Here is a 288358-nt window from a genome sequence, read left to right on the forward strand (position 1 = left end):
GTAAAAAGAAACCTGGGAGAAGTAGTTGCAATTTAACAAAGATAAAGCACTAATATCTCTAATATGTATTTTAGACAAAATTTTAAATCCAAAGAAAAGAACACCCTCAAATCCAAAAGGAAATGGACAAAATATATAGACAGGCGATTTACAGAAAAAAGATGATCAAATGACTCAAAAACAAATGAAAAGCTGTCTAATTTCACTCATAATAACTGAAATGTAAATTTAAATGCATTGAAACAGTATTTACTGGCTCTCAGGTCCATGAGGGTGTGGGGGAAACAGACACTGTCACACCCTGCTGGTAGGAGTGCAGAATTTGGGGAAAGGGAAATCAAGAATAGTTAACAAAATAAATATTTACTCACTCTTCCTCCTTGGAATCAATAATATGCCTCCACAAATACAAGCAACCTATGTGCAAGGTTATCTATTATTCCATTATTTTAAACAGCAAAGGCTTGTAAAACAAAAAATCCAAATGTCAATGCGTAAGATAGTTGAATAAGTACAGAACAGCCTCAGAATGGAGTACGATGTGGGTCTACAAAGGAGTGAGGAGAGTCTCTATGAACTACTAAAAAGATATTTCTAACTGAAAAAAGCAAGGAACAAAAAAGACGTATATATACTGCTGCTGCTAAGTCGCTTCAGTTGTGTCCGACTCTGTGCCACCCCATAGACGGCAGCCCACCAGGCTCCACCGCCCCTGGGATTCTCAAGGCAAGGACACTGGAGTGGGTTGCCGTTTCCTTCTCCAATGCAAGAAAGTGAAAAGTGAAAGTGAAGTCGCTCAGTCGTGTCTGACTCTCAGCGACCCCGTGGACTGCAGCCTACCAGGCTCCTCCGTCCATGGGATTTTCCAGGCAAGAGTACTGAAGTGGGTTGCCATTGCCTTCTCCAGTATATATACTAACTTTTGTAATAATTTATAAGTGGCTTGTTTAACAAGAGACCCAGGAAGAATAAACCTGAAATTATTCCAAATACCATAGTACGGGAACAAGAAGAAAGAGACAGGAATGGGACTGAGACTTCAAATACAGCTTTTATTTTTTTTGGTTTTGACCTTTGGACCATGTAAAACAAATGTTCAAAAATTAAATTATATCATAAAGGGGAAAAAATGAATTGTGTGCAAACAGAAACAGATGAAACTAATGGTGTATCAAACTGGTAACATATTTACATAGTGCTGGCTTGACATCCAAAGAGATCCTGAACTTGACCCGAGAGGTTTTGGTTGGTTCAGATGTAGTGATTCTGAAACTATGTTGAGTGTATTCTAGGGTTAAGCAAATTTACTGAGAAATGGAATATTTCCTGCCATGTCAGTAAACAAAGGCTGTCACAGTCATCAGCAATTGCAGCCAGCACGGATGGTGAGCTGGTGAGCCCTGAGGGAACTCAGGAAAGAACAATCCCTGCCATCTAGCAGCCATCAGACTGCAGCCACTCCCCATGGTGAGCCCTGAGGAAACTTGGGATTTGAAAACACAGGATACTAGCTGAGGAGCATATCAAAGGAATGATTTCAGTAAGCCCAGACTCTTGCATCTTCCCATACACAGAAAAGTGCTAGGTTCCTTAACTTGAGCTATCTGGTTTTCTTTAATTTACAGTAACCTTCTGACTTCAGACTGTTTGCCCTCTGCTGCAAAACTTCTATGTAACCTGGGTCCCCCTCTCGCCTCCTTGGAGCAGTTCTCTCAGGGTTACTTGAGATGCTGCCTCCTGGGCTTAAGTCCTAAAAATTTCCATCGAATAAAATATAACTCAATTTTTATATTGATATTTTGGGGGAACCAGGTTCTTACTGTAGGAGAAAGGAGATGGAACTATTAACTTTCAGTTTTAAAAAAGGAGTACTTGGTTCAGTCCACTGAGAAGGTCTAGGGTCAATGATGCCATGGTAGGAATGAGCATTGCTATCTCATGCTCAGATACTGGTTTCTAACCCCCACCACAACCCCACTAAAAGACACCAAGGCTTCTTGAGAAATGGCTGACTCTAGGCCTGGGTCAAAGTACAAGTCAGAGCTGGATTCGCTCAAAGACTATGGGAACATATGAAAGGATGCAGAGATAGACCTGAACACCCAGCATCTCATCTCTACACATTTGGGGCAGGCACTCCTTCACCTACCGAGCACAGGGGGTCTGAGACGGGTACCTGGAAGGACGCAGGAAAAGGGGTAGAGCTTCAGACCAAACTAGTTCTCTTGTCCACCGCAGCTAACAACCCTACCACCTGCAGAAGACCCTGCCCTTCTTGAGCCCCTGGCTCTGCCAGGATGACAGACTCCACATCTGGCAGCCAGTTGGCTATCCTTGGGAACCTCTGGCAGACTCCAACAGCCTCCTCCCTGCTCCCTGTCCTGCTCCTGAGAGTCCTCTCCACTCACCTTAGGGATATCCTTTCAACACTCAAAACTCAAAACCCTCCGGGGTCTGTCCATCGCACCTGGAGGAAAGGTCAAACTCCACAGCTCACAAAACTGGCTCTGTTTCAGCTCCTCCTTCCTCCCACCTGTGCCTGCTTCAGGGGCCTTGCACCCTCGGACCTTTTTTGTGGGAGTCACATCACAGCTGTGGTCAGTGGTCACAGCTCAGACACATCCTCTCTGACCAGGGTAATCCTCTCCTCACCCCCTCCTCAGTCTCCACCTTAATTACTCTGTTTTATTATTTTTTTTCTACCACTTATCTCCTGCCATTACCTTGGCTTTTCTTTAGATGACTTATTCAGCTCCCCTCTCCCACATCTGCTTGTAAGCACTGCTCAGCGCCAGCAGCAGACAGCACACAGGAGGTTAAGGAATGCAATGCTGCAGGCAAATGAGGCAACAAACCCAGGCCTCTCCTGGTTGCTTGGCACAGTGACTGGAGTCACTTTTGGAAGCAGTCCTAACAGGGTTGAAACTCCAACTTCGCCACTTGATGGTCCTGAGACCTTGAACAAGTCCTGTGAGTGCTCTAAGCCTCAGTAACTTCAACTAAGACAGGAGACACAGCACCTGCTCTGCAAGCAAATCTTCCCAGGACACTTCTCGAAGTCCTGAGACTCAGCAGAACACCTGCCTCAGAGAACCAGGAGACACGGACAAGGGGTGAGCCCCTCCACACCCCAAGCTGGCTTATCTGTCTTTTTAACATTGCTCCCCACGCTGAGCCTGGGGCAGGAGCAGGAGCGTCCCCTGGCCTCTTCCCCTCCAGGCCTCCCAGTCCCCGCGTGGACGCAGAGAGGAGCGGACTCCAGGTTTCCTGGCCCTGCCCACCGTCACTAATGAGGAACACACCCAGAACCCGGAGCTGACCCCATTGCCCTGCAGGCTCTGTCGCATCGATCCTTTCCTCAATCCTATCCCAGTTTTAGAGGTGACAACATCCTCTTCTCCCACACACAAGGCCCTCTGCCATCTTCACAAGCAGTCGGCAGGTCAGCCTTCCTGTTCCCATTTCACAGTCCAGGAAACTGAGGTCTCGTGTTGGGTAGACTTTGGGCCCAGGCTGGCTTTTCCTGCCACTCGAGCGGCTGAGGAATCTTGCTCCTCGCGCCAAGGCGAGTGGCGGTGCTCGCGCGGCAGGGTGAGCAGAGCCCGGGCGGCCGGGGCGCGCCCTCCCCGCGCCCTCCCCGCGCCCTCCCCGCGCCCCGCAGCCGCTCCGCCGGCCCGGCCCCGCCGGAGGGCGCACGCTGCGGCGAGCGGGGCTCCGCGGCCCCGGCAGCCGGCCGGCCAGCGCACCGCCACCCCCGCCGCCCGTGCCCTGGGCCAGCCCGCGGGTGCCCGCGCGGAGGCCGGGACACCTGCCTGTCCGCGCCCCGCCCGCAGCGCCCTGACTCACCGGCTGCCGGCGCACCGCGTGTCGGAGCTCGGCCCGTGGGCAGGGCCCGCCGCTCCCGCCGAGCCGCGGCCCCTGCCGGCCGCCGCCGCCCGCCGCGCGCGGCCCGGGGCGCAGCCCGCCTCACTCCCCCGCGGCCGCCCCAGCGCGCCCCTCGCGGCCGCTCGGGGAAGGCTGGGCGCGCGGAGCTCCGGGCGGGGCTGCGGAGGACCCTGCCGCGGGGCTCCCTTCCCGCTCCCTTCTGAGGCCACCCACCCCCGAGGCGTCCCCGCTCACCCCGCCTCTGCTCTGCTGCGGGCCTCAGGATCAAGGCCGTAAGTCCGGCCCTGCATTCGGGACCCTCCGCTGTGGCTCGCCTCCCACGCCCTGGAGGTGGGACCCACTGCAAGCTTCAGATGGCACCCACCACGTCGTGGCTCCTGATGGACTCTGCAGCTGAACTGGCACCTCCCCACTACCGACTCTCTGACCTGGAATACCGCTGACAGCCTAAAATCCGGTGCACCTCTTTTTCTGGCCGCTCCTCTGGACTCTCCTCCTGTGATGGCCGCTGATCTGTGGTTTGTCTGCGCTCCCTGTCTGGTGGGCACAGGGTGGGCATCAAAGGATGGGAAGACTGCTCATCACCCTCCAAGCTTCTTCTATCGGAGAGGTGGTCCTAGGAACTGGCCCACTGGGAGGGTGGCTCACCACTCTGAAGACACTGAGCTGCTAGGAGGATAACCAGTTGCTATTTCACTTTTAGAATGGGGGGAGGGAGCCTGAACGAGATTGGGTGACCTTCCTCAACTGGCTCCAGCTGGACATTAAAAGTGTCCTGGTTTGTCCCAGCGTAAAAGTCAGGATATCTGTCCTTTTCTTCAGTCAGGACCTACCTAAGGAGATGTGGCAGTTTACCCAATCCAATCAGCTTTAGCACAAATACTTTATTGGCCTCAGTTCAGTTCAGTAGCCTCCGACTCTTTGCGACCCCATGAACTGCAGCATGCCAGACCTCCCTGTCCATCACCAACTCCCGGAATCCACCCAAACCCATGTCCATGGAGTCGGTGATGCCATCCATATGTCATATATCATATGCATATCTGAGGTTATTGATATTTCTCCCAGCAATCTTGATTCCAGCTTGTGCTTCCTCCAGCCCAGCATTTCTCATGATGTACTCTGCATATAAGTTAAATAAGTAGCGTGACAATATACAGCCTTTTCCTATTTGGAACCAGTTTGTTGTTCAGTGTCCAGTTCTAACTGTTGCTTCCTGACCTGCATACAGATTTCTCAAGAGGCAGGTCAGGTGGTCTGGTATTCCTATCTCTTGAAGAATTTTCCACAGTTTATTGTGATCCACACAGTCAAAGGCTTATGAAGCATTTACTGGCTTCAGTTCAGTTCAGTTGCTCAGTCGTGACCGACTCTTTGCAACCCCATGAATCACAGCACGCCAGGCCTCCCTGTCCATCACCAACTCCTGGAGTTCACTCAAACTCATGTCCATCAAGTCGGTGATGCCATCCAGCCATCTCGTTCTCTGTCATCCCCTTCTCCTCCTGCCCCCAATCCCTCCCAGCATCAGACTCTTTTCCAGTGAGTCAACTCGTCGCATGAGGTGGCCAAAGTATTGGAGTTTCAGCTTTAGCATCAGTCCTTCCAATGAACACCCAGGACTGATCTCCTTTAGGATGAACTGGTTGGATCTCCTTGCAGTCCGAGGGACTCTCAAGAGTCTTCTCCAACACCACAGTTCAAAAGCATCAATTCTTCGGCGATCAGCTTTCTTCACAGTCCAACTCTCACATCCATACATGACCACTGGAAAAACCATAGCCTTGACTAGACAGACCTTTGTTGGCAAAGTAATGTCTCTGCTTTTTAGTATACTATCTAGGTTGGTCATAACTTTCCTTTCAAGGAGTAAGCGTCTTTTAATTTCATGGCTACAATCAGCATCTGCCGTGATTTTGGAGCCCAAAAAAATAAAGTCTGACACTGTTTCCACTGTTTTTCTATCTATTTCCCATGAAGTGATGGGACCAGATGCCATGATCTTTGTTTTCTGAATGTTGAGCTTCAACCCAACCTTTTCACTCTCCTCTTTCACTTTCCTCAAGAGGCTTTTTAGTTCCTCTTCACTTTGTGCCATAAGGGTGGTGTCATCTGCATATCTGAGGTTATTGATATTTACTGGCTTATGAAGCATTAAAAGCCAATATAGTCTGCTTTCAGGAATAGTTAGGTCCAGACACTTAATAGGAATCCACCTTTCCCTTCTCCTAGACCTGCTATGTCTGGGTTGACGCTGTCAGAAAGAGAACACCTGCCTGATAGTCCCAGGAAACCGTAGAACTGCCACACAGACTCTGAAGAGGTTGGCTCTGGCCATTTCCAAAGTCCAGAAGAATGAGGATTACAGGCCTAGGTGTTGCCTCCCTGGAACCAAAGGTGAAGTAGCCCCTGTGCTCAGCCTGAAGATGGAGTAGGGAACTACTCTATCATGCGCCGAAGGCTATTTGTAGAAGACCAAACAAATAAAAAGAACAATGCTCGTATCTTGTACAGTTGGCAAAACTGAGGCCGGGAGACAGAAGGCATCTGTCTGGGGCACATAGATGTATCAGGGCAGGTGAGTTGGATGGACTGGGCAGGGAGGCAGCAGAGCTTTATGACAAGGCTAGGGCCAGAGGCTGGTCCCAGTGAGGGTCATGCCTGAGACCAGTGTCAACAACCTGGCCGTGGTGAAGAGGAAGGAGAAACAGGGAGGTTGGGGGAGATTCCCAGCATATAGATTCGCCTTGGGGCTTAGGTACTAAGACCAGTCCTGAGACCAGTGAACCTTCTCGGATTCTCACCGCATGCCCGGAGCCCTCAGGTCAGGCCCTGCGTGCCTGCTGGAGGCATGCTGGGGTTCTAGGGAGAGAGGGCTGCATGAGAAAACTCACCTGTGACTTGTTGGGGCCTGAGTAGCATTTCAGGGCCCCCTCACAGAGAGCAGCTCAAAGGAGGAGGGCAGGTCTCTCCGCACCCCACCCCTCTCTGTGAGCAAAGGCTTGGGGACCACTGAGGAGCTGTTGTCACACTGGGTGAAGTGGCGGGGCTGCTTGAAGTCAGGGCAGTGCTTGGTGGAGGAACTGGAACCCGGGGGTGGACTTGCCTGTGGCCACCCCGCGTGTCTCAAGTGTCTGAGTGAACAGGGCTCTTCCTGTGGCAGGGAAGAAGGCTGTCCCTCCTGATGCCTCCTGCAGCCTCTCTCACTGTCCCTGAGGTCAAGGCTGTGTTGAAGGTACAGCACGCAGTCCTTGAACTCAGCCCTGAGGCCAGCAGGGAGTTCTGCTCCGAGTTGTCCCCAGCTTGCGGACACGCTGCAGGAGCCATGCCACTCCAGGCTCCACGTTTCCCCAGCGCCTCCCTAGCCCGCCTCATCCATCAAGTCCCTTTGGCCTGCCCTACTCCAGCTCTATCTTCTTGCTCCAGTCCTTGCCCAGGGACTAGTCCCAGACAGTCCAGTGCTGGGACCCGGGGAGCTCACAGCTCAGTCTCCTCTGCCTGAACCCTGCCCTGAGACACACCTCCGGTGGATATCTCCTGAGGGCCTGTGTGCACCGTGTGCCGTGCTGGATGCTGGGATCCTGCAGGGAGCAGGACATGTGGTTCTTGTCGCCTTAGAGCCCGCTGTTTAGAGAGAGGAGACTGAAGACTAATCCTACACACAAAAGGATAATAAAAATGAGCATTTCAGAGAATGCTAAGTGCCATGAAGTCACCAATACAAGGTGAGGTGGTGGAGTGTGTCAGGGCCTACTTTAGATGGGAGGGCTCAGGAAAGGCCTCTCTGCACACAGGGGGTCTGTGCTGAGACCTGTAGGAGGAGCCAGCCCTACAGGGTCTGTGGGAAGATGGTCCTTGCTAGAGAGGGTGGCAAGAGCAGTGACCCTGTGGCCAGCATGCATTCCGCTTCTGTGACAAAGAAAGGAGGTGGGTGCGCCTGGAGGAGAGGGTGGGGAGGGCGCAGAGGCCCCGGTGGAAGCAGTCGGGGCCAGGCTGGGCCTCCTGGCAGGCAAGGAGCTGGGACTCCATTCTCCGGGTGTGGCCCAGGGCAGGCTCCACCCCACTGGTAGCCCCTCCAGCAGGAGGCATGCTGGCTGTGACATCAGTGAGGCCTTTCCCGGCACCTCTGGCGTATCCAGCAGCATCTTGACCTGAGTGGGGTCTGGTGAACATGCTCCACAGTTACGATGGGAGCCCCAGGTGAGGTTGATGCAGCAGAAGATGGATCACACTGTGAAAAATGCTGATTACAAGGGGTACAGGGTGAACCCTCCCATCTGTGATGGGCAAAATAATGGCCCCCAGAGATGCCCAAAGCCTAAACCCCAGAACCAGTGGATATGTGACCTTCCATGGTAAAAGGAACTTCACAGGTGTGACTTTGAGGTGGGGATTACCTCAACCCAGGCTTGCCCTGGATTATCAGGGTGAGCCCCATATAAACAGTGGGTGCTGAAAAGCAGACGAGGGAGACACAAGAAGAGTCAGGGAAAGAGATGTGCGTATGGAAGCAAGGTTAGAAAGATGCCAGCAATTCGGCTAGTTGTGAGTGTGGAGCAAGGAGCCACGAACCAAGGAATGTGGGAGGCCTCCCCCACAAAAAGAAACAAACTCTCCCCTAGAGCCTGTAGGAGGAACCCACCTTGCTGACACCTGTTTTAAACTCAGTGAGACCCGTGGGAGACTTCTGACCTACAGAACCATACACGAATACACTTGCATGTGGCTCAGCCGGTAAAGAATCTGCCTGCAATGCGGGAGACATGGGTTTGATCCCTGAGTTGGGAAGATCCCTGTGAGAAGGGAAAGGCGGTCCACTTCAGTATTCTGGTCTGGAGAATTCCATGGGCTGTATAGTCCACGGGGTCACAAAGAGTTGGACACGACTGGCCAACTTTCACTTGTTTTGAACCAGTTAAGTTCAAACCATTAAGTCTGAACCATTAAGTTTGTGGTAATTTGCAATAGTGGTAATGGGAAACTCAGACACTGTTCCACAAAAGAGGCTCAGAACATGCAGGCAACTTATGGAGGTGGCACCACAAACTGGGGGCCCAAACCCCGCATGCTTCCCATTAACTGCCCTAGGGGCACAGTAGGAGGCAGGGAGGTCAGGATCAAGCTGCTGCCGTCGGAAGGGCCCACACCAGGAAGAGTGGATATGTATTGGGCCTTCCTTGGGAGCTCATTTACAGCACAGAAGACCAAGACTTCGGACTCAGAGGGTCTGTGTGGGGACCCGGGAATCTGCATCACAGCATCAAAATGATTTTGGCATTATTGTTCAGTTGCTCAGTTGTGTCCAACTCTGCGACCCAATGGACTGCAACACACCAGGCTTCCCTGTCCTTCACTATCTCCTGGAATTTGCTCAAACTCATGTCCATTGAATCAGTGATGCCATCCAATCGTCTCATCCTCTGTCTGTCACCCCCTTCTCCTGCTTTCAGTCTTTCCCAGCATTAGGGTCTTTTTAAATGAGTCAGCTTTTCACATCACACGGCCAAAGTATTGGAGCTTCAGCTTAAGCATCAGTCCTTCCAATGAATATTCAGAGTTGATTTCCTTTAGGATTGACTGGTTGGATCTTCTTGCAGTGCAAGGGACTCTGAAGAGTCTTCTCCAGCACCATGGCTTGAAAGCATCAATTCTTCGGTGTTCAGCCTTCTTTACGGTCCAACTCTCACATCCATACATGACTACTGGAAAAACCATAGCTTTGACTATACGGACTGCTGTGAACGAAATGAACAAAACAGACAACACAAAAGACAGACACACAAAACTCCGGCCGGAGGAGAAAAAGATCTGCACAACACAGGTTGCGGTTTATTTTATATTTTCCTTTCAGTAAGGCAGGGAGGGAGCGACAGCAATCTCTCTATTACCATACATGGATACAATTTTGCATTTCAAGCAAGCAGATTGGTTACACGAGGAGCTAGTATGCTGCTGCATCATCATCTATCTAAGGAGCCTGCCCAGAAGCCCTCCCTCATCCAGCTATGCGGAAGGGCTCATTTCCCTGTTTTCAGGAGAAACACATAACAGAGAGCTTTATGTACAGGCTCCTTGGTAGAACATCTTGTTTTCAAGCATGCTCTACCCAGGCATAGCGTTCTGTTTTCAGAGACATCATGCATCCCTAATCTGATTTTCCAAATATCATCGCAGCAGCTCCTTCACAGACCTTTGTCTGCAAAGTGATGTCTCTGCTTTTTAATATGCTGTCTAGGTTGATCATAGCTTTTCTTCCAAGGAGCAAGCATCTTTTCATTTCATGTCTGCAGTCACTGTCCACAGTGATTTTGGAGCTCAAAAAAATAAAAATCTGTCACTGTTTCCATTTTTTCCCCATCTATCTGCCATGAGGTGATGGGACTGGATGCCGTGATCTTAGTTTTTTGAATGTTGAGTTTTAAGCCAGCTTTCTCGCTCTCCTCTTACACCTTCATCAAGAGGTTCTTTAGTTCCTCTTCGCTTTCTGGGTGGTGTCACCTGCATATCTGAGGTTATTGATATTTCTCCAGGCAACCTTGATTCCATCTTGAGCTTCATCCAGCCTGGCATTTTGCATGATGTACTCTGCATATAATTAAATAAGCAGCATGACAGTATCCCGCCTTGACGTACTCCTTTCCCAATTTGGAACCAGTCCATTGTTCCATGTCTGCTTCTAATTGTTGCTTCTTGACCTGCGTACAGATTCCTCAGGAGACAGGTAAAGTGGTCTGGTATTCCCATCTCTTTAAGAATTTTCCACAGTTTGTTGTAATCCACACAAAGGCTTTAGCAGTCAATGAAGCAGAAGTAGATTTTTTTTTCTGGAATTCTCTTGCTTTTTCTATGATCAAATGGATGTGGTCAAAACGGTTTACAGACCTTCAATTGTTTAGAATCTACCAGCAGGATAAAAACACAGAAGGTGGTTTTAGGACAGCCAAATATCCTAAATGTGATGCTGGCAACCTTGATCATGTAAAAGTGTGTGAGAGCAATGTGGCAGTGGAAGCCCAGGTTTAACACCCATCTGGTCAACTGGGACCTCTGGAGGCTGCCACAGAGGCAGTGACATGTGGCTGCAGCTGCAGTATAGCAGGCTCAGTCCAGGGAGAGGTAAAGGCTGGGCGGTGGCTGGACAAGAGTGGAAGCCAGGAGCATTACGGCCACTGCTGAGCCATCTGCTGGAGATGGAGCCAGCAGGACTGGAGACTCCTCTGCCCAGGCAACCTCTTGTCCTCAGTCGTCAGCTCAGCTGGAGTAACCATTTGTGTCTTATTAATGGGACACAGAAGCCACTCAGCAGGCATTTTTTGAAAAATGAAGGCATTGCAGGGGAAGAGGGGACAGAGGTGGTCCTGGAAGTGGGGGCTCCGGGGAAGCATCTTGGCCCAGATGAGGAGTCCTGACATGGTTCTGCAGAAGGATGCGTTTTGATTTTGTGCAGAGGTAGCATTGAGTCCCTGGGGAGTGGGACTCCCACTAGCTTTGCCTCCAGCTAGCTGCTGGGCTGTTTCTAGACCAGGGGATTGAGAAGGCCTGGCCAGGTTGCCTGCCTGTGCTCAGCCACAAGCCACACATCCTCCCATTGTCACCATCCTGACCACCCTGGGTTCTCCTGGTCTGATGGTCCTGGGCGGTCCCTCATCGCTATTATACCCAGTACTTCTCTGTTAGCTCAGCCATGCACATTTGACCATTTGATGTCTCCTGCTCTTCCCAGAATAAGCCCTGCCACTCCTCAAAGGAAGTTCTTTTCTATTCAGTTTTCTGAGAGTTTAAAAACCAAACAAAAATATGTTATTTATTGAAACAATTGTGTTGAGTCACCCTTGAATTCGGAAATAAACAACATAATCTTGGATTCAGCCAGGATCCATGAAAATAGCATAATCTTGATTTCTCTTTATCCAATTTTGGAATCAAGATTGATCCAGCCTAAAGTGAGTTGGGTGGCTTTGAAAAGCTAGATAAAATAGTGTGGTTCTTGAAAATTTAGTGAAAAGTGATCTGTAAGATTTTTCCTGGAGAGTATTTGGGGGTCGGAAGGGAACACTTTGACTATCATTTCACTTCCTCAGATGGCCTCTGGTCCAGTCAGGTTGTTGGGAGGCCGTGCAGTGCACAGTGGCTAAGAGCATGGCGCTTGCATCAGCTGCTCTGGCCTCAGACCCCGTTTCTGCATACTCTGGCTGTGGGAATTTATGATTTCTTCCTGCCTCCATTTCCCAGACTTTAAGATGGAGATGATACCAACCTCATAGAACTGTTGAGAAGATTAAATAAGTTCATACGTATGATGTGCTTTGTATCATCATTCTTGAGACAATTTTAGTGCTTAATTTCCAAAGAAATTTAATCTACTTCTTGACGATCACCACATTTGTTAGAATACTGTAGATTTTTTAAAAATGTCTATCATAACTTGCCTTTTAGACTTTGTCTGTTACTTGCATATTCTTTATTTCTTGATCGTATTGCCAGAAGCTTGTCTAGCTTATTAACCTTCCAGTTTTGCTGATTTTCTCTCATTTTTATTTTCTAGTTTCTTGTCCCTGCCTTTATCATTCCTCCTCTTCTCTGCCTTTGAGCTTGCTCTGGTGGTCTTCTGTCAATCTCTTGAACACTGAACTCATTAAAAAAAAAAAACTGTCGTTTTTTGATAAGAGTATTTAAGTCTTAGCTGGATCAAATTTGGTATGCAGTGCAATTCTGAGGTCATGCACTTTTAGGAATTTCATAATTTTCCTTATGATTTCCTCTTTCACCTAGATTGCTCTCTGTATTGTTGTTTCCAGATATGGGAGATCTTTTTAAATTTATTGCATTATCATAGAAAAAGTTGTGTATTTTTAACTTTGGAATTTATTGATCATCCTCTGCGACCTGGTATATAGTCAGTTTCCTTTAAATTCTATGTGTGATCAAAAGGAATTTGCCTATTGGGTATAATATTCTTTATTATGAGTCCAAGTTAAATAACTGGCATTTCAGTCTTTTACTGAAGAGGAAAGCATTTACTGAGAGGAAAGCATTCAGATTTCCACCACCTTTTAAATTTATTTATACCCTTGGTACTGTCAGTCATTACACACACACACATACACAGATTCTTCAGTAGGTTCTCTTAAGTCATGTGGACACATTTACCCACATGAACGATGCCTATATAAACACTACTAACATATCCACACAATATTTATTTACATGTTTATGTATACTTATAGCAGTATGCAAGTATACCATAATGTATATCTGTCTTTGTAAAGTACATGCATAAACCTCATTATTCATGAGTTTACAAACATTAAAAAATCAGGTTGAATGTAAAAACAATCAGTGGCAGGAAATTAGTGACTATGTATCAGCACAAATGTGTTTATCTAAGTGGATGTGCATGCCTGCGTGTATAATAACTAACTGTGTGTATGCAGACAAAGAAGGCTCAGGCACATGTGGGAAAATGTTAACCTTTGGGGAGCTGGGGTAGGGAAAGATATACAAGAACTTTTGGACTATTTTTGCAACTTTTCTGTCAGTTTGAAATTGTTTCAAAATAAAAAGTTAAAAGCTTAATACAGTCAGTCAAAAAGACTGGATGGAATCAGCTTTCCTGGCCCATTATAACAATTTAAGTCTCAAAAAGAATGGCTGGAAATACTCAAAGATAGAAATATGAACCCTCTTGTGATACTATCTGAGGTGGCGATTGAACCCACACCCTACTCTGAGCACAGGTTGCTGAAAGGAAGGAACGAGGTGTGGACCCTGCCTTCCAGCCAGAGCTGATGCCAGGAAGCTCTCCCTGACAAAAGAGTGGTGGTGAAAGATATCAACGGGATGAACGAATTGTGAAATTCCTGCTCACGGCGAGAATTATCACCTGAGGTTAGTAACTCCACAAGGTATATGGTGGGTGGGCCCCCTGCCAAAGTAAGCCCATGCGGATGACCTTCTAGTTATGAGACAAAACGTGACCGCATGACAGAGGACTGGACTGGCACTGTCTGAACCCAGTGGCCACTTAGGCATCGCTGACAGTGGGTCAAACAGACACTAAACATCCTCTGCTGGGGGTTCACATACAGTAGTGAGCGGCCCCAACGCTTCCGGCACCTGGGACAGGTTTCGTGGAAGACAATTTTTCCACGGACCAGGGAGGGGGATGGCTTCGGAATGATTCAAGCACATTACATTCATTGTGCACTTTATTATCATCACACTGTCCTATGCAGTAATGAGAGCGATGGGAGGCGGCTGGAAACAGATGAAGCCTCACTCACTCGCCTGCCATTCACCTCTGGTTCCCCAGTCAACGGTCTAGTTGGGGACCCCCGACCCTTTATATACATATATATATATATATGTATATATATAAAGGACACAATATCACTTAAGTTTCATTTAAATAACAAAAGATGTCAGTGAGTCTATCAAACCTTTGGATATGCTTTCTAGATCCGAGAAATATCAGCGACAAAGGGCATGGTCAATGCAACCCTGTGGAAGCTGCCACAGTTAGAAGGTGCGTATACTGCAGGCTGACCTGCCTGACAAGGTAAGTTGGTGTCATGGAGGGTTAGGAGACCCTTAAGAACATGACAACCAGAAACCAGACACCAGGAAGGCAAGGGCTTCAGCTGGATCCTGGCAGGACACACTAGTAAAGGACTCTGGGGACACTGCGGAAATGCCAAAGCCCTGGCTATTAAACCTGATGAAAGCTTCCTCATATGGAGAGCTGGAGGCCATTAACTGGAAAAGGAAGGTTATAAAAGGCAGCTACAGCATGACTGGGCTCCCAGGTGGCGCTAGCGGTAAAGAACCTGCCTGCCAGTGCTAATGCAGAAGATGTAAGAGGCTCAGGCTCCGTCCCTTGGTGGGGAAGATCCCCTGGAGAAGGAAATGGCAACCTAGTGTTCTTGCCTGAGAAATCCCACGGACAGAGAAGCCTGGCAGGCTACAATCCATGGGTTCGCAAAGAGTCACACATGCCTGAAATGACTTAGCACGCACACACAGTATGACCTCATTTGGGCAAAAAGCAAAACAAAAAATCATCTAGAGATGTATATGTCCATAGAAAACGATCTGCAAGTACAGTTAAGTATCAAGAGTGGTCATCTCCACATGGGGTGTAATATGGTATGTTTTGTTTCTCATTCTTGATTATGTTTTCATGTGTGTGTATGTATCTTTTTTATTAAAAAAGGAAGTAGATGAGAGAAGAGAGAAGAGAAGGGAGAGAAAACGAAAGTGCTTTTCAATTTCTCTTGTGAAAGGGAGCAACTCAAGGGTGATGCTGAATTAAGCAGCTTTTTCTTTTTCACGCAGGTGACATAAAGATCACAAATGATGGAGCAGAGGAGGGGGCAGTGACGACACAGGATAGAGGTGATTGTAGCAGTGAAGTTCCTGAAAGGGGCAGGCGTCAGCTCTCATGGGAGCAGGGACACTCAAGGTAAGGAGGGTGGATACGGGGAGAGGAGGCAGACCTTCACTCCTGTCAAGTATGGTGAGGGAGCTGTCTTTGATAATACCTGGGAACAAACACACACAGCTGAGTGTTCTGTTCAAATAGTTATTTTTTAATAGCATCTTTAGAATGATAATTTGCTGCTTAAAATACCCGAGACATCAACTTTACAACAGAGACAAACTGGAGACAACAGCTGGACAAACTTAACTATTAGTGCAATTTTATATTGCAGCTCTGCTGCTTAGTCGCTTCAGTCGTGTCCGACTCTGTGCGACCCCATAGACGGCAGCCCACCGGGCTTCCCCGTCCCTGGGATTCTCCAGGCAAGGACACTGGAGTGGGTTGCCATTTCCTTCTCCAATGCATGAAAGTGAAAAGTGAAAGTGAAGTCGCTCAGTCGTGTCCGACTCTTAGCGACCCCATGGACTGCAGCCTACCAGGCTCCTCCGTCCATGGGATTTTCCAGGCAAGAGTACTGGAGTGGGCTGCCATTGCCTTCTCTGATATTGCAGCCCTAGCCTAGATTAAAATCAAATAAAAACAAAGTAGCATGACTGCCATTAGATGAAAAATGGCAGGATGTGCTCAAGGTGATAAACTGCTAAAGTCATGCCCAGCTTGAGCCAGGCTGTGCTGGGTGGACACAATTCTCCAATTAACAGCCACTGGAGGGCAGCTTGGCCTCTTGTGGAATCACAGTTGTGTACTCTTCAAAACACATCACTTTATTCTCACGGAAACAAAATAAGGCCAGCACATGTTTCTGCCCTGCTCCCCTGCCCAGGCACTGACCTGTGAATACTGAGACAGCACTTGGTCACACTTCTTAGTGGCCACAAGATATCAAAGGTGTAGGAATGAAGGGGAAGCTAGTACTTACTACCTGATCCTCCCAAGAGAAAATAAAAGCATAAACTCTGAAAACCTGTGCAATTGCCAAATTAATTTCTTTTCTTGAAGCAAGCAGATCAGAGGCAGCTGCTGCATTATTTCTGCACAGTGTCCATCAAGGTGCTTCCTCCTGACCTTGTGGCAAGATAACTTTCCACAAGAGCCGAACAGCAAGCCACTGGGCTGAGAACTCTAGTGAGGAGGCTGAGAAAGTACTGGCCACGCTGCTCTGGGCACTGTGACTGCTAGGTCTGCCTCAAGGCTCGGTCCTGCCACTCAAGGCAGTCGGTCACCTTGTGGATAAATTTTCAGAAGGCCTGTTCATGCTCATAAAACTGATGGATGTCACAAGCTGGCGGACTGAATGCTTATGAGAAATGACAGCATCAGGATTAACCGCAGCATCACAAAACCCAATCACTTTGCTAGACTCCAGGCCCCTAGTGGAACATGGCTTTTTTTTTGGAACATGGCTTTTAAAGCTCAGGCCACCTGAGACTGTGTTCATGAGTGTGGCCTCACTTAGATGGTGCGTGCTCAGACTGTGCAGAAATATTACATTCACATCTGCATCCATAATTTTAGGATGCCCTGAGTTGATGAGGCTCTGGGGGCTTTTTCATATGAAAGAGGGTTGTGAGAACTTTGAGTTTAAGCTAGAGAAGGGAAGACTTGGAGCGTATCAACTAATGTATTAAAGCCTGTCTCATAAAAATGGGTTGGACTCACTCTATTTCACCTAAAGGAAGGACCTTGGACCAATGGGTGGAAGTTGTGGAAACCAAGTTTTCTGTTCAGTTAGAGAAAAAACTTTTTTTTAAAAAAATTTGTTTATTTCCTTTTGGCCCCACAGGGTCTTCCTTGCTATACCCCAGCTTATAGCAGGGGACCAGGGCTACACCCTAGCTGCGGTAGACGGGCTTCCTCTCACTGCAGGGGCTTCTCATTGTGGAAAGTGGGCTCCAGGGGCACAGGCTTCAGTAGTTGTGGCTCGTGGGCTCGGTAGCCGTGGTGCACAGGCTCAGCTGCCTCGCAGCATGCGGGATCTTCCTGGATCAGGGGTCAAAACCATGTCCCCTTTACTGGTAGAATTCTTAACCACTGGACCACCAGGGAATTCCCAGGAAAGAACTTTCTAACAGTCAAAACTGTAAAAAAAAAAAAAAAATGCAGTGGGAGAACCATTCTCCTCATTAAAACCCTCTGAGCAGAAGCTGGATAACTTCTTCAGTGCCGTGAATGGCAATGTGAACCTCTTTGTCCATTCCTATTCTTGAAACCTAAGTGCATAGACAAAATACAGCCAAGACTGTATTTCAAAGCTCAGCACAGAACTACTTCTTTAAAGTGAAGAGATGCATTTAATCATATCTATGTTTTTATGAATTCTATGTTGCAGATAAGTTCCTTGTGGAAGGAATGCTGGAAACCACCCATTTCACTGAATTGAGTCTCTATATGCTCTTTTGGGGACGACAGAGAATGAGATGGCTGGATGGCATCACCGACTCGATGGACATGAGTTTGAGTGAACTCCGGGAGTTGGTGATAGACAGGGAGGCCTGGCGTGCTGTGATTCATGGGGTCGCAAAGAGTCGGACATGACTGAGCGACTGAACTGAACTGATGCTCTTTTGGACACAGAACAAGAATGCTGACTTACGCTGGGGCTGAGAGTAAAAATGTCCCTATCTATACCCAAGATCTGTCTGCAAAAGTGTCAGAATCATTTAGAGCAGAGATCAGGAGAACCCTCCTGCAGGCTCTGCTTCCCTCTAAGATCACAAAGCATCTAGAAGCTGCTTCTAGAAAGGGGCTCTTAACATGGTAACCACCAGGGTTCAGGATTCCTCAGAAAGTTTGGCAAAATCTTGTGCTCATGGTCTTTTTCTAAGCAGGGGAGTCGTCACAGTTTTCATTAGACTCTCAAGTGTGTTCATGACTGTAAGAACAGTAAGACCCGCCTGAGTGGGACAGCATTCTGAGGGCAGCCCTCTGGTGCCCTTCCCGACGTGGCTGCAGCCTCAACTGTTGTGCAGGGGGTCAGAAAATTGATTCTGAATTTCCCCTCCAATGCTAAAGTCCCACAGCACAGAAATGGCAGAGCAAACACCCTTGTTCACAAGGACTCCCTGGGCCCTGAGGAAACAGTGAGTGTGCCCAGTGGCTGCTGTGATAGGCATATTCCTCTTAAGTCATGGTCACATCTGGCTTCACAGAGATGTTACTGGCTACTTTGTTACTGTTATTATTGATTTGGTTGCCAACTTTCCTGATGAAAGACCGAAAATATCAAATAACTGCCTTACTGCCAAAGGTAAGCTTACACTTAAAAACAAAATACAATCTTCAGGAAAGTTTATAGTAAGTTATTTTGAAATACTGATTCTGGGAAAGATTGAGGGCAGGAGGAAAAGGGGACAGCAGAGGGAGAGATGTTTGGATGGCATCACCGACTTGATAGACGTGAGTTTAAGCAAATTGCAGGAGATGGTGAAGGACAGAGAAGCCCGGAATGCTGCAGTCCACGGGGTCGCAAAGAGTTGGACGCAACTTAGTGACTGAACACCACCACACCTCCTCCCATTAAAAAAATCCCACAAAAATCTATATGTACCATTTAAGTCAATACATTTAAAGTATTTCAGTACTATCTACATTGAAAGTGGGAAGGGGGAGTAAGAGAAATGGAGCCCAGATCATTATCAAGAGAAATGTTTTCCTATTCCATGTGACTGTATATCACAAAGAGTCAGACATGACTGAAGGACTTCCACTTTCCTTTCCTAGAGATCTTTAAAAATAAGACTGATAGCCCATCTGGAATGACTCTAGTCCTAGCAAGGAGACAGTGTGCCACTGTGTGCCCTTCTATTCCTGTGGTTTTAAGTAGTAAACATCCTGCTGCTGCTGCTGCTGCTGCTAAGTTGCTTCTGTCGTGTCCGACTCTGTGCGACCCCATAGACGGCAGCCCACCAGGCTCCCCCATCCCTGGGATTCTCCAGGCAAGAACACTGGAGTGGGTTTCCACTTCCTTCTCCAAGTAAACATCCTAAAGTACCTCAAAACCAGAAGCAAAATGAAAGAAATCCATGCAGAAAACCACAAGCACACAGGCACTATTAAGGATTTTAAGTGATACAAGGAAAGACCAATTGGTGGATTCTTTTGGCCACTCTTGTGAGAAAACAATTATTCCAAATATTCAGTCTTGCACTGCATGTTTTTGAAAATTTAGATTCAGGAAGTTGCAGAATATTTTCAGTAAGGGATCCAACAGAAATATTTTGCTTTTCAATTTAAAAACATCTATTAATATTGACTGAGACAACAACACTCCAGTATCTGCTTGTGTTCATGTTAAATCTGTAATCAGAGATGGTGACGTAGAAATACACAGTCAAATGTCATTTAAAAACACACAAAAATTGGACATGTTATATATACTTCTCTTTTAAAATGTATTTGTATTATTTTCACCAATCAAAACACACATAATATATTTTATTATAAAACATTAGGCAATGTTACTTTTGAGATAGATATGCAATCTGGAAGGTCACACCTGTGTTTGTTTACTACCAGTATTAAACATTAGAAATCAACCATATGAACTCATCAAATATCATTACCATGACTTTACACAACATTATATCTGGATTAAAACAGTCTGCCAGTCAGTGTTTCAACTTTGGACTCTGGGTGTCAGTCAGGGGCCCTACCAAGCATTTCCTCCTTTCAGGACTGCAGCTCTGAGCTTCATGGTGCACAGACAAGCACAGAGCCTGGATTCTGTCTCCTGTCTCCACAGCTGATCAATACCGAGCAGGATGTTTCTAGAATGCCCTCCTACTCTGACAGACTCTGTCTACTCTCCGGAACCTGCACTTGGAATCAAGACCTGATAGGGGAGGCAGTCATTTCCTTTTTAACAAAAAACGAAGTCAATAAACAAAATGAACCTAGTCCAAATTCCAGGCTAGTAATAAATTACCTGGTTTATAAAAATATGTGTCCAAAATAGTTACTTCCAGGGTTGTGTACGATATAAATTACAAAAATAAAATAGAAAAGATGACAAATTGAGCACATTTTTCAGTTCTTATCCAACACCAGAATTTATCCATGGAGAGCAGTGTGGAACCATCTGCATTGCACCAGGTCCCTGGCACGTCCCAGCTCAGAAGGGAGGGCCCTGAACTGGGGTGAGGCACTTCTATGGAGCTCTGCAGTCTGCAGCACCGTGGCCTGCTGGGGTGCACTCATCACTCGCTGATGGAAGGTGGTCTTGCAGGAAACCCGTCCACACCGTCACGGACTTCATCCGTGAACACAGGAGGAATCAGTGAGCAGAAAGCCACTCTGTATGGCACCTAGCTCCATTTATAAACGGCACCTGGCTGCGTGAACACTCACCCCGTGGGACTTCCATGTGCCCTCGCGTTCCTGTGCTGCATATACATAAGCTGAGGACAGATAATGTATTTTTAAAACTCTCCCCTTTCCTTTTCTTTTCAAAGATAGATTTAGTAAAGTCTTTTTAAAGAATGTGTATTAGGTCATTTTAAGATGTTTATATATGTACAGCAATAACTTTCTTATACCATCAGGCCTCTGAAGCCAAAATAATCCTCAGCTATGTCACAGGTGTTTCTGCCCCAATCCAAGTTAGTATTCCATCCTACAGCTGAACATGTCTAAATAGCACAAAAGAAAACTGTTTATTACTTCCATATTAATTTTGTTCATCAAGGGTTCCAGTTTCCAGTGATAAGACCAATAAGATACAAATGGTATAGAGAGAATCATATATTTTAGATAATATTTATAATAAACTTTCTTAACAAAGTTCCTCCTCAGAACACATTCCATAGAATGTGACAATGTTGACCCAACAGCTTCCAAAGTAACTGAACAAAAGATATGAATCTGCAGTAGAATAAGCCCCAGGGGAAAGCATCACGAGCACAGGTAGCCATGTGTGACCGGCATAACTCCATTTCTGCAATGACGCTTCAGTACTCAGTCTTTTACTGAGTCTTGAATGATTTCTGCATTAGTCTGAAAGTATCAATTTCAGGTGAGCAGCTTAAAATCAGGAAATATTTACTAGTTAATAATTGCCCTTTAGGACAGCTCCTCCCTATCCCTCGGAAGGCCTTCCCTTAGGAACAGGACGCGCCTCCACAAAGCGGAGAACCACTACAAACACCCATTCTGAACCAGCTTCCCGAAACAGACCAAAGCGGGCTCAGGTGGTTTCCTTCATACAAGAAAGGAAGTCGAGGGAGAATGCTGCGTTGGAAGAGGGAAACTCTGCCTTGTGAAATCATGTATCTTACCCTCGAGGAGGTAAGAAAGGACCCAGTCCAGGCGCAAGCAAAACAAGCACTCAGCAAGTGACTGCCATCATCTTTAGTGATCACTTCGTAAAATTCTACTCTAACAGCAGGTGATGGGGTCAAGAGACTATTTGCCATCATATGATTGACATGGGTGTTAGGTGGCTAATAAAGATGAAGTTCTAGGTAGCACTTCAAATTAATAAGTCCAGAAGACCAAGAAAAAAGAGATGGGGTAGATAGGATTTTAAACATACATATGTTCTGAGCAGCATAAAACGAAACTTAAAATGCTACCATGCAGTAAAACTGAATGTACAGTCATCCAGACCAACACCACTCAGAGAAAACAAAGCACCCTGGTCTCAGCGGTGACAATTCTCAGCCTAAAACATGACAAATTAAAGAAAAGTTACATGTTTTTATTATATAGATTTAATTATATTCCTTCTGAAATATGAAAGAAAGTTAATTCATACCCTAAAAGAAGGTAAGATATTATAATATGATGGTGGCCAATTAATACACATAAATATATTTTTTTCTGGACAAACACAAAATTACTTAAGAGGATTAAGAGACAATTCTAGAAGCAGCACTACCTTGAAGATTATTTGGCTTTATAAATACTGATTTCCAAAGTGCTAGAGGGCAAATCCAAGCAAGCATTTGTGTCATGCATATATATCCCAACAGTTACTGAGGATGAGAAATGATCACTATTACTGCACAACTTAAAAAAAAAATTCATATATTCTAATTGCTCACCTGAAATGACCCTGAACACAATTTCTACATGTGTGGTTTGTATTTTTTTTTTCTTTAGACATACTCTGCTTCATTTGATAATCTAAGCAAGGCGAGCCTAGGACAGCTGAGTGGGGGCAAGGCATCATGTTTCTTACATGCAGAACATGGAGTTTTCTATTTGGTTCCATCAACTCCCAAGTATTTCACGCTCATGGAAGTGAGAGTTCCTTCACTGATGACAAGCTTGCTATTTCTAACTTATCATCGACAGCCTTCCAGGGGTCCTGTCGAGGCGTCCAGACTGCTGTCTGTGTCCGAGGCCAGCGTCTGCTCCGTGGACATGGATGAAATGTCATTGATGGACGACGACTGAGAAGGAGTGGCGTTGCTGCTTACTGCTGCATCTGTGCTAAGAAAACCAAATATAATAAAATCTGAGGCACGACACTGCTGCAGATCCAGGCAATGAGACTTCAGGCCTTTTCTCAGCTCTGTCCTTCTGCAGTTTCCAATACTATTAGTATAAACAAGAAATTAGTTTCATTTTGAACTTATTGTGGAGTCTTTCTTTAGGCTCAAAATCCCAAATATTCCTCTGTCTTTCACTGCAATATTCTCTTTCTTCCTGATGGCTAAATATCACACACATGTATAGTCATGTTAATTACTTTAAAAATACCTTCTGGTTTAAAAAAGATATTAAAATAAAATTGTTGAATTTATCCTAAAACTATCAGTATCACAAAAGGCTCAAGTCCAAGTAGGATTCAAGTCTCATCAGATATTTCAATTATAATCATAAACACTTAATCCAAGGGGAAAAAAATCAACCTTTGAAGAATTCTTCTGCAAAAGAAATACCTTCTAAAAGAAGGAATAAAACAAGAAAAAAATAGGAACAAAATTTAGTGGACTCTTGTTTATTTTATTTTTGTCTTCTAAATCCCCAAAACTGACATTTTAAGGCAAATGAAACTAACCTGTTTCCTACTATCTATATTTTAGCCTGGTTTGAACAAAGACAAAACATCCAGGGTCTCAGAGGTCAGTCTTAAATTTGTGCTTAGTTAACTGCTGCAGCTGCTGCTAAGTCGCTTCAGTCGTGACCGACTCTGTGCGACCCCATAGACGGCAGCCCACCAGGCTCCCCCGTCCCTGGGATTCTCCAGGCAAGAACAGTGGAGTGGGTTGCCATTTCCTTCTCCAATGCATGAAAGTGAAAGTGAAGTCGCCCAGTCGTGTCCGACTCTTAGCGACCCTATGGACTGCAGCCCACCAGGCTCCTCCATCCATGGGATTTTCCAGGCAAGAGTACTGGAGTGGGATGCCATTGCCTTCTCCGGCTTAGTTAACTATAAGCATCTAAATCTGTATTAAAGTTATATAATCTCCAGGCACTGGACACATGTCATGCTGAATATAAAATTCAGGAATAAGAAACAGCCTCATGTGTATTTACACGTGTGTGTGGTGTGCATGTGCTTTCCAGTGGGAGTGGAGTGAATGCAAATGTGAAATAAATGCAAGTAAAGAGTTCTGTTTAAGGTAGAACCTTATGCTGCTGCTGCTGCTAAGTCACTTCAGTCGTGTCCGACTCTGTGTGACCCCATAGACGGAAGCCCACCAGGCTCCCCTGTCCCTGGGATTCTCCAGGCAAGAACACTGGAGTGGCTTGCCATTGCCTTCTCCCAAGGTAGAACCTAATGATGGTATTATAAGTTAAAACCATATATATTATGCCTCTAATAGTCATACAGCTTCCTAATTGTTAGTCAGACGTCTACCACTAAGAAGATCAAGCAGAAAGATGGGAGAATTATACGAACAATTTTCTCAAGAGAAAAGCAAATTCCACTTTATCTAGACTCATATTAATTTTCTTTTTTAATTGGTTGGGGGCAGTATAAAGAAGGTCATGCACCTTGAAAAGCTTTAAATTCAATTCCCCTATCTATAAATGAAAATGACAGTAGCTGTTACAAGGATGAACCAAGAATGTTTACAATACAGTTAGTTTGCTGCCTGGCATCAGTAAAATGTTAGCTGCCACAACCAGAGCAGACCAAAAAGAGCAAACTATTTTAAACAAGGTGTTTTCAAATGCCAATGCTGGTCAAGCTGGCACTTAAAACACGCTGTTGCCATTTACAAAAATTGAAAAGAGAAAGAAAAGTATTATGCAATCAAAATATTAAAGCAATCACTAACCTGAAGGTTGATCTTTTACAACACCATTCTTGCTTCTTTCTTCCCAATCCATTACTTCTTTGTAAATTAGCTCTTCAAATAGAAATGCAAGTTACAACGCTTCATCAGTTTCTCTGCATCTCTAAACCCTGCTTCTAAATAAATTGGAACCACTCCAAGGACACTGTGATGTGCTATTTTTAACTGTGACAGACAAGTAATAGTTCACCTAGACCAAAATATAATCTAATTCCTTGTATGTTTTCAAACCAATTATATCTTTGCAACCAACCAATTATGAAGGCCATGAAAGTAGGGGAGCTCTGGATCCACCAGTGGGTTTCACAAAGTAGAGGGTAGGGAGAGAGTGAGAGAGGCATGGGGAGTGGGGAAGAGGAGGGGGAAAAGTGCCAGCAAAGCGACTCCCACAGAGCAGTTTAGCTACTGGGTAGTCTCACATCTTTCTGCACAGTTTTTCCTCCACCGTTGTGGTTCTCCAAATGTGACTCCTCCAGATTGGCCAGAAATTGGTCTAGTTACCTACGTTGTTTCTGGGTTTCAATCTCAGTTTTCTTCAGTTTTCATTTGTCAGAGTAACTACCTAATAAGTAAGATATTAGCAGCGTCCTAAAAGTTTGGTATTCGTGAAATGAAATTAGCACAGTGCAGGCACCGATTGAGGCCTGGGGTGTGAGCATTGCGGGTCACCGGTTCCCTGCAGCCCGTGAAGCGGCTCTCGGGCAGGACACACCGTCAGGTTTGACTTGCGCTGACCACAGTTCTCAACTATTACTGATGCTGCTTTTTAATGAAATATTTTTAGTTTAACCTCTATTACTGGTTTACTTTCTTGTGGGTTGTATGGTTAGAGTGGTAATAATAACCATTTGCATATTTTTGATCTGCAGTTTCCCCCAAACTCTTATTTTAAAACGCGTATATAACTACAAGGCTTACAAATACAGCAGAAGTTCACATGACCCCAGTGGGGTCTCTCATATCTGCTTTACAGGGGCCTGTGAATTGGGGTTACTCAATAGTTTGCAACATGTTATCAAGTTAAGTGTAATACACTTACTTAATTTAGTTTACAAATCAAGATTTGATAATGTGAGATGTGTGAAAAACCTTTGTTTTTGTCTTCTGAAGAAAATATGCAATTCATACCTGTTCCTCTCTAATTTTGTTATCTTCAAGTTCTTTATCTACTGGGAAGTGGGAAGAGAGAGGATAAGGGCTGAAGGGTCCCCACCTCTCCCTTAGAAAGGCTACTGTCAAAAAGTGTTAATTTGCCCCATTTCAAGAAATGTGTAACAATCAAAATAAATTCCACCTTTACCTTTCCATTCTTCAATTGCATGTTCTCTCTCTTCCAACTGGGCATCATAAATTTGAGGTGGTGGCTAAAAATTAAATTTTACAGGTAAAGTTAATAGTTGAAAAAATAACGAGGCATGAAGAAAATGAATCACTTGTAAGACTTCTAATGTATTTATTAAAAATAATAAAATAAAATATTTATAATATTGATGTAGTTTCATTCAATATGTGACTTAAAGATTTCTTTGTAAGTATGATATTTCCATTGGTTTCAAAATCAAAATAATTATGGAAAAATTAACCAAAAAATAGAGCTATCATAGTCCTGCTAATAATTACACTCTAAGGAAATCTGCCCAAATATAATTATAAAATTAGCACTCACAGGCTGCTTCCTAGAGATCCATTCTGGACAAGGTACTGTGCTAGGAAATACAGAAGATGCAAAATATATCTCAAGTTTTTATTTCTTCCTGTTAGAACTCCCAAATTCAGTCCCCAAATCGTAAGTGGACTGCTTCAAAAATTTACTTAAAATCACGTTTATAAATCAAATTCTTTTCATATAAAACAATGAATAAAATGGTGGTTAATTTTTTTTTTCTTTTTTTATTTTATTTTATTTTTATTTTTTTTTTTATTTCTAAAAAAGAATTTTATTAAAAAAGCACAAATGCAAAGAAATGAACAGAGGAAAATTTATGCGTCGAACCTGGACTGGTCACTTATGCACAGGACAAAACCTAACAATGAGCAGGTGAACGTGAACGTGCAAGTCGCTCAGTCGTGTCCGGCTCTTTGCGACCCCATGGACTGTATAATCCATGGAATTCTCCAGGCCAGAACACTGGAGTGGGCAGCCTTTCCCTTCTCCAGGGGACCTTCCCAACCCAGGGATCGAACCCAGGTCCCCTGTATTGCAGGCGGATTCTTTACCAGCTGAGCCACAAGGGAAGCCCAAGAATACTGGAGTGGGTAGCCTAGCCCTTCTCCAGGGGATCTTCCTGACTCAGGAATCAAACCGGGGTCTCCTGCATTGCAGGCGAATTCTTTACCAACTGAGCTATGACGGAAGCCCGGTAATGAGCATGCCACCATGTAATTATTTCACTTTCAACTAAAGACTATCCATACCGGGGATGCTAGAGAAAAATGCACATGAGCACCACACTCAGAAGTGAAACTCCTCTAACAGGTACGTCTGGGGAAGGACGTACAGACCTGTGATTTTCAGTGTTTCTTAGCCTGACTGGATACCTAAACGAGATAATAAAGGCAAAACCCAGGCACAGTACCAGGTACACAAATGGATGCCTAAAAAAGGTGATATTATGATCACACATCAGCATCAACATAAATGAAGACAATTATATCACCACAGCATAAGCATGTTCACGCCTGAGGTACTCGGAGTTCAGCCCCAGTAATGAGTCTTAAAGGGGGTTTCATCCTGGCTATACGGCCTCAAAGTAATCAGGAGTCCTTTTAACCTTAAATCTTTGTGTAGCCATTTCAGACCAACAGACAGAAGATCCAGGGAAATGTATGCCCTGCCCTTACCCACAAGTCTTTTCAAAATAGATGCTTACCGCTTCTGCTTCAGCAGGGTCATACCAAACAGTGATATAAGGGTGACGCAAAGCTTCATCTACAGAGATTCGCTTGTCGGGATCTATCACTAACATTTTTGATAATAAGTCTCTGGCTTGACTTGCTAGGGTAAAAACAAATATTAGATTAATAAAGTAACAATTTTAACCTGAGAATCACACAATAAAGAACTAAATGTGACAGAACAAAAATATACTAATTCTGAGAAACTGGTGATAGATTCAGGATTATTAGTCTCTTTCTTTAAGAGTAAATCAAGCAGCCATTTCCACTACAAACCAGGCTTTCAAAGGTGCCTTTGGCCTGAGGCATAAGGCTGACAAGCCATGGACAGGGAGGGCAGAGGAGCCAAGCTGAGGGTGGCACTGCCGAGAGTGCAGGTATGAACCACAGGCGAGCCTTTTCTCTCGATACCACATGAGAGTGAAACCGAACAGACTGAGCCACACTTCATGTCTGCATCATATAGAACATTTCACAGATGTCTCTGCTTTGCCTGGTGCTGTGCTTAGTCTCTCAGTCGTGTTCGACTCTCTGTGACCCCATGGACTGTAGCCCACCAGGCTCCTCTGTCCTTGGGATTTTTCAGACAAGAACACTGGAGTGGGTAGCCATTCCCTTCTCCAGGGGATCTTTCCAATCCAGGGATTGAGCCCAGGTATCTTGCACTACAGGCGGACTGTTTACCAATTGAGCCACCAGGGAAGCCCTCTGCTTTGCCTACCTGTATACAATGTACACTTTTTAAAAAAATCTAGAGATTAGTAGTTGGAAAAAAAATCCAACAAGTTCAATAACTTGGTTAAATACAAGGCTCACCTAGGTTTCAGCAATTACAATTCACAGGTGGGACCTCCCTGGTGCTCCAGTTGCTGAGACACTGCACTCCCGGTGCAGGGGGCCAAGTTCAACCCCTGGTCAGGGAACTCGAGCCCACATGCTGCACCTGAGAGCTTGCATGCGCAACCCAAGACCCCACACGCCACAGCGAAGACCCAGGACAGCCAAATGAATATCAAAACCAAACAAAGTTCACATATGCAGGCAAAGGAGAGATGGAACTCTTCTGAATGAGGCACAGTTTGTCTTCATGTAGAGAAAATCACATCTATTCTCTTCCTTTAAAACACATTGAAATGTGACGGGCACAGGAGAAGGGAGGAAGGCCTTTTAAAATTTCTGACTCTTCAAATGGGCGACAATCTTTATTCAAGTATTCTTTACGCCTGATAACAGTTTGAATTCCATTTGCTGTAACTAATATAAGAATCTTTCGGACTATGTAAATATTTTGACCAGAGGCTTCAGTTCTGTCCCCTTTATTGAGGACAAAACTTCTAGGTCTTTAAGCTTTCTTTCTGAAATGCCTTCATTCTAGCCTATAAATGACTTTGAGGGTTTTCAACTATTTCATCTTTCAGTTTTCACAGATTTTAGAATGCAAACACGAAAAAGCTTCACCAAATTATGAAAACAAGTATAAGAAAAAAGGATATCTTACTTTTAATTTTGTCTCGTTCAGATTCTGATGGGAATATCCAATCTGGAAAGAGTTCTTCAAATTTGATTCCAGGATACTTTGGTCTGTTTTCTACATAATTCCTCACAGTTGGCTGAAGTTTCTTCATGAAATCTGCAGATGGTGTTCCTAGCTGCTCAATAACTTTATTCCACTGATCAATATCTAAGGAGTCTCTTGAGGAAAATACAACTGAAATGCCTTATATTCATATTACATAAAGTTGCATCATTTAAAGAGAAACTTAAGTTATACTTATCAATGAATAATTAATCAGGCCAGCTCACTGGGTCAACAGAAGCATTCTGAAATAATATTCAGATAAGGTTTGGGTTCCTAGTTAAGACTATTTAAAAAAACAAACAAACAGACTCTGCACCATATAAACTCTGGTCACAGTTTATTAAATCAACACAATGAAGTCTTTATGGCTTCCTATTCTAGATCAAAATAAAGTTATCTTGAAGCTGAAGAATACCTATGACTGAAAGGCTTAAACATGAAAGTAGGTAATAATTATGTGGGCAAATTGAAATCAGTTCTCATAATAATGGGTTTCCCTGATAGCTCAGTTGGTAAAGAATCCGCCTGCAAGGCAGAAGACCCTGGTTCGATTCCTGGGTTGGGATGATCTGCTGGAGAAGGGATATGCTACCCACTCCAATATTCTTGGGCTCCCCATGTGGCTCAGCTGGTAAATAATCTGCCTGCAATGCGGGAGACCTGGGTTCGATCCCTGGGTTGGGAAGATTCTCTGGAGAGGGAAAAGGCTACCCACTCCAGTATTCTGGCCTGTACAGTCATGGGTTCTGTACAGTCCATGGGTTCGCAAAGAGTTGGGCACGATTGAGTGACTTTCACTTCACCTCCACTTCTCGTAATAAACCTATGTTAGATATAAAGCTGCCTAAAATAGAGAGACCTAACTGACTGCTCAATTTACGGCTGGGAGCCACCCTGTAGGCTTGGCAGGACGGGGTGCATGAGGGAGGGGGCGGGAGCTGGGGCTCTGGACTTTCTGAGCCCTCATCATGTCACCTCCCACTGTAGCTGGGCTTACATTGAGCAGAAACAGCTTTGGGAGGTGACTAAGTTTTACTTGGCACTGACTCTGGCTATCATTGCCATATAAATGAGAGTGTTTTATTTCCTTCCAAAGTATATGACATAGGTTTCAAACTCCATTGTGTGTTAGTCACTCACTAGGTGTCAGGTAGTCAATCTCCCTTGGGTCTCATCTTCCTATCTGTAAAATGCAGACAATGCCAGCTTTGTCACTTTTTCTGGGACCTTGAGATAACTGGCAAGATGAATGTGGAAAGTGATTCTAAAACCATAAACATTATATAAGAGAACACAAACCAGAGGAATCAAATAAATAAACAGAATCTTTAAAAAGTGATTAATTGAGGTATGTCTTAGAAAAATAAAATGACATTACTGTGAAAGAACCTAGGGAACAAACATACATTCTTCAAAGAACAAAGGAGGAGGCCCTCTCGTCTCCTGTACTGTCTTTCTTCTTATTGGTATACCATCACCATTTTGCTCTCCACTGGAGCTTTCCATCACCAATCAAACATAATTTTTTTCCCTTTCATCTTAAGACAACAGTCACTTTCCTTTGAACAATCACTTTGAACTTCCGTAGCTTAGCTACCATTCCCATTTGCAGCAATACAGAGCTGTCCGTTTCTTTAATTTCCAACCTTTCATGCTCTCTTAGCCGTTCTTTTCACCCATAATCTCAGGAAAACTGTGCCCACCACAGTTGCAGAGGCCGCCCCTCAGCCCTCAGGCCTCGCCTCTGTGACAGTGTCCGTGTGCCCCCCTCAGTAACCTGCTTCTGGGCCTCCAGGGACCCGTGCTTTCTGAGGGGCACCTGCAGAAGCTTTCTCTTTCTTATAAGCCACGAGAGCTTCTTTTCCACCTTCGGTAATGAACCTAAAACAAATCTCTGACAACTGCAGTCTGGTTTCCAGAATTTTTTTTGGAAAAAAAAAAAAAAATGTTTCCCCCCCCTGGTTTTTCTATCTAATGTTTGAAAAAAGAGCAAAATTGTCTTTGGAGAATGATGCTAATCTCTGTGTGTGTTCTAAGGATGACATTAGGTGACCTTATACATAGGATTATTATTACTGATACTGTAAGATGTTAATATATAAATTAAGAATTTTAAATTATTTAATAATGTACCAAAAAGTACCCACACTTTTCATGTCGGTACTATCTGAAGAACACAGTTAATTAGTTAAGAAAAGAAAGACGCAAAATAAATTAAAAATTGAGACAAACTGAATGTTAAGTAGATACTTCTAATTATGTATCGTTAAGGAATTCCCTGACAGTCCAGTGATTAGGACTCGGTACTTTCACTACTGAGGGCGTGGTTTCAACCCCTGATTGGGGAACCAAGATCCTACAAGCCTCGTAGTGTGGCATAATAAATAAACATATCTTTAGAATACAACAACTTTTCCTTTTTATATTGAATTTATTTTCAAATTAAATATCTCCTATTTACAGTTTGAAACAACTGAATCTAAGGAAAGGCTATGAAAAATTGCTAGAAAATGTATTAGAACAAAATAAAATGCTATGTTTAACTTCACATAAAACCTATGATGTGAAAACTATTAAGGAAGGTAAATAAAATGATAGGGATAAAATTTTTTCATTTCAAGTTTGTGTTGTGAACATTTATATTACAAGAAAATCACCCTCATAAAGTCATAAAAATGAAAATTAACAAAATATATATAAAGCATTGACTATTCAACTTAATTTCTCTTAAAGATAACCATCAATCTGCCAGCAGAGACTACTTTAAGCTTTCATAACAAAAAAATAAAATTAAAAGACTAGTGAAAATTTTAGGTGGTGAGAACACAAATGAAAAAGGGTATATGTGAAAAACTAAGTTAGAGTAAACAATGTTGAAGATGGAAGAACATGAGGAATATGAGAAAAGAAAGCTACTGAGACTATTACATCCTATTCTTCCTTATGCTGTGCATCATTAATACGATATGCTGACCACAGGATAAGTTAACCTTTTGCATTTTATATTTACTTAAGACTTCCCCACTGGGAAAGTCACAAAATAACCATCTAAGTGGATCTTCTAAAGTTTCTACAAAATGTCAGAAGAGTAACAAAAAAATTTAGCAAATATTGTTCCTCACAAACTTTTCACTTTAATCTTTTCCCTTTAGGTCTTATGTAGCATCCTTCAGTTCTTACTCTGGAGGAAAATATTCTATTGCATCCTGGTAACTGATGAAATAGTATATTAAACAAATTACACAAGAATATTGGCTCATTAAATTTAGACAACTCCCTAGATAGTTAAATTAACTAAATAGTATTTTCATTTAAACACCAGAATACATTTGTCAAAGAGTAAATGCATTTCTTATAAGCTATTTTTAACAAAATTAAGAATATAAATTGGTTTAACTTAATTCTCTGTGTCAATAAAATCGTTAGTCGAGTAAAAAAGAAAACATAAAACTGAACCATTTGATCTGTGACACTACTTTAACAAACATAATCAAGACCTCCTTAGAATACAGTCTAGAATTACGACATTGTCCTTTTGAGCTCCTGCTGCCTTTGATACTTATGGAAAACATGGCCGGGGAGGTCCCCGGGAAGGATACGATCAGTGCCTTGGAATATCACACAACCTTTCACCAGCTCTCCCATGATGCAACCCACTGACCAGATATCAACTGAAAATAAAGTGAAATGACAAAATTATGAAGTGCCATGAACAAAACAAAGGTGAGGAAAAGCTTTCTAACAGTGCACTAAACACATAAATATGGAAAATAAACAGCCAGTTAAGGGTGAACTGTTTTAGACAGTATGAAAGATTGCTGACCTCTAGTTTGGCTTTCAGTTTGCAGCAATCTTGGCTTTCAGTGCCAGAGTCCAATATTTTACAGCTTCAAAGACAAAGTCCCAGAAATAGGGAGTGCCTGTCCCCAGAAAGCTGTTTCCAGGCATGAGCCCACCCCGGCTCCCGGCCTTGTGGTCAGCACCAGGTATCTCCCTGTGAAGGATACAGTCTCTTCCTGGGAACAGGACTTTATGGAGGACCATTTCTGCCATGATGCACCCGACAGACCAGATGTCCACTACCAAATACCAGGTGATTAAAACCAGCCAGAGACCGCCCCCACGCATGTCTTTTCTCAAATCCCCTCCCAAAGACAGACCCAGCTTGTTAGTAGGACTCATGTGAAATATGAACACCATGCCTCCTGAATGATCCGTTTCTAAACTGTCAAGTTATTGGGGCCTCAAAGGGCCAGGCTTGTCTGGGTTCCAGGTGAGGGCCAGAGGCGCCTCAGCTTCTGGCTGTTCCCCTCCTCTGCGGGGCCCAGCTGAATCAAGGCCTCAGAAGCCCAGACAGAGAGCTCTTCAGTGCCCCTGCTGGTGTAGGTGGGGTGAGGGACACTAACGGGGCCGAATTTTCTCTCAAGGCCATAGAGGACTGGAAGGCCACAGACTTGTGTCTCTCTGAATAGGAGCACAAGTTCTAAAACATCTGAATAAACTTGAAGCTCAATTCATTTCAGATGGCTTAGGCAAACTTTCAGACTTTTTTTAAATAAGTAAGTGTGATTTAGTTCTTTTTGACAAATTTTTCAAAAGCTAAGTTTCAAAGAGTTCTGATATTGCTAGAATAAGTTTTGCTGTTAAAAAAACAAACACCAATTTTACACACACAAAAAGCACATGCTGCATTATTCCACTTATATCTAGTTCAAAAATAAGAAAAATCAACCTATGGTGCTGGAGATCAGGATAATGGCTTCCCTTGGGGGTTGAGACCCAGAGGGGTCCTGGGGAGGCCTCAGTTATGCTGCTGGTTACGTGGGTGTGCTCCCACTGAGCTGCACACTTGGGATTTGCATATTTTTTGGTAAGCGTATTACACTTTGATAAATGTTGAAAATATTCATTTCAAAAGTGAATAATTTTAACCAATGGAAATATAAAATTATTTCTCATCTGTGAACTATGATAATCTATGCATAACACAGTCTCCATATTATATTTCATACAGTTCACAGGAAAGAGAAAAAAACTAGTGATGACTAATAGCACTAATTTTAAACATCACGGCCTCTTCCAGTTCTGTCTGTACTCACCGTTCTCTTTGTAGCCCATGCCCAGGATGACTTCGGGTGCCCGGTAATACCGCGTCACCACGTAGGGAGTCATCATAAAGTTGGTGCACGCTGTGCGAGCCAGGCCAAAGTCAAGGATCTTAAGGGTGCAGTCTGACTTTACTACAATGTTGCTAGGCTTCAGATCCTAGGACAGAAAAGGTTTAAATTAATACAGCGAACCAAAGCATGCTAAGTAAACAATCTCACGTTGGTAAGGATTTGTGAGGTCAGTGACCACTGAAGTATGTGAGAGTGCTGGGAAAAGGAAGGAAGTTAGAATTGAACCCTGGGATTTTCGAATAATGTTGGAAAACCTAACTCTCAAATTGAAACCAAAACAGAGCAGTCTAGAGAGACCAGACTGGTGCCCTCATCCTCTGTGTGGAAGCCTTTATGACACTACTTTGCTTAAATCCTTTCGAGAGTCTCTGAAACATCCACTCTTCCCTCCTGCCATGCCTGGTCATCCCTCAGTTCCCAACATTCTGGCTCTTCCCTGCCATCCAACAGAAACATAATTCAAGCCTCATGTGTAATTTATATTTTCTAACAGCCACCTTAAAAAAAGTGACTAGAAAAGGTAAGATTTAATTTTAATAATATTTTCTTTAATCCAATACAGTGTATTTCCATAGTATTCATTTCTAAAATGTAACCAATGTATAAACATTATTGAGATATTTTACATTTTTTGGTAGTCTTTGAAATCCAGTATTTATTTATAATTATAGCCACATTCTGAGTACTTAATAGCTTCATGTGGCTAGTGGCTATGATACTGGACAGCATAGGGCTAGAATTCTCGGACCCTGGAATCTCCCAAAGGCGTCTTCTTTCTTTGGAAGAAGAATCCCATGATTACCAACACCAACTTCCCATCCCCCGGCACACACACTACTCTCAAAGTCCAGGTTCGATGCATGATACAGGATGCTTGGGGCTGGAGCACTGGGATGACCCAGAGGGATGGTATGTGGAGGGAGGTGGGAGGGGGGTTCAGGATGGGGAACACATATACACCCGGGGATTCATGTCAGTGTATGGCAAAACCAATACAATACTGTAAAGTAATTAGCCTCCAATTAAAGTTTAGAATAAAATAAAATTTAAAAGAATTCACAAATGGAAAAAAAAAATTCCTCCACTAAGAGAAACCCTGTAAGTGATCTCTTATCTGAATTAGTAACTATCACAAAATATATTTATAAAGATATACACTTTTATTATACACAAATACAGTTATAAGTTGATCAGCATAGTTTCATTCATTTAATTCATTTAAATTGAGTAAGTCATTTTAAATGGCACACTGTGATGGACATATAATTCATAACATTATCTGAATAAAAGTTTTGAGCTACCTAAAAAAAAAAAAAAAAAAAGTCCCTTCTTCACCCCTCCCAGTGAGAGCTCTGTGAGAGGAGGCCTGAAGGTCTCTCTGTGCTCCCAGCATATGGAGTCTGGCACAGCAGATTCTCAGAAAATGTTTGCAAGGTGAATGTACACATCACACTCCACTACACTCTCAACACAACTCATCACAACTTCTGCAGCTTTTTCCTTCGTTACTCTAGGGCCTTTCTTTATGGTGATCCCCTACATCCTAGACCCTTCCTCAAGCTACAGGAATTTGATTCTTGTCTGGAACTTCGGCCTGAAAACTCATCCTAGAAACTATGACTTCCAAACAATCTATTATTTTCACAAGTGCTTTCCAATGTGTAGCTACAATGTCAAATTGCCAAGTCACATTACACAGTAAGTGATGTTTTAGGACCAGCACCTGGCTGAAACATTCCAATTGATGTGTCACCAGTGGGCATAGGTGTGTCTTGAGTGACAGCTGTCAAATGTTACTGGGATAAGTAGAAAAATTTAAATTTACATCAGTCAAAACTATGTTTCATTACTGCTAAGCGCTTTCTTTCTAAACATTCGGAATTCAGTAAAATATAACATAACTATGCATTGCTTAAAAACATAATGAAAACTCCTACCAAGCCCATGCAGATGCACTGGTCCCTGGCTGGCCCCAGAGCACTTCCTCCATGCATGTCCCAACAAGAAGTGCTAAGGGGAGCACGGCCAATCCCACCCACAGCTGCGAGGCTGCACAAAACAAAGCATGGGAAGAATAGGCACCACACTCAAACCAGTGACCATTTCCTGTGAGGAGGCAGTAATGCAGCTAAGGTAAAACAAACCAATTTGTTCCTAGGTTCCGCTTTTAGAACCAAAGAATATGGGAAGAACGGGTATTTCAGAATACAAATTGTGCTTAGTTGCTCAGTCGTATTCAATTCTTTGCAATCCCATGGACTGTAGCATGCCAGGCTCCTCTTTCCAAGGAGATTCTCCTTTTTATACCCCATGGACCATATAAAAAGGCAAAGAGATATGACACTGGAAGATGAACCCCCAGATTCAAAGGTGTCCAGTTTGCTATCGGGGAAGAGCAAAGGCAATTACTAATAACTTTAGAAAGCATGAAGGGGCTAGGCCAAAGTGGAAACGACACTCAGTTGTGAATATGCCTGGTGGTAAAAGTAATGTCTGATGTTGTAAAGAACAATATCGTATAAGAAGCTGGAATGTTAGGCCCATGAATCAAGATAAATTGGAGATGGTCAAGCAGGAGATGGCAAGATTGAACACTGATATCTTAGAAATCAGTGAACTAAAACAGACAGGAATCAGTTCAGTTCAGTTGCACAGTTGTGTCCGACTCTTTGTGACCCCATGGACTGTAGCATGCCAGGCTTCCTTGTCCATCACCAACTCTCGGAGCTTACTCAAACTCATGTCCATAGAATCGGTGACACCACCCAACCATCTCGTCCTCTGTTGTCCCCTTCTCCCCCTGCCTTCAATCTTTCCCAGCATCAGGGTCTTTTCAAATGAGTCAGTTTTTCACATCAGGTGGCCAAAGTACTGGAGCTTCAGCTTCAGCATCAGTCCTTCCAATGAATATTCAGGACTGATTTCCTTTAGGATTGACTGGATGGATCTCCTTGCTGTCCAAGGGACTCTCAAGAATCTTCTCTAACACCACAGTTCAAAAGCATCAATTCTTTGGCACTCAGCTTTCTTTATAGTCCAACTCTCACATCCATACATGACTACTGGAAAAACCATAGTTTTGATTATATGGACCTTTGTTGGCCAAGTAATGTCTTTGCTTTTTAATATGCTGTCTAGCTTGGTCATAAGTTTTCTTCCAAGGAGCAAGAGTCTTTTAATTTCATGGCTGCAGTCAGCATCTGCAATGATTTTGGAAACCAAGAAAATAAAGTCTGTCACTGTTTCCACTGTTTCCCCATCTATGTGCCATGAAGTGATGGGACTGGATGCCATGATCTTAGTTTTCTGAACGTTGAGCTTTAAACCAACTTTTTCACTCTCCTCTTCTACTTCCATCAAGAGGCTTTTTAGTTCTTCTTCGCTTTCTGCCATAAGCCTGGTGTCATCTGGATATCTGGGGTTATTGATATTTCTCCCAGCCATCTTGATTCCAGCTTGTGCTTCATCCAGCCCAGCGTTCCTCATGATGTACTCCGCATATAGGTTAAATAAGCAGGGTGACAATATGCAGCCTTGACGTACTCCTTTCCCTATTTGGAACCAGTCTGTTGTTTTATGTCCAGTTCTAACTGTTGCTTCCTGACCTGCATAGGTTTCTCAGGAGGCAGGTCAGGTGGTCTGGAAGTCCCATCTCTTGAATAGTTTTCCACATTTTGTTGTGATCCACACAGTCAAAGGCTTTGGAGTAGTCAATAAAGCAGAAGGAGATGTTTTTCTGGAACTCTCTTGCTTTTTCGATGATCCAGTGGATGTCGGCAATTTCTGGTTCCTCTGCCTTTTGTAAATCCAATTTGAACATCTGGAAATTCATGATTCACATACTGTTGAAGCCTGGCTTGGAGAATTTTGAGCATTACTTTGCTAGTGTGTGAGATGAGTGCAATTGTGCAGTAGTTTTAGCATTCTTTTTTTTTTTTTTTTTTTGAGCATTCTTTCACATTGGCTTTCTTTGGGACTGAAAACAGACCTTTTCCAGTCCTTTGGTCAGTGCTGAGTTTTCAAAACAGGCTGCCATATTGAGTGCAGCACTTTCACAGCATCATCTTTTAGGATTTGAAATAGCTCAAATGGAATTCCATCACCTCCACTAGCTTTGTTCATAGTGATGCTTCCTAAGGCCCACTAGACTTTGCATTCCAGGATGTCTGACTCTAGGTGAGTGATCACACCATCGTGGTTATTTCGGTCATGAAGATGTTTTTTGTACAGTTTTTCTGTGTATTCTTGCCACTTCTTCTTAATATCTTCTGCTTTTGTTAGGTCCGTACCGTTTCTGTCCTTTTTATTGAGCCCATCTTTGCATTAAATGTTCCCTTGGTATCTCTAATTTTCTTGAAGAGATCTCTAGTCTTTCCCATTCTGTTGGTTTCCTCTATTTCTTTGCACTGATCACTGAGGAAGGTTTTCTTATCTCTCCTTGCTAATCTTGGGAACTCTGCACTCAGATGAATACATCATTTCTTTTCTCCTTTGCCTTTCACTTCTCTTCTCTCCTCAGCTATTTGTAAGGCTTCCTCAGACAACCATTTTGCTATTTTGCATCTGTCTCTTGGGGATGGTCTTGATCACTGCCTCCTATACAATATCACGAACCTCTGTCCATAGTTCATCAGGCACTCTATCAGATCTAATCCCTTGAATCTATTTGTCACTTCCACTGTATAATCCTTGGGGATTTTATTTAGGTCATACCTGAATGGTGTAGTGGTTTTCCTTACTTTCTTCAATTTAAGTCTGAATTTGGCAATAAGGAGTTCATGATCTGAGCCACAGTCAGTTCCCGGTCTTGTTTTTGCTAACTGTATACAGCTTCTCCATCTTCGGTTGCAAAGAATATAATCAATCTGATTTCGGTGTTGACCATCTGGTGATGTCCATGTGTAGAGTCTTCTCTTGTGTTGTTGTAAGAGGTTGTTTTCTATGACCAGTGTGTTCTCTTGGCAAAACTCTGTTTGAGTTACACCTGCTTCGTTTTGTACTTCAAGACCAAACTTCCCTGTTACTGCAGGTATCTCTTAACTTCCTACTTTTGCATGTAAAAGTAGGAAGTCACACATGAACGGGTGAATTTAATCCAGATGACCGTTTTATCTACTACTGTGGGTGAGAATACCTTAGAGGAAATGGAATAGCCCTCCTAGTCAACAAAAAAGTCCAAAATGTAGTACTTGGGCGCAGTCTCAAAAATGACTGAATGGGTTCCAAGGCAACCCATTCAGCATCACAGTAATCCAACTCTATGCCCCAACCAGTAATGCTGAAAAAGGTGAAGCTGAGCGGTTCTATGAAGACATACATGACCTTCTGGAACTAACACCTAAAAGAGACGTTCTCAACACAGAGGATTGGAATGCAAAAGTAGGAAGTCAAGAGATACCTGGAATAACAGGCAGGTTTGGCCTTGGAGTACAAACTGAAGCAGGACAAAGGCTAACAGAGTTCTGTCATGAGAATGTGCTGGTCATAGCAAACACCCTTTCTCAAAACCCCACAAAAGACCACTCCACATATGGATATTGCCAGATGGTCAATATCTAAATTTAATTATATTCTTAGAAGCCAAAGATGGAGAAGCTCTATACAGTCAGTAAAAACAAGACTTGGAGCTGTGTGTGGCTCAGATCATAAGCTCCTAATTGCAAACTTCAGGCTTAAATTGAAGTAGGGAAAACTACCAGGCCATTCAGGTATGACCTAAATCAAACCCCTTATGATTATACAGGGGACGTGATGAATAGATTCAAGGGATTAGATGTGGTAGACAGAGTGCCTGAAGAACTATGGATGGAGGTTCATAACATTGTACAGGAGACAGTGACCAAAACCATCCTAAAGAAAAAGAAATTCAAGAAGGCAAAGTTTTTGGCTGAGGATGCCTTACAAATAACTGAGGAAAGAAGAAAAGCAAAAAAAGGCAAGGGAGAAGGGAAAAGATAGACACCAACTGAACCCAGAGTTCCAAAGAAGAGCAAGGAGAGATAAGGCCTTCTTAAACGAGCAGTGCAAAGAAACAGAGGAAGACAACAGAATGGGAAAGGCTAGAGAGCTCTTCAAGAAAACTGGAGGGATCAAGGGAACATCTCTTGCAAGGATGGGCATGATAAAGGACAGAAGATCCTTACCATTAAGGACCTAACAGAAGCAGAAGAGATTAGGAAGAGGTGGCAAGAATACACAGAACTATACCCAGTTGAGCTATTTCAAATCTTGAAAGATGATGCTGTGAAAGTGCTGCACTCAATATGCCAGCAAATTTGGAAAACTCAGCAGTGGCCACAGGACTGGAAAAGGTCAGTCTTCATTCCAATCCCAAAGAAAGGCAATGCCAAAGAATGCTCAAACTACCGCACAATTGCACTCATCTCACATGCTAGTAAAGTCGTGCTCAAAATTCTCCAAGCCAGGCTTCAGCAATATGTGAACCGTGAACTCCCAGATGTTCAAGCAGGTTTTAGAAAAGGCAGAGGGACCAGAGATCCAATTGCCAACATGCGTTGGATCATGGAGAAAGTAAGAGATTTCCAGAAAAACATCTATTTCTGCTTCATTGACTATGCCAAAGCCTTTGACTGTGTGGATCACAATAAACTGTGGAACACTCTGAAAGAGATGGGAATACCAGACCACCTGACCTGCCTCTTGAGAAACCTGTATGCAGGTCAGGAAGCAACAGTCAGAACTGTACATGGAACAACAGACTGGTTCCAAATAGGAAAAGGAGTACGTCAAGGCTGTATATTGTCACCCTGCTTATTTCACTTATATGCAGAGTACATCATGAGGAATGCTGGGCTGGAAGAAGCACAAGCTGGAATCAAGATTGCTGGGAGAAATATCAATAACCTCAGATATGCAGATGACACCACCCTTACGGCAGAAAGTGAAGAGGAACTCAAAAGCCTCTTGATGAAAGTGAAAGAGGAGAGTGAAAAGGTTGGCTTGAAGCTCAACATTCAGAAAACAAAGATTATGGCATCTGGTCCCATCACTTCATGGGAAATAGATGGGGAAACAGTGGAAACAGTGTCAGACTTTATTTTGTGGGGCTCCAAAATCACTGCGGATGCTGACTGCAGCCATGAAATTAAAAGACGCTTACTCCTTGGAAGGAAAGTTATGACCAACCTAGATAGTATATTAAAAAGCAGAGACATTACTTTGCCAACAAAGGTCCATCTAGTCAAGGCTATGGTTTTTCCTGTGGTCATGTATGGATGTGAGAGTTGGACTGTGAAGAAAGCTGATCGCCGAAGAATTGATGCTTTTGAACTGTGGTGTTGGAGAAGACTCTTGAGAGTCCCTTGGACTGCAAGGAGATCCAACCAGTCCATTCTAAAGGAGATCATTCCTGGATGTTCATTGGAAGGACTGATGCTAAAGCTGAAACTCCAATACTTTGGCCACCTCATGCGACGAGTTGACTCACTGGAAAAGACTCTGATGCTGGGAAAGGTTGGGGGCGGGAGGAGAAGGGGACGAGAGAATGAGATGGCTGGATGGCATCACCAACTCTGTGGACATGAGTTTGAGTGACCTCCGGGAGTTGGTGATGGACAGGGAGGCCTGGCGTGCTGTGATTCATGGGGTCGCAGAGAGTCGGACACGACTGAGCGACTGAACTGAACTGAACTGATACAAAAAACATCTTGATGACCAGGATAACCATGATAGTGTTGTTACTCACCTAGAGCCAGACACCCTGGAGTGTGAAGTCAAATGGGCCTTAGGAAGCATTACTAGGACCTAGGCTAGCAGAGGTGATGGAATTTCAGCTGAGTTATTTGAAATCCTAAAAGGTGATGCTGTTACAGAGCCGCACTCAATATGGCAGCAAATCTGGAAAACTCAGCAGTGGCCACAGGACTAGAAAAGGACAGTCTTCATTCCAATCCCAAAGAAAGCCAATGCCAAAGAATGCTCAAACTACCACACAGTTGCACTCATCTCACACGGCAGTAATGTTCAAAATTCTCCAAGCTAGGCTTCAGCAGTATGTGAAATGAGAACTTCCAGATGTACAAGCTGGGTTTCAAAGAGGCAGAGGAACCAGAGATTAAACTGCCAACATTCAATGGATCATGGAGAAAGCAAAAGAGTTCAAAAAAAAAAAAAAATCTACTTCTGCTTCTTGGATTATGCTAAAACATTTGTGTGATCACAACAAACTGTGGAAAATTCTCAAAGAGATCAGAATACCAGACCACCTTACCTGTCTCCTGAGAAATCTGTATGTAGGCCAAGAAGCAACAATTAGAACCTTACATGGAACAACTGACTGGTTCCAAATTTGTTAAGGAGTACAACAAGACTGTATACTGTCACCCTGTTTATTATATGCAGAGTACGTCATGGAAGTGTCAGGCTGGAAGAATCACAAGCTGGAATCAAGATTGCCAGGAGAAATATCAAGAACTTCAGATATGCACATGATATCACTCTGACGGGGAAAGTGAAGAGGAACTAAAGAGCCTCTTGATGAGAATGAAATAAGGTGAAAAAGCTTGTTTGAAACTGAACATAAAAAAACTAAGATTATAGTGTCCGGTCCCATCATTTCACGGCACACAGAGGGGGAAAAGTGGAAGCAGTGACAGAATTTCTTTTCTTGGGCTCCAAAATCACTGTAGACAGTGACTGCAGCCATGAAATTAGAAGATGCTTACTCCTTGAAAGGAAAGCTATGACAAACCTAGACAGCATATTAAAAAGGAGAGACATCACTTTGCCAGCAAAGGTCCATATAATCAAAGCTATGGTTTTTCCACTAGTCATGTATGGATGTGAGAGTTGGACTATAAGGACGGCTAAGCACCAAAGAATTGATGTGTTCTAGTTGTAGTGCTGAAAAAGACTCTTTAGAGTCTGTCAGACTGCAAGGAGATGAGACAGTCAATCCTAATGGAAATCAACTCTGAATATTCACTGGAAGGATTGATTTTGAAGGTGAAGCTCCAAAGATCCAAGTTCAGGTGTACTTTGGACACCTGAGGCAAAGAGCTGACTCACTGGAAAAGATCCTGATGCTGGGAAAGCCTGAAAGCAAAAGAAGAAGGGGGTGGTAGAGGAAGAGATGATTAGATAGCACCACTGATTCAATGCACATGAATTTGAGCAAACTCAAGGAGATAGTGGAGGACAGAGGAACCTGGCGTGCTACAGTCTAAGGGCTTGCAAAGAGCTGGATATGACTTAGCAACATGATTTAACAACATACTTGACCACCCAGCAGTCCCTGAAATCCAGCCTGGCCTTGAACTAACACAGCCACACGAACAAGGATGATCAGAGTAGTGTCATCCGGCCTGATGACCTGCTGTGTGGTTAGAAAACATGCCCATGCCAGCCACCTCTACCTGGCAGAAGAGTGTCCTCTTGCAAGGATTTTGTTGGACCAACTGCCATCCAAGTAAAGATGGACTTTACTGCCATCTACTGGACAACTAGGATAGTCACATGCAAACCGGGGGAATCAAGCTGTGGAAAGGTGTGGATTTCGTCCTGGCCGGAATGGTAGCCGTGTTGGGAGGCAATGGAAGGTGCCTTAAAGAGGTCTCCGGGCTTCTGAGGGCTCCCCACACGCATGGCGCCATCAGTCCTCACACACAACCAGAAGCAGCTTTCCACAAAGGAAGTGGATTTGTAGTTTGAAGACGGCAGAGTAAAGACAATTCTGCCCCTTCAAATCCTGAAAACCATTCCAAACAAGGAAAACAAGAAATATACAGTAAAATACAAATGACTCCTAAATTTGGGGGCGTGATGCACAGAGTGTGGGGGTGGCACCCCTCGGGCAGCCAACGAGGGCACACGAAACACCTGTAACCAGACAAGGGCAGGAGCAGAGTCGTCGAGGCCGAGGTCGCTGTCATTCCTTGTCAGTTCTCCACCTAGAACCTGCTGACGTCTGTCTGCTGACTTGATTTCCTCACGTGCACCCATGACCACTTACTCGGGTGACTGTATCTGGGGACAGGAGCCTAAGTAGACGTTTGGAGAAGCATTAGACGTAAGTTCTAAGTGGACACTGAAAGTCAAAGACTCAAAACAACACCATGCCTCACCCAGCTGGTGGGAGGGGGTGGTCATGGAGGCCCGCTAATAAATGGAGACTGGTCCAGATCTCTTCCAACTATATTATGACACAGGCCTGGGGCAAAACTGTGAAAGACTGCTGTCCATCTCACATGACTTCTGATCCTCTTATCTAATCAGTATGGGAGAACGCATATGGAATCAATCACTATGACACGCCTGAGGCCTTATTAATCTGCTCTGGCAGCAATACCGTGTGCAGCACAGCAGCTGCCATCAGGAGCCCTGGTCAGCTAAGTCTTGGCGGTCGACATTCTCTAGCATCCACCTAGTTTCTTCAGGGGCTGGACTAGTGAATTAAACTGAGATAGGAGGGACCACCACTCTGACATTTTTAGGTTCTAATGGCAGCAGTCATCTCCTCCATTCTCCCCCATCTCCCAGAGTTCAATAACGTTTTTGATGTACTATCTTGAGGGCGGCAGTTTCATGTTTCCACTTGGCCTTGCCAATCAAGATAACTCTTAACTCCAGACCAAAGAACAAATGCAGGAGTCAATCTGCCAGGAGTATCAACTGTCAAGTGTATCAGTTCCAATCACATACTTGAGGACTGGGAAGATGACTGCTGCATGGACCCACGGACCCTGTGGTCCGTTTTGGACCACCAGACTCGTGCACTTCAGAAATGAACAATGCAGAGAATGAGGACCTGCTGTGGCTCCGAGGTCAACCACCTGGTGAAAGGGACTATGGTTTGTCTCTTCCCTTCAGGAAGGGAGGCTCATGAGGAGCCTGAGGGGGCTGCTCTTGGCCTGCGTGCAGAAGCAGAGCTGAGAAGGACAGGTGTGGACAGTGGTAGCTGTGAAAATGCCTGTCTATCTCGCTACTGTGAGAGTGCAACTGAGGTGCACTCATGACAAGGCCACAAGTCCCAGAGCGGCTCTTGGCCAGCAACTGCACGGAGAAGGAGGTCCTTTCCTATGAGATACTGGCTTCCTCTAACACACAGCTTCCACCCCTTCTTCACACCCTCTCTATGCCAAGGGGTCAGACTGTGCTGTCCCCTGCCAGCTTTCCCACCTCCTCTGACACTCTCCTTCTGCTCTTCCTCAGAGGCCTTCTCCCTGCATCTCCTGCATGTCTAAAGCCATCATGGCACACTAATGCCTTCAGGGAAAAACCTCATATGCTCTACGGGGATGGAAGTCAGCAAACAGTAATAAACAACTTGGCCAAGTGGAGTAATCCCACCCTCAGTGAGTGGCCCACAGTGAGATAATGTGGACCACAGCTCTGGAAAGGGCTGCGGAATTGAATGACAAGTGCTGCAGAAGGCAGGATGGGGTAGGGAGCAGGATGCTGAGGGATCGCAGGGGATGGGGGTGGAGGGAAAGGTTTGCAGAAGGGTAAAGTTAGACCTCTCAGATACCCACAGAAGGTCTTGGTTCTTTCTTCACTTCTTATCAGTCAGTTCAGCTGCTCAGCTGTGTCCAACTGCAGCACGCCAGGCTTCCCTGTCCATCACCAACTTCCAGAGCTTGCTCAAACTCATGTCCGTCAAGTCGGTGATGCCATCCAACCATCTCATCCTCTGTCATCCCCTTCTCCTCCTGCCTTCAATCTTTCCCAGCATCGGGGCTTTTTCCAATGATTCAGCTCTTCCCATCAGGTGGCCAAAGTATTGGAGGTTCAGCATCAACCCTTTCAATGAATATTCAGGATTGACACTTTAGGATTGATAGGTTTGATTTCTTGCAGTCCAAGGGACTCTCAAGAGTCTTCTCCAACACCGCAGCTCAAAAGCATCAATTCTTTAGCGCTCAGCTTTCTTTATGGGCCAACTCTCACATCTGCACTTCTACTGGCCTACTATCTACAAAAACTGAAACCAAGTTTCCAGACTCAGGCCTCAGGCACAATACCAACAGAACTGCTGGTATAAGGCACAGTAAGGGCATGGGTTAGGAGCCCAGCCTGATAACAGGGCACTGTAGTGAAGGTCTGCACTTTGCCACATGAGAATTTTAGCCCCACCCCACACAGCCTCTCATACCAGCAACTAGGCTGCTCTCCCTCAGTCAAGAGACTGGAGCCTTTTTCTAGAAAAATAATGTCCAGAGAAAGGATCTGAAAACGGAGACACCTGTGGCTACCTGCTGCCCTAGAGAAAACCCCTGATTCAATAATCCCAATGGATGCACTTTCACTTGGTCTTCTAATGTTTCAGTCTTAAATAGGACCAGTGACAAAAAGTCACAAGACATTTGAAGGAAGTCTCACATGTAACAGTGAGAAACCAAATATACTAAAAAAACCAAAACAAAAAAACCTCAGGGGAAAGAAAAACAATGCAGGTAGCAATTAAAAAAAAAAACCAAAAACTTCAAAGGGACTTCCCTGGCAGACCAGGGGTTAAGATCCTGTGCTACCAAAGCAGAGGGCACAGGATTGATCCCTGTTCAGGGAACTAAGATCCCATACAGTGGCTACAACAAACAAACAGACAAACAAGTTGAGAGAATTCATCACCACCAAACAAGCTTTACAACAAATGCGGAAGGAGTTTCTCGAGGCAGGAAACACAAGAGAAGGAAAAGATCTACACAAAATAATCCCAAAACAATTAATTAAATTTTCATTAATTAAATTAATTAATTCATCAATTAAATTAAATAAAAATTTCAAAACAATTAAGAAAATGGTAGTAGGATCATCAGTTCAGTTCAGTCGCTCAGTCGTGTCCGACTCTTTGCGACTCCATGGACTGCAGCATGCCAGGCTTCCCTGTCCATCACCAATTCCCAGAGCTTGTTCAAACTCATGTCCATCGAGTTGGTGATGCCATCCAACCACCTCATCTTCTGTTGTCCCCTTCTCCTCCTGCTTTCACCCTTTCCCAGCTTCAGGGTCTTTTCCAATGAGTCGGCTCTTCACAACAGGTGCCAAAGTACTGAAGCTTCAGCTTCAGTATAAGTCCTTCCAATGAATATTCAGGGTTGATTTCCTTTAGGATTGACTGGTTTGACCCCCCTGCAGTCCAAGGGACTCTCAAGAGTCTTCTCCACCACCACAGTCCAAAAGCATCAATTCTTCAGCGATTGGCCTTCTCCACAGTCTAACTCTCACATCCATACATGACCATTGGAAAAACCATAGTCTTGACTAGATGGACCTTGGCTGGCAAAGTAATGTCTCTGCTTTTTAATATGCTATCTAGGTTGGTCATAACTTTCCTTCCAAGGAGTAAGCGTCTTAATTTCATGGCTGCAATCAGCATCCGCAGTGATTTTGGAGCCCAAAAAAATAAAGTCTGACACTGTTTCCCCATCTATTTCCCATGAAGTGATAGGACCAGATGCCAAGATCGTAGTTTTCTGAATGTTGAGCTTCAAGCCAACTTTTTCACTCTCCTCTTTCACTTTCATCAAGAGGCTTTTGAGTTCCTCTTCACTTTCTGCCATAAGGGTGGTGTCATCCGCATATCTGAGGTTATTGATATTTCTCCCAGCAATCTTGATTCCAGCTTGTGCTTCTTCCAGCCCAGCGTTCCTCATGATGTACTCTGCATATAAGTTAAATAAGCAAGGTGACAATATACAGCCTTGACGTACTCCTTTTCCTATTTGGAACCAGTCTGTTGTTCCATGTACAGTTCTAACTGTTGCTTCCTGACCTGCATACAGGTTTCTCAAGAGGCAGGTCAGGTGGTCTGGTATTCCCATCTCTTTCAGAATGTCCCACAGTTTATTGTGATCCACACAGTCAAAGGCTTTGGCATAGTCAATAAAGCAGAAATAGATGTTTTTCTGGAACTCTTCTTGCTTTTTTGATGAGCCAGTGGATGTTGGCAATTTGGTCTCTGGTTCCTCTGCCTTTTCTAAAACCAGCTTGAACATCTGGAAGTTCACGGTTCATGTACTGTTGAAGCCTGGCTTGGAGAATTTTGAGCATTACTTTACTAGCATGTGAGATGAATGCAATTGTGTGGTAGTTTGAGCATTCTTTGGCATTGCCTTTCTTTGAGACTGTAATGAAAACTGACCTTTTCCAGTCCTGTGGCCACTGCTGAGTTTTCCAAATTTGCTGGCATACTGAGTGCAGCACTTTCACAGCATCATCTTTTAGGATTTGAAATAGCTCCAATGGAATTCCATCAATTCCACTAGCTTTGTTCGTAGTGATGCTTCCTAAGGCCCACTTGATTTTCACACTCCAGGATGTCTGGCTCTAGGTGACTGATCAAACCATCATAATTATCTGGGCTGTGAAGATCTTTTTTGTACAGTTCTTCTATGTATTCTTGCCACCTTCTCTTAATATCTTCTTCTGTTAGGTCCATATCATTTCTGTCCTTTATTGAGCCCATCTTTGCATGAAATGTTCCCTTGGTATCTCTAATTTTCTTGAAGAGATCTCTGGTCTTTCCCATTCTATTTGTTTCCTCTATTTCTTTGCATTGATCTCTGAGGAAGGCTTTCTTATCTCTCCTTCCTCTTCTTTGGAACTCTGCATTAAAATGGGTATATCTTTCCTTTTCTCTTTTGCTTTTCACTCCTCTTCTTTTCATAGCTATTTTTAAGGCCTCCTCAGACAGCCATTTTGCTTTTTTGCATTTCTTCTTCTTGGGGATGGTCTTGCTCCCTGTCTCCTGTTAAATGTCATGAACCTCTGTCCATAGATCATCAGGCACTCTGTCTATCAGATCTAGTCCCTTAAATCTATTTCTCACTTCCACTGTATAATCATAAGGGATTTGATTTAGGTCATACCTGAATGGTCCAGTGGTTTTCTCCACTTCAATTTCAGTCTGAATTTGGTAATAAGGAGTTCATGATCTGAGCCACAGTCAGCTTGTAGTCTTGTTTCTGCTGACTGTATAGAGCTTCTCCATCTTTGGCTGCAAAGAATATAATCAATCTGATTTCGGTGTTGATCGTCTGGTGATGTTCATGTGTAGACTCTTCTCTTGTGTTGTTGGAAGAGAGTGTTTGCTATGACCAGTGCGTTCTCTTGGCAAAACTCTGTTAGCCTTTGCCCTGCTTCATTCCATGCTCCAAGGCCAAATTTGCCTGTTACTCCAGGTGTTTCTTGACTTTCTACTTTTGCATTCCAGCCCTCTATAATGAAAAGGACATCCTTTTTGGGTGTTAGTTCTAGAAGGTCTTGTAGGTCTTCATAGAACCGTTCAATTTCAGCTACTTCAGTGTTACTGGTCGGTTACTTCATAGACCTGGATTACTATGATAATGAATGCTTTGCCTTGGAAACAGAGACCATTCTGTAGTTTTTGAGATTGCATCCAAGTATTGCATTTCAGACTCTTTTCTTGACAATGATGGCTACTCCATTTCTTCTAAGGGATTCCTGCCCACAGTAGTAGATATAATGGTCATCTGAGTTAAGTTCACCCATTCCAGTCCATTTTAATTCGCTGATTCCTAAAATGTCAATGTTCACTCTTGCCATCTCCTGTTTGACTACTTCAGTTTGCTTTGATTCATGGACCTAACATTCCAGGTTGCTATGCAATATTGCTCTTTACAGCATCAGACCTTGCTTCTATCACCAGTCACACCCACAACTGGGTGTTGTTTTTGCTTTGGCTCCATCTCTTCATTCTTTGTGAAGTTATTTCTCCACTGATTTCCGGTAGCATATTGGGCACCTATTGATCTGGGGCGGAGAAGGAAATGGCAACCCACTCCAGTACTCTTGCCTGGAAAATTCCATGGATGCAGAAGCCTGGTGGGCTGCAGTCCATGGGGTCATAAAGAGTCAGACACGACTGAGCGACTTCACTTTCTTTCTTTCTATAGTTCCTTTTGGAGAAGGAAATGGCAACCCACTCCAGTGTTCTTGCCTGGAGAATCCCATGGATGGAGAGGCCTGGTGGGCTGCAGTCTATGGGGTAGGAAAGAGTCAGATACGACTAAGCAACTAACACACACACACACACACACACAGTGACCTGGGGAGTTCATCTTTCAGTGTCCTATCTTTTTGCCTTTTCATACTGTTCATGGGGTTCTCAAGGCAAGAATACTGAAGTGGTGCCATTCCATTTTCCAGTGGACCACATTTTGTCTATATGCTGCTGCTGCTGCCAAGTCACTTCAGTTGTGCCTGACTCTGTGCAATCCCACAGATGGCAGCCCACCAGGCTCTTCTGTCCATGGGATTCTCCAGGCAAGAATACTGGAGTGAGTCGCCATTTCCCTCTCCAATGCATGCATGTATGCTGTCGCTTCAGTTGTGTCTGACTCTGTTCGACTCAATGGATAGCAGCCCACCAGGCCCCTCTGTCCACGGGATTCTCCAGGCAAGAATACTGGAGTGGGTTTCCACTTTCTTCTCCATCTATGGTATCGTATACAGATAAAAAGGACAGGAAAAGTTCACAGGAAACCATTAACCATTAAAGGATAACTGTGGGTGATCACCTCTTGGGACCTGGAGGAGTGGTGGGCGTGCAAACAGGAACCTTATCTACCTTCCCCACAACGCACACATGGTGCTTTCAAGCAAACACAAAGTCTGCAGTCCTACTAATGTGTGAACAGAAAGGGGAGGGAGAGCCAGTGGGGAGATAAACAGGATGGAGGGGTGGTTGGCAAAATCATGCTGGGCAAACCAAAAACTTCCTTGACCCTATGTGACTTTCTGGTCTGCAGGTGTGGGCCTACACTGCAGGGACCAAACATCACCTAACACAGGCATGTGTCTGCTACAACTCTTACAAGGCACCCCTGAAATGAGAGTGCCCATGCTTCCCCATGTATGTCTGGGCCCAAGAGGGGAGACACAAGCAAGACAAAACGTTTGCTTGTGCAAAATTAATAAAGCTTAACAGTAATGAAGCCTAATTATCTGAGAACTTATTCTCAGGCAAGACTTTAATACAATATGTATTTAAGAGAAATTAAAAGTGCTTTAATTTACACAACGGTCTGTGACTATTTTAGGAAAAGAAATAGAATGGTATGCTAGGAAATCTTTATTTTTAATTAAAATGACTAGTGTCACTATTTGTAAAGCAAATTCATCAACTGAATTTATACTATTTTCACTGAGCACAGGGCAGCAGGAAAGGCTATCATTTCAATGACTGAAGACTGGCCAGGAATGTATGCGGCAGGCCCCCAGCAGGCAGGGGGAGGGCCGGGGCTGGTCTCAGGTGGCAGACCGCACTCAGGCCTCAGGCCTCATGGTTGCCAGGGGCAAGGGATGGACTGTCTCTCAGCTGTGGGCTCTGCCACTGTGTTAGGCCTCCGTCCGGTGGCTGTGATGGAACCACTCAACAGACTCAAAAGAATTACTACTGCTATACCACCCAAACTCTCTCTGTTCTTTTCTGTATGATAAGGTTTCATTGTTCTTGTCTCACTTCTTCCCCCCACTGACTTTACTTCACAGAAAATACAACTTTTTGCTACTGAAACATAGTATCAAAAGACAGTCAACAAAATCAATACAGTACTTATTTAAGGAATGCTAAGAATGCTTTCAACAAAACTATTATTATCTCTGCCTTTAGTCTCAGTCAACACTCCAGTTGCTAAAAAAAAACAAAAAATAACAAAGAAACAAACACTTTATCATGGTCTGTTTACACAGCGGTACAGATCAAAAAATAACAAAAGCTCATAAAACCAGCTTAGAGAACATCTCTCTGGTTTTTAAATATGTACTCCCTGACAGGCAACACCACCATTCAAATGCCAGCCTTGGCTTAGTCAAGAGGCTTCCTGGAGCCTTTCCAAGAGTTCCTACCGGTATGGTTGGGATGCCAGAGTGGTAGAATTTTATGATGTAAGAAATGAATACTTGGGCGATAACTCATATAAAACTTCTAGAGCAACTGTACTACTTGGCCTTTAACTTTCCCCTACCCCAAATTCAAATTCTTTGCACTAAAAACAAGATTTCAAGTATGACAAAACTATTAACACCAGGGATATGTGGGTAGATAGTACTTGGAAGTTCTTTGTCCTATTCGTGTAATTTTTATCTAAGTTTTATTTCCAAATAAAAACTTAAAAAAATAAAGAAGCATTTTTCTGTATATGAGTCTGGGCTGCTGGCTCATATCTGCACCCAGGGTGGCTCAGATGGGCCCAGGCAAACCAGGTGTTCCACAAATGTCTTCTAATCTCAACAATCTTTGAGAAAGTAACATGATCCCAAAGTTTATCTGGATTTTCAACATTGACAAATTTTTAAAAAATATGTTCTTTGGTATCTGAAGATTACAATAACAAAATGATTTTTATTAAAAGGAAAAAACCAATACAGTATCACTACTTACTCTATGAATTATACCAGCTGAATGTAGATGTTTAATACCACAGAGCATCTGGTAAAGAAGGTAGGACATTCTTTCATGGTCCAGCTCCATGTGAATAACCTGACACAAGTTAGCATCCATCAATTCCATAACCAAATACCTGAGAAAACAAATGATCAGCCATGTACACACGAAAATTATCCAAATTCCTTCATGGTATTAAATCAGAATTTTTATAAAAAAGTAATTTCATACCTAGTCACTGTACTGACTAATGTAAAAAGATAACTTGCTTTTATTAGGTGTCTTGATAAGAAGCAATTTTTATATCACAGTAAATAGAATCTCAAACATGCGAAGTCTCCTATATTAAAACTTTTTGCTACTGGGTCATTCTTACCAATACAGAAACCAGGCCGTTACCGCTCGCATCTTAAGAAAACTCCTGACCTCACCTCCCCTACCAGCTACGATCCTGTACTTTTGCTCTTCCTGCAAGCAAAACTCCCCAAAGAGGTATCTATACTCATCCTCTTCAATTTTTTCTCCCATTTTTCCTTAATCTCACTTTAATCAGGCTTTTGCCCCCACCACTTTGCTGAAACTGTCATCAAGGCTCCTGGCACCTTCTGTGTTGCTAAACCCAGTGGCTAGTCCAACAATCCTGGCTGACCGTGACTTTCTCTTACCCCTGGCTTCTTACTGTTGGAGTGCCAGCACCTGTTCCTTGGCCTTCTTTTCTCTACTGTACTCATAGTCATGATGATCTTCTCTGGTTTCTGACCTCAAGGCTTTAAATACCATCTATAGACTGTCAACTCCCAAATTAATACATTCAACCCAGACATCCCACCTGAACTCCAGGCGCACTTATCTAACTGACTGTTTCACAGATCAATTTGGGTGCCCAACAGACTCCATGTCTAAAACTGAGCTCCTGATTCTACGCCACCACCAAATCTGTTCTTCCTGTAGCTTTCTTCATCTCAGTTGAGAGAACTTTTATCCTTCTAGTGAGCACCTGAGCCAAAATTCCAAATGCTGTTGTCAGCAACTCCTTCTCTCTAAACCACACAGCCTCTCGAAGAGCAAACACTGGGGTTCTATCTTCAAAGCAGTGTTGACATCCAATCTCGTGCCTTTACCATCACTATCACCCCTTTGGTCTAAGTGTAGCCACAATAATCTCTCACCTGAACTACTGCAATAGCCTCCTGGCTGGTCTTCTACCCCATACAGTGGATTCTCAGTCCAGAAACCAAGTTACTGTTTTAAAATGTAAGTTAGATAAACTCACTCTTCTACTGAAAGTCTCACTTGTAAAGGGAAGTCATTACAACGGCCGAGAGGCCCATTAGTGTCGGCCCTGCCACTTCTTTGAGCCGATCTCTTCTACTTTCCTCTGCTTCCTTTGACCCAGCCAAACAGGCTCTTGCTCAAGAGCACACACCAGGCACATTCCCACGTCTGCTCCTTTACGCTGCTTGTTCCTTCTATCTTTTTAAAATATAACTGTATTTATTTTAATTTCGGCTGTGCGGGGTCTTCATTGATGCACAGGATTTCCCCAGTTGCGGCAAGCAGCGGGTACTCTCTTGCTGTAGCGCACGGGCTTCTCGTTGCAGTGGCTTCCCCTTTTGTGGAACGCGGCTTCTATGACTTGTGGGCTTCAATAGTTGCAGCACGTGGGCTCAGTGGCTGTGGCCCCCAAGTGTTAGAGAGCTGGCTCAGTAGTTGTGGCACATGGGCTCAGCTGCTCCGTGGCATGGGGGACCTTCCTGGGCCAGGGGTTGAACCCCTGCTTCCTGCACTGGCAGGTGGATTCTTTAGCACTGAGCCACTGGGGAAGCCCATTCCCTCTGTCTCAATACTACCTTTCTTAAAATACCTGTAGGACTAACCCCTTCATTTCCTCGAGGCTTCTTCAAACGTCACCAATCCCATGAGGTCCTTCCCTAACTATCCTACTTAAAACTGCAGCCTGACTCCTAACCCCCAGCAATTCTGATCCCTCTCACTCAGCCTCATTTCTTCCACATTTGCCACATTCTAATGAGTGACATAATTTCCCCATTTGTTATGTTGATTATCTTCCCTGGTTTTCCTTCATGCTCTAGGAAGAAACATGATCATCCGCAATTCTTAAATAATGAAAGGAATTTTTGCCTGTTTTGGTCCCTAAGTATGCCAAGTTCAAGAGAGTGCTTAGCACACAGCTGGCAACCAAATTTTCCTTTTGGCTGTGCAACTGAAAGCATGGCGTCTTAACCACTGGACCACCAGGGAATTTCTAGCAATCAAATATTTGTTGAATGAATAAACCAATACATTTAAGATAAAGTTGTGCATTATATCTCAATAATAAATTAATATTTCATTTCATTGTTAGTAAAATAATTCTATTTCAGATTTTGGAAAATATACAATATTTAATCACTTACCCATTTGATAGAACAACCATAAACACCTAAACCCTACAATCCTGGATTTTAGAGGATTAGAGAAAAACATTCTATATTTCAGTAAAGAAAATCAGCAGCATTAATGGCACTGTCTTCTCCAAGGAATCCACTTTCAGTCATCCTTTATCTGTTATAGAAATGATAACCGTCTAGGGATAAGCACGTGTGTGCTAAGATGCTTCAGTCGTGTCTGACTCTTTACAACCCTATTGACTGTAGCCTGTCAGGCTCCTCTGTCCAAGGGATTCTCCAAGCAAGAATACTAGACTGGGTTGCCATGCCCTCCTCCAGGGCATCTTCCCCACTCGGAGGGATCGAGCCAGGATCTCTTACGTCTCCTACATTGGTAGGCGGGCTCTTTACCACTAGAGCCAACTGAGAAGTCCATAGGCACAAGTAGTTGAATATTATTATTCGTTTTCCTTACTGTTTCTATTTCACAGTGAAAAGTCGCTAAGATATCATTTAAAAATGTATTACTGTCTGCATTTCCAAAGTTAAAAAAAGCAGTCATGCTCTCTTAAATTTTCAATCTTTCATGCACAGTGTATTACTAAATAAAAATTATACTTACACATCTTGAAATTCTTCTAGAGTTTTTTGTGGTGTAAACACATTTAACAAACTAATTATCTGAAAAGAGAAAATTAAACCTCAGCATGTCAAACAACTCTACTTGACTATAAAAATTAAGTTTAACATTAAAGTGTATTAAAAACTAGGAAAAAAAATCACAGCAGAGCTTTGTAATTTTATTATTGTTACTGCTTTTACCAAAACATTCTATTATACAGCATTTCAAAAGTTAAATGATTAGGATTCTCACCTTGGAAATAAGATGCACTTTTAATCAAATCACTTTTATGTGTCCCTGGTAACTTATTATTACAGAATTTTGACACATAATGCTTTCTAGCTTTGAACATAAAAAAGTAGCAATTAAAAGTAGAAAAACACTAAATAAAGCAATATGTTAACTGTGAAAACTTAAAAACAATGTGCAAATTTCTAGAAAGTTTTGACATAGGAGGGCTAAGCTTAAATTTTGGTATAATAAAGATGAAATGCCTCACAGTATTATGTATTTACCTAAAGAGGGTTCAAAAAGTGACCCCATTGCGGGCTTTGGTTCTGGTACTCCAATGCTAAACAATGAATTCTGCTACTTGAGTATTAAACACACATCCTCAATCATTTCAAATGACTGAGGGGAAGTTGAATTATTCGGTATAAAAGACTGAAGATTGGAGTGGCTGGATAGCCAAGGGGGGACAAAGAAAACTGGATTCACACTTTAACCTTTACACCAAGATAAACTTAAAATGGAACAAAAACTTAAATCTAAGGCATGAAACATTAAAATATGGATAAAAATTCATACAACTCTGGTGCAGAAAAGTCTGTTCTAAGCTTGACAAGAAATCTACAAGACTTGATTACATTAAATGACGAAAAAAATCAGTATGGCAAAAACAACCTGCTGCTGCTGCTAAGTCACTTCAGTTGTGTCCAACTCTGTGCGACCCCACAGATGGCAGCCCACCAGGCTCCCCCGTCCCTGGGATTCTCCAGGCAAGAACACTGGAGTGGGTTGCCATTTCCTTCTCCAATGCATGAAAGTGAAAAGTGAAAGGGAAGTCGCTTAGTCGTGTCCGACTCTTCACGACCCCATGGACTGCAGCTTACCAGGCTCCTCCGTCCATGGGATTTTCCAGGCAAGAGTACTGGAGTGGGTTGCCATTGCCTTCTCCGAAAAACAACCTCAGTTCAGTTCAGTTCAGTTCAGTCGCTCAGTCGTGTCCGACTCTCTGCGACCCCATGAATCACAGCACGCCAGGCCTCCCTGTCCATCACCAACTCCCGGAGTTCACCCAAACTCATGTCCATAGAGTCGGTGATGCCATCCAGCCATCTCATTCTCTGTCGTCCTCCTCTCCTCCCGCCCCCAACCTTTCCCAGCATCAGAGTCTTTTCCAGTGAATCAACTCGTCACATGAGGTGGCCAAAGTATTGCAGTTTCAGCTTTAGCAAGGTCAAATGGAAAAGAAATGAGGATTGATAGCTTTAATATACAAAGATCTTCTCTAAATGCATAATAAAGAAACCAACGTGTGTCACTCAGTCATGTCCAATTCTTTGCGACCCCATGGACTGTAGCCCACCAGGCTCCTCTGTCCATGGGATTCCCCAGGCAAGAATACCGTAATGGGTTGCCATTTCCTACTTGAGGGGGTCTTCCCAGCCCAGGGATTGAACTTGTGTCTCTTGCATCTCCTGCATTGGCAAGGGATATGTTTATAAATATTTTAATGTTTCATGGTTTCACACCTTAGATTTAAATTTTTGTTCCACTTTAAGTTTATCTTGGTGTAAAGACTGAAGTGTGAATCCAGTTTTTTTCCCCCCTTGCATCTCTTGCGTCACCTGCATTGAAAGAAACCAACAGTCCTAGAGAAAAATGGACAAAGGCCATGGAAAACAAACTCTCAAGAAATAAAAATAAAAGGCTGGTAGAGATATGAAAAGAAAATCAACCTCACAAATAAAAATAAGGTATCATCTGTCATCTATCCGTTTCGTAAGGTGAAACAATAAAATCAACAATATGTAGTTCTGGAGTATTCTGAAATAAAAGCCGTACTTAGATACTCAATGAAAGTGTAAAACTGATAGTCTTCCTTAAGGTCAATTTGTCAGTATATATTAAAACCAGAAATGTGCACACTTTTTGCCCCAGAATCTTGGCCAAAGAATTCACCTGTATAAGGATGTTCACTGCAGCACTGCTGATAGTAGTAAAAAACTAAAAACAATCTAAATATTTGATAATAAGTAATTGGTTAAATGAATTATTGTGCATTTGTACTATGTAGCTATTTAAAAATGGTTTATATCTATGTTCATTAATGTACATGAGATATAGCAACATTCCACCATATTTAAGAAAATTTTTTTTACTTTTGTTTTTATGATATACCCAAATGAATACAGAGTTCCAGAGAATATTAAGGAGAGATAAGAAAGCCTTCTTAAGTGAACAATGCAAAGAAATAGAGGAAAACAACAGAGTGGGAAAGACTAGCGGTCTCTTCAAGAAAACTGGAGATATTGAGGGAACATTTCATGCAAGGATGGGCATGATAAAGGACAGAAATGGTGAGGATCTAACAGAAGCAGAAGAGATGGCAAGAATACACAGAACCGGACACTGGATATCCTGGAGTATGAAGTCAAGTGGGCCTTAGGAAGCATTACTACAACCAAAACTAGTGGAGGTGGCAGAATTCCAGCTGAGTTATTTCAAATCCTAAAAGATGATGCTATTAAGTTCTGCACTCATTATGGCAGCAAATTTGGAAAACTTTGCAATGACCACAGGACTCTAAAAGGTCAGTTTTCATTCCAATCCCAAAGAAGGACAATGCCAAAGAATGTTCAAACTATTGTACAATTATGCTCATTTCACATGCCAGCAAGGTTATGCTCAAAATCCTTCAAGCTAGGCTTCAGCAGTACATGAACTGAGAAATTCCAGATGTACAAGCTGGGTTTCAAAGAGGCAAAGGAACCAGAGATCAGATTGCCATGATTGATGGATCACGGAGAAGGAAACGGTAACCCACTCCAGTATTCTTGCCTGGAGAATCCCATGGACGGAGAAGCCTGGTAGGCTACAGTCCACGGGGTCGCAAAGAGTCGGTCACGACTGAGCGACAGAACGGAACGGAGAAAGCAAAGGAGTTCCAGAAAAACATCTACTTCTTCATTGACTACGTGAAAGCCTTTGACTGTGTGGATCACAACAAACTGGAAAATTCTTAAAGAGATGGGAATACCAGACCACCTTGCCTATCTCCTGAAAAACCTGTATGTGGGTCAAGAAGCAACAGAACTGGACATGGAAGAACAGACTGGTTCCAAATTGAGAAAGGAGTATAACAAGGCTGTATATTGTCACCCTGCTTATTTAGCTTATATGCAGAGAACATCGTGTGAAATGCTGAGCTGGATGAATCACAAGCTAGAATAAAGATTGCTGGCAGAAATATCAAGAACTTCAGATATGCACATGATATCACTCCAATGGCAGAAAGTAAAGAAGAACTAAAAAACCTCTTGATGAGGGTGAAAGAGGAGAGTGAAAAAGCTGGCTTGCAACTCAACTTAAAAAAAAACAACTAAGATCATGTTATCTGGTCCCATCACTTCATGGCAAATAAACAGGGAAAAAATGGAATCAGTGACAGATTTTCTTTTCTTGGGCTCCAAAATCACCACAGACGGTGACTGCAGCCATGAAATTAAAAGATGCTTGCTACTTGGAAGGAAAGCTGTGACAAACCTAGACACAAAAACCTGCATATTAAAAAGCAGAGACATCACTTTGCTAACAAAGGTCCATAAAGTCAAAGCTATGGTTTTTCCAGTAGTTATGTACAGATGTGAGAGTTCGGCTACAAAGAAGGGTTATCACCAAAGAACTGATGCTTTCAAATTGTTGTGCTGGAGAAGATACTTGAGAGCCCCTTGGACTGCAAGGAGATGAGACAGTCAATCCTAATGGAGATCAACTGTGAATATTTATTGGAAGGACTGATGCTGAAGCTCCAATACTCTGGCCACCAGATGCAAAGAGCTGACTTTTTGGAAAAGATCCTGATGCCGGGAAAGACTGAAGGCAAAAGAAGAAGCAGAGGAACAGACGGACAGACAGCACCACTGACTCAATGGACATGAATTTGAGCAAACTTTGGGAGATAGTGGAGGACAGGGGAGCCTGGAGTGCTACAGTCCATGAGGTTGCAAAGAGTTGGACATGACAGCAACTGAACAATAAATAAAGCATGCATTGGAGAAATTAAAAACAAATTCAAATCACACACTCAAAAGATTGAAATTGTCTTAGTTTTTTGTCCCCACACCAGAAAAATCCAGCAGAAATGTCACAACAAAAGGAGCCATGTGGAGCTGAGTGTGATCTTAGAAAGTTATCCCCTCAACTTTGCAACAAAACGAAGTCAGATGGGAGGGGGTCTCCAAAGCCCCTTCTAAGCTTACCATATTATAATCTTATAACATGGCAAAGCTATCAAAACCACGTTCCACATAATATTCAGGGATCAGCAAAAGAACATGAAACGTGACTGACTACCTCATTTTCTAGAGATATACTATTTTTCCTTACAATGTACAATGCTTTGATTTCTGTGCCAAATAGAACTACCTTGAATAAAGCATCAAATAATAACAATTATTTCCATAAATATGAATATGCAAAAGCTACTTATAGAACAGTGTTTTCCTAAAAAGTATTTAGCTATTTCTCAATTTGTCAGGTCAATACTCTTGACATTTTATCACACTGAAATAGTGAAAACCAAATGGTAACAAGAACAATCCCATTCCTAATGAGTGACCTAAATTCCTATGGACCATGATGCCTCTTGTTAACTCAATATCCCCAAAGTTGATTAACAATTTTATCAATAAAATATAAACATTTAAATAGTACTTTTATCACTAGCTTACCCTAGGTCTAAACTCATTGTTTCTTCAAAGACCCAGAAGATTATCACATATCATTGACAACATTAAAGTATACAGAGGGAACACAGACATTACTTACATTTTTATGATTGACACATTTTAAGAGGACAAGTTCACGATATGCTCTCTTTGCATGAGTCTGATTCTGAAAAGGACGGCTTAGTTTCTTGACTGCAACATTTATTCCAAGAACTGTATCAAAAGCAGCACTATAATTAAGAAATATAATAAGCAACCCATTAGGATAATTCTGGAAAATACAGCAATGCAGAATGTACATTCACTATGTTATCTTTCTAAATGAATAACAAATAAGGAAACATCTGCTTGCTTTCATTCAGGGTACTTCTGCACATGAAGAGCAAAGCGAGTTGGCTAGCGGTGCAGGATGAACTGACTCCTTTCAGTGGCACCGAATTGGCAGCAGCAGCTAGGATGGGATTCAGCAATTCTTTGCACACTGACATCTCATTATGTTAGTTGAGATTACTATCTTCAGAACCAGGTAATTTAATACAGAGCATATGAGATTGGTCAGGAAACAAAATCTTCAGTTTAAATATGTCAGTAAGTTGAAAAAACTCACTGGTAGCACAAAATAAAATATATTTTGGAATATCATAGTGGAGAAAATGGTTTGAGCTCCTGAGAAGAATGTAATATTATAAATCTAAGTTTTGATTGATTGTGTTTTTCCTAGATGAAAGAATCTAAAAAGAAAGCAGAAGCCAAAATCTCAACTCATGGGACAAGATACAAAATCCCTAACATAAGCAATTGCTATATATATAAAATTCTACTAGAAATACCTCTTCATATTATTAATACTATGGTAAGAAATAAAATCTAGGGGATCTGTTTCTAGCATCTCAAGCTCCCAGCTGAAATTTACGATTCATTTTCCTAAAAAAAATAGGAAAAATTGAATACTTTTTGTACTAGTTTCAAGCTAGCACTAGCATCAATGCTGTTATTGTCACCTTCTGGCTCCTCATTGGCGGTTAAAAGCTGCTAAAGACCATCTGAGAACCTAAGCACCATTTAAAACACTGTTTCTATTTATTTATTCTATTCAGTTTACGACACTGTTTACACTTATTCACTTCTGCTAATAATCTGTTTGCCAGAAACTCAAATTTAATTCAATTTTAACTTTTTAAAGTTACTTTGGAATTGTTTTTTCTTTAACTCAGTTCACATTATGTGTACAGGTATACACAGATGTAAAATCACAATGCCCATATGCAAATATAACAGTCATATGAATTACAAAACGTTAAAACTAAATCTGTGAAACAAATCATTAATATATACGTGTGATTTATACACTTATACGTGTGTGTGTGTATACATAAAATTGTTGTTTTAGTTGCTGAGTCGTGTCCAACTCTTTGTGACCCCATGGACTGTAGCCCACCAGGCTCCTCTGTCCATGAGGTTTCCCAGGCAAGAAAACTGGAGTGGGTTGCCATTTCCTTCTCTAGGGGATCTTCTGACCCAGGGAGTGAACCCAAGTCTCCTGTATTGCAGGCGGATTCTTTACCAGTGAGCCACCTGTGAAGCACATATATATCTCAGTCTTAAGAATTTAAAAACAGACACATCTTTTTTTGGCTAAAGAAGTTTTTGTCCAATGAGACAAATGAACCAATTCTGCATTACCTGAGCAGACACATGTCCCCCACCCCTAGTTTCAACTCCAGGAGGAGCTATCTTCAATTATTCCTGACTTTACTTCTTGTAGTCATGTCTCCACTCCAAAAATATACTTTTATCACTCTTTCCTCATTCATCAACTGCAGACATTATCTATTTACTCTCCGTTATGGAAACTGAGGATTTAGTCACTTATCTGAAACCCCCAAGGATGCCTCATAGCTTTTTGTTCTCATGTTATTTTTAATTTTTTCCTTGGTCACCACTGTAACTTTAAATAACATGCCTAAACTTGTTTCATCAGCTTTTAAAGGAATTTCTTGCTGCCCAGTATGTAAAATGAGAATATTACACTTCATCTTCTTTTACTTCCAGCTCTACTCTCTTTCCCTCCAAATTTGTCTTAAATGGTCAAGTCTGATAACACATCTTTCAGTCTCTATAATTAGGTCTTCTGTGTTTCTTCTGCAGGATATGTCTAAAAGTTGAAAATCAAGATATGAAGTGTATGTATGTATGCACATGTAAACATTACTAATTGCAGAGTAAGGATTACATTTCATTTCTAAAGATCACACGATTTGCTGTCACTCATAAAAGAACAAGACTGTTTCCAATATTAAGGTTAAATGGATTCTCTTCCTACATTCTACCAGTTCTCAAACCTCATGTTACTTTAAATTTGTTTCCTTCTTGGATCATGACTTTTTCTAGCTTTTCTACTACAAGTTTCTAATAAACTTTTTTTTTTTTCTTATTAAGAGAAAACAAATATATCTCGCCAGAGCCTGTCACTAGTACTTCCTACCTTCTCAAATTGTTTGGAATCTATTCCATTTGGAGGGGAAGACATTTTTCTTGAAGTTTCCACGCCTGATGTGCAGCTATCACCCTGGGATTTCTTTTCACTGGCCTCCACTGTTACTTGTTATACATTCTTGTATTCTCTTTCTGGTTGGAATATATCCTAAGGGAAATTCCTCAGGAAAAAAGTGCATGGAAGATAAATTATCTTACTCTTCCTTTATTCTTGATTGATAGTTTATCTTCTAAGTTTGAAATCAATTTTCTCTCGGGATTGCCAAAGTTGAGTGCTGTTGGTAACGCACAGGCGGCTTGTGCCTGTCTGGTATTTTCTTTTGCTTCCTTTTCTGTTCCTTATCGCAGTGATTTATCACAGAGAATCATGCTTTGTCAACACCCCCAAAGTCCCCTAGTCACGTCTCCTACTAATCACTATTCCCACTGCCCTCCAAAGATGGTAACTACTTCTGACTTTTATGAGAATCACTTCCTTGCTTTTACCTGCTATACACGCATCTTCAAGCCCCTGCAAACGCGCATCTTTAAGACGCTGCATCATTTATTTTTGCCTGGTTTTTGAAACTGTCTGACTTCCTTCACTCAACATGGTGTTTGTGAGATACATCCATTGTTGTATAAAGCTACAGCTCTTTCTGTGTCATTGCTATAACATTCCTTCATTATATGACATAAAGTTCATAGATATATTGGTTGTTTTCAGTCTGCAAAGCAATTACAAAAAACAAACAATGGTCATAAACATTCTTGTACATGGTTCTGGGTACCCTATGCATATATTTTAAACAAGTGGATAGCTAAGAGTGGGACTGCATGTTTTACTTTAGTAGATAATGCCAAATTGTTTCCCGAAGTGGTTTGTTCTACTGATTTCTAGGCATTTGGTTTTCTTGCAGTATATTCATCCTGTGTCCCATAAGGGGACTAAATACTATTTCAACAAAGGGAGATCACAAGGGAAGCGGGGGGCACTAATCCAATTACAAGAGCCCTTTAGAAGCAAAGTTTGTTCTGGCTGGCTGGGAAGAAGGGGAAGTCAGAGAGATCTGAATCCAGAGAAGGATGAGACATGCCATTGTTGCTGTCAAGATGGATGTGGGGGGGGGGGTCCGCCTTGAGAAGGAATGGGAGCAGAGTGGTCCCTGGCTGACAGACAATAAGGGAATAGAGACCTCTAACAGCTGCAAGGAACTGGGTTCTGCCAAGAACCCTGAGTGCACTTGAAAGCACATTCTTCCCCAGAGCCTCCAGATAAGAGCCTGGTCCAGTGACACCTTGATTTCAGCCTTGTGAAATGCCATGCAGAGAACCCAGGGAAGCCCACCCAGATTTCTGACCTATACAGAACTGTGAAATTACAAATGTTTGTTGCTTTGTTTTACATCCCTAAGTTTATGGTAATTCATGTGGCAATAGAAAACAAATACATCTTCTCTTCTGTATGCTTCTACCATTTTGTCTCCCCAGCCTTCATTTCTCCTTACCTATCTTTCAGATCACAATTCTCTCCTCAGTTATACTTATTAATAATATGCTTTAAAACCTACCTATTAACTTCATAATTCAATTACTGTATCTTAAGAGTCCTATAATTTCTATTTAGTTTTTTAAAGTTTTCATTTTCCACACCAAATTTTTCATACTTTTATCAACATAACATCACAGCTCTTTGGAAGTTTGGATCCAATAAGGCCAATAACTCCTACTGATCTATTTCTTTTCTCTGTTGTTTGTGTTGGATTTTGTGAATGTCATCTAATCTCCTTCTGTGACTAGTTATTTCTGACTATGTGCTGGACCTTGAACTTGCAAAACTGTCTGCTACCTAGAAATAATTTTATAAACAGTATGATGCTGTCTTCCTCCAGGTAGAATTTACATTTATTTCTGCTGGACCTTGAAGCACTAGCAATTTGGGCTCACCTCACCTTGAGTTCGGCAAATGAGACGATGTGAAGCTAAGCAGCAGTGCCTGCAAGAGCCTGTTAGTTTCTGGTTTGTTCTTACTTCTAGAATGCAGCCCTTTATTGGACCCAATTCAAAGCAAAGGAAGTTCACTAAGCCCCTTTAGAGGGCCCTGCACTCCAATCTCTATCTCCTATAGCCCCACAACACAGGGACTCCAACCCCACAACTCCAAAGGACTCTCAAATCTCTCAGCTGCCCATTCCAGAATTTTCAAATGCCCTCAAGGGAAATACCACCCCAAATCCTGGGCTCCTCTGACTAGGCTTCTCCTTCCCCAGATCCTAGCCCAATAATTTTTCATTTACTTACTCACTATCTAGGGGCAAATGCTGAGCATGGGGATCGGGTGGGAAGGCTGGGAGACAACTAGCAAAACTGTTCTGCAGACACATGTTAATTAACATCCCTCTCTCCAGCCACCCATTTCATTTTTGTTTTTGGTATCTGGCATCTCTAGACCCAAAACCTCTCTTGAGTTCTACTCTAGATAGGTTCTCTTCTTTGTGGCAAATGTCTCATCTACTTATTCTCATTTCCTCTGCAGAAACTTGTTAAATGTGCTTTCATATCCACTGATTACTGCTCTCCTGGTCTCTTTGTTTAGGTGTTTGATCCATCAATCTAAATAAGAAGTTCCAAGACATTTATTTTAGGGATGTAACTATTAAGGTCCATAAAGACACAATGATTTGCCTAAGGTAACTAAGAACTACTGCTATGAGGATCTGAGCTGGACTTAGAACACAATTCTCCTGAATCACAGCCTCCCTATGCCTTATGTCATGTATCTTCTTTATCACAAAAATTTTGTTGTGGCATTATGTTCATTTATATATACTAACAGAAAATAAAACAGTGTAAGCACAGGCCAACATTCATGCTTATACAGAACCAGAGGAAGCAAAAAGGAATAAGCTACACCAACCATTTCAAGTTAAGGTTGTAACTATCACTTCTAAGCACTCTCATATCTAATATTATACACTTTTTTAAAAAAGAAAGTTAAACACTTCATAAAAGATGCTCAACATCATTAATTAATAGAGAAATGCAAACCAAAATTACAATGAGGTACCACCTCACACCAGTCAGAATGGTCATCATTTAAAAGTCTATAAATAATAAATGCTGGAGAAGGTGTGGAGAAAAGAGAACCCTCCTATACTGTTGGTGGGAATGTAAATTGGTGCAGTCACTATGGGAAATAGTACGGAGGTTCCTTAAAAAACTAAAAGTTGAGCTACCATATGATCCAGCAATCCCACTCCTGGGCGTATATCCAGACAAAACTATAATTCAAAAAGACATATGCAACTCCTATATTCACAGCAGCAGTATTCACAACTTGAATGTCCATCGACAGATGAATGGATAAAGAAGATGTGGTACATATACACAATGGAACACTCTCCACCACAGAAAAGAATGAAATAATGCTGCTTGCAGCAACAAGGATGGAACTGGAGATTAACATACTATGTGAATTAAGTCAAAAGAAGAAAGACAAATGCCATATGATATCATTTACATGTGGAAACTACAATATGACACAAATGAACATTTATGAAACAGAAACAGACTCACAAACATAGAGAACAGATTTGTGGCTGCCAAGAGGGAGAGGGGCTGGGGAGGGATGGAGTGGGAATGTGGGGTTAGCAGATGCAAACGATTATATACAGAATGGGTAAACAACAAAGTCCTACTCTATAGCATAGGGAATTATATTCAATATTCCATGATAAACCATAATGGAGAAGAATATTTTTTAAAAGGAATGCATTTATACATACAACTGAACCACTTTGCTGTACAGCAAACATTAACAACACTATAAACCAACTATACTTCAATTAAAATTTTTTTTAAAAATCAAAAAAAAAAAAGAAGTGAAACACTTCATAGAATTGTTTTGTAAAACAAATACTCCCTAGAGCTTTGATTAACAGCTTGAGATTTTAGACGGAGAGAAAAAAAAACTGAATTTACATGAAAGAAATGTGCACACAGTTTTCCTATAGAGCTTGTAACTATTTAATTCTACTAATAATTTTATAAATACTGCAAATGATAAACATTTTAAAACTTACTTCCTAATTATTTTACTAACAGTTTTAATGAACGACAAAAACATAGAAGCAAATAAATCAGACAGTTGTTTTTACAATTCAAAATTAGGAGTCAAAATATTTTATTTGGATCCCAGTTCCTCCATTTAATCTTATATCAGTACTTGCACTTTAATTTACCTGTCCCTATGTCTTTATAAAGCTCTAGTTTAGACGATTAACAAGTTTTTATAAACCATGCATTATTGCTACTATGATACTTTGTTTCTCAAAAATGTAAGAACACACATATATTCATTTCATGTTGTTGCTATAACAAATCACAGATTGACTAGCTTAAAACACAAATTTATTATCTTACAGTCCTGCAGAATGCATGTGCACACATGTGTGCACATGTGCATTAGTCCAGCATTTGGTTTAAGCAGAAAGAAGGCTCTATTCCAGGCATGAACTGAGACTATCTGGAGTTTCAGAGCTAAGTCTTAAAAGACCGGGGATAGTGTCTGGATAGATCAGCAGGGTTGCAGAGAATTCTCCAACCAGGAGATGCAGTGGGGACAAAAGTGATGGACATGGGAAAGAGCCTGTCAGGTTTGCAGAGCAGGGACCACTGGAGAGAAGAGGCTATCTAAAAGTCAGGGTTTGATGGTGGGGATACCCAGGACCTTCCAACAGTGATAAGGAAGAAAGGAGTCTGACTGGAACCATTCATTCATAGTTTCTTGCTTCATCTAAACAGTAGAACAAGGTAAAATACCCTCTCCTTATGTCTTGTACAAAAAGAACACTTTTCTTTTAAAGACTTTTTAAAGCATAATGCCAACATTCAAGATGTTGTGCAAAACGGCCAAAAAAAAAAATCCTCTGAAGACAAGTGGGGGAAGTATCTCTCTTGCCAGTCTGGAACTAGGACTGCCAGCACCATCAGTGCTGCAGTTCAGGGGAACCGTGAAGCCTCAAGCCTAGAAGGAAGGTGAGGAGCAGTCACCCACCTTCCTGGCTGAGAGAAAGCCAGCACAGGCTCTGGTAGAAAGAAGCAGTAAAGCAATAATGGAAACCAGGTCTCCAATCATCTAGGCCCAGCTCTCGTGACAGCACCTCATCTAAAAGTCAAAAGAAAACATCCCAAAAGTCTAAGAATAATTTTCATAATTGCATAAACATTTCTAAAAGAAAAGTACCAATAATCTGAATCAAATTAATTAATCCCTTTTCATGAATCAGTAACGTTAACCCAACTAAAAGATTTTGATTTGGTATTGAATAACTGGCTTGGATTACAAACTTAAGTGAATAACTACATCAAAGATTATAAAATAAACTGTTAGCTATGCAGGGGCTCATTTAGAGCTACCTTAATCAGTTCAAAATAATGACTTCTTTCTTGAGGAGAAATGGGTAAAACTCATTTTTTGATCTTTCCTTAAAATAAAAATTCAGGCTATGGAAATGGAATTTGCAAGACATCAGATTCAGGATGGTGTTAAAATTTTAGCATCTACATGTATGTGAGGTGACAGTTGCTCCCACAAATGTTAATAAAATTGTCAAAAAATTACTTAAAATTTTATAATTATTTAAATTCTTTTAAAATTATTTGAAAGAAAATACTAAGAGTTAAATGTACTTTCACTTAACTCTTAGTATTTTCTTTTAAATAATTTTAAAAGAATTTAAGTTACGAAAAATGATGACATATTTTACTGTATAATATAAATGAAAATATTATAATATTTAATATAATATTAAATATTATGATATTATAATACTAGAGTATCCATTAAATGACAAATATCCTTAATTTAAGGCATCCTTCAGCTTACATTTTTTTTTTCAAAAAAGTCACATAAACATAAAATGAGCCACTTTAAACAATTCAGTAATATTTAGCACATTCAGTGTTGTGCAATCACCACCTTTAAATAAATCCCAAAATTTTCATCACCCCAAAAGGTAACACCATACCCATTATAAAGTTGCTCCTCATTCCTCTCCCTCTCGTCCTAGTTAACCACCAATCTGCAAGACTGCATTCTCTATGGATGCACTTTGGACTCATATAATAATACTCCTGTCTGGCTTCTTTCACTTAAAATATTTTTGCAGATCATCTGTGTCACAGCATACATCAGTGCTTCATTTCTTTTTATGAATAATATTCCATGTACGTATAGAACACAGCTTGTGTATCCATTCATTTACTGATCAGTAGTTGGCCTGTTTTCACCTTTCAGCGACTGTGAACAGTACTGTTATGAACATGTATATACAGTCTTTTTTGAACATCTGTTTTTAATTCTTTTGGGAATATATCTAGGAATATTTACTAGGTCGTATAATAATTCTATGTTTAACACCTGAGTGTTCATTGGAAGGACTGATGTTGAAGCTGAAACTCCAATACTTTGGCCATCTGATGCGAAGAGCTGACTCATTTGAAAAGGTCCTGATGCTGGGAAAGATTGAGGGTAGGAGGAGAAGGGGATGACAGAGGATGAGATGGTTGGATGGCATCACCGACTCAATGGACATGAGTTTGAGTGAACTCTAGGAGTTGGTGATGGACAGGGAGGCCTGGCGTGCTGTGGTCCATGGGGTCACAAAGAGTCAGATACAACTGAGCGACTGAACTGAACTGAACTTGTTGAGGAGCCGCCAAACTGGTTTTCACAAATTGCCGTACCATTTTACATTTTCACCAGCAACGTATGAGGGTTCTAATTGCTTTACATCCTTGTCAAAATTTGCTATTTTCCATTCTGTTGATTATGGCCACCTAGTGGGTGTGAAGTTGTACCTCATTGTGGTTTTGATTTGCATTTCCCAAAAGACTAACAATGAACATCTTTTCTTATTTATTGGCCATAAATCCTTAGGGAAATGTCTATTCAAGTCCTTTGTCTGTTCTTTTTTAAAAATTGTCCTGTCTGTTACTGAGCTGCAGAAGATCTTTATAAGTATTAGACTCTGGTCAGGCATATGACTTGCAAATATTTTCCCATTTTGTGGGTTGTTTTTTCACTCTCTTGTTGGTGTTCTCAGATGCACAAAAATTTTTTTTTTATAAAGTCCATTTTTTTTTCTTTTGCTGCTCATGCTTTTGGTGTCATTTCTAAGAATTCAAGGTCATGAAGCTTTCCCCTCTTGTTTTCTTCTAAGAGTTTTATGGTTTTAACTCTTATATATAGGTCATTGATCCATTTTGAGCTAACTTTCCACATGATGTGAACTAGGAGTCCAACTTCATTCTTTTGCATGTGGGTATCCAGTTGTCCCAGCACCATTTGTTGAAGAGAGTGCTCTTTCCCCTTTGAATAATCTTGGCACCCTTTTTGAAAATCAACTAGCTACAGATGATTTTCTGGACTCTTAGTTTTTAAAATGTTTTCAAAATTCAGAACTTTCCATATTATAATTCTACCAATGTTTTTATGAGAGGAGGTTTAGCTTATAATGGTAAATTTAGGAGCTTTCATTTCAAAACTAGAATTTTTTAATGAAAAATATATACCCATAATGAGTAATTTCATTATTAAACATTTAAAAAAACAAAGATGAATAGTATACGCAAACTGGAAATCAAAACTAATCTCTGAGAAACAGTATTTTATCAAGTAGTATATAAGTTCACTGTAATTTACCATGCTGTAATGAAGTCATTAATTTTAACTGCCTAACCCTTATAAAGACCTCCATTTTATAATTATGAACTTCTGATCAACCTCTAAATGTGGTTATTACATTAAATGTCCCTTTTATCTGTCTTGCTTAATTTCCTATGTCAAATTACCATTCAGTTCCAAATAAGAGATATATTATAAATCAAAAGAATATTTTACATCTAGAATTTCTTATTGACATCAAACTATCCTAATATGAGCCATCCATTCACTTGAAAAATTCTCTTGGTACATTGGGTTTTAAAGTACCAATATAGCATGTTATAAATTGAAAGTTAAGATCACCACTATTTTAGATGCAAGCCAGGCATTTCTTCCCAACAGCCCCTTCTCCCTCGTTAGTTTTTCTAGGAATCTCTGGATTACCATCTCCTCAGCTCCCAGGACCTGTAACTACCTAGGCTGAAGAAAACAACTACCTTCCCTGATTATGTCTTTACAACAGAGGATCAGTTACAAACCACAGATTCAGACTCTCTAAACTCAGTACTTCTAATAAAAACTCCCCAACCAGAACATTCAAGAGTTCTCTTTCATCTTGAATTCCCTTTACCTACCAGCTGTAATCATTAGGTATTTAGATTTGCCACAGTTCCTCTTAGATGTAAAGGCAATCTTGTTTTTATTGACCAAAAGAAGTAAAGATTTTGCCCAGATAACTAAGGGATAAAAAGTCTGGGAGGTGCTGATAACTGTAGTCTAGAAAATGTGAAAAACTTTACCTTTAGCTGGCCAGTGATGTCGCGGCAGCTGACTGTCTTACCAAGCAAGAGACTAAGGTTCAGGGTCAGACCAACGGTTCTGACGGCTGGGCTGGACACATAGTTGAAGTGAGACACCAAGGAAGAGACGGCCAGCCCAGCCCCTCATACGGCATCCCTTCCTGGTTAATCCATGGGGTGATAAGGACACTGACTGGCCTCATCCTGCCAATGGAGGGCAAGGCACTGCAATCATGGCGCCTAGAAATGAACAGGAGTGATTGGGAATAAAAGGGGGAGGGGGGAGGGTGGCCAGGATGAAGAAATGAATAAAACTCCAAATTTCGGTTACATCTCACTGTCATACCTATGATTCTAATATCATTATGACAGGGGGAATGGAAAAGGGGAAAAAAAAGAAAAAAGAAACAAAGAAAAAAGAAAAGTTTCTACCTATTTAAATTTATGCAGCATTTTTAAGAATTTGAGTTTGTATCCTATAATCTGACTACATGTAACTAAAGCAAGAGGTTGATTCAATTTAGCTTATAAACCTATAGCAAAGAGTATTTTCTATCATCAGTGTTTTCTAAATTCTGACAACTTAGAACTATTGTTATTACAACAAAAACTCAACCTACACTACTGAAAGAGACCATACTTACCAAACAATTCCTTGGGCTCCAGAGCCAATTGGTTTCAACTGCTGGTATCGTTTTAGGACAGTGAAAGTTGAGTCTGCCACTTGTACACTGTAAAACTGACTATCACATTTACTGTCACTCATGATGTAGTGTCATATAATATTCCAAAGAACTGGTACAGTTGTCAGATTCCTTGAAAAAAAAAAAAACAGAATGAACATGCATTCTTACTGAAATTATACATGCATAGCTCACTTAATAGTGTTTTAAATTTTTGGTATATAAGACATTATGGTTATAAGCTGATAAACTCAGACCAAGTTCTGAACTTAAGCCACAAACAAAAAATGCAAAGACATCTGTCATAATGTACAAGACTATTATGAAGGGAAGAAACTTTGAGACCCTGCATGACCACATCTTAAGGGACTGGATTAGGAAACAACCACCTTTGGAGAAAAGAATTTGCACATTTTTACTAGCCATGATAAGACCACGTCACTATGTAATTCTCATCAGTTTCCTGTGGGGCCAGATTATGTTGAACTGTCTCAACCAGACATGGAGGTGATCTGGAGATGTTGCAAAATGAACACGTTTGTGTCCATGCAGAAAAACAAATGAACCAGGCTTCTGCTGTCCACAAATTCAGGCTAAAGGGATGAACCAGAAAGCAAATCTGATGTCAAAGTGATTATAAAAGTGCTAAGTTAAAGGACAACAGGGTGTTGGAGGGCTCGTGACATCTGTGAGCACCATGTATACTGGTGAGTGCGTTCCTAACTTTTGAGCTGGTTCTGGAGCTAGCCTATATTCCTGGCAGCCCATGTCACTGCTGCTGCTGCTCCTGCTGCTAAGTTGCTCTAGTCGTATCCGACTCTGTGCGATCCCATAGACGGCAGCCCACCAGGCTCCCCTGTCCCTGGGATTCTCCAGGCAAGAACACTGGAGTGGGTTGCCATTTCCTTCTCCACCCACGTCACTAGTGGGCTTCAATACAGACAGAGAATTCTGCCATAACCTACAGTCAATAACACGGACACTATGATGTTAATCACAAGGTATGAGTATAAACTGGCAGCTCCAGAGCAGCCTTTATGTAGTTTAGACAGTAAGCTTTCTACGCTGCAGGAGCCTATGTGATTTTATACAGAAAACAAAACAAACAGAAATCAATTGGCAGGAAGCTACCTTTACTTAGTCTCCTGGCTCTTGTCTGATAATGTTTATTCAAAAGTTAGCAAGTTATTTATACTGGTCATTATTTAAAAATTAAACAGTCAACAATAAAATCATTTAGGTAAGTATTCCACACTGTTTAAAAACACAGAATTAAAATTTTATTCTACAGCTGCCCCAGACTCTTGCCTGTTTGTTCTACCACCTAACATTTAATGTCTACTCATGGAATTTTTGGTACTGGTGATACAAATTTCAACACAATGATGTCTAGGACTTCCATTAAAAATGGAAATAAATTTATCAATAACAAGTCTGAACAAAGAATTAAATCAAATTTATATTTGCTTCATTTTTTTTCCTTTTTACCATTCTCAGGGCAGTGGCTGAGGCACAGCTATTAGTACCAGTGGCCACTTTGACCAACAGCCATTGCTCACTGGTTGAGGATTGCCTCTGGGAGGCCAGCACTGCACTAGATAAACTAACACACAGCTCACGATGACCCACAGGGATCACTAGCCCCGTGTTACACTGGAGTGACCCAAAGCTTAGTGAGCTGGCTAAGCCATGCAGTTGTGAAGCTGGTCCTAAGCTCTAAGAGGGTAGAGGCAGGTCCATCTTGATCACCGTGGCACCTTGTGTTTCCAGGACAGGAGGATAGGGCGGGACTGGACCCTGGGACAGAGTTAACATTCAATATACTTCTGCTGATCTGACCCTGTAAAACTGTAGCTCATGATTCCCTCATGATGCTACTCCATTTTACTGACATCTGAAGGAATATCCTTTTCTTTATTTATAGTTTTTAAGAGGCTGAGGGGCTTCCCTGATGGCTCAGAGGTTAAAGCGTCTGCCTCCAATGCGGGAGACCCGGGTTCGATCCCTGGGTCAGGAAGATCCCCTGGAGAAGGAAACGGTAACCCACTCCAGTATTCTTGCCTGGAGAATCCCATGGACGGAGAAGTCTGGTAGGCTACAGTCCACTGGGTCGCATAGAGTCGGACACGACTGAGCGACGGAATGGAATGGAACGGAAGAGGCTGAGACAATTCATTTCAACGTTTATCGGGTGTCTTTGAACAAGAAAGTGATAAATAATACAGAAGACATGGCAAGATCAACCAGGAATTGGTCCTGAAGCATCATCTAATTCACACTTTGGGGAAGAAATGTGAGGAATGAATCTGTTGTCTTTACTGTAATCTAAGTTACAAAGAGGTAAGGGTCACAAGCAAAATGTAAACAAATCTGAAAGGCAAAAGAGGTTCAACCCACAAGCAGGGGTGCAGAAGACAAGAAGAGCCTCATGGAGGAGGCGGCATTTGCCCTGGACAATTTTGCCAGAGATAGAGTAGCACAGAGCTCAAACTGTCCGTGCTCAGACATGGTGAATTGCTCAACTTGACCAGTGGAGTACAAATGCAAAGGATCAGAGACAGACTCAGCAAAAAGCCAGGAGCCAATACAATCTGCTGTTTCTTTTCCAAATAGTAATGTACCAGCAATGATGGTCATTCACAAAGCATTTGAGTACCACTGTGGGCCATGTCCCTTGCCAGAACAGCCAGCCTGCCTGCCTTTGGGTTTCGAGTTTACTGAGGGTGCACACTGTGGGTGCACTCGGCAGAGCGTGAACGCAAGGAGAGCCCTAAAGCCAGAAGGACGGAGGTTTAGGGTGCAGGGAAGAGAAGGAGCACGTGAAGGGAGCTGGAGGCGCCTTCTAAGCATGACAAGCCATTTGAGATTTGGTTTTGCTGGGTCGTGGGGGAAAACCGGAGACAGAAAGCAAGGCCAGATCACCACAAGCCCCGGAAGCCACTGGGAGCCACCTGGGTCTGGATGTGGGCCTAAGGGCTGTGGGGGCCTCCAAGCACGAGAGGCACAGGCTCTCAGACCTGCTTCTCAGAGAGGCCATTCGGGAAGCTGAGAAAGGGACTGACTGGAGTGAGCAGGGCTCAAAACAGGCAGACCTGACAAAAATGGCAGGATCTTGGTAGTTGGGGAAAAGAAGGAAATGCGTGGCTTAGAGAAGGAATGTATGTAACTTGTTGCCCTGTAGGAGATGAGGAGAAGGTGAAACAGAGGAAGGTAGGCAGGAGACAACTGCAGAGCTGGAGAATCTGACTTTGGAGAAGTCTGAAGAGGCCAAGGGACAGTATGAGAGGACCAGGCTGCTGACCTACTCCAGGATCCACTCCTCCCTTGATTTTAATAACAGGAGCCATCCTGTTCCAGCTGGACAAACAGCTGTCCAGCTAGAGATGACATCTGGCCACTTTCCTGGCAGCCAGGTGTGGCCAGACGACCAACTTTTACCTAATAAGATGCGAGCAGAAATGATGGATGTTACTTCTAGATCATTTTTTAAACAGAAGGTTGCTTGCCTTCCAATCTTTCTCCCTTGCTGTTGGCTGGGTGATCAGCAGTTGTACTCCCAGAGATGGAAGCTACATGCTGAAGACACTAGAATCACCCACCAGTCAGGGTCCTGAATGGCCATTCTGGTCCACCTGTCCACACTGAGACTGGCATAATTTAATCGAGATCACGCTGAATAATTCTGGAACTCTCTCTGCTACAGCTGTTATAGCCCATACTCTGACTGGTACGGTATTAGATGAGCTTTTGTGAATTTGGGGAGTATATTACATCATTGTGTGACTCACTTAGTTGTGTTCAACTCTGTGAGCCCATGGACTGTAGCCCACAGGCTCCTCTATCTTGTCTGGATTTCTCCAGACAAGAATACTGGAGTGGATAGGCATCCCCTTCTCCAGGGAATCTTTCCAGCCCAGGGATCAAACCCTGGTCTCCTGCATTGCAGGCAGATTCTTTACCATCTGAGCCATCAGGGAAGCCCCCTATATTACATCATTAGGTCAATAATTAATACAATTTCATCTAAAGATTTTAAATAATTTTTAAGGTAAAATAAGTTGCCCTTATCAGGCAGGAAAAAAAAGTCACTTAACAAAGAATCTGTTAGAGCCACCTCCTCTGCCAAGCCTCGGCTTCATGAGGGCAAGAGAAAGAACCCCAAGCCAAAAGAAGAAAGCATGTAAATTAACTATTAATAAAATCAACTCCTGAGATGTATTTCAACAAAATGGACCTCGTGATCCTAGTGGCTCAGCAGTAAAGAATCCACCTGCCAATGCAGGAGATGCAGGTTCAGTCCCTGGGTTGGGAAGATCCCCTGGAGAAGGAAATAGCAACTCACTCTAGTATTCTTGCCTAGAAAATCCCATGGATGGAGGAGCCTGGCGGACTACAGCCCCAGGGGTCACAAAGAGTCGGACACGACTCAGCTACTAAAAAACAACAACAAACAAGAGAAACAGTCATGAACAAAATGGACACCAACCAGGTTTCAGAAGACAATTTACGAATGGAGAAGTGGAAGGATTCTTCAGGCAACCACACTACCAGCACACGGAAGGCAGAGCCCCGACCTAACTCCCGTCACTAGCAGGTGCGGGTTCCTCACCCTGGCTCCCGGAGTGCGGCCCACTGCCCGTCACTCAGCTTCTGGAGGCCTGCCTCTGCCTCCCTCTGCCAGGCGAGGAGCTCCTCAAAAGGAGGGAGGGCCTGTCTTCCCTCTCATACGCCATTATTAAATGCCAATGGTCCACTGGGAGAAGGCAATGGCACCCCACTCCAGTAATCTTGCCTGGAAAATCCCATGGACAGAGGAGCCTGGGAGGCTGCAGTCCATGGGGTCGATGAGGGTCGGACACGACTGAGCGACTTCACTTTCACTTTTCATTTTCATGCATTGGAGAAGGAAATGGCAACCCACTCCAGTGTTCTTGCCTAGAGAATCCCAGGGATGGGGGAGCCTGGTGTGCTGCCATCTATGGGGTCACACAGAGTCGGACACGACTGAAGTGACTTAGCAGCATTGATCCACTGAGAAAGCTCCTAGGAGGATACACTGTGCTTACAGACCTGAGTGTGGGGAGTGGATGCCTCAAGGTCGGGAAGTGGCATGGCCGTTGCTAAAGGCAACTGCCTCAGGTGTATACCCTCCCACTGACCATGCTGCTTCGATGAATGCTTGGCAAATGAACTGCTCTAACTGAAAACTCTATTTCTTCAAGATTGGAGACTCCTGTAGTATCCCCTCCAGGATACTGGAATAAAATCTACCCACTCTATGAATAAACACTGCGCAGGAGGAACATTCCAATCTGTTTAGAGCCTGGAGTAAGAAATGCTTTAAAATTTTTTTCTCTACCTGTAGCATTCTAAATATAAACAATCCAGGTACTGTAAATACAGTATTAAATCTCTGATTAACTTTTGTAAATAGAGAAGTTAGCTCTAACTATAGCTTTCTGGGGCTTCCCAAATGGCACTAGTGGTAAAGACCCTGCCTGCCAATGCAGGGGATGCAAGAGGCACGGATTTGATCCCTGGGTTGGGAAGATCCCCTGGAGGAGGGCATGGCAACCCACTCCAGAGTTCTTGCCTGGAGACTCCCATGGACAGAGAAGCCTGGCGGGCCACAGTCCCCGGGGTCGCAAAGAGCTGGACACGACTGAGTGACTGGGCACAGCACAGCACAGCTTTCCACCACAGCTTTACAGAGTTATAACATTTCAAAGTGGGAAACAACAGTGGGGAGCGTACACTGTGAGGCTTGGGGAGATGTCAGCTACTGTTCACTGAGTCCTCCCAACAAATATTTCCTGACAGCCTCCTGTGTACCAAACATGCGGGATGCATGTGTGTGTCCGTCGCTCAGTCATGTCTGACTCTTTGCCAGCCCATGGACTGTAGCCCGCCAGGCCCCTCTGTCCCTGTAATTCTCCATTCAAGAATACTGGAGTGGGTTATCATTCTTTTTTCCAGGGGATTTTCCCGTCCCAGGGATTGAACCCAGGTCTCCAGCATTGCAGGCAGATTCTTTACTCTCTGAGCCACCAAGGAAACCATGGAGTACTAATCAGACAATTCTTTCCCTGCAAACCACCAACACATAATTATACCACACAGGAAGTGTCCTGCGGGTATGCACTAGACGCAAGGCACAAGTCCAGCAGAGGTGGGCAGAGGACAGAGGGAGAGAAGAAGTGGAACGTGTGCGTGAGAGGCAGATGTAGAGGAAGGCTTCCTGGAGGAGGCAAGACCTGCATGCAAGTAACAACCTGGTTGTGACAAAGCAGGTACTTTCACATATACTGGTGAGTATAAATTAGTATGAATTACATAAATTCATAAAACACTATTTGTAAGTAAAATAGGTAATACCTAAGGAAAAATCTGCTTGACTCCTGACCTGGCAACTACAATTCTAATATAAATGCACCTGATAAATATACATGTACAAGGATGCAAAGACAACTGTGCAAGGGTGTTTGCAGCACTGCTTGTAACAGGCAAAAAACTAGAAACAATCTAAAAAGTACCCTTGGAATGACTGAATGAGTTATGGCATAAAAGCATAATAAAGCCATTAAAAACAATGCAGGGACTTTAGGCATTGATATGGAAAGATGTTTAAGATATATCAGGAAATAAAACAAGCCAAAGAAGAGTACATGCAGTAAATGCCAATGTAGAGAAAAATACACAGACACAGACAACACGCTAGTAAGCGCAGAGAAACAGTGGAAAACGAGACTTTCATTACTGACATTGTAACTTTTTTTTCCTTTTACCTATGCACATATTTCACATTTTAAAAACTAAACACTTTTAAATAAAAAGCTGAAGAATGGTCACTCTGACCCCCTTACAGATGAGACTGGAGACAGGAAGGCAAGTGGGCCAAGGCTCAGTACACAGTTATATACGTTCTCCAAAACAGCTTGTGAGATCCAGGGTACTATCCTCACCCTGCAAATGAGGAAACAACTTGGAGATAGGAAGTAACTTGCCCAGATTCTCAGCTGGACAGTAGCATAGCCTGGATTTGAATTCAGGTGTATTTGACTACAATATCCATGTTCTTCCCAGTAGTACTGGAATATCTCTAATTTTATTTAGAAAGTAATGTGACTGTCGAAGGACTAGTTAGGACCAGGACAAAATAACACAGACCTTCGCATCTTATCTTGTTGGCTTCAACCCACCTAGACACTTTCTTCTGATGATGAAGATAATGCAGTGATCCACAGAATCAAACCTTTAATCACACTAATGCTTCAGAATACCCAGGGCATTCAATATTTAAATGAACTGACTGCTGTGATTAAATGAAGATTTTCACAATCACCTTCTTTGTTTCAATGCTTGCTGCTAAAAGTTTTAATCAAATTGTTCTTTTTTCCTACTTTATTCTTATTAAAAATAGTATTCGTGTGTGTGTGTTAGTCACTCAGTCGTGTCTGACTGTTTGAGACCCCAAAGACTGTAGCCCACCAGGCTCCTCTGTCCATGGAATTCTCCAGGCAAGACTATTGGAGTGGGTATCTATTCCCTTCTCCAGGGATCTTAGCACAACTTTATCTTCTCTGAATAACCAAAAACCTCACAGCATCTCAGGGCCACTCTTTTGAACATCAGTTCTTAAGTTATGGCATACACTGTGACACAGAATAACAACTAGTAGTTGGTTATCATGTCACTCACAGTTGGATCCTCAGGATCTAGCAAGAATTCCTCCCACTGGCCCCTTGCAGTCATCAGTCTCCCCACCTCCAGCCCTGATACTCAATGTTGTGAGTAAAGGCCTCATTGTGCCCAAGACACACCAACAGCCAACGTGCTCTCCCAGCCTCCATTCCTGATACCTCCAATCCATGGTACACACACCACATCAGAAAGATCTGTGCATGTGAAAACCTTCACACGAATGCTCAAACAGCTGCATCTGTAATAGTTCAAAACTGGAAGAAATCCAGATGTCTTTCAGTGGGTGAACTGTTAAACAAACTGCTGTACATCCACCCATACGACGGACTACCACCCATCACTAAAAATGATTGAATTACTGATATTCAACAACAACTTGGGTTGCTCATAGGGCATTATGAAATTTTAGTGATAAAAGCCAACTTCAAAAGGTCCATAATCCATGTATACAACATCCCTGAAATGAAAAATTACAGAGATATAGAACAGATTAGTGGTTGCCAGGGGTTATGGATGGTGGGGGTGAAGGGGGGCAGTGTGCTTATGAAGGGGTAGTACAAGGAAGATCTTTGGGATGAGGAAATAGTTCTGTATCTTGATGACGATGACGGTGGTTATATGAACCTCCATATGTAATAAAATGACATCAACTATACAAACACTGTCCCATACTAACTGCCTGGTTCTGGTATTGTACTACAGCTATATAAATACACAACCATTGGGGGAAACCAGCTGAAGGGGGCACAGGACCGCTCTGTACTATTTTTGCAACCTCTTAGGATTTGTAATTATTTCAAAATAAGAATTAAAAGAGATTTGTTGAAAAGGATTTGTGATTATACTACTCTTATGTTTGAGTTCCTTCAACAGTGACTGACCGTGTTAAGAGTAAAATTCTAACCCTGAGGACAGCAAGGAGTTCTGTAGGGCCTCTGGCCTACTCTGAAGCATTATCAACCCCCCCGACCCCCCCGCTGGGAGCACCAGACTCCAGCTACTGCACACCTTCAGGTCTCCGTGCCTGAATTGTCCTATCTGCCTGAAATGACTTCCCTCTCCCTTCTGTGTTCCTGGCCAACCTTCATCCTCCCAAGTCCAGGGCAAGCACCTGCTTTTCTCCGAGTCTTCCCCAGTAGGCCTTCCTTTCCAACCGTGCCAGGCACTCCCTGCTTTTTGAGCATCACAATCTGTATTCGTTTGCCTTGCAAGTCTATCTCCACTTCTGCTCTGTGAGCTCCTCTATTTCTCAGTCCTCTATTAATTACACAGTGGGTGCCCAGTAAATACTTGTTAAAGGAAAACTAAATGGGACAGTAAATGTAAGGCAACTCTGGAGTCAGAGGGCAGTGGGTCTGCCATTTATCTAGGTGAGTGAACTTGGGCAAGTACTTATACTCATTTGTAGAACGGGGATAACTGCAGAATCAACCTGAGAGGACAGCTAGCACAGTGCTCAGCACAGGCCAAGGTATTCACCTTAGCCGACCTTAGAACAGATATCACCACACCCATTCTGCTTGTTCCAAACAAACAAATATCTGCATTCTGAAAATGTGAACTAAAACCTGGTAAATGCAAAGGCTGATGACATGGTTAATACTGGTGAGTACCTCCATGAGAGGTACGACAGGAGGCGATGCACAGAACTTACTTTTCACTCTAGGGTGTGGCAGGTAGATGATGTGCCATGAAATTTTTAGAAGTCATCCACTTTACAACATATAATAGTAGCTATGTTTCTGAGAGCTAAGAGTTAGAAAAACAGATTTGATTCCAGAATCAGAGCTAGGGGATTCATTACCTGGTTTGCATCCTTAAGCCTAGATATTCTGAAATCAAACTAGTAGCAGCATCAATTTAGATACACAATATTCAAATAGTGTAACAAATTTAATTATTTACAATTCTGTAGAAATATATGTGTATGTATAAATATATATATTTTAAGGAAAAAGAGTTGTTTTAAAGGCAATTATTATTATTCTTTCTCTCAGAATCATTGTAGGGAGTGGAGCTATGCTTTTTAAACAAACTGTTCTAAATAAAAATATGTTTTTAAACCAAATCCCCAGGTTTTTCCTATGCTGGCCTATGGAAAGACACACTAACAGGTGGTTTTCACACTGTTCATTCTCCTAATGCTAAATAATCAGGTATGGAAATACTTTAAATAACAACCTCAAAACAGGCCAGAATTTATTTAACATAAAGAGAGTTAACGTTAACACCTCGCTTTTGAAAAAGTGAAAGTGTTAGTTGCTCAGTTGTTTCCAGGTTCCTGTGTCCTTGGGATTTTCCAGGCAGGAATACTGGAGTGGGTTGCCATTCCCTTCTCCAGGGGTTCTTCCCGACCCATGGATTGAACCGGGATCTCCTGCACTGCAGGCAGATTCTTTACCGTCTGAGCTACAAGGGAGGGGAAAAAAACCCCACCTCATTTGTAATTCATATATCCTTAGAATCTATTTTTATTATTCCTGAAATGTTTTAGAGTACGCAGTCTCTGCTTAAGAAAGGTTCTTAGGTAAAATCAGCTAGGAGAAAGAGGGAGTAGAATATTTTATAAAATCCAAAAACAAAAAATGAACCAAAAAACCAAATGAAATGAAAGAAAATCAAGTTTGCTGAATTCCACTTTCAAATGTCTAGTAAATTTCCTCAGCTATAAGGAATTCCTATGCTAAAATTGAGACTACTCTCGCTTATTATTTTTATATCTATTAATTTATACCCCGACATTTTCCAAAGAGGATTTGAGGCACCAGTTAAAAATATTTTAACTGGCAACTCAAAGGCCAATATAAAATCTGAAAAGACCCACAGTACTTTACAAAAAATGAATTCTTGCTGTGCAAAAGATACACAAACTTGTCCCCCCAAATAATATGGCCTTTTAATGAATCAAAGGGTCCAGGCACTGAGTATCAACAGTAGCTAACATCACAGTGTGAGCCAAGCAAGACCACCTCTAGAGGAAGTGCACACCCCCCCTAAGAAGGCTCCCTGGATCCAACCAAACCTTGTCTAAATCCAACCACAAATTTTTAAGAAATACAGAGAAACACAAGAAATTACATTGCAGAGGTACAATCAGTAAAATCCCAATAACAGAAATACTATCGCTTCAACAAATAAACTACAAGGAAAAGAAAAACAGAAATAAAGAGGGATCTACAGATTAAAAGACATTATCAACCAATCACAATATATGGTCCTTATCTGGATCTGGATTCCAAGGAAAAAACTATTAAAGAGACTATAAAATTTATGAGACAACTGGAAATTTGAGTTCTGGCTGGCTATTTGATATTACCGAATGACTAATTACTGCTTTTCCAAGTTTGAAAGAATTCTTATTTAAAAATTTTTTCAGACGTAAACTGAAAATTTATGGGTGAAATGACATGATAGTTAGGATTTGCTTGAAAATAACAGTGCAGTGTGTGTTGCGGGTGTGTGTGAGAGCTGTAGGCATGAGGTCGGGGTGAACCAGGCTGGCCAGTAGTAGCGATTGTTGAAGCTGGATACTACTGTTTACTTTCCTACATGTTTGAAATCTCTCATAATAAAGTTACAACGAACACTGTGGTTGAAACCAGTTCATACAATCACAAAAGGGCAAACACAAATTTAATAATTCTTAAAGAAAATTATGTCAAAATGTCACCTTCTTAACCAAGTGTAACTAGATCAGAGACAGCTGTGCATGCATGTGTGTTATTTGCTTCAGTCGTGTCCGACTCTTTGCGACCCTATGGACTGAAGCCTGACAGGCTTCTCTGTCCATGGGATTCTTCAGGCAAGAATACTGGAGTGAGCTGCCGTGCCCTCCTACTGCCAAATCAACAATGTTAAGGAAATAATGTGGTTTTGTTTTACCTCATGTATCATGAAATAAATTGGTTTACTCACTATTAATTGCGTCATCTGGCACTTTTCTCTATCCAGAAAATTAAGACATTTTATTTCAAATAGACAAATTGAGGTGTACCCTCTAACATTTATTTAGGAAGGCAAAATAAACACATTCTAATCTGTCAACAAATTATTTAAAGTGGCATCCTGAAAAGTAAGTTCTCAGGAGTGGATTCTCAAGAAACTCAGGAAAATTAACGCTCTTCAGAGACAACTATGTCAAAACAGGATTGTTTTTAACCCTGTAGGATCCTTTTGAAGGGGAAAAAAGGGGTTCAATGGAGGGAAACGATATCTAGATTGGATTTTACTCTTCCAGAACAAATTAACAGCCAAAGAGAATGCTCAGAGCGAAGGGACTCAGGAAAGAATGCTGATCTGCGGGAGACCTGGGTTCAAATTTCACTTTCCAGCTGCTTGCTACAAAACAGACTGCGGAAACTCCGGGAGCCTCTGTCTCCTCCTGTGTAGAAAGTGGAGGCTAGCAGGCTTCCTAGCTGCTATCACAGGGCTCCAGTGACAAAAGAGAGTTCCTGGACAAATAGGGCCTAGAATCCCCTAGTCGTGGGCTACCTTTCTAGCTCACTGCAACTCTTCCCTCCTAAACAACCTGCCTTGAAGTTCGGAGTCCAACAATCCTGAAATAAAACTGAATGAGGTCTGCATTTTGCTTGGCTCACAGCACTGAAAACATTTTAAAATAAGCTACTGCCAACAATTAAAAATGAAGGGCGTACAGATACAAATTTCAAGTTCTGACTTCTTTCTAAAAATTGCTGGGTAGGTGGCGTCTGGTTCTCCAGGGTCTCCATTACTCCAATCTCTCACACCTGGCTCCACAGGCTGATTTTTGACCCCAATATTGGGCTGAATATTGGAGAAGGGGATGACAGAGGATGAGATGGTTGGATGGCATCACCGACTTGATGAACATGAGTTTAAGCAAGCCCCGGGAGTTGGTGATGGACAAGGAAGCCTGGCGTGCTGCAGTCCATGGGGTAGCAGAGTTGCATATGATTGAGCGACTGAACTGAACTGACTGGTCTGAAGTTCCTCCTTCACCCTGCCCTTCCCCACTTCTTGCCTTCCCCTAGACCTGACAAGTTTCTCATCACCATTCAAGTCAACTCCAGCAGCAGCCAAGCACCACCACCTCCTCCAAGTTTCCACAGCACAGCCCCTCCTCTACAGCAAGCTGTCCGAGCACTGTCTGCATGTCTCCTTTCTCTAATGGGCTCTTGGGCTCTCTGGAGGAAGGGACCCTGCTGCTACTGCCTTTGTGTCCCCAGGGCCGAGCAGAAAGCTGACCTAGATAATGCAGAATTCAGTCAATGTGCCCTGAATGTGAGGAAGGAAGTTAGAGCTAAAACATTATAAAAATGTCAGATTTTATATTACATCTTGTTCTGATAGTTACCAAATAAAGGGGTCAAGGGCATTAAAATGTTTCACAAAACTAAAGCAACCTACCACCTGCATATAAGTTTCACAAGTTAGTCAGAAGTCACTAAACAGAGAAAGCAGAGGCAACAGGCTGGCAGGGTCAAGCATTCATTCATTTACTCACTTAACTGACACTACTGAATACTTACTGTGTGCTTTCTAAGCACTGGGGATAAAGCAGTGGACAAATCAGACAACTACCTGTTTTCATAAAGCTATAATACTAATGGGAGAGACAGAAAATAAACAGGAAAATCAACAGAATAGTTTCAAACCAGATACTGGGAAGAAAATTAACGTAATGAAACAGAATGACTAAAGGAGGAAAAAGGTGGTCAAGGAAAGCATTCTGTGAATTGAAACATGTGAGGAGAAGGACCAGAAGGAGTCAGCTGTGCAAAGATACGGGAGGCAAGTCCAATCACTGGATACAAGTGCAAAGGTCCTGAGGTAAACAGGGCTGAATGTTCAAGGCCAGTAAGATGAGTAGGTAAGGAGACCAGTGCTCCGGGCTGGGGGACTTGTGGGGGGTGAGCTGGTCAGGGCCCGCTCAGGCACTGCTGGGCACTGAGTATGCAATGACAAGGCACTTGGGGAACACGAGGATGGGGGACTCTGGGCGGACTCTGCTACACTCAAACGAGCAAGGAGCAGTATCCCGCCCAATTTTCCACAAGTGTGCACCGGGCGAGCTCCTGCCCAGGGGCTTCCACACACATTCATAGAGCTTGACAACAACCCTGTCCAAAAGGGTAGACATTTCCCCCACTTTGCCAAGGGGGAAACAGAGGAACAGCAAGGATCAGTGCCTTCGCCAAGGTCGCAGGAATCAGACCCCAGGCTCTGAGCATCCGGGAGGAGGTAGGCAGCTGGGTGCCAACAATCGGGGCGGGGGAGGGGGGCGTCCACAGACCCTACAGCAGGTCTGCCGGGGCCAGAGCGGGGAGCGAGCCCGCAGCTCTGGGGCGCGGACAGCCGGGCGTAAGGGGGTGACTGCGGCAGCCTGGAGGACGAGGGGCTGCGCCCGGGGTCGCCGGCACCCCGCAGCCCCCCCAGAACGCGGTCTTCCCGCTCCGCACCCCCCTGTCCCCGCGGAGCCTGGCCTCGCGGCCTTCCCGCCGCCCCTCCCCGGCGAGGCTCGGTCCCAGAGTCCCCGCTGGGCCTAACCCGCCCGCCGGGCTCACCTCGCCTCCCCGCCGCCGCGCCAGAGGGAGAGGGCAGGCGGGCGGACTGGCGGCGCAGCGCGCTCGCTGCTCGCGGCTCCGCTGCCCCGGGCTCGGCCGGCCGCCCCGCCCCGCCCCGCCGCGCTCCGCTCCGCCCCGCCGCCGCCGCCGCCGCAAAGGGTGTGAGGGGCGCCGGGGCGCGTAGGACCCTTCCGGTCTGGATTGCTTCTCCTCCGCTGCAGCCGCCGCCGCGGCACCCGGCCTGACCGACCCGCGCGCCGGCCAATCAGCGCGCGCAGAGCTGGGCGGGCGCGGCCAATCGCGCGCGCGCGGGGCTGGGGCTACGGCCGGGCGGCTCCGGGGGGGAGGCGGGCCGAGCCCGGCGCTGGTTGACCAGGTCTTCGGGGAGCGGCGCTTGGCGGCCGCGCTGCAGATCGCTCCCGTCCCCTTGGCGCAGGCCCGGCTCGGCGCGCTGACTGAGCTCTGCCGGCGCCCGCGGTGCGGCGGCCGAACACCGCGCTGGGAGGCGATGGAGAGGGGCACTGACGGGACCGAAAGCCGGGCCGCTGGGCTTGCAGGTGCAGACTGACAGCGGCGAGTCGGCCTGGAGGAAGGCGGAGAAGGTCCATGAGGGGAGGGCCAGGGCGAGGGGAAGCCGGGCCCTTGCGTCCAGGACTGGGAGGCGGAGGCGGCGAGGACGTGGAGACGAGAGGAACGGACCTTGGATTCCTTTGCTCACTGTGAAGGAGTTTGAGGGTTGCTGCCAGAAGCCTAGGAGAGGCATGGGAGGAGTTGGCCATGTGTAGGCCCCTGGCCCAGGCAGGTCAGTGACAGAGGGGAGAAGACTGGCTGGTGAGCCTGGAGCAGAGTTCAAGCCTCTTGAACAAAAATTGCCACCATCAAGGATGATGGGAAACTCAGGAGGTCTGGCTGTCGGAGCTGTGGTTTTACAAAGGAACATTCCTGGGTCTTCTCAGAGGAGAATGGCAGTCATAAATAGAGGGAAGGGAGTGCAGTGCTGAGGGCACGTAGGACCTGTGATTTGTTGGCAGTGACCTTCTTCAGAGGCATTTCCCCCAGCTAGACTCTGGATCTGGTTCCAGCAGGTCTGAAGGTGTGAAATGACGGGAGAGTTGTTGTCAGATCCGTGTTTTTATTAGCAAAGCTAGAAGTGAGGCACGAAGGCTGGACCCATTGGGGAAAATCTCGAGGTCAGTGGATGGGGTGAGGGGACTTTGGGGATGGGGAAACTTGTGAACTGTAAAGGAGGAACAGTCCTCATCGGGTGGCCAGGGTAAGGGCCATACTGGAGGGAAGGAGCAGGACTCTGCAAATGGGGAAGCTAAGGGGCACGGAGCAGAGTGGCAGAATTTGGGGAGGCTGGCAAACCTGTGACCCAGGGCCACGCTGGGGGTACCAGGACCTCAGAAGAGGGGTAGTGTAGAGGAAGGGATCCAGGTACAGAGTTCCCCTTAGGCCACCCTCATCTTGGCTACCAGAGCGAGTTTTTTTAAAACTAAGGATGGCCCATCCCTGTTTGAAATTGTAGTTCCTGAGTGTTGCCTGCACTGATAAGGGCCCACCTGATAGGCTCCTGCCCACACCCAACCATACTGCTACCTGCTCCGGATGCACAACAGAAAATAGGGAACAAAAATTGCCACCATCAAGGATTATGGGAAACTAATGAGGTCTGGCTGTCAAAACTGTTGGTTTACAAAGGAGCGTTCCTAGGTGCCTCTCAGATTAGGAAGGAGCACCCATTCTCAGATACACTACAGTCCTGACTTTGCAGCAATCACCCCATGCAAAGTGAGTTCCAAAAATCACTGTACACATATTCACCCCATCAGAAGAGAGCATTTCATGCAGAGCTTTCTGAAAGGGTGCTTCTTTTTTCTGGCTTATGACATACAGTGAACATTTATGAACACAGCTGAAGTGACAGGACAGGGGTCAGGGAGCTGGTCTGTGCTTGGAAGAGTGTACAGAATTCCAGTGGAGGCTAACAAGTGAGAAGATCCTGCCACAAGTGTGTTGAGAACTGTAGGGATGGGGGAGAGGGGAACATATGGGCATGACTGACAGCTGACTTAGCCTGCCAGGTGGGGAAAAGCAGTTGAGGAAGGCCTCCTGGACAAGGAAGCCCCAGCTGAGGATGGAAAGCCGGCAGGAATGTGCTGGGCCAGTGCTTTAGGCAGACAGAGCATTCAGACCCAGTGGTTCTGAAGTGAAGACCTGCATGCTGTATTCAGGGAACCACACACCACCTATTCTTGGAGATGGAGATGGAGAAGGGATACTTCAAAGTTATGAGGGCTTTGAGGTGGGTGGACTGGTACAGGTGACTGGAGGCCCATAGGCTGGCTTCAGCTCACAGAATGCCTTGTTTAACCCTGAAAGTTTTTCTGTGTTTCTATGTTTTTTTAGTTGCCAACATTTAAAAATTGGGAGCTTTCACCTTGAAAACTCTCCAATTGTTGGTTTCACTGTCTGCCTAATGGTTAAAGCTCTGGCAACGTGAGGCTCATATTCCCATAGTTTCAACTGGAACTGAGTGGCATCTGCCCCATTAGGTGAGACCCCCTAGTTCACCACAGTCTTAACTCCCTATTACCCACACCTGCCTGCGACTTCACTCACCCCTTACCTACTGGGCCTTGGGGCATCACAGGGTGGAGACCTGGCTGTGGAGGTAATGGGCAGCTGTTGTGGAGCATTAAGAAAGGAAGTGAGCAATGTGATGGGATGTTTGTTTTGGAAAGATCATTAAGGCACATGAAGTTTCAGGGATGAGGGACTTAAGATCACAAGACCAATTAAAGAGCTATTGCTACAGCCCTTGTAAGAGAAGATGACAGCTGACCTGGGGCCAAGGCAGCAGGTGTCAAGAGGAAGGAACTGAGTTTAAAACTGTTTCAAAACTTTAAGAAAATACAAATTAATTTACAACCCACTATCAGTACACACCCCGCTACACACCCCAATAGGATGGCTGTATTAAAAAAGACAATAGCGAGTGTTGGCAATTATGTGGAACTGTCATACACTGCTGGTGGAAAAGCAAACTGGTTTATCCACTTTGGAAAACAATTTGATAGTTTCTGATAACATTAAACATATACCTGTCATATCGCCCAGCAATCCCATCACTGAATATATACCCAAGAGAAATAAAAGCATGTTCACATAAAGAATGTTCATAGCAGGTTTATTCAAAACAGTCAAAAACTAGGAACAACCCATGTGTCCATAATTCAGTGAATGGAAAGGAACTGTGGTATATCCGTGCAGTAGGATATTGCCTGACAGCTGGCCTGATGGCAAGTGCACAACAAGGAAAACTACTAAAAACAGTAAGTGAAAGAAACCAAACATAAGACCACATATGATTCCATATATATGACCTTCTGGGAAAAGCAAAGTGATATTAGTGGTTGCCAGAGGTTAAGGTAGAGGGCGGGGGGAGACAATTACCAGGAGCCGCAAGTGAATTTTTTGGGATGATCAGTTCAGCTCAGTTCAGTTGCTCAGCTCTGTCTAACTCTTTGCGACCCCATGGACTGCAGCACGCCAGGTTTCCCTGTCCATCACCAGCTCCCAGAGCCTGCTCAAACTCATATGTGTCGAGTCAGTGATACCATCCAACCATCTCATCCTCTGTCATCCCCTTCTCCTCCTGCCCTCAATCTTTCCCAGCATCAGGGTCTTTTCCAGTGAGTCAGTTCTTTGCATCAGGTGGCCAAAGTATTGGAGCTTCAGCATCAGTCCTTCCAATGAATATTCAGGACTGATCTCCTTTAGGATGGACTGGTTGGATCTCCTTGCAATCCACAGGACTCTCAAGAGTCTTCTTCAACACCAAGTTCAAAAGCATCAATTCTCCCACAGTCAGCTTTCTTTTGGGGATGTTGGGTATACTCTGTATCTTAATTATGGTGGCCCTTATATGACTGTGACGTGGGTTCAATCCCTGGTCGAGAAGATCCCCTGGAGAAGGGAATGGCAACCCACTCAGTATTCTTGCCTGGAGACAGACAGAGACTCGTGGGCTACAGTCCATGGGGTTGCAGAGTCAGACATGACTAAAGCGACTTAGCACACAGGCATATGACTGTATATGTATCAAAACTCAGAACTGTGCACCTAAGAAAAGATGACTTAATGTGTGTAAATTATACAAAGCAAACTTAATGTAAAGGAAAAAACTTTAAGAGGTGGAATTGTTGGGTCTTGGAGATAGGCTGTAGAGGTGAGAGAGGAGGAGTAGTCAGAGAGGAAAACCTGGCTTGGTTTTTGACTGGGGACTTCTGCCCTTGGCCTGCTCATGAGGAGGCCCTTTAGAATCTGTTTCTGGCTGCCCTTCCCTGCCCTGGATGCTGCAGACACTGCCCACTTCTCCATCCTACGTGGGCCTCTTCGCCTGGGTTCCGGTCAGGCTCTCCACTTCAGTTATGGTCCTTTGGGCAAGGGATTAGCTTATCTGAGCCTCGGTTCCATGTGGAGCGGGCTTTCAGCCTCCCCCTACATGGCCTGCTCTCCCTCCACTCCCCCAAGCCCTCCTCTGTCTTCTCCCCAGCCCTTACCAGGACCAGAGATGTGCCAGAGGGTTCAGGTCAGCATTATCTCAGTGTGTTATAGAAAGTCAACTGCACTTAAACCAGCGGGGACAATGCGGGGCGTCTCCTGCACCGTCGCACCTGAGGGCTTGCAGGGGTAAGGCTGGTCTCACTGCTGCAGCCCTGAGAGCTAGGGTGAGGCCTTGGCAGCCAGAGGAAGGCTTTCTGTCCCATCGCAGGCCTCTGTGTCAGCTTCCTTCTTCCCATGTCACCTTCTGCTCTCCACCAGCCAAGGGCGACAGCCCTCTGCCTCAAATCAAGTTTGAAAACCCCCCATAGGAGGACTCTGATAGCTTGCCCTTCAGGGCTCCCACCCCTGTGCTGGTCAGTCTCATGTGAGGACATGGAAAGGGACAGGGTAGAAAACAGTTGGGAAAGGCAGAGGTCTGGATTTCACTCTCCAGTGATAAGGAACAGGGTGTCTGAGCTGGGGGCAGAGCTGACAGTATGGGAGCTGTAGAGAATGGGGAGCGCATGGCCCCGTGACTGAATGCGGTGATCCTCAGCCCTCCTCTTCCAGGTGTTTCCCAGTTGCTGGACCCTTGCTCAAAGGCAGAGGACTGGAGAACTTTCCTGCAAGTCTGCCCAGCCCTGAAGCCTAAAGGAAAGGGCTGACCCTCCATCCGCCCACAGGGCCCCTACCACACTGACCAGCGGTGAATCCTGGCATCAAAAGAAGTGCCACTGTATGCCCAGGACTGTTCCACCCACCTTGAATCTGACCAAACAGCCCAAGGTCACACGGCAAAGAAAACTGAGACAAATCAAGAGAAAAACGGGCTATGTAGAGAAGGAAATGCTGACAGAAAAAAAAAAAAAACTTTGCAGGTTTCAGAGGATATGAAAAAATATTGCATCCTTGAAACAAGCTGCTAAGTCGCTTCAGTTGTGTCCGACTCTGTGCGACCCCATAGGTGGCAGCCCACCAGGGTCCCCCATCCCTGGGATTCTCCGGGCAAGAACACTGGAGTCGGTTGCCATTTCCTTCTCCAATGCATGAAAGTGAAAAGTGAAAGTGAAGTTGCTCAGTCGTGTCTGACTCTTCAAGACCCCATGGACTGCAGCCTACCAGGCTCCTCCGTCCATGGGATTTTTTAGGTGAGAACACTGGAGTGTGTTGCCATTGCCTTCTCCATGCCTTGAAACAAGAACCACCATTAAAATTCAGCACACAAACTATGTCTTGTGCTGTCAGCTGACATGGCTTAGAAGTGATGACACCCCAGGAGTAGCACACCCGGTGCCTAGATCTTGTTTCTAATGCCATTCTCAAATAAAGGAAACCAGGGGTCCTTAGAGCAATGGCTGATTCTAGGGCAGGGGCTGGGAATATCCAAGATGAGCCTAGAGCAGGCTGTAGGAAGGAAAGGAAGTGCTTCCAAAGTACATCCATAAACAAGGGGGCGTGCCACAGGAGCCAACTGAAGGAGCTCCCAGTAGCCATCGCTGGAAAATTTGAACAATAAGTAACCTAGTTCTAGGTTGTGACTCAAAGTATGAAAATAAATATCCATGAGTTTCATAGAAATAGATGATGTAACAACAAAAAAGTGGGGAAGAACAGACAAATCTGTACTGAATTCCAAATAATTTATATGGATACGTCCCTTCTATGGAGGTGAAGCATAACTCCCTACTCTTTAAGTGTGGGGTAGGCACTGTGGCTTCCTTCTAAAGAGTTCAGTATGGAAAGCGGATTCCCCAGAAAGCCCTGGGGAATAGAGAATCTGAAAAACACTGCCTCAGTCAGGTGACCATGTTTAACATAACAGTGATAAGACATGGTGATAGTATGTACCCTTGATATGAAATGATGAGAATAGCATTTTACTTCTGAGGTCTTCCTCTCCAAAACACAGAGCACCAGTCTAACCATGAGAACAGCATCAGACAAATCCAAGTGTAGAACATTCTACAAAATACCCACCATAGTCCTCAAAACTGTCAAAGGAATCACAAACAAGGGAGGTCTGAGAGACTGTCATAGCCAAAAGGAGACGTGTGGTGTCCCTGAATAGGAAAAGGGAATTAGAGACAAATTATGGACATATGAGTATATCATGGGCTTTAGTTAAACATTTCAGAGCTAAAAAAAAAAGAGCTCTTGGAAATTAAATCATTTGGAAGAAATGAAAAATCTTGGTAGCAGGTTGGGAGAGAAAACTGAAGAAAGCTCCCAATTAGTAGCACAAAAAGATAAGATAAATAATAGAAAGGATAAGAAATTACAGGTCATTCTAGTAGCTTGACCTCTGTAGTCAAAAGCTCTACCCCTGAGATATATGCTCCAGCAGCTTCATCTCTGAATAACAGAAAGGCTAAAGAAGCAAAATGAAGTCTACAAAAAGTCACTCAAGAAAACATGCAGACCTGACAGTTATGAGCAACCAGACTGAAATCAACACTAAGTGAAAAGAGATCCCAGGCACCTTGTTGTGATATCTGAAAACACAGGGAACAAAAGGAAGGAGAGAAGGTCACTGACACAGGCATACCAGTGACTTCGGACTCAGCTGCGATACTGAGGACAAGGTGAGGGACCACTGCCTTTATGACTCTGAAAGAAACATTTTTATCTGACATAGAATTCTACAGCTAGCTAAACCTTCAATCAAATATGAGTAATAAAGTCATTTCTAGACATGCTAGGCCTCAAAACATTTACCTCCCAGCATCTTTACTCAAGAAGGATGTGCTCCACCAGAACAAAAAAGGAAATTCAAAAGAAGACTATAAGAGACGGGAAGCAGGAGAGATGAGCGATGAGGCGGGACTTCCTGGAGGAAGGTGATAGGTGACCCCAGAGTGATGGGCAGGGCAGCTGAACCACATGGACTGTCATCACCAAGACCCCCATTTCCATCAGGTCACCTTCTTTACTTGAGGACAGAATGCTCAGGAGAACTGGCCCAGATTCTCATCAGTACTTGACTTGTCTTGACCGTGTGTAATGAGGGTCTCTCCTCTTAGGCTGTGCTGAGGACACATTCTACTCACAGAGGTTTTCAGCTTTTCCCCAAGAGCAGGAAGTAGACCACGGTGGGCTCAGAAATAGAAAAGACAGAGCAGCCCACTCTCACTGACCAGGCTTCTGCTGTGTGTCCAGCACCTGGTTGACACCTCAGTCTTGCTAGGCACCAGACTGTGGAGAGCCCCGTTTCTCAAACTCACTCATGGTTTTGCTTGCAAGTTCCCCCAGAAAGGGCTTTGTCACCTCCCGGAGAGATGGAAGTAGACCATGACCCAAGACCGCCCTCTGGGAGCCTCTGCCCAGTGCGGGCAGTGCTGCTTTCTCCCTACATGGCTGGTGTGTGCTTGTCCTCTGATTTCAAGACTAGGTAGTAATTTTGTGTGAGTATTATCGTGTGAATGTGATAAACAGAACTATAAAGGAAAGCAAGGGGTCAGTCAGTATGGAAGTGAGGGTGGTCATCACCTCAGGAGTGAAGGATGAAATACATTTTTCTGGTTGTTGTTTACATAAAGATGTTCTGGCTAGTTTGTAGTCTCCTAACCTCAAAAGTCTTACTGGTCATTGTTTGGTCAGAAGGACGGAAACCAGAGCAGGCATTTCCAGCAGAACTTACAACCTTGTTTGTTTGTAAGAAGGGCAGAAGGGAGGTCTGAGAATGCCATCAGGGGCCCTTGGGTTCCCGCCAACTCTTCAGAAGTGGGAGCCCCAGGAAGCCTCTATTGGTGGCCACCCAGTGTGGAGCACTGAGTGATGGGTGAGCTTTAGGGAGCATTGCCACAGTGGGTGTACTGGTGCTAAGGGCCACCGTAGGACCCCCCCTATCTACTTCTGCCAGAGCAGAAATAACTGATACGAATTTCTCAATGAATAATACAATTTCTAAACTTTCAAATCTCCCAGGAGTGCTTCTCACTGGTGGAATTTAGCTGGAAATGTAGTCCTCAGGTTTCCAACCCCCATTATTCAGGGGAGAGCCTAGAAAGGGAAGGAAAAGTCACTGGACAGCCCACAGGTAATCCAGAACTAAGGTCTGCTGGTACTTGAGAGCCCCACGTGTCAGTGAGTCGCCATGAAGGCACCATTCGCGCTGTCTGGGGTAGCACTTTGATAGGGAGCCAAATTCCAACTCCAGAGCTGGCTCTGTGGCTTTCTACCTTCCTGCCTGATTCTGTTAATAAAATTGGTGACTTTATAGGATCACTGGGGAAAAGAGTACAAATCTGAGTTTCACCTCTGTGTGCTGTGTGCAGGCTCTGGGCACCCATCTCCAGCAGCATCTTGTGGCCCAGCCTCCTCCAGCATCTGTCGAGGGGATTCTCACTCCAGAGTTCTAAATCTCCTGCGTTTTGTTCCACCCTGTTAACACAGAACTCATTTTCCTCCGAGAAGCACACAGGTCATGGGTATGGGGACAGTGCCAGTGGCTACCAAGAAACAGGGCTGCCCCCATGAGTTACTGCTCAGTTTGTTTTGAGGAACCCTCAAAAAATATGTACACAAAAAGAACAAGAGTAACAAAAATCACACACACACACAATTTTACTGTTATTTATTGTCTTAAAATTGCATAGTACTTTGATTGTGCATGCTTTTAAATAGAGGGCAAGGTAGCCCATTTGAAACTATTCTCTTGCATGGGATTTTTCAGGCTGTTTTTACTATGGGCAGGAGCAGGGACCAAAATGCTGCCTGGGCTTAAAAAGAACCATGATGAGATGAAAGAGAAGTTGGAGAGTCGGAGAGATTTAGATGAGAAGACAGTGTTGAAAGGAGCCGAGATTTGATAGGACCTATGGATGGCATCACCGACTCGATGGACATGAGTTTGAGTGAACTCCGGGAGTTGTTGATGAACAGGGAGGCCTGGCGTGCTGTGATTCATGGGGTCGCAAAGAGTCGGACACGACTGAGCGACTGAACTGAACTGAACTGATGGGAGGCATAGGAAGATGGTGGGAGGGGGCTTTCCCGATGTCAGAGGACAGGACTCAGCAGCAGCCAAGAGAGGATGGGAAAGGAAAAAGGAGTCCAGAGGGGCAAGCCTGGCACTCAAATCTGAGATGTACATTCCCTGCCAGGGGACTGGGCGCACTGGGTAGCCTGAGGGCACCATTGGCTACAGAAAGCCACATACTAGAAAAATAACTTAAAAGCTATACAACTGTCATTATAAATACTTTGTCTTTAACTAGTGTTGGTTAAAAAAGGTTCACAGTTACTCTGAAGAGAGCTGTATCTCTATTGCACGGTATTGGAAGAGTCTGCTCAGATCCCCATGTGTAAACAATGATTCCCTTCTCCTCTGGTGACTTCAGGACACAGAGAAAACACTACCTGCTGTAAGCAAAGCACTTGGGTACAAGGCACATCAAAGCTGTCAAGCTCTATCGGGATCTACTGAGAACACGCCGAATGCCAGCTTTTCTTCCCACTTGGTTTCACTGGGACAGGTCTTGAAGGTGGTAGTGGTCTCCTCTCGGTTCTCATTCCACGGTTACAGACTTGGCCAGATTTCTGGGGAAGTCAACCTAAAATGACAGAAGGTAGCTTCTTAGACCCACAGATCTCAGCAGCACACTGTGTTGTAAAGCCAGCTCTAAAAGTACAATAGGAAAATGACTATTCCTGGGCACGTCCAACCATGAGTTCCTTGAGACCTGCATCTTGGAAGGAATTTCTTATTCTAGAAACAATTATGTTTATGCAGTAAATGTTAATGGTGCACCTAATATGTGTCATCCAACCAGTTCATTCTAGAGGAGATCAATCCTGGGTATTCACTGGAAGGACTGATGCTAAAACTGAAACTCCAATACTTTGGCCACCTCATGCAACGAGTTGACTCACTGGAAAAGACTCTGATGCTGGGAGGGATTGGGGGCAGGAGGAGACGGGGATGACAGAGAATGAGATGGCTGGATGGCATCACCAACTCGATGGACATGAGTTTGTGTGAACTCCGGGAGTTGGTGATGGACAGGGAGGCCTGGCGTGCTGTGATTCATGGGGTCGCAAAGAGTCGGACACGACTGAGTGACTGAACTGAACTGAACTGAACTGAATATGTGTCTTGCAGTGTTAACACTATTAAAAGGATATGATTCATGCTATTAGAACAGCTGGCTCAATGTATACTGTTAAAAATTCACTTTTCTTGGAAGTAGACACACTACAATATTGGTTAAGGGTGGGCCTGGGAAGGAAATGTGACTGAGGATGGTTGATACAGTGGGCTTCAACTTTAGCTACAGGGTTTTATTTAGTTTACAATAATATTAAAGAAGAGAAGAAGCAAATATAACAAAATGTTAGCTATTGTCAATGATGGATGATGTATGTTCCACTGGATGTTTGTTATGTTGTTTTTGGTGTTGATATGTATTTTTTAAAGCTCCTCAAAATAAAATTGTAATAAAACTTCTATCTTCACACACACTTTCTGGTGAGATCATAAATTGGTTCTTTTCTGGAAGAGAAATTGAAATAGGAATCCCAAAATGTTGTATGATTTGCTAGACTGAGGATAAACCTTCTAATATGGGAGGAAGATGTATATATGCACAAAGATAATTCACTACCATGGTTATTTATGCAGATATTCCAAAAGATTAGAAACAGTTTAAACAACAGAAGACTGGTTAAGTCATTGTTAAAATCTGTTATAAGACTGTGGTGGAATATTGTACAACAATCAAATGCAGCTTACAAGTTCAAGATCTGAGAACTTGTAAGGTATTGTATACACTTGTAATGTATTAAAAAGAAAGTTGTGAAATTTCATCCTTGATATTATCTCAAAAAATCTTAAAAAATTTATAGGCACAAGGAAAAGACCAAACTAAAATATTAAATTTGCTTATCAAATTGCCTCTGGGTAAGGAGCTTACGGTTTAATATGGTCTTTACACATCTTGCAGTTCCTGTCATTGGTTTCAGGGGGTATAAGTTACTTTAAAAAATTATTTTAAATGAAAATATTTCCCTTATGAATATTTATACCCAATACGTATTTAAGAACCAAATGGAACTCTGGGATTATGTCTCTCCCCTTTGCTGGATGAAGTACAGTTTTTAGACGTACGTCATATCCTCGGAGTACAGCCAGGTGGAAGGAGAGGAGCTGCAGTGGGATCACGCTCAGGATGCCCTGCAGGCAGTCCACGGTGTGGGGCAGCTCGATCGTTTTATATGCAAACTTCGAACTTTCAGTGTCGTCCTTGGAGCACAGTATAATTGGGCGACCCTAAGACAGAGAAATGTGATCATGTGATGCAGGTAAGTTCTGAAAGGAGCAATCCATCACACAGCAGAGTTTCTAAGATCAACATATCGCAATAATAATATTGTGATCTTATGTCTTTGCTGGAGTTATGGGTCAGGTGATGTATCTGATTTGTGTAAAGGTCAGAGTTTGGAGGCTTTTGTCAAAAAGGTTCCCATGCTTCCATGGTTGTGATGGTGGGGCACCCTCCTGCTGCATTAATTCAGCACCCGTTTATTGAGTGGCCTCAGTGTGCCTTCCAAAGAGCAAGAGTTCCTACCCCTTACTCTAGGGGCTCATAGTCAAGTGGTAGGAAAACAAAAATATCAATAAGCAAACCAATAAATAGCAGTGAATTTCAGACAAATGTCACCAAGGTAGTAAAACCCTGTAACATGATTGGGAGACAGTGGGAAGGTTCGAGAAGTCCTCTGAAAAGGAGGCATTTGTATTGAGACCTGAATGATGAGAGGCCAACTGCTTGAAGAAAGGTGGGAAGACTGTTCAGGGCAGAGAAAGCAGCCTGTGTTTTCCAAGTTCTAGTGGATTACTGAAACTGGGAGTGGGGGGCGGTTTCATTAATGCAAACTCCTGAACTTGGATCCAGTTGGTCAGAAATGTGGGTGGGCTGGGAAGCCGAAAGACTGCGGTTGGTGGCTGACGTGAGGGTGGTCTTGAGGACAGAGCCCTTCACCTGTGAAATCTAACTCTGAGTGGCCAATATCAGAACTGCCCCCAGGGATCTCCAACAGACCTCCTTCAGTCTCATGTCTCGGGTCCAGGACCCCTCCGGGTCATCTGGATCACTGGGCTTCGCCTAGGAGCTTCTATGGGCATGGCTGCAGGCTGGCCAGTCCCTTTCTGAATGTGCACCATGCATGCGAGATCCCAGGAGTATGTGCTCAGACCCGCTCACCAGCAGGAACGGACACTCATCGCTGGCGCTGGCCAACAGTGGGTGAGGTGGGCATGAGTGGAAGAGAACAGGGGAGAAGTGACCCAGCCTGGCGGAGGGCCCTCACCTGGCGGGCTGTGACCTGCTGAAGGGCGTTCTGGCATTTGGCAAAGCAAGGGTCCTTCATGACGACCATGATGACAGGCATCTGCTTGTCAATCAGCGCCAGGGGGCCATGCTTCAATTCTCCAGCCAGGATGCCTTCTGAGTGCATGTAGGTTATCTCTTTAATTTTCTGGGGAAGCATGAGGCAGAATCAGTGTCATGCTGCTATGGGAGCGGATCATCCAGAGGGGAGAAAGGGGAGCCAGGGAAAGGGTGATGGGAGCGGATCATCCAGAGGGGAGAAAGGGGAGCCAGGGAAAGGGTGATGGGAGCGGATCATCCAGAGGGGAGAAAGGGGAGCCAGGGAAAGGGTGATGGAAGCGGATCATCCCGAGGGGAGAAAGGGGAGCCAGGGAAAGGGTGATGGGAGCGGATCATCCAGAGGGGAGAAAGGGGAGCCAGGGAAAGGATGATCCAGGAAGCAGGGAGCTGAGGCCCACGAGGCACATGGACACACTGGAGTGGTCAGTGGTACCGAGGGTACAGAGAGGCCAGGCCCAGGGTAGAGGGCTACCTGCTGTCTAGCGCACGCACAATGCCCAGCACACAGCCTGTGTCCTCAGTTGAGCTCTGGGGCACAGCCACCCTGCCCCCACCGTGATGGGCAAGTCAGTATCAATCTGGCTTGTCCCCTGCCCTTTTGAGTCAGCCCATGGTTTCCCTAACAGTCATAGTTTGTAATGATGGCATTGTATTCTACACCTTCATTTTAATTATCTGATTAACCGATCCCTCAATTCTAGATGATTAATAACTTCTAAAGTGTTGCTCCAACTTAACTATCAAGCAAAATGACACACACTGGGGTGTTAATGGAGTTTCCCCTCTATGTTTAGAGAGATCCATTTTTTTTTCCAGTTACCGTTAAACCCATGTCATTGAACTGGTGAGAGTGTTGAAGAAAACATTTCTCAACTTCCCTAGAACTACTTGGATCAGGGACACACTGTCAGAAGTGCGGCTCCACCCTGGATGCTACAGATGGCGGAAGTACGTACCCAAGCGACCACAGAGGGGCTGCAGACTTGTGCCAGCAGCAGTGTAAGAGCTTCTTTCTTTCCTCCAGGACTAAACTTGGAGACACAGTTGAATATGCATCTTTCACCAGCACACTCAGGAGCTACAGCTGAGCACCCCACTCTGGACAGCAGAGACATAGCTGTGGGGTACCAAAAGGGTGCCCCACCGGAGCATTGAGTCTATTGCTCCTGAGAAGCTGTGAACCTGGCCCCTCACAGGTGCCAGAATCTCTACTGGAATGATGTGGGAGCTGAAGCTTCCTGCAACCTGGCAACTTGTAGCTCGCACCTCACCCCAACTCCCTGCCTCCTATAATACTTGTTTCCCACTAGTGGCATCATTCTTCCAAATGGGGGCGGTGGTGGGGTATAGGCAGTTGCTCCCACAGGGAGAGGAGGGGGAGTCGAGCTGAGTTATAGATGCTGCCACACTTCTGACACTGTCTCCCGTTTACCTTGCTTGACCATCAGTCCGTAAACAGCAAGTGGACAGTGAGTAAGGCCAGCTCTAGGCTCGGGTCTCTGCACACCTCCTTCCGCCCTCTGAATAGCCCTGTGGTCCTGGTGTCTTGCCCCTACTCCATCAGCTTTCTCTCAAGCCACATGTTTTTTGCTCCAGTGGGCAAAAAAGGCAGTCATTGATATAAAAAACGCAGGGCTTTCTGTGCTTATCTCCTGCAGGATCTCACCTCACCTCAGAAGATTGAGGAGTAGCAGGGGAAACTGTGTGGAGACTTTACCCTGCAGTTCTGGTGTGCCCAAATCCTCCCGCACAGACTTTTTGTGGTAACAGAAAAAAGCAAAGTTTTTTTTTTACCTGAGTTTGAATTTTAGGTTGATCACTTCTACCATGTAATCTTGAGCAAGGTGAATTTTTTGGAGGTTCAATTTCCTCCTGGGGCAAACGTGAACAGTGAGGCATGAATGGGCTATCCCAGATAGCAGCCTGGTGCAGGTGAATACCCCAGGGCGCTCGGAAGGGCGCCCGGCCCCTCTCTGCAGGAGACCAGGGGCCTGCATCTCCATGTCAGCAGGGCTAGAACACTAGGTCAGAGAGCGACGGCCTCCCCTCCCCAGCCCAATGCCCTGCCCTCCTTCTTGTGGGTTTCCTGGGGTGTCTCCCGCGCCTGCCCTCACTCAGGGGCCGGTGGAGGAAGGGGTTGGGCAGAGGTTGCTCACCAGGGCTCCTTCCAGGCACGTGGCATAGTTGTAGCCTCGCCCCATGACCAAAAGCGACCTCTGTGTGTAGAGCTCCACGGCCAGGTCGTGGATCTTCTCGTCCAGGGACAGCACCTCCTTGATCAGCTCTTAAGTCAGGCACACAGCAGAGGGGGAGAGCCAGTCACACCAATTATAAAGCAAGATTCACAAAGAAAAGTCACGGTATATAAGACAAGGCTTCCGAACTCACATCGCTTACACACTTGTCTCCCTTGCATTAGTTTAAAAGAATTTTAAATGCAGATTATGGGAAACAGCTGGTGTTACCGGCTAGGATTTTATTGTGACGTGATTCATATTTGTGCTTATATTTTCCTGAGCACAGAATGTAAGCAGGGAAGTGTTCTTTCCAGCTCCATTTTACAGGCAAGGCAACAGAGGATCAGTGAGGCTAAACCTCCAGCTGGCCGGCCAGAGCTGACACTCCAGATTACTACCCCTCCTCTGGCCATGTGCTATGTCTGGAAAAAAAGCCTGTGTGAGATGGACCAGCACTTCTCAAATTCTTTGGTCTCAGGATTCCTTTATAATACTAAAATTTATTGTGAATTTCTAAGAACCTTTATTTTTGTGGGTTTTATCTATCAATATCTACCAGATTAGAAACTGAGAAAATTAGTTATTCATTCATTTAAAAATAACGATTTAAGCATGAAATTAAAAAAAAAAAACAGTGAGAAGAGTGGCACTGTTTTACATTTTTGTAAATCCTTAATGCCTGACTTTTTCATAGAAGACAGATTCTCTTATCTGTTTCCTCATTCCATCCATTGCAATATGTTTTTTGGTTGAAGAAAATCTGGCCTCACAGATTTGTAGTTGGAGAAAGAAAGAGTATTTAAGTAACTTTTTCAAATAATTGTGAATGTCTTTGATATTACACCAAACTTAAGTGACAGTTTCTTAAAAGGGTAGGTGCAAATGTGGTATCTGAGATCATATGAATCAAAATTACTTTGTCAGCTTAAAATGTATTCGTCTATTGTGTACTTACTTAAATGGATCTTTTACATGTGCATAATTTGTAACACTGCATTGGCCATTTGCAAAATATTGGTTCACTGGGTTATTCAAATCTTCCAAAAATGGACACATTCATTATAAAATATTTTTTTTTAAAAATCAGACTTGTTAAAATCACTGTGAGCTTATCAGAGATGTTTTTGAGTACTAGGAGGTCGTCACACTCGAGCTGACAGCTACAAGTTTTCCAGATCCTGTTTTGGTTGAAAGCTCAAAGGTTATCATTGGCAATGGATACCATCATCAGCTTTTCTTGAAGTTTGGGGCTAACTCGGTTCACTTTTGAGAAAATGTCTGCCAAGTACCAAGTCAGCTTGCTACTCAATCAACCACAGGGCGCTTTTCTCTGGAATAACCATCAGATTCAGGGTGCAGCAGAAGCACTTGCTGCATACCTCCCATTTGTCACATAGAATATTAAAAAGTGTTACAATTTAGTAAGATTAATGCATTTTGCCACATAATCAAAGACATCCCTAAGTGAAGCTGTTGCATTTTGGCCATGAGAACACTGTGCTGCCTCGACTGTGAAGAGTGCTGAGAGTGCCGGCAGCGGCCACCAGTGCCACTGCAAATGTCCACACAATGAGGAAGGCAAAGCAGCTTCTTTATTGTACAAACCGTATTACTACAAACAGTTTTTCCTGAAAGGGTCTTCTAGACACCAGGATCTTTGGGTCCCATCTTGGTAACTGCCCACTTATAGAAGAGAGCCCTGTTCTTGCAGGATTACTACCTGGCTTAAAGTTAAAATGCTTTTCTTGTTAATAAAAGACAATTTTAATAAAAATTTAATAAAAGAAAAATTTTTATTTGTTAATAAAAGAAAATTTTTAGCATGTTGTCTTGGTCAGATTCAGACCCTGAGACCTTGTATGGTTACACAGTGGTTTTCCCTCACTGCCTTCTCTTTGCCCTTGGTTCCAGAAGAAAATCTGGTAAGACCGGGAATGGCTCCGCCTAGAAGAGCCTTGGGACCATTCACTTCTTGTGTGTTTCCTGAGCAACTACTGATTGTCTGCCCTCGCTGGACACCTGGAAACCAGCAGTGGCTCTGACAGATAGGGTTGGTGCTCGATAAGTTGACATGGCTGGGGAAGACAGGTCAATACACAGAAGAACAGGTAATTTCAAATCATGGCATGTGATATAAAGAAAAGAAATGGGCTCCTGTTTTATAGAGAGCTAAGCAGGGGATTGGGCTTCCCTGGTGGCTCAGAGGTAAAGAATCTGCGTGCAATACAGGAGACCTGGTTCGATCACTGGGTTGAGAAAATCCCCTGGAGAAGGGCATGGCAACCCACTCCAGTACTCTTGCCTGAAGAATTCCATGCACCGAGGAGCCTGGTAAGATACAATCCATGGGGTTGCACAGAGTTGGACACGACTGACTGACTAAGCAGCAGCAAGCAGGTATTAAGGTCCCTATTAGGGTTGCCAAGGAGGGTCTCAGGAGGTGATTTTTGAGCTAAGACTTTGGGTGACGGGAGCTGTTTGTCATATGAAAAGCTGGAGGAAGAGGGTTTTGGTAGAAGAAAGAGCCAGGATAAGTGTCTTCTGGTGAAAAGTGCTCAGCACTGCTGAAGATCTGAAGGTTGGTGAGGGAGGCCCGGGAGGGGAAGGGAGCTGGAAAGGGTCAGAGGCACAGGGGCCCAGCGTGCAGGGCTCCACGGCCTGAGGACAAGTGTGGACTGGAATCTTGGCCCAGTGGGGGGCTGCTACAGGAATTTAGCAGTAAGGAGAAGTTTTGAAGAGAAGGGAATGATTAACAGTATCATTTATGGAGAGAGTCAGGCAAAGAAGCAGCTAGGAACAGTCCACAGGATTTGACAATGAGCAGGTGAGCTCTGGAACATACCGGGTAGAGATTTCAGGCCATGGATGATCTCTCGTCTTCTGTTTTGCAGTGAAATGCGGTCTTCAGACATCATCAAACCAAACATCACCAAGGAGATGAACTGACTGGTGTAAGCCTGAGGACAGAACAGTGGTGCTGGCAGAACCGGGGCGATGTGCATGTGGTGACCACTCAAGATGAGACAGATCCCGGGGCTCCTCTCCAGGACCACCCACCCAGCGGAGGCCCTCCTGTGGGTGCCCACGTGGCTCCTACCTTGGTGCTGGCTACACCGATCTCCGGCCCTGCGTTGATGTGGACGCCGCAGTCTGTCTCTCGGGAGATGGAGCTGCCCACAGTGTTGGTGACGCCCACGGTCAGAGCTCGGCGGTCCTTGCAGTAGCGCAGTGCCAGGAGGGTGTCTGCAGTCTCCCCTGCCACACAGGTCCTTCTTTTCAGTTCACAGGTATGTGGCTCTGCCAGCCTTAACCTCCACCCCTGACTCATTTACTTCTGGCTCTTAGGCAGAAATTGGCCCAGACACAGTTTGTGTGTGCTTAGAAAGGAAAATGTGTGCTCAACAATTTTTTCTAGTTGATTCTTTTTTTTTTTAATGTAAGACGTTCTTTATTTAAGGGTTGCTAACGCCAGAGACACAATTAGCACTTAGATCTTGAAAAAAGGAGAATTCTTTAGTCTTAAAAATAAATAGGAAAATAAAACATTCATGGAGATTTGGATGCAAAGTTTGAAATTAACTTATCACTTCTCATTTTACTGTTTAGTGTGAAGTGCATGTTCTAGGAATGTTAAAACCTTTCTCATGAAAATTGGTAAGCTATTCGACTGGATGGGCCTCCATACGGGGACCGCAACCGCAGAGGCATATGGGAATCACTTGATCACTTGGGTGTTTAGTAATGCAGTTAATGTGGTTCACTGTGATCATTTCTGTAATTAGAAGATGAAAGCTGATTCGTAAGTGGAACCAATTTGGAAGAAATTTATTAAAAGTTTGAGTGTGATTGAATGTTGAACAGAACATTTAAATTCTATAATTGAGGTTTTCATGAAAAATATGAGACAAGTTTTTCTAAAAATGGCTTAAGACTCTCTTGTCCCTGGTCTTCTCTAATTTTTTTTGAATCCTAAGATAGAGTGGTTTGTACTTACTCTTCTGTTATCTCACTTCCCATTTCCTATTTAACACACTCTGTCTGGCCTTGTGCCCTGGTGGATTCTCAGATTCAAGATTTTGCTACTATTTATGTGACAAGTAGTTTCTGATCCACTGCCTCACTGAATTCTCATGACAACTCCTCCCCAATGGGAGGCATCACCTCCATTTCCCCTTTAGGATGAGGTGTTCAGAGACGGAGGAAATCAATGCCTCACTTGCTCAAGGCCAGTTAGCTGTGGGTGATGGAGTAGGCCTGGCTCTCAGTATTCTTTTTTTGGACTCTAAATGACCTCATTTAGAATGGGCTGAAATTTAATATTTAAAAAGCAAGAATGCCCCTAAACGGTGCTTCTCAAACAGATCTTGTTTTAAAGGAAAACATTTCTTGTAGCCTCCGAGTGTGGACTCAAATTATTTTTATTAAAAAAAAAAATAGGTTCATGCATAAACCAGCAAGAAGTCCGTGTTGGTAAGTCCTAAAGAGCTCAAGTGAAATTAGATATGATCCAGAACATAAAATCAAACATTCAGTGTCCACACAGCCGCCACTCTTGGCTCTGCTGTCCTAACTTTGTTCCGGTGCAGGCTGCTGCAATTGCAGCCCACTTTCCACTCAGACTTGCATCTAGCACAATGGGCCACATGGCGTTTCTCAGCACCAATGGGGGTCAGGGCTGGGAGCTGGGGACAGATCTATATTCATCAGTATCCCCATTTTTGACAGTTTTAAAAATTTTAATGTAAAGAGCTAAACAAAATGAAACTTTAAACTCCTATGAAGTCTCTCATAAGGTACCACTGCATTATTTCCACATTAAATTCACCTCCATTCTTTGGTTGGTGGCTTCCACCAATTCATGAAACATTTTTAGTCTATACAGAATTATAAACCCAAAGGTAAGTGGCAACTGAAGTTAGAGGGCAGCACCTGGGAACGAGGTGGTCAGTAGATAGTGGGTATGTCAGCGTTAGTTTTTCTTAGCTTGTCACTGAAATGGAAATGCTATTAAAAATTCATACTGAAAACAGCTTAAAAAGGTATTAGGGCATTCTGTTAATGCTGCAGTTGTGATAATGACACTGGTGTTATATTTTTTCTTTTATCATTTATAGATATATTTTGAAATAATTATGGGTAAAATAACATGTTTGATGTTGACTTTTAAATAACCCAATGAAAGGGAGGGGTTAAAGTGGCTATGATGATACAAAATGGGTGAGCTATTTCATAACATAACTGCTTAGCCTAGGCGCTTCCTCATGCGAGCCTCTCTTCTATAAAGGTTTGGAATTCTGCATAGTTAAGTGTTATAAGAATTCTCCCAGAGCTCATGCACATGAGTTCCAAGCACATGGCTGTGGATCACCTCCCTGACCCTCTGTCCTGCCTTGAGCTGGAGCAAATGCTCCAGGATGTTAGAAAGGCACCCAGGCAGGGTTTCCTGAGCTGGGAGAGGATAGTCTGGACTCTCTACACGTGAATAGTATCTCTCTATGCCTCCTACTGCTGGACTGCTGGTGCCCAAACAGTTCTTCAAGGGACAATCAACCAGTAGCGTTAAACTTTCCTCTAATTTAAACCCAGCACACATTTATGAGTACCTCCGTGAGGGGGCTCTTAAGTCCTAGACTTGGAATGTTAGGAGAAGGAAAAACTTTGCTGCATTGCCCTCCTCATAAAATGGGACAGCAGTTGATGGCTGTGAGGGCTAAATGACTCTGTGCCTCGGAGCATGTGGCACACAGTCTGTGTGCAGAGAACTTCACTGGATGAAGGAGGCAAGGAGCTACGTGGTGCCTCCCCGAGAGGACAGAGCCCTGAGGTGAGCTAATGAAAACCTACAACCCTTACCTGACTGGCTTATGAAAAAGCAAACGTCATCCCTGAACACAGGTGTGTTCCTGTCCAGAAAATCACTAGCAAGTTCAACCATCACGGGGAGCTCGGTCAGTTCCTCCAAAACTTGCCGCGTCTAAAGCCAACAAAAATGGGAACTAAAGTCAGTTACGGACACTACAGGGACAAAGACAGCTGAGCTTCTAAGACAACGCTGCACGCAGGTGGGCAGGGAGATTCAGGCATTCACAGGCCAAACTGCAGGAGAAAGGGCTCCACGCCAGTTCTCATACTGGCTCGTGGCAACAAATTTGGAAAGCCAAACACAGGACAGGATCTAGGACTCATCTTGCCCTAGCTGACACTGCCTCCTGGGCACTATCGAGGGTCCAGCCTGTCGCACTTACGGCCACAGCGGCGTGGTAGCTGGTCCCACAGCCAATCACAATGAGCCGTCGGCATCGTCTGATCTCCTTCAAGTGGTCTTTCAAGCCACCCAGGAGCACTGCAGGACACACGCAGGGCATTAATGTTGACACAACACAGGGACCATGCACAGGCCTAGGGCTCAGATGAGGGATTACCTGTGTTGGTCTCAAAATTCACTCGACCTCTCATGGTATTGAAAACTGATTCTGGCTGTTCAAATATTTCCTTCTGCATAAATGCACTGAAGTTACCTGGTCAACAAAAAGAGTCAATTTTAATTTTGTTATACTACCACTGCTTAGCTTTTAATCAAGAAAAGTTGTTACGCAGTCACAGGGACGCATATAAAGGCCACTACAGATTACGAAGGGTATCTCCAGGTATTGTCCCATCTGAGACTCATGGTGATGAGTCAGGTCAGGTATGATTACTGTCTTCAATGTGCATATCATACCCTGCAACTTGAGGGAGGGAGGGATGTAAGCAACAAATGCGTGGCTGGCCTTCCTGGGCCATGCTCCTCTTAGCAAGGCCACAAGAAAGTACAGTGGTTTACTTCCTATTACCCCCCTACTTAGGAAAGGGCACATGAAGCCAGTCAAAGGAAACAGGCTGCTTTTCAAAACCAAATACACTTCTAACTTCTGTATTGAAACAAAAAACAAAAAAACCTTTTGAGCCACATATTTCCAGGGCTCTGATCTGAATGAAACCAGATACTATCCCAGACCTCCTGACAGGTGTTATGCCTGATGCCTGTCAACAGGTGTGCAGACAGGCTGGGAGTGCCCTCTGTGACACACAGATGCATGATGTCCAGCAATGTAGCATCTTTGAATGCTGCCCTCGGCAGAGGACTTGTAGAAAGAGTGACATGAAGCAGACAGCAAGTGAGGAGAGTTGGGCCGCTGCAGATTCAGATCAGGGAAGGGCTTTCTGAGGGAGTGACGTTTCAGGGGAAATGATCGAAAGAGGCTGGTCCTGTGAGAAGCTGAGTGAGTGCCCCCGCAGGTAAGCAAGCACTCAACTTGTCTGAGTAACAGTGAGGAGGGCGGGATGGGTGGACAGAGGCATAGTGAGAAAGGATTGCATGAGGTGGTGCCCGGCTGGGTGTGGGTGGTTGTGGGCTGTTGCTGGGAGTGTGGGTTTTATTCAAGGAGCAGTGGGAAGCCATCGGAGGGCTTTACACAGCAGGATAAGAGGGTATGATTCACGCTCTTATAAGTTTACCCCGGTGGCCCTGTGGAGAAGAGTGTGCAGGGAGACCACTCTGGGTGCAGGAAGACAGGCTCCTCTGGCAAGGAGAGAGTAGTCCACAGTCTCCTGTTACTGCAGGCCTGGAGGAATGTGTCCTAGAGAGTTCTAAAGGGAGGTAGTTGATGGACTGGGCTCAGATCAAGCAGGAAGACCTGGTGCCTGAACACAGTCAGAAGTTCCCTTTGGAGTAGCCAGGCCAGGCACCCTACAGTCCCTGAGCTGCATGAACCACAGACCACCTACAGCCCCACCCCAGTGCTTAGATCAGGCAGGAAGGCTGTGGTGCCCACCCTGGACAGGGAAGAGAGTCTCACAGAGTACCTCCCCTGAGGTTGCTGCACAGGGACTCTCAAAAGACACTTGCCTTTCATGATTTGCTGCAATTCCATCTGTAAGGTCTGGATGGCTCGAGACGGGTCATCACTAGCTAAACGCTTGACCCGGTGAATAGAGAGTTTCCCATCGGCCACTGCAGCGATGTCATCATCCTCAAGGAAGATGACCCGGTTGGTGTGCTCTATGATAGCACTGGAGCAGGGAGAAAACGGGTGTCAGAGGCAGGGCCCACCCCTGACAGGCACGAGATGGCAGTTACTCACTGCGTCTCAACTGTGTGTCCATATCAGTAGCGCTGAGTAGCACTTTACGATATGCCATACTTACACTAATTCACACCTCCCGCCCCTTCCACCCCCAGACATCAAATCATCGGTAAATCTTTTGGCTTATAACTCTAAAAGACAAAATTATTTTGTAACCCTACTCTAATACCATTATCATGTCTAAGAGTAATAGTTATTCCTTCATATCATCAAATATCCAGTATGTTCAAATTTCCGCAATAATTTCATAGATGTCCTTTTATAATTGTTTTCTTCAAATCAGGATCCAAACAATGTCAACTTTGGAGAATGTTCAAGAAGGAACACATTATTCTGAATCATAAAGGGAAAGTATGAACATTTATCTTGCCTTTCCAAATGATCTATGTTTTAGAATAACCACATTTTAAGAAGGCAAGTTTTCTCTTTATAGGAGGGAAATACAGTTAATAAAGAAGGAATGACAGAATTACAATAATCAACCTATGAACTTATAATTGTTAATAGCCCTAATCAAGGTCTATCAGTGGCTACTGACACGAAGAGATGAAAATCTGACAGCTGCTTTATAATGGATGAATGAGGCCGGTGATAACAATTTTAACAGTACTACAAAAAGACAATGAAACTTAGTTCCTCCTGATGGAAGTACACACTACCTATTCAATAGTCTTGCCAAAAAAAAAAATCAAACCTGATGATCAACCTTCTAGATACCTGTAAACTCCTGTTAGCAGGAAATACAGAAGAACATGGAGGAGGCACATGACAAAACCCCTTTAGTGGGAACTCGTCTGGACAAATGAGTCCTCTTATATACACATACACATGCATGCAAGCAAAGGAAGGGAACTTAAAGGTGACTGTAAGATCTATCCATTAATGAAATGTGCAGTCACTGTGTTTATTTTTAAATTAACTTTCTCTGTGTGGAAAGTAATAACGATCTTTCCCTTGAGATGGTAAGTGAAAAAGAAAGGTAATCAATAGTACAGGTGGTACACAGATATGGCAAAAGCCATGAAGGTGGGCTTTCCTGGTGGTTCAGACAATTCGCCTGCAAATGCAGGAGATCTCTGGGTCAGGAAGATGCCCTGGAATGGCTACCCACTCCAGTATTCCTGCCTGGAGAATTCCATGGACAGTCTAGCCTGGCAGGCTATAGTCCATGGGGTTGCAAAGAGTTAGACATGACTGAGCGACTAACACTTGAAGGTGGTACTTGAAGGACCATGAGAGAAAAAAACGCTCATTCCACCAAGTGCTACACCAATATGTACCCTGTGCAGAAAAATGAGCATCTAAACTGCTGATGCAAAGTTAAAAAGAGAAAACAATCAAGTTTATGGCTCTAAGAGAGGCATCTCCAGATCCTAGTGAAGAAAGATAAAGTAGGATCGAAAGCCCTTGCACTAGAAAAAATATTTTAAACAATATATGTTCTTTGAATAAAAAGCAGAAAACACAGTCAACAAGAGGCAGAAGTAAAAATGGCCTGATTCAATCTCCAATAAAGAAATACTGCTTACACTGTACTTCCCTTCAGACAGGGCTTAATATGTGTGTTTGATTGACGTGTGCATGTAATCTGCATGTTTAAATATAATCATTGTTTTAATTTACAGAATGGATGGGGAGTCATCAAGATTACAAGTCCAGGAGTTAGACCTGAGGTGGACTCCTCATCCCTGTCTCTTACCAGCCTGTGGCCTTGGACAGCACAGACATGACCCCTCTAAGCCCGTCTTGGGCTTCTCAACTTCAAACTGGAAGGTGACCACTGTGCCTTCTCCAGAGGTCCATGGTGACGGCTGCATGGGGGAGTCTTGGTGAAGCCCTCGCCCAGTGTCCAGCCATACGTGCGCAGTGCATGCTGGTCACTGCTGTCACGAGAGCGCCACAGCATGCCTTCATATACGAGAAGGCCACCTCCGTCACTCTTATTTTCCAATATGTGCTTTTTCATCTATACACAGTACACTGTAGAATCACTTTTTTAAGTTCCAAAAACTTACACAAACAAAAGCATGTCAAAGATTTAATGACAGCATTGAATTTACAGATTAATTTAAGAAGAGTCAATTTCTTTAAAAATAATTTTAAATTATTAAATTAACTGTAAACCAATTAATGTCTTCATAATAATATTAAGCCTTCCTACCAAGGAATGTGGTAATCTCTCCCTTTATTCGGATCTCTTCTTGTTTCTCATGGTAGGCTTTTGCAGTCTTTTCCAAACAGGTTCTGAATTATTTTTACTGAAACTTATTTTAGGGCTGCCCTGGTAGCTCAGCTGGTAAAGAATCCGCCTGCAATGCAGGAGACCCCAGTTCAATTCCTGGGTCAGGAAGAACCGCTGGAGAAGGGATAGGCTACCCACTCCAGTATTCTTGGGCTTTCCTGGTGGTTCAGACGGTAAAGAATCCACCTGTAATGTGGGAGACCTGGGTTGAATCCCCGGGTTGGGAAGATCTCCTGCAGAAGGGAACAGCTACCCACTCCAGTATTCTGGCCTGGAGAATTCCATGGACTGTATCGTCCATGGAGTTGCAAAGAGTCGGACATGACTTTCCTACCAAGGAATGTGGAATCTCTCCTCGTATTCAAATCTCTTCTTGTTTCTTATGGTAAACTTTTGCAGTCTTCTCCAAACAGGTTCTGTATTATTTTTATTTAAATTTATTTTAAGGGATTACAACTTTTTTATTTCAGCCGTGGTAAATAGATTACTTTTTTTCGTTCAACACAGCTTTGCTGAGAGCCAGCCATACTAGTCACTTATGGAGACTTGAGTGGGGGACAGGGTGGATGTGGTCCCCTACTCCCCATCTCGTTGAGCTGACAGCAAAGTGGCTACTGCTGGGATGTCAAATGTCCACATCTTTATACTCTGAAGAGCCATGAGTGTTACTTCTGACCGCCTTTCAGGTGGGTTTTATATAATCATATAAAAGTATATAATAAAATTGCCTATAAATAATTGCTTAATCTTTCATGTACTTATGGCCTTTTTTTTTGAGAAACATCTACCATACTTCACTTAATATAAGATATAGTGATCTTAAGATTGTGATTATTTTATGTACTTCTAAAAAATTAAAACTATAGCAAATTATAATTGTAAGATGCTACTCAGAGATACTAAAATCTATAAAATAACTATATATCTTAGAACCATTGAAATATTAGTTTCTCATTGAAATGGTGCACTAAGAAACACAGTTTGGGAACTGCTGCCCTTTCCTAATCAGCATTAAGTACAGCGCTGGCTGTGGGCTGAAATAGGCCTTGCAGCCTGTGCTGCAGACTCCTGTTACTTCACGTTTCCCAGGAGACCTCACCTGATGTCCTCCTTGCTTCATATCGAGGCCCTACCAGAGGGTGGTGGGAAAAAAAAAGGCATAATAAAGATATGGATAAAGGAGGTAGTAGTGGTGGTGTTTATGATGGTTTTCTAGGACTTCCCTGGTAGCTCAGCTGGTAAAGAATCTGCCTGCAATGCAGGAGACCCAGTTCGATTCCTGGGTTGGGAAGATCCCCTGGAGGAGGGCATGGCAACCCATTCCAGTGTTCTTGCCTGGAGCATCCTCATGGACAGAGGAGCCTGGCGGGCTACAGTCCATGGACTTGCAAAGAGTCGGACATGACTGGGCGACTAAGCGCACATGATGGTTTTCTATTTCAACCAGCAGGAAAGTGCTGCTGTCTTTTCTGAGTGTGTTTGTGCGTATCCATTTTTTGGATACACTAAAATGGGCATGAAGCTTCAGTTTCTCAAGTTTCAGAGTTACTGTTTGGTGTACTGATGACAACGTGGACTTTGGGATCCTTTGGGCCAGAACCCTCAACCTTGGCTCTGTCTTTTATGAATGGTCAGTTCAGTTCAGTTCAGTCGCTCAATCGTGTCTGACTCTCCGCGACCCCAAGAATCACAGCACACCAGCCTCCCTGTCCATCACCAACTCCCAGAGTTCACTCAAACTCACGTCCATTGAGTCAGTGATGCCATCCAGCCATCTCATTCTCTGTCGTCCCCATCTCCTCCCGCCCCCAATCCCTCCCAGCATCAGAGTCTTTTCCAGTGAGTCATCTCGTCGCATGAGGTGGCCAAAGTATTGGAGTTTCAGCTTTAGCATCAGTCCTTCCAATGAATGGTCAGACTCTGGTAAAGGCAGGTAAGGTTCAGGAAGGACTGAAGGTCTGGAGACACTTTCCGCATCTAAAGGGAGCAGCCTTTGAATGGCCCCAGGAAGGACTGGAGGGAGCTGTCTGGTGTGCTCAAATCTGCTGGTTTTCCAAGAAAGTTAGACATTTAGACTTTTATGGAAAATTTTCCAGTTTTATAATGTTGGCAACTAATTCAATGATTCCGTACAGCCCCACACGTTGTTAGATCAGTGGGCTTCGCCTTTGGCCACCAGGGCTGCTAATGCCAGCCAGGCCAAAAGTGCTCACTGGGCGAGGATTCCCTTGGGAGGGCCGTCACCTCATCCCCTTGCTGAGCCTTGAGAAAACAGCTCAAATGGGGGGTAAGTAGGAAAGGAGGGTGTTCAGCCAGTCTTTCTTGATTACATCATCCTTGGAAAGAAAGGAAACAAGGTCTAGCTACCTTGCATCAGAAGCAAAAAAGAATTCCACTGCTTTATCGCCCACAGCGTGAAGGCAGGTCGAGCTGTCCAGCCTCTTCATCCTTGTTTTACAGATATTCTTCACATTCTCAATATTGCCTAGAAAATGAAGGGAAGGATCACAAATCCTGTGCTAGCTATTTCCTCTGAACAATAGCAAGAAGCCAGTTTCCCCTTTGAATACATGTGGCAGAAATGTGCAAGTTTTAGCTTTGTCTTTGTATCAGCCAAATTGTGTAAAAGATCTCCAAATAGGAAGAGCTCTGAATTGACTGCTAACAAAACAAACCAAATCAACACTCAAATCAGGACATGGGTGCCTTTATGTAACAGAACCACATGCGGCTCCTGTGGCTTGTGTGCATATTTGAAAATATGCATGATAAAAAGCTTTTGAAAACATGGAGCCAAGTCTCAGTTGCATGACAACTGTTTGGATCTGGTCCCAGCAGAGTGAAGGGACGCATCCTGCCTCTGAGGGGAGCTGCTGCCCCTGGAACAGTGTTGCGCTGCTCAAGTCCTTCTCAAGAAACTCACGTGTCCTATATAAGACGGGGATCTGTTCTGTGGAGAGTTTGTATTTGCTTCTTACTCCGATGAGTAGGGGACTGCCTCTCCTGTAAGGATAAGAGGGAACTGAGTTACCTATGGCCTTGACACCCTGGGCTGGGCTGGGTGTCCTCTGAACACTGAGATGGTACCCACATCGAGCCCCCTTCCCAGGGCAAAGTAACCCCAAGACATCCCAAAGATTGTCCCAGAAGTTACAGAACCACTGATTATAGATAATTTAGAAAAATAAAGCTTTATTGCTTCTTCACACTACATTCTTCTGCATTCAAAATAGTAACATCATGATAATAGATTTTAAAAGGAGCTTCAAAATGTGACAGGGACCAACTAGCATTTTATAATTCTATAATTTGAAAGACTTAAATTCCAAATGGCAATTTCGTTTCTGATCCAGAAAAAATAAAATTATAGTACATTCACATAATTTCCTGCCTTGATATTGTGATAGTGTGGGCCACAGGTACATTCTCAATGGCTCCCCAGTGCCTTCAGCAGGAAGCCTGCAATCACAGGGCACCCTAGATCCGACAGAGCGGAGCCTCTGCCCACCTCCCAACTCCCCACCAGCTCTTGGGTTTCACGGGGTAGTGTCCGAACAACCTTGCTTGCTGCTGTCACCCATGCCTGGCACACAGAAGGTGTCAATAACTACCCACCGAGACGGGAGGAGCCTCAAGTCCCACCAATGCCCCTCCCTGTCGCCACCCTGGCCTAACTGCAGGTCCCTCCCTAGAGGCTCCATGCTTTTGCTCACGCTGGTTTCTCGGCCTGCCTTACCCAGGCCGACACCTGCTTCCCCTTGGGCCCCCTGTGCACTGCCTCCCAGCCCCCATCACAGAGATTGACATTCTCAGCCCAGCTCTGTCCTCCTGCACAACTGTCCAGTCCGTAAGGGTCCGGTGTCCCTGGGTCCCCAGCTCAGCACACAGTAAGTGTCAACAAATATTGGTTGGCGTGATGGATAGATGAATGGGTAGATGGTTAGATTGACTGTGGATGGATAGACAGATGGATGGATAGAAGGGATGGACAGATGAACAGGTAGATAGACAAATGGTGGATGGAGAGATGGATGGACAGATGGGTGGTTACATGATGGCACTCACACACCCACTTGTGTGAGCCCACACAGTACTGGGGGCCACACAGGACAAGGCTCTGACAGAAGGACATGAGGGCTGACCCAGGCCCTCTCAGCTGATTCTTGGGTCACACCCAGCATGAAGGTGATGAAGTTTGAGCTCTTGGCTTTCAAGGCCTCTTCTTTACTGGACTCAAATCAACATTCATTTTTGTTCCTGATTTCATGTTCATAATTTTACACACTTTTTCTAAAGGGAATTTCTGAAACTGACCTGAAACCTGGATCTGCCCTTGCTATACAATTTTATTTTTAGTTTGAATTTGTTGTCAATTCCTAAAAAAAAATCTAGAGATTTCAAATAAATATCCAATTTTCTAGTTTCTCTTTAAAATAAATCAGAAACTCCAGCCACAGTTGTCCCTTAGTACCTTCCACTTTGCCAGAAGCCCTGCTCCTACCTTGTGCCTCAAGCTAAGTGATTTTATTTTATTTATTTGTAACTGGAAATGTCAGTCATTCTGTCTTACCTTGTGGCCACAGCTTCTCCAGGGTAGTGGATGCTCTTGAAAACCAAGGCAAATGCGCCTTCCTGAAAAGATAAGGAGAGTGAAGAACAAGGTACTCCGGCTAAGCTAGGCTGCTGCAGCCCAGTCAGTCCACGACTCCAGACAGCTCTCCCTGGGGGCCTCTTCACTGCAGGCAGCCCCGGGGTCACTCACTCAGGGTACTGAATACAGGACAGCACGTGCACAGGGATGTCAGCAGGGGAAAGAGAAACCGACCATGCCACAATCAAGTACCACAGACCGGAACGTGTGGCTTTCATCATGAGCAACACAGACCGCCCTGTCCAGGCCCAGAAGGAACAGTGTCTGGCTCTGTGACGACCCAGGTGGACTGCTGCAGCTAGAACCTCAGGAAATGAGGACTGTCTGTCCAACCAAATATTCCAGGCTGCTGCCCTGGGCCTCAGGGACTGTACCTACTCAGGGAGCAATCGTGGGGATGAAAGGGGCTAAACTCGGACCTACGTTTAGCTCAACATGTTAATGCCTGGGTTCAAATTCTGGCTTCTCCCCTAAACTGGGCAATCATTTCAGCCTTCTTTGTGCCTCACGGTGAATGGTTTCTGTGAGCCAAAGCATTTTAAGTGCCTAGAACAGTGCCTGACATATGGAAGCATAAATTGTTATAAGTTATGAGTTATTATTTCCATGGCAATAACGATTCTGTGTCTTACCTTGTTGGTTTGTGCAAACCAGAATTAGAATATGGCGCTCCTAACTCAAGACTCCAAATACTCTCCCTATTTAAAACCTTGATGCAAAACTCTCTCCTACATTCTGACCATCCATACTAACCAGGACCCTACTTGACTTTATGTACAGCCAGCTATCAGTCTGGATTTCTAAGACTTGGAAACCTGGGCAGACCCAAGGTCTCATGCTATGGCCAGTGTGCCAGAGATATCCCAGGGCCAGCAACTCTAGGCCTCTAAGGGTCTTTCAAACTGCCCCAAATGAAGGGGGTTTAGACAGAATCTGAGGAGCCTGATGGTTTTGTCAACAATGAAGTAGGACTGAACAGAAAAGTTCTTCCCAGTCTCAGACCAAAAGAGCTCTGTGTTGCTACGGGTACACTGCTGACATTTAAAAGGGGCACCACTGGGATGCATTCCCAAAATTTAAAATTACAAATGGAAAAGAGGAAATACTATGCTGCAAAACTAAACTGGTTCACTGTGCATTAGTTATGGGACAGGCTTTTATTTATAAATATGTTCTCTAAATTAAGGTCCCCCAAGACAGTGCAAAGGGTTTAACAGTAGACTTTAAATTAAGGTCCCCCAAGATAGGGCAAAGGGTTTAACAGTAGACTTACTTAAAAAAAAAAAAAGACTGAAAAGACCAAAGGGTCATATATTTTAAACTGCAGTGTTTGTACCCAAAGAAGCCTCTGACCCCCGATGTTCCAGACTCTTGGCCCTGAACACTGTCTCCAAACTGCCCCCATCTTGGGTGAGCTGTGGACGGCACCGATGCTCAGAGGGTGGACTCTCGCAAGTCTGGAGCCCTCTCCTCCCCCCTCCACCATCCTACGAGGGCCAACCCTACCTCCTCCTCCAAGGAGGGGTCTCTCCTGGGCAGTCCCCCTACCAAAAGCTCAGAACTCCTCCCATATCTACAAGAACGCAACCTTTTAAGGGCAGACACTGTAGATAAGCCATCTTTAACCCTCAGGTGCTCGGTGTGGGTTTGCCTAATAAACACAGATAAAAACTGGAAAGGAATGAAGGGAGGATTTAGACGCGTGAGAACTGTAACTTACCAGCTGCTGAATGACTCTCTCCACCAGTGTTGAAAATGTAATGTCCTCAGTTTCTCTGTTGTCGAACACATATTTAATCAGCTTGGCAATGGTTTCCGTATCTGTTTCTGACTCAAACTCATAGCCTTTGCTTTCCTGGAATATTTGGTTGGACAGACTGTCAGATAACGGTCATTGTGCAATGCTGGCCTGGCCAGCTCCCTCTCCTCCCTTATGACTTGTCCTTGGAGTGACTTAAGGCGAGAACAAGGAAAACAGGGAAGGGATGAGAAATGTCTGCCTGAATCCCACAGCCTAACACAGCTGAGTCACTGTAGTCTTCCCTGAGATCATCCTGCCTCAGAAGCTTGTCCTTGCAATTAATCTGGACATTGCAAAAAATGTAGCAATCAAAATGATCAAACACACTGAGTCAAATCCAGCACCTCCCAAGCAATACCACAACCTCTTCATACTTGAAACACTTGCGTCTGTCTTCCCACCCTGCATTCCATTTCGTGTATGAGTCGGTATGTTATTTAGTGAATACACTTTGTTCTTTAGATTCTGCTGTGAATCTGGAACAACCTTTGAGGTAAATGAGAATGCCCTTCTCTCTTCTCCAGTGAGATCTGGGAAGGAGGCTGAGCTAGGGATAAGGTCTGCGTCCAGTGTGGGGACGTGGCCACGAGTGGATGGCAATTCGCTCCTGCCTTTTTTTTTCTGGCAGGAAATAAGCTGGTTGGAAAGTTTCTGGGAAAGGCCAATATCACTTGACTTAGATGTTACCCAGGGGAAGTATCTTACCAGAAATTTCCTCAGGTCTTTGTAATTTGTGATGATCCCATTATGGATGACAACAAATTCTGGAAGAAAATTTTAGTCAAGAGAGAAATTCTATGGAGACATGAAGTTCAAGTCAGATGTGAACACAGACAGTTTGACAGCTTGAAACTCTATGAACTTTGTTTATACAGACACTTGTGTTAAGCAAACTTCATTTATAGAGAAGAGAACTGATGTCTGCCATGATTTTAATTTAAACCTGAGGAAATAACACATTTCTCCTTTGATAAAAAGCATCCATTAGGCTGGCCATGCACTGAGTTCTGATTTGTGGGCTACAATATCATGAAATAGACTTTGGTATTTCTGTCAAGTGAGGTGATTAACCCTTCATTATCAATTAACTGTTTTCATATCCATTCCCTTCTCCATTTTTTTTCATATCTATTGTGACACTGTTTCCTCACATTGTTTTCTTAATGCTGTCACACTTTCTGTCTTCAGAGCCTATTGTCTTAACGTCTCATCAATAATTTGTTTTCAAGAATCTTGTGTTTTCTTTGTAAAATACTTCTCTTTGTAATTTTTGTATGCAATGCAGCTGTTGGGTATAAGTATTCCTTGAAAGTATGCTCTTCAGCTATCACTGATGAGTTAGAGAAATCTTACAAATCTTATTTCCCGGTTGTTTTATTTTCAATTACTCATCCTGAGTCAGGGCAGGCACTTCCAAGTTTGGGTGTGGGGGGATTTCCTTGGAGCCTCCCTGCTTTGGGGACACAGACTCACTGTCTGCAGTGAGGTGGGGTCCACCCTGTCATGTGAGTGGGCAGGAGGCTGGGGCTGATGTGGCTGCTCTGCTGAGAGGCATGCACCAGGCTTTCCTGTTCTCTGGAAGAGGCTTCACCCTTCCAAACTGGGCAGGGGGAGCTGCCTCCAGGCACCACAGTGTGAACAGGGGCAAAAGCACCAGGGAGGTGCTATCTCCTGTGGCCTGACTTCCACAACAACTAACAGCTAGTGAGGCTTGTCAAGTGTTTAGTTAATAGTATTGAGTGGGCCAAAAAGTTCATTTGGGGTTTACCCCTAAGATGTTACAGAACAAATTTTTCGGCCAACATAATAAATACCCCTGGTGGCTCAGATGGTAAAGAATCTGCCTACAGTGCAGGAGACCAGGGCTTGATCCCTGGGTCAGGAAGATTCCCTGGACAAGGAAATGGCAAGTCATTTCAGTATTATTGCCTAGAGAATCCCCATGGACAGAGGAGCATGGCGGGCTACAGTCCATGGGGTCACACAGTCAGACACGACTGAAGTGACTAACATGTTCAACATGTTCAATAAATACCCCACAACTACTCTTATGTATCTGATCCCTGCGCTAATACGATGCTTGGCAAGAACTTCCATTATGCTGCGTTCAGGAATCAGCCTGGGATTGGGGGACCCTGGATGACTCCAGAAATCATTCTCTCTCCTGCATACTCTTCCCATCATGACCGGGTGTGGGTTGTGGGGACTTCTGACCTGACCAGGCCCAAACTAGAGTTCAGACCCACTAGATGATGTCTTAGAAGCCCTGGAAGGAGTCAGGGATTATCCCCTTTCTCCTTCTCATATGCCCGTGTGTCCTGCTCCCAGAGGCCCTGACACCCCTGGGGGCTGACCACAGAGTCTCTGAGAGTTTCCAGCAGTAGCTCCAAACCTACAAGTCCTGCCCGCATGAGAGGGACCTGGGGGCATCGTTTAAGAGAACTACCACACAAAGAACTATCCTGGGGACTCAGGCAAGTTATGTGGACACAGGTCAACTGGGGGCTGACATGGTGCGGGGGGAGTTGGAAGGTCAGGATTGGAGCAGACACCTCAGATGTTAGACAAGATCAGCACTTCTACCTACCCTGGTGCAGACCACTCTCTTCAGAGGTAGGGCTGGGTACAGCTGGATGAGAAATGAACTCAAATCTTTCCTCAAGCACTCTGCCCTCTGGAACACCCTGGTCTCTAATTGAGAAACAATGCCCAGGTCTTCAACCCTTTGCACCACCAAGTCCCCCTGAGGCTGGGTCCCCAGAACCAACAGAATTTCTGGGAAGGGCCACGGTGTTCCTGTGGATGCCCGTGGGGTCAGCACTACCCCACAGGCATCTGCAGATAGGAGGCCAGGTTGAACCTGCCTCCTGTCCGGGGCCCAGGGTCACCAGTTTGGATACTCAGGGAAGACAGGGCTGCTGAGAAGCCAGTTGGTGTTGAGTGTGGATCAGTTCTGACACACACGTCACAGGGCCAGTCACAACCACTGGGACAGGGAAGCAAGGCTGCACTACATACCGTTGCCTTTGTCTGAGCGCTGCGGGTGGCTGTTGACAGCATTGGGGACCCCGTGAGTGGCCCAACGTGTGTGGGCAATGCCAAAGTGGGTCTCAAACTCCACTTGTAAGTCCATGCTGTCTTGTTCTAGATGAGGGAAGAATGTTTGCCACACTTTAAAAATAAGCATTCACATGATGATGCTACCTCAGGTGGCTTCACTGAACGGAGACACATCAGCCACACCAAAAGTACATTCCATCATAAACCACAAAGGCCCCATTCTGGGGGTTTCTGCCAGACCCTTGCATTACTTAGTACTTATCAATAACTTAAGTCACTTACTTGAAATAAACTTACTTTAAAAATACAATTATAGGTCCCTATCATAAATGGGAAAGCAGTATCATTTGCCAGAAAAATTAAAATATGTAAGTACTAAATATTGAAAAACAATTCCCAGAGCACCGTCACCTGACGTAAGCCATCCCATGCTCTGGGCAACAGTTTTGCAACACGGATTTAAACCTCCTCCCAGGTTCCCATGCTTGAGTAGGTTAATATTTTCAGTCTCCAAAGCTGTTGGAATGAAAGATGTTTAAAGTAACCTAGGCTATAGTTATTACTCTCACTTGGCAAGTCTTCCACTTACTGTAAAGTTCTTCATCAAGAGCCTTGACATTTCCTCTTTTCTTGACTAGCTGGATATGCCTTTCTTTGACTTCATTATTATTTCCATCAATTGCCACACCTGTAAAGTAAACATGATTTTTGTATTGGAATTTGTTTTGTCTCTCACACTTCATTATAGGGAGCAACCCAGGGTGAGGGCTATAGTACTGTGAATTTATTAGTTCTCATTCTTTAGGCTTGCAGCCCAGAAGAGACCAGACAGTGTTAGAATATCGACTTGGAGAGAAGAGGCTATGACCGTGGCAGTGTTTACCACAGGGAACACATGCTAGGGCCCTGCTGTGGCTGCTAACCCAGGATAACTCCTGGAAGCCTGCCTGCAGGAGGTGTGCCACCATGTCTGCCACCAAAGGCAGTGGGCTCATTTAAGAATGGTTCTGTGCTTTGCATTCTGCTACTTTAGCCACAGTGTTTCCACTGCACTACTGTTCCTGCAATCTTTCATCTTGCTTTCTATTAAGAATTTATGGTGGTAGTGGTGGTTTAGTCGCTAAGTTGTGTATGACTCTTGCGACCCCATGGACTGTAGCCTGCCAGGCTCCTCTGTCCATGGGATTCTCCAGGCAAGAATGCTGAAGTGGGTTGTCTTTTCCTTCTCCAATTAAGAATTTATAGGGATATATAATTATCTGGCTCTTCTTTTTCTCCTAAGGCTGCTTAATTAAAAATGGGAACAGACTAAATAAACACCTCTTAAGTGGATGGAGAAGTGAACTGTGAGATAGCCATCCAGAAGAGTACTGTGCAGTCACTTAGATTATGTTAGGAAGCATTGAGAATAATGGAAAATGACAAGGCAAGTGAAAGAAGAATAAAACATTACAGAACTGCATAATCGTAATTAGGTAAAAACAATAAATAACTGCATGACACCTCTACCGTCCCCAGACCCCAGATGACCAGAAGAGGTATTGATATTGATGGGGGGCGCTTTTGATGGACTTTTTTCTTACCCTTGTTTTTCCTATAGAAATTTTCAAATTTCTTTAATGAACAAGCATTATGTGTGCATGGTGGTCTCCTGCAGACCTTACCTGCTGAGTCATAGCCTCTGTACTCAAGCCGCTGCAGGCCCTTGATGAGGGTTTCAAAAATCTCCTTCCTTGTCCGGGGGACTCTGTAATTCATGTAGGCAAAGATTCCTGTTAAAAGAGGGGGAAATCATGCATTTACAAAACACTTGGTTCATGTTTAGAAGAAAACACTTTTGGGGACACAGACACCAATGGAAGTGCATCACCCAAGAGCTTCCTCTGCCTGCAGGGAAAGGCGTGGCCTTCCCCAGACACAATGGAAGAAGAGCCAAACTCCCTTCCTGCTTCTAGAAGGGTATGGTATGCAGTCCTGCTGCAGTGACTAAAGGACTAACGAAGCCTGTGAAGAACACACACACACAGCATGGCCTTGCGATTCCATGATTTCTCTGATGGACATACTTGCAGAAGACATTGTTCACTGTGGCAGCATTTATAACAGAAAAGATCAGCAAAACGAAGCAACTACCTAGGGACACCTGGCAGTCCCCACTATGTGAACTCCTTGGTTTGCACTGAACACGCCTAGGAAGAGTGATAAGGAGATCACCCCAGCCTCCTGCCACAGGTAGGAGCAGGGGCTGGGGCCTTAGTTCCACTTCCGCTCGGCCTTGCAGCTTGGAGCATTACATTCAACAAGCACTACTGTTATACAATAGCAAGCATAAAATCATCTCTTGGCCCCACAGAGAATCCTTATCATGAAGGAAGGCCTACCAGTCAAGAAGATTTTGTTTGGCTTTATTTTCAGCATTCATATGTCAAAACAAGATTTTCCCAAATAGGAAAGAACAGTCAGCATGTTGGTTCTTTTCAAACTCCTCCACTCCAGTGCTTGAGACTATGAACCTTAGGTCTGTGTCTATCTTGCTCTGGGAGTGTTCCAAAACATCATCTCTCTGTCCTTTTGCCCTACATGGGAAAACTTGCCTCTCTCACAGTTCAGCTCCAACCCCACCTTCTGGGGCAGGCTTATCCGGGCCCTGGCCAGAAGTGTTTGCTGGCTCTGGTGGCTGCCCAGTGCTCTTGCCTCTTGAGACATCTAAATCTCCTGACAAAGCCGTAGGCAGGTGCTTCTGTGTTTACATTTCCTATTGTATCTTGGCACATGCTCCTTGTTCAATAAATGCGTGTGGAATGGTGTTAAGTAAGGAAATAAGCATTAGTTGCTCAGTCTTGTCCGACTCTTTGAGATCCCATGGACTGTAGTCCGCCAGATGCCTCTGTCCATGGAATTCTCCAGAAAAGAATACTAGAGTGAATTGCCATTCCCTTCTCCAGGGGATCTTCCCAATCCAGGGACTGAACCCGAGTCTCCTGCGTTGCAGGTGAATTCTTTTACTGACTGAGCTACCAGGGGTGCTGAATAAAATGACCACAAATCTGTATTAAGAGTCCATTGATGGATGAATGAACAAAGGAACTGTGGAATATATATATATGTAATATTAATGGAATATCATCCAGTCATAAAAAAGAAAAATCCTGCCATTTGTGACAATATGCATGAATCTTAAGGGCAGTATGCTAAGTGAAATATATCAGACAGAGAAAGGCAAATATTGTATGATTCTCATGAATAAAGAAATCAGATTAGTGGTTGCCAGACGTAGGGGTGAGGGGTGAGGGGATTTGGTGAAGGTGGTCCACAGGCACAAACTTCCAGTTATGGTTAAGTCTGTGGATGTAATGTACAGCATGGCGACTACAGTTAATAATATTCTATTGTATTTTTCAAAGTTGCTAAGACAGTAGATCTTAAATGCTCTTATCACAGCGAAAAAATTTTAATTATGTGAGGTGATGTTAACTAATCTTACTGGGGGTAATCATTCTGCAATATGTATATACATGCATGAATGCGTGCTAAGTTGCTTCAGTCATGTCTGACTCTTTGCAACCCCATGGACTGTAGCCTACCAGGCTCCTTTGTCCATGGGGATTCTCCAGGTAAGAATGCTGGAGTGGGTTTTGCCTTGCCCTCCTCCAGAGGGTCTTCCTGACCCTCATCGAACCCACATCTCTCATGTCTCCTGCATTGGCAGGCAGGTTCTTTACCGCTAGCACCACCTTGGAAGCCCATGTATATACAAAAACAGATACATATATAACACATACCAATACATATATACATATACAAATCACTATGTTGTGTACCAGTCAGTCCTAAATGTTCATTGGAAGGACTGATGCTGAAGCTGAAGCTCCAATACTTTGGCCAACTGATGCGAAGAGCTGACTCATTGGAAAAGACCCTGATGCTGTCAAAGACTGAAGGCAGGAGGAGAAGGGGACGACAGAGGATGAGGTGGTTGGATGGCATCACTGACTTGATGGACATGAGTTTGAGCAAGGTCTGGGAGTTGGTGATGGATAGGGAAGCCTAGTGTGCTGCAGTCCATGGGGTCACAAAGAGTCAGACACAACTGAGCAACTGAACTGAACTGATGTTGTGTACCTTAAACTTACACAATGTTATGTGTCAACTATATCTCAATAAAACTGGAGAAAAAATTTGCCAAAGATAAACCTTGGAAAGGGCAATCTGGCAGCGTATAACTGAGGACTGATAATGATTATATAGCAAACCACTCATGTGATATTTTTGTAATGTTTCTAGATTATATTCAAGTTAATATTGTATAGTTGAATGAGTGATTAAACTTCAATTAAGTAAATATTATATTCCACCAACTTGATGGACATGAGTTTGGGCAAGCTCTGGGAGTTGGCGATGGACAGGGAAGATGGCTGGACAGCATTACCGATTCAATGAACATGAACTTGGGCAAACTATGGAAGATGGTGAGGGATAGGGAGGCCTGGTATGCTGCAGTCCATGAGGTTGCAAAGAGTCGGATATGACTGAGCAACTGAACTGAACTGAAGCAGTAACAAGAGTCGCATCACATGAAATTTAACTTGCTAAAATTAATCTAGACACAGTCAAAAAAAGATGATAAAATTATACAGTGTTAAAATTATATTTTGCATTTCTAGGTACTGTATGCTACTGTATACAGGATATATTTGCACACAAGTATTAAGATGCAGAATTTATATTTTAAAACACGTGCAGTGTGCTTTCTGAGCAGTTACAGACGTTTTCTTTTAAAAATGGCCAAGGATAATTTTGGTAGTGTTATTTTTGTCTTCTAGGTCAGGTGAGAAGCACTTCCCCAGCTAAGCATCCATGCTTCAAGAGCTCACAATTTATCCCACACTTCAAACTGAAACATGTCTAGCCAGAAGATGTATTTTTGTCAACTTACTTAAATAGAAAAAAAGACCGCTACTTTTTAATGTAAATTTTTAACAGCTCTATTACGATACAGGGGCTTCCCTGATGGCTCAGTTGGTAAAGAATCTGCCTACAATGCAAGAGACCCAGGTTCAATCCCTGGTTTGGGAAGAGCCCCTGGAGAAGAAAATGACAATCAACTCCAGTATTCTTGCCTGGGAAACCCCATGGACAGAGGACCCTGGCGGGCTACAGTCCACAGGGTTGCACAGAGCTGGACATGGCTGGGCAACTAAACCACCACCACTGGGATACAAGTCACATGTTGCTGTTGTTCAGCTGCCCAGTCATGTCTGACTCTTTGCGACCCCATGGACTGCAGCATACCAGGCCTCCCTGTCCCTCACCATCTCCCGGAGTTTGACCAAGTTCATGTTCATTGCACCAGTGATGCCATCCAGCCATCTATCTTCCTTCTGCTCTCAATCTTTCCCAGCATCAGGGACTTTTCCAATGAGTTGTCTGTTCGCATCAGATGACTAAAATACTAGAGCTTCCGTATCAGTCCTTCCAGTGAATACTCAGGGTTGATCTTCCTTAAGATTGACTGATTTGCTCTCCTTGCTGTCCAAGGGACTTTCAGCAGTCTCCTCCAGCACCACAGTTAAAGGCATCAATTCTTTGGCGTTCTGCCTTCTTTATGATCCAGCTCTCACAACTGTACCTGACCACTGGAAAGACCATAGCCTTGACTATATGGACTTTTATCAGTAGAGTAATGTCTCTGCTTTTCAACACATTGCCTAGGTTTGTCATCGCTTTCCCGCCAAGAAGCAATCGTCTTCTGATTTCATGGCTGCAGTCACAATCCACCATGATTTTGGAGTCCAAGAAGAGGAAATCTGTCATTACTTCCACTTTTCCCCTTCTATTTACCATGCGGTAAGAGAAGATCAATCCTGGGTGTTCATTGGAAGGACTGATGCTAAAACTGAAACTCCAATACTTTGGCCACCTGATGCTAAGAGTTGACTCACTGGAAAAGACTTTGATGCTGGGAGGGATTGGGGGTGGGAGGAGATGGGGACGACAGAGAATGAGATGGCTGGATGGCATCACCAGCTCGATGGACATGAGTTTGAGTGAACTCCGGGAGTTGGTGATGGACAGGGAGGCCTGGCGTGTTGTGATTCATGGGGTCGTGGAGAGTCGGACACGACTGAGCAACTGAACTGAACTGAATGGGAGTGGATGCCATGATCTTAGTTTTTTTAAATATTTAGTCTTGAGCCAGCTCTTTCACTCTCCTCCTACACCTTCATCAAGAGGCTCTTTAGTTCCTCTTCACTTTCTGCCATTAGAGTGGCATCATCCGCCTACTGGAGGTTGTTATGTTTCTCTCACCTATCTTGATTCCAGCTTGTACCTCATCCAGCCTAGCATTTCTCATAAGTCACATGCCGTAATATTATACACTTGAAATAGTGTATAATACAATGATTTTTAAGTATATTCACAGAGTTGTGTAGCCATCACCAAAATCTATGATTAGGTAAAACTTTTCATAATATTAACTTTTCTGGAAAAAAAAAAAAATGGCAAGAAGTTCCCTGGAGGGATATGGTGAAATTCCAGTCAAAGGAAACAGCACATAGCTATGAGAGATGGTTATATGAAGGACGGAGCAACTCACTAAACTATCTTTGTATTTTTTAAACTGCGAAACTTTTCCTGGCACCTTGGGAATTGTTCTAGAATTATACCTGCACCTCACAAAACAGAGCTAACAGCCATTGCAAATGACACAAAGGCCCACCCACAGGCCAGTTCTTTTAAATCCAAAATACTCTGCTCTCCAATTCTTCCCGGTAATTCCCCTTCCTCTGGGTCACACTTCACTTCTGAACTCATGTCAGGCACATATACATCTCTGGCTCTGAGATCTGCAACAGCCTCCTTGGTTGCGGCTGCCTTGACTGCTGCTCCACAGTCCCTGGTGGGCTGGAACAAACTGGAACGGCTAAAGGGTCCTGGCCCTCAGGAGCACCAGCTGTGTCCACACCCAGTTAGGAGGCTTGGCAGCCACTCAGACACCGTTTGGTTGATTACTGTGGTGAGAGGGGTTGCCAAGAAGTGGTTTTCAAGGTCTTTGCGCAAGAAGGCATAAATCTAACTTTTAACATGAAATCTCTAGCATACCAACATGTGTTCAGTAAGTTCTTTTAAGCACTGTTTCTCTCCTCTGCTCTTGGCTGCACTCTCCCTGCATGCTACCAAATGAGAGTGAATAAACCAGCACCTCCATGAGGCTCTTACTGTTTTAAAAACAATGAAATGAATACAAAGCTGCTTTCTTAGGAATCTTGCTTGCTATTCATGTCAGATTTCCATTCTGGAATCCCTTCCATCAGCAATAAGAGCTGCAGAGGGAATCCATTTTTTACCTATGAAATCAGTTAAGATCAGTTTTTGACAATAAGAGTTTAAATTTGTCCACTCTCTTGGAAGGCAATTTGAAATCTCTCAAAAAGTACACATCTGGTGATCAAGCTTCTGCACTTCTAGGAATGTATCCAGCAGATATCTGTGCTGAGATTCAAGCGCGCACGTATGAAGATCGTTGCTCAGTGCTGTTTGTGGCAGTTGAAGACTGGGGACAGCCCGATGCCTGGCAGGGCCCAAGTGAGTAATGGCGCAGCCACACACGGCCACTGCAGGGCCACAGGCAGGCAACCCTACATAGAGCATAAGGTAAAGCTGTGTGTTCTCTTGGAAAACAAGCTACATCTCCAAGATGTGTCAGGTGAAAAAGTGGCCTACAGAGTATGTGTAAATTATCTAAGGTCGGGCAGGAAGACGCGTAGAATATTTCTGGGAGACCCAGGGAGCAGTGGTGGCCTCTGATGAGGACGCTGGACAAAAGGCAGAAATTTCTGTTCCACTGCATATGTCCTTTTTGTACAATCAGGATATTTTGCATGTGCCTGCACACAGTATTTTACTGTGTGCCGCTATATATATTGAGAGTGGTAGGTACAGGATTGTCATCTAGCCGAGTTCAGCTCTGCTCACCTGGAGGAACAGTAGCCTCAGCAGGGAGAAAGTACTGTCGTACAGTCAGTCTCATGTGGAAAAAGACAGCCTTAGGGTCATACCACCTGAGTGACTCCTTTTTCGCCTGCTCACTAGTGTGTGACAGTGAGAAGCACAGAAGGTAGCAGCTACCACCTGCTGCCTTTGCCAAATATTGATTTCAAATCCCAGCCCACCCCTTGTTCTGTCTGTGCGGCCTGGAGCAAGTCACTGAGCTCCCAGGGGAGCATGGTGGGGGCAGCACCTACTTCCCAGGGTTGTTGAGAGAATTCACAGGAGTCTTTGGAAAGCAACAAGAATAGTGCCTGCTGCACAGTAGTGTTTGTGTCTGTGAAACGGAGCAGGCAAGGAGCTTCTTCCTCCTGGGGAGCATGTGGCACAAATGCAGGTATGCATAGGGCATACAAGAAGCTCTTGAAAAATGATTAAATAAAACCACAAGGAAAACAGTACCATTTTACTGTTATTTGTTTTTGACTTTCTCCTTGGGGAAATGATGGTTAAACCAAATGTGTGATCTGGTGACAACTTGATTAAGATGTAAATCATCCCATACACATTTCTCTGACCCACAGGGGCCACATCACTGAGCTAGGTGCTGCTGAGACAGACCAGTCAGGGGGCCTTGAAGGGTGAGTCATGAGAGGATGTGGTACACAGGGACCACCCCCCCGCCCCCCTGCTCAGGAGATTTGCAGGCAGAGGGGCTAGGTGCTGAGAGGTGGGAAAGGGGCAGAGGACTCTTGGATTGGCTCTCTGAAGAGGTGCCAGCTGACAGGTCACCCACCTGGTCTATTGCAGGCTGTCCCCTCTCCCAACTTTTAAAAAGTCACATAGCCCCTTATTTCCTGTATAGCACTTCCCTTATCTTCTGTCTGACTCCCTTCCGGGTTATAATCTTCATGAGGATGGAGACCACACCTGTCTTGTTTATTTGTCTTATCCATTGCTTACTCATTACCCAGAACCCAGAGCAGAACCTGGTACATTTTAGATGCTCAGTAACTATTTTTTTAATGAATAAATGCATCAATAAATGAACAGGTTTAGGGAGTGGATCTTACAGAAGGTGACCTTTGAGCTGGGCTGGAGATAGCCACTCTCAATGCACAAGCAGTGAGAAACCCAACGTGTGAACACTGGGGACAGAAAGGCCAGAGAGGTAGGTAGTGCTGAGCCTGATGTCCCTGCATGTTAGCTCCTTTCACCAGGGCAGGAAGGCACTGCTCCAGTGGTAATCCCAAGACACTCGAGCACAAAGACATATGCCCCAGCATTACCACCCCCAACCACTATGAGCATCCTAGGGCTGGAGTGGAAAGCCTTCTAGATAAATGGACCATGTCCTGGGGAAGGATCCCAGAAGAGGCTGCAAATTAAATCACAACCATTACCACGATCAGTTATGAAGCCTTCCCATGTGTCAATCTCATTTTACCTAAACCTCACAATGCTTATGCTCAGGCTGTGGCTTCCACGGACTGACAGGGCTTTTCTGGCTCCAAGGCCAGAGTTGAGTAATTCACAACTAGGTGTACCTGACTGCAGGTGGCTCAACACTGCTGCCTCCCAAATTAGCATAAGACCTGTCTCAGAATCCTACCCCAAGGGATTGGTCTGTGGGGAGACGACTACCTGGCTGCTGATGGACACACTCAGAACTCCCTGGTGGGGTCCAGGCCATCCTGATACACCCTCCCCTGACCCCTAGAAGGTCAACCCCTCCATGGGACACTCCTTTTTCTGACACCAGCTTTCTCTTCCCATCCAGCCCCCTCCCCACAGGGCAGAGGCACAGCAAGGCTGGCTCTCACTACATACCTCCCTCTCTTGCTCAAGAGGGATGGCAAAATCCCTCCAAGCTGGTTGGAGAAATGCCCAGTCCTGGGACAGAGGCTGTCTTGGCCTAACCACTGCAGCTCAGAGTATATCCTGTGCCCACTCTGCCATCCTGGCATTCAGAGCCTCCAAATAGCTTTCAGGGTCCCACTCTTTTAAAAAAAAATTATTTAATTGGAGGATAATTACTTTACAACATTGTGATGGTTTTTGCCACACATTGACATGAATCAGCCGCATGTGCAGATGTGTCCCCCCATCCTGAATCCCCTCCCACCTCCCTTGCTACCCTATCCCTCTGGGTTGTCCCAGAGCACCGGTTTTGAGTGCCCTGCTTCATGCATCAAACATGCAAATGCACTGGTCATCTATTTTACATATGGTAATATACTTGTCTCAATGCTATTCTCTCAAATCATCCCACCTCACCTTCTCCCACAGAGTCCAAAAATCTGTTCTTTACATCTGTGTCTCTTTTGCTGTCTTGCATATAGGGTTGTTTTTATTGTCTTTCTAAATTCCATATATATATGTGTTAATATACTGTATTGGTGTTTCTCTTTCTGACTTACTTCACTCTTGCATAATAGGCTCCAGTTTCATCCACCTCATTGCAACTGACTCAAATGTATTCATTTTTATAGCTGAGTAATATTCCATTGTGTACATGTACCACAGCTTTCTTATCCAATCATCTGCCGATGGACATCTAGGTTGCTTCCATGTCCTGGCTATTATAAACAGTGATGCAGTGAACATTGGGGTACACGTGTCTCTTTCAATTCTGGTTTCCTCGGTGTGTATGCCCAGCAGTGGGATTGCTGGGTCATATGGCAGTTCTATTTCCAGTTTTTTAAGGAATCTCCACAGTGTTCTCCATACTGGCTGTACTAGTTTGCATTCCAACCAACAGTGTAAGAGGGTTCCCTTTTCTCCACACCCTCTCAGGCGTTTATTGTTTGTAGACTTTTGGATAGCAGCCATTCTGACCAGCGTGAGATGGTGCCTCATTGTGGTTTTGATTTGCATTTCTCTGATTATGAGGGATGTTGAGCATCTTTCCATGTGTTTGTTAGCCATCTGTATGTCTTCTTCAGAGAAATGTCTGTTTAGTTCTTTGGCCCACTTTTTGATTGGGTCGTTCATTTTTCTGGTATTGAGCTACATGAACTGCTTGTATATTTTTGAGATTAATTCTCTATCAGTTGCTTCATTTGCTATTATTTTCTCCCATTCTGGAGGCTGCCATTTCACCTGCCTTATAGTTTCCTTCACTGTGCAAAAGCTTTTAAGTTTAATTAGGCCCAAACTGTTTATTTTTGCTTTTATTTCCATTACTCTGGGAGATGGGTCATAGAGGAACTTGCTGTGATTTATCTCAGAGAGTGTTCTGCCTATGTTTTCCTCCAAGAGTTTTATAGTTTCTGGTCTTACATGTAGATCTTTAATCCATTTTGAGTTTATTTTTGTATATGGTGTTAGAAAGTATTCTAGTTTCATTATTTTATAGGTGGTTGACCAGTTTTCTCAGCATCACTTGTTAAAGAGATTGTCTTTTCTCTGTTGTATATTTTATACTCCTTTGTCAAAGAAAAGGTGTCCATAGGTGCATGGATTTGTCTCTGGGCTTTCTATTTTGTTCCATTGATCTATATTTCTGTCTTTGTGCCAGTACCATACTGTCTTGATGACTGTAGCTTTGTAGTATAGTGTGAAGTCAGGAAGGTTGATTCTTCTATTTCCATTCTTCTTTCTCAAAATTGCTTTGGCTATTTGAGGTTTTTTTGTTTTCAGGGTGCCACTCTTAAAACTGATGAGAAGAGTGAAAAAGGTTCTAAAGGGAGGAAAACACAGATAAACACAGAGGGACTCCAGAAGAGACTGCACATGTGATGCAGGACAGAGACAAGCCCTCTGAGAGGGGACTGTGGCCCCTTGGCCCACCCCACCTTGGGGGTCTGCGAATTCTAATGCTCCCTTCAAATATGGCTTGAGAGATCATCTAGGGACTCAGGACCAAAGGCCCCACAGAGGTCCATCCATGAAGGCAGGGGTGCTGCAAACCTTCAAGTGAATGTTATTATAACAATGACCAGATGGAGGGGCAATGTCTCTGGATTTCTAGCCAGAACTAGTATCACTGAACTCCTGGAACCCACCACCCCTGGGGTGTAGGGGTCAGATGGGGAGAGGGGTCATTTGGGGCATGGACAATGAGGAAAGAAGGTCTAAGTTCACAAGAGGGTGGATTTGGGTCCATATTCTGATTCTGGGGCTATAGTTTTGGAAAATGTCTCCATCTTTCCAAGGATCAGCTTCCCAATGAAAAGCACTGCCGTCACTATGATTGAGGGTGGACAGTCCCAGACCTGTATCTCACACAGAGTCGAGGCTTACTCCATTAGGGCTATGTCACCACCCAGCCAGGCTGGCACCCTCTAGTCAGAGGTTGCTCTTTCCACTACTACCAATAATGCTTTTCAGAACTGAAGCATCTGATGTCCTTAGTCCATGAGCCTCATAGAGATTAGATAATATTCTGAGTCCTAAACTGGAAGACACGGCCAGTGAGATCTCTGCCTCATAGAATTCCTGTGTGTGTGTGGTGTGGTGTGTGTGTGTGCGTGTAAGAGTATGTGTATGTGTGTGTTTGAGTGTCAGGTATGTGTGTTGGGTGTGTATTGTGTGAGTGAATACCTGTGTGTGAGTCTGTGCTTGAGTGTCAGATGTGTATGTGTGTGGCATGCCAGGGGAAGTAGGAGTATACTCTTCCAGGTGAGGCCCCCCCCACGATGGAGGCCACCAGGCCAAGAGCAAGGGCTGCGAGAGGGGGCTTTGGCCTCTCTGGATGTCCAGGCCTCCCTCATGCAGACCAGGGGAGGCTACTTTATTCATGAAGCAGGGAGGACACTTCCTGCTGCTTCCCTGAAGAGTCAGAGTCAAGTGAGTCAAGACGGAGGTGTGAAGGAAGCCCGAGATCCCACAGCTGGGTCCTCGAGCAGAGGCAGAGGAGCCCCTAGGCCCGGCTCAGGGTCAGGAGGGGGTTGGCTCCTCTGGGGACAGCCTTACCCTACTTCATGCCACCTTGGGGCTCCAATGGTTAAAGTTACTACAGCGCTTGAACCCCTGGAATAATAAGAGACTCTGCTTCCCGTGGTAAATGTGAGCAAGGCATTTTTCTTTTTAACAAGAAACTCGTGGTGTCCCTGTGCCATTAGCATTTCACCATTTCTCCAAAACAAAGGGGAAGCAACACATAAATACTCTAAAGTGTACTGAAAAAACTTTCAAGAAAAAGTTCAAACTGCCATATTTGGCTAAACTGGTTTTTTTTTTTTCCTTTCCTTTACAGTGAAATATTTCCTTTGAAAATTAAAGAGGCAGATGACTAAATGAAATTACTTGGCTTTGCACCTAATGTATCTTCAGAACTTTCTCCCAAAAGTGTTTATAACCTCAAGTTCCTATTCCTTTTTAAGCAAATTTTGCTAAATATAAAAATAAACTCAATTTAAAAAGCCCCATTTGCTAAACTTATATCACAAAATCTCCGGAAGGTTTCTCGGACCTCGGGAAACCCCTGATGAATAAGACTGATGAGGAAATGGCATGATGATGGAGAGGAGGAGGAGCAGGAGGAGGATGAGGAGGAGGGGCAGGAGGAGGATGAGGAGGAGGAGCAGGAGGAGGATGAGGAGGAGCAGGAGGAGGATGAGGAGGAGGAGCAGGAGGAGGATGAGGAGGAGGATGAGGAGGAGGGGCAGGAGGAGGATGAGGAGGAGGGGCAGGAGGAGGATGAGGAGGAGGGGCAGGAGGAGGATGAGGAGGAGGGGCAGGAGGAGGATGAGGAGGAGGGGCAGGAGGAGGATGAGGAGGAGCAGGAGGAGGATGAGGAGGAGGAGCAGGAGGAGGATGAGGAGGAGGGTAGCAGCCTGTGCAGAGCCCCTGCTCTGCTGGCCTCGCCGCAGCCCTCCACATGAGAGTGCCAAAAAAGTCCCACAAGTAGGGGCGTTGGTGTTCGGAAGCTGCTAAGACTGGCTCCTAAGGACCAACTGTGTGCATCTCTTCCCAGTGCTAAGCTCAGGGACCTCATATTTGATGACCTACCTGAAATCAGACATGGTAAGAGTATTCTTACCACAGAAACTGATGAACTAAAGAGCTAAAGAGTTGTTTAACATTTACCTGCACATCACTGTATAGGGGGTTCTGTTTCTCAAGATTCCTGTGACTTGGAGAGGCAACAAGCTAGGTGACTTGACCCCCGAGTCTGTGCTCTATCAACTCAAGCCCAGTCTCTTCTGAAGTATCCATTCATGAACTAAACTGTTACAAGGAGGAAGGGAGTGTCAAATATGGCAGGGTTCTGAGAGCCGAAAGAACTTTGGGACAAAAGATGAGCTCTCCTGAGTCAAGTAATCTCCCTGACTTGCTGTTTCCTCAGCTAAGACAAGAGGCAGGCAAACCCCCATAAGCACCTGACAAAATTTCCTGAAAGACCACTGTGCAGTAAACAGTGTGTGTCCTGGCCTGTCTTGATTCCGGGGAATAAAACCACGCCTGTGTCTTGCAGAAAGAGGTAAGTGGACAGGGTATTACCCACATGCATGGAAAGCAAGATGCACATTATTTATATGACATGGGAACTGACTTTTAGAGAAAGTATGAAAACTACTTGGTCCAACTGGGTATGTCGCATGATGCCAGTGCCAGTGAAGGAAGGGATATTTAACTGATGCCCGTGTTCGCCTTCTGACTGCAGTGGCTCTAGTTTGAGAGTGGAGTGCTGGGACCAGAGGAGTTGGGTGTTGACCAGGAGCCCTCTGGTCTACATGCTTCTGGCTATCTGGACAATCTGTGGCTATGTGGGATTGGCAATACTGGACTATTCTTAGGGAAAGCATCTGAAAGCAAGAATCCAACTGTAGTAGGATGAATAATGGCCTACAAAAAGGTTACTAAACATATATGGTTATAGTAGGAAATGGCAACCCACTCTTGTACTCTTGTCTGGGAAATTCTATGGACAGAGGAGCCTGGAGGGCTACTGTCCATGGAGTTGCAAAGAGTCAGACATGACTGAGCACAAACAGACATATATATGAAGGACAGGGAAGATTTAAGAATTCAGACAGGACATGCAATTCTTTCTGTCAAATCCCCACGCATGCATGCCACCATGCCCTTGCATATGTTGTGCCTTCAGTGTGGTATGCCTAGCACCCTCTTCTCTCTGCAGAGCTCATTCTTGAAGTCAGGCCTATAGCACTGTCCCAGGTTCCTCCCTTTCTTCTGGGGAAAGTCAGTGTTCCTGTCTCCTCTATGCTGGGGTCCCAAGCTCAGACTGCACGGGGGCCATCGGGTAACATCTGTGAGTGAGGCAGCTGAGTCAGCATGGGAGAACAAGGGAGTCTGCACCTGTCATTCCAGGGGCCACTGTAAACTCTTCAGAAACATGGACTCAGAGTGGCTCATCTTTGGATTTTTTTCAAGGGAAGTCAAAATCCTACCTAATTATGTGAAATCTCCCAATTGTGTAGCTTGGTAAGTACAGTAATTAAAAAAATAAAGTTTCTGTACCAAACAGAAAGATGTCTGTCTGCTGGTCTGGCATGGGGCTGCCAGGCTAAACTTCTCAGTTCATTGAAACTTTGAGGGTCGTCTGCAGAGTGCGCGAAGGGTCAACTACAACTGGGTCTAGCTTCCTGTGGGAGAAGCAGCAAAGAGAAGGGGGATCAGGAGCCACTGTGAGCCTGGTCATCAGCAACTGATAAGGAAAGACCTCCAGTTCAACTCCTGCTGACCCCTGCAGAACCAGCTTCAGAGATCTGAGCTCTAAGGTGGCAGATCCCAGTGGAGCCACAGCCAGTCCAGAGAAAACAACTGCTCAAAGATGTGCACAGATTTCCCTGGGCCTCAGTTTCACCAAATGTAAAGTGAAGAGGGTAACTGGTTTATTCCAGGAGCACCTTCACGATTTTTGCACTATTCTGGTATCAAATACACAATCATTTCTTGAATATTTTTCTATAAACTTGAAAAAAATTCCAAAACTTAAATAAATCCATTACAAAAGGAAAACAAACATAAAGGAAAACCAGTATCATTTGCCATATATATACAGACCATACAATAATCCAAAAAAAATCGACTAACAAACCAAATCAATGGGTTCAATTCTAGCCCACTACTGCTGTAAGCTCAGAGCCCAGGACAGCTTCCTCTGTGCAAGAATCAGAAATATGTAAAAGACACATTAGCGCCCAGTTAAGACTCTCTTGGTTACAAGAAAAGGAAACAACTTTCCCATGCAGGAATTCCACAAGACTTGAGTTCACTGAGGACTGGAGGGTGGGGTGTACCAGTGTGGAGCCCTGATGGGTTAGTTACAAACCAAAGTTGGGATGGAAAGCTAAAGTGGCTGGAAGCGCAGAAGGGCATCTGAGAGGAAAAAGGAGGGAAGCTGCTCATGCTAGAGGGGCAGACCTAGTGGGAGGATCTCAGTGTACCAGTCTGGCTCTAAGACCACCAGGGGGCCAAGGGCCTTGAACGCCACACTAAGGACTTTGGAATCCAAAGCCTTTTGGCAAAATTGCCACCTTTGCCTTCTCTCTCTCCCCAGGAATGGCTTACAGGCAGCCCACTATATGCAATACTAATGATGCCCAGGGATCTTGACAGTTTTGCTGAGAGTTCAGGAATTTAAATTGTTGTCTGTTTGGCCTGGGGCAGGCTGCATCCCAAAAGTCGGCTGCCTACTCCTCCATCAGTCGGTCCTTTTTCACTTTTACAGGAACGCCTGGCCTCAGAAACAAGGCCTGTACAGACTTTGGCCCACAGCTCACCGCTGGCACACTCCACCCCAGTAGCCCTCAGCAAAGTCAGACAGAGGCCTTTCATGGCTTCAAACGTTCCAACAGGTCCTCCACCCACAGGAGGCTGAAATGGGTAACTGAATCCCACTCAATTAAAAAAAAAAAAAAAAAAGGCACAGTGACCTTTTGTCCCAGCAGAAGTTCTCAGCCCTGTCCCCAGCAGGGAGGCGACCCATCAAAGAGAGTAAGGGATCGTTGATGCGCGCGCGGGGCCGGGCGCCCTCCCCACCGTTAAGGGGTCACCGCGGTACTCAAGAGGTCTAGGTTTCTTCTCCCTGATTCCGCCCGACGCCTGGCGGTTGGTGTTGCTCCTTCCCCGCGCCACGTCGAGCGCTTTTTGCAATAAAGGGGCGGCAATACGGAATCCGGGCTTCCCTGGTGGCTCAGAGGTTAAAGCTTCTGCCTCCAATGCGGGAGACCTGGGTTCGATCCCTGGGTCGGAAAGATCCCCTGGAGAAGGAAATGGTAACCCACTCCAGTATTCTTGCCTGGAGAATCCCATGGACGGAGAAGCCTGGCAGGCTACAGTCCACGGGGTTGCAGAGAGTCGGACACGGCTGAGCGACTTTACTACTACTACTAATACGGAATCCACCTTTCTAGGGACAAGAAGTTCACTTTGGGACGCGAGGAGGACACACAGGCCGTTCCCGAGAGCCCCAGGGGCCGCTGCCCACACCACCGGGACGGCGCAGGTGTGGTCGCCTCTCCTCAGCTGCTGGAGATGGAGAGCCGGGATGAGCACCCCGAGCCCGGGGAGCACGCTAGCTTGCGTTTGGCCGCCTTTGTGGGGGACTTGGGGGCGCTTTCCTCGCTGGACATGAGGTGCAGAGGAAACACACCTCTGTGTTTCGAGGGCCCAGGACAGGACCAATTTCCTCCCCGCTGTGGTTTGCAGACTGGGGTGAGGCGATCCCCTCCCTCACCCCGCACTGGGACGACCAACTCGGCGGCAGGCCCGGCCCGCGAGAGCCCCTCCTCAGTCGGCGCCCCCATTTCGCGCCGCCTCCAGTCCCAGGCACCCGGCTCTCGGGCCCAGGCTCCGAGAGGCTGGGACTCCGGAGCCCGCGGCCGCCGCGGCGGTGGACGCCACACTCACCGCACATCTCGGCTGCTCCTCGCGGCCCGCCTGGACGCCCGCCTCCGCTCGCCGCTGCCCGCCGACACTCCCGAGCGCGCCGCGGCCTCCGGCCCTTATAGCCGGAGCCCGCCGCCAGGGGCGGGGGCGGGGCGGGGCCTCGTCCCGCCTGTCCGCTCCCCATTGGCCGCCGGTTGTCGTGACAACGGCGGGCTCCGGGCCCCCGGGAGTCCGCACGCCGCAGGCGAGGGGCGGCTCCCCGGCTGCAACACGTGGGTGCAGGAAACAGGCTGGTGGTCGCAGCGAGCTTCCTGATTTCAGTCAGCCACAGAGTAGGTGTGGGTGGGACCTCGAGCAGGGGCCTGAGACTCTCTGTGCTTCAGTTTCCCTGTCTGTAGAATGGGGATAGCGATGAAACCTACCTCCCGAGATGTAATGCGGTGTCACTTAATCAAGTGTAAGTCACAGCCCTATGTCCCTCATAATAAACCGCGTTTCGAGTGTGCGTCCCTCTGCGTGCTAGACTCCTCTCAGCGCACAGGTAGGCTCTGAGATGGAATGGGACTTTGCCAAAATCCGGCGGCGGGGGCGCTGTCAGAACTTGAACCTGGGATTTACTGCAGAGCCGGAAATCGGAGGCCGGGATTCCCCAAGAATTGAACAAAGCTGGGGGAGCCGAGGAAGCCGCCCAGTCCCGGAGTTGTGCTGGCCCACTTCTCGGCGCAGCTGGCCTGCGTTCGGCCGGTCTAATCTCAGGAACCCTAATCTGGCCCCGCAGTGAGTCACCGAAGCCTGAGTTCCTGGCGGTCCCTTCCTCTCCTCTCTGCGCTTTCAGCCTGGTCTCCCGAGGAAGGTCACGAGAACTGGCCCAACATTTGCGTACTTTGAGACCATCTGGTGTTTTTATTTTACTTAAAAAAAAAAAAAAATCCTGAAATTTTAAACGGATACTCTTCAGTCCTATTAGAGGGGGAGTAAAACGAAGCTTTATACGTCTTGTCTAGAACAGTTTTCCTGATGTAATCTGTCTCTAGCGTCACAAGACTCTGCAGGTTCTGGCAGGAGGAAGTGTTTATTGTACCCATTGGACCTTTGAGAAAACTGAGGCTGAGCAACAGTAAGGAGGGGGTTGGTTGAGTAAAGCTGCTGGGAAACAGGTGGTTTTCAGGAGCTGCCACCTTTGCTTTTCCCTCTCCATAGTGCCCTATCACTTTCACTCACTCCTTCTCTCTTTCCTGAGCAGCTGGCTTCGTGCCTGTCCTAGTAGTAGGGACCTAAAGATGAGCTTGGGCCCTCCTGGTGCTTATAAAGTGGTGGGGAGGCAGTTAGTCCAGTGTCACAGAGACTTAGTCCAGTGTCACAGAGAGCTGGGCAGTTCCATGTGGGATATAGGGAAAGGGGACAGACCTGGCTGATGTGGAGGGTGCCAGGCTGCCTGGAACTTGGCAGGGGCTGGAGCTGCTGCACATCAGTATAGAGCCAGGGCAGTTGCCAGAGGAAGTCAACAGACTCAAGAAGGGAGGTACTGATATGTGCAAAGATCCTGTGGCTGAGGGCTAGAACTTGAGTTAGGAGATGAGGCTGTTCTGCCCCAGACTGACCTCCACCCTCTGTAACTGAGGTGGGAATAGGGTGATATTATTAGTCCCTCTGCTAGAACCAAGACACCAGGAGCCCTGAGGTCCTAGCAGGGTCCACATCTGTCCCTATCCTCCCCAGGAATTCACAGCTCCCTCTGGTGAACGGCATGGATGCTAGGACCCTTGTAAAGGTATCTGCAGTGCTGCCCTGCTTTGGGGACCAGTCCCTAGGAGACTTTTGGGAGGTTGGGGCTGGCCACATAACTGATAGGAAACTTGGGTGTTGGTTCAGGGATCAATGTGTGGCCCATGCTGGGCCCTTGACCATTTGCTTATGGACACGAGGGAGGTCAACAGAAAAGATGAGCTTGTCCCCTTGTCCAGCTGACTAGAGGGGAGACTGGTGATGCCAGGAACCCTCTTGTCACCTTCAGGGTTGAGTGGGGAGAGGCTCTCTGACAGCAAAGAACCCAGAGCAAAACAGATCCCTAGGATGGAGAAAGATACATATTTTTGGAGCCCCCAGTTTCAGCTCAGCCTGAAGCTACAATCTATCCCTAGGCTTCTTAATATCAGGGCTCAGTAAATTCCTGTGCCTCACTTGAGGCACTCTGAAGTGACTTCTGTCATTTGCAACCAAGTCTAATCCTAATTCCTTCAACCTGTTGGAACTGGGATCCAGGGGAGGTTCAGGGGAACAATGAGGTAGCTGGTGGCCCTAGCACATAAGGTCTTACTGACTGGAGGCCCTTCCTGGTCTCACCTTGTCCAGGACCTGTCTGGGTGGGGGCAGCTCAGGAGGCCCTGAGGTTTGGTGAAATTAAGCAATCTGACCAAAGTCACAAAGCCAGGAGCCAGGGGGCTAGTCTGGATCAAGAGACTCAACTTGGTCCCTCTCAGGAGGGAGGATATGAGACCCTTCATAGATACCCTCCCCAGCCTGGCCTTGTCCTTATGCTTCTAGAAGGGTGAGCCTGGGTAGCTGGAGCCAGAAGCCCACAGGGCCTGGTGGAGCAGTGCCCTGAGCCTACTCCCAGTGAGTGCTGGTTGTCTAATGCCCAGGCTGATCACCATGGCGAGCTCTTTCAAGGAGTGACCCCTGTGGCCAGCAGGGAGCTTGCACTGGCATTGCAAACAGCAACCACAGACAGGGCTTCGTTTCCTGCACTTTTTTTTCACCCTCAAGTCAACTTTTAAAGTCTGATTTGCTCATTGATCTGATTTCTCCCAAACAGCCCAAAGATCTGCTCTCCTGCACCCCGTACACAGTTCATTTGAGTCCTGTGGCTGTTCTGGGGGACATGGAAGGTACCTGCTATCTCCTGGCCATCAGCCCTGTTCAGCTGTTTTCCCAGCTATGACATTTCTGCCAGAGCCTAGAGGGATTGCAGGGTCCATGGTATGATGAAAGCCACTCTCAGACTCCAGCAGAAGTCCTGACTGGGCTGTCACCCGCTCCCAGGGACTTCCATCAAGGACCTTTCCACCAGTCTCCAATTGCCCCAGCTGGGCTGTGGCCCCTGGACAGCTTGGAGTGATGACCTCTTCCTCCTTATTTCTTTGTACCCTTCTGGGAGCAGAAATGCCAAGCAAACCTTGATATTGGCTCCTTTTGCCCAGAGACCCTACCCTGCCCAGAGCTGTGGAATATACTGCTTGCCAGGCCTCAGGGGCATGTCCAGGAAGCTAGGGATGTGCTTGCACCTGGGAGCCCTGCATGGCATCACTCCATCTGGCGGAAGGCATGAGATTCTAGGGGAACCTTGAGTGGTCTCCACAGCAGATGGAGTTCAGGGAGCACGGTCCAGACAACCCAGATGTCTTGACTTAGATGGAGTACCCTGCCTCAGGGATGGCTGAGCCTCAGCTCAGATTTGAAGTGAGGAGAACAAGGAGCAGCAAGAGATGAGATCAGACCTGGTGGTGGGGCAGGTAGTCACCTACCGACCTTTCATCACCTCCCTCCTGATAGGCTGGGATATGCGGATGGGGTGTGAGTGGGGTGGGGAAATATCAATAACCTCAGATATTCAGATTGACACCACCCTTATGGTAGAAAGCCAAGAGGAAATTTTTTGCTAAACAGGCTCTTGATGAAGGTGAAGGAGAGAGTTAAAAAGCTGGCTTAAAACTCAACATTCAAAAAACTAAGATCATGGCATCCAGTCCCATCACTTCATGGCAAACAGATGTGGAAACAGTGACAGAATTTATTTTCTTGGGCTCCAAAATCACCGCAGATGGTTACTGCAGCCATGAAATTAAAAGATACTTGCTCCTTGGAAGAAAAGCTATGACCAATCTAGACAGCATATTAAAAAACAGAGACATTACTTTGGCGACAAAGGTCCATCTAGTCAAAGCTATGGTTTCTGCAGTAGTCATATATGGATGTGAGAGTTTGACCATAAAGAAAGCTGAGTGCCAAAGAATTGATGCTTTTGAACTGTGGTGCTGGAGAAGACTCTTGAGAGTCCCTTGGACTGCAAGAGATCAAACCAGTCAATCCTAAAGGGAAATCAGTCTTAAATATTCACTAGAAGGGCTGTTCCTGAAGCTGAAGTTCCGATACTTTGGCCACCTGATGAGAAGTACTGACTCACTGGAAAAGTCCCTGATGCTGGGAAAGATTGAAATCAGAAGAAGGGGACGACAGAGGATGAGATGGTTGGATGGCATCACCGACTCACTGGCGTGAGTTTGAGTAAGCTCCGGGAGTTGGTGGTGGACAGGGAAGCTTGGTGTGCTGCAGTCCGTGTGGTTGCAAAGAGTCGGATGTGACTGAGCAACTGAAATGAACTGAACTGAACTGATGAGTGGGGTACAAAAGGCCCATGGCTAGGGAGAGTCTAAGAGACTGACCTGGGACCAGGGTTCAGGGACAGCCGAAACCTTGAGCCAGGAGGGAAAGTGAGGAGGAATCTTTCCACAGAATAAGGGCCTGGGGTAGGAAGGCCTCAGAAGTTTGGCTAGGGCATGGGTAAGGGGGAGCTCAAAACTTGCAGCTCAAGTTTTGGCCACCAGGTGTCTCTACTCCAACTGCCCCCAACCCCGCCCCCCCACTACACCCCAGCTCTGAGGAAAGAGAAGACCACCCTTTCAGCACAGGCTAGGCCAACACAGAGGTGACTTTGCTGAGGACTCCCTTGGAGAACTTGTTTCACCTTCTCTCCCCTGCCAGAAGAGGTCTGCCACAAGGGTGAACTCATGTATTCTTTTATAATTGTAAGTTAATTTTTTTAAAAATAGGGCTAATTATAAATCTTTATAGTTTTGTTCTTCCAGAGGAAATACATATTCATTTAGGAAATACAGAATAAAAACAATTTTAAGGGTTAACCATTGTTGATGAAAGAGCAGGTGTCAGAGAGGGCAGCTGTAGGAGAGGCTGCCAGACAGAACTGAAGGCCTTGTGGGGGAGAGGATAGCTATCCTGACTGCACCCCCCAACTCCAGGCCTCCTGCTGGGTTTCTAGAGCCAACCTGAAGTCAGAGGGCCTGCGACCCCAGAAGAAGGCCAGCTTTCCAGGGCATAGCGCAGCAGGAGAGTGAAGGTGACTCTGGTACCCTTTTGTTCTGAGGAGATGCTTGTCTGAAATGTGGAGCTTGAAATTCTGCGTTGCTTGGCACAAGTTGAACTTGGGTAGTGCCATGCAGGTGTTATTATCCCCAGTCTGGACCATGAAGCCTCCATGGGGTGGGCCTGCTGCCCCCACTCACTACCATCCCACAGCCAGCGCTTGATGCAGTCTCAGGTTTCTGCTCATCCCGCGTGAGCACACACCCTCTCCTGGCCAAGCAGGACAGAGGCCCAGCTTTCTCTGGGCACAATGGCACCGGCGGGACATCAGGGACAAAGCTGGCATTCCTGGGCCAAAGCCAGGCTTCACAAGATAGTTTGAAATTCTTTCTAATCACAATTCAAACATCGGCTACAAAACAGTTTTTGCAGTAGGACCATAATGTTGTTTAAATAATCATTACATACGCAAAAAAATAGAGTTTGTAGTGAGGGCATGGGGAGGTAACATAAAAGGTTTCTGAGTGGTTATGCTTGGGCTGAGCACCCCCTGATGCTGATCTAGCCCTATTGGTCTCCTAAACCCTACACGTTTCCTTTAGGAAATGCTCTAAATCCCTCTGTCCAGGGGCATAACCCAGGGGGACATGAGCTGTCTAAATTTGCCTGGGACTGTTCTGGTCTTAGCACTGAAGTTCCAATGTTCCAGGAACCCCTCAATCCTGAGCAAACTATGACAGTTGGTCACTCTGGCTGCCATTAATCCCTGCAGAGACTCTGACCTGCATTCTTGTCTCCTTGTTTTCCCCTCTACCAAGGTGAGATTAAAAAGGGCCCAGGCTGTGCCTCGGACTTCCAGTTTCTTGTGACCAATTAGAAGAACTAGCGATCCTGGCCCCACCCTGAAGGGCAATGGCTGCCCAGCACCAAGTGTAGCGTTGTCCCAAGAAGAACCTGACTCCCATTTTCTCCCCATCTCCCCTTCGAGGCTGGTGCTGGCTGCCCGCCCTGCCTGGCCCCAGAGGCAACTGGGCCAGCTACTCCTTCACACTGCTGGTATCATACAGACTCTCGGCGAGGGAGTGGAGAAGGGGCTCTCCGAGAATAGTGCAAGTGTCCCCTCCAAGTTGTTCAGTCTAGAAGTGGAATTTGGTTGTGATCCTTAGAGCCCAGGGAAGAGACAGAAGGTGGAAGTTTGGTTTCCTTCTCCATCGAGTGGAGAGGGTATGCTTCTGGGTGGGCTACCCTGAAGGACCATGGAGGGCATCCTCCATAAAAGTGAGTTCTACCAGGCGGGGCGCTGTGCACCCCGAGCGTTCCTGGAGCTCCTCTTGGCCCATATGTGGCTTCGTGTCATGTTCGTTGAGGCAGTGGAATGTGAGATCTTCCCAGCCCCTGTTGATGCAGGAAGAAGGCTTCAGAAAGTGGACACCATCTGTGTGTTCACTAGGCAGGCAGGCAATATGCCTTCTGGAGTCACTGATGGGCAGAGGACACATCTGGGCCTGTTTCCCTCCCCTTTGGGGACCACAGCCTGGGTTCCTCTGTGGAGTTCCCCCTGCCTTCCTCTCAGCCTGTTGAAGCACAGGGGCTGATTTGCCCCCTGACCCCTGGGGTGAGCGCATGACCCAGGCCTGGACAATGAGAGCACCATACTCTGAACATAGGGGTTGGGTCTGGGCCAGTCAAGGGGCCTAAATCAGGTCCATGAGAACCAGTGAGTGTCATCCTGGAGGGGTTTCTCTGGACCTATCAGAAAAGAGGGCCTTTCTTTCTGATGAAGTTACTAAGGTATCGGAATGTAAGACTGGATGTCATTTGTAATCAGCTTGACTCTGGTGGGGAAAATCAGGAGTGGAAGTAAAACAGAGGAAAGCAGATTTGTACACATGGACCCAGTTTTGAAATCGTGCATGCCTGGATTTCTGAGGCACTCTGTGCTTGCTTGGGAGGGGCCCTGCGTTCCCTGGTAAGGGTGACCCTGCCCGCAGGGACTACTGCTGTGTGCCCTCTTCTTGGGCCCTGCTCAGGGGGTTCCAGGCAGACTGCCTATTCATGGAGGAGGCATCCACTCCCTTTCCGTGCATTGTACTTTGCAGGTAGGGCTTTCTGTCCTCCATGAGCTGGACATGGTCCTCCAAGTACTGATCTTTGTGAAATGCACTGAGGGCTCTCACAGGATGCAGGTAGCATCGCCCCCTGTTTATATGACTTGTGAGGCAACTGTTACTGAAACTTCAGCCTTCTGTGAAATGTGGGGACCTAGGGAGGCCTCACGCCTTACAGTACTCCAGGAAATAAGCTGCCAGAGAATTCAGGAGCCCTGGCTGAGCATCTGTCCTCCTGTGCATCAGTGAAGTGGCTCTGTTGTTAGGGACAGAAATTCACTTGGAAAATCTTTTTGATCTTAGCAGTTATGAACACATGTACACATATTTTCATTATGACGAATTTCACAAATAATCTAACGAGTTTTCTGTTTTGCTGGAACAAATCTTGACATGATTCGATTTGTTAATAATTTATTATGTGTATTTACAAATAAAAGCTCTTGTGACTTCAATTCCATGATCCAATCAAACAAAACTAATAGTAATATCTTAATATTATCAGATACTCATTTTCAACATTGATATATTTTGGAATATATTCAGTATTCCTCAATTGTCTCAAAGTTTTTTTTTTAATAACTTGTTGACTCAAATCAGGACACTAATAATATTGATACTAATAATGTTGTGTGATAAGACTTTTATTATCCATAAAACATACACAACTGCCCCCACACCGCTGCCTGCACCATTTGGGATGGTGTTTTTATTCCCCATGAGGCCTTTCATACTGTTTCTTTGGATACCTGTCTCAGAGCAGACAGAGCAGCCTGTGTTGGGACCGTGTGCTACTGGAAAGCCAGCATCTCCAGGGCCTGAAGCAGGCAGGAGATGTAGAGACCAGGAGGGGATGAGATGCTGGTGCGAGCCAGAGGCAGCCGTGACTGCAGAGAGGACACTGGCCCCAGGGTCGGGCTGGTCAGGTGTGAACCCTGGCTTTCTGCAAACTTATGTGTGGTCTTGAACAAGGCAACGTCTCCTTCCATAAGATAAAGACCGCAGACCCTCTCACACAATGCCTGAGAAAGTGTCAATGGATACAACTTTCTAGAGAGAAATTTGGCAATATGTATCGACAGGAGACTGGTTTCCTGAAGAGTGGAAAGTACCACCAAGAAACAGCGCAGATATGTTGTTCAGTAGAAAAGAGGGCTGCAAAAATGTTATGTGGCATGTAATCCTCGTTGTGTTTGGCTTCATAGGTAACAGTTTTATTGAGATAGAATTCACACACCATGCAACTCGCTTACATAAAGAACATGCAGTTCAATGGTTTTAGGCATATTCACAGAGTTGTGCAACCATTACCAAAATCAATTCGAGAATGTTTTCATCATTCTCCTGAAAAAAAATCAAGAGCCTCCAAGGCTGGTGGGAAAAGGCTCCTTGTCCTTAAGGCTCATGTGCTCCTGGGGAGCAGAGAGGCTGGTTCCTTGCCAGGGAGTAGCAGTGTGGGTCTTCTGTCCTTCCCGGAAAGTGGCTGCCGGCAAGCCTGTGACTCAGGGCTAGTTGGTGCTGGGAGGCTGAGGGCTGTGGAGCACGTGCAGGCCTGAGTTCTGGGCCCCACAAGCCCACTGGGGAGGGACAGTGTCCATGGAGGAGTGCTGGGCTCAGGATCCCCTACACCACCAGCTCTTCGCTGTGGCCCCTGGCCCCTCCCACACCTGTGTGCCAGCTGAGCTGAGATCTTAGCCTTCTTGGCCCTGCCTGGCTGTCCAGCTCCTCAGCAGAGAAGCTGGGACAAGGAGAACAAGGAGCTCTTTGTCCTACAGGGGTACAAACCATCCCATGTCCTCAGACTGAATTCAGTCTATGAAGTGAAATACTTTGGAAATTTTCTTAGGTCTGCAGACCCACATTTGTGAACCAAAATAACTGAAAGCAAGTTGACAGGACCCATTGCTTCCAGCCTGACATGTCCATGGGTATATGTGGAATGGCAGAGATAGTGGTAACAAGAGAACACAGAAGCCTTTCCTGGAAGGGACCTGCTAACCCTGTCTTAGCTCCCTAAGCACATAGACAGGTTGTGGTGATTGCCCATGCCAGGGGTCCTGGCTACATGTGACTTTGTGCTAGGTACCATCCATACCTGGCTGGCTGAAGATGACGGATGTGACACTGGGTTCTCTCAGGTCTTAAGCATGTTCCCCTTCCGGGTGGAGTCTATACAATAAGCCACCCTGGTGAGGGGTGAGAAGTGAATTTACTTCCCCAGTTACGGAACTGAACTGGGAGGTGGAGACTGGGGTTCACCCCAAGAACCATCTGGAATGAGAGATGAAAGAAAAGGTCACCAGATGGGAAAGGGGGAAGATGCTGAGTGGTCCACATCCTCCCATCGAACTTGCTGAGTGTCTCAGGGGGTAAAGGCGGCCGTTGTTACTTGATCACTAAGTCATGCCTGACTCTTTTGTGACCCCATGGACTGTAGACTCCACCAGGCTCCTCTGTCCATGGGATTCTCCAGGCTAGAATACTGGAGTGGGTTGCCATTTCCTTCTTCAGGGGATCTTGCCAACTCAGGGATGGAACCCACATCTCCTGTGTTTCCTGCCTTGGCAGGTGGATTCTTTACTACTGAGCCACCAGGGAAGGTGGGAGTGGACAGCCTCAAGTAAAATCTGAGGTGCTGTTACCAGAGTAGTTCAGTTAAGTTCAGTCACTCAGTCGTGTCTGACTCTTTGCGACCCCATGAATCACAGCACGCCAGGCCTCCCTGTTCATCACCAACTCCCGGAGTTCACTCAAACTCATGTCCATCGAGTCGGTGATGCCATCCAGCCATCTCATTCTCTGTCGTCCCCGTCTAATCCCACCCCTAATTCTTCCTAGCATCAGACTCTTTTCCAGTGAGTCAACTCGACGCATGAGGTGGCCAAAGTATTGGAGTTTCAGCTTTAGCATCAGTCCTTCCAATGAACACCCAGGATTGATCTCCTTCAGAATGGACTGGTTGGCTCTCTTTGCAGTCCAAGGGACTCTCAAGAGTCTTCTCCAGCACCACAGTTCAAAAGCATCAATTCTTCGGCGATCAGCTTTCTTCACAGTCCAACCCTCACATCCATACATGACCACGGGAAAAACCATAGCCTTGACTAGACGGACCTTTGTTGGCAAAGTAATGTCTCTGCTTTTTAATATGCTGTCTATGTTGGTCATAACTTTCCTTCCAAGGAGTAAGCGTCTTTTAATTTCATGGTTGCAATCTGCATCTGCAGTGATTTTGGAGCCCCCAAAAATAAAGTCTGACCCTGTTCCCACTGTTTCCCCATCTATTTCCCATGAAGTGATGGGACCAGATGCCATGATCTTTGTTTTCTGAATGTTGAGCTTCAAGCCAACCTTTTCACTCTCCTCTTTCACTTTCATCAAGAGGCTTTTGAGTTCCTCTTCAATTTCTGCCATAAGGGTGGTGTCATCTGCATATCTGAGGTTATTGATATTTCTCCCAGCAATCTTGATTCCAGCTTGTGCTTCTTCCAGCCCAGCGTTCCTCATGATGTACTCTGCATGTAAGTTAAATAAGCAGGGTGACAATATACAACCTTGACGTACTACTTTTCCTATTTGGAACCAGTCTGTTGTTCTATGTCCAGTTCTGACTGTTGCTTCCTGACCTGCATACAGGTTTCTCAGGAGGCAGGTCAGGTGGTCTGGTATTCCCGTCTCTTTCAGAATGTTCCACAGTTTATTGTGATCCACACAGTCAAAGGCTCTGATATAGTCAATGGGTAAGGACATCGCTAATGGGGAAATCTTTTGTCTCTCACAAATCTGTGGGACAGATAAGGTCAGGCAGAAGAGAGATAAGTTGGAAGTACACCCACGGGGAACCAGACCTCTGGTTGAGCTAGTGAGGCTGGGGTTCCTTCTTTTTTTGTATTTTTGACAAGAAGAAAAGTTTATTTTACTGTCTGAATATTTTCTTTAAAAATTCAATTTTGATAAATCAGTACCACAGAAACCTTTCAACATGTACGTTATTCCTATGTACAACTTCAAAAGCAAATGCTTCCAGCTCCAAGTAAAGTGATGTTGAACACCCTGACTATACTTAAGCTGTACGATTGGCCATTTCTTAGATAGCCAATGCTTTCCTCAGCTTGGAAAAAAATATCCAAGTGAAAAATATAAATAAGATCTTCAATCAGTTGAGAATCATAAAAATGCTTTCTGAAGTTTAATTAGAACTTCAGAACTTCACAGAGTCTTAATATAAGTCCTTATGAAGAAGTCACCTGATGGGTTTTGCACTTTAGAAAGATTTCTGGAACAAGAGGAGACTACTGCAGGCCTGGGGTGAGAGAAGAGGTGAACAGGAGACCTGCGAGGTTGCCCAGGCAGAGATACCAGAAGCAGGCAGTGGAAAGAAAGAGAGCCATATCATGGCCCCGCAGTGTCCAGCTCTAGAGGCAGCAGAATAGCCATTTGCTGATCTTTGGAATACAAGATGATAGCAGGCTGAGCGGGGTGAGGACTATTGCTTGGGCCCTGTTGAAACAGAGGTGACTGCAGACACCTATCCCACCAGAATGGTCCACAGTCTGTTGGACATGAGTCTGGATCTCAGAGAGGGAACTATGCTGGAGACAGTGTTTGGAGTTGGGGACCTGGGTTTGAAGAGACAGATGGTATAGAGGGAATGGGAGAAAATGCTAAGGAATTCAAGTCCAGAGGTTTGATCAGACGTCTGGTGCTCCTGTGGCCCTGTAAACCCCTTCATCTTCCTGAGCCTTGGTTTTCTCATCTGTAAAATGGGGCTGAGAAATCCTAGCTTCTGTGCAATGATGAGGATAGATGAGGATGTCCTCTGCAAACCATGAAGCACAGAGTAGGGGCTCAGAAGATGGTGGAGAAGGCCAGAAAGAGTCTGAGAGCTGTAGCCCAGGCAGAGGCTGGGCCATCCACAGAAAGGGGACTACTGCTGCTGTACCCTATGATTGGATCTAAAGTGGCCCCAGCGGGGACCATTGGGTGGAGATCCAACCAGGGCAAGGGACTGTAATCCCTGTGGACTCTCTGCTGGGCCTCTGCCAAGGACAACCACAGAGTCACCCTGCTGGCAGGTTTTGGAGTCTTATTTATTTTCTCCTAAAAACACAGCTGGGAATGAAAGATCACTGGCAATGGGGATGGGTGTTGGCCAGATGGCCTTTCTGTCACCCTTCCCAGAACAACAGGATTTTTGGATTTTCATCTTGTCTTTAACAGAAGAAGAAAATAAACTGTGTGTTGCTTTTCTGCAGAGTTTGGGTGTGTCAGGTTACAGCTGGCTACAAGAACTCCAAGGCCTTCTGGGCCAATCCACCCATTGGACAGATGGAAAGAGGAACCAAAGAAACTCAGTGCATTGTGCAAGTCATCCGGCCGTCGGGGGGCCCTCGAGTGATCACACGCTGGTGCTGACACTGGCTCTTCAGGTGGGGTGGCACTTTCGGGTTTGGCATATGCTCTATCATGCATCAAAACTCTCCGTGGCCTGCATTAGTTTAGACTGTTATCAGAGCGACTCACCACGTGCCGGGGAGTTTGTGTGTATAGGTGTGTGCATGTGCATGTGCTTGTGGGAACTTGTGTGTGTGTGTGTGTGTTTGAAAGTGTTTGAATATGTGTAACTATAAATATATGGACGTGTGTCTGTATATGTGTGAACAGAGAGCAGAGCAGCGGCAAGGAGATGGCATGAAAGACCTCAAGGGCTATGCTCATATGTGGTAAGGAGTGGACAGCGCAAGAAGTCCCTTGTTCCATCTTCAAGGCCTTGGCCTTTGCCATTCCCTCCGCCTGAATGTTCATTTGCCCGAATTGCTGCACAGGACTGGCTCATGTCCCTCCTCTCAGCGAGGCCTCCCCTGACTGCCCCCCTGTTAAAAAGTGGCTGCCCAATGGTCCTGGCTACTTGCCTGACACCCACTACTTGCCTCCTGCTCACCGTGATGCCTCTGGGAGTACAGGACTGAGTGAGCAAGGCTGTAAGTAGCCTCCCTGCCAGTGCCTTGGTTCCTCTGCTGTGCTGGAGGGAGAGCTAAGTGGGGCCTCTGCTGCTGAGATCTGAGGGATGACTTCTCAGGCCTGAGAGGGTAATGACGCATCTCTGACTAGGCCACCTTGCTTCTCTGCTGTCACCATTGAGTGGAGGCAAAGTGCAAGTCAGTGCCAAGAAGCAACTGCCAAGCAGGCTCTTCCTTGCTGAGAGCCCCAGCGGACTCCTCTCATGGCAAGGAAGCAACTTCAGCCTGCTGGGTTAGGGTTGAGTCTCTGCTCTACCCCTAAGACCCTCAACTACCGGCTGTTCATGAACCTCCATTTTCTCCTTTGAAATGGGAATGATACTCTAGCTTGATGACTTGTGAGGGTTGAATAAGAGAAGGTGACAGGAATATTTTTATGAGTACAATAAAAGGATAGTTAAAAAAACACCTACTTGAAAATAAAAAGCACAGTCCATCTAAATATCCCTAGAAGAAGAGGAATTAGAGCAGAAATTGTGTAAGAATGTATGTATTAAAACCTGGGGGATGCATCCAAAGTGGTATTCAGAGGAAAGTTCATAGCCTTACAAACACCTTTCCAAAAACCAGAAAAAAGAAAAACCCCTGTTTTGTTTACTGACACATCCCAAGTGGCAATAACAATGGGCAGAAGAAACTGGAAGAAAAGAAGGACGGGGAAGGCTCTGTTGTCAGGAAAGATGAAGATGCCACTGGAAACCACAAGGATTGAAAGTTCAGTGCCAGACTAGGTAAAGGGGTTTATGCCAGCTGGATAGTCTGAACAAAGAATGAGACTGTCCCCTAGATTAGTCCAGCACTTTCTAAAGAGGTCACCACATTGTCTACTGTCTAGACCCAGCACCATCTATGTAGGGTCACTACATTACTGACTATCTAAACTGGGGACTCTAGAAGTGAAAGTGAAAATCACTCAGTTGTGTCCAACTCTTTGCAACCCCATGGACTATACAGACCATGGAATTCTCCAGGCCAGAATACTGCAGTGGGTAGCCATGCCCTCCTCCAGGGGATCTTCCCAACCCAGGGATTGAACCCAGGTCTCCCACATTGCAGGCAGATTCTTTACCAGCTGAGCCACCAGGAAAGCTCAAGACTACTGGAGTGAGTAATCTATCCCTTCTCCAGTGGATCTTCCTGACCCAGGAATAGAACAGGGGTCTCCTGCATTGCAGGGGGATGTGAAGGAGGGCATGATTAATAGCAATGCTGACACAACAGATGTCAACTTGAACTATAGCCTGAAAATCAGTTGTAGTGTCACTCTACTTACACACAACCCCAAAGAAGGCAGGGGCAGTGGTGTGTGATGTCTGCATAAGTGAAACCCTGCATCAGAGGAATCTACTAAAATTGAACACAATCCTGAAGGATTAAGATTGTTTCACTGTAGAAAAAATAAGCAGTTATATTTTTTACCAGTCAAGGTTTCTTCAGGATAAGATGCCACCCTTAAGTTGGGTGGTTGGAGAATATTTTCATATCAGAACCCACTGTGAAGGTGTGGACAGGGTGTAGGGGAATCACAGGCAGCACTCTCGTGCTATTACCAGCAGGGAATGTTACTGTTCCTTGACCTGATGGAACGAGGAAAGGGAGGAAACCTCTGGAACTTTGGGACTGAGTAGTTGGTGTGGAGAAGACTGTCTGACAGAAGCTGTGTTCTTGGGTTGTAGGAGGCAGGTGGCCTGGCAGGAGCAGTCTCACTCTCCTTGCCCGCTCCAGTCTCCTGATAAATGTCTCCCCCTGCTGAACGCAAATGGAAGCCAAAGAGAAGGAGCCCTTTGAAGTGGTCCATACAGACCAGCCTCCTGGGATATAAAATAGGCTGACGGATGGTAGAGAGTGAATCTGGAGGGGCAAATGAAAGATTGCCCTCAACATCTATTCTTCCAGGGAAAATTTCGTTTGTCTACAAGGGGTCCAACATTTCATAATAATGATAATAAGTATTGGCCAATTTTTCTTTTTTATTGAGAGATAATTGACATAAAATATCATTTTAGTTTCAGGGGCACAACACAATGATTCATATATGCTGGAATGCAAAATGATCGCAATAACTCTGCTTAACACCCATCACCTCACATCAGTTACAGCTTTTCTTATGATGAGAATTTTAAAGATTTACTCTCTTGCATGCATGCTAAGTTGCTTCTGTCATGTCCGACTCTTTGCGAGCCTATGGGCTTCAGCTGCCAGACTCTTTTGTCAATGGGATTCTCCAGGCAAGAACACTGGAGTGGGTTGCCATTTCCTTCTCCTTAGCAACTTTCAAATATACAAAACAGTATTATTAACTATAGTCACCATGATACATATTATATCCCAGGCGTTACATATTTTGTAACTGGATGTTTGTATTAATACCTTTCAAACACCTTTATCCATTTTGCATACTCCTTACCTCCTGCCTCCAATGTGCTGGCAACCACCAGTCTATTCTATAAGTTGGTTTTTTGTTGGTTTGTATAGAGTCACACATAAATGAGATCATACAGTTTGTCTTTCTCTGTCTGACTTCACTTACCATAATGCCCTCAAGGTTCATCTGCGTTGTCACAGATGGCAAGACAGCCTTTTTTTTAAATAGCTGAATAATATTCTATTGTATTACTTCCATGTCTTGACTGTTGTAAATAATGCTACAATGAACATAGGGGTGCAGATATCTTTTCAAATAGTGTTTCTATTTCCTTTGAATCCATACCCAGAAGTGAAATTTCTGGATCATATGGTAGTTCTATTTTTATTTTTTTTTAAGAACTTCTGTAGTTTTCCATAGTGGCTTCATTTTCTCACCAAAGTGTACAAAGCTTCCTTTCTTTGCATATCCTCCCCAACACAACTTCTATCAAGGACCAAATAGTAAATATTTAAGCCTTGTGAGCCATACTCTCTTTGTTGGAACTCAACTCTGCTATAGCAGCCACTGATGATACATAAACAATGAGTGTGGGTGTGCCCCTATTTAAATTTTATTTACAAAAGCAGGTAACAGATTAGATGGGTCCACAGGCTATAGTTTATCAACTTCTCAGCTATAGTATTGTTATGGAGTGAATTTAGTTCTTTAATTTGGTCCCATAAAAAATCTAAAATGCTCAGCATCACCGCTGTTTTGTGTGTGTGTGTGTGAGAGAGAGAGAGAGATAGCAGGGGAAAAGTGGGTGGTGGGGCAGAGGAGGTAGAACTGATTAAAACCTTGATGCCTGAGTTCTGACTTTGTAGCTGCCAGGAGATCTAAACTGATAGTACTATTGGGCCAGGGGTCCTAGGATGCACTGCAGGGAATCACCCGGGCTCACACAATGTCCTTCTTGTTCCCACTGAACAGCAAAAACCCAACATCTTTCTGGGAATTGGAGCCAGTTTTACAGTGTCCTCTTCCATTTATTTGTTGATGCAGTAAATAGAGAGCTCAGATGGCCGGGGACACTCTTAACTTCCAGCAGTAGGAATAATAAGTATGCTATTTCCTCCTCTAGGTGCCAGGACAGGGAAGCTCTCACAGAGCCTAAGGTGACTTAAATGAGAAGCAAAATTTCTTTAAGTGGTTGTTGGTGAAATAGTTGGGGGGCACTCCCACTTCTGTTAGGGGAAGCACACTGACTGAAACCGCCCACCCTGGCCAGGCCCTTTAGTAGCCATTTGCATGAGTTGTGTTATGACAGGAGATCCTGGTAAGGAATACGGAACTAATAAGCCACCACCAACCGGAAGAGTTCGGGAAAGGTCAAAAGGAGACCCCGCGTGTCTGTCCACTTCCCAGAATCCCTCTCGCTAGCATCCATCTTGGCTGGGTGATGCATAGGCCACCAGGAAGGACTCTGAATTAGAATGATTGGCTAAAGACAACTGGGAAACTAATCCCATCACCATAAAACCCGAGACTGCGAGCCACGCGGCAGAGCAGTTCTCCCGGGTTCCCTTACCCTACTGCTCTCCACCCGGGTGCCCTTCCCAATAAAGTCTCTTGCTTTCTCAGCACATGTGTCTCCTCGGACAATTCATTTCCGAGTGTTAGACAAGAGCCCAGTTTCAGGCCCTGAAAGAGGTCCCCCTTCCTGCAACACTTCCACAGCTGATTCCCAGGCTTGTAAATTCTGCCTAAGGAGGAGATGGCAGCATAATTAGTCAGCAGTGTGAGCCGTATACAACACTTTGCAGGCCAGTACTCCGACCTCAAAAGCCATTTCCTCACAGATGATGCCCAAAATGGAACCTTCAGCAGGCTCTTCCACCACTGTTATGAGCTGGCTGCTTTTCAGTGAAGGGACATGGCCCTGGCACAGTCCTTTGTCATAAAATGTGTCCCTTGGTTGGAGGCAATGTTGCATGGGGGTACTATATTGTGGATAAGATGATGGTACTCCAGAAACTCTACAGGCTGGGGAAGCAAACATGAATTTGGAATATGCAACATCCCAGTAGGACAAAACAATTTTCCTTCCATAATGGCAGGACTCCAATATAATGAATCTGCCAATAAATGGCCAGCTAGTCGCTCAGGAGTGGTGCCTTGCCAGGGGGTTTGTACGGGCTCCTGCTGTTGGCAGGTAGGTACTTAGTAGTGACAGTGGCCAGATTAACCTTGGTGCACCAAAGTGCATGCTGTTGAGCCCATGCAGGCCTCTGTCCCTGTCACCAAAGCCACCCTATTCAGGGCCTCCAAAGAGAGGGTTTCCCTTCACCATGTTCTTTCTGGGTCATTTGAGGGAGGGGGCTCTATGGGAGCTGCCATTCACTTTGTTCTTATGCTGGCTTGCTTGCTATAGAACCTATGTATGAGACAGGACCTTTAATTCCCTGTTACCTGATCTTGGAGCAGCTCCCTGAGACACCCGAAGTGAGTTGGGAAAGAAGCAGGAAAGCACTGGGCTGAGTCCAGTGGGGATACCAGCCTCCTATAGCAACTGTGTCTATAGCACACTGTATTTTCTAGACCTTCTTGCACTTAGTATTTCTGTTTTAAGATGGAAGACTATTTTGCACATACAATTTTGTGATTTGTTGGGTCAGATAGCAGTCAGTTTCTGATGGGTGTTTCAGGTCACGCAGAACATTTGCTATCCCAAGGTCAAATGGACATGCTCTACGAGGGCTCAGCAGTAGGTCAGAAAGTTATTTTCAAGTAGAGAATCATGTTGGCAGAAGAGGGCATGGCTTTCTCCAGGAACCTGGCGTCTGTACTAGGGAGGGCTTTTTCCTGTTCCAGGCCTTACTCACAATCACAGGTTACCCAGGAAATGGTTGAAACGGGTATTCAAAGGGGGCATATGTTGCCTCCAAAATCTGAAGATTTTTACCTCTCTTTTTCTGATGGGTGGAGCAGAATAGAACATCTTATCTTTCTCTTCGTAGGCGTTTCCAAGATCATCAGATCCTTAGAAACTTTGCCTTTGTGGAAGTCCCTGAAGTTTCTCATGGTTTACCTCTGGCAGGAATGTTCACTCACTAAGGCTTCTAGGATGCTTGCTGCTCCCTGCATAGTACAATGTGGTCAGTGCAATGGACTGCTATTTTGTTTGGTGAGATTTCAAGAAGCAAGTGACATGGCCCCAAGGTATGTGAGGACAAAGTGCCTCGGATTTTCTTTACTGACAGGAATAGGAAAAATAAATTCATTAGCTGGGTAATAGGTGCCAGGAACTGAGTTTATTTGCTCTGGAAAAGTTACCACGTGTAGAACCGCATTCACCACCACCCCCAGGATTTGCACTGAATACACAGGCGAGTTAAGTGAAGATGTGGGAATCTCCACTCTGCATTTTTCAAGTCTTTGAGGGTGGGCCAATCCCTGCACACCCCAGGTATACAGCGCTGCTTTCACTTTACTTTCCTGGTGGGATAAAGGGTGTATGCCAAGGCTCCATACTTTTTTTTCATAATGGCCTAGAGTCACGGAATCAATGTGAGGATTCATCTAGGTATGAAGCAGGTTACTGTCACTCCATGCATGCCGGGACTTATGAAATAATGATTGGGTTCACTATGAGATGGATCTAGTCAAGTCTCCACCTACCTATTGATGTACCTATTCGCAGGGTAGGAACAGAGACACTGACGTACAGAATGGACTTGCGGACATGGGGTTTGGGAAAAAGAGAGGGTGGGATGAACTGAGAGAATAGCATTGATATATATACACTACAATGTGTAAAATAGCTAGCTAGTGGGAAGGTGCTCTGTGATGACCTAGAGGGGTGGGATGGGGCTGGGAGGGAGGCTCCCAAGGGAGGGGACATTTGTGTCCATATAGCAGACTCACATTGTTGTGCACCAGAAACTAGCATAGCATTGTAAAGCAATTATACGCCAGTTAAAAAAAAATCCATTAACTGAATGTAATAACATAGTAATTGTCTTCAAACCAACAATAAATGTTTTTATAAAAAAAAAAATAAAAGGACTCCACCTATCACTTCACCTCCATAAGCCCCACTCTGATCAGTGGGCCATTTCAGGTTTCCAAGGATTAGCATCATTTCACAGGCAGATTTCAGTTCCTGGAAAGACCTAGGTACTTTCCCAGGGTGCACAGTAACTCTGGAAAATGACAGTGGGTCCCACTGGGGAAAGCATAAGGGAAGATTTAAAATATAATGCTGTTTTTAGTTTCTTCTTTCAAGAGCATGGCCTCTCCTCTTGTCTAAGCACTCTTGGTCTAGGAACTTGGTAAGAGGCCCCAAATCACTTGTTAATTTATTTAATACATTCAATTGACACAGTACTACACTCAGGGAATAATATATTTTTTAAAGCTTTTTCTACTCTTTGCTTTCAGTTCAGTTCAGTTCAGTTGCTCAGTCATGTCCGACTCTTCGTGACCCCATGAACCACAGCACTCCAGGCCTCCCTGTCCATCACCAGCTCCCGGAGTTCACTCAAACTCGTGTCCATCAAGTCGGTGATGCCATCCAGTCATCTCATTCTCTGTCGTCCCCTTCTACTCCCGCCCCCAATCTTTCCCAGCATCAGACTCTTTTCCAGTGAGTCAGCTCGTCGCATGAGGTGGCCAAAGTATTGGAGTTTCAGCTTTAGCAGCAGTCCTTCCAATGAACAACCAGGATTAATCTCCTTCAGAATGGACTGGTTGGCTCTCCTTGCAGTCCAAGGGACTCTCAAGAGTCTTCTCCAACACCACAGTTCAAAAGCATCAATTCTTCGGCGATCAGCTTTCTTCACAGTCCAACTCTCACATCCATACATGACCATGGGAAAAACCATAGCCTTGACTAGACGGACCTTGGTTGGCAAAGTAATGTCTCTGCTTTTTAATGTGCTATCTACGTTAGTCATAACTTTCCTGCCAAGGAGTAAGCGTCTTTTAATTTCCTGGCTGCAATCAGCATCTGCAGTGATTTTGGAGCCCAAAAAAATAAAGTCTGACACTGTTTCCACTGTTTCCCCATCTATTTCCCATGAAGTGATGGGACCAGATGCCATGATCTTCGTTTTGTGAATGTTGAGCTTCAAGCCAACCTTTTCACTCTCCTCTTTCACTTTCATCAAGAGGCTTTTGAGTTTCTCTTCACTTTCTGCCATAAGGGTGGTGTCATCTGCATATTGGAGGTTATTAATATTTCTTCCAACAATCTTGATTCCATCTTGTGCTTCTTCCAGCCCAGGGTTCCTCATGATGTACTCTGCATATAAGTTAAATAAGCAGGGTGACAATATACAACCTTGACGTACTCCTTTTCCTATTTGGAACCAGTCTGTTGTTCCATGTCCAGTTCTGACTGTTGCTTCCTGACCTGCATACAGGTTTCTCAAGAGGTAGGTCAGGTGGTCTGGCATTCCCGTCTCTTTCAGAATTTTCCACAGTTTATTGTGATCCACACAGTCAAAGGCTTTGGCATAGTCAATGAAGCAGAAATAGATGTTTTTCTGGAACTCTCTTGCTTTCTCCATGATCCAGCAGATGTTGGCAATTGGATCTCTGGTGCCTCTGCCTTTTCTAAAACCTGCTTGAACATCTGGGAGTTCACGGTTCACATATTGCTGAAGCCTGGCTTGGAGAATTTTGAGCATGACTTTGCTAGCGTGTGAGATGAGTGCAATTGTGTGGTAGTGTGAGCATTCTTTGGCATTGCCTTTCTTTGAGACTGGAATGAAGACTGACCTTTTCCAGTCCTGTGGCCACTGCTGAGTTTTCCAAATTTGCTGGCATATTGAGTGCATCACTTTCACAGTATCATCTTTCAAGATTTGAAATAGCTCAACTGGAATTCCATCACCTCCACTAGCTTTGTTTGTAGTGATGCTTTTCAAGGCCCACTTGACTTCACATTCAGAGATGTCTGGTCAGTGATCACATTATCGAGATTATCTTGGTCGTGAAGATCTTTTTTGTACAGTTCTTCTGTGTATTCTTGCCACCTCTTCTTAATATCTTCTGCTTCTGTTAGGTCCATACCATTTCTGTCCTTTATCGAGCCCATCTTTGCATGAAAAGTTCCCTTGGAATCTCTAATTTTCTTGAAGAGATATCTTGTTTTTCCTATTCTGTTGTTTTCCCCTATTTCTTTGCATTGATTGCTGAGGAAGGCTTTATCTCTCCTTGCTATTCTTTGGAACTCTGCATTCAGTTGCTTATATCTTTGTTTTTCTCCTTTGCTTTTCACTCCTCTTCTTTTCACAGCTATTTGTAAGGCCTTCTCAGACAGCCATTTTGCTTTAGTAATTTTATTTATTAAAAACATTTTGGAGAGCCATGTCTAAGAATACACAGTGTACAGGATCTTATTTCCCCTGACCAGGGACTGAACCCATTCTTTCTGCAGTGGAAGTGCAGAGTCTTAACTGGACCACCAGGGAAGTCCATCATAATTTCAATAGTAGAGAAACCAAAGCCATCTTACACAGAGGTATGTTGACAGAAATGAACGCAGAGATTTTAAAGTGAGCAAGCTCAAGATATCCATTTTAAACTTCTCTCTAAAATGGAGCAAGTCTTGTCATATTTTAAAAAATATTCTCCATTAATAACAATCACAATCAATTCTGTTCAGTTCAGTTCAGTTGCTCAGTCGTGTTCAACTCTTCACGACCCCATGATCCACAGAATGCCAGGCCTCCCTGTCCATCACCAACTCCAGGAGTTTACTCAAACTCATCTCCATTGAGTTGGTGATGCCATCCAAACATCTCATCCTCTGTCGTCCCCTTCTCCTCCTGCCCTCAATCTTCCCCAGCATCAGGGTCTTTTCAAATGAGTCAGCTCTTTGCATCAGGTGGCCAAAGTATTGGAGTTTCAGCTTCAGCATCAGTCCTTCCAATGAACACTCAGGACTGATCTCCTTTAGGATGGACTGGTTGGATCTTCTTGCAGTCCAAGGGACTCTCAAGAGTCTTCTCCAACACCACAGTTCAAAAACATCAATTCTTTGGCACTCCACTTTCTTTATAGTCCAACCCTCACATCCATACATGACTACTGGAAAAACCATAGCCTTGATGAGATGGACATTTGTTGGCAAAGTAATGTCTCTGATTTTTAATATGCTGTCTAGGTTGGTCATAACTTTCCTTCCAAGGAGTAAGCATCTTTTAATTTCATGGGTGCGGAACCATCTACAGGGATTTTAGAGCCCCCAAAATAAAGTCAGCCACTGTTTCCCCATCTATTTGCCATGAAGTGATGTGACCAGATGCCATGATCTTAGTTTTCTGAATGTTGAGTTTTAAGCCAACTTTTTCACTCTCTTCTTTCATCAAGAGGATCTTTATTTCTTCTTTACTTTCTGCCATAAGGGTGGTGTCATCTGCATATCTAAGGTTATTGATATTTCTCCCAGCAATCTTGATTCCAGCTTGTGCTTCTTCCAGCCCAGCATTTCTCATGATGTACTCCGCATATAAGTTAAATAATCAGGGTGACAATAAACAGCCTTGACATACTCCTTTTCTTATTTGGAACCAGTCTGTTGTTCCATGTCCAGTTCTAACTATTGCTTCCTGACCTGTGTACAGATTTCTCAAGAGGCAGATCAGGTGGTCTGGTATTCCCGTCTCTTTCAGAATTTTCCACAGTTTATTGTGATCCACACAGTCAAAGGCTTTGGCATAGTCAATGAAGCAGAAATAGATGTTTTTCTGGAACTCTCTTGCTTTCTCCATGATCCAGCAGATGTTGGCAATTGGATCTCTGGTGCCTCTGCCTTTTCTAAAACCTGCTTGAACATCTGGAAGTTCACGGTTCACATATTGCTGAAGCCTGGCTTGGAGAATTTTGAGCATGACTTTACTAGCGTGTGAGATGAGTGCAAAATTCCTTTTTTTAAAATATATATATATATATTTATTTTAATTGGAAGCTATTTACAATATCGTATTGGTTTTGCCATACATTGATTTGAATCTGCCACGGGTGTACATGTGTCCCCATCCTGAACCCCCTTCCCACCTCCTTCCCCATCCCATCCCTCTGGGTCATCCCAATGCACCAGCCCTGAGCATCTTGTCTCATGCATCGAACCTGGACTGGTGATTCGTTTCACATATGATAATATACATGTTTCAGTGCCATTCTCCCAAATCATCCCACCCTCGCCCTCTCCCACAGAGTCCAAAAGACTGTTCTATACATCCGTGTCTCTTTTGCTGTCTCGCATACAGGGTTATCGTTACCATCTTTCTAAATTCCATGTATATGCGTTAGTATACTGTATTGGTGTTTTTCTTTCTGTCTTACTTCACTCTGTATAATAGGTTCCAGTTTCATCCACTTCATTCGAACTGATTCAAATGTATTCTTTTTAATGGCTGAGTAATACTCCATTGTGTATATGTACCACAGCTTTCTTACCCATTCATCTGCTGATGGACATCTAGGTTACTTCCATGACCTGGCTATTGTAAACAGTGCTGCGATGAACACTGGGGTAGACGTGTCTCTTTCAATTCTGGTGTCCTTGGTTTGTATGCCCAGAAGTGGGATTGCTGGGTCATATGGCAGTTCTATTTCCAGTTTTTTAAGGAATCTCCAGACTGTTCTCCATAGTGGCTGTACTAGTTTGCATTCCCACCAACAGTGTGAGAGGGCTCCCTTTTCTCCATACCCTCTCCAGCATTTATTGCTTGTAGACTTTTGAATAGCAGCCATTCTGACTGGCGTGAAATGGTACCTCATTGTGGTTTTGACTCGTCTTTCTCTTCCAATAGGGTAAGTTAAGAAGAATTTAACAAAAGACTCCATTGAGGTATGGGGAGGATGTAGGAGAACCTTGAGGGACAGTGCAGAGCCCCAGGGCTTTGTAATGGTGAAGTTCTGCCACCACTGACTGCCTACAGGGACAGAAGCAGTACACAGTATCAGAAACTCACAAGGGGGAGGTTGGCTATGTGGAAGGGCTGCCATCCAGGAACTATAACCTCTAACAAAGGAACACAGACAGCTCTGGGGAAGAAACACCTTGACCCTCACTCCCTGCTGCGGAAGGCATGTGGGTTTATGACTTACTTAGAGCTCAGGCTCTTGGAGCATGAAGCAGGGTGCAGAGTGTCTCTGCTTTTAGTTGCTAAGTCGTGTCTGACTCTTTGCAACTCCATGGAGCCCTCCAGGCTCCTCTGTCTGTGGAATTTTCTATGCAAGAATACTGGAGTGGATTGCCATTTCCTTCTCCAGGGGATCTTCTCGACCCAGGGATTGAACTCATGTCTCTTGTGTCTCGTGCATTGGCAGGCAGGTTCTCTGTCACTGTGTCACCTCGGAAGCCCCCAAAAAACCCATGTGGAGCAAAATAAATCTGTAACTAAATATTGATGCACTTCATATGATACCTCAACATTTAAAAATACTGATAAAACTGTGCTCATCCCCAGACTGTTCACTGTCCAAGGGAGAAGCTCACATCAGTTTAACCGTTCATTTCCAGGGAATGAACCTTGTTGCAACCTCTTTAAGGTGCAAGTCCCTGCCCCCATCATGGAAACCCTTCTGCCCACACACTGGGTTTGACACAGAGACCGTTACCACCCAAGCTGCTGCTGGTGGTGGCTTAGGGACTTGAGAGATATTGGCCGCGGTGGCCCACGTGTGGGTGTGCCATGCGGACCACAAGGAGGGCACTGCTGGAGCAGCTCTCTCTGAGGCTAAAGGCCTTTCCTGCTTCTCTGACACTAGACCTATTTTTATGTTTTCAGAAACAAAGAGGTGCCTACAGACTCAGAGTGCTCTGTAGGTAGTGGGATATTTCATTAGAATGTGGTAACAATTTGGCTTTCCTTGAATTTATTTTCATGGCTACCTTCTATTTATGGGAAATGAATCTAGTTTTATATTTAACTTACTAATCTAATATTGCATTTTGAGATGTTTATTTAAATTTAAACACTTTTTTTTTTTTAATAAAAAGTCACGAGGCAGTGGGTAAACATGGCAAACCCTGGATATGGGCAGACCTGATGGACTTGGGAGTCACTTGGGTGATTTTGTCTAGGAGTGACCCCCACATTGGTCTCCCCACCTTCATCCTAGCCCATTTCTGTGGCTTCCATAACAAAATCAGTGACTACCAAACAACCCACAGTCACACAGCACACAATTCTGGAGGCTAGTAGTCCAAAATCAGCTTCAATGGGCTGAAATGAAGAAGTCAGCAGGGCCACTGTTTCTCTGAAGGCTCTAGGGGAGGATCCTCCCTTTCCTCTCCCAGCTTCTGGTGGCTCCAAACACTCCTTGGCTTGAGGCTGTGTTATTCTCACCTTGGCCTCCATCTTCACATTGGCTTTTCCTCTGTGTCTGCATCTCTCCTATTTCTCTTGTGGATGCTTATCACTGGATTTAGGGTCCACCTGGGTATTCCAGGATGATCTCATCATGAGGTCCTTAATTAGTTATGTCTGCAAAGACTCATTTTCCAAAGAAGGTCACATACACAGATTCTGGAACATATCTTTTTTGGGGGAACTCCCTACCAGCGGGTCCCTCCTCGTCACTGTTTCAGGACCACCACCCCCCCCTCGCCACTCTCTCGCCCATCACTTCATCCAGTCACACAGAATGGCGGCCCCCTTTGCTTCTGGAACTCGTGAGCTTGCTTCCTCATACACTGTCCCCTTTGCTTGTACTCTTCTCACCCAGAATCCTGTGGGAGCCTCTCTCGCTTCCTCAAGTCTTTGCTCTCCTGTCACTTTCCCAGAGGAGCTTTCCCCTGAACATGGTGCTTAATAATGAAGTGCCATTACCCACCGCCAGCCCCGCACACACCCCATGTCCCAGAGTCTCCCTTCCTCTCTCCTGGCTCTGTTTGTCTTCAGAATAGGACTTCTGTCCGCAGGCCACCCCTTGGGTGTGTGTCACTTGTCCTTCTCTCTCATGAGAATGGCCTTCACAAGGGGAGGGATTTTTGTCTGTTTTGTCCACTGATGTAGCCTTAGATCCTAGAACAGTGCCTGATGTGTAGCAACTGTTTGTGTTGGTTGAAAAGTGCCCTGGGGATCGGATGGAGGGTGAAGTGACACTGAGGCGCCCTTGCTGCTGCTGCTGCTGCTGCTGCTGCTGCTGCTAAGTCACTTCAGTCGTGTCCGACTCTGTGTGACCCCATAGACGGAAGCCCACCAGGCTCCCCCGTCCCTGGGATTCTCCAGGCAAGAACACTGGAGTGGGTTGCCATTTCCTTCTCCAATGTGTGAAAGTGGCAAGTGAAAAGTGAAAGTGAAGTCGCTCAGTCGTGTCCGACCCTTAGCGACCCCACGGACTGCAGCCTACCAGGCTCCTCCATCCATGGGATTTTCTAGGCAAGAGTACTGGAGTGGCTTGCCATTGCCTTCTCCGGAGGCGCCCTTAGGCCCTTCCAAACTGCATGAATGGGGGCAGAGACCCAGGACCTGCAGGGTCTGCTCACCTGCCCCGTCTAACCGCTTCTGCCTCTGTGCTGATCTGCAACAGGCTCTCTGTCTACCTTTTTCTTACAAATCATGTCTTTTATTTTTCTTAAAGTAGAAAGAAGGAAGAGATTTTTATCTCTTTCTTACACATTAAGATACTGCTTAATGGTTGCCCTGTGCTTCATTTTAGGCAAAACTCTAAATAAGTGTTATTCATGACAATAAGTTAAAGCAAGACAAATAACAATAAAGAATAAACTCATCAAGTAGTCTAAAAAGTCTTTTCAGAGAGAACCTCAGTGCGCGTTTCTGCTTCCTATGTCTGTGTCCTTGGGGTGGTAGCTGTGAGCCAGGGAAGCAGCTCAGAGAACCCTGGAGCCACCTTGGTAACACATGTGAGGCCTCTTGTCCTGGAGACTCCAAGTCAGTCCTTGCCAAAATTCAGAGATGAGCACAGAGACTGCTTTGAAACTTGGAACTCTGAGTCCTTGAAACAGAAAAGGTCCCCTGTCTGAGAATGCTGTGCTCTTTTTTTCCAGTTGAGCTGATGGCTGGGCCAAACCCTTCCTCTCACTGGTAGGAGTCCGAGGTCTGGCCTTCACTCTTCCTGTGAGAAAGAAAATAAACTGTTCAGTTAAATTTGCACACCTGGTCCTTTCAACTGTGTGTCTGAATAAGAAGGCACTGGGAAAGGTCTGTGTCTCAAGGGGGACAGGAATAAGATGCTGCCAAGTATGTACTGGAGAAATAGGCCAGCATCCTGGGGAACAGGGGAGTAGGCAGGCACGGGGCTTTCTATGCTGGGGTAAAACATCTACTCTGCAGCCTGGCGGTCTGGCCACTCCCTATCCTCCCGGGTTCTTGAAGACGGCTCTGAAGGAACACACTTGTACCACAGCTTCCTCCCCATCTTTCCTAGGACTGGAAAGCCTGAGGCCAAGAGACTCTGCAGCAGGAGCCCCTGGCTTGTGACCTTGAACAGGTGACCTCATTTCTGTGTTACAGCCCCCCATGTGTACAGTGGGTTAATAGTGCCCCAGATGGTGGTGACAATTCAGTAAGCCTTGCATAAAAGGCACTTGTTTCTGGCTAACCCTCCAGCCAGGCTAGAGTCTTCCTCCTGCTCCATCCCTGTGTATTTCTTTAAACATGAACTCAGTTTAGCAACCAGAACATTTGGATTTCTTGCTCAGCAAGACAGTCTAAGCAGTGCTGTTTCTCAGGGCAGTAAGAGGGTCTGAGATGTGCACCTACCTCGAGCCACTGCGGGCCAGACCTCAGGGCTCCTCCCCAGGTCCTTTCTCAGCTTGGTCACTTGGGTTCCACCCCTGCAGCCACCTTTCTACTCCATCTTCATGGTGGGTCACCTACTCCAATGCCTCAGTATCCAAGTGCCAGAGGAGAGTCTTAGGAAAGCCAACAGAACCTGCTCCATTTCTACCCACGTCTACCTGGGGATGTTCCTTAATCTCCCTGAGCCTTGCACCCTCCTCTGTGATGGGAGGTTGACTGTGCCCACTTCAGAGAGCTGTAGCCATGGTAACCTGTGTAACCCTCATCATTGCTATCCCTACCACCAGCTCCTGTGGGGACTGGCTCAGGCCCCTTTCCTCTCTGCAAAAACATCCACATCCCTCAAGTCTGCCTGTCCTTCTGTATACCTCTCCTTTTCCTTCTGGGCCTGGGACTTGGGACCTTGCCATGCCTCAGCCTCCAGCTCTGTGTGGCGAAAGGATATGAGTTCAGAACTGTCACAGCTGGTTTGTTAACATGAGAGAAGAACCTAGAGGCACTGAGGTCATCAGGAAGACACCATTGCCATGGAAGGAAAAGCAGATAGAACAGAGTTGCATTCTTGGTGATAATGTCTGAACAGCTGGAGCAAGTCTCATCTGAAATCCATCCTTGGACTTTACAGATACATGATCCAATATATTCCTTTGCTATTTAAGTCAATTTGATACCATTTGCATCCCTAACGTAGAGAATCTTGCCCTCTCAAACCAGGAGAAAAATATGGGCCAAGGTGGGAAATAGCATGTGCAAGAAGCTAGATGAAGCAGAAGTTCTTCCTGAGGAGTGGAAAGCAGGGCCATTGTTGCTGGGAGCACTGGGCAAGGGACCTGCTTGGTACCCACAGAAAGGCAGCAGTGTTTGTGAATGTGCAGACTTGGACAAACTCGCAGTCAACAGTATTATGGGATATATGGGGCTGAGAAAGGCCATAGAAGCCCCCAGACCCACAGGCTCTGGGGGGAAAGGGTCTGCCCAGTGGTTCTGAAAACTGAACACAAGATACGGGGAACTTGAAGAGCTCTCATGAGGCAGTCCCTGTTCTAACAAGTGCCTAGCAGCTCTGGCTGCAAATGGTGATGCATGATGTCCTGGGGCCTCAGGAAGGGGCCTCCAACCAGGAGCCCTCTATGAAATGAGGCTAGGTTTTGGGGTAGAAAGTTTCCCGCTTCAGAGTGTGAGGTACTGGCTTTGGCTGAGCTGCTAGCCAGCAGAGAGGAGAGCACAGGAAAACTGAGTCTTGGTGGATTTGAAGGTATCTGTAGTATTTATGTCCCAAGAAGCTTAGGTTTCTGGTATTTAGTCAACCCACTAAAGACAGCCAGGTGTCTTGGACAGCCTAGGGGCTCCTAGAACAACATGGCTGATGCCTCATATGTTCCCATGTAGAATGGATGGCTGGAAACCATAGGCTTGTGACTCCCCTGGGGCCCCCTCTCCTGCTTTCTTCAGGATTGGCCTGCAGCAGGCAGGAGAGGCTGCTGCTGCTGCTGCTAAGTCGCTTCAGTCGTGTCTGTGCGACCCCTTAGATGGCAGCCCACCAGACTCCCCCATCCCTGGGATTCTCCAGGCAAGAACACTGGAGTGGATTGCCATTTCCTTCTCCAATGCATGCATGCATACTAAGTTGCTTCAGTCGTGTCTGACTCTGTGTGACAGGAGAAGCTTATTGTATGCAAGGCTCTTGCAGTGGGGTGAGCTGGCTCCTTTGTCACTTCTTTCAGCTGGAAATTATATTCAGGAAATGACAGTGACTGAAACAAGACAAGTGCATTTCTGTCCCTGTAAATGCAGCCTGGGCCTAGGCAGGCTACAGTTAGTGTGATGGCTCCATGATATCACCAGGGCTCAGATTTCTCCCACTTTCCTGTTCCACAATTCTAAGCCTGTGGCAATCATCCTCATGCTCAAAAGATGGCTGCTAAAGCTCCAGCTTTCATAACAAGAGTCTAAATTGAAAAAATTGGAGAGGAAAGGTAAGGAACAGAATTATAAAAAGTCAACCTTTCTCAAAAGGCCCAATTACAACTCCTTACTTACTTCCATCTGTAAGTGAAGCTGGAAAATGCAACTTTTCATCTGGGTGCAGGAAGTGGTGGCTTCCTGCACCACAAGACTGGCTCCTGAGTCTGTGCTCTAACCACTACACTGTATAACCTTCCAAAGGCAATGGTATATAACTAGAATTTAATACTTTCATTTTGCTTTTACTTTGTTTTCGTGATTTAGTTCAGTTCAGTTGTTCAGTGGTGTCCAACTCTTTGCGACCACATGGACTGCAGCACATCCAGTTTCCTGGTCCATCACGAACCCCTGGAGCTTTCTAAAACTCATGTCCATTGAGTCGGTGATGCCATCCAACCATTTTATCCTCTGTCATCTCCTTCTCCTCCTGCCTTCAACCTTTCCCAGCATCAGGGTCTTTTCCAGTGAGTCAGTTCTTCTCATCAGCTGGCCAAAGTACTAGAGTTTCAGCTTCAGCATCAGTCCTTCCAATGAATATTCAGGATTGATTTGCTTTAGGATTGACTGGTTTGATCTTGCAGTCCAAGGGACTCGCAAGCGTCTTATCCAACACACAGTTCAAAAGCATCAATTCTTTAGTGCTCAGCTTTCTTTATGGTCTAACTCTCACATCCATACATGACTACTGGAAAAACCATAACTTTGATTATATGGACCTTTGTTGGCAAAGAAATATCTCTGCTTTTTAATATACTGTCTAGATTTGTCATATTTTCTTCCAAGGAGCAAGCCTCTTTTAATTTCATGGCTGCAGTCACCATCTACAGTAATTTTGGAGCCCAAGAAAATAAAGTCTGTCCCTGTTTCCACTGTTTCCCCATCTATTTTCCATAAAGTGATGGGACCAGATACCATGATCTTAGTTTTCTGAATGTTGAGTTTTAAGCTAGCTTTTTCACTCTCTTCTTTAACATTTATCAAGAGGCTCTTTAGTTCCTCTTTACTTTCTGCCATAAGGGTGGTGTCATCTGCATATCTGAGGTTATTGATATTTCTCCCTGCAATCTTGATTCCAACTTGTACTTCACCCAGCCCAACATTTTGCATGATGTACTCTGCATTAAGTCAAATATATACAGCCTTGATGTACTCCTTTCCCAATTTGGAACCAGTCTGTCATTCCATGTCTGGTTCTAACTGCTGCTTCTTGACCTGCATTCAGATTTCTCAGGAGGCAGGTTAGGTGGTCTGGTATTCCCATCTCTTTAAGAATTTTCCACAGTTTTTTGTGATCCACACAGTCAAAGGCTTTGGCATAGTCAATAAAACAGATGTTTTTCTGGAATTCTTTTGCTTTTTCTATGATCCAACAGATGTTGGCAATTTTATCTCTGGTTCCTCTGCTTTTTCTAAATCTAGCTTGGACATCTGCAAGTTCTCCATTCACATATTGTTGAAGACTAGCTTGGAGAGTTTTGAGCATTACTTTGCTAGCATGTGAGATGAGTGCAATTGTGTGGTATTTTGAACATTATTTGGCATTGCTTTTTTTGGGATTAGAATGAAAATTGATCTTTTCCAGTCCTGTGGCCACTGCTGATTTTCCAAGTTTGCTGGCATATTGAGTGCAGCACTTTCACAGCATCATCTTTTAGGATTTGAAATAGCTCAGCTGGAATTCCATCACCTCCACTGGCATTGTTCGTAGTGTTTCTTCCTAAGGGCTACTTGACTTCACACTCCAGGATATCTGGCTCTAGGTGAGTTGATCACACCATCGTGGTTATCTGGGTCGTGAAGATCTTTTTTGTATAGTTCTTCTGTGTATTCGTGCCACCTTTTCTTAATACCTTCTGCTTCTGTAGGTCCATACCATTTCTGTCCTTTATTGAGCCCATCTTTGCATGAAATATTCCCTTGGTATCTCTAATTTTCTTGAAGAGATCTCTAGTCTTTCCGTTTGCATTGATCACTGAGGAAGTCTTTCTTTTTTTTTTAATATGTATATGATTTTATTACAAAATTAAAAAAAACACAAAATGCAACATTCTTGTTCTAGAAAACCCAAAATTTGCTATTGATGCTAATTTCTATGAGTTTGCTGTGCTACCATACACAAGTCAAGAAACTAAAGAAACCATTAAATATTTAGAAACATTTAACATCAGAAGCTTGAAAATCTAACTGTATGTAGTAGCCTCTCAAAAAGCCACAACTTGCATTTTTTAAAAAGTATGTTCTCTACAAAGAATCTTATCAGCTATACAAAAATCTGTACAGTTTTTATACTGAAGCTAATATTGACGGCACTTGAATTCACATTCTTAGCAAAACAGTTGCCTGAGTACACAGGCACACTCCACACACATCATTACAAGATAGCCATTTATTCCTCATCTTCCTCCTCCTCATCATCATCTTCATCTTCTTCCTCCTCATTTTCTGGTTCATTCTTCTTCTTGGAGCCTGTTGGCCTGCCAGGGCCCTTTTTTCCCCGCTTCACTCTTGCCCTTGGCACGGTATGCAGCAATATCCTTTTTGTATTTCTCCTTTAGCTTAGCTGCTTCCTGTTCATATGGCTGTTTATCTTTGGCTTACTGCTCAGACCACATTTCACCCTATTTTTTTGCAGGATCCCCAATGGATAAGCCAGGGTGTTCGCTTTTGATCTTTGGGCGATGTTTGGAGCAAAACAGGAAGAAGGCAGATTGAGGCCTTTTCGGAGCGTTGGGATCTTTTTTTCTTTCCCTTCTTGTCAGCTTTAGGAGGGATATAATTTTTCATCTCCCTGTCCTAGCGAGCTTTGTCACTTTTTGCCATGTCTTCGAACTTGGGCTTATCCTTGGCCGACGTGGTCTTCCATCTCTCGGAACATTTCTTGGAGTCTGAGGAGTCGGGGTGCTTCTTCTTGTGCTCCTCGCGGCACGAAGAAGGCGCGCGAAGACATCTTGCCCCACGGCTTGCTGGGGTCGCCCTTCCCCATGATGCTGCTGCTGCGGCGGAGGCGGTGTGTCCACCTGCCGAAGGATTTTCCTCAGAGTCCCGCGCAGCGGCTGCGTCTGGCCGCGACGCTGCTGCCCCGGCTCCGGCGTGAACCGGTTCCTTGATGAGGAAGTCTTTCTTACCTCTGCTTGCTATTCTTTGGAGGTCTGCATTCAGATGGGTATATCTTTCCTTTCTCCTTTGCCTTTAGCTTCTCTTCTTTCTCAGCTATTTGTAAGGCCTCCTCAGATAACACTTTTGCCTTGTTGCATTTCTTCCTCTTGGAGATGGTTTTGATCACTGCCTCTTGTACAATGTCACGAACCTCCGTCCATTGTTTTTCAGGTACTCTATCAGATCTAATCCCTTGAATCTATTACTCACTTCCAGTGTATAATCATAAGGGATTTGATTTAAGTCATACCTGAATGGTCTAGTGCTTTTCCTTACTTTCTTCAATTTCAGTCTGAATTTGGCAATAAGGAGTTCATGATCTGAGCCACAATCAGCTCCCGGTCTTGTTTTTGCTGACTGTATAGAGCTTCTCCATTTTCAGCTGCAAAGAATATAATCTGATTTCAGTATTGACTATCTGGCAATGCCCATGTGTAGAGTCATCTCTTCTGTTGTTGGAAGAGGGTTTGTTATGACCAGTGCGTACTCTTGCCAAAACTCTGTTAGCCTTTGCCCCACTTCAGTTTGTACTCCAAGGCCAAACTTGCCTGTTATTCCAGGTATCTCTTGACTTCCTACTTTTGCATTCCAGTCCCCTATGATGAAAAGGATATCTTTTTTTGGTGTTGGTTCTAGAAGTTCTTGAATGTCATAGTAGAACCGTTCAACTTCAGCTTCTTTGGCACTTCTTTGTCATAGACTTGGATTACTGTGATATTGAGTGGTTTGTTGTCCTTGAAATGGACAGAGATCATTTTGTTGTTTATGAGAGTGTACCCAAGAACTGCATTTCGGACTCTACTGTTGACTATGTGGGCTACTCCAGTTCTTCTGAGGATTTCTTGCCCACAGTAGTAGATATAATGGTCATCTGAATTAAATTCACCCATTAAGGTCCATTTTAGTTCACTGATTCCTAAAATGTCTATGTTTACTCTTGCCATCTCCTATTTGACCACTTTCAATTTACCCTGATTTATGGTCTTAAAATTCCATGTTCCTGTGCAATATGTTCTTTACAGCATTGGACTTTACTTCCATCACCAGTCGTATCCACAACTGAATGTTGTTTTCATTTTGGCTCTGTTTTCATTCTTTCTGGAGTTATTTCTCTACTCTTCTCCAGTAGCATATTGGGCACCTACTTATCCAGAGAGTTATCTTTCAGTGTCATTTCTTTTTGCCTTTTCATACTGTTCATGGGTTTCTCAAGGCAGGAATATTGAAGTGGTTTGCATTTCCCTTCTCCAGTGGACCATGTTTTGTTCGAAATCTCCACCATGACCCATCTGTCTTGGGTGGCCCTACACGGCATGGCTCATAGTTTCATTGAGTTAGACAAGGCTGTGATCCATGTGATCAGTTTGGTTAATTTTCTGTGATTGTGGTTTTCATTCTGTCTGCCCTCTGATGGAGAAGTATGAGGCTTGTGGAAGCTTCCTGATGGGAGGAACTGGCTGTGAGGGATTATGGGTCTTGTTCTGATGGGCGGGGCCACGCTCAGTACACATTTAATCCGATTTTCTGTTGATGGACCTGACTATGTTCCCTCCCTGTTCTTTGGACTGCGGCCAAACTATGGTAGGTGTAATGGTGTTAATGGTGCCCTTCTTCAAAAGGACTTATGCCCGCACTCTTGTGTTTAGTGCTCCTGACCCCACAGCAGGCTGCTGTGCGCCCACAACTCCACTGGAGACTCCTGGACACTCACAGGCAAGTCTGGTTCCGTCTCTTGTGGGCTCACTGCTCCTCTCTCCTGGGTCCTGGTGCACTCTGATTTACGACTACATTTGTTTTATGACAAAATATTATATACTGCATTATATTTTATATGTAATATCTTATTATATAAAATGATATATATTATATAAATTTAATATATAGATAATACATGTGTGCATGTATGCTAAGTCACTTCAGTTGTTTATACTATATACTATATATACATGACATGTGTATACACACATGCACATATACACACTCATATATTTTTACTCCTTTGTGTAAATGTTCTCTTATTTTTAACAACTTCATTTTTTATAAACCCTATTTCTAATAACATATGCAGTATATGGGGCTTCCCGGGTGGCACTAGTGGTAAAGAACCTGCCTGCCAATACAGGAGACATGAGATGTGGGTTTGATCCCTGGGTTGGGAAGATCCCCTGGAGGAGGGCATGGCAACTCACTATAGTATTCTTGCCTGGAGAATCCCATGGACAGAGGGGCCTGGCAAGCTACAGTCCATGGGATTGCAAAGAGTCAGACACAACTGAAGTGACTTAGCATACATGCACAAATGTATTATATATATATGAAATTTATATTATATATAATTTTATATAATAAGATATTACATATAAAATATAATGCAATATATAATATTTTAAACTATAGTGTATATATATATATATATATATATATTTAAAACACAGTGACCAAACATGGCTTATTCCAAAAATGAAAATTTATTCAAGACTAGGAAATATTTACATAAAGGAGAAAAAGTATGTTGACTGTATCAAGACATGTAACAAGGCATTTAATACAGCAACCCACTCCAGTGTTCTTGCCTGGAGAATCCCAGGGACGGGGGAGCCTGGTGGACTGCCGTCTATGGGGTCACACAGAGTCGGACACAACTGAAGTGACTTAGCAGTAGCAGCAATAAGTCCTAAAAAGAATTCAAATTAAATGAAGATGAAATGAAAAAATGTTAACAAAGACAAACATATTAATCAAAACCAACAGCAAATATCATACTATTTATTGGTATGTTGAAATCACTTTCATTAAAATTGCCAGCAAAAAGTATATTTCTGCCATCATCATTAAATTCAAGCCTATTTTTGAGGTGCTTAATAAATAGTGAAAGAAAAGAAAATAATTGGTTACGTTAGAGAAAAAGGACAAAATTACCTTTATTTACAAACAAAATGCTTGGAATCCAGAAAATGTGTTTCCAAGACATTTTAGAAACAGACTACTAAGATTGATAAGATAATTCAAGGTGGCTAAAAATATGATATATAAAATATCTTTTCTTCTTAAACAGCTAGAAATGAAAGTCCAAGTGTTTTCACAACAGCTGTGAAATCTTAGAAATAATTTTAAAAAGAAAGATACAAAACCTATATGAGAAAACCCATGAAACTGAGTGGAAAGACCCAAAATTTAACAAATAGAGAAAATTTATGTTCTTGGATGGAAAAAATGCAATACCATAGAAATGCTATTTTTCTCAAATGGGAATAGAAGTTTAACATGTTTCAGCTTCTGAGGACTAGGGAAAGAGATGGGACGAGAGATAGAGAGCTAGGCAAACGCTTTAAAAGTATAATCACCAAGAGTAGGGACTTCTCTGGTGGTATAATGGATTCACCTGCAAGGGACATGGGTTCAATCCCTGGTCCAGGAAGATTCCACGTCTTGGAGCAACTAAACCCATGCACCATAACTACTGAGCCTGCTCGCTAGAGTGCATGAGCCACAACTACTGAACCCTCATGCTGCAACCACTGAAGCTGGTGTGGCTACAAGCCTGTGCTCTGCAACAAGAGATGCCACCATGATGAGAAGCCTGTGCACCCCAGGAAAGAACAGCCTCATGATCGTGGCAGCTAGAGAAAGCCCAGGTGCAGCAACAAAGACCCAGCACAACCAAAAATAAAATAAAATGTTTAAAAAGCTTATAGCAAGGAGTAAGTATACAAGGATATTATTAAAATAAAACAGTTAGGAGAAACTGACCTACCAGATGCTAAGTCTCACTTTAAAGTCACTTAAGTAAAGAAGCATGTTGGGAAAGGCTTGTATTTGTAGTCTGGCACAGCACGATGAGTGAGCTTCCTGAGGTCACCGGATATCTAAAAGGTGGATGGCCTTGAGTTGCCAAGCCCTAAGTGGGTGTCTGCCAGATGAATTTCCAGATCAGGGGCAGAGAGAGGGTCTTTCATAGCCAAACAAGGAAGCATTGCCAGTGTAAGGAAACTGTAACCAGAGGTTGCTGAGAGAATCCCAGAAGCACTCAACCAAGGAACGAATTCGCATTTGGATATCTGCCACATATAGAAGGTGTCAACATAAAGTAAAAAACAATACTTCTCCTCCCACCTCTCCCACCTCTCCAACCTGGGAGGAGTCAGAAGAACATGGTACAGAACAGTGAAGGACCTGGCCAGGCCCCTCATTTTCCACTACAGGAATCCCATTGTGGGGTTGGCCTCACTGAACTCAGGGTCAGTCTCCAGATCATGGAGGGAAAGCTGTGGTGTGAAAGAGGAAGGTGCTTCTGCCTGCATCTCTTTCATTCAATCAGGTACACTAGAGGAAATCATCCATCAGTTCGGGTGTCTATTATGTATTGGTTATTAGTCTGTGTATGTTTTATAGTTTCTTGGGGCTGTCACAACAATTTACCACAATCTGGATAACTAAGAATAACGTAAATTTATTCTCTCACAGTTCTGGAGGACAGAAGTTTGAAATAAAGGCATCAGCAGGGCTGGCTCCTTCTGGAGACCGTGAGGGAGAATCCATCCCGTTGCCTCTTCTAGCTTCTGGTGCCTATGGGCAATCTTGTGTTCTTTGCCTTGTAGAAGCATCATTCCGGTTCCTCTGTCTTCATATGACTTTCTCCCCTCTGTGTACTCTCTGTGTATCTTCTCCTTTTTGTCTTTTACAAGGATACCTGTCACTGGATTTAAGGCCCTTATTCCAAGGTGTACTCTGCTCAAGAGCTTTACCTTAATTACATAATCAAAGGTTTTTATTTAAATTAAAGTCAAAGAAATAGAGGAAAACAATAGAATGGGAAAAACTAGAGATCCCTTCAAGAAAACTGAAAATATCAAAGGAATATTTCATGCAAGGATGGGTACGATAAAGGACAGAAATGGTAAAGACTTAACAGGCAGAAGAGATTAAGAAGAATACTCAGAAGAATTATGCATAAAAGGTCTTGATGACCTGGATAACCATGATGGTGTAATCACTCATCTAGAGTCAGACATCCTGGAATGGGCCTTAGGAAGCATTACCACAAAAAAAGCTAGTGGAAATGATGGAATCTCAGCTGAGCTATTTAAAATACTAAAAGATGATGGTGTTAAAATGATGCACTCAATATGTCAGCAAATTTGGAAAACCTAGTAGTGGCCACAGGACTGAAAAATATCAGTTTTCATCCCAGTTCCTAAGAAGGGCAATGATAAAGAATGTTCAAACTACCAGACACTTGTGCTTACTTCCCATGCTAGTAAGGATATGCTCAGAATCGTTCAAGATGGGCTTCAGCAGTACTTCAATCGAGAACTTCCAGATGTTCAAGCTGGGTTTAGAAAAGGCTGAGGAATCAGAGTCAAATTGCTGATATTCGTTGGATCATAGAAAAAGCAAGGAAATTCCAGAAAAACATCTATTTCCATTTCACTGAAAGCCTTTGACTGTGTGAATCACAACAAACTGTGGAAAATTCTTAAAGAGATGGGAGTACCAGACCACCTTATCTGTCTCCTGAGAAATCTGTATGCAGGCCAAGAAGCAACAGTCAGATTCAAACATGGAAAAACTGACTGGTTTATTGTCACCCTGCTCATTTAACTTATATGCAGAGTACATAATGCGAAATGCCAGGCTGGATGAAGCATAAGTTGGAATCAAGATTATCAGAAGAAATGTCAACAACCACAGATATGCAGATGATACCACTCTAACGGCAGAAAGTGAAGAGGAGCTAAAGAGCCTCTTGATGAGGGTGAAGAAAGAGAGTGAAATGCCTGGCTTAAAACTCAACATTGAAAAAACTAAGATTGTGGCATCTGGTCCCATCACTTTATGGCAAATAGAAGGGGAAAAAGTGGAAACAGTGATAAATTTTCTCTTCTTGGGCTCCAGAATCATGGTAGATGGTGACTCGAGTCATGAAATTAGAAGATTCTTGCTTCTTGGAAGGAAGGCTATAATAAACCTAGACAGCATATTAAAAAGCAAAGACGTCACTCTGCTGACAAAAGTCCATATAGTCAAAGCTATGGTTTTTCCAGTAGTTATGTAAGGCTGTGAGAGATGGACTGTAAATAAGACTGAATGTTGAATTGATGCTTTTGATTTGCAGTGCTGGAAAAGACTCTTGAGAGTCCTTTGGACAGCAAGGAGATCAAACCAGTCAATCCTAAGGAAATCAACCCTGAATACTCATTGGAAGGACTAATGCTGAAGTGTCAATACTTTGGTCACCTGATGTTAGGAGCTGACTCATTGAAAAAGACCTCGATGAAGGCAAAAGGAGAAGAGAGCAGCAGAGGGTGAGATGGTTGGATGGCATCACTGATTCAGTGGACATGAATTTGGGTGAACTCCAAGAAATGGTGAGGGACAGGGAAGCTTGGCGTGCTCCAGTCTACGGGGTCTCAAAGAGTCGGACACAGCTTAGCAATTGAAAAAGAACAGCAAGAGCACGTTCTGAGGTTCTAAGTGGATATACCTTTGGGTGAGGGTACACCATTCAACGCATATAGAATTGTTGCAGGCGTGTCAGTCACAGTGACTGTCACACACAGTTTCTCTTTTCTGTGAAAAAAAAAAAATTGTACTTGAAGTCTCCAGCTCAGGTTAGCTATCGGACTCAAGGGCAGTCCTCTCCTTAGTGAGACTATAGTGATGAATAATTCAATCAGATGGCTCCTTTCAAAATTTAGATTGAAAGTATGTACACGATGGTTGAGAGAAAGAGAAGAATAGAGTTGCCATTAGAAAGAGACCAAAATGGTACACAAAATACTCAATACAATAATATTAAAATTTTTAATGATAAATGTGCAAGATTTATACTCTTAAACATACAAAACATTACTGAAGGAAATTGGGCTTTCCAGGCAGCTCTAGTGGTAAAGAACCCGCTTGCCAAAGTAGGAGATGTTAGAGATGAGGGATCAGTCCCTGGGTCAGGAAGATCTCTAGGAGGCAACCCACACCAGTACACTTGCCTGGAGAATCCCCATGGACAGAGGAGCCTGGTGGGCTACAGTCCATAGGGTCACAAAGAGTCAGACACAGCTGAAGTGACTTAGCACACAGGCACTGAAGAAAATTAATGAAGTTTTAAATAATAGAGAGGTATACCATGTTCATGGATTGTAAGGGTCATTCTTGTTAAGAGATCAATTCTCTTTAAGTTGATTTATAAGTTCAATGTGAAAATTTCAGCAAACTTAATAAGCTGATTCTAAAATTTTTATGGGTACAATGAACATGCATTACTTTTTATATCAGGAAAAGATTAAAGAAAACATTACTTCATAAAAAATAAAATATAAACTTTATTTTAATGGAATATAAATATAACTTTTATTTTAATGGAAATACAAAGAGCTAAGACAAACTTGAACAGGGACAAAGCTGGAGGATTTACACTGTGTGATATCAAGATTACTACAAGGCTATGGTAATCAAGGTATTGTTGTGTTGGTATAAGAACAGACAGACCAATGGAAAGAATACAGAGCCCTGAAATAGACTCACACATATGTTTCCAACACAGACTTCATTGTAATGTGGAAGGGAAGACCTTTTAAATAAATGTTGCTGACTCAAATGGAAATTTATATACAACAGTGAACCTTGATCCCTTACCTTACATCATACAAAAAAAAATTACTTTGAAAAAAATCATAGACCTAAATGTGAAAGATAAAACAATAAAGCAGCTAGAAGAAAACAGGAAAATATTTTCATGATCTTAGAGTAGACAAATATTTCTTAAACTATACGTAGACAGCCTTAATCATAAAAAAAAGAAAGATAAATTTGACTTCAATGAAATAGAAAACTTCTGTTCACCACAAATAACATTAAGGAAGTGAAAAGGCAAGACATGAACTGGGAGAAAATATTCATAGTACATATATCTTACAAAGGATAAGAATATATAGAATACCTAGAATTTATAAAGAGCCCCTACTAATTAAAAAAGAAAATGATGAAACTCAATAAAAAACAAAAAGAAAACTTTACATAGGGACTTTACAAAAGACATCCAAATATCCAATATGATCAGTAAGCATATGAAAGTGTGCTTAGTTTCATTACTCATCAGGAAAATACAAATTCAACAAAATACCACTACCCACCCCTTTGCCTGTCCAAATTTACAGAACTGACAGTACCAAATGCTGATGAAGAGATGAAACAAGTCTCATTGCTGGTGAGAGTGTAAATGGTCCAATGCTTTGGGAAACTGCTTATCAGTTTCTGATGAACTTAAACATACTGATAATCTATGACAAGGCAATCTTATTCTAGGCATTTACCCAAGAAAAACAAAACCACAACTTCACACAAACTTCTACAAGAATGTTTATGCAGTATGATTCAATTTATACAAAGTTCAAAATCAGTTTAAACTACTGTATGATTATAGAATACAAACAGTGGTTGCCTCTGGGGGTGGGACAGATATGGATTGATTAGGGGTGGGCATGAGGGAGCTTTCTGGGGTGATGGAAATGGTTTTATATTGATCTAGGTGGAGGTTACATGGGTATGCATGCATGCATCTAAGTCGCTTCAGTCATGTCTGACTCTGTGTGACCCCATAGACAGCAGCCCACCAGGCTCCTCTGTCTGTAGACATAGATAAAAACTCACCACCTTTTGTACTTAAGATTTGTGTGTTTTACTGTATGTAAATTGTATTTTCATAAAGATGAACTATTTAAAACCCTAAAAGATGATGGTGTTAAAATGTTGCACTCAATATGCCAGCAAATTTGGAAAGCTCAGCACTGGCCACAGGAATGGAAAAGCTCACTTTTCATTCCAATCCCAAACAAGGGAAATGCCAAAGAATGTTCAAACTATGGCACAACTGTATTCCCTTCATGTGCTAGCAAGATTATGCTCAAAATCCTTCAAGCTAAGCTTTACCAGTGTGTGAACCAAGAACTCCCAGATGTACAAGCTGTGTTTAGAAAAGGCAGAGGAACCAGCAATCAAATTGCCAACATTTGTTGGATCATAGAATAAGCAAGAGAACTCCAGAAAAACATCTATGTCTGTTTCACTGACTATGCTAAAGCCTTTGACTGTGTGGATCATAATAAACTGTGGAAAATTTTTGAAGAGATGGGAATAACAGGCCACCTTCTCTGGGGAAACCTGTATGCAGGTCAAGAAGTTAGAATAGGACATGGAACTGGTTCAAAATTGGGAAAGGAGTACAAGGCTTTATTTGTCACCCTGCTTATTTAACTTGTATTCAGAGTACATCAAGCGAAATGCTAGACTTGATGAATCACAAGCTGGAATCAACATTATCAAGAGAAAGATCGATAACCTCAGATATGCAGATGATACTACTCTAATGGCAAAAAGTGAAGAGGAGAGCTTCTTAATGAGGGTGAAAGAAGAGAGTGGAAAAGCTGGATTAAAACTCAACACTTAAAAAACTAAGATCTTGGATCTGGTCCCATCACTTCATGGCAAATAGAAGGTGAAAAAGTGGAAACAGTAACAGAATTTATTTTCTTGGGCTCCAAAATCACTGTGGTAGGTAACTGGAGCCAAATTAGAAGATGCTTGCTCCTTGGAAGGAAAACTTTGGCTAACCTAGACAGCATATTAAAAGGCAAAGACATCATTTGGCCAAGAAGGGTCTGGATAGTCAAAGCTATGGTTTTCCAGTAATTATGTACAGATGTGACAGTTGGACCATAAAGAAGACTGAGGGCCAAAGAATTGATGCTTTCATCAATTGTAGTCCCTTGGACTACAAGGATATCAAACCAGTCAACCCTGAATATTCATTGGCAGGACTGATGCCTAAGCTGAAGCTCCAATACTTTGGTCACCTCATGGGAAGAGCCTTCTCGGTGGAAAAGACCCTAATGCTGGGAAGGACTGAAGGCAGGAGGAGAAGGGGATGACAGAGGATGAGATGGTTAGATGGCATCACTGACTTAATGGACATGATTTTGAGCCAACTCCAGGAAATGGTGAAGGTCAGGGAAGCCTGGTGTGCTGGTCCACGGGGTCACAAGGAGTCGGACATGACTTAGCAACTGAACGACAACAAACTGTATTTCATGAAGATAATATAAATAGCTATCTTTACAGTAAATCCCTCATTTTTCAGCATGACCAGATCTAGTCTGTGACCCTTCCTTGAAGACAAAATAACTTGCCCTCAATCTGTGAGACTTCTTCCCAGGGACCTCGAAGTGGTCGTGGGCCAAATGGGGCAGAGTGCATGCATGTGCGCATGTTAGTGTGTGTGTGTGTGTGTACTTGTATATTTATGCACATTTCTGTTTTGAATAGCAAAGCATGTTTTAAGCTTTTTGAAAGTCAATGCCTTTAGGTAGGACAGGCACACTCTAGACTGTGAAGTCTGTCTCTCCATTGTCCAGCCCCTTAGGGCATTTTGCCTCTGGGTTAGCACTTAGGGAATGAAACTCCAGACCAGCCTGCTTCATCTGCTCTCCAGTGATCCTTCCAGCCCCTTGCTCCCACCTGATGCATGTGGTCTCTTAGCCCCCCCTGCCCCTCTCTCTTTGAGGCCCTTCTGGCTACCCCCTGGCATTCCTCATTTTTGACTCTTGACGCTGCAGGCCCTTCACTGGGAGACTCATGGTCAAGAAGGCATCCCCCTTTCTCTGGCCCTGTGATCATTCCCTTCTGGGACCTCCTGGCTGGGCTCCCAGCTCTGCCTGCCTTATACTCCCCACAGACACGTTGAGCTGCAGCTGGGGCACCTCGCAGAATTTGCCAAGCCAGATCCAAGAAGTCAGCTGCTGGGAGGGTCTCTCATCATGAAGCCAAAGTGCAGACAAACATCCCATCATCACTGCTGAAGTGGGCTGCAAGTGTGACAATGTGTGATGCCAGAGAATAAGTCAGAGGCTGGCTGAGCTGGAAAAGCACTGTGTGGCTCAGTGGGGAGGAAATGACGAGTGCTGTGTCAGAGCCTTGTAAACAAGCATGACTTCATTCTTGTCCCGCACACACCCCTCTGAGGTCATGCAGACCCCGCCTGTCCCCTGGGCCTGCCGCACATAGGCCTTGAAACCATGAGGCTGCACACTTCTTGGAGAGGGCCTGCAGCTTGCGCAAGGACCATAGGCATGTGGGCTGCTCTGAGAGGACACAGTGACCCTGCCCCACGAACCATAGAAGCAGCAGACACTCCGTGCCAGCTCTTGGCCTGAGTACCGGGGACACAGGAGGTGGCCCTTGTCAGTAGCTTTCAGGGCCTAGTGGGGAACTCAGCTATGAGAGTATCCCATCACAATATAGAATGGGCAGCTGGTGGGACAACCTGGTGATGTCCAAGACCCTGAGACAGCAAAAAGAGGGAGTTTTTCCCAAGGGTCAAAGGAAGCTTTAGGAAGGAAGAAACTTTTCAACGGTGTCTTGAAAGAGCTTTAAAAAAAAAAAAAAAACGAAGGAAAAGGACTCAAGAGTAGCAGTTAGAGAAGCCTGCTAGAAGGAGGAAGAACCTGTTGGCCTCTGGTTGCCTACTTTCTGCCTTCCAGAGGGACGTCAGGAGCCACACAGACTCAATGAGTTGAGCATGCCTGGTTTCCTGCCCCCTCAGCACCCAGAGCAAGATGTAGGGTTGACAAGTGCTGCCCACCCTCATCCTTCCTGTGATGGGGATTCCTCCTCCTCCCAGGCAGGCCCTTGAGGCCCGGTGGTCCTGGCTGGTAGAAAGTCCTGCCTCCCACAGTGTCCCCACTCTGTGAGACCTCTGACCTGCCCCACCCAGAGCATTTAAACTTGCAGATTTCCCACAGCCTGTGGAACTCATCTCCCCATGCCTGTGATTTCCAATTGCTCCCCATCCCCAACCCCGGCTGCTCTTTCCCAGCCAGGTGGCAGGAAGCCAATATCTCCTGCATTGCCTGGAGTCAGGCCCTGCTGGGGCTTCAGGCTCCCTGCCTGGGTGTGAAGGAAGAAGGAGAGTACCTGGCCGTGTTGCCCCCACTCTGGTCCTCCACTGCCATCCCTTACCTCACCCCTAGTCATCCTGCTCATGTCCACAGCTGACTGGCAGGGAAAGTAACTTCCTTCATGCCAGACTGGGGACAGCACCTGCTTGGGGACACACAGATGATGGAGCTGGGGTTGCAGATCAGAATCCAGCCTGAAAAAGTCTCCATCTGGCCCAACCTGCCTGGAACTATTGGAGCATCACCTGGCAGCCTATGCTGTGATGTTGGCAGTTCCAGACATAGCTGGCTGTCAGAGGAGCAAGAAGCTGGGCCTGTGACTGAGCAGGGAAGGGAGTGAGGCCCTTGACTGAAGGAACAGCTGCCCAGCATTAGCTACCTGTGGCTTTGTGGGACTGCAGTTCACGTGTGACAGATCATAGCCCTCTTCTACCTTTAAAGAGAAGCTGGAAATTCAGATTTTAGACAAGTGTCTTCTGATGTTAAAATGTTGGCAATCAGTTTAAAATGTTAAGATGTTCTGTGAGTACCAGGCCTAAATCTCTGGGCTGGTATGGCCTCCAGTGACCCTTACATCCTCTGATTCAGGCAGCTTTTCACTAAAATTTTGCACCCAGTTTATAAACGAGGCTACTGAGACCCAGAGACCTGAGGGACTGTCCCCATGGGGAGCTAGGTCTGTTCATTCTAAACCATTGCTTGGCCCCCTTCCCAGTCTGGCTGCCTCACTGAAGGTTTGAAGGTGGCCACAAACCAGATAGCTGCTTGCTGCTGTCCCTGCTTGGTGTATGATACAGAGGACGTTGTCAGAGTCCTGCCACCCACAGACACCTGGGAAAGGGCTTCCTAAGACCAGGCCTGGCCTTGAAATAATCTGCAGGCTGTGGGGACTGACTCCTCCCCTGTGCGGAGGAGAACATACTGTCTACTGGCCAGGCTTCCCTGGGCCAAGCACCAGGCACTTGTGCAGGCTAAGCCCCAGCCCCAGGCCTGCCCCCAGGATCCCATCAGAGGCTGTCATGCTGGCAATGAGACCCACAGCTTGGATCTGTCTCAAGGCAGATGCCAGGATTGCCTTCTGGGGCCTCTCCTGTCTTCTGCTCCTGATGGAGCAGGTAAGAGTCTAGGGGATGTGAAGGCCACAGTGTTTCTAGGCTGAGCTGCAGCATCCTCTTTGGACTGAAAGCGCAACTCTTGCCACTTTGCTCAGAGCAGTTCTTGTACTTCTGGCTGGAGTCAGGTGATGCATTGTGCCTGCTCGTCACTGCAATCTGAAACACTCAAGTTCACACATCACTCATGCTGTGATGTGTGAACTGTGCTAAGCACATCTCCTGCCCTATTTCAGGCATTCCTAGCAACGGTTCTCTGAGAGAGCTATCATTTTTGCTTTTGTTATACAGTTGAAATTGCCTGTGACAATATTGGGGTTTAGTGGCAGAATCATTCTGGGGACCCAGACCTATCTAGTCTCAGAGTCCTTGCTTACTAATAATATATATCCTCCCCCTACACCCTGATAGCTCAGTTGGTAAAGAATCTGCCTGCAACGCAGTTCGATTCCTGGGTTGGGGAGATCTGATGGAGAAAGGATAGGCTACCCACTCCAGTATTCTTGGACTTCCCTTGTGGCTCAGTTGGTAAAGAATCTGCCTGCAATGCGGGAGACCTGGGTTCAATCCCTGGGTTGGGAAGATCCCCTGGAGAAGGGAAAGACTACCCCCACCAGTATTCTGGCCTGGAGAATTCCATGGACTGTACAGTCCATGGAGTCGCAAAGAGTCAGACACGACTGAACGACTTTTCCCTCCCACACAGTCCTGGGTTCAAGTCCCTGCCCCAGTTTGCCACTTTGTATCCCTGAGCCTCAGTTTTCTCCTCTGTAAAGGCTAGCAATCCTCTTGTGCAAGCTCATGAAGCTGTGAGCAAAGAATTAACACAGCAGGTCTAGTTGCTCAATCCTTGTATATCCTCAGGGGAGCCTAGATTCAAGATTGATACTTGGTCAATTCCTGGGAATGCGGCCCTCAGAATCATTTTTTTTTTTGCTGCTGATTAATGATGCTGTGTATGTCTGGATCAATGGGGCATTGCTGAAATGTACCATCCAGAATTTTTTGGTGCAAGCATCAAGGCTGATGATATATCTGATTTCCTCTCTAGAATCCTGAGTTTGGGTTGTCAGAGCAGGATGTGCCTAGGTGACCAGCTCTCTGTACGAATCTGGATCTGAAAATTTGAGTGAGATGTCCTGGGCAGAGATATTTCACACTGGTCTTGGTTCTCTGCTACAGAGAAAACTGTGTCCTATGTGGTCCCAATGAGGGAAGGACTTGGAAGACTGAACCTAACCTTTCTGGACCTTATCTGATGCATGTCTTTTTCATTTTGCTTTTACTCTTTGTCCTTTGCTGTAATAAACCTTAGCTTATGAATATAATCTGGTATTGAGTCTTGTGTGTTCTAGGATGGTCTTGAGACTCCTGGAAACAGACGCTTAGAGGGAAGTTATGTAAAGTGTTGACCATGGCTGGAATATGGAGTGGTTCTCAGCAATGGTGGTCAGAATGACCTTTTCTGGACTTCAACCTATTTCCCGCCATCCCTGTTGACTTCATCCTCTTCTCTGAGCACTGGTAGGATTTGACATTGATCCTAAGCTCTACTGTTTGCTTTCCTAACTGAATTTAGCAGTCACTCTCCCATAACTTCTTGAGAGATTCCATCAGAGCATCCAAGATCAGGGCTGGGCCCTCTCCCTGACTGGGGATACAAAGAGAAGAGGCTGCCCCATGACCTAATAGGTGGGGTCAGTAAGTTCCACAGCCCAGTCTACCTCTGAGAGGTGATAAGACATGCTGCAAAGGCAGGAAAGCAGACCTACAAGAGAAGGGAAGGGTCCAGAAGGCTGTGAGATTTGATGAAGCTCTTCCCTTTTCACATGCGTACACATGAGGACATGTCTTTTCATGGTCTTCTGGGGCCAGTGCTAAGACAGCACTTCTGCATCCCAGAAAGAATCAATTTAACTGATTTAGTTATATGGGGCCAGAGTGCTGGAAATGGAATCAGGCCCTGGGAGGTTGGGGCATGTCTGAAACCTGTGGAAGAAAGGAATAAGTATATGGAACTTCACAGAGAAAAGTTAATATTATTTACTGTGTTAACATAGTAAATAGTGTTAAAATGAATGAACGAATAAGTGGTGTCAAAGCCTACCAGTCAAAGACCACCAGGAATATACAGTCAGAGACCGTCTATGGCAAAGGGAGAGCACACAATCTAGAAGGACTGTGGGAACTGGGAAGGACCCGTAGAATGTGGGCTTGTGCAGGATGGTCTTAAGGAGCATCTTGGGGAATATAGATCAGTTGTAGACTGGGTGCAGGGACAATTTGGTGATTCTTAATAACATTGACTTAGGAGATAGGAGGAACAGAGAAGTTTAGATCCATCATTAGTAAAGAATCAGTATAGTCACTCAGAGATCCTAAGATTGTGCTGTTGGTATTTGCATGACTGTGTGATTTTCTCTGTGAAGTTCCATCATATTCATGGGGTTGCCTTGCCTGATTATATTGTATTCTACAGAAGTTGTTTGTATTCAGTTAGGAACATTGTAGCCTCTGTGGCAGCTTCCAGGTGCTGGGCCATTTTTCATGTTCTTGGTGTGTTATCCAAGTGACTTCATGTTTCCCTCCTGTCTAGGGTCCCCTTCCTCCACTTCCTTTAATTTCTAAGTGAAATAACCTAGGATGGCTCCTGCTGGCATGTTTCTGAGAATTCTTACGAGGCATAGACTCATTTTAAAAATTGGCGGCCTCCAATGAATCATACATCTCAGCATGCATATCCTTGTGCAGTCCCTTTTCTCAGAATGTGGGCTGAGCCTGTGACTTGTTTTAACTAATTCTAATAGAGTAAGTCAGAGGTGACTCTGGGCCAGTGACAGTTCTGAGTCTGAAGAAGGCCTTTCTACTTTTGCACTCTTGAGAGCTGGCTGTAAAAAGTCCAGCTTTTTTGTTGGAAAGCCTACTGGGAAAGCCCACGTGGAGGGAGAGGCCCTGAGAGAGAGGAGGGCCAAGACACTGAACAACAGTGAGCATGGAGGCTTTAGAAGTATGACCGCAGTGAAGCCAGGTCAGCCGGTTTCCGGCAACTAGAGCCATACTAACGGAAGCCCCATCAGATGAATGAAGAAAACATCCTGAAAACTTGTCCTCAACAGGCATCACGTGGAACTGTGCTCTGTCTGACTCTCTTGGCCTTTACTTTCCTTTGATGAAGGTATGGGGACAATATTTTGCTGTATTGTAATGTTCTCTTAAGTTTCTCTTACTCTGCCATAAGAAATGGTGGAAATATAGCAATAGGTTACAGTTGGCACTAGCCTCAGATTTGGAAACAGTTAGGAGTAGTGCATTCTACAACAAACAGGTGAATACATGTCCCAACTAAGCACAACCCTGCTTAGCCTTGGGTGTCAGTTTACAGATGGAAATGAGGACCATGATTTCCCAGCTTCCAATTTGTCAAGAGAGGTTAATGATTTTAGTGGGCATGTGAAATCTCCCAAGTTTAAAATGTTAACTCAAAATGTTTATTAAATTCTGTGTAGATACCCATCCTTCAAAGGAAAAAAGGGCAATCCATCTGCAGGTTGATTTTGGCTTGTGGTTTTTTTGTAAACTCTCATCTAGAGGAATACTTCTCAACACTTTGACTATTAAAAAATGAAGCATTTCATACTCCCTGACCAGTAGGAGCTTAGTTTTATATTGCCGTGTAACAAATGAGTCCAAAGTTTAGTGGTTTAAACAATATGTATTTATTATATTGGAATTATTGTGAGTCAATCTGCTGTCACTGACTCAGATCCACTTTCAAAGTAGAACCTTCCCAGTCAAGCCTTTAGACCCTTGACTGGGGAAGGATCTGCTTCCAAGATCACACACATGGTTTTTGGCAGAAGTTGTGGGCTGTCAGACTGAGGGCCTCAGTTTCTCACTGGCTGTCGGTCTGAGGCTATCCTCAACTCCATACCACATTGGCCTTTTCATAGGGCAGCTTATAACACGGCAGCCAACTTCACCAAATTGAGCAAAAGAGAAAAAAGTACCAGCAAAAAAGAGTATGTGAGCAAGACAGAGTCATCATTTCTTATAGCCTGGTCTCAGAAATGACATCCATCACTTTTGCTGTGTTCTGTTTTTTTAGGAGCAAATTAGTATGTCCAGCCCTCCCATGAAGTGAGCTGCAGGACTATGCTTACATCCAAATTCATCAAGCAGAAACAAGAACCAAGAGTACAGTGACCAGAAGCCACTGCATGTCCAGAGAAGGAGCAGAGCCTGTTCCCACAGCCATTGTCAGGGGGGTCTCAGAGCACCCTGCCTCTTGGGAGCTGCCAGCCACTATCACTGGGATTCAATCCAAGGTCTCTACTGGCAAAGTGAAGACAAGTGATTATCACAGCACAATCACTATGTAGTTGACTCCTGAACAATGTGGAGTTTAAGGTGCCAGTTGAGAATTTGCTTGTAACTTTACACTTGGCCCTTTGTATCCAAGGTTCCACATCTGTGGATTCCACCAACTGCAGATTGGTGCATATTTATTGAAAAAATCCAAGTACATATGGACCTGTGCTGTTCAAACCTGTATCGTTCAAGGGATGGAGGGACATACTCAAGCACTTTTGGAGTAAGTACACGTTAAGGCAACCTTTTAGGATGTCAAAATGTATTAAGAGTTTACATCTACCCTTTGTCCTGTTATCTCCCTGTATCTTGAGACTCAAGCATGAAGATAAAATAATCACAGAACATTCATTTTAAATGATCTCACTTTTGTTTATAAATAAGTGTGCATATTTAAGTATATTCATATGATTATATCTAGGAGGTAAAGTTATAGGCAAATTTTATTTTATCTACATATTCTATGATGAAAATGAGTCAGTTTTTTATTGAGATTATTTTACAAACACATATGTAGATTGCAGCAGCTTATTACTTAAATATCACACATTAGAAGCATTTAAAATATTCAAGACTTAAGTGATTATGACAGAACCATACAATATAACTTTACATGGTCATTAAAATTGTACTTGCAAAAAAATTTTCAAGGTTCTTAGAGCACGAAAAACTTTTAAAAGTTTTTAACAACACAGAGAAACCCTTATAAAATAAAAATTAAGATATCATTTAGAAAAAACATACACTTAGGATTTGACTCCAATTCCAATGTGTGGAGGATGGGAGTTTTCCCCACACCACTAAGCAATTCTTGAACTGGATATTCTACAATTCAATGCATTTTTGAAACTATCTATAAAGAAATAGCATCTGATTCCACAGGTTAAGGGCCCAGTCACATCAAGATACCCTCTGCTTCAGATGCCAGTTTTGTCTAGGTTGTTACCTGTACTTTTGACTGGTTAGCTGCCAGGCCATTGGTTGCCATGACTCCCACTTGGATTGGATTAATTTGCTTGAAGGGCTCACAAAACTCAGGAAACTTGTTTACTCACTAGATTGCCAGTTTATTACCAAGGATTTTAAAAGATACAAATCAAAAGCCAAAGAAGAGATACATAGAGGAGGTCTTAAATGAAGGAACTTCTGTCTCCACAGAGAAGTGTGGTCACAGAGGGAAGTGTTCTGGTTCACTAATCTAGAGTTATCCAAACCCTCTTACTTTTGGGGATTATTATGAAGTCTTCATTGCACAGTCATAGTTGATTAAATCATTGGCTACTGGTGACTGATTCAACCTTCAGTCCCTCTTCACTCCCTGGAAATCAGGAGTGGTACTGAAAGTTCCAGACCTCTGTCCCAGTTGGTTCCCTTGGCAAGCAGCCCCCATTCTTAGCTGCCTTCCAAAAGTCACCTCATTAGCATAAATGCAGTTGAGATGGAAGGGGGCTTGTTATGAATGACAAGACACTCATTTCACCTTTATGACTCTGTTTTCAGGAAGTGAGGACCAGAAGTCAAATATTTTAAAAATGCTCCTGTTGCTCTTATTATTCAGAGTTCCAAGGGTTTTGGGACCTGTGATTCAGGAACCATGATATATTTTGTTCATCTGAATGACCAAATATATATATATTTCTTATAAATCACAATACCACATCTATGCAGTCAGTTGGACTCATTTCACATAATCAAATCAACACAATTAAGTCAACAAATACCAACATCTGACAGACAGTACACACTCCATCAGTACTATATCAGTTAGACTGTTTCTTCTGCAAAATTGACTATGCCAAAGCCTCTGACTCTGTAGATAGTAACAAACTGTGGAAAATTCTTAAAGAGATGGGAATACCAGGCCACCTTTGCTGCCTCTTGAGAAACCTGTATGCAGATCAAGAAGAAACACAACTGGACATGAAGCAACAGATTGGTTCCAAATTGGGAAAGGAGTACATCAAGGCTGTATATTGTCACCCTGCTTAGTTAACGTATGTACAGAGTACATCATGTGAAATGCCAGACTGGATGATGGGCAAGCTGGAATCAAGAATACAGGGGAAAATATCAGTAACCTCAGGTATGCAGATGATACCATCCTCATGGCAGAAAGCGAAGAGGAATTAAATAAAGAGCCTCTTGATGAAGGTGAAAGAGGAGAGTGAAAAACTTGGCTTTAAACTCAACATTCAAAAAACTAAGATCATGGCATCTGGTCCCATCACTTCATGGCAAATAGATGGGAAAACAGTGGAAAGAGTGACAGACTTTATTTTCTTGGGCTCCAAAATCACTGCAGATGGTGAGTGCAGCCATGAAATTAAAAGATGCTTACTCCTTGAAAGGAAAGCTATGACCAACCTAGACAGCATATTAAAAAGCAGAGACATTACTTTGCCAACAAAGGTCTGTCTAGTCAAGGCTATGGTTTTTCCAGTAGTCGTGTATGGATGTGAGAGTTGGACTATAAAGAAAGCTGAGCACCAAAGAATTGATGCTTTTGTTGTGGTGTTAGAGAGGACTCCAGAGTCTCTTGGATTGCAATGAGACCAAACCAGTCAATCCTAAAGGAAATCAACCCTGAATAGTCTTTGGCAGGACTGATGCTGAAGCTCCAATACTTTTGTCACCTAATGAAAGAGCTGAGTCACTGGAAAAAAACCTTGATGCTAGGAAAGATTGAGAGCAGGAGGAGAAGGGGGTGACAGAGGATGAGATGGTTGGATGGCATCATCGACTCAATGGGCGTGAGTTTGAGCAGACTCTGGGAAATAGTGAAGGACAGGGAAGTCTGGCATGTTGCATCCATGGGGTAGTAAAGAGTCAGAAATGACTGAGCTACTGAACAACAACAACCAGTCAAATTAGTTAACTGGTCTGGGCAACTGGTTTGTTGGGGTGGCAGGGTGTAGATTTGATTGGGGGAGGCTGATCACATCATCTGGCTGTGGTTTGAAATGCCAATTGGTTAGATTACCTGCTTTGGATTGCCTTTGAGTATTTTGAGTGATTCATGCAAATTGTGATTAGACAGGAATGTTAGTTTACATGTGCCTAGGAACATACACTGAAAAAAGTCCACCAAGAAGGTAATAGTGTTTATCTCTGGATGATGAAATTGTGATAAGTAATATTTTTTATACTTGTCATAGATACTATTTTGTTCCTACCCTTTCTGCTTTTGCCTGTGAGATGTCTCTGCAGTGCCTCCCTCTGGAACAAGCACACTACCCAGCTCCCCTGACACTGAACTTGGCCATTGACTTGCTTAACCAATGGAGTGTGAACACAAGTGGCCTGTACAGTGTCAGAGGAGACACTTTAAAGCCATTGTGTGGCTTGGCTAGTTCTGTCTTCCTTGCTATGTGAAATGCATGTCCCAATGAGACTAATCCTTCAGCCTGCATTTGGAGTGAAGATACGTAGGACAGAGCCTGTTGGCCCACTGCCAATGAGTGAGAAATAAATTTTTGCTGCTATAAGCCACTGAGATTTGGGGGATCTTTTGTTACTGTAGCATATCTCAATGAAAGCTGATTAATTCTTTCTACAAGTAATATGCATGAGATTTGTAATCACAATACATATTACTCTCTAGGTATTTAATATTTTATTCGAAACCTTTTTATCTGTGCAGAGTCTGTGTGGTGAAAACAAGCCTTGAATAGTCTCACTAAATTAGATTTTGATGGACCACAGGGTGAGTGATCAAGGTGAGTGATCACTATGAAGTAATCTATAAAGAAACTGAGTGCCAAAGAATTGATGTTTTTGAACTGTGGTGTTGGAGAAGACTTCTGAGAGTCCCTTGGACTGTAAGGAGATCAAACAAGTTGATCCTAAAGGAAATTAACCCTGAACATTCATTGGAAGTACTGATGCTAAAACAAGCTCCAATACTTTGGCCACCCGATGCGAAGATCTGACTCTTTGGAAAACACTGATCCTGGTGAAGATTGAAGGCAGGAGGAGAAGGGGACGACAGAGGATGAGATGGTTGGGTGGCATCACTGACTCGATGGACATGAGTTTCAGCAAGCTCCGAGCGATGGTGATGGACATGGAAGCCTGGCGTGCTGCAGTCCACGGGGTTGCAAAGAGTCAGACATGACTGAGCGACTGAACTGGACCGCAGGGGTCTAACATTTATTTGAGAATAATTCAAATAAAATCCAAGTGTTCTGAGACCTTTTGCCAGCTTGACCCTGTGAGGATGCTCAGAAGGAGTCTGCTGGCCCTGAGTGAAGCTGAAGAGGGTTAAGAAGCAACACCTAGGTATTAGAGGTTGGCATTGTTTGTGCTTGCCCAGTGTCCTCCCCACTTGTGGTAACTGTGCTCTCATTTTCCTGCAGGGAAGCAGGCATCCTCCACAGTCAGCCCAGGGGGTTTGATGGGCTGACCTGCTTCCCTGACCTCAGGGCTACATGTGTAACCTGCTGCTGCTGCTGCTAAGTCACTTCAGTCGTGTCCGACTCTGTGTGACCCCATAGACGGAAGCCCACCAGGCTCCCCTGTCCCTGGGATTCTCCAGGCAAGAACACTGGAGTGGGTTGCCATTTCCTTCTCCAATGTGTGAAAGTGGAAAGTGAAAAGTGAAAGTGAAGTTGCTCACTTGTGTCTGACCCTTAGCGACCCCACGGACTGCAGCCTACCAGGCTCCTCCATCCATGGGATTTTCTAGGCAAGAGTACTGGAGTGGCTTGCCATTGCCTTCTCCTAGACCCGGCCAATAAGAACAGTGAGCTTCCTGGCATCAGCGACCAATTCAAGGAGTCATATAGCCCTCAGCAATCTGTAACACTACTTTATCTTCCTCCTGTGCCAGCTCTGGCCAACGGCAACTGGGAAGCAGTGATGGATGCCACTTGTAGGCCTGTACCCTAACACATCTCTCACATGGGATATTCTTTCTTCCGCTTTTCTCTGTTAACCATAAAACCTCACATTGACATGGGCACAAAATGGAAGGAGCCTGGACCCTTTGGTAACTACTTAGACCAAAGCCCCCATCCCTCAAAGACATTGGAGTATAATATGGATAAGCAGTAAGTGACTTCAGGATTGACCTGATACCACGGCAAAGTCTAGCCTACTCTGACAAATATATGACGCAAATCCAGGCCAGACTGATTAGAGTCAGCCCTGAGGACTGTTTTGGAAAGAGTCACGTACTGCCTTTTCCCTGGAACTTCTAAGCTAACATAAGATATAAAGCTGGAGTGCTAAGCCCATCACTCATTCATTCATTCATTCCACAGCTATTTCTCAACCCCCTGAAATACTCTTGGCATCAGTCTAGGGTCACAGGCCAGGACAACACAGTGGGGAACAGCAAGTCTAAGAAGGAGGCTAACGGAAAAAACCCAGGCTGAGAAAGAGAGGATTGGTTTACACTACTGGATCCACCATCTGTAACCATCTGGTTACCATCTGTAACCACTTGCACTCCTTTTTAAAACCATTTTGAGTGGGGTTTCTGACACTTACATGTAATAATTCAAGGGTAATCCTGAAATGAAAGCAAGGTTGCAGGTCTGTGTTGTCATCCAGGTGGACTGTTTGAGGCAGAGTGCATATTTTGGCCCAGACAGAGCCTGCCAGAGCAGCCATGTGGGTACACAAATGATGCACTGTGCATAAGTGGGCATGCCCTGGGTTCCTGGAACATGCTTCAAGGATGGGGGAGGGAAGAGCAGTCTGGCACTGAGCTTGTACCAAGGTTTGCTCTGGTGCGCAGCCACTGTGCACAAGTCAGGTCCACCAGCACTGACCTTGCTGCTGACCTCAGGCTTTCAAGCTGTGCTTTTCTGGGCTATCTGGCTGTGGGCTTGAATTTGACAAAAATCTACAAGTCAAAACTGGAAGGGACAAAAATAAAAGTCAATTCAATTGCAGATAGCTTATAGTGCTCCTATTGTATTCCATTTTCATGCTGGTTTGGGGAAACTCTTAAAACACTTTCTATATGTCAAGGACTTTATCCTTTCCTTCTTTCTTTTTTTCCTTCCTTCGTCCCGTCTTTCTTTTATTTGGCAGTAACTATACATAATCTCAGCCAGGCCCTGTGCTCTGTAGTGATCCCTGAAAGGAAAATGTAACATACTGCCTCTGGATTCACAGAAAGTGTGCTAGTTGTTGATGCTGTTTACTCAATGTTTTTAGCTCTTCACCTTCTGTACAGATGATAGAGTCACACTTCCTCCCCTCCTCGTTTGAGTAGGTTTGAATGACTAGTGAGGCAAACAAATGAGTCTGGAAATTTAATTGCTTATGTTCTCCTTTCCTCTGTTATGATGGCTATTAATATCTCAAATGGTGCCTGCTTCTTCAGCCTGAATCATGCAGACAGAAAATATGGAGCAGAACCCATATATAACCCAATATGAACGTGTAATAAGAGAAAAAATAAACCTTTGTTGTTATAATTCACAAAGAGTGTAGGGTTCTTTGTAATTTCAGCCTGGCCTTCCCTATTCTGACTGATATTCACATTTGCCAAAGGATGTAATATTCAGTTGAATAACATTCACGACGGAGATACTTCCCATAGGGTAGCTCCACAGGTCTACCAAGAATACCTCCTCAGAAGACACTGGGTTTCTCCCTTTTTATAAGTCTTCTCTCCTGCTATGGCCTCTGTCTGCCTTCTTCCGCTCTTCCCACAACAGATTGCAACTGACTTCTCCTCGGTCTGCCTGGGATCTGACTTCTAGACGGAGAAGGCCTGGGCAGGGTTACCTGCCGACAGCTGGGCCTCTCTAAAGATGCACTTTTTCCCTGGGACTGCTGTAACAAATTGCCACAAACAAGCGATATTTATTCTATTACAGTTCTGGAGGCCAGAAACCCCAAAGCAAGGCTCAACAGAGACACACTCCCCTCTGAGGTTCTAGAAAAGAACCCATTCTTTGCTTCTTCTAACTATGGTGGTTGCCATCTTCCTTGGCTTTTGGCCATGTCATTCCAATATCTGTCTCTATGTTCACGTCACTTTCTCCTTTGTGTTGGTTTCTTCTTCTTTTACAAAGTCATCTGTTATTGGATTTAGGGCCCACCCAGGCAACATAGAATGAGCTCCTCGTCTCATGACCCTTAATTACACCTGTAAAGACTCATTTTGGTAAATGAGGTCATATCCACAGGTTCTAGGGATTTGGGCACAGATGTATCTTTTGGGAGGCCACCAATTAAATACTACATGTGTCCACAGTCCCAAGGAGTAGGGTAAGGGAATGTCAGAGCCTATGGTAATGACTCTTTTGTTTGGTTTTAATATTTTTATTATAATGGAATATTTAGGCAATATAAAATAGACAGTGAAAAGTAAAATAAACAGAGCCTTAGGGATCTGTTCCTTGAAAGAGGAAGGGCCAGCGTCTGCACTTGCTCTCTTCCTTCCATCTGAGCAGATGTGGTATTCAAGGCTGGAATGAGAATGTTCACATTATCTGGATGCTGCCTTTCCCCCACAACATACTTCATATAACCTCTCCATCTGTCCAAATAGTCCAAAACTTATGCCTTAGAAATGATTCTGACCATTAAATGGGAATTCATTACTACTTGGGTTATTTTAAGAATGCTTAATGATTTTTTTCTAATTTTACAAGCAATAACACTCATTAGAGAAATGTTGGAAGTGACCAAAAAGTGAATAAGGGGCTTCCCAGGTAGCGCTAGTGGCAAAGAACCTGCCGGCCAATGCAGGAGACACAAGAGACGCAGGTGCAATCCCTGAATTGGGAAGATCCCCTGGAGAAGGAAATCGCATAGGTCACACAGACCCTATGGACTGTGAATAAGAAAGGTGATAAGAATAAGAAAGCGAATAAGAAATCCCCCTAAATCCTACTACCAGAAATAATTGGTAAGATTTTGTTAAATATTTTTCTCAGTGTTTTCTCCAACCATACATTTATTGTATTGTATTTCAAAAACGAAGTTCTAATGAAGATGGAATAAGCACACTATTTTGCTTCTTCCACTAAATGCAATTAAAAGTGAACAAAAGGAGTGGAGCAGCTGAGGACTCTAAAAAACAAATGAGATGCCCAGTTTCCATCCAGCTTGGCATGTAAGGAGCTTGGAAGCCATCATCTATCTGAATGACAAATAAAAAGTTAAACAAACTGAAAACTCAAAACCTCTTCTTAGATCTGTCAGAGAAATGAGGTCATAGGGCAAAGTACTGTCTCCCCAATTGGACAGACAGACTGATACAAACAGTCATAAATTAGAGTAGAAACCGCAGATCAGAAACCTTTACACAGAAACCAGTACCTAAATTGCAGTTGATGTATTGGAAGCTCAGTGTGGACAAGCCTGAGAGTTAAAAGCTCCAGGGAACCTGGTACTGGAGGGAGCACCCACACTTTTGTGAGTTTTACCTCCAGGAACCCTACTAGGTTCTCACAGTGAGTGTCAGAGAAAAGCCCCATTGTGCTTCTTGGAAAGGAGGGAAAAGTAACCATTTAAAAATATGTCAGAGTGTAACTATTTTTCCAGAGCCTTGCCAGTTGGAGTTATTTGAGTCACCTGGAGGAACAAATATAACTATTATCATTTCCTTCAGGGTAGCCTTCTACCTGGGGGAAGGGAAATACTTAACTCTATCATTCTCTAGTCATCCTATCTTACCTGAGGAAGTGAAAAAGTGAGAAGCACTTGTGAAGTTCACAGTCCAGGGGTATAGTCTCATTTAAAGACTGAAACCTAATCATAAAGCTATGAAACTCTTCCCTTTCCCCTCACACCTTACCATTCCATTACTAAAATCTATTTACCAGTGTTTCTTTTATCCATCAAGTCTGACTTTCAACAAAAAATACAAGGCATACAAGAAAGTCAAAACACAGTTTGAAGAGATAAAGAAAGCATCAGATATGGCAGAGAAGTTGAAATTATCATATTGAGAATTTTAAGCAGTTATGATTAATATGTCAAGAGCTTGAATGGAAAAAGAGGACAACACACAAGAACAGATAGGCAATGTAAGCAGAGAGATGGAAATTCTAAGAATAAAAAAGAAATGCTGATGATGGAAATTGATGTAACAAAAATGAAGAATGACGTTGATGGTCTCATTAGTGGACTGGACGTGATGAAGAAAGATTCTCCTTCTTAAGAATGTGTCAATAGAAATTTCAAAAACTGAAAGTGAAAGTAAAAGTACTAGCCACTCAGTCATGTCCAACTCTTTGTGACCGCATGCACTATAGCCCACCAGGCTCCTCTGTCAATGGAATACTCCAGGCAAGGATACTGGAGTGGGTTGCCATTCCCTTCTCCAGGGGATCTTCCTGACCCAGGGATCGAACCCAGGTCTCCTGCATTGCAGGCATATTCTTTACCATCTGAGACATGAGGGAAGCCCAAAACTGAAAAGTGAAGATGAAAAAGATGAAATTCAAGAGCTGTGGTACAACTACAAGAGATGTAACGTATGTGTGATGAGACTACCAGAGTGGCCTACCTGGTGGACCAGGAGGACCTGGGGTTCACTTCTCCCCAGGATACACTGTTAGAAGAAAGTGCAATGGCCAGTCTGTGGCAGCCAGGGTAGAGCGAGACTTGCACAGATTGCCTGTACAGCAACCCAGCATGCTCCAGCCTGAGACAGGTGTCCACCAATGTGGGTAGGGACTGGGTGCTGCAGCATGGGTTAGGAGAGCAGACCTAGGAAGAGGACTGCTGTTGGCTGTGAAGAGACAGCTGAACGGATGGAAGTAAGGAGCTCAGCTGCATGGAGACATTCTGAGCGGACAGGAGTGAGGAACTCTGCAGCCAGAAATGCTCCTGGAGGTAGTGTAGACCGCCTTGGAAGTCAGGTGCCACTGTTGTGTGGCACACAAGGGGCAGGGTCACTATCACAGACTCTTTCCTTACACACCGGCCCCTGCCTCTGCAGGCACGGGGAGGGATTTCCAACAGAGGGAATCCCCTCCTGCTTGAGCAAGAATGTGCACTCCAATTAGTTGCCAAGTCTTGCCCTTCCCACTTAAGTGAGCAAGCATGCCCCAGTCAGTTGCTCCCTTTGCTTCCTCTTACCTGGGCATGGGCTTCTCCGGTGGCTCAGACGGGTAAAGAATCCACCTGCAATGTGGGAGACCTGGGTTTGATCCCAGGGTTGGAAAGATCCCCTGGAAGAGGGCGTGGCAGCCCACTCCAGTATTCTTGCCTGGAAAATTCCCATGGACAGAGGAGCCTGGCAGGCTACAGTCCATGGGGTCGCAGAGTTGGACATGACTGAGAGACAGCACAGCACAGCACCTGTACGTGAAACAGAAACCTAAGGCTGGCCTACACACAGAGGTGAGGCTGAAACCAAAGCTGAGCCCCAGGGGCTGTGCAACTAAGACAGAGGAACTGGAATCTCTCCACATAGCTGCACAAACCAGTAGATTAAAACCCCGTGATTAGCCTGGTATGAAAAGTGAAAATGAAAGTCACCCAGTCATGTTCAACTCATGCCAGAATACTGGAGTGGGTACCCTTTCCTTTCTCCCGGGGATCTTCCCAACCCAGGGATCAAAGGCCGGTCTCCTGCATTGCAGACAGATTCTTTACAAGCTGAGCCACAAGGGAAGCTCAAGACTACAGGAGTGGGTAGCCTATCCCTTCTTTAGTGGATCTTCCTGACCCGGGAATTGAACTGGTGTCTCCTGCATTGCAGGTGGATTCTTTACCAACTGAGCTATGAAGGAAGCCTGCCTGGTATACCCAATACCTGTGGAACATCTGAATGGATAATAAGTGCTCACTCAACAACGACCAGTCTAGCTTTAGCAGCTGTGGTTTTGGGGGCACGTGCATGAAGGAACTGTGTCAAGTCAGAGTCTGAGCTGTCCCAGGGTGGATCCAGAGACTTACCTAGAGGTCCTGAAGGACTTCCTGGGGAGGTGGGGGTTGGCTGTGGCTTACTATGAGGACAAGGACAATGATAGTGGAGTCCCCAGGGACTTTTTGTTTGTTTCGTTATCATTGTTTTAATTTTTAAAACATATTTTTATTTGTTTTTATTTTATTTTATTGTTTGCTTTTCTGTTTTTCTTGTTTTTGTTTTTTAGCTCCCTCCGACCCCCACCCGGCCGATTTTTGGTTGTTTTTTGGTTTTGTTGTCCTTTTGTGTGTTTATTTTTTGTTTTCTTTGCTTTCTGCTTTTCTGTTTCTTTTTTCTTGCTTTTGTTTTTACTGTGTGTTTTGGTTTTTGTGGGATTTTGTTTGTTTGCTTGTTTTATTCTTTCTTGTTTTCTTTGTGTTTTTGTTTGGCTTGGTTAGTTGTTTTTTATTATTATTTGTATTGGTTTTGTTTTCTTTTCCTTTTTGTTTTGCTGTCCTCTGTTTTTAACTTTTGTTTGCTTTACTTTCTTTTGCTGTTTTTGCTGGTTTTATTTTCACTATTTGTTTTGGTTTGGGTTTTTTGTTTGTTTTCTTCTTTTTGTCTTCTTTGTGAGATTTTTGTTTGGTTTTAATTGTTTTCCTTTTTTTTCTTTGGCTGCAGTTTATGGCTTGCAGGGTCTTTGTTCCCCAGACAGGAGTTGAACCTGAGCCCCTGTGATTGGAGTGCTAAGTCCAGGCCCCTGGAACAACAGAGAATTCTTGGTCCCAGGGAATAATCAGCATGAGCTTTACCAGAGGTCCCATCTTGGCACCAAGACCTGGCTCCACCCAACAGCCTGCAAGTTCCAGTGCTGAATGCCTCAGGTAAAACAACCAGCAAGACATGGACACAGCCCCACCCACAGGCTGCCTAAAGCCATACTAAGCTCATAGACTCCCTGAAAACATCCCTTGAAACACAGGCCTCCCCACCAGAGGGACAAAACTCAGCTCTACCCACCAGGGTGCAGGTCCCAGTCTCTCCCAGCAGGAGTTCACATCCCTGAACCAACCTCACCCACCAGGGGCAGACGCCTGAAGAGGAACTACAACCCTGCAGCCTGTGGAAAGAAGACCACAAACACAGTAAGTTAGACAAAACAAGACAACAGGGGAGCATGTTGCAGATGAAGGAGCAAGGTACAAACCTACAAGACTAACTAAACGAAGAGGAGATAGACAATCCACCTGAAAAAGAATTCAGAGAAACGACAGTAAAAATGGCCTAAGATCCTGGAAATGGAACGGAGGCGCAGACTAAGACGACACAAGAAATGTTTAACAAAGATCTAGAAGAACTAAAGAACACAGCGATGAACACTACGATAACTGAAATGAGAAACGTGACAGAAGGAATCAATAGAATAACCGAGGCAGAGGAATGAATGAACAAGTGAGCTGGAAGATAAAATGGTGGAAATCACTGTCACGGGACAGAACAAAGAAAAAAGAACGCAAGGAAATAAGAACAGTCTCAGAGACCTCTGGGACAACACTAAACACATCAATATTTGAATTATAGGAGTCCTGAAAGAAGAAAAGAAAGAGAAAGTGTCTGAGAAATTATTTGAAGAGACTATAGTTGAAAACTTCCCTAACATGGGAAAGGAAATAATCACTCAAGTCCAGGAAGCAAAGAGAGTCCCATACAAGATAAACCCAAGGAGAAACATGCTAAAACACATATTACTCAAACCAAAGAAAACTAAACACAAAGAAAAAAATATTAAAAGTGGCAGGGGAAAAGCAACAAATAACATACAAGGGAATTCCCATAAGGTTATCAGCTGATTTTTCAGCAGGAATTCTACAGGCCAGAAAGGAGTGGCAGGATATATTTAAGGTGATGAAAGGGAAAAGCCTACAACTCAGATTACTTTACCCTGCAAGGCTGTCAATCAGATTCAAAGGAGAAATCAAAAGCTTTACAAACAAGCAAAAGTTAAGATAACTCAGCACCAAACCAGCTTTACAACAAATGTTAAAAGAACTTCTCTCTAGATAGGAAACACAAGAGAAGAAAAAGAGCTGCCAAAGCAATACCAAAACAATTAAGAAAATGGCAATAGGAACATAGATATCAATAATTACCTTAAATGCAAATGGATTAAATGCTCCAACCCAAAGACATAGACTAGCTGAATGGATTATAGAAACAAGATACTATAAATGCTGTCTACAAGAGGCCCACTTGAAACCTAGGGACACAAACAGACTGAAAGTGAGGAGATGGAAAAAGTTTTTCCACACAAATAGAAATCAAAAGAAAGCTGGAGTAGCAATACTCATATCAGACAAAATATAGACTTTAAAGTGAAGACTATTATAAGAGAATACCAGAAGAAAGAGAGAAACTGAAGAAATATTTGAATCAACACTGACTGAAAATTTCCCAAATTAATGTCAGAGTCAACCACAGATCCACGAAGTTCAGAGAAGAGCAAGCTGGATACCTGGCAAACAAAAAAAAAAAAATACACTTAGGCATATGTTATTCAAGTTGTAGATAATCAAAGTTCAAGGGAAAAAATTCTTCAAAAAATAACTGCAGGTGGGGGGAAATCTTACCTGTAAGGATCAAACATAATAATTAAATTTGATTTCTCTTCAGAAACTGTAAAGGAAAGAAGAGTGGAGTGAAATATTTAAAGTATTGAAAAAAATTCACTAACCTGGGATTCTATGTTCTGCAAGATAATCCTTCCAAAGTGAAGGTGAAATAAAGACCTTCTCAGACATACAGAAATTAAAAAAGAATACATTTGAATCAGTTCTAATGAGGTGGATGAAACTGGAGCCTATTATACAGAGTGAAGTAAGCCAGAAAGAAAAACACCAATACAGTATATTAACACATATATATGGAATTTAGAAAGATGGTAACCCTGTATGCGAGACAGCAAAAGAGACACGGATGTATAGAACAGTCCTTTGGACTCTGTGGGAGAGGGCGAGGGTGGGATGATTTGGGAGAATTGCATTGCAACATGTATATTATCATATGTGAAATGAATTGCCAGTCCAGGTTTGATGCATGAGACAGGGTGCTCAGGGCTGGTGCACTGGGATGACCCAGAGGGATGGTATGGGGAGGGAGGTGGGAGGGGAGTTCAGGATGGGCAGCACATGTACATCTGTGGTAGATTCATGTCAATGTATGGCAAAACCAATACAATATTGTAAAGTAATTAGACTCCAATTAAAATAAATAAATTTATATTAAAAAATAAGATAAATTGCTCCTATTCATGATTTTAAAACCCTCAGAAATTTAGGACTAGAGGGGGAACTCTTTCATCTTCTTAAATAATGTATACAAAAAAACCCTACAGCTCATATTAACCTTAATGGTTAGAAACTTGAAGTTTGCCCATTAAGATTAGGAATAATCTTTAATCTTTCTCTGCTCTCTCTTACCACTGCTTTCAACATCATATTGAAAGTCTTAGTCAATGCAGTAAGACTAGAGAAGGAAATAAAAGGTGCACAGATTGGGAAGGAAGAAATAAAAATATCTGTGTTCACAAATGATATGATTTTGTATTTAGAAAATCCAGTAGAATTGACAAGAACAGTCCTGGAACTGATAAATTAGCAAGCTTGCAGGATACAAGGTTAGCATTAAAAAAGTCAAACATTTTCCATCAAATTATTTCTTCCTAAATTTCTTATGGTTTTTTATCCTATCATGAATAGGAGCAAATTATCTTAATTTTTGTATGCCTGACAAGGTTTTTATTTCACCTTTACTTTGGAAGGATTATCTTACAAAACATAGAATTCCAGGTTAGTGGATTTTTCTCTCAATACTTTAAATATTTCACTCCACTCTCCTTTCTTTCACAGTTTCTGAGGATAAATCAACTCAGCAATGAACAAATGGAATTTAAAATTGTTTTAATTCAAGAAACCACACAAAAAGATGGTTTTACTATCATTAGATAGCTTACAGTTAGAATCAGACATGGAACAATAGATTGGTTCAAAATTCTGAAAGGAGTACATCAAGGTTGTATATTATCACCCAGCTTATTCAGCTTAGATACAGAGTACATCATGCGAAATGCCAGTCTGGATGATGCACAAGCTGGAATCACGATTGCCGTGAGAAATATCAATAACCTCAGATATGCAGATGACATAACTCTTATGGCAGAAAGCGAAGAGGAACAGAAGAGCCTCTTGATGAAAGTGAAAGAGGAGAGTGAAAAAGTTGGCTTAAAACTCAACATTCATGGCATCTGGTCCCATCACTTCATGACAAATAGATGGGGAAACAATGGAAACAGTGAGAGACTTTATTTTCTTGGGCTCCAAATCACTGCAGATGGTGATTGCAGCCATGAAATTAAAAGAGGCTTTCTCCTTGGAAGAAAAGTTATGACCATCCTCAGTTCAGTGGCTCAATCGTGACCAACTCTTTGCGACCCCATGAATCACAGCACGCCAGGCCTCCCTGTCCATCACCAACTCCCGGAGTTCACTCAAACTCATGTCCATGGAGTCGGTGATGCCATCCAGCTATCTCATTCTCTGTCGTCCCCTTCTGCTCCCGCCCCCAATCCTTCCCAGCATCAGAATCTTTTCCAGTGAGTCAACTCATCGCATGAGGTGGCCAAAGTATTGCACTTTCAGCTTTAGCAGCAGTCCTTCCAAGGAACACCCAGGATTGATCTCCTTTAGAATGGACTGGTTGGATCTCCTTGCAGTCCAAAGGACTCTCAAGAGTCTTCTCCAGCACCACAGTGCAAAAGCATCAATTCTTTGGCGATCAGCTTTCTTCAAGTCCAACTCTCACATCCATACATGACCACGGGAAAAACCATAGCCTTGACTAGACGGACCTTGGCTTGCAAAGTAATGTCTCTGCTTTTTAATATACTATCTAGCTTGGTCATAACTCTCCTTCCAAGGAGTAAGTGTCTTTTAATTTCATGGCTGCAATCAGCATCTGCAGTGATTTTGGAGCCCAAAATAATAAAGTCTGACACTGTTTCCACTGTTTTCCCATCTATTTCCCTTGAAGTTATGGGACCAGATGCCATGATCTTTGTTTTCTGAATGTTGAGCTTCAAGCCAACCTTTTTCACTCTCCTCTTTCACTTTCATCAAGAGGCTTTTGAGTTCCTCTTCACTTTCTGCCATAAGGGTGGTGTCATCTGCATATCTGAGGTTATTGATATTTCTCCCAGCAATCTTGATTCCAGCTTGTGCTTCTTCCAGCCCAGCGTTCCTCATGATGTACTCTGCATATAAGTTAAATAAGCAGGGTGACAATATAAAACCCTGACGATGGAGGTTCGTGACATTGTACAGGAGACAGGGACCAAGACCATCCCCATGGAAAAGAAATGCAAAAAAGCAAAATGGCTGTCTGAGGAGGCCTTAAAAATAGCTGTGAAAAGAAGAGACACGAAAAGCAAAGGAGTAAAGGAAAGATATAAGCATCTGAATGCAGAGTTCCAAAGAATAGCAAGGAGAGATAAGAAAGCCTTCCTCAGTGATCAATGCAAAGAAATAGAGGAAAATAACAGACTATGGAAAACAAGAGATCTCTTCAAGAAAATTAGAGATTCCAAGGGAATATTTCATGCAAAGATGGGCTTGATAAAGGGCAGAAATAGTATGGACCTAACAGAAGCAGAAGATATTAAGAAGAGGTAGCAAGAATATATAGAAAAACTGTACGAAGAAGATCTTCAGGACCAAGATAATCACGAAAGCGTGATCACTGACCTACAGCCAGACATCTTGGAATGTGAAGTCAAGTGGGCCTTAGAAAGCATCACTACGAACAAAGATAGTGGAGGTGATGGAATTCCAGTTGAGCTATTTCAATTCTTGAAAGATGATGCTGTGAAAGTGCTGCACTCGATATGCCAGCAAATTTGGAAAACTCAGCAGTGGCCACAGGACTGGAAAATGTGTCTTCATTCCAATCCCAAAGGAAGGCAATGCCAAAGAATGCTCAAACTACCACATAATTGCACTCTACTCACACGCTAGTCGGAGAAGGCAACGGCAAGCCACTCCAGTACTCTTGCCTAGAAAATCCCATGGATGGAGGAGCCTGGTAGGCTGCAGTCCGTGGGGTTGCTAAGGGTCGGACACGACTGAGCGACTTCACTTTCACTTTTCACTTTCACACATTGGAGAAGGAAATGGCAACCCACTCCAGTGTTCTTGCCTGGAGAATCCCAGGGACGGGGGAGCCTGGTGGGCTTCTGTCTATGGGGTCACACAGAGTCGGACACTACTGAAGTGACGCAGCAGCAACAGCAGCACACTCTAGTAAAGTCATGCTCAAAATTCTCCAAGCCAGGCTTCAGCAATATATGAACTATGAACTCCCAGATGTTCAAGCAGGTTTTTGAAAAGGCAGAGGTACCAGAGATCCAGTTTTCAACATCTGCTGGATCATGGAGAAAGCAAAAGTTCCAGAAAAACCTCTATTTCTTCTTCATTGACTATGCCAAAGCCTTTGACTATGTGGATCACAATAAACTGGAAAATTCTGAAAGAGATGGGAATACCAGACCACCTGATCTGCCTCTTGAGGACCCTGTATGCAGGTCAGGATGCAACAGTCAGAGCTGTACATGGAACAACAGACTAGTTCCAAATAATCTACATACCTGAGTTTATTGATGTTTCTCCTAACAATCTTGAGTCTAGCTTATGGGTCATCCAGCTGGGCATTTCACATGATGTACTTTGCGTTAAGTTAAATAAACCGGGTGACAATATACAGCCTTGACATACTCCTTTCCTAATTTTGAACCAGTCTGTTGTTCCATGTCCTGTTCTAACTGTTGCTTCTTGACCTGTGTACAGGCTTCTCAGGATGCACATAAGGTAGTCTGGTATTCCTATCACTTTCAGAATTTTCCAAAGTTTGCTGTGATTCACACAGTCAAAGGCTTTAGTATAGTCAATGAACCAGAAGTAGATGGATTTCTGACATTCTCTTGCTTTTTCTATAGTCCCAATGGATGTTGGAGTAGAAAGTGGCAACCCACTCCAACATTCTTGCCTGGAAAATCCCATGGAGAGAGGAGCCTGGTGGGTTACAGCCCCTGGGATCGCAAAAAGTCGGATACAGCTGAATGACTGAACAATGGAAGTTGGCAGTTTTATCTCTGGTTTCTCTGCCTCTTCTAAATCCAATTTGTACATCTGGAAGCTCTTGGTTCACATACTGCTGAAGACTAGCTTGAAGGATTTTGAACATTATCTCGCTAGCATGTGAAATGAGTGCAATTGTGTGGTAGTTTGAACATTCTTTGGCATTGCCTTTCTTTGGGATTGGAATGAAAACTGACCTTTTCCAGTCCTGTGGCCACTGCTGAGTTTTCCAAATTTGCTGGCATATTGAATGTAGCACTCTCACAGCATCATCTTTTAGGATTTGAAATAGCTCAGCTGGAATTCTGTTGCTTCCACTAGCTTTGTTTGTAGTGATGCTTCCTAAGGCCCACTTGATTTCACATCCCAGGATGTCTGGCTCTGATTTACCACACTATCATGGTTATCTGGGTCATTAAGACCTTTTTTTGTATAGTTCTTCTGTGTATTCTTGCCACCTTTTCTTAATCTCCTCTGCTTCTGTTAGGTTCTTGCCATTTTTGACCTTCATTATGCCCATCTTTGCATGAAATGTTCCCTTAGTAACTCTAATTTTCTTGAAGACATCCTTTGCTGCACTTGATAAAGGCATGAAAGTTAAAAGTGAAAGTCACTCAGTCGTGTCTGACTCTTTGTGACCTCGTGGACTATACAGTCCATGGAATTCTCCAGGCCAGAATACTGGACTGGGTAACTATTTGGTTCCCTAGTGGATCTTCCCAGCCCAGGGGTTGAACTGGTGTTTCCTGCATTGTGGGCCAAATCTTTACAAGCTGAGTCATAAGGGAAGCCCAAGAATACTGTAGTGGGTAGCCTATGCCTTCTCCAGCAGATTTTCCCAACCCAAGAATTGAACAGGGGTCTCTTGCTTTGCAGGCGGATTCTTTCCCAACTGAGCTATCAGGGAAGCCCTGATAAAGACTTGAGAAGGGATATTAAAAAAAAAAAAAAAGAATAGATGCAGAAATTGGAAAACCTAAACTGAATGAAATGGGAGCACTGAATATGAAATAGGAAAAGTGAATCAAACAAGTTAAAAGTAAAAGATCATCATATAGTCTGGTTGCTTTTAAACATGTTTGTCATTAGAAACTTATCTGGAGCTTTGGAGACAAAAAGCAATATCTGGTCACTTGTATTTTTCAAAAAATTCCAAGATAATTCTGATATGTATCTGGATTTTAAAAAGTGATTGCAGGTTTTTCTTTAAATGGTAGTTTTGGTGCTATAGAATTCTTTTATTTTTCTGTTGACCAATCATGATACAATGGTATTAAGTGAGTAATAGTTACATAATCACAAGAGTAAAAGATGTTTATAAGTTTTCACAATCAATAGCCGGACAAAAAATAGAAGATAATTACAATTGCAAGCCATAATGGGAACATGAGGAACCTTATAGTATAAAATAACTGTATAGAGTTGGGGGGCGGGGTGGGTCAAGCAGAGTGATATATGTATCATCATACATACATGTATGAAGTGCATGTATGCCCAGTTAGTGTATGTCTTTTGGTTGGTGCATTTAATCCATTTACATTTAAGGTAGTTATACGTATGTTTGTTCCTATTACCATTTTCTTAAGTGTTTTGGGTTTATTTTCTGTAGATCTTTTCCTTCTCTTGTATTTGTTGCCTAAAGAAGTTCCTTTAGCATTTGTTGTAAAGCCTAGTTGGGTGGCACTGAATTCTCTTAAATTTTGCTTGTCTGGAAAGCTTCTGATTTCTCTATCAAATCTGGATGAGAGTCTTGCTGGGTAGAGTATTCTTTGTTGTAGATTCTTCCCTATCATCACTTTAAAAATATCATGCCATTCCTTTCTGGCTTGTAAAGTTTCTGTTGAGAAATCAGTGGGAACCTGATGGGAATTCCCTTGTATGTTATTTGTAATTTTTCCCTTGTTGCTTTTAATATTTTTCTTTGTCTTTAATTTTTGTCAATTTGATTACTATGTGTCTCAGTGTGTTCCTTCTTGGGTTTATTCTGCCTGGGACTTTCTGTGCTTCTTGGACTTGGTTGACTATTTTTTTTCCCATGTTAGGGAACTTTTCAGCTATTATCTCTTCAAATATTTTCTCAGGTCCTTTCTCTCTTCTCCTTCTGGGACCCCTAAAATATGAATGTTGGCTCATTAAATGTTGTCCCAGAGGTCTCTTAGACTGTTTTCATTTTTTAAATTCTTTTTTTAATATTCTGTTCTGTGGCAGTGAATTCCACCATTCTGTCCTCCAAGTCACTTATCAATTCTTCCACCTCATTTATTCTGCTATGGACACCTTCTAGTGTATTATTCATCTCTGTTCTTTAGTTCTTGTAGGTCTTTGGTAAATATTTCTTGCATCTTTTTCATTGTTTTCCCAAGATCCTGGATCATCTTCACTATCATTATTCGGAATTATTTTTCTGGAAGGTTGCTTATCTCCACTTTCTTTCATTGTTTTTCTGGGGGTTTTACCTTGTCCCTTTACCTGGGACATAGCTTTTTCATCCTGATTAACTTTCTGTAAAGTGGTTTTGGTTATAACTGTGAGATTGTGATACTGTGAGACTGTGGTACTTCTTGCTTCTTCTGTGGGCCCTTTGATAGAGGAGGCTAAGAGGCTTGTGTCAGCTTCCTGATGGGAGGGACTGGCAGTGGGAAAACCTGGGTCTTGTTCTGATGGGCAGGGCCTTGATTAGTAAAGCTTTACTCCAATTGTCTGCTGATAGGTGGGGTTGTGCTTCCACACTTTAGTTGGTGACCCAGCCGTGGGGTCTGCCCACTCTATGGTAGGGTTAATGGTGACTTCCAAGAGGGCTTACACCAAGCGGGTAAGGACTTCTAGGACTTCTGTTGCCAGTGTTCCCATCTCTGTGGAGAGCCCCTGTCAACCCATGTCTCCACAGGAGACTCTTCAACACTAGCAGGTAGTTTTGGTTGTCTCCTGTGGGGCCAATGCTCCTCTCCTCTAGGTCTTAGCATATGCAAGATTTTGTTTGTGACCTCTAAGACTGGAATTTCTGTTTCCCCCAGTCCTTTGGAAGTCCAATAGTCAAATCACCGTGGCCTTCAAGGTCAGATTCCTTGGGTATTCACAGTTCTTTTGTTGAATCCTCAGGCTGGGAAGCTTGACACCAGGTTCAGGAACTTCACAACGGTGGGAGAACTTCTTTGGTATTTTTGTTCTCCAGTTTGTGGGTCACCCACCTGGCGGGTATGGGATTTGAATTTATCGTGATTGTGCCCTCCTACCATCTTGCTGCAACTTCTTCTTTGTCTTTGGACATGGGGCATCTTTTTTTGGTGGGCTCCAGTGTCCTCCTGTCAATGGTTGTTCAATAGCTAGTTGTGATTTTGGTGCTATCTCAGGAGGAGATGAGCATATGTCCTTCTACTCTACCATCTTGAACTGGAAGCCCCATAAGGGATTTGATTTAGGTCATACCTGAATGGCCTAGTAGATTTCCCTACTTTCGTCAATTTAAGTCAGAATTTTGTGATAATGAGCTCATGATCTAAGCGACAGTCAGTACCTTAGCTTCTCCATCTTTGCTGCAAAGAATACAATCTATCTGATTTTGGTATTGATCATCTGATGATGTCCATGTGTAGAGTCACCTCTTGTGTTGTTGGAAGAGGGTGTTTGCTATGACCAGTGTGTTCTCTTGGCAGAACTCTGTTAGTCTTTGCCCTACTTCATTTTGTACTCCGAGGCCAAATTTGTGTCACTCTTGATATCTCTTAACTTCCTATTTTTGCATTCCCAGCCTCTATGAAGAAAAGGATATCTGTTTTGGGTGTTAGTTCTAGAAGGTCTTGTATTTCTTCATAGAACCATTCAACTTCAGCTTCTTCAGCATTAGTGGTTGTGGCATAGATTTGGATTTCTGTGATGCAGAATGGCTTGCCTTGGAAACGAGTTGAGATTATTTTGTTTTTGAGATTGCATCCAAGTACTGCACTTCAGACTCTTCTGTTGATTGTGAGGAATACTCCATTTCTTCTATGGAATTTTTGCTCACACTAGTAGATACAAGGGTCATCTGAATTAATACCTAGAAGGACACACTATTCCATTTTGTTCTTTCTATCAAGAATGGTGAGGGAGGGGATATATGTATGCTGTGTTGTACTCTGCTTAGTCACTTAATCGTGTCCGATTTTTTGTGACCCCATGGACTGTAACCCACCAGGCTCCTCTGTCCATGGATACTGTCCTCCATCCAGTATCCAGGCAAGAATACTAGAGTGAGCTGCCATGCTCTCCTCCAGGGGATCTTCCCAACCCAGGGATCTAACCCAGGTCACCCACATTGCAGGTGGATTCTTTACCGTCTGAGCCACCAGAGAAGCCCTGGTCATTTGAATTAAATTCTCCCATTCCCATCCATTTAAATTCACTGATTCCTAAAATGTCGATGCTCACTCTTGCTTTCTCCTGTCTGGCCACATCCAGTTTAACTTGATACATGGAGCTAACATTCCATCTCCTATGCAATATTGTTCTTTATAGCATCGGGTTTTCACCATAAGGCACATCTATGACTGGCATCATTGCCACTTTGGCTCAGCCTCTTCATTCTTTCTGGAGATGTTTCTCCACTTTCCCCCAGTAGCATATTGGACACCTACTGACCTGGGAGGCTCATGTTCCAGTATCATATCTTTTTACCTTTCCATACTTTTCATGGAGTTCTTGAGGCAGGAATCCTGAAGTGGTTTCCCATTCATTTCTATAATGGACCATGTTCCAACAAAACGTGGTCCATTGGAGGGTAAAAGTGGAGAGTGAAAAAGTTGATTTAAAACTCAGTATGAAAAAAACTAAGATCGAGGCATCTGCTCCCATCACTTTATGTCAAACAGAAGGGGAGAGTTGAAGCAGTGACAAATTTTAATTTCTTGGGGCTCAAAAATCAATGTGGATGGTGACTGCAGCCATGAAATTAAAAGATGCTTGCTACTTGGAAGAAAACTATGACAAACATAGATATTGTATTTTAAAAAAGCAGAGACATTACTTTACCAACAAAGGTCCATCTAGTCAAAGCTATGGTTTTCCTGAAGTCATATATGGATGTGAGAGTTGGACCATAAAGGCTAAGCTCCAAAGAAATGAATTGTGGTGCTGGAGAAGACTCTTGAAGAGTCTTGAGAGTCTTGGACTTTAAGGAGATCAAACCAGTCAATCCTAAAGGAAATCAACCCTGAATATTCATTGGAAGGTCTGGTGGTGGAGTTGAAGCTTCAATACTTTGGCTGCCTGATATGAAAAACTGACTCATTGGAAAAGATCCTAATGCTGGGAAAGACTGACAGCAGGAGAAGGAGGGGAACAACAGAGGATGAGATGGTTGGATGGCATCACCAACTCGATGGACATGAGTTTGGGCAAACTCTGGGAGATGGTGAAGAACAGAGAAGCCTGGTGTCCTGTGGTCTGGGGGCCCACAAAGAGTTTTACATGACTTTGCAACTGAACAGCAACAATAACAAAGAGAACTAAGTGGAAATTTTAGATTTGGAAAATTCGAGAGCCAAAATAAGGAAATTCCCTGACTAGAAAAGGAGTCACTGAACCTGAATACAGAGTGGTAGAATTTATCCAAAATGAACAACAGAGAGAAAAATGTAGGAAAAAAGGAACAGAGTCTCCAGAACTTATGGAGCAATACCAAACGTCTAACATTTATGTCATCATAGTTCCAAAAGGAGAAGAGAAACAACGTAGAAAATGTATTTGAAAAATAACGACTGAAAATTCCCCAAAATAGGCAAAAAAATTTAAGAGCTAAGTGATTTTCATTGTATATTCACATGTAATTCTCATAACTATGACATAAAGTAAGTGAAGCAAAAGCAAACATTTTAAAAACAAAGAAATTAAAGTAAAGGAAAATAAACTGACTTGTGGCAGTGTTTAGAAATGCCATCTTGGCTAAGCCAGAACTGTTTACTAGAATTTCCTATCTTGTATGATATTTTATTTTTGGCCCAAACAAGAATTTTTTTTTCAAGTTTGGAAGATGAAAGTAAAGCAGCACTTCTGAAATCTGTTGAGGCCATCAGCAACAAATAAAGAGATACAGGTGATTGTAACTAGTTTGTGCTCTCTTTGGCTCCAGATTCATCTCATCTTCCCAAATGAAACCCTCGCTGATCAAGAGCAACTCAAGCCATCAAATGTGTAGAGATAGAAGTCTTCCATAATCTTTTTAAAATATATTTTCAATTGGAGGATAATTGCTTTACAATGTTGTGTTCGCATCTGCTGGACAACAACATGAATCAGCAGTAAGTATACAGATGCCCCCTTCCTCTTAAACCTCTCTCCCCCCATCCTACCCCTCTATGTTGTCACAGAGCATAGCAATTTCCCACTAGCTATCTATTTTACAAATCATAATGTATACATTTCAATGATACTCTCTAATTTCATTCTACCCTCTCCTTTCCCACTGTGTCTACAAGTCCATTGTCTGTGTCTCTATTCTTGCCCTGCAAAAAGATTCATCAGTACCATTTTTTCCCCTAGATTCTCAATGTATGTATTAATGGATGATATTTGTTTTTCTCTTTCTGATTTCACTCTGTATAACAGGCTCTAGGTTCATCCACTTCAGTTCAACTGACTCAAATTCATTCCTTTTCATGGGGGAGTAATATTCCACCAAGTGATATTCCTCTGTTGTACCACAACTTCTTTATCCATTCATTTGTTGATGGACATCTAGGTTGCTCCCGTGTCCTGGCTATTGTAAATAGTGCTTCAGTGAACATCGGGGTACATGTGCCTTTTCTAAAAATTTATTTTTAAATTTTTATTTATTTTTAATTGGAGGATAATTTCTTTACAATATTGTGTTGGTTTCTGCCGTACATCAACATGAATCAGCCATGGGTATGCATATGTCCCCTCATGCTTGAACCTTCCTCCCACATCCTACCACATCTTACCCATCTAGGTTGTCACAGAGTTCCAGTTTGAGTTCCCTGAGTCACACAGCCAATTCCCACTGGCTATCGATTTTACATATGGTAATGTATATGTTTCCATGTTGCTCTCTCCATTCATGCCACCCTCTCCTCCACACTGTGTCCACAAGTCTGTTCTATGTGTCTGTATCTTTATCGCTGCCCTACAAATCTTTTTAGATTCCATATATATGTGTTAATATATGATATTAGCTTTTCTCTTTCTCAGTTACTTCACTCTGTATATCAGGCTGTCAGTACAGTTCGTTCAGTTCAGTCACTCAGTTGTGTCCGACTCTTTGCAATCCCATGAATTGCAGCAAGCCAGGCCTCCCTGTCCATCACCAACTCCCGGAGTACACTCAAACTCACGTCCATAGAGTTGGTGATGCCATCCAGCCATCTCATTCTCTGTCATCCCCTTCTCCTCCCGCCCCCAATCCTTCCCAGCATCAGAGTCTTTTCCAGTGAGTCAACTCGTCGCATGAGGTGGCCAAAGTATTGGAGTTTCAGCTTTAGCATCAGTCCTTCCAATGAACACCCAGGATTGATCTCCTTTAGAATGGACTGGTTGGATCTCCTTGCAGTCCAAGGGACTCTCAAGAGTCTTCTCCGGCACCACAGTTCAAGAGCATCAATTCTTCGGCGCTCAGCTTTCTTCACAGTCCAACTCTCACATCCATACATGACCACGGGGAAAACCATAGCCATGACTAGATGGACCTTTGTTGGCAAAGTAATGTCTCTGCTTTTTGATATACTATCTAGGTTGGTCATAATTTTCCTTCCAAGGAGTAAGCGTCTTTTAATTTCATGGCATCAATTAGCATCTGCAGTGATTTTGGAGCCCCCAAAAATAAAGCTTGACACTGTTTCCACTGTTTCCCCATCTATTTCCCATGAAGTGATGGAACCAGATGCCATGATCTTTGTTTTCTGAATGTTGAGCTTCAAGCCAACCTTTTCACTCTCCTCTTTCACTTTTATCAAGAGGCTTTTGTGTTCCTCTTCACTTTCTGTCATAAGGGTGGTGTCATCTGCATATCTGAGGTTATTGATATTTCTCCCAGCAATCTTGATTCCAGCTTGTGCTTCTTCCAGCCCAGCGTTCCTCATGATGTACTCTGCATATGAGTTAAATAAGCAGGGTGACAATATACAGCCTTGACGTACTCCTTTTCCTATTTGGAACCAGTCTGCTGTTCCATGTCCAGTTCTTACTGTTGTTTCCTGACCTGCATACAGGTTTCTCAAGAGGCAGGTCAGGTGGTCTGGTATTGCCATCTCTTTCAGAATTTTCCACAGTTTATTGTGATCCACACAGTCAAAGGCTTTGGCATAGTCAATGAAGCAGAAATAGATGTTTTTCTGAAACTCTCTTGCTTTCTCCATGATCCAGCAGATGTTGGCAATTTGATCTCTGGTGCCTCTGCCTTTTCTAAAACCTGCTTGAACATCTGGGAGTTCACAGTTCACGTATTGCTGAAACCTGGCTTGGAGAATTTTGAGCATTACTTTGCTAGCGTGTGAGATGAGTGCAATTCTGCAGTAGTGGTTCTGGAGAAGACTCTTGAGAGTCTCTTGGACTGCAAGGAGATTCAACCAGTCCATTCTAGAGGAGATCAATCCTGTGTGTTCATTGGGAGGACTGATGCTAAAACTGAAACTCCAATACTTTGGCCACCTCATACGACGAGTTCATTCACTGGAAAAGACTCTGATGCTGGAAGGGATTGGGGTGGGAGGAGACGGGGTCGACAGAGAATGAGATGACTGGATGGCATCACCAGCTTGATGGACATGAGTTTGAGTGAACTCCGGGAGTTGGTGATGGACAGGGAGGCCTTGTGTGCTGTGATTCATGGGGTCGCAGAGAGTCAGACACGACTGAGCGACTGAACTGAACTGAACTGAACTTGAGCATTCTTTGGCATTGCCTTTCTTTGGGATTGGAATGAAGACTGACCTTTTCCAGTCCTGTGGCCACTGCTGAGTTTTCCAAATTTGCTGGCATATTGAGTGCAGCACTTTCACAGCATCATCTTTCAGGATTTGAAATAGCTCAACTGGAATTCCATCACCTCCACTAGCTTTGTTGATAGTGATGCTTTCTAAGGCCCATTTGACTTCACATTCAGAGATGTCTGGCTCTAGGTGAGTGATCATGCCGTCGTGATTATCTTGGTCGTGAAGATCTTTTGTACAGTTCTTCTGTGTATTCTTGCCACCTCTTCTTAATATCTTCTGCTTCTGTTAAGTCCATACCATTTCTGTCCTTCATCGAGCCCATCTTTGCAAGAAATGTTCCCTTTGTATCTCTGATTTTCTTGAAGAGATCACTTGTTTTTCCTATTCTGTTGTTTTCCTCTATTTCTTTGCATTGATCACTGAGGAAGGCTTTCTTATCTCTCCTTGCTATTCTTTGGAACTCTGCATTCAGATGCTTATATCTTTCCTTTTCTCCTTTGCTTTTCGGTTCTCTTCTTTTCACAGCTATTTGTGAGGCCTCCTCAGACAGCCATTTTGCTTTTTTGCATTTCTTTTCCATGGGGATGGTCTTGGTCCCTGTCTCCTGTACAATGTCACGAACCTCCGTCCAGAGTTCAACAGGCACTCTATCTATCAGGTCTAGTCCTTAAATCTATTTCTCACTTCCACTGTATAATCATAAGGGATTTGATTCAGGTCATATCTGAATGGTCTAGTGGTTTTCCCTACTTTCTTCAATTTCAGTCTGAATTTGGCAATAAGGAGTTCATGATCTGAGCCACAGTCAGCTCCTGGTCTTGTTTTTGCTAACTGTATGCAGCTTCTCCATTTTTGGCTGCAAAGAATATAATCAATCTGATTTTGGTGTTGACCATCTGGTGATGTCCATGTGTAGAGTCTTCTCTCGTGTTGTTGGAAGAGGGTGTTTGCTATGACCAGTGTGTTCTCTTGACACAACTCTATTAGCCTTTGCCCTGCTTCATTCCGTGCTCCAAGGCCAAATCTGCCTGTTACTTCAGGTGTTTCTTGACTTCCTACTTTTACATTCCAGTCCCCTATGATGAAAAGGACATCTTTTTAGGGTGTTAGTTCTAAAATGTCTTGTAGGTCTTCATAGAACCTTTCAACTTCGGCTTCTTCAGCATTACTGGTTGGGGCATAGGCCTGGATTACTGTAATATTGAATGGTTTGCCTTGGAAACGAAGAGAAATCATTCTGTCATTTTTAAGATTGCATCCAAGTACTGCATTTTGGACTCTTTTGTTGACCATGATGGCTACTCCATTCCTTCTAAGAGATTCCTGCCCACAGTAGTAGATATAATGGTCATCTGAGTTAAATTCACCCATTCCAGTCCATTTTAGTTCACTGATTCCTAGAATGTCTATGTTCACTCTTGCCATCTCCTGTTTGACCACTTCCAATTTGCCTTGATTCATGGACCTAACATTCCAGGTTCCTATGCAATATTGCTCTTTACAGCATCGGATCTTGCTTCTATCACCAGTCACATCCAGAACTGGGTATTGGTTTTGCTTTGTGTCCATCCCTTCATTCTTTCTGGAGTTATTTTTCCTCTGATCTCCAGTAGCAGACTGGGCCCCTACAGACCTGGGGAATTCCTCAATCAGTATCCTATCATTTTGCCTTTTGATAATAGGCTCTAGGTTCATCCATATCATTGGAACTTACTTGAATGCATTCCTTTTTATGGCAAAGTAATTTGTTAATGTTGTTCAATCACTAAGTTGTGTCCAATTCTTTGTGAACCCATGGATCGCAGCATGGCAGGCTTCCCTGTCCTTCACTATCTCTAGGAGTTTGCCGAAATTCATGTTCATTGAGTCAGTGATGATATCTGATCATCTTGTCCTCTGCCACCCTATTCTCCTTTTGCCTTCAATCTTTCCCAGCATCAGGGTCTTTTCCAATGAGTAGGTTCTTTGCATCAGGTGGCCAAAGTAGTCGAGCTTCAACTTCAGCATTAGTCCTTCCAATGAATATTCAGGGTGAACTATATGGCTGAGTCATATTCCAAGTATATATGTACCACAGCTTCTTTATGCATCTATCTGTCTACGGACATCTAGGTTGCTTTCATGTCCTAGCTATTGTGACAGTGCTGCAATGAACACCAGGTACATGTATCTTTTTCAGTTATGGTCTTCTCAGGATACATGCCCAGGAGTGGGATTGCTGGGTCATATAGTAGTTTTATCCCTAGTTGTTTTTATTTTTTTAAAGGAATCTCCATGCTGTTCTCCATAGTGACTGTATCAATTTACATTCTCACTAAAAGTACAAGAGAATTCCCTTTTCTCCACATCCTCTTCAGCATTTACTGTCTGTAGATTTTTTATGATGGCCATTCTGATTGGTGTGAGGTGATATCTTATTGTAGTTTTGATTTGAATTTCTTTAGTTACAATAAGCCATGTTGAACATCTTTTCATGTATTTGTTGTCAATCCATATGTCTTCTTTGAAGAAATGTCTGTTTAGGTCTTTTGACTATTTTTTCACTGTGTTGTTTGTTTTTCTGATATTGAGCTGCTGATCTGTTTGTATTAATATATTTTGGAGATTAATCCTTTGCTAGTTACTTCATTTGCAATTATTTTCTCCCATTCTGAGGACTGTCTTTTTATCTTGCTTATAGTTTCCTTTGCTGTGCAAAAACTTTTAAGTTTAATAGGTCCCATTTGTTTATTTTTGTTTTTATTTCCATTAATCTAGGAACTGGTTTATAGCAGATCTTGCTACTATTTATGTCAAAGAGTGTTTCATTTATGTTTCCTTCTAAGAGTTTTATATTGTCTGGTCTTACATTTAGGTCTCTAATCCAGTTTTAGTTTATCTTTCTGTATAGCGTTAGGAAGTGTTCTAAATTCATTCTTTTACATGTAGGTATATAGTTTACCCTAAAGACAAAATCCAGAAAGGCAAAATGGTTATCTGAGGAAGCTGAGAAAAGAAGAGAAGCAAAAGGCAAAGGAGAAAAGGAAAGATACACACTTTTGAATGCACAGTTCCAAAGAATAGTAATGATAGATAAGAAATCACTCCTCAGTGATCAATGCAAAGAAATAGAGGAAAACAATAGAATGGGAAAGATTAGAGATCTCTTCAAGAAAATTAGAGATACCAAGGGAACACTTCATGTGAAGATGGGCATAATAAAGGACAGAAATGGTATGGACATAACAGAAGCAGAAGACATTAAGAAGAGGTGGCAAGAAAGTACAGAACAACTATATGAAAAAGATCTTCATGACCGAGATAACCATGATGGTGTGATCACTCACCTAGAGCCAGTCGTCCTGGAATGCAAAGTCAAGCGAGCCTTAGGAAGCATCACTATGAACAAAGCTAGTGGAAGTGATGGGATTCCAGTTGAGCTATTTCAAATCTTGAAAGATGATGCTGTGAAAGTGCTGCACTCAATATGCCAGCAAATCTGGAAAACTCAGCAGTGGCCACAGGACTGGAAAAGGAGAGTTTTCATTCCAATCCCAAAGAAAGTCAATGCCAAAGAACGTAGCAAAATAGTAAAATAGTGCTCAAAATTCTCCAAACCAGGCTTCAAGAGTATATGAACCCGTGAACTTCCAGATGTTCAAGCTGGATTGAGAAAAGGCAGAGGAACCAGAGATCAAATTGCCAACATCTGTCGGATCATAGAAAAAGCAAGAGAATTTCAGAAAAACATCTACTTGTGCTTCATTGATTATGCTAAAGACTTTGAATGTGTGGATCACAAGAAATTGGAAAATTCTTCAAGAGATAGGAGCACCAGACCACCTTACCTGCCTCCTGAGACATCTGTATGCAGGTCAAGAAGCAATAGTTAGAACTGAACATGGGACAAGTGACTAGTTCAGTTTAGTTCATTTCAGTCACTCAGTTGTGTCCGACTCTCTGCGACCCCATGAATCACAGCACGCCAGGCCTCCCTGTCCATCACCAACTCCCGGAGTACACTCAAACTCACATCCATAGAGTCGGTGATGCCATCCAGCCATCTCATTCTCTGTCGTCCCCTTCTCCTCCCGCCCCCAACCTTTCCCAGCATCAGAGTCTTTTCCAGTGAGTGAACTCGTCGCATGAGGTGGCCAAAGTATTGCAGTTTCAGCTTTAGCAGCAGTCCCTCCAATGAACACCCAGGATTGATCTCTAGAATGGACTGGTTGGATCTCCTTGCAGTCCAAGGGACTCTCAAGAGTCTTCTCCAGCACCACAATTCAAAAGCATCAATTCTTTGGCGATCAGCTTTCTTCAAGTCCAACTCTCACATCCATACATGACCACGGGAAAAACCATAGCCTTGACTAGACGGACCTTGGTTGGCAAAGTAATGTCTCTGCTTTTTAATATACTATCAATGTTGGTCATAACTTTCCTTCCAAGGAGTAAGCGTCTTTTAATTTCCTGGCTGCAATCAGCATCTGCAGTGATTTGGAGCCAAAAAAAATAACGCCTGACACTGCCTCCACTGTTTTTCCATCTATTTCCCATGAAGTGATGGGACCAGATGCCATGATCTTTGTTTTCTGAATGTTGAGCTTCAAGCCAACCTTTTCACTCTCCTCTTTCACTTTCCTCAAGAGGCTTTTGAGTTCCTCTTCACTTTCTGCCATAAGGGTAGTGTCATCTGCATATCTGAGGTTATTGATATTTCTCCCAGCAATCTTGATTCCATCTTGTGCTTCTTCCAGCCCAGCGTTCCTCATGATGTACTCTGCATATAAGTTAAATAAGCAGGGTGACAATATACAGCCTTGATGTACTCCTTTTCCTATTTGGAACCAGTCTGCTGTTCCATGTCCAGTTCTTACTGTTGTTTCCTGACCTGCATACAGGTTTCTCAAGAGGCAGGTCAGGTGGTCTGGTATTGCCATCTCTTTCAGAATTTTCCACAGTTTATTGTGATCCACACAGTCAAAGGCTTTGGCATAGTCAATGAAGCAGAAATAGATGTTTTTCTGGAACTCTTTTGCTTTCTCCATGATCCAGCAGATGTTGGCAATTTGATCTCTGGTGCCTCTGCCTTTTCTAAAACCTGCTTGAAAAACCCGGTGGCGCAGATGCGAGAGACGCCGGCCCTAGCGCAACTGACCACGCAAAGAGGCGCGGCTGAGAGGAGCTACCCCACGCCTGAGGCCAGGGCCGAGGGATGAGAGGAGCTACCCCACATCCAATAGGCGGTGGCTGCGTGGGCGCAGGAGGGCCAAGAGGGGGATGGCCTTGAGGAGATACCCCTCATCCAAGGTAAGGTGCAGCGGCTGCGCTTTCTTGGAGCAGCTGTGAAGAGATATGCCATGCCAAAGGTAAGAGAAACCCAAATAAGAGGGTAGGTATTGCGAGGGGGCATCAGAGGGCAGACAAACTGAAATCATAATCACAGGAAACTAGTCAATCTGATCAAATGGACCACAGCCGAATGTGGTCCACTGGAGAAGGGAATGGCAAGCCAGTTCAGTATACTTGCCTTGAGAACCCCATGAACAGTATCAGAGGGCAAAATGATAGGATACTGATTGAGGAATTCCCCAGGTCTGTAGGGGCCCAGTATGCTACTGGAGATCAGTGGAGAAATAACTCTAGAAGGAATGAAGGGATGGAGCAAAAGCAAAACCAATACCCAGTTCTGGATGTGACCAGTGATAGAAGCAAGGTCCAGTGCTGTAAAGAGCAATATTGCATAGGAACCTGGAATGTTAGGTCCATGAATCAAGGCAAATTGGAAGTGGTCAAATAGGAGATGGCAAGAGTGAACATAGACATTCTAGGAATCAGTGAATTAAAATGGACTGGAATGGGTGAATTTAACTCAGATGACCATTATATTTACTACTGTGGGCAGAAATTCCTTAGAAGAAATGGAGTAGCCATCATGGTCAACAAAAGAGTCTAAAATGCAGTACTTGGATGCAATCTTAAAAATGACAGAATGGTTTCTCTTCGTTTCCAAGGCAAACCATTCAATATTACAGTGATCCATGCCTATGCTCCAACCAGTAACGCTGAAGAAGCTGAAGTTGAATGGTTCTATGAAGACCTACAAGATCTTTTAGAACTAACACCCAAAAAAGATGTCCTTTTCATTATAGGGGACTGGAATGTAAAAGTAGGAAGTCAAGAAACACCTGAAGTAACAGGCAGATTTGGCCTTGGAGCATGGAATGAAGCAGGGCAAAGGCTAATAGAGTTTTGTCAAGAGAACGCACTGGTCATAGCAAACACCCTCTTCCTACAACACGAGAGAAGACTCTACACATGGACATCACCAGATGGTCAACACCAAAATCAGATTGATTATATTCTTTGCAGCCAAAAATGGAGAAGCTGTATACAGTTAGCAAAAACAAGACCAGGAGCTGACTGTGGCTCAGATCATGAACTCCTTATTGCCAAATTCAGACTGAAATTGAAGAAAGTAGGGAAAACCACTAGACCATTCAGATATGACCTGAATCAAATCCCTTATGATTATACAGTGGAAGTGAGAAATAGATTTAAGGACTAGACCTGATAGATAGAGTGCCTGTTGAACTCTGGACGGAGGTTCGTGACATTGTACAGGAGACAGGGACCAAGACAATCTCCATGGAAAAGAAATGCAAAAAAGCAAAATGGCTGTCTGAGGAGGCCTTACAAATAGCTGTGAAAAGAAGAGAAGCGAAAAGCAAAGGAGAAAAGGAGAGATATAAGCATCTGAATGCAGAGTTCCAAAGAACGGCAAGGAGAGATAAGAAAGCCTTCCTCAGCGATCAATGCAAAGAAATAGAGGAAAACAACAGAATAGGAAAAACAAGAGATCTCTTCAAGAAAATTAGAGATTCAAGGGAACATTTCATGTAAAGATGGGCTTGATAAAGGACAGAAATGGTATGGACCTAACAGAAGCAGAAGATATTAAGAAGAGGTGGCAAGAATACACAGAAGAACTGTACAAAAAAGATTTTCACGACCAAGATAGTCATGATAACGTGATCACTGACCTAAAGTCAAACATCTTGGAATGTGCAGTCAAGTGGGCCTTAGAAAGCATCACTACGAACAAAGCTAGTGGAGGTGATGTATTTCCAGTTGAGCTATTTCAAATCTTGAAAGATGATGCTGTGAAAGTGCTGCACTCAATATGCCAGCAAAGTTGGAAAACTCAGCAGTGGCCACAGGACTGGAAAAGGTCAGTCTTCATTCCAATCCCAAAGAAAGGCAATGCTAAAGAATGCTCAAACCACTGCACAGTTGCACTCATCTCACACGCTAGTAAAGTCATGCTCAAAATTCTCCAAGCCAGGCTTCAGCAATATGTGAACCGTGAACTCCCAGATGTTCAAGCAAGTGACTAGTTACAAACTGGAGAAAGAGTACGTCAAGGCTGTATATTGTCACTCTGCTTATTTAACTTATATGAAGAGTACATCATGAGAAATGCTGGACTGGATGAAACACAAGCTGGAATCAAGATTGCTGGGAGAAACATCAATAACCTCAGATATGCAGATGACACCACTCTTATGGCAGAAAACGAAGAACTAAAGAGCCTCTTGATGAAGGTGAAAGAGGAGAGTGAAAAAGCTGGCTTAAAATTCAACATTCAAAAAACTAAGATCATGGCTTCTAGTCCCACCACTTCATGGCAAATAGATGGGGAAACAATGGAAACAATGACAGGCTTTATTTTCTTGGGCTCCAAAATTGCTGCAGATGGTGAGTGCAGCCATGAAATTAAAAGATACATGGTCCTTGGAAGAAAAGCTATGACCAACCTAGACAGCATATTAAAAAGCAAGGACGTGACTTTGCTGAAAAAGGTCCATCTTATCAAAGCTATGGTTTTTCTAGTAGTCATGTACAGATGTGAGAGTTGGACCATAAAGTTTGAATGCTGAAGAACTGATGCTTTTGAACTGTGGTATTGGAGAAGACTCTTGAGAGTCCCTTGGACTGCAAGGAAATCAAACCAGTCAATCCTAAAGAAAATCAGCCCAGAAAAATCATTTGAGGAACTGATGCTGAAGCTCCAATATTTTGACTACCTGTTGTGAAGAACTGACTCATTGGAAAAGACCCTGATGCTGGGAAAGATTGAAGGTGGGAGGAGAAGGGGAAAACAGAGGATGAGGTGGTTGGATGGCATCATGGACTCAATGGACACGAGTTTAAGCAATCTCTATGAGTTGTTGATGGACAGGGAAGCCTGGTGTGCTGCAGTCCATGGGGTCTCAAAGAGTTGAACATGACTGAGTGATTGAACTGAACTGAATTGAGTTTTCCCAGCACCACTTAATGAATAGGCTCTGTTTTCTCCATTGAATATTCTTTCTTACACCGTCAGTGATGAGGTGCCCATAGTTGTATGAGTTTATACACAACTCAGCCCAGAGGCTTTCTATCTTGTTCCATTGGTCTATATTTTGGTTTTTGTGCCAGTACCACACTGCTTTGTTTAATGTAGCTTTGTAGTCTGTAGTCTGAAGTCAGGAAGTTTGATTCCTCCAGCTACGTTTTTCTTTCTCAAGATTACTTTGGCTATTTGGGGGCGCTTTTGTGTTTCCATACAAATTGTGAAATTTTTTGTTCCAGTTCTGTGAAAAATGCTATTGGTAATTTCATAGGGATTGAGTTGGATCTGTAGATTGCTTTGGATAGTATAGTCATTTTTATAGAATTATTTCTTTCAATCCAAAAACATGATAAATATCTCCATCTCTTTCGGTTATCTTGATTTCTTTCATCAGTGTCTTGTCGTATTCAGAGCATAGGTCTTTTGTCTCTTTAGGTAGGTCTACTCTTCAGTTAAGTTCAGTTCATTTCAGTTCAGTCACTCAGTCGTGTCCCACTTTTTCTGACCCCATGGACTATAGCACACCAGGTTTCCCTGTCTATCAACAACAGCCAGAACTTGCTCAAACTCATGTCCATCAAGTCAGTGATTCCATCCAACCATCTCATGCTCTCTTGTCCCCTTCTCTTCCTGCCTTCAATTTCTCCCAGCATCAGGATATTTTCCAATGAGTCAGTTCTTCCCACCAGGTGGCCAAAATATTGGAGCTTCGGCATCAGTCCTTCCAGTGAATATTCAGGACTGATTTCCTTTAGGCTTGACTGGTTTGATCTTGCTGTCCAAGGGACTCTTAAGAGTTTGCTCCAACACCACAGTTCAAAAGCATCAATTCTTTGGCACTCAGCTTTCTTTATAGTACAACTCTCACATCCATACATGACTACTGGAAAAACCACAGCTTTGACTAGATGGACCTTTGTTGGCAAAGTAATATCTCTGCTTTTTAATATGCTGTCTAGGTTGGTCATAACTTTTCTTCCAAGGAGCAAGCCTCTTTTCATTTCATTGCTGCAGTCACCATCTGCAGTAATTTTGGAGCCCCCCCAAAATAGAGTCTCTCACTGTTTCCATTGTTTTCCCATCTATTTGCCATGAAGTGATGGGACCAGATGTCACGATCTTAGTTTTTTGAATGTTGAGTTTTAAGCCAGCTTTTTCACTCTCCTCTTTCACCTTCATCAAGAGGCTCTTTGATTGTTTGTTTTCTGCCATAAGAGTGGTGTCATCTGCATATCTGAGGTTATTGGTATTTCTCCCTGCAATCTTGATTCCAACTTGTGCTTCATCCAGTCCAGCATTTCACATGATGTACTCAGAATATAAGTTAAATAAACAATGTGACAATATACAGCCTTGACATACTGCATTCCCAACTTGGAACCAGTCTCTTGTTCCGAATCAGAACAGTCCCGTGTCCAGTTCTAAGTGTTGTTTCTTGACCAGCATACAGGTTTCTCAGGAGGCAGGTCAGGTGGTCTGGTATTCCCATCTCTTGAAGAATTTTCCAGTTTGTTGTGATCCACACAGTCAAAGGCTTTATCATAGTCAATAAAGCAGAAGTAGATGTTTTTCTGGAACTCTCTTACTTTTTCTATGATCCAATGGATGTTGACATTTGGTCTCTGGTTCCTCTGCATTTTCTAAATCCCACTTGAACATTTGGAAGTTCTCGGTTCACGTAATGTTGAAACCTGGCTTGGAGAATTTTGAGCATTACTTTGCTACATTGTGAGATGAGTGCAATTGTGTGGTAATTTGAACAATCTTTGGTATTTCCCTTCCTTGGGATTGGAATGAAAACTCATTTTTTCCAGTCCTGTGGCCATTGCTGATTTTCCAAATATGCTGGCATATTGAGTGCAGCACTCTCACAGCACCATCTTTAAGGATTTGAAACAGTTCAACTGGAATTCCATTACCTCCATTAGCTATCGGGGACCAGCCTCGATATGGCCCAGGGTATCCTCAGGATGAACGGCGTCGGCATCAGAGAGAGAGAGAGAGAAAGAGAGAGAGAGAGAAAGAGAGAGACAGGGGCTGATGATTCCTTGGTTTACGCAGGAAACCAATAAAACCCCAGCACGGGGTTTGCTCTGTTTACGTAGGCCGCAGGCGCCCTCTTGAATCACTGGAAGTACCCCACCAGGGGACCCCCTCGAGTGGGTCTTAGAAGCCCAGGCAGATAAGTAAACGCAGAGGGCCCAGCGCTCCAAGGATCTCAACCAGAAAAAGGAGAATAGAGAAAAGGATGGAAAAAGAGAAAGAACGACATGGGGAGACCAAGCTTCAGTGAGCAAGGCCCAAAACTTTATTTTCCAGTGCTGCTTTTATACCCTAAGTTGTGTACATAAAAAATAGAGAAAGAGAGGTATAGAGTCATGCCAAAATCACTCGGGGTCAGCAGTCTTGACCCTTATCAGGATCAGGGCTCATTTTTGTATGTCTCGTGATATACAAAAGTTTTAGGTGGTTTACATCATCTTCTGGCCAGGTGGCCTGCTAACAGTTTATGGCCCTCTCTGCTAACAAAGGTTAGTTAGCTAGAAAAAGTCTTATATTCTTTTAAGATGATTTTCCTAAAGTCAGGTGCTAGACACATGACAAAGTTACATTCCTATAAGGCACAGGTATAGTGAGCTACAAGAAAGGAATTTATTAACTTAAGATCTGATGTGGTTAAATCAAAGGCTACTACTTATATTCTCTATATGTGATTAATATATTTCCAAGGATACAATAGATAGAGGAAACTTTGCAGCAAGCATTGATTCAACAATGAAATCTTTTTTAGTACTATTCTAATGATTTTAACTTCTTCAACAGATTTCTGTATTTTAGAATATTAGGCTTTCTGTCCTTGCATGGCTGGGAAGCTATAAACAGTCACACTGATAGTTGTAAGAGCCCGGACAAACTTGTCATGCAAGTTAGAAAGCTATCAGAGGGGCTTGGATTGGAACACTCCTGTTAAGCCGAGGAGAACTTTTAAACTACAGCTCTGAATTAATGTTTTCAGAGAAAGGTGGTAGGGGGAAGCCCCCGTAAGTATTAGAGGACTTGATAAGAGGCGTAAGATAGTAAGGCAGTCAGACTCTGGTTTTCTTTGGGGTAGATGCTCAGGTAAGTCCAGGGGGTTCCTCGAGTCCTGATTAGCCTTTGCCCGTCAGGCCTCTTCCCCAATTGACCTTTGCCACGGGTAGGATTTCCCTCGCTGGCTCCAGGCAATTAGCTTTGTTTGTAGTGATGCTTCCTAAAGCCCATTTGACTTTGCTCTCCAGGATGTCTGGCTCTAGTTGAGTGATCACACCATCTTGGTTATCTGGGTCATTCAGATCTTTTTGTTCAGTTCTGTGTATCTTTGCTACTTCTTCTTAATCCATTAATCAATCCATACCATTTCTGTCCTTTATCAGGACCATCTTTGCACGAAATGTTCCCTTGGTATCTCTAATTTTCTTGACGAGACCTCTAGTCTTTCCCATTCTATTGTTTTCCTCTAATTCTTTGCACTGATCACTTAGGAAGCTTTTCTTGTCTCTCCTTGTTATTCTTTGGAACTGTGCATTCAGATGGGTATAGCTTTCCTTTTCTCCTTTGCTTTTCCTTTCTTTTTTCTCAGCTATTTGTAAGGCCACCTCAGACAATCATTTTGCCTTTTTGCCTTTCTTCTTCTTGGGGATGGTTTTGATCATGGCCTCTGGTACAATGTTGTGAAACTTTGTCCATAGTTCTTCAGGCACTCTGTCTATTGGATCTAATCCCTTGAATCTGTTTGTCAGTTCAGTTCAGTTCAGTCACTCAGTTGTGTCCGACTCTTTCTGAACCCATGGGCTGCTGTATGCCAGGCTTCCCTGTCCACCACCAACTCCCAGAGCTTATTGAAACTTATGTCCATTAAGTCGGTGATATCATCCAACAATCTCATCCTCTGTCATCCCCTTCTTCTCCTGCTTTCAATCTTTCCCAGCATCAGGGTCTTTCCCAGTGAGTCAGTTCTTGGCATCAGGTAGCCAAAATATTGGAGTTTTAGCTTCAACATCAGTCCTTCCAATGAATATTCAAGACTGACTTCCTTCAGGATGAACTTGTTGGATCTCCTTGCTGTCCAAGCGACTCTCAAGCGTCTTCTCCATCATAGTTCAAAAGCATCAATTCTTTGGCACTCAGCTTTCTTTATAGTCCAACTCTCACATCCACACATGACTACTGGAAAAACCAAAGCTTTGATAGGACAGACCTTTGTTGGCAAAGTAATGTCTCTGCTTTTTAATACGCTGTCTAGGTTGGTCATAGCCTTTCTTCCAAGGAGCAAGCCTCTTTTCATTTCACGGCTGCAGTCACCATCTGCAATGATTTTGGAACCCCAAAATTAGATTCTCTAAGTGTTTCCATTGCTTCCCCATCTATATGCCATGAAGTGATGGGACCGGATGCCAAGATCTTAGTTTTCTGAATGATGAGCTTTAAGCCAACTTTTTCACTCTCCTCTTTCACTTTCACTATGAGGCTCTTTAGTGCTTCTTCGCTCTCTGCCATAAGAGTGGTGTCATCTGCATATCTGAGGTGATTGTTATTTCTCCTGGGAATCTTGATTCTGGCTTGTGCTTCATCCAGCTCAGCGTTTCTCATGATGTACTCTGCATTTAAGTTAAATGAGCAGGGTGACAATATACAGCCTTGACTTACTCTTTTTTGATTTGGAACCAGTCTGTTGTTCCATGTCCAGTTCTAACTGTTGCTTCCTGACCTGCATACAGATTTCTCAGGAGGCAGGTCAGGTGGTCTGGTATTCCCATCTCTGGAAGAATTTTCCATAGTTTGTTGTGATCCACACTGTCAAAGGCTTTGGCATAGTCGATAAAGCAGAAATAGATGTTTTTCTGGAACTCTCTTGCTTTTTCGATGATCCAGCGGATGTTGGCAATTTGATTTCTGGTTCCTCTGCCCTTTCTAAAACCAGCTTGAACATCTGGAAGTTCATAGTTCACGAACTGTTAAAGCCTGGATTTTGAACATTACTTTGCTAGCATGTGAGGTAAGTGCAATTGTGTGGTAATTTGAGCATTCTTTGGCATTGCCTTTCTTTGGGATTGGAATGAAAACTGACATTTTCCAGTCCTGTGGCCACTGCTGAGTTTTCAAAACAGGCTGCCATATTGAGTGCAGCACTTTCACAGCATCATCTTTCAGGATTTGAAATAGCTCAACTGGAATTCCATCATCTCCACTAACTTTGTTTGTAGTGATGCTTCCTAAGCCCCACTTGACTTCGCATTCCGGGATGTCTGGCTCTAGGTGAGTGATCACACCATTGTGATTATCTTAGTTGTGAAGATCTTTTTTGTACAGTTCTTCCGTGTATTCTTGCCACCTCTTCTTAATATCTTCTGCTTCTGTTAGGTCCATGCCATTTCTGTCCTTTATTGAGCATAAGTTGTGGTAAATCATCTGAGGGAGTAGAGAAGGGACATGGTAAGGGAGTAGCGCCCCAAAAGAACATGCTAATGAGCAGACTACTGCTGGGGCTGTCTCCTGGGGACCTTCCAGAGACCTGGAGGCACACTGTTTGAGAGGTCCCACTGGCAAAGAGGCTGGGACACTGACACCCCCCACCATCATCCTGGGGAATCAGTTCCTCAATACCTCAGGACTGCCCTGCTGAGAGACAGTGATATGTCTGGAATAATCAAATGACCTCAGGGACAGAGATGCAGGGGTGCCATGTGACCTTAGAGTAGGCTTCAGCTATGGACAGGGCACCCACCAGCAGTATCTGTACAGTTCCAGACCAAAAGGTCAGGCCAAGGGAGGCAAGCAATAGCAATCAGCCTGACTTCTTCATCACACCCTCCTTCCTCTTCATATCAAAGCATTTTAGACAAAGCATGTGGTTGCTGGTGGGGGCTAGTTGTCACCTCCTCTCTGCAGGGCAGTTTAGCAATAGGCTGCTTTAGATGTGAGGAACAGATGTCCTCCCACCAGACTCAAACCACAGCAGTGAATGGAAACCGAATTTCAGTGTCAGGGCTGTCAGAGGGCCTGTGATGCTGCTGAGCACCTGGGCTCACTCTTCTCTTTTACCTTGCAGCTTCATTTGGTCAGTTAATCTCATCACCGCCTTCCAGAACCCCCGGAGCAACTGCTCCAAGCTGAGCCAGGGTCCAGAGCGTGACTCAGGGGACAAGATGGCTACTTCTGAGGGAGGCTATCTCTTCCCAGGCTCTGCCTCCAGCAAGTGTCCCTGAGACCAGATCTGGATCTGTTCTGACCAAGGCGGTGGTGTTGGGTTGGAGTTGATAGCAATTCCTCACCTGCTGGCCACAAGCTTGAAGGGCTCTGAATCTGGCCATAATGCAGATGGACTGCAGAGCCATTCCTAGCATACACTCAGCCAGAATGGGTGACCCCTCAGTCCCCAGGGTCCTTGCCCTTGGAAGGGAGAGAAGGCCCAGGGCAAGGGTCCCAGTCACTGCACAGGAGGGCCTGCTGCAAGCCAGGATAGTTGCTGGGGGCCTGGCATGTGTCCTTGCTTGCATTCCCTGGTGCTTAGGGGTAGTAGCCAGGGTCTGGGATTCAAGGACCTGTCCATCTTTCTTTCTTCAATGCCTAGAGCATCCCCAGCCTTGGAAGTCTATGCTGATGTAACAGTGGCCACCATGAAGTCTCTGAGCAGCTTGTCATTTATATTTAATTAATTTTAAATACTCAAGTAAGACATGAATGGATTTTTCTGATACAAGTAAAATTACTTCAGTAAAGCCAAGACTCCTTAACCACTCACTCTTTGCTGAATATCAGGCCCCCAGGTAAAACTGTTTGGATTTGCTGATGGTACTTTCAGATCTTTCCAATGCACTTACAGACACTTGCACTCACCTGTACCTAGGCAAGCATCTCTCTGTATGTGTTACAAATGGCATAATCTGTCCCTATTTTTCTGCAGCTTGATGTTTTTCACCATCAACCCTGTTGTTGAGTGGAATTAGTACATGCCTCTCTACCATTCATTTAACGGCTGCTGTACTCCCCTGTATGACTGGACTGGCTGAAGGAGTGTTTCTCCTACTGATGGATATTTGGGGTCTGGGTAAATTTCTGCAGTTCCCTTCCTTGGGCTAAATGGTTTATTCTCTGTTACTTTGGGGCATCTCTAAGCCCCAGTGGCTCCTTCATCTCTACTTGCTCTGGGGCTGGTTCCTCCACTCCTCTGCCTCAGCTTTGAACTCTGCCAGCAAGCCCACCTCTCAGGAACCTTACCTGGCCACCTCTACTGGACAGCCTCTGGGTGTAGCTACCGACAGACTAGCCTCTACGTTTCATAAGGGACAGAGGCCAATAAGCATTTGTTGAGACCAACACTCTTGGTCATGCTGTGTCCTTCTAGAGGAAAATTTTAAGGGCAGCCTTAAGGGGGCGTGTTTACATACTGATAGTTTCCTCGACTGCCACTCCTGGAGGAAAGGCAGTGCTAGGGCTGGCTGATCCGTGACCCAGTTTGCATTGCAAGGAGGAGCCTTGCAGAAGGCAAGAAACCTGGGTCACATCCTACCCCGCTTCTTCCCAGTTCTGGGCCCTCTGGCCAGTCAGAACCATATCTGAGCCTTGAAGGGGAGATTTAGGATCCAGATAAATGACATCCCTAAACAGCCCAGACAAATTGGGAAGAAGGGAACACTCTAGAGGATGACTGACTTAGCTTATGCAATACGTAAAAGGCAAGACAAGCAAAAGGGTGCGGGGCATTTTAGATTAAAAGAGAATTAAGAAATATAACATCCAAATATCCTGTCTGGCCTTTGAGGGGCATCTTTTCTTCCCAAAAGACTATATCTGAGGCAGTAGGAAAATGTGATCAAGGATTCGTTATCAAATGACACCAGAGACTTCTTGACTATTTAGTGTTATAATGGTATATTACAGTTGTGTAGGAAAATGTCCTTCCAAGGTATACAGGGGATTTTAGGATTTTAGTTATTTTATATAAGATGTCTAATTACCGGTGACCTCTTTGTCTATAGTATATGAATATTACAACAAGCAACTTTTATTTCTAAAAGTGGAAGAATAAAGCTATTTGCAAACATTTAAAACATAAAATAAGAATCAAGTCAGTAATATTGTAGTGAAGCCAATATATTCATTTATTGATAGTGAGAATATACAAGCATATGGGAAGATAATTTGTCAATAAGTAGATAGGGCCATAAAAATATTTGTTCATGTTCTCTAGACCAAGAATCTCTCTGCTGGGAATTTACTCTGATGAAATAATCCAAAGAGGGGGAACCTCTCACAGCAAGGCGTGGCTTTTTGAGCTCACATACTTTGGCTTGATGGTGTTGGAAAGCAAAGTGCTAAGAGCTATGTCGCAATTTGAAGGCCTGAGCAACTCATTGTGGTAAGAGCACTGTGATTACAGCCACATGAAGGCATGTGTGCCTGGGACCCACCCCAGCAGAGAGCCCAGAGAGTGAGAGGGCTGCTACTTCTGGGGAAGGGGCAGTCCTACTGGGAAGCAGGGTCTGGAGGTTTTTTTGAGCTGGTACCATGCTGTCTTAGCCACAAACATAACTTCCTTGGAAATGGATTGTGAGCCCAGAGTGGTCTGTGATTATTTACCAGTTGAGAATTCATCTTTCCATAGGGCAAAGCTGGACTTTCAGGGGTCCTGGGAAGCCATGTCCTTGCCTCATTTCTCCCAAGTGCCCCTCTCTGTCAGTCTTGGAACTCTGTGCTTACACATAGGCCTTTCTCACTAGGGTGAGATTGTCAGACTCTTTCCTGAAATCTTGGGTGGAGAAGGAGTGAGGTCACAAAGGCAGAGTGTCCAGGGAGAAGGGAGGGTCCATGGAGGGGAGTGGAAACAGAATAAAGGAAACTTACTGGTACTAGGTCCTTGACACACATTATCTTTCTGCCTCAGAACTTTAGAATGAGGCACAGCATAACATCTGTCGCCACCATTTCTTCACCATAGTCCACAGTAGCTATTATTATCCCCCATGTCACAGATGAAACAGAGACTCCAAGGGATCGGTAATTCACTAGGTTTACTGGTTCTGTGTGTAGAGCTGAGATACTAACCCAGGCCCATATCTTTTGGGGTCAGGCTTTGGGAGCAGTGTTCCAGTTTTTTTACATCCTCACTGACATTTGCTATTTTCTGTTATAGCTATTATTATTGCCATCCTAGTGGGTATGAAATGTCATCTTGTGGTTTTGATTTGCATTTTCCTAATGATTAGTGATTTTGAGCATGTGTCTCTTGGTCATTTATGTATCTTCTTTGGACGAATGTCTATACAACTCCTTTGTCCATTTTTAAGTTGGATTGTCCTTTTTGTTGAATTGTAAGAGTGCCTGATATATTCTGGATACTAGACTCTTGTCAGATATATGAACTGTAATATTTCCTTCTAGCCTGTGGGTTGTCTTTACACTCTCTTAAAAAAAATTAATTTCTAAATTGAGGTATAATTGAGGATTAAGACTTTTATATAGTTAAGATTATTAATTTAGGTACAATTTGAAATACACTAGGAAGCTGTCTCTTCATATAGTTACCACTGTGAGTGCATCTGTCTGCCAGTGGTGAGAACACTGAAGATCTACCCTTTTAACAAGTTTCAAGTATAAAGTCAAGAATTGTTAATATGGTCACAACGTTATACCACAGAATGGTAGTACTTTTTTATCTTGCATAACTAAAACTTTGTACTCCTTGATCAACCATCTCCTCTTTTCTCCCTCTCTCCATCCCCTGATAACTACCATTTTATTCTCTGCTTCTGAGTTCAACTGTTTTAGATTCTACATGTAAGTGAGATCATGCTGTATTTGTCTTTATGTCTGGATTAATGCACTTAACATAGTATCCTCCAGGTTCATTCACATTTCCATGTTGTCACAAATCATAAGATTTCCTTCCTTTTTAAGGCTTGAAATACATACGCATATAACTAGCTGTATGTATATATATGTTTGTATATACATATGTATGTACATACATATGTATTTATATATGTGTATATATATATCACTTTATCCATTCATTCATTGATGGACATTAGTGTGTTTGCATAACTTGGTTTTCGTGAATAATACTGAAGTGAACATGGCAATGCAGATATTGCTTTGACATTCTGATTTTATTTCTTTTGGATATATAACCAAAAGTGAAGAATTACTAGATCATAAGATAGTTCTATTTTTAATTTTTTAGTAACTTCATACTGCTTTCTATTAAGGTCATTACCAATTTACATTTTGAAGAATTGATGCTTTCGAATTATGACACTGGAGAAGACTCTTGAGAGTCCCTTGGACAGCAAGGAGATGAAACCATTCAATCCTAAAGGAAATTGACCCTGAATATTCATTGGAAGGACTGATGCTGAAGCTGAAGCTCCAATGCTTTGGTCACCTGATTTGAAGAACTGACTTCATTGGCAAAGACCCAAGCTGGGAAAGATTGATGGCAGAAAAAGGGGACAATAGAGGATGAGATGTTTGGATGGTATCACTGTCTTGATGGACATGAATTTGAGCAAACTCTGGGAGATAGTGAAGGACAGGGAAGCCTGGCATGCTGCAGTTCATGGGGTTGCAGAGAGTTGGAACATGACTTAGTGACTGAACAAGAACAACAAATTTGCATTCCCGCTAACAGTGTACAAGAGTTCCCTATTCTCCACATCCTCAACAACACTTATTATCTTTCATCTCTGATAATAGCCATTCAACAGATAGAAGGTGATATCTCACTGAAGTTTTGAGTTGCATTTCTCTAGGCTTCCCAGGTGGCTCTGTGGTAAAGAACCAGCTTACCAATACAGGAGACATATGTTCGATTCCTGGGTCAGGAAGATACTCTGGAGAAGGAAATGTCAACCCACTCCAGTGTTCTTCCCTGGGAAAATCCCAATGGATAGAGGAGCCTGGAGGGCTACAGTCCTTGGGGTTGCAAAGAGTTGGACACAACTGACCGGCTGACCATGACTAGTGGTCAGTGGATGCACAATGACTAGCGAAGCTGAACATTGTTCATATACCTGCTGGCCATTTATATGCTTTCTTTTGAGAAGTGTCTATTCATATCTTTCATCCATCTTTTAATCGAGTTATTTGGTTTTTTGCTACTGAGTTGTTCATGTTTCTTATTTATTTGGGGGTATTAACTCTCTTTAGAAATATGGTTTGCAAATATTTTATCCCATTCCATGGATTGCCTTACATTCTGTTGATTGTTTTCTTTACTGGGCAGAAACTTTCTGGCTTGATAAAGTCACACTTGTTTCTTTTTGGTTTTATTGCCTTTGTTTTTGGTGTGATTTTCAAAATGACAGTGTTGAAGCTTTCCTTCTCCATTTTCTTTTAGTAGTTTTATGACCAGGTCTTACATTTAAGTCTTTAATCCATTTGGGGTTGATATTTTTGCATGTGGTGTGACATAAGTATCCAACGTCATCCTCCTGCATGTGGATATCCAGTTTTCCCAACACTACTTATTGAAGAAATTATCATTTTCTCATTTTGGATTCTTAGTACCCTAGTCAATTGATGTAGATGGATGGACTTATTTTTGGGCTCTCTATTCTGTTATTGGTCTATATGTTTGTTTTTATGCCATCATCATACTGTTTTGATTATTGTAGCTTTATCATGTATTTTGAAATGGTGAATTGTGATGCCTTCATCTTTGTTTTTCTTGCTCAAAATTGCTTTGTCTATTCAGGGTCTTTTGTGGTTCCATATGAATTTTCCATTTCTGTAAAGAAAGCCATTGGAATTTTGATAGTATTGCATTGAATCTGTGTACTGCTTTTGGTAGTATTACCATCTTAACACTATTGTCTTCTAATCCATGAATACATGTTGTTCCGTTTATTTATATCTTCTTTAATTTCTTTCAGCAATGTTTAATAGTTTTCAGTGTGCAAGTCTCCACTCTCCTTGGTTAAACTTATTCATAAGTATTTTATTCCTCTGAATAAATAATAATAAAATTATTTTTCTTAATTTCCTTCTTAGATTGTTCAGGCTCCTGTATAGAAATATAACTAATCTTTGAATGTTTTCATTTTGAGGTGGTTTTTGGTATGTTGATTTTGTATCTTGCAACTTTACTGTATCCTCCCCCTTAATGGATCACTGCCTTGTCATGACAAAGGGGCTTGTGTAACTCAACGAAGCTATGACCTATGCTGTGCAGGGCCACCCAAGATGGACAGGTCATAGTGGAGAGTTCTGACAAAACGTAATCCACTGGGAGAGGGAATGGCAAACCATCCCAGTATAATTGCTGTGAGAACCCCATGAACTGCATAAAAAGTCAAAAAGATATGACACCAAAAGATGAGCCCTCCAGGGAGGACTGTCTTCAATATGTTACTGGGGAAGAATGGAGGACAACTGCTAATAGCTCCAGAAAGGACGAAGTGGCTGGGCCAAAGTGGAAATGCCACTCAGTTGTGGATCTTTCAGGTGATGAAAGTAAAATCTGATATTTTAAAGAACAATATTGCATGGGAACCTGGAATGTTAAGTCCATGAATCAAGGTAAATTAGATTTGGTCAAGCAGGAGATGGCAAGAGTGAAAAATCAACATCTAGGAATGAGTGAACTTTATTTTTTAAATTAAATTATTTAATTTAATTGGAGGCTAATTACTTTATAATATTGTAGTGGTTTTTGCCGTACATTGACACAAATCAGCCATGGGTGTACATGTGTTCCCCATCCTGAAACCCATCCCACCTCCCTCCCCATCCCATCCCTCAGGGTCATCCCAGTGCACCAGCCCTGAGCACCCTGTCTCATGCATCGAACCTGGACTGGCGATCTATTTTGCATATGATAATATACAGGTTTCAATGCTATTCTCTCAAATCATCCCACCCTCGCCTTCTCCCACAGAGTCCAAAATTCTGTTCTTTACATCTGTGTCTCTTTTGCTGTCTTGCCTATAGGGTCATCGTTACCATCTTTCTAAATTCCATATATATGCATTAATATAGTATATTGGCGTTTTTCTTTCTGACTTAACTTCACGCTGTATAATAGGCTCCAGTTTCATCCACCCCATTAGAACTGATTCAAATATATTCTTTTTAATAGCTGAGTAATATTCCATTGTATATGTATTGTACCACAGCTTTCTTATCCATTCATCTGCTGATGGACATCTAGGTTGCTTCCATGTCCTAGCTATTGTAAACAGTGCTGCAATGAACATTGGGGTATGTATGTCTCTTTCAATTCTGGTTTCCTTGGTGTGTATGCCCAGCAGTGGGATTGCTGGGTCATATGGCAGTTCTATTTCCAGTTTTTTTAAGGAATCTCCACACTGTTCTCCATAGTGGCTGTACTAGTTTGCATTCCTACCAACAGTGTAAGAGGATTCCCTTTTCTCCACACCCTCTCCAGCATTTATTGTTTGTAGACTTTTTGATAGCAGCCATTCTGACCGGTGTGAGATGGTACCTCACTGTGGTTTTGATCTGATTATGAGTGATGTTGAGCATCTTTTCATGTGTCTGTTAGCCATCTGTATGTCTTCTTTGGAGAAATGTCTGTTTAGTTCTTTGACCCATTTTTTGATTGGGTCATTTATTTTTCTGGAATTGAGCTACATGAGCTGCTTGTATATTTTTGAGATTAATTCTTTGTCAGTTGCTTTGTTTGCTATTATTTTCTCCCATTCTGAAGGCTGTCTTTTCACCTTGCTTGTAGTTTCCTTCATTGTGAAAAAGCTTTTAATTTTAATTAGGTCCCATTTGTTTATGTTTGCTTTTATTTCCATTACTCTGGGAGGTGGGTCATAGAGGATCCTGCTGTGATTTATGTCAGAGAGTGTTTTGGCTATGTTTTCCTCTAGGAGTTTAATAGTTTCTGGTCTTACATTTAGATCTTTAATCCATTTTGAGTTTATTTTTGTGTATGGTGTTAAAAAGTGTTCTAGTTTCATTCTTTTACAAGTGGTTGAACAGTTTTCCCAGCACCACTTGTTAAAGAAATTGTCTTTTCTCCATGGTATATTCTTGCATCTTTTGTCAAAGATAAGGTGTCCATAGGTGCGTGGATTTATCTCTGGGCTTTCTATTTTGTTCCACTGATCTATATTTCTGTCTTTGTGCCAGTAGCATACTGTCTTGATGACTGTAGCTTTGTAGTAGAACCTGAAGTCAGGAAGGTTGATTTCTCCAGTTCCAGTCTTCTTTCTCAAGATTGCTTTAGGTATTCGAGTTTTTTTATTTTTCCATACAAATTGTGAGATTATTTTTTCTAGTTCTCTGAAAAGTACCATTGGTAGCTTGATAGGGATTGTGTTGAATCTATAGATTGCTTTGGGTAGTATACTCATTTTCATATATTGAAACATATATTGACTCTTCTGATCCATGAACATGGTATATTTCTCCATTTGTGTCATCTTTGATTTCTTTCATTAGTGTTTTATAGTTTTCTATATATATAGGTCTTTTATTTCTTTAGGTGGATTTATTCCTAAGTATTTTATTCTTTTCGTTGCAATGGTGAATGGAATTGTTTCCTTCATTTCTCTTTCTGTTTTCTCATTGTTAGTGTATAGGAATGCAAGGGATTTCTGTGTGTTAATTTTATATCCTTCAACTTTACTATATTCATTGATTAGCTCTAGTAATTTTCTGGTGGAGTCTTTAGGGTTTTCTATGTAGAGGATCATGTCAACTGCTGTTTCTTCTCTAATTACTGTGGCTAAAACTTCCAAAACTATGTTGAATAGTAGTAGTGAGAGTAGGCACTGTTATCTTATTCCTGATTTTAGGGGAAATGCTTTCAATTTTTCAGCATTGAGGATATTGTTTGCCGTGGGTTTATCACATATGGCTTTTCTTATGTTGAGGTATGTTCCTTCTATGCCTGCTTTCTGGAGGGTTTTTATCATAAATGGATGCTGAGTTTTGTCAAAGGCTTTCTCTGCATCTATTGAGATAATCGTATGGTGTTTTTTTTCTAATTTTTTTTTTCCTTGCAATGCTAATGATAGAACCAAAGGCTGATATCTACATCAAACAGGAGAAACGTTATGGAAAGTAAACAATTTTATGTAAAAACTTTGTTGTACTCCTACACAGTCAAATGGACATTCAAAAGGACATGATTTTTCTGAATGTTTGTTTCAGAAAGTTAGAATTGGATGCCTGCAAACAATAAAACTTATCATATATTAATACATCATGTTAATAATATACAATTGGTCATTCTTTTTCCTATTCTACCACAGCTAACTGACTGGAAGTCAGTTTTAGTAACTACTACTAACCTAAGACCTTCATCAATAAGTGAAGATATATAGGAAAATCCATAATATATCTAAAAAGCATCAAAAGATAAAGTGATGATAAAAAAAACAGTGACATCTTAGTTGGTAGAAGAAACAGGATGATTATGAAAGCAAAGCCCATGATTACGTACAGGCCATGGAAGCCTGTGACTGTCACGATTGTTGACTTCTCCTTCATCTGAGGTTATCAAATGTGCTTTGCAAAATCCTGAGGTTTGCAGCAGTTGTAACGTCCTGAAGATACTGCAATCAAAAGGGTTTCTAGAATATCCTGATGATTTCCATCTACCAGGCTGTGGTGAGCTCAAGCAATACATACTCCAGAGGACAGAAGACAGACATGTTTGGAAGTGGGAATGACTTCTACTTCACTTAGGGAGACAGGGCATGTTGCTACTCAGCCTAGCACAAGTGTAGAAGAAACACCTCAGTGATGAAAACTTTAAAGACTCTCTAAGAATGACAATGACCGGTAGGAGGAAACCTTCAGAAGTGCCTTCTCAGACCTCCCATCATAAACACAAGCAGAATAAAAACACTGAGTTTTCATGGTCTCACACAAAATTAGACTCACTTATGACAATGGCTGGAGAGGCTCCTATAAGACATTGGGGCTGGGATGTAGGATGCACATTGATTTAGTGCATCACTATGTGTCATGGAAATATGTGTTATTGATGGGGTGAAGGCATATTCTTGAACACAGCAAATAACACTACAAATTCAAGGAACATGGCTACAATGACAATAGCTAATTTCATGATGGCTACTACTTGGTAGAGCTAGGATTGCCTGTCCCATTAAGTACTTAAATGGCCAGCTGTGTTATCAGTCATTAGTTTCTCACTGTAATTCTCACTTAGAAACCTAATCTAATACTTTCCATGTTTACTAGCGCAAGAACAGTGAAAGATCCTTGTAGAAGAAAGTCAGACAGACATGCTTCTGTTTTATCACAGAAGCTGCTTATGACCCGTCTTGCTCACAGACAGATTGCTAATTCCAAATGTGTAGACAGTTATGCAGATATTCTTGACCAACTGAGCCACCAGGGAAGCCTTAATAGCTCAGTTGGTAAAGAATGTGCCCGTAATGCAGGAGACCCCAGGTAGATTCCTGGGTTGGGAAGATCCCCTGGAGAAGGGATAGGCTGCCCACTCCAGTATTCTGGCCTAGAGAATTACAGTCCACGGGGTCACAAAGAGTCAGGCACGACAGAGCCACTTTCACTTTCACATGTGGATATGATGGAAAAAAATGTGGTAACAGATCTAGTACCTTGTCAAGCTAACGAATGAGTAATGTAAATATGAATAATCAACTTCATCCTTCATAGTTATTATCATCTGGTATTTGCTTTGAGAAGAGTTGAACTGCTCATTGTTAAAGAGAAATGATCCTTTCCTCTGAAACATTTGTGAATCATTCAGTTGGGTGTGGTGAATGAAATACTTAAAGATCTCATACATAAAAATGCAGTAGGTGGAGCACATAGATTTTTTGCTCCCTTTGTCAAAGGAAGGAATATTCTGTATTTGCCCTGATTTTATGTCTTGACTTCATGTATGATGGTTTGCATATTGACATATTTAGTTGAAATACAGTAGGATTGAACATATTGATATAATACTGATAAATCATGTTGGTATGTGTGGTTGTCACATAGGATTCACAGGAGATTAAATTCACAGTTGTCAACGTAAAGGATTAATGCTATTTAGTTTCTTCATGAATCTATACCATGAATGAAGAGCTTTTCTCAACATATTTCACTGAGGGAACTACAAGGGTGATAGGCAAAATACTATGCTTCAACTCATGGATTTCTAAGCGTTGCTAACAATACAGATCTCATGTTCAGCATTAGGGTTCTTTCAGTGTCCTTGAACAGCATTTGTTTTTCTGTTCAGTACAGTTCAGTCGCTCAGTCGTGTCCGACTCTCTGTGACCCCATTGAACCGCAGCACTCCAGGCCTCCCTGTCCATCACCAACTCCCAGAGTTTACCCAAACTCGTGTCCATTGAGTTGGTGATGCCATCCAACCATCTCATCCTCTGTTGTCCCCTTCTCCTCCTGCCTTCAATCTTTCCCAACATCAGGGTCTTTTCAAATGAGTCAGCTCTTCGCATCAGGTGGCCAAAAGACTGGAGTTTCAGCTTCAACATCAGTCCTTTCAATGAACACCCAGAACTGATTTCCTTTAGGATGGACTGGTTGGATTTCCTTGCAGTCCAAGGGACTCTCAAGAGTCTTCTCCAATACCACAGTTCAAAAGCATCCATTCTTCTGCGCTCAGCTTTCTTGAGAGTCCACCTATATATTCCAGACAAAGTTCAAGGGAAGCTGTCATGCTCACTGCCCTTGAAGGAGTCCACATGGAATGAAGAAATACTGTGGGAAGTCTATTAGGAACCACCATGTCTTGGGTCCTCTGGATGACCTGTGGTCCGCACCCCTCCATTCGGTTCACTGGATGCCAATCGAAGGGGACCTAGGAGCACACGAATTGGGCGATCCCAGCCACAAGGGCGACCCCCGAGAGCACAACTGGGACCTCCAGGCCCCAACACGCTGCCCGGGAGTGCCTTGAGATCTACGTGCTGGCCAGGAGGGCATCTGAGATAATCGTATGGTTTTTATCTTTCAATTTGTTAATGTGGTGTATCACACTGATTGATTTGTAAATATTGAAGAATCCTTGCATCCCTGAGATAAAGCCCACTTGCTCATGAAGTATGATCTTTTTAATATGTTGTTGGATTCTGTTTCCTAGAATTTTGTTAAAGATTTCTGCATCTATGTTCACCAGTGATATTGGCCTGTAGTTTTCTCTTTTTTGTGGCATTATTGTCTGATTTTGGTATTAGGGTGATGGTGGCCTCATAGAATGAGTTGGGTAGTTTACCTTCCTATGCAATTTTCTGGAAGAGTTTGAGTAGGATAGGTATTAGCACTTCTCTAAATTTTTGGTAGAATTCAGCTGTGAAGCCGTCTTGTCCTGGGCTTTGGTTTGTTGGAAGATTTCTGATTACAGTTTCAATTTCTGTGCTTGTGAAGGGTCTTAACAGATTTTCTATTTCTTCCTGGTTCAGTTTTGGAAAGTTATACTTTTCTAAGAATTTGTCCATTACTTCCAAGTTGTCCATTTTATTGGCATATATGTGCTGATAGTAGTCTCTTCAGTTCAGTCAGTTCAGTCGCTCAGTCGTGTCCGACTCTTTGCGACCCCATGAATCACAGCACACAAGGCCTCCCTGTCCATCACCAACTCCCGGAGTACACTCAAACTCATGTCCATTGAGTCGGTGATGCCATCCAGCCATCTCATTCTCTGTCATCCCCTTCTCCTCCTGCCCCCAACCTTTCCCAGCATCAGAGTCTTTTCCAGTGAGTCAACTCGTCGCATGAGGTGGCCAAAGTATTGCAGTTTCAGCTTTAGCATCGGTCCTTCCAATGAACACCCGGGATTGATCTCCTTTAGAATGGACTGGTTGGATCTCTTTGCAGTCCAAGGGACTGTCAAGAGTCTTCTCTAGCACCACAGTTCAAAAGCATCAATTCTTCGGCGATCAGCCTTCTTCACAGTCCAACTCTCACATCCATACATGACCATGGGAAAAACCATAGCCTTGACTGATGGACCTATGTTGGCAAAGTAATGTCTCTGCTTTTTAATATACTATCAAGGTTGGTCATAACTTTCCTTCCAAGGTGTAAGCGTCTTTTAATTTCATGGCATCAATCAGCATCTGCAGTGATTTTAGAGCCCCAAAATATAAAGTCTGACACTGTTTCCACTGTTTCCCCACCTATTTCCCATGAAGTGATGGGACCAGATGCCATGATCTTTGTTTTCTGAATGTTGAGCTTCAAGCCAACCTTTTCACTCTCCTCTTTCACTTTCATCAAGAGGCTTTTGCGTTCCGCTTCATTTCTGCCATAGGGGTGGTGTCATCTGCATATCTGAGATTATTGATACTTCTGGCAGTCTTGATTCCATCTTGTGCTTCTTCCAGCCCAGCGTTCCTCATGATGTACTCTGCATATAAGTTAAATAAGCAGGGTGACAATATACAACCTTGACGTACTCCTTTTCCTATTTAGAACCAGTCTGTTTTTCCATGTGCAGTTCTAACTGTTGCTTCCTGACCTGCATACAGGTTTCTCAAGAGGCAGGTCAGGTGGTCTGGTATGCCCATCTCTTTCAGAATGTTCCACAATTTATTGTGATCCACACAGTCAAAGGCTTTAGCATAGTCAATGAAGCAGAAATAGATGTTTTTCTGGAACTCTCTTGTTTTCTCCATGATCCAGCGGATGTTGGTAATTTGATCTCTGGTGCCTCTGTCTTTTCTAAAACCAGCTTGAACATCTGGAAGTTCACGGTTCACGTATTGCTGAAGCCTGGCTTGGAGAATTTTGAGCATGACTTTACTAGTGTGTGAGATGAGTGCAATTGTGCGGTAGTTTGAGCATTCTTTGGCATTGCCTTTCTTTGGGATTGGAATGAAGACTGACCTTTTCCAGTCCTCTGGCCACTGTTGAGTTTTCCAGATTTGCTAGCATATTGAGTGCATCACTTTGACAGCATCATCTTTCAGGATTGTATTTCTGTGTTGTCTGTTGTGATTTCTCCATTTTCATGTCTAATTTTGTTGATCTGATTCTTCTGCTTTTTTTTTCTTGATGAATTTGGCTAATGGTTTGTCTATTTTATTTATCTTCTCAAAGAACCAGCTTTTAGCTTTGTTGATTTTTGCTATGGTCTCCTTTGTTTCTTTTTCATTTATTTCTACACTAATTTTTATGATTTCTTTCTTTCTACTAACCCTGGGGTTCTTAATTTCTTCTTTTTCTAGTTGTTTTAGGTGTAGAGTTAGGTTATTTACTGGATTTTTCTCTTGTTTCTTGAAGTAAGCTTGTAGTGCTATGAACCTTCCCCTTAGCACTGCTTTTACTGAATCCCATAGGTTTTGGATTGTTGTGTTTTCATTTCCATCTGTTTTTATGGATATGTTTATTTCTTTTTTTATTTCTTCTGTGACTTGTTGGTTATTCAGAACCGTGTTGTTTATCCTCCATATATTTGTATTTTTAATAGTTTTTTTTTTCCTGTTCAGTTCAGTTCAGTTAAGTCTCTCAGTCATGTCCGACTCTTTGCGACCCCATGAATCACAGCACGCCAGGCCTCCCTATCCATCACGAACTCCCGGAGTTCACTCAAACTCATGTCCATCGAGTGCACTTGAGATAAAGGTGAAATTCTTTGTTTTGGGGTGAAATGTCCTGTAGATTTGAATTAGATCTAACTGGTCCATTGTATCATTTACAGTTTGTGTTTCCTTGCTAATTTTCTATTTAGTTGATCTATCCATAGGTGTGAGTAAGGTATTAAAGTCCCCTACTATTATTGTGTTACTGTTAATTTCCCCTTTCATACTTTTAGCATTTGCCTTACATATTGCGGTGCATCTGTGTTGAGTGCATATATATTTATAATTGTTATATCTTCTTCTTGGATTGATCCTTTGATCATTATATAGTGTCCTTCTTTGTCTCTTTTCACTGCCTTTATTTCAAAGTCTGTTTTATCTGATCTGAGTATTGCTACTCCTGCTTTCTTTTGGCCTCCATTTGTGTGAAATAACTTTTTCCAGGCCTTCACTTTCAGTCTGTGTGTGTCCCTTGTTTTGAGGTGGGTCTTTTGTAGACAGCATACATAGCAGTCTTGTTTTTGTATCCATTCAGCCAGTCTTTGTCTTTCGGTTGGGGTATTCAAAGATCATGACATCTGGTCCCATCACTTCATGGGAAATAGATGGAAAAACAGTGGAAATAGTGTCAGACTTTATTTTTTTGGGCTCAAAAATCACTGCAGATGGTGATTGCAACCATGAAATTAAAAGATGCTTACTCCTTGGAAGGAAAGTTATGACCAACCTTGATAGTATATTAAAAAGCAGAGACATTACTTTGCCAACAAAGGTCCATCTAGTCAAGGCTATGGTTTTTCCCGTGGTCATGTATGGATGTGAGAGTTGGACTGTGAAGAAAGCTGATCGCCGAAGAATTGATGCTTTTGAACTGTGGTGTTGGAGAAGACTCTTGAGAGTCCCTAGACTGCAAGGAGATCCAACCAGTCCATTCTAAAGGAGATCAATCCTGGGTGTTCGCTGAAACTGCAATACTTTGGCCACCTCATGCGACGAGTTGACTCACTGGAAAAGAGTCTGATGCTAGGAAAGGTTGGGGGCGGGAGGGGAAGGGGATGACAGAGAATGAGATGGCTGGATGGCATCACCGACTCTGTGGACATGAGTTTGAGTGTACTCCGGGAGTTGGTGATGGACAGGGAGGCCTGGCATGCTGTGATTCATGGGGTCGCAGAGAGTCGGACACGACTGAGAGACTTAACTGAACTGAACTGAACTGAATTGAACTGGGGTATTCAACCCATTTCAGTTCAGTTCAGTTCAGTTGCTCAGTCGTGTCTGACTATACATTTAAGGTAATTATTGATAAGTATGATCCCGCTGCCGTTTACTTTGTTGTTTTGGGTTCGAGTTTATAAACCTTTTCTGTGTTTCCTGTCTAGAGAAGATCCTTTAGCATTTGTTGAAGAGCTGGTTTGGTGCTGCTGAATTCTCTCAGCTTTTGCTTGTCTGTAAAGCTTTTGGTTTCTTCTTCATATTTGAATGAGATCCTTGCTGGGATAGTAATCTGGATTATAGGTTTTTCTCTTTCATCACTTTAAGTATGTCGTGCCATTCCCATCTGGCTTGAAGAGTTTCTATTGAGAGATCAGCTTGAAAGATTGTTGTTGAACCACGGAAAAGACGCCGGGATTCTTGGCCTCCAGAGGAGAAGAATTCAATCTGGGGCCAGAGACGAGGCTTGATCTCTCAGAGCTTTGTGTAATAAAGTTTTATTAAAGTATAAAGGAGGTAGAGAAAGCTTCTGACATAGGCATCAGAAGGGGGTAGAAACAGTACCACCTTGCTCGTGTTAGCCATGGAGTTATATACTCTCTTATTAGTTATTCAGTTCAGTTCAGTTCAATTCAGTCGCTTAGTCGTGTCCGACTCTTTGCAACCCCATGAACCACAGCACGCCAGGCCTCCCTGTTCATCACCAACTCCCGGAGTTCACTCAAACTCATGTCCACAGAGTCGGTGATGCCATCCAGCCATCTCATTCTCTGTCATCCTCTTCTCCTCCTGCCCCCAACCTTTCCTAGCATCAGACTCTTTTCCAGTGAGTCAACTCGTCGCATGAGGTGGCCAAAGTATTGCGGTTTCAGCTTTAGCATCAGTCCTTCCAATGAACACCCAGGACTGATCTCCTTTAGAATGGACTGGTTGGATCTCCTTGCAATCCAAGGGACTCTCAAGAGTCTTCTCCAGCACCACAGTTCAAAAGCATCAGTTCTTCGGCGCTGAGCTTTCTTCACAGTCCAACTCTCACATCCATACATGACCACAGGAAAAACCATAGCCTTGACTAGACGGACCTTGGTTGGCAAAGTAATGTCTCTGCTTTTTATTGCAGTGAATCAAAAGAATGTCTGGAGGTTATAAAAACCTCACTAGACTCACTCCCATAATTTACACCTTAAGATAACAGGATTAGCCAGGTTTTTTACCAGAGACTGTCCTCAAGCAAGATACATTATTGTTATATAATCCTAAGGAATGTAGATGGACAAGAAAGTTCGTCCTTTCTTCCACCTTGAGAACTCCAGACCCCTCTTTTCTTGGGGACCCCTGTACTTCTTATCAATCTGCCTAGGAATTTACTTTCTCAAGCTGTTATCATTTTGGTAATCCCCTTGTGTGTTATTTGTTGCTTTTCCCTTGCTGCTTTTAATATTTGTTCTTTGTGTTTGATCTTCATTAATTTGATTAATATGTGTCTTGGGGTGTTTCACCTTGGGTTTATCCTGTTTGGGACTCTCTGGGTTTCTTGGACTTGGGTGACTATTTCCTTCCCCATTTTAGGGAAGTTTTCAACTATTATCTCCTCAAGTATTTTCTCATGGCCTTTCTTTTTGTCTTCTTCTTCTTGGACTCCTATGATTTGAATGTTGGGGTGTTTAATATTGTCCCAGAGGTCTCTGAAGTTGTCCTCATTTCTTTTAATTCTTTCTTCTCTTTTCCTCTCTGCTTCATTTATTTCCACCATTCTGTCTCCCACTTCACTTATCCTATCTTCTGTCTCAGTTATTCTACTGTTGGCTCCCTCCAGAGTGTTTTTGATCTCAGTTACTGCATTATTTATTATTGATCAACTCTTTTTTATTTCTTCTAGGTTCTTGTTAAACCTTTCTTGCATCTTCTCAATCCTTGTTTCCAGACTATTTATCTGTAACTCCATTTCATTTTCAAGATTTTGGATCATCTTCACTATCATTATTCTGAATTATTTTTCAGGCAGACTCCCTATCTCCTCCTCTTTTGTTTGGTCTGGTGGGCATTTATCATGTTCCTTTACCTGCTGAATATTTCTCTGCTTTTCATCTTGTTTATATTGCTGTGTTTGGTGTGGCCTTTCTGTATGCTGGAAGTTTGTGGTTCCTCTTTATTGTGGAGGTTCCTCCCTGTGGGTAGGGTTGGAAGAGTGGCTTGCCAAGGTTTCCTGGTCATGGAAGCTTACATTGGTGTTCTGGTGGTTGGAGCTGGATATCTTCTCTCTAGAGTGTAATGAAGTGTCCAGTAGTGAGTTTTGAGATGTCCAGTAGTGAGTTTTGAGTTTTGAGTGTCCAGAGGTGACTTTTGGCCGCCTGTATTTTAATGCTCAGGGTTATGTTCCTGCATTGTTGGAGAATTAGCTTGGTATGTCTTGCTCTGAAACTTGTTGGCTCTTGGGTGGAACTTGGTTTCAGTGCAGGTATGGAGGCTTTTGGATGAGCTCTTCTCGATTAGTGTTCCCTGGAGTCAGGAGTTTTCTTGTGTTCTCAAGTTTGGATTTAAGCCTCCTGTCTCTGGCTTTCAGTCTTATTCTTACAGTAACCTCAAGACTTTTCCATCCATAGAGCACTGATGATAAAACATCTAGGTTAATGGTGAAAAGATTCTCCACGGTGAAGGACACCCAGAGAATTTCACGGAGTTACACAGAGAAGGGAAGAGAGAGGAAGGACATAGAGGTTACCAGGAGGAGAAGAAGGAGAGTCAAAAGGAGAGAGACAGATATAGCTAGTAATCAGTTCCCTAAGTGCTCTCCACAGCCTGGAGCACCCAAAGAGATTCACAGAGTTGGGTAGTGAAGATAAGGGTGATGGACGAGATAGAGGTGACCTGGGGGAGAAAAAGGAGAGTCAAAAGGGAGAGAGCAATCAAGCCAGTAATCACACCCCTAAGTAAAAGATGGGATTCTGAAAGGTACAAAATTGATAACAAATACCAAAAAGCAAAGATTAAAAATCTAGAGGTTAGATTCTCAAAAATACAATATTAAAAAAACAAAGCAAAATCACAAAAATTATTAAAAAACATATATGAAATTTGATTTTAAAATGGGATCTTTTTTGCAAGGTAATAGTAGGTTATAAAAATTAAAATTAAAGGAGTAATAAAGAACTTAAAAATTAAAAAATGCTAATAGTAAAATATATCTAGGAATTTCTCTGGAGCTGTTGAGGGCAGAGTGGGGTCAGTTCAGTTTCAGATTGTTCCTTGTTCCATCTTATACTTCTTCTCAAGGTCTATAGGCCCCTTCCAATGTAGTCAATGCTAACTATAGTGTTTTAATCTGTTTCACCTCACTTCCAAAGCGGTTCCCTCTTCTTTGTTTATTTTGGCTTCCTCTGTTTGCAAATCTCTTCAGTGTCTGATTTCTGCCCTGACACAAGGGGACGAAGGTGGTCATTTATTTAGGCTCACTTGTTCAGTTGTCCTGCGGGGAGGGATGAACACTGCTAACAAATATCACTGGCGTGAGAGGGGAGTGCTTGCAGTGTCTGGGCCACACTGGGTTTGCCCCCGCTCATGGCATGTGTGCTTTCAAGGTCTGCACTGCTCAGGCTCCAGGTTGCTCTGCATGGGAACTGTCTGAAGTGGGCCCTGGATTGTGTGTACTTCCCAGGTCTAAGCCACTCAGGTTCAGATTCTCGGGTACTCCACAAAGGCACAGACTCAGTTGGGCCTGCGTTTTGTGCCCTTCCCAGGTCTGAGCAGCTCAGGCGACTAGGTGCTTGGCGAGCACACTCTCCCAGGTGGACAGTGCATTTTAGCAACTCCCCGCTCCCAGCTCCTTGGTTTCCTGGGTGCGCAGCAAAGGCACCGTCTCAAGAGTGCTGTGTGTCTCCTCTGGGGGGCTGATCTCTGACTGAGACCCTCCTGGCAGATGTCAACCTTCCAGGATCCCAGGAAGACTTGGTTAGCAACTGGGAGTCTGCTCACAATTTGGTTGAGGATGCCATCTCTGCGGCTGAGATTGCCCCTCGCCTTCTGGCTCTGGCTGTTGCCTGCCTGCCTCTCTGCCTCCAGCGGGAGGAGGGGCCGGTCTGCAGTGAGCTCCTCTCCTCTGGTATTCCCTCAGTCCTTTGTTCTGTGAGCCGGCCAGGCTGTGCCTTAGAGTTTTTTGTGGAAAAGTTCTCTCTCTCTCTTTTTTCCCCTCTGTCTGGCTATCCCACACTTTGGGTTGCTATCTCATGTTAGCTCCCTCAGATTGTCCTCAGGGCATTCAGGTCTGGTCCTTACCCTAAGCATGAAGCCAGAACTTCCCTGTTCAGCCCCCGCTTGCTGTAGGTGGATGCGAGCTTCTGGGCTACTTCTTCACTGGGAGTTGAGGTTAAGCACGTAATCTGTGGGTTTTTGTTTTGTTTTTTCCTCCTGGTTATGTTGTCCTCTGAGATTACAAAACTCTCCACAGACCCGCCAGTGAAAGGGTTTCCTGGTGTTTGGAAACCTCTTCTTCACAACTCCCTCCCTGGGATGGGTCTCCGTCCCTAACTCTTTTGTCTCTCTTTTTATCTTTTATATTTTGTCCTACCTCCTTTTGAAGAGAGTGGGCTGCCTTTCTGGGGGCCTGGTGTCCTCCACCAGCATTCAGGAGTTGTTTTGTGGAATTTACTCAGAGTTTAAATGATCTTTCGATGAATTTGTGGTGAAGCAAGTGGTCTCCCCATCCTATTCCTCCGCCATCTTTGACCTGGCTCTGAGTGAACTTTAAAATGGATGGTAACTGGTGAATTTAATTCAGATGACCATTATATCTACTACTGTGGGCAAGCATCCATAGAAGAAGTGGAGTAGCCCTCATAATCAAAATGAGAGTCTGAAATGCAGTAACTGGTTGTGTATTGATGATCCTGTTTGTGATGCAATTTACCTTGCTATTCACACTGTCTGCACTGTTCGTTGAACCCAAGGTAGACAAGATGCAAGCAGGGAAGCTGGAGAAAAAATCGAAGAGCCATTGCAAGCACAGAAATGTTTATTCCCTCCTGGCTGATGCAGCAGCCATAGCATAACCTAACACAACCTCTCTCCTTTCTGGCACAGCAGCCATTAACAGTTTCTTTTCCTTGCTGATTCAGCACCTGTAGCAGTAGGTACACTATATTCTTTCCTCTAGTGGCTGACCCAATGGACACAGCAGTGATGCAGCAGTAAATGCCACCACTTTCTAGGTGAAACTCATATATCCCTGCAACACAAAGTAACCCATGACCAAGCAAGTACCTCATGATGCACACACACAGTGCTATAAGTGATCTCAGTTGTTACATAATCATTATTTACAGAACATGGGATGAGAAAGCCTGAACACACCATCTTGGCTAATTTGGTTGCTCCCCACAGGGAACAGTCTCAAAAATTACAGAATGATCCAGATTTGTTTCCAAGGCAAACCACTCAACATCATAGTAATCCAAGTTTATTCCCCAAGCACTGATGTCAAAGAAACTGAAGCTGATCAGTTCTATGAAGACCTGCGAGACCTTCTAGAACTAACACCAAAAAAAAAAAAAAAAAGAGGTCCTATACATCATACATCATGGGGGATTGGAATGCTAAAGTAGGAAGTCAAGAGATACCTGGAGTAACAGACAAGTTTGGCCTTGCAAAATGAAACGAGGCAAAGGCTAACAGAATTCTACCAAGAGAATGCATTTGTCATAGCAAACACCCTTTTTCAACAACAGATGACTTTATACTTGGACATCATCAAAAGGTCTATTCATAAATCAGATTAATTGCATTCTTTGTAGCTGAAGATAAAGAAGCTATATACAGTCAGCAAACATAAGACCTGGAGTTGACTGACTCAGACCATTTTGCCTTATAGGAAAATTCAGGCTTAAATTGAAGAAAGTAGGGAAAAACCACTAAACCATTCAAGTATAACCTAAATCAAATCCCTTATGATTATACAGTTGAAGCAAGAGATTCAAGGGATTAGAACTGATAGATAGAGTGCCTGAAGAACTATGAACAGAGATTCATAATTTTGTACAGGAGGTGATGATCAAAACCATCACCAAGAAAAAGAAATACAAGAAGGCAAAATGATTGTCTGAGGAGGCCTTAAAAATAGTTGAGAAAAGAAGAGAAGTGAAAGGAAAATGAGAAGGGGAAAGATACACTCAACTGAATGCAGAGTTCCAGAGAGTAGCAAGGAGAGAAAAGAAAATCTTCCTCAGTGATCAATGCAAAGAAATAGAGGAAAACAATAGAATGGGAAATACTAGAAATCTCTTCAAGAAAACTGGAGATACCAAAGGAACATTTCATGCAAAGATGGGCACAATAAGGATAGAATCATCAAGGACCTAACAGAATCAGATGAAATCAAGAAGGTGTATAAGAATGCACAGAAGAACTACGTACAAAAAAGATCTTAATAACCTGGATAGCCACGGTTTTTTGTCACTAAATTAGAGCTAGACATCCTGGAATGTGAAATCAAGTGTGCCTTAGGAAGCATCCCTATGAACAAAGCTGGTGGGAGTGATGGAATTCCAGCTGAGTTATTGAAAATCCTAAAAGATGATGCTATTTAAGTGTTTCATTCAATATGCCAGCAAATATGGAAAATTCAGCATTGGTCTCAGGACTGGAAAAGGTCAGTTTTCATTCTAATCTTGAATAAAGTCAATGCCAAAGAATGCTCAAACTACTATGCTATTGCACTTATTTCACATCCTAACAAGATTATGCTGAAAATCCTTCAAGTTAGGTTTCAGAAGTACCTGAACTGAGAACTTCCAGATGTACAAAATGGATTTAGAAAAGGCAGAGGAACCAGAGATCAAACTGCCAACATCTGTTGGATCATAGAAAAAGAAGGGAATTCCACAAAAACCATCTACTTCTGCTTCATTGACTGTGGTAAAGCCCTTGACTATGTGGATCACAACAAATGGTGGAATACCAGACCACCTTACCTGTCCCCTGAGAAGCTGGTATATAGGACACGAAGCAACAGTTAGAATCAGACATGGAACAATGGACTGGTTCAAAATTGGGTAAGTAATGAATATGGCATTATATCCCATTACTTCACGGCAAATAGATGAGAAAAAGTGGAAACAGTGACAGATTTTATTTTCTTGGATTCCAAAATCACTATGGATAGTGACTGCAGCGGTAAAATTAAAAGATGCTTGCTCCTTAGAAGAAATGTTATGACAAACCTAGACAGCATATTAAAAAGCAGATACATCATTTTGCTGATAAACATCAGTTCAGTTCAGTTCGGTTGTTCAGTCATGACTGACTCTCTGCAACCCCATCGACTGCAGCATGCTAGGCATCCCTGACCATCACCAACTCCCGGAGCTAGCTCAAACTCGTGCATCAAGTCAGTGATGCCATCCAACCATTGCATCCTCTGTCAGCCCCTTCTCTTCCAGCCTTCAATCTTTCCCTCATCAGCGTCTTTTCCAATGCGTCAGTTTTTCCCATCAGGTGGCCAAAGTATTGGAGTTTCAGCCTCAGCGTCAGTCCTTCCAATGAACATTCAGGATTGATTTCCTTTAGGATTGATTGGTTTGATCTCCTTGCAGTCCAAGGGACTCTCAAGAGTCTTCTCCAACACCACAGCTCAAAAGCATCAATTCTTCATTGCTCAGCTTCTTTATGGTCCAACTCTCACATCACATGACTACTGGAAAAACCATAACCTTGACTAGACGGACCTTTGTTGGCAAAGTAATGTCTCTGCTTTTTAATATGTTGTCTAGGCTGGTCTGGATTGGAAAAGGTCAGTTTTCATTCCAATCCCAAACAAAGCCAATGCCAAAGAATGCTCAAACTACCGCACAATTGTACTCATCTCACATGCTAGTAAAGTAATGCTCAAAATTCTCCAAGCCAGGCTTTAGCAATATGTGAACCGAGAACTTCCAGATGTTCAAACTGGATTTAGAAAAGGCAGGGGAACCAGAGATCAAATTGCCAACATCCGCTGGATCATGGAAAAAGCAAGAGAGTTCCAGAAAAATATCTATTTCTTCTTTATTGACTATGCCAAAGCCTTTGACAATGTGCATCACAATAAACTGTGGAAAATTTTGAAAGAGGTTGTGATACCAGACCGCCTGACCTGCCTTTTGAGAAACCTGTATGCAGATCAGGAAGCAACAGTTAGACCTGGACATGGAACAACAGACTGGTTCCAAATTGGGAAAGGAGTACGTCAAGGCTGTATATTGTCACCCTGCTTTTAACTTATATGCAGAGTACATCATGAGAAATGGTGGACTGGATGAAGCACAAGCTAGAATCCAGATTTCCGGGAGAATTATCAATAACCTCAGAGATGCAGATGATACCACCCTTATGGCAGAAAGTGAAGAAGAACTAAAGAGCCTCTTGATGAAAGAAGAGAGTGAAAAAGTTGGCTTAAAGCTCAACATTCAGAAAACTAAGATCATGGCATCTGGTCCCATCACTTCATGGCAGATAGATGGGGAAACAGTGGAAAGAGTGGCAGATTTTATTTTGGGGGGCTCCAAAATCACTGCAGATGGTGATTGCAGCCATGAAATTAAAGACACTTACTCCCTGGAAGAAAAGTTATGACCCACCTAGACAGTGTGTTAAAAAGCAGAGACATTACTTTGCCAACAAAGGTCCGTTTAGTCAAGGCTATGGTTTTTCCAGTAGTCATGTATAGATGTGAGTGTTGGACTATAAAGAAAGCTGAATGCCGAAGAATTGATGCTTTTGAATTGTGGTGTTGGAGAATACTCTTGAGAGTCCCTTGGACTGCAAGGAGATCTAACTAGTCTGTTCTAAAGGAAATCAGTCCTGAATATTCATTGGATGGAAGACTGATGTTGAAGCTGAAACTCCAATACTTTGGCCACTTGATGTGAAGAGCTGACTCATTGGAAAAGACCCTGATGCTGGGGAAGATTGAAGGCTGGAGGAGAAGGGGACGACAGAGGATGAGATGGTTGGATAGCATCACCAACTCAATGGACATGAGTTTGAGCACGCTCCAGGAGTTGGTGACAGACAGTGAAGTCTGGCGCACTGCAGTCCATGGGATCGCAGAGTCAGATATGACTGAGAGATTGAACTGAACTGAACTACTTTGGTCATAGCGTTTCTTCCAAGGAGCAAGTGTCTTAATTTCATGGCTGCAGTCATAATTTCAAAGCCTGCAGTGATTTTGGAGCCCATTAAAGTAAAGTCTGTCACTGTTTCCATGGTTTCCCTATCTATTTTCCTTGAAGTGATGGCACCAGATGCCATGATCTTCATTTTTTTGAATTTTGAGTTTTATGCCAGCTTTTCACTCTCCTCTTTCACTTTCATCAAGAGGTTATTTAGTTCCTCTTTGCTGTCTGCCATAGGGTGGTGTCATCTGCCTATCTGAGTTTATTGATTTCTTCCAGCAATCTTGATTCCAGCTTGTGATTCATCCAGCCCAGCCTTGATGTACTCCTTTCCCGATTTGGACCCAGTCAGTTGTTCCAGGTCTGGTTCTGTTTGTTTCTTCTTGACCTGCATATAAATTTCTCAGGAGGCCGGTAAAGTGGTTTGGTATTCCCATCTCTTGACTAATTTTCCACAGTTTGTTGTGATCCACACAGTCAAAGGTTTTAGCATAGTCAATGAAGCAGAAGTAGATGTCTTTCTGGAATTCTCTTGCTTTTTCTATGATCCGATAGATGTTGGCAACTTAATATTTGGTTCCTCTGCCTTTTCTAAATCCAACTTGAATATTTGGAAGTTCTCAGGTCATGTACTGTTGAAGCCTGACTTGGAGAATTTTGAGCATTACTTTGCTAGCATGTGAGATGAGTGCAATTGTGAGATATTTTGAACATTCTTTGGCATTACCTTTATTTGGGATTGGAATGAAACCTGACCTTTTCCAGTTCTGTGGCCACTGCTGAGTTTTCCAAATTTGTTGGTATATTGAGTGCAGCACTTAAATAGCATCATCTTTTAGGATTTTATGCTTAAAGTCTATTTTGTCTAATATTAGTAGAGGTACCCCCAATTTCCTTTGATTATTCTTTGTGTAGAATATTGCTTTCTATCTTTTTACTTTCAATTTGGGGTTGTGTCTTTGAATCTAAATTGAATGTTTTGTTGACAGCATATAGATTAATCACATTTAAAAAAAGATCCATTTTGCTACCTATATCTTTAAGAGTTTAATTCATTTACAGTTAAAGCAATGACTGATAAGAAAGAATTTCTGTTGCAATTTTTCTGATATTTCCTTATGTTTTACTTTTTTTGTTTCTCAGTTCCTTCAATATTGCCTTCTTTTGTGTTCCATTGATGGTTCATAGTGTACTATCGATTCTCTTCCCATTTCCTTTCCTGTACATTTTGTAGTTAGTTTCCTTAGTGGCTGCTTTGGGGATTAAAATTAACATGCTAAATTTATAACAATGTAGTTTGAATTATCCGAGAAGGAATGGCAACCCACTCCAGCACTCTTGCCTGGAAAATCCCATGGACGAAGGAGTCTGGTGGGCTGCAGTCCATGGGGTCGCTAAGAGTCGGACACGACTGAGCTACTTCACTTTCACTTTCATGCATTGGAGAAGGAAATGGCAACCCATTCCAGTACTCTTGCCTGGAGAATCCCAGGGACGGGGGTGCCTGGTGGGCTGCCGTCTACGGGTTCGCACAGAGTCGGACACGACTGAAACAACTTAGCAGCAGCAATACTTCTCATGTCTAAGTCCATTTCGGTGCCATAACAGAATATTATAGATTCAGTTTTGTTCAGTTCAGTCACTCAGTCGTGTCCGACTCTTTGTGACCCCATGAATCACAGTACGCCAGGCCTCCCTGTCCATCACCAACTCCTGGAGTTCACTCAAACTCATGTCCATCGAGTCGGTGATGCCAACCAGCCATCTCATTCTCTATCATCCCCTTCTCCTCCTGCCCCCAATCCCTCCCAGCCTCAGAGTCTTTCCCAGTGAGTCAACTCATCGCATGAGGTGCCCAAAGTATTGGAGTTTCAGCTTCAGTATCAGTCCTTCCAATGAACACCCAGGACTGATCTCCTTTAGAATGGACTGGTTGGATCTCCTTGCAGTCCAAGGGACTCTCAAGAGTCTTCTCCAGCACCACAGTTCAAAAGCATCAATTCTTCAGCGATCAGCTTTCTTCACAGTCCAACTCTCACATCCATACATGTCCACTGGAAAAACCATAGCCTTGACTAGAGGGACCTTTGTTGGCAAAGTAATATCTCTGCTTTTTAATATGCTTTCTAGGTTTGTCATAACTTTCCTTCCAAGGAGTAAGTGTCTTTTAATTTCATGGCTGCAATCAGCATCCGCAGTGATTTTGGAGCCCCCCAAAATAAAGTCTGACTGGATGGCTGATAAACAACAAAATTTAGGGGGAATTCCCTGTCAGTCCAGTTGTTAGGACTCTGCACTTTCATTGCAAGGGGCATGGGTTGGACTGCTGGTTGGGGAACTAAGATCCTGAAATCTGTGCATCATTTCTGAAACCAAACAAAATTTATATCTCACAGTTCTGGAGGGTGGAAGTCTGAGAGCAAGGTGTCAGCAGATTTGGTTACTGGCTTTATTTTTGGTTCATATACTACCATCCTTTCACTATAACCTCGCATGGTAACCTCTCATGGTGGAAGGGGCAAGCAAACTGTCTAAGATCTCTTTTATAAGGGCACTAATCCTATTCTTGGGGCTTCCCAGGTGGCTCAGTTGTAAAGAACTTGCCTGCCAATGCAGGAGATGTGGGTTTGATTCCTGGGTCAGGAAGATCCCCTGGAGGAGGAAAAGGCAACCCACCTCAGTATTCTCACCTGAAAAACCCATGGATAGAAGAGCATGGTGGGCTACAGTCCATGGGGTCAAAAAGAACTCAGACGTGACTGACTGAACATGCATACAGTCCTATTCATGAGGGCCCTCCTGTTCCTCAAAAGTTCCACCTGCCATTGGGCATTAGGTTTCAACAAGGATTTTGGGAAGACACAAACATCTAGTCTAATTTTTGGTTGGTTCCTTTTTATTATTTCCATTTCTTTATCAATATTCTCTTTGTTGAGACATCCTTCTAGTTTCCATTCACTCTTTGTCCACAGTTTCCTTTTTTTCCTCTTTGAGTATGGTTAAGACAGTTAAAGTTTTTGTCTAGTAATTCTAATATGTGTGCTTCCTTGGGGACATTTTCTGTTAGTTTTTTTTTTTTTTTCTCGTGAATAGGCCCTAGTTTTTTTTGTTTGTTTGTTTGCATACCTCATTTTAAAAAGGCAAGAATACTGGAGTGGGTTGCCATGTCCTTCTCCAGGGGATGTTTCCAACCCAGGGATCAAACCCTTTTCTTTCATGTCACTAGTACCACCTGGGAAAACCACTTTAAATATTATGCTGTGGCAATTTGGAAATCAGATTCTACCCCTTCCTCTGGATTTTTTCTTGTTTCTTGCTTGCTGTGAGCTGTAAAGACTGTATTCTTTGTTATGCATGGCTTCTCAAGAATCTGTTCCATTAAGTTAGGCATCAGCTAATAGTTCAATAGAAATTGATTTTCAAATATTTTGAGCTGAGAGAAAGAAGATAAAAGAAAAAAAGAAGAATAAAATACTGTTCAGGTCTCTGCAGACTGTCTCTGTGTTGAGGTACCCTGTCAGTGCTTAGTAAGGTCTTTTACAACTACATTTTTGCCTTCACTGTTTGCTTTTGTGGAGCTTAAAGTTCATCAACACAAGAGAAGACTCTACACGTGGACATCACCAGATGGTCAACACCGAAATCAGATTGATTATATTCTTTGCAGCCAAAGATGGAGAAACTCTATACAGTTAGCAAAAACAAGACCAGGAGCTGACCGTGGCTCAGATCATGAACTCCTTATTGCAAAATTCAGACTTAAATTGAAGAAAGTAGGGAAAAACCACTAGACCATTCAGATATGACCTAAGTCAAATCCCTTACGATTATACAGTGGAAGTGAGAAATAGATTTAAGGGACTAGATCTGATAGAAAGAGTGCCTGATGAACTATGGACGGAGGTTCGTGACATTGTACAGGAGACAGAGACCAAGACCATCCCCATGGAAAAGAAATGCAAAAAAGCAAAATGGCTGTCTGAGGAGGCCTTACAAATAGTTGTGAAAAAAGAGAATGAAAAGCAAAGGAGAAAAGGTAGGACATAAGCATCTGAATGCAGAGTTCCAAAGAATAGCAAGGAGACATAAGAAAGCCTTCCTCAGTGATCAATGCAAAGAAATAGAGGAAAACAACAGAATAGGAAAAGCAAGTGATCTCTTCAAGAAAATTAGAGGTACCAAGGGAATACTTCATGCAAAGATGGGCTCAATAAAGGACAGAAATGGTATGGACCTAAAAGAAGGAGAAGATATTAAGAAGAGGTGACAAATATACACAGAAGAACTGTACAAAAAAGATCTTCACGACCAAGAGGATCACGATGGCGTGATCACTCACTTAGAGCCAGACATCTTGGAATGTGAAGTCAAGTAGGCCTTAGGAAGCATCACTACGAACAAAGCTAGTGGAGGTGATGAATCCAGTTGGTCTATTTCAAATCTTGAAAGATGATGCTGTGAAAATGCTGCACTCAATATGCCAGCAAATTTGGAAAACTCAGCAGTGGCCACAGGACTGGAAAAGGCCAGTCTGCCTTCCAATCCCAAAGAAAGGCAATGCCAAAGAATGCTCAAACTACTGCACAATTGCACTTATCTCACACGCTAGTAAAGTCATGCTCAAAATTCTCCAAGCCAGGCTTCAGCAATACGTGAACCATGAACTTCCAGATGTTCAAGCAGGTTTTAGAAAAGGCAGAGGCACCAGAGATCAAATTGCCAACATCCGCTGGATCATGGAGAAAGCAAGAGAGTTTCAGAAAAACATCTATTTCTGCTTCATTGACTATGCCAAAGCCTTTGACTGTGTGGATCACAATAAACTGTGGAACATTCTGAAAGAGATGGGAATCCCAGACCACCTGACCTGCCTCTTGAGAAACCTGTATGTAGGTCAGGAAGCAACAGTTAGAACTGGACATGGAACAACAGACTGGTTCCAAATAGGAAAAGGAGTACATCAAGGCTGTATATTGTCACCCTGCTTATTTAACTTATATGCAGAGTACATCATGAGGAACGCTGGGCTGGAAGAAGCACAAGCTGGAATCAAGATTGCTGGGAGAAATATCAATAACCTAGATATGCAGATGACACCACCCTTATGGCAGAAAGTGAAGAGGAACTCAAAAGCCTCTTGAGGAAAGTGAAAGAGGAGAGTGAAAATGTTGGCTTGGAGCTCAACATTCAGAAAACAAAGATCATGGCATCTGGTCCCATCACTTCATGGGAAATAGATGGGGAAACAGTGGAGGCAGTGTCAGGCATTATTTTTTTGGGCTCCAAAATCAGTGCAGATGCTGATTGCAGCCATGAAATTAAAAGACGCTTACTCCTTGGAAGGAAAGTTATGACCAACCTAGACAGCATATTAAAAAGCAGAGACATTACTTTGCCAACAAAGGTCCGTCTAGTCAAGGCTATGGTTTTTCCCGTGGTCATGTATGGATGTGAGAGTTGGACTGTGAAGAAAGCTGATCGCCGAAGAATTGATGGTTTTGAACTGTGGTGCTGGAGAAGACTCTTGAGAGTCCCTTGGACTGCAAGGAGATCCAACCAGTGCATTCTAAAGGAGATCATTCCTGGGTGTTCATTGGAAGGACTGATGCTAAAGCTGAAACTCCAATACTTTGGCCACCTCAAGCGACGAGTTGACTCACTGGAAAAGACTGATGCTGGGAGGGATTGGGGGCGGGAGGAGACAGGGACAACAGAGAATGAGATGGCTGGATGGCATCACCGACTCGATGGACATGAGTTTGAGTGAACTCCGGGAGTTGGTGATGGACAGGGAGGCGTGGTGTGCTGTAATTCATGGGGTTGCAAAGAGTCGGACATGACTGAGCGACTGAACTGAGCTGAACTGAACTAATGAATTGTTTAATCTCCATGAGTTCGTGTTTTTTTTTTTTTTCCTGTTCAGTTCAGTTCAGTCTGGAAATCTGAGCATGAGCAGAAGGCCAGCTGGGGAGTATAGCATAGAGAGCTCAACAATTTAACTTACTTGGTGAAGGAAGAAAGAGTGAAGGGAAAAAGGGAGAATAAAAAAAGAGAAAAGAGAAAGAGGTGAAGGGAGGGAAAAGAGAAAAGGAAGGGGTGGCGAAGAGGATTAAAAAATTTTAAAAAGAGAGAAAAGAAAAAACAGAAAAGCAAAGATGAATAGACATGTGTGGAAAAGATTAATGTGCATTCAGGAATAGTTACAGCCAGTAAAGAACAGTAGGAAAAGCAGTTGAACATATCCAAAACAAAATCCATATACTCATCAAGAAAAAAGAAAAAAAAATGAGAAAGAAAAAAAGAAAAAAACTAAAATCAATTTTTTTCTTGCTTGTTTTTTGACAAGAAACACAAAGAGGAAAAGTCCACAGCACTGCAAAAGGCTAATATGGAGGTGGAAATAGGTAGGGGGAATACACAGTATGATTTATAAGAGAAAAAAATTTATGAAGGGTTTTCAAGGTCATAGTTCTTGTTGTGGAGTCTGCCCCTGTGGATGGAGTTGGGTTACTGTCCTGTGATGTTTCCCTGGTTGGTGGAGCTTGTGCCTGTGTTCTGGTTGATGGAGTTGGATCTTGTCTCTCTGAAAGGCAGTGCAGAGTCCAATAGTAGGTTTTGGAATGTCTATGGGTTCAGTATGCCTCTGGGCAGTCCCTCTAGATTTCCTGGTATTAGGTGCGTCTATTTCCATAGCTGCTTCAAAGTGGCTCTCTCAGCATAACTGCAAAGCTGCCAGTCCCCTACTTGTCCCTGGGATCATTGCTGGTGCTTCTGTTCCCCTGACATGCCCTAAACTCTTGGCCAAAACTTGCTAGGTAAGTGCTTGTTTGGATCCTTCTGTATTGCAGCAACTTGTGTGGGGTTCCCTCAGCCCCCTAAGCTCACCCTCTGTGTCGTGGGCTTGTGTCCACTTGTCTCAGTTTCCCGGGTGCACACTCTGTGTCACGGGGCTTGTGTGCACTTGTTTCAGCTCCCCGGGCTGGTCTCTGCATAGTGGGGCTAGTGTGGACTTGTTTCAGCTCCCTGTGCCCGCCCTCTGCGTCTTGGAGTTTATGTGCATTTGTTTCGTCTCACTGCCTGCACTCTTTGTCCAGGGGTTATTTTTTCTTCTTTCCGCTGTGCTGGGAGGGTCATGTGCGCTGCCCAAGTTTGTATGTCTCCCCTCTATCAGCACCCCAGTCCCGCTCTTTGCGGCGCCGGTGTTTGTCTGCCTGGGCCCACCCTCTGTGCTGTGCGCTAGCTAGGTTTGTCTGCCCCACACTCGGCTACCTGGGCCTGCCCTCTGTGCTGCAAGGGTTGTGTGAGCTGGCTGGGTGTGTATGCCGCACCACTGTCGGTTTCTGGAGCCTGCCATCTGTTTGGGGCCACAGTCCATGAGCTGTTAACAGGTTGAGAAGTAAAGCTTTCTCTGTTTACTGCCCTCCAAGTCCCTGCTTTGCCTGGTTTTCCAAGGCTTCACAGCTCCCCTTTGGGTCTTTCTGTGATGGAGTTTCCCTGGGCATGGGAACTCTTGTTTCAGGGCTCCCTCCCTCCCCTGGGACACAAGCTCCTGCCCAGAAGTTCTCCATCTGTTCTTTTTGTGTGTCTCCCTCCTCTCTTCTACCTCATTTCAGGGAGCTTAGCCTGTCCCCCTGGAGGCCTGGGGTCTTCTGCTGTTGACTAGAGGTTGCTTGGTAGGAGTTGTTCCATACCTTGATGAGTTTTTGATGTATCTGGGGGGAGGCTTGCAATCTCCCTGTCTTACTCCTCTGCCATCTTCTCTCTACTCTGAGGTTTGATTTTGTAGATCTTTTTCTTCTCTTATATTTCTTGACTACATAAGTCCCTTTAACATTTGTTGTAAAGCTGGTTTCAGTTCAGTTCAGTTCAGTCGCTCAGTTGTGTCCGACTCTTAGCGACCCCATGAACCACAGCACGCCAGGCCTCCCTGTCCATCACCAACTCCCGGAGTTCACTCAGACTCATGTCCATCGAGTCGGTGATGCCATCCAGCCACCTCATTCTCTGTCATCCCCGTCTCCTCCTACCCCCTATCGCTCCCAGCATCAGAGTCTTTTCCAGTGAGTCAACTCATCGCATGAGGTGGTGGTACTGAATTCTCTTAACTTTTGCTTGTCTAAAAAGCTTTTGATTTCTCCATCAATTTTGAATGAGATCCTTGCTGGGTAGAGAAATCTTGGTTGTAGATTTTTCCCTTTTAGTACTTTAAATATATCCTGCAAGTCCCTTCTGGCTTGCAGTTTCTGCTGAAAAATCAACTGTTAAACATATGGGTTTTTCTTTGTATGTTACTTGCTGCTTTTCCCTTGCAGCTTTCAATATTCTTTGTGTTTAATCTTTGTTAGTATGACTAGTATGTGTCTTGGTGCATTTTTCCTTGGGTTTATCCTGTATGGAACTCTTTGCACCTCTTGGACTTGATTGACTATTTCCTTTTCCAGGTTGGGGAAATTTTCAACTATAATCTCTTCAAAATTTTTTTCATACCCTTTCTTTTTCTCTTCTTATTCTGGGACCCCTATAATTTGAATGTTGGTGTGTTTGATATTGTCCCACAGATCTCTGAGATTATTCTCAGTTCCTTTCATTCTTTTTACTTTATTCTGCTCTTCATAAGTTATTTCCACCATTTTATCTTCCAGCTCACTGATTCATCCTTCTGCTTCGGATATTCTGCTATTGATTCCTTCTAGAGTATTTTTAATTTCACTAATTGTGTTGTTTGTCTCTGTATGTTTATTCTTTAATTTTTCTATGTCTTTTTAATTGATTCTTGCATTTTTTTTCTATTCTGTTTTCAAGGTTTTTAAAAATCATCTTCATTATCATTAATTTGAATTATTTTTCAGGTAGTTTGCCTATTTCCTCTTCATTTATCTGGGCTTCTGTGTTCTAGTTTGTTCCTTCATTTGTGAAGTATTTCTCTGCCTTTCATTTTTTTTTCTAACTTATTGTGTTTGAGGTCTCCTTTTCCCAGTCTTCAAGGTTGAATTCTTTCTTCCTTTTGGTTTCTGCTCTCCTAAGGTTGGTCCAGTGGTTTGTGTGAGCTATGTATAGGGTGAGATTTATGCTGAGTTTTTTTCATTGTTGTTTGTTTTTCCTCTGATGGGCAAGGCTGAGTGAGGTGATAATCCTGTCTGCTGATGATTGGGTTTGTATTTTTGTTTTGTTTGTTGTTTGGGTGAGGTGTGTTGCACAGGGTGCCACTGGTGGTTGGGTGATGTGGGTCTTGTATTCAAGTGGTTTCCTTTGCGGGAGTTCTCACTATTTGATACTCCCTAGGGTTAGTTCTCTGGTAGTCTAGGGTCTTGCAGTCAGTGTTCCCACTCCAAAGGCTCAGGGCTTGATCTCTGGTCAGGAATGAAGATTCCACAAGTTGTTTGCTATGGCATTGAGATTAAAACAAATACCCCAAAACGAGAAACCAAAGATGAACCCCAGACAAATGGCAGTTACAAAATCAAGGAAATAATAATTAAAACAATTGAATATAGAATGCATTTGAATCAGTTTTAATGAGGTGGATGAAATTGGAGTCAATTATACAGAGTGAAGTAAGCCAGAAAGAAGAACATCAATACCGTATATTAACGCATATATATGGAATTTAGAAAAATGGTAACCTGAACCCTGTATAAGAGACTGCAAAAGAGACATAGGCATTTAGAACAGTCTTTGGGACTCTGTGGGAGAGGGTGAAGGTGGAATGATTGGAGAGAATGGAATTGTAGCATGTATATTATCATAAGTGACCAGTCCAGGTTCGACGCATAAATTTTCCTCTGTTCAAAAAAAAAAAAATAATAAAAATAAAACAATTGAACACATATACACCCATTAGTAAAATCAAAACAGTCCAACAAAAATAAAGTACAATAGATTGACCCAGTGAACAAAGGAAACCAAAAATTATATCTACCAGTCAAAAGCAAAACTAAGTAAAGCACAAACTAGAAAACAAAACTAAACCAAGGTGCTAAGTGGGGAATAAAGCAATGAAAACAAAACTAACAAATATGTTGAGAGGAAAGGAAAGAAAATAAAGAAAGAATAGATATGCAAAGTTAATTAGAGGTAGATAAAGAAGATTAGTTATGACCAACCTGGATAGTATATTAAAAAGCAGAGACATTACTTTGCCAACCAAGGTCCGGGCAATGGTTTTTCCCGTGGTCATGTATGGATGTGAGAGTTGGACTGTGAAGAAGGCTGATCGCCGAAGAATTGATGCTTTTGAACTGTGATGTTGGAGAAGACTCTTGAGAGTCCCTTATACTGCAAGGAGATCCAACCAGTCCATTCTAAGGGAGATCAATCCTGGATGTTCATTGGAGGGACTGATGCTAAAGCTGAAACTGCAATACTTTGGCCACCTCATGTGACGAGTTGACTCACTGGAAAAGACTCTGATGCTGGGAAAGGTTGGGGGCGGGAGGAGAAGGGGACGACGGAGAATGAGATGGCTGGATGGCATCACCGACTCTGTGGACATGAGTTTGAGTGTACTCCGGGAGTTGGTGATGGACAGGGAGGCCTGGCATGCTGTGATTCATGGGGTCGCGGAGAGTCGGACACGACTGAGCGAATGAACTGAACTGAACTGAACTGAAAGAAGATTTATATACATGTATGTATGTGAGAGTTGGACTGTGAAGAAAGCTGATTGCTGAAGAATTGATGCTTTTGAACTGTGGTTTTTGAGAAGACTCTTGAGAGTCCCTTGGACTGCAAGGAGATCCAACCAGTCCATTCTAAAGGAGATCAATCCTGGGTGTTCATTGGAAGGACTGATGCTAAAGCTGAAACTCCAATACTTTGGCCACCTCATGCGAAGAGTTGATTCCCTGGAAAAGACTCTGATGCTGGGAGGGATTGAGGACAGGAGGAGAAGCGGACGACAGAGACTGAGATGGCTGGATGTCATCACCAACTCAATGGACATGAGTTTGAGTAAACTCCGGGAGTTGGTGATGGATAGGGAGGCCTGGCATGTTGTGATTCATGGGGTCGCAAAGAGTTGGACATGACTGAGCGACTGAACTGACTGACTGACTAATATACATTAAAGATTAACTGCAAGGGGAAAAGAACAGTAAGAAAAGCAAATGAAGGAATAAATGTAGAAAAAATAGTAGTAGGCTTTTAAAAATTAAAAAAATAAAGGATGAAGAAAGGAAAAAAAAAAAGGAAATTTCTATAGAACTGCAAAAGCCAATATAGAGGCAGAAGTTTATAACAACAATAAAAAGTGTGACTGAAAAAAACACTCAAAACATTAATTAGACTTCATAGTGCCAATAAAATTGACGACTACAATGGGGGTGGGGGAGAAGAAAGAAAATGAAAAAAAAAAAAGAAGAAAAAAATCTAAAGGAATCTACAGACAAGTCAAAACGTAGGAATAGTAACTATTTTTCTTGTGTCACTGCTGTCAGAGTCCTTTCCCTCGTTGGGAGCCACAGTCCACCTCACCTCCCTAGGATGCCTTCCAACACTGTGCTGACCTCTGAACCTGTTGTGGGAATAGTTCAGATTCTAATCTGGTCCTAATCCTATGTGTTCTTGCCTCCAATGTCCACAGCTATGAGAATTAGTGCATTTTCTTTTGTGGGAACTCTCAATGTCCTTTTATATATTCCATAGACACAGAATCTGCCTAGTTGATCATATGGATTTAACCTGCAGCTTGTACAGCTGGTGGGAAAATTTTGGGTCTTCTTCCTTAGCCACACTGCCCCTGGGTTTCATTTGTGGTTTTATTTCCACCTCTGCATGTGGGTCGTCCACTGGAGTTTGCTCCAGAGGCTGCCCTGGAGGACTTGGGTTTGCCCCTGTGAGGGCCAGGTGTGGAGGTGGTGCAGCTGCTTGGGTCGCAGGGGTTCTGGCAGCACCAGGTATTGAGAGGGGGTTGGTGGCTAGGGCAGCAGGAAATACAGTGCTCTAGAAGGGTATGGCAAACAGTATTGGCCAATACGCTCCAGTATTCTTGCCTGGAGAACCCCCATCCCTGACAGAGAAGCCTGGCAGGCCACACTCTACAGGGTTGCAAAGAGTCAGACACTACCAAAGCAACCCTGCACCCATAGAGGCAAGACTTTTTTGCCTGTGGCATCTCTGCCCCAGTGAGAGTTAAGTGTGAAGGTGGTGCATCTTCTCGACTTGCGGGGATCATGGCGGTGACAAGTGTGCAGAACACGGAATGCCTCTGCCACAGGAGTTATGGCTCTATCAGTCTTTCTTTGAGCCTCTTGTAGCTGGTGATCAGAAGGCCCAGTCTTTCTCCATAGCTCCACCCATTCAGGCACTTACAGGGCTCCCTTGCCTGGGGTCCTTCTCTGTTGTTCGGTGCACCAAGCACGGAGAGGGGCCCCCCCTGGCTGGGGTCTTACTCTGCAGATTGGCCTAACAGGCACTTAAAGGGGCACCCTGGCTGGGGTCCTACTCTATAGTTCTGTGTCAGGCGCTTGAAGGGCCAGCCTCTCTATTGTTCAGCTGCCAATGCTGGCATTGTGGGGAGAGAGAGACTATGATGATGGCTCCACCCCCTATGCATGAGTCAGCAGTATTACCTTGCTTCCATGGCTGCCCGGCTTTTCTCCACAGGCATTTCCCACCACAATCTCCTCCCTCACATCCCCTCAGTCCATCTCTCCACAGTCCACAGCAGCTCTGCCCTGGGATTGCTCCACAATCCCTAAGCTCCAGCTCCCAGCTGCTGCGCCTTCTAGGGCACCTGCGTCCCTGTCCAGGGTATGTATGGCTGAAGCAAGTTCTGATTTTCATCCCATTTAGGCTGCCACAGATCAGCTGTTTCACTCTCAGCCTTAAATGTTTCTCCTCTGACTCAGACAATTGTCCCCATGTGGGGATCAGACTCCTGCTTCAGTTCCCTCACCTGCCGAGGGCACGTCCAATCCTACTAACACTCCTGTGTTTCCCCCTAGTTCCTTTCTCCTACTGAGTTTTGCATGGGTCTATATAGTCTTTCGGAGAAGGCAATGGCAAGCCACTCCTGTACTCTTGCCTAGAAAATCCCATGGACAGAGGAACCTGGTAGGCTGCAGTCCATGGGGTCACTACTAGTTGGACACGACTGAGCGACTTCACTTTCACTTTTCACTTTCATGCATTGGAGAAGGAAATGGCAACCCACTCCAGTGTTCTTGCCTGGAGAATCCCAGGGATGGCGGAGCCTGGTGGGCTGCCGTCTGTGGGGTCGCACAGAGTCGGACGCGACTGAAGCGACTTAGCAGCATCAGCAGCAGCATCATATATTCTTTTCCACTGCTCAGGTACTCCTGTCCACTCCCGGCTGGTGTTCAGCCTGCACTTCTGTGTCTGAAGGTGTATTCCTGATGTATCCGTGGAGGGAGATGTACTCCATGTCCACCAGCTCCTCTGCCATCTTGTTCCAGCATCTGTAAAGATCAAGTTTTTCTTTTTTAATTAGTTAATTACACTGTATCAGGTGTTAGTTGCAGCATGTTGGACTTTTAGCTGCAGCATATGGGATCTAGTTCCCTGAGCAGAGATTGAACCTGAGCCCCCTGCACTGAGAGCACTGAATCTTAGTCACTGAACCGCTAGGGAAGCCCCTCAGGGATTTTCTAAGCATGAATCTTTCCTTGGGTATGCACAAGGCTTTCTAGATCCCTCATTGTATGTGGTAACTTTTCAAAGCCCTTATTCTTCAGAGTATCTCATCCTTTTTCCCCCATGTTTCTGGCCTGTCTACTGTTTGCCCCAATTGTTACTTTTTCTCTCAGGTAGGAAGCAGATAGTCAACAATTTTGCTCATTTACCTTTCAATGTTTTTGACAAATATCCTCAGTGTAGCCACTTCTCCACCCAGAGAGAATTTGAAGGTGGCGTTTTGCCACCTTTGCATTGCAAAGGTAAGCCCTTTGCATTGGTCCTTCAGTGAACCCCATAGAGAGGTCAAAACAGGCAAACACATATCCTTGGGAACAAGGTTCACTGTGTTCCTGGCTACCATACTGGGAATGTGATTGCTATTTTCAACTACTGCTACTCCAAGGATGGAACTGGGAAAGGGTATGTTAAACATCCACAAAGTTCTGCTATTCTAAAATTTTCAGTTTCTTACCATGGAGGTTTTAGCCAATTCAGTAATGCAAGAAAAAGATTCGAAGAGAAGTAAAACTGTCATTATTCATAGGCCACATTAATGTCTATTTATGTAAAAATCTGGCAGAATCTACAAAAAGTTACTTAAACTAATAAATGAATTTAGTAAGCTTGTGGGATATAAGATCCAGGTAAAAAGTCAATTTTATTCCTATATATTATTATATTATATTATTATTATAATATTAGCAATGAACTATTGCAAATTAACATATTAATTCTCCTCCAATTAACCTATAGATTCAATGTAACCCCAATTAAAATCCAGCAGGGGTTTTTTTTGGCAGAAATTTTTAAGCTGTTCCTAAATTTCAGAAAAATAGTAAAAGCACACAAAATAGCAAAAATAAGTCTGTTAAAGAGGAACAAAACTAGAAGACTGTTGCTACCTGATTTTAATACTAGCTACAAAGCTATATAATTAAAATTTTGTGGTATTTGCATAAACATAAATAGACCAATGGAATAGAATAAAGTTGAGAAATTAGACTCACACAAACATGGAGAACTAATTTTTGACAAATATGTGAAGGCAATTCAGTGAAAAAAGTAATATTTTCAACAAATATTACTGGAAAAATTAGATGTTCATATTGGGAGGGAAAAAAGCCCTCAACATATATCTCATATCTTACACAAAAATTAACAAAAAATGGATCTGAGACTAAATGTAAAATGTAAAAGTATAAAACTTCTATAAGAAAACATAGGAAAAAATATTTGTGACCTTGATTTAGGCCTAAGGTTGAGTAATTAGGTATTTTCATTGGTCCTTCAGTGAACCCCATAGAGAGGTCAAAACAGGCAAACACATATCCTTGGGAACAAGGTTCACCGTTTTATATAGTATAAATAAATCTGAAGTTTTAGCTAAAAATGCTAGGTTGAACATACACATTAGACCTCTGCTCCATAAAGACTTCCTACTAAAGTGAAAATTAGCAGGCTTTAAAAAATTCAAAGACTAACAAAGTAAACTCAAAGAAACTAGGGGGAAGGAAATAATACTGACAGGAGCAAAAATGAATGAATATAAAAATAGTATACACATAGTGAGAATTACCACAAATATTAACTATTTGAGGATTATGACATTTACAAACACCTGGAGAGATTGATGAAGAAGAAAAGACAAATAACCAGTAATGAAAAAGGGAATGTTAGTACATATTTTTTTAAGACTGAAAATTATGTATATGGTTAAGGTATGCAATACGATGTTTTGATATATTAATGTATATCATAGTGAAATGATTACTACAATTAGGCTAATTAACATACTCATCTCCTCACATGGTTACCATTGTGTGTGTGTGTGTGTGCTGAAATCTCAGCAATTGTCTAGTATTTGATACAATATAATTAACTATAATGTGCATGCTGATCTATTCATCTTACTTAACTGTAACTTTGTATTCTTGACCAACATCTGATTTCCACCACCACCTACCTGGTCACTGCTGTTCAACTTTCTGAATATTTGGATATTCAGCATTTTTAGACTCCACGTGTCAGTGATGTCATGCAGTATTTGTCTTTCTTTTTAAATAATTTTTTTTTTTTTTGAACAGAGGAAAATTTATGCGTCGAACCTGGACTGGTCACTTATGATAATATACATGCTACAATTCCATTCTCTCCAATCATTCCACCTTCACCCTCTCCCACAGAGTCCCAAAGACTGTTCTAAATGCCTATGTCTCTTTTGCAGTCTCTTATACAGGGTTCAGGTTACCATTTTTCTAAATTCCATATATATGCGTTAATATACGGTATTGATGTTGTTCTTTCTGGCTTACTTCACTCTGTATAATTGGCTCCAATTTCATCCACCTCATTAAAACTGATTCAAATGCATTCTTTTTGATGGCTGAGAAATACTCCATTGTGTATATGTACCAAAGCTTTCTTATCCATTCATCTGCAGATGGAATTTAAAATAATTTTTAAAATATTTATTTATTTATTTTTGGCTGCATGGAATCTTAGTTGCAACAGAAGGCAGCAAGTGGGATCTTGGTTGCACCACATGAGTTCAGTTGCCCAGGGGCATATGGGATGTTAGTTCCCCAACTAGAGTTAAAATCCTTGTTGCCTGCATTGCAAGGCAGATTTTTAATGACTGGACCACTAGGAAAGTCCCAGTATTCATCTTTCTGTGTGTGACATTTCACTTAGTGTAAAGTTCCCCCAGATTCATTAGCATTGTCACAAATGGCAGGATCTCATATCCTTTAGACATTAAAAGTATCATAAGATGTTATGATGTTATATAGATATCAAGGGAACATTTCATGCAAGGATGGGCACAAAAATGACAGAAATGGTATGGACCTAACAGAAGCAGAAGAGATTAAGAAGAGGTGGCAAGAAAATACAGAAGGACTATACAAAAAAGGTCTTAATGACCCAGAAAACCATGATGGTGTGATCACTTACCTAGAGTCAAACATCCTGGAGTGTGAAGTTAAGTGGGTCTTAGGAAGCATTATAACAAACAAAGCTAGTGGAGGTGACAGAATTCCAACTGAGCTATTTCAAATCCTAAAAGATTATGCTATTTAAGTGATGCATTCAATATGCCAGTAAATTTGGAAAACTCAGCAGTGGCCACAGGACTGGAAAAGTTCAGTTTTAATCCAGATCCACAAGAAAGCCAATGCCAAAGATGTTCAGACCATCATGCAATTGTGCTCATTTCACATGCTAGCACAATTATGCTCAAATTCTTTCAAGCTAGGCTTCAAAAGTACATGAACTGAGAACTTCAAATTGTACAAGCTGGACTTAGAAAAGGCAGAGGAACCAGAGATCAAATTGCCAACATCTGTTGGATCATGAAGAAAGCAAAGGAGTTCTAGAAAAACATCAACTTCCTCTTCATTGACTATGCTAAAGCCTTTGGCTGTGTAGGTCACAACAAACTGTGGAAAATTCTTAAAGAGATGGGAATATTAGACCACCTTACCTGCCTCCTGAGAAACCTGTATTCAGGTCAAGAAGCAACAGTTAGAACCAGACATGGAACAACGGACTGGTTCCAAACTGGGAAAGGAGTAGTCAAGGCCATATACTGTCACCCTGCTTATTTAACTTATTTGTAAAGTAAATCATGCAAAATGCAAGGCAGGATGAATCACAAGCTGGAATTAAGACTGCCAGGAGAAATATCAACAACCTCAGATATACAGATGATATCACTCTAATGGCAAAAAGTGAAGAGGAGCTAAAAACCCTCTTGATGAGGGTGAAAGAGGAGAATGAAAAAGCTGGCTTGCAACTCAACATAAAAAATGAAGATCATGGCTATTGTCCCATCACTTCATGGCAAATAGATGGGGGAAAAGCAGAAGCAGTGACAGATTTTATTTTCTTGGACTCCAAAGTCACTGTAGACAGTTACTGCAGTCATGAAATTAGAAGATGCTTACTCCTTGGAAGGAAAGCTACGACAAACCTAGACAGTTTATTAGAAAGCAGAGATATTAATTTTCTGACAAAGATTCATATAGTCAAAGCTATGGTTTTTCCAGTTGTCATGTACGGATGTGAAGGTTGGACCAAAAAGAAGGCTGAGCACCAAAGAACTGATGCTTTTGAATTGTGGTGCTTGCTACAGAAGATTCTTGAGAGTTGCTTGGACTGCAAGGAAACAAACCAGTCAATCCTAAAGGAAATCAACCCTGAATATTCATTGGAAGGACTGATGCTGAAGCTCCAATACTTTGGCCACCTGATGTAAAGAGCCAACTCATGCTATAGACCCTGATATTGGGAAATATTGAAGGCATAAGGAGAAGGGGGTGGCAAAGAATGAGGTGGTTAGACAGCATCACGAACTCAATGGACATGAATCTGAACAAATTCCAGGAGATAGTGGAGGACTGAGGAGCTTGATGTGCTGCTGTCCATGGTGTCACAAAGAGTCAGACATGACTTAGCAACTGAAAAACAACAAAAACTTAACAACAATGAATTTGAAAATTACACAAGATAGGGCCCTGAAAAAAAGCACAACTTAGCAAAACAGAAAGAAGAATAAATAGAAAATATGAAGAATTTAAATATTAAAGTGATTTAATCTATAACTTAAGACCTTCCTAACAAATATTGTTAGAGTTGGACACGACTGAGTGACTGAACTGAACTGAACAAATATTGTAGGCCTTATTGGCTTAAGTGGTAAATTGTCCTAAACATTCAAGGGAGAAATGGCAACCATCTCACTTCACTCTTCCAGAGAAAAAGAGGGAACACTTCCTTGAGAAAAGGTAATAACAGGTCTGGACCCTTTCTTCAGAGAAGTAAGCAGGCCTGGTAACATGGTCTGCTGTCTTCCTCAGATCATTGTTTTCCTTGGAAGCATATGGAGTATAGATACAGGTGGAATACTGCTGTGCACCAAGAACTGATGATGAACCCCATTTACTGTGGATTTTCAGCTTGTGTGACTGTGTGCAGACCAGGAAACCTGTGAGTTGGCATGGAAGCCAGGGGCCCAAGCTATTGGAGGGAAACCAAGGCAGTGGCTTCTCTGTGTTGAAGTCTGATGGATTTGTATCATGTCAAGTTAGTTAGCTGAACTAAAACTATTTCCCAGAATTTCCATTGCCACACAGTTCCAGATTACTGTGGGTATCATGAGACTGTGGACTTGGAAGTGAAGCAGCAGTCAGATTCTTTAGACGCAATGCCCAGTTGCAGCCCACACAGCCCCCTCTGCTTGTTCACTTGGTTGCAGTGGGGCAGATTCCCTGAACGTAAAGTTCTTTCCACTCCTGACAGATTCTCTTTCAGCTTCTCAGGCTCCTGGGCTAGGTACACACTTAGCTCCCTGGTGAAAGGATTCCAGTTTATCCAGAAGGTCACTTTCATTAACAGAGCTCAATGCTTGAAAGCAGTGAAAGATCAATGTGGATTCTGGCCCATTCTCATACAATCCAATCCATCCTCACAGCTTCCCACTTGTTCCAGTTCCCTTGTCTTCCAATTGCCTGCTCTGCTGAGCTCAGATTCCAGCACCAGGCACAGAAGCAATGGTTTTACATAATTTGTTTAGCTCCCATGTTTCACAAGGTCCAACCCCTCTAAAAAATCCTTATAATCTCCTGCTGGTTCTGTTTCTTTGATCAAGTCCTGATTGATACACAAAGTCATCCTGATGTCATCTGTGGCAGTCACGCATGCATACCTCAGTGGCATGGGAGGGGGGGGTGGACAAGGGGCTGCATGTTATGTTGTTGCTGTATTGTTCCCAGTATCAGGAGGTATGTGATTTGAAATGTCACTTGGTTAAGGTGGTGTCTGCCAGATTTCTCCATTATAAAGATACTGTTTTCTACTTTGTAATTAATAGGTATCTTCTTGGGGGAGACTTTGAAATTATTAATTTTTAGCACTCTTTAATGGTTCCTTGCCTGCTTTGATAGTTACAGTGGTGCTTGCCAAGCAGCGATTTTCCATTTCCATCATTCCTCCTTCATTTATGAGTTAGAATTCTACTATAAGAAAGCATTTTCCCTTCTCATTCATTTAATTATATATTTAAATGCTTATTTATATCCGATTCATGGATGTTTGCTTTTCCTATGTGAGTCTTAACCCATTATTCATTTTGTTCCTCAAATCTTGCCGCATTTGGCCACTGGGACACTTTCAAGCTGGCTCCTCTCTCAAAGGACCATCTTTCAGTTTGTTGATTTTTTCTATTGTGTGGACACTAAGTTGTATCCAACCCTTGCAACACCATGGACTGTAGCTCTCCAGGCTTCTCTGTCTATGGGATTTCCCAGGCAAGAATACTCGAGTGGGTTGCCATTTCCTTCTCCAGGGGATTTCCCTGACCCAGGGATCAAACCCATTTCTGCTGAAATGCAGACGGTATCCAGCTTTGTGGGTGAGTCTTTACCCCTGAATCACCAGGGAAGCCTTCTCTATTGTTTATATATTTGCTGTTTTATTGGTTTCTGGGGCCAATAACAAGCTCCCTTTCCTTCTAATTTATTGCTCTTTCTCCACTAACTTTTGCAGGCCTTAACAAAATTGATTTTTAAAACTTCATTCTCCTACAAACAAACATTTAGAGTTTCAATGTCCTTGCAAGCTCTGTTTTAGCTACGTCCCACAAATATTGATATGTTGGAGATTGTTTTAAGCTTTCAGTTTGAATATCTTCTAATTTTCCATATTTTGACCCACTCATTACTTAGAAAAATTGTAATCAATTTAAAATATTTAGAAAATTTTTAGATTTTTTGTTTGTTTTTGATTTCTAAGTGAGTTTCACTGTGGTCAGAGTATATGCTCTGGATGGTTTCAGTGAAAAGTGTTAGGAAAAACGTTTGCATTGGTAAGTGTTTTATGGACCAGCATATGGTTTATTTTGATGAATGTTACGTGTACACTTGAGGATAGTATGTGTTCTAAAGTTGTTTGTATAGTGCTCTGTGAATATCAGAGTAAGTGTGTTGATAGTGCTGTTAGAAGCTTTCATTTATTACTTTTTCTGTTTCACTTTGGTTTGTATAATTTACTGAGCTAGAGTGTAAAATTTTCCAACTATAATTGTGAATTGTCTAATTCTTCATTATATCTGTCAGTTTTTGCTTCATGAATGTTAAAACATTTTTATCAAATGTATACACATTTATTATTATTATGTCTTCCTGGTAAATTGATATTTATCATTATGAAAGATCTCTATCTCTGGCAATATCCTTGTTCTGAAACTTACTTTGTTAACAATAGCCATCCTAGGTTTCTAACAATTAATCTTTTGTGGTATATCTTTAATAAGCTTATTATTACATATGTTTATCATAACATATATAAGAACATATAACATATAATACGTTGTATATTTATGCTATGCTATATATATATATATATATGTGTATATCAGTTCAGTTCAGTCTCTCAGTCATGTCTGACTCTTTGTGACCCCATGGACTGCAGCATGCCAGTCTTCCCTGTCCATCACCAACTCCCGGAGCTTCCTCAAACTCATGTCCATTGAGTCAGTGATGCCATCCAACCATCTCATCCCTTGTCATCCCCTTCTCCTCCTGCCCTCAATCTTCATATATATGTATATATATCTGTATATTTAAAAAAACAGCATTAGCTGATCAGTTGTGTCCTACTCTTCACAATCCCATGGACTGTAACCCACCAGGCTCCTCTGTTAACGGTATTTCCCAGGCAAGAATACTGGAGTGGGTAGCAATTCCCTTGTCCAGGGGATCTTCCCAACCCAGGGATCGAACTTGGGTCTCCCGCATTGCACGCAGACTCTTTACCATGAAGAGCATTTATTTATTTATTGTTCAATCATGAAACTTTAATAAGGAATCTTTACAAATTAGTGCCTGAGCAAGTTTTTTTTTCTTCTTTACAATGATGAATAGTTTTTCTTTCATTTTTATTGGAGTATAGTTGTTTTATGATGTTGTGTTAGTTTCTTGCTGTACAGCAAAGTGAATCAGTCAGATGTATACATTTATCCACTCTTTTTTAGATTTCTTTCCCAAGTAGGTCACCTTGAAAGGGTAACAGGCAGGAAGGCTAGGGGTCTATAACAATGTCTGTGTGTAAGAAAGGTCTTCCATAAATACATTCAAAGGGGAACAGTCCCCCGTTTGGGGGGCAGTTCAAGCCCTTATTAAAGCTATGGGTAAAACTTTAAGCTTCTTGAGTTAATTTGCACAGATGTCTCTTAATAATGTCATTAGATTTTTCAACCTTTCCTGATAATTGGGGTCTCTAGGAACAGTGTAAGTGATATTCTATTCCTAGAGCTTTTGACACCTCCTGAGTTACAGCAGCTTTAAAAGCGGAGCCATTGTCACTTTGAAGGTTCTATGGCAGCCCAAACCTGGGAATAATTTCATGAATTAAAATTCTTATAACTTCCTTAGCCTGTTCATGACAGGGAAAAGCCTCAAAACATCCAGTAAATGTATCCACCCTAACTTGTAAGCAAGAATATCCATTTGCTTTTGGTGTATGAGTAAAATCAATTTTCCTGTCCTCTCCAGGATATTTCCACTTCGTTGTAACCCAGATTTTGCTAGCTTTTTGGTCTTTGGATTATTTTTCTGACAAACCTTACATCTTTTGATAATGTTCTTTAAACTTTTAGTTACATTTTTACCTTCCAAAAAAACCAAAAAACCCAAGAATCCAGCTGGTAAGTACTCTCAACACCTAAAAGAAAAACTCTTGTGTAACCCTTTAAGAATTTTCCATTCAGCATTTTCAGGAATTATTAATCGTCCATCCTCAGACTGTAACCATCCTTTATCAGAAATCTTTGCTCCTCTTATCTCAAATCTTTCTAATTCTTCCTCATTATATTGTGGATTTTTCCTGTTCCACAGGACCTGTCCAGATTAAAGGCATCTGCAGTGAAGGGGTTTCATAAAGTGCTGCCTTTCTGGCTTGACAGTCAGCCAGCTGATAACCCTTGGCTACTTTACTCCCATCCCTGCTGTGCCCTTTGCAATGAATAACAGCTACTTCTTAAGGACAATATATAGCAGTCAAAAGTCTCTCGATCTCTCTGAAATGTTTAATAGGTTCTCCTGTTCCCATTTTAAACTGTCTTTCTTTCCATATTGCAGCATGAGCATGTAAAGTCAAATAAGCATACTTAGAATCAGTGTAGATATTTACTTGTTGCCCTTTGCTTAAGTCTAGAGCTCCACTAGCTGAGCACTTGTTCCCTGGGGGAGAGATTTTGCTTCTAAAACCTGTTCAGCCATCACCATGGTGTAACCTGCTTTATTCTTCCCATCCTGAACAAAAGAACTGCCATCTGTAAATATTTCCATGTCAGGATTGTCTAATGGGGTATCATCAGATCTTCCCAAGCTACATAGTTTAAAGTTAGAAACTGGGAACAATCGTGATCAGTTGTTTCATTTTCCTTCTCACGAAGGAAAGTGGCCAGATTTAAGTTTCCATGAAATTTAAACTTAGTTATTAGTCCTTCTAATAACAATGACTGATATTTAAAAAGCCAACTGTCTGTCATCCAAATATTAACCTTAGAGTTTAAGATTCCACTCCCATGAGAAGTCAGTACAGTAAGATTTCGCCCATTAATAATTTTAAGATTTTCAGGTGCTAAGCAGTTTCTGCAATTACTCTTAGAGAGTGTGGCACCCACATGAAATTACATCTAATTCTCTGCTTAGATATCCTATACGCTGCTGGTGAGGCCCTCGGGGATGTATCAAAACTCCCAAGGCCATACCTTTTCTTTCAGTGACAAACAAATTAAATTCTGATCCTGTGGGCAAACTGAAAGCAGGAGCTTGCAGGCGAGCAGTCTGAAGAGCCTTAACAGCCTTTTGAGTATCTGGAGACCAGACCAGTTTTTCAGTTTGGGCTTGTTAAGTTTCAGCTATAAGTTTATATAAAGGCCAAGCAAGTTCTCCATAACCCAGAAACCAACTGCGGCAGTAGTTTATGATTCCCCAAACTTCTCTCAAAAGTCTCAACATCATGGGTAGGGGATGATTTAGTATAGGTTTAATTCTCTCAGGGCCTATGGCCCTAGTCCTTTCTGATATGGTTAGGCCCAGATATTTAACAGATTGTTGACAAAGCTGAGCCTTTTCCCTGATGCCTTATAACCACAGCCAGCCAATAAGTTTAGGAAGTCTTCTGAGGCTTCTGAGCAAGCTTCCTCTGTCCCAGCACAGAGCAGAATATCATCTACATATTGTAGCACCATTGCCATGGAGGTATGAACGTTTTGAAGGTCCCATGACACATTTTGCCCAAATAGGTGGGGACTGTTACAAAATTCCAGGGGCACAACTCTCCACGTTAACTGAGGAGCTGGCTGCGTAGGGTCTTCAAATGTAAATAGAAATTGACTTTCCTCTGCCAAAGGTACAGAATAGAAGGCATCTTTTAAATCAATTACTGATAAATATTTGGCTCATTCAGAATTTCAGACAATAGAGTATAGGATTAGGCACCATGGGGTGTAAAGGAACTACAACCTCATTTATTATTTGTAAATCTTGAACTAATCTCCACTTATCATTTGACTTCATTTCACCCAAAATAGGAGTGAAACATGGACTGTTACAAGGAATTAATAGCCCCTGCTCCTTTAAATTCATGATGATGGGTTTTAACCCTTCCTTATGGATGTGAGAGTTGGACTGTGAAGAAAGCTGATCGCTGAAGAATTGATGCTTTTGGACTGTGGTGTTGGAGAAGACTCTTGAGAGTCCCTTGGACTGAAAGAAGATCCAACAAGTCCATTCTAAAGGAGATCAATCCTGGGTGTTCATTGGAAGGACTGATGCTAAAGCTGCAACTCCAATACTTTGACCACCTCATGCAACAAGTTGACTCACTGGAAAAGACTCTGATGCTGGGAGGGATTGGGGGCAGGAGGAGAAGGGGACGACAGAGAATGAGATGGCTGGATGGCATCACCGACTCGATGGTGATGAGTTTGAGTGAACTCCGGGAGTTGGTGATGGATAGGGAGGCCTGGCGTGCTGTGATTCATGCGGTCACAAAGTGTCGGACACGACTGAGTGACTGGACTGAACTGAACCTCAGGTTTCAGTGGATACTGCTTTTGATGTGGAAATAAGTGGAGGTCTTTGAGCTTGACAACTACAGGAATAGCATTTTGTGCTTGACCCACAGATTTTTCCATCAGCCCACACTCTAGGATTTACATTTTGTTCAATTAAAGGGAGAGAAAGGGAGGACTCCATATTCATGAAAACAGAGGCATGACCTTGCTCAGTATATCCCTCCAGAAAAGGGGTGAGGGAGACTCTGCCATGATCAGAAACTCGAGTGAAAATAGCGCAGAGCCCCAGTTGCAGCTTAGAGGATGACTGAAATAATAATATTTGGCTCATCCAGACAGTCCCATTACTGAAGTGGATTGGGGAGAAAGTTGGCCAGGGGCTTCAGTAAGCACAGAATAAGTTGCCCCGGTGTCCAAAAGGAACTCAATGGATTGGCCCCCCAGTTATTAATACCCAGGGTTCATCAGGTGTTACTAGGATGGGAGCTTGTGTGGGGACCCCAGGCACTTTTAGTCCTGATTGTCTTGAGAGTTCGACCCCTGAGCCTATGCCTCTGGGGCAGTCTTTCCTCCAGCGTGGTCCCTTGCAGACCAGACATGGAGCTGGAGTGGCTTAGATGGCTGAGGACAATTCCACTTGAGGTGCCCCTCCTTTCCACAGTAATAGCAAGCCCATCCCTTTTCACCTAGGTCCCTCCTGGCATTTTTCTCAGGCTGTTTAAGAATGGTTCTGACAGTCATTTCTGGCTATTCCTTTGTCTTTTTCTGGCTTTCTTTCTTTTCCTCATACTCTCTGCTCTAATAGACTGTCTGAGCCAGATGCAACTGAGTATCTAAAGACTGGTTTAGTCCATACACCTGTTTTAATAGCTTATGGCAGATATCTGGAGCTGACTGAGTGAGAAATCTATCTTTTAAGATCACTCTTTCCCCTTCACTTCCTGGATCAATCTCAGCGAATCTGCAAAGGGTTTCTCTCAGCTATCTAGGAATTTACCAGGTGCTTCCTTCCCTTTTGGTTTTATGTTTACCAGTTTGGCATATTTTAAAGTCTTACTTAACATGTGCTTGCCTGAGTCCTTCAAGAACACATCTGACAAAATTACTCTGATCCCACCTTCCTATAGCTGTATTATCGTCCCAATCTGGTTCTATAGTTGGGACCACCTGATTCCCAGTGGGGAGGTTGGCTATCTCATTCCCTACTGATTCATTACCAAGCCATTCATCTCCATAGGAAAAAGCTTTCCCCAAAACTCGAGTTTTTAAGTTGGGAGTCAGTGTCTGTCCCAGATAAATCACAAGCAAGGTCATAAAGCAGAATAATACCCTTAAAGGCTCTAATATATTTTTCTGGATCCTCTAAATAGCCTCCCAGATCCTCCTTGATTCTTTCTATTTCTTGATAAGAAAGTTCAGTTCAGTCGCTCAGTTGTGTCTGACTCTTTGCGACCCTATGAATCACAGCACGCCAGGTCTCCCTGTCCATCACCAACTCCCGGAGTTCACTCAAACTCATGTCCATCGAGTCGGTGATGCCATCCAGCCATCTCATTCTCTGTCGTCCCCTTCTCCTCCTGTCCCCAATCCTTCCCAGCATCAGAGTCTTTTCCAGTGAGTCAACTCTTTGCATGAGGTGGCCAAAGTATTGGAGTTGCAGCTTTAGCATCAGTCTTTCCAATGAACACTCAGGACTGATCTCCTTTAGAATGGACTGGTTGGATCTCCTTTCAGTCCAAGGGACTCTCAAGAGTCTTCTCCAGCACCACAGTCCAAAAGCATCAATTCTTCAGCAATCAGCTTTCGTCACAGTCCAACACTGACATCCATACATGACCACTGGGAAAACCATAGCCTTGACTAGACGGACCTTGGTTGATAAGAAAAAGGCTTAGTAACTCTCATAGACTGGTTATTTCTCCCGATGGGTGCTTCATGAAGAGGCAACAGCTTGTGTGGTTGTTCCTCAGTCTCTCTGGCTGCTTTGCGCATATGATCCCAGGGATAGATTGGAGAAACCTGCTTTTCTTTCTCTCTTTGCCTCCTGTCCTCCATCTCATCCTGTATTTCACCCTTAGTTTTGGTTGTCTGAGCTTCTCTTACCTCGATTGTCCAAGTTTCTATTGAAACCAGTGTAGTCTGAGGTCATACTGAAACAGGGGTTGTTTGGACCACTACTTGGGCAGTTTGAATCTCAGTTTGGGTTTTTACCGAGACCAAGGCAACTTGAATTTCTGTTTGAGTTTCTACCAGGACCAAGGCAACCTTTCCTGGGGGGGCACGGGGGAGAAGGGGGGTGGTTCCCTGACTTTCAGTTTGCTCAGTCTGGAGCCTCGGGTGTGGGGGTAAGGTAGGACAGAAGGGAGCTGAAGGTTTCATACCCGAATCTATACCCTTAGGACATAAGTCTGGCATGTCTCACAGAGAGAAAAAGGGCAACACACATGCTAATTCTACCCATTTCCCTTGTTTTATACAGAACCAATCTAACTGTAAAACAGTATTATAATTGAGAGATCCTCTAACTGGCCACCGTTCACCATCCTCTAGTGGACACTGTGGACATGCAGTATCGCATAGGAAGATCAGGCTTGTTTCTTTAAGCTCTAGGGATCAAATCTATCCCAGTTTTTCAAAGGAGTGAGGCTGGAAATTTTAGCTCCCATCTGTAAGAGAGAAAAAAAGCAGCCAGCACCATCTTTCTACTAGAGACGCCCCTCCCTGCTCTAGATGGAGGTGGAGACAGGTCTTCCACCTAAGCTTCCTTCCCTGGCCAGAGTTAACCTGTCTCTTACCGACGCAGGTGTGCCACTACTGTCCCTCCGATTCTAACCCTGGGGCAGCGTGGAGATGCATCAGGGGTAGACCTGATGGCATCCCAGACTAGTACCCACTTTCTCACAATTAAACCTTTGCTTGCCTCTGATGCCACCCGAGGTGTAATCAGAGTAACCTTCCGGAATGCCTCCCAAGCTAAGATCTCTGGGGGAAACATTCATCACCTGAGTGCCTGTGCACAACCCTGAGTATATTCCTGACCACAATAAGACCATTATGAACATAAAGCCAAGATGTTCCTTCTGGGCATCACCACACCAGTATAAGTGATAGCAAAAGAGAGGGTGAAGCCAGCAAGGAAAAAGTTATTTTTGTCCTCAAGTTATTAGGGCCAGTCCTTCCAGTTCATTCCCACAGATTCCACAGAAAGACTATCTAAGGAGTTGGGACAAAAGCCACTGGAGAGCCTCCTCTGGTCCATTAAGAGCTAGCATTACCAAAGGAAGAGCCCACTGTACTTCCTATCTGAGTAACCTTTAAACCAAGGGAGGGTTGGGAAGCTGGCTGGAGGTGGAGGTGGTGAAGTTTATAAATCTAATTAAAAATGAAGTTGCATTTCCATTTTCCAAAACCACCCATCCACCAGCGTACTGTGTCACTAGACATTATGTACGATTTTACTTTGCGACAGAAGCCATTACATTTAAAAATTCATTACAGCAAGGTGAGTTAGACTCATGATGGATGCAGCTTTAATTCTGCCATATATTATTACAGTTAAAATGTAAATGATGAAAAATATTTTGTGCTTATCAGCATTTATGTGGAAATGTGTTTTACAATGATATATGATGTTATATTTCTATTATTGTGATGAAAAAAAAAAGCAATACAAAAAGACGAAGTGTTTATTAAAACATGAAAAAAAAAAAAAAAGAAATAAATGGTTTTGCAGCACTGAAGAGATTATAGAAAGTAAATAAGCTAGATCAGACCTGTTTTATGTAGTAATTTTATAGTTTATTTTAATTATTTCAGTTGTAAAATATTGTTATACTGTTAATTAGTTCTGATTGTTCATATTAAACTATTGTAATGCAAATAAATAAATAAATAAAATTAAAACAAGAAAAAATAAATAAATAAAAGCAATTAAAAATGTGAAAAAAAAATAAATAAATAAACCAAGAGATGCTCTTGGAGCTAGAGCTCCACCTAGCTTCCAAACTTTCAACTCCTAGCAAGGCTAGGCTCTCCCTGACTACCAGACCAAGTTTGGGACCTAAGTAACAGTGCACAGTAACAGCATAGATACAAGTCCTTGAAAGTCCATGATCTGACAGATTAGGTTAGTATTTCTAATTCCCAGGAAGTTATGAAATGGTCAAAGAGATCGGAAAGTTTGACTGAGAAAGGAGAGTTCGGTCCACATGCTTCGTCCATCTCTGGCCATTCCCTGAAGGAGACACTGGGTGCCTCTTGACATTAGCCGGTTGGTATAATCTCCTGTCAGGGTTTCTGCCATGAGCCTTATGAGGTCCATGGAACTGGGGTTTAGGATACAGCTCTTGCTTTGCACATGTTTGTCTTTCAATCAGTCACACACACAAGCACACCATAGAGTTAGTAAAGTACAGCAGAAAACGTGTTTGCTAGGAGAACAAAGAACTAGAGCTCCAAGTGTCCTTACCTTGTCCTGAAGAAACCTGGATGAGCCCCCAAGATTAAATGTTGGTGCTAAGCCATGAAAGACACTGGGATTCTTGGCCTCCAGAGGAGAGGATTTCAATCCAGGGCCAATGATGAGGCTTGATAGCTCAGAGCTTTTGTGTGGTAAAATTTTATTGAAGTATAAAAGAGATAGAGAAATCTTCTGACACAGACATCAGAAGGGGACAGAAAAAGTGCCCCCACCCCCAGCTAGTCTTCAGTAGAAGATTGTATAGCTACTAGCAGGCAGCTATATTAGAGAAAGGAAATGTTTCAAAACTCAGAGACTGGCACAGGCCCCTCTTCCACAACATGCATTTTGAGGTAACATTGGAACAAGGTGAGTTGTCCCAGGCCATAAAATGATTGACATGAATCTTTAAAAAAGGCAGGTTTCCAAGCAAATGCGTTGTCTCATTAACATGGCTTAAGAGAACATTTGCATGAATAAAACATACTGGTTTGTCAAGTTGGTTCTGAGTCTTAGGCGGAACCAACTTGAAGACAGACAGAGTCTAGGGTAAATACATAGTTCATTAACATAGCTTAAGAAAAGCATGTCCATAAGAAAAACACATTGGTTAGCTCAAGGTTTGAGAAAAGTTCAGGTGGGACCAGGTGTTGTCATGGCAACACAGAATTTTAAAGGAAACTTTTGAATTTTGTATAGAGAAAGGAAAAAAATCTGACACTTGTAGTTTGTTTCCTCCTGTCTCTTAAGAGAGAGATAAAAAAAATGTCTGGAGTTTGCAGCCTATTTCTTCCATTTGGAGACCTCTAGCCTTCCTGCCTGTTACCCGGAAGCCTTGTCATTAACTCAGCTCTCAGCTTTTCAACAGACATTAAAAGAACTCCAAGAGGTGACTCCAGACCCAGACTCTGGGTCAAACATGCCTCTGTTTGAGCCAGGAACTGAGGTCCTGATAAAAACACTGGGATCTGGGGGACGATCCATTGAGCCCCTCAGGGATGGCTCTTACCAGGTTATTCTTTCTTCTCCCACAGCTGTCAAAGTGCCAGGAATTGATTCATGGGTGCACCACACTTGAGTTAAGAGATGGCACCCTGACCAGAACTAAGTGACTTCATTTTATGTCTATACTGTCTATGCTCTGACTTTGTACTTTTCAGATGGGCCTGATAATCTATGTGAGTCCACTTCTGCTGACTCCAAAAATCCTCAGTCTGCCATTTGATCCTCAAGACATTGCCTTCCTGTCCTGGGCTCACTCCTACGCTGCATTCCACAATCAGTCTAACTGCTGGGTCTGCGGAGCGCTCCCCTCTTCATCAGTGGAAGGCGTCCCATGGTGGGCATCTCCACTTCAAGAAAGGACTTTCTCTAAGCCTGAGACTACCTTCGACAACAATCGTATGTGATGCCTCTTCTTAATCTGATGACATCTAACAATCTAAAGATGGACTGGTGCAACACTCTGTACATTAACTATGGACATAATGTGACTTTTAACTTTGCTGATTGTTCTGTTTTTACTGTTTGCTCCCTGCATCTGTAACTGTGTAGCTGGATTTGTTTCTAGGTGCATGAAGGCTTTTAAGTTACAAATGGTTGCTCAAACTCCTGTGACTCTGGTGGCTTCCTCCAACTACTACTTGGGGCCCCTGGATCAGAGACCCTCAGTATGAGGGTTAGGAGAAAACGTCTCACAAATTTAGTAATGACACCCCCTTATCAGCTCGGAAGCAGTTATGGAATGAGGATGATGTCCCTTTCCCTAGGCAACATAATTCTCCTAAAAGAAAAGTGTGGAATGAGAGGGTAACAGGCAGGAAGGCTAGAGGCCTGCAACCGGAGGAAATAGGCTGCACGTGTCAGACGTTTTTTATCTCTCTCTTAAGCGGTGGGAGGAAACAAACTACAAGTGTCAGATTTTTTTCCTTTCTCTATGGCATCACCGACTCGATGGACATGAGTTTGAGTGAACTCCAGGAGTTGGTGATGGACAGGGAGGCCTGGCGTGCTGTGATTCATGGGGTCGCAAAGAGTCAGACACGACTGAGCGACTGAACTACTAACTAATACAAAATTCAAAGGTTTCCTTTAAAATTCTGTGTTGCCATGACAACACCTGGTCCCACCTGAACTTAACTTTTCTCAAACCTTGAGCTAACCAATGTGTTTTTCTTATGGACATGCTTTTCTTAAGCTATGTTAATGAACTATGTATTTACCCTAGACTCTGTCTGTCTTCAAGTTGGTTCCGCCTAAGACTCAGAACCAACTTGACAAACCAGTATGTTTTATTCATGCAAATGTTCTCTTAAGCCATGTTAATGAGACAACGCATTTGCTTGGAAACTGCCTTTCTTCAAGATTCATGCCAGTTATTTTATGGCCTGGGACAACTCACCTTGTTCCAATGTTACCTCAAAATGCATGTTGTGGAAGAGGGGCCTGTGCCAGTCTCTGAGTTTTGAGACATTTCCTTTCTCTAATATAGCTGCCTGCTAGTAGCTATGTAATTTTCTGCTAAAGACTAGCTGGGGGTGGGGGCACTCTTTCTGTCCCCTTCTGATGTCTGTGTCAGAAGATTTCTCTATCTCTTTTATACTTCAATAAAATTTTACCACACAAAAGCTCTGAGCTATCAAGCCTCGTCACTGGCCCCGGCTTGAATTCCTCTCCTCCAGTGGCCAAGGATCCTGTTGTCTTTCACAGCTCAGCAGCAACCTTTCAACCTCAGAGCACTGAGTAGGGTTCCTTGTGCTATACAGTAGGTTCTCATTAGTTATTTATTTTATGCATAGTATATATATATATA

General features: G+C 43.5%; 2 protein-coding genes and 1 pseudogene across 9 annotated transcripts; all 3 read right to left on the minus strand.

Annotated features, from left to right (window-relative positions):
* Window positions 1–19164: 19164 nt before the first annotated feature.
* MAPK9 (mitogen-activated protein kinase 9) lies at window positions 19165–86644 on the minus strand. Of its 5 annotated transcripts, none has more exons than XM_055431244.2 (12): window positions 86426–86643; window positions 72141–72311; window positions 60656–60785; window positions 55604–55662; window positions 52589–52727; window positions 34147–34312; window positions 32647–32718; window positions 28967–29149; window positions 27444–27568; window positions 25874–25937; window positions 24556–24627; window positions 19165–22756 (listed from the first exon to the last, which is right to left on the minus strand). In XM_055431244.2, exons 2-12 carry the CDS (start codon window positions 72260–72262, stop codon window positions 22740–22742), a joined length of 1149 nt encoding a protein of 382 aa, XP_055287219.1. In that variant the 5' UTR covers window positions 72263–72311; window positions 86426–86643; the 3' UTR covers window positions 19165–22739. The 5 variants fall into 5 exon arrangements, with proteins under 5 accessions (XP_055287219.1, XP_088695407.1, XP_055287220.1 ...); XM_088839281.1 differs by lacking the exon at window positions 32647–32718 and adding an exon at window positions 33055–33126 and having other exon boundaries at window positions 19166–22751; window positions 86426–86644; XM_055431243.2 differs by having other exon boundaries at window positions 19169–22751; window positions 86426–86642.
* Window positions 86645–95531: 8887 nt separating this feature from the next.
* On the minus strand, window positions 95532–139399 carry GFPT2 (glutamine--fructose-6-phosphate transaminase 2). 4 transcript variants are annotated; one of them, XM_055431238.2, is made up of 20 exons: window positions 139289–139399; window positions 123142–123249; window positions 122067–122165; window positions 121436–121561; window positions 119123–119181; window positions 118337–118471; window positions 116536–116597; window positions 114889–114968; window positions 114333–114450; window positions 109486–109649; window positions 108020–108115; window positions 107843–107940; window positions 107451–107571; window positions 104695–104852; window positions 104440–104554; window positions 101517–101644; window positions 101155–101232; window positions 99281–99448; window positions 98079–98240; window positions 95532–96525 (listed from the first exon to the last, which is right to left on the minus strand). In XM_055431238.2, exons 1-20 carry the CDS (start codon window positions 139293–139295, stop codon window positions 96481–96483), a joined length of 2127 nt encoding a protein of 708 aa, XP_055287213.2. In that variant the 5' UTR covers window positions 139296–139399; the 3' UTR covers window positions 95532–96480. The 4 variants fall into 4 exon arrangements, with proteins under 4 accessions (XP_055287213.2, XP_055287214.2, XP_055287216.1 ...); XM_055431239.2 differs by lacking the exon at window positions 101155–101232; XM_055431241.2 differs by lacking the exons at window positions 99281–99448; window positions 101155–101232.
* Window positions 139400–171972: 32573 nt separating this feature from the next.
* On the minus strand, window positions 171973–172569 carry LOC129559065 (high mobility group protein B2 pseudogene; annotated as a pseudogene).
* Window positions 172570–288358: the final 115789 nt, after the last annotated feature.

The sequence above is a fragment of the Moschus berezovskii genome, chromosome 8 (assembly GCF_049115385.1).
Source record: "Moschus berezovskii isolate FMDL1 chromosome 8, NW_MosBer_1.0, whole genome shotgun sequence".
NCBI classification, from domain to species: Eukaryota; Metazoa; Chordata; class Mammalia; order Artiodactyla; family Moschidae; genus Moschus; species Moschus berezovskii.

What these genes read in the sequence shown, in the direction of transcription:
- GFPT2 (XM_055431238.2), bottom strand. An exon ending in CAGAGGCTATGACTCAGCAG is followed by an intron (nt 122,166 to 123,141) that starts GTAAGGTCTGCA and finishes TTTACTTTACAG; the next exon opens with GTGTGGCAATTGATGGAAAT. An exon ending in GCTACCACGCCGCTGTGGCC is followed by an intron (nt 107,572 to 107,842) that starts GTAAGTGCGACA and finishes TGTTGGCTTTAG; the next exon opens with ACGCGGCAAGTTTTGGAGGA.
- MAPK9 (XM_088839281.1), bottom strand. Translation starts at nt 72,262, where the DNA reads ATGAGTGACAGTAAATGTGATAGTCAGTTTTACAGTGTACAAGTGGCA. An exon ending in CTAGAAGAATTTCAAGATGT is followed by an intron (nt 52,728 to 55,603) that starts GTAAGTATAATT and finishes TTGTTTTCTCAG; the next exon opens with GTATTTGGTTATGGAATTGA. An exon ending in CATGGGCTACAAAGAGAACG is followed by an intron (nt 33,127 to 34,146) that starts GTGAGTACAGAC and finishes GGTATTTGGTAG; the next exon opens with TGGACATCTGGTCTGTCGGG.